Source organism: Nicotiana tabacum, chromosome 22, assembly GCF_000715075.1.
Source record: "Nicotiana tabacum cultivar K326 chromosome 22, ASM71507v2, whole genome shotgun sequence".
In the NCBI taxonomy this organism is placed as follows: Eukaryota; Viridiplantae; Streptophyta; class Magnoliopsida; order Solanales; family Solanaceae; genus Nicotiana; species Nicotiana tabacum.
The window spans coordinates 64,162,203-64,450,560 of NC_134101.1; the positions used below are offsets into that span (position 1 = coordinate 64,162,203).

Below are 288,358 nucleotides of genomic sequence, written 5' to 3' on the forward strand. Positions count from 1 at the left end.
CCCCTTCGCGATCGCGGACCAAACCACGCGATCGCATAGAAGGAAACCGGACACTCCACACCAACAGGCTTCAGCAGTCTCCCAAGTCCAAATTTCACTCCGTTAACCATCTGAAATCCACCTAAGGCCCCCCGGGACCTTAACCAAAAATACCGAAAAATCCTAAAACCCGATATGAACTTAGTCGAGCCCTAAAATCACATCAAACAACATCAAATATGCGAATCACATCCCAATTCAAGCCTAATGAATACTAAGAAATTCCAACTTCTACCATCCATGCCGAAACCTATCAAATCACGTTCGATTGACCTCAATTTCGCATACAAGTCATAAATGACACAACTAACCTACTCCAATTCCCAAAACCAAAATCCGAGCCCGGTAACCACAAAGTCAACTCTCGGTCAAACTTCTCAATTTCTAGAATTTCTAATTTTCCAACTTTCGCCATTTCAAGCCTAAATTAACTACGGACCTCCAAATCACTATTCGGACACACTCTTAAGTACAAAACCATCCAATAGAACTATCAAAACCATCAAAGCTCCGTTCCGGATCCCTTTACACATAAGTCAACATCCAGTCAACCTTTTTAACTTAAGCTTCCAACCTTGAGACTAAGTGTCTCAACTCATTAAAATATCCCCGGAATTGAACCAGCTCTCTCGGCAAGTCACATAGAAACTAATAAGCATAAAATGAGCAGTAAATGGGAAAACATGGCTACCACTCTCAAAACAACCGGTCGGATCGTTACATCCTCCCCATCTTAAATAAATGTTCGCCCTCGATCGGGTCTAGAAACGTACCTGGAGTCTCAAATAAGCATGGATATCTGCTCCGCATCTCCCACTCAGTCTCCCAAGTAGCCTCCTCAACTGGCGGACCTCTCCACTGCACCTTCCCTGAAGGTATGTCTTTTGATCTCAACTTTCGAACCTGCCGATCCAAAATGGCCACCAACTCCACATCATAAGTTAAATCACCATCCAACTGAACCGTGCTAAAATCCAAAACATGAGTCGGATTGCCGACATACTTCCAGAGCATAGAAACATGAAACACTGGATGAACACTCGACATACTAGGCAGCAAGGCAAGCTTGTAAGCCACATCTCCAATCCTTTGAATCACCTCAAAAAGCCCAATATACCGAGGGCTCAACTTGCCCTTCTTCCAGAACCTCTTAACAACTTTATAGGTGAAACCTTGAGCAGTACCTTTTCCCCAACCATGTAAGAAACATCACGAACCTTCCGATCGGCGTAACTCTTCTGTCTAGACTGCATCGTGCGAAGCCGATTTAGAATCAATTTAACCTAGTCCAAAGCATCCTGAACCAAGTCAGTACCCAATAGCCTAGCCTCACCTCGCTCAAACCAACCCACCGGTGACCGACACCATCTCCCATACAAAGCCTCATACGGAGCCATCTGAATGCTCGCTGTTGTTGTAAGAAAACTCTACGAGCGGCAGGAACTGATCCCAAGAACCCACGAAATCCATGACACAAACACGTAACATATCCTCTAATATATGAAGAGTGTGCTCGGACTGTCTGTCTGTCTGAGGGTGAAATGCTGTACTCAACTCAACCCGGGTGCCTAACTCTCGCAGCACTGCTCTCCAAAGCTGCAATATAAAATGCGTGCCCCTATCTGAAATGATGGACACCAGCACACCGTGAAGGCGAACAATCTCGCGGATGTAGATCTCACCCAACCACTCTAAAGAATAAGTAGTCACAACTGGAATGAAGTACACGAACTTGGTCAACTGATCCTCAATCACCCAAATAGCATCAAACTTCCTCGAAGTCCATGGGAGCCCAACTACAAAATCCATGGTGATACGCTCCCATTTCCACTCTGGAATCTCAAGCCTCTTGTTACAACCCAAATTCGCATATCATAGATCACGCCGTAAGGTAGTCGACGTAAATCCAAGAAGAGATTATCTTTGAGATGATAATAAGTTAATCCTATTGGTCTTAAACGATACAAGGGTGTATAAGAGTGGTTAACAAGTATTTGAAGTTAAGCTAATCAAGGATGTTGTAACCCGTATTTTCGGATAACACTAGAGGTGATTAACTGTCCCAAGAGGTCTTGTTTTAATGTATTTGAATCATATAATATCCGCATCATAAGTCTTGAAGTCAAGCGAGTTATGAAATAAAAGTCGATAAAAGTTGTCGCAACTTAGGTTTATAATTTTACTTAAACTTTAGGTCAAATGTTACTGCATTTTACTCCCAATATGCTTGGAATTATGGGGTGATCTACCTATCAAATTGAAGATCTATGAGTCTAGTTTCCAATGCATTAAACCGTTCGTCGATACGATCTCGGAATAGAGAGATATTCGCGTTTTCGCGAGAGTGCGCCAAGCTGCTCTATGGGGCCCACAAAGACGGTTTAAGACATTTGGACATATATAAGATAACTCAAACCCGTTTTAAGTCATTATTTTTCAGTATATTCAGACCTTATAACCCTAAAAACATTCTCTCAAAGTTCTCTCATGATCCAAGACCCAAACAAAGGGCAAACAACACAAATCAAATGTCGGGAATCCCGTGGTGCTAGTAAGTTTCTTGTTTTTCTTGTTGTTGCTGATTTTTGTGTTGTTCCAGCTCGTGTGGGAGGTTGTTTTAAGTGCTTTATGTTCTGTAAATACACCTTCAAGTTTTTAATATCAACCCTAGGTGATTTCAAGTCTTCTAAAGTAATTCTAGTGCCGAAAAACCCGAATTAATTGCTAGTTTCGCTTCCTTGTTCTTGTGGCAGAATTGAAGGGATATTTCGAGGAAAATTAAGGTCAAATTGGAGTTGTTCTTTCTGTTTAAAGGTAATGAACCTCTTACTCTATATATATTTAAGATTATCCAAGTTGTAGCTAAGTCGTTGATGCTAGAACTTGTGAAATATATATCGAAAGGCTTGGTAGTAATGTTGTTAGTTGGTGGACTGTTTTGGAGACTCAATATGATTATTAATGATGTTGTTTGGGCTGTTTGGTGATTGTATTGACTTGTGGGAAGTCATATAAATAGGGGAGGTGCTGTCCGTTTCATCGTAAAATAGGTTGCGGTCGATACATAATAGTTACGACGCTTAAACGATAATGATAGTGTCATTTCTCTTATTGTAGACTAAGGAGTCGTGACATTTGCATAGCTTGAGGTTGGGCAGTATATACAAGGTATGTGAGGCTATCCCCTTCATTCTTTTGCACGACTCCAATTGTACATAATGTAATGAACGAGCTCCCAAAGATACTCTACTCTTAGAAGCTAGCAGTACTTACATTGCTGCCCTTCTTATGAAACGATTGATATTGATGTTACTTCTCTTATTCTTATATTATCAATGTTGTTGGTAGTTCCTGATTCTTATAAGATTCTTGATGAAGAGTTAATCCTAATAACGTGTACGAAGGATACCGACCTTACGTCACTCCGAAAGGTTCAAATTATGATTCCAACGAGTCCAGCATGCATCATATATATGTATCTATTTTACTCTACCGAGCCGCGCTATAGTCGGCCGGGTATGGCACCTATTGTGCAACCACTGATCAGTTGGGTTTTACCGAGCTCCACGTGGCCGGGTACGATTCTACCGAGCCCTATGATGGCCGGGTACATTTTACCGAGCCTATTATGGCCGGGTACGATATGATGATGATGATGCCCACAAAGGCATATGTTTTAAACGTTTATGTATATATATATGTATGTATCATGTATTTCATGTTTATGTATATATATATGTATGTATCATGTATTTCATGTCAGTAGCCCTCAGAGGTACCCAGATGTCACAGGTTGTATATTCCCTATCACTGTTTACATTATTGTTCTTACTTATGCTATTCTGCCTTACATACTCAGTACTTTATTCGTACTGACGTCCTTTTTATTTGTGGACGCTGCATGTCGTGCTGCAGGTCCTGATAGACGGGTAGACGCAGCTCCCCCATCACAGTAGGCTATCCGGTTCAGCGTTATTGGCAAGATCCTTTCTCCGGACTTGCCGTGGTCTTGGTATGCATTTTTGTTATAGACATTATGGGTATGTCGGGGCCCTGTTCCGGCAATGTTGTAGCACTTATGTTCTTTTAGAGGCTCATAGACAGGTGTCGACTCATGTATGGTTTGGAATGCCTTGTCGGCTGATTTTTGTTGTATAGTCTTTCATGGCACCATGGTAGCTCGTACCTTATATATAGTTTCTTGACAGTCTTATCGTCCCATGTTACGTATGTTCATGACATTATCTTTCATTGTTGGATGTTCAAGATCCATGTCTTTCATTTATATTGGTCTTGTCGGCCCTTAAAGATAATAAGGAAGGTTAGATAAAATGTACGTTGGTGCTCGGCAAGTATGGCCCGGGTGCTAGTCATGACCCTCCAGTTGGGTCGTGACAAACTTGGTATCAGAGCAAGTCTGTCCTAGGGGTTGTCTATGAGCCGTGTCTAGTAGAGTTTTGATTATGGATGTGTAGCGCGCCACATTTATAATCAGGAGGCTACGTGACATCTAGGGTTGTTACTTTCTTCCTGAATCTAGATCGTGCGTAGAGTTGAGTCATAAGTGTTCATATCTAATATTCACCTTGTTTTCTTTTAGCGATGCCTTCGACTAGGAAGAAAGAGATTAGTAAACGGCTTGATACAACTGTGGGAGAGGGTAACATTCAGGTGCCTCCAGCCAGAGCAGGCCAAAGTGAGCCTCAGAGTGAGATGCCGTCTCATACCTCTCTGTCTCCTCCAGAGGATATTAGGAGGCACCCAGTACATCCAGTTCCTCCGTCTGGCACTACAGACCACGATATGCGCAGTGCGGTGCAGTTGTTGAGTAGATTAGTAGCTGCTCAGGCTCAGAGGTAGAATACTGGTGCTGCTGATAAACCGGTTAGTGCGAGAGTTCATGATTTTATTAATCTAGACCCTCCAGTGTTTACCGGATCAAACCCCAAGGAGGACCCGCAAACATTTATTGATCAGGTTCATTGTACATTGCGGGTTATGCATGCTAGTGATACAGAGGCAGTAGAGTTGGCTTCTTATCGGTTACGGGATTTAGCGATTTTATGGTATGATAGTTGGGAGAGATCTAGGGGTCCGAACGCTCCTCCAGCCGTGTGGAAGTAATTTTCTGAGGCCTTTCTTCATCACTACTTGCCAGCTGAGATACGACGAGCTAGAGCTGATAAGTTCTTGAACCTTCGACAGGGTAATATGAGTATACGAGAGTATAGTATACAGTTTGATTCTTTAGCAAGGTATACTCCCCATATCGTGGCCGAGATGAGTGATAGGGTGCACCTGTTCGTGAACGGGTTGGGACCACATCTGATAAATGAGTGCACAACAGCCTCCTTGGTAGAGGGCATGGATATTTCCCGTATTCAGGCTTGTGCCCAGACCCTTCAGGATCATAAGTTATATGCTAAGTTCTCTATATGTGAATTCTTGCTGAACTAAGTAGCATTCCTTGGCCATGTGATATCTGATGAGGGTATTAGTGTCGACACTCAGAAGATCGATGCAGTGAAGAATTGGCCGAGACCTACAACACCATCAGAAGTCCGCAGCTTCCTGGGGCTAGCAGGATATTATAGGCGGTTTGTAGAAGGGTTTTCCTCTATATCAGCACCATTGACTAAGTTAACACAGAAAGCTACCAAGTTCCAGTGGTCTGATTCTTGTGAACATAGTTTTCAGGAGCTAAAGAATCGATTGACATCTGCGCCAGTGCTCACTCTCCCAGAAGGAACAGAAGGTTATGTGGTATATTGTGATGCCTCAGGTATAGGTTTGGGGTGCGTATTGATGCAACGTGGGAAGGTGATTGCTTATGCATCACGACAATTGAAGAAGCATGAAAAGAATTACCCGACTCATGATTTGGAATTGGCTGCAGTAATATATGCTTTGAAGATATGGTGGCACTACTTATACGGCATCCATATTGACATCTACACAGATCACAAAAGTTTACAATACATCTTCAAGCAGAAGGAGTTGAATTTGAGGCAGCGTAGGTGGCTTGAATTACTGAAAGACTATGACGTCGAGATATTGTACCATCCTGGTAAAGCCAATGTTGTGGCAGACGCTCTCAGCCATAAGTCAATGGGAAGCTTAATACATATTGAGGCAGGTAGACAAGGGTTGACCAAAGAGCTTCACCAGCTGGCCAATATGAGAATCAGATTGTTGGACTCTGATGACGGAGGTGTTACTGTACAGAATACAGCAGAATCATCTTTGGTAGCCGAGGTAAAAGCACGGCAATATGAAGATCCTACCTTAGTAAGATTGAGAGAGGGAATTCAGCAGTGTAAGATTACAGCTTTCAAGATCGGAGGAGATGGGACACTGAGATACCAGGGCCGATTATGTGTGCCTAGTGTGGCAGGGTTGCGAGAGAAGATTATGATTGAGATTCATCAGTCCCGATATTCTATCCATCCTGGCTCGACAAAGATGTATCATGACATTAAGGAGCAGTATTGGTAGGACAACATGAAGAAGTCTATTGCAGAATTTGTAGCCCAGTGTCCTAATTGTCAACAAGTAAAGATCGAGCATCAGAAACCCAGTGGATTGATTCAGAATATAGAGATTCCGACCTGGAAATGGGAGGTGATTAATATGGACTTCATTATTGGATTACCTCGCTCTTATCATAAGTTTGACTCCATTTGGGTGATAGTTGATCGACTTACAAAATCTGCCCATTTTCTACCAGTTAAGACAACTTACACGGCTGAAGATTATGCGAAGTTGTATATCAAGGAGATTGTTAGGCTTCATGGTGTGCCGGTATCTATTATATCAGACCGAGGAGCTCAATTTATGGCTAACTTTTGGAGGTCTTTTCAGAAGGGTTTAGGCACACAAGTAAATCTCAGCACTGCATTCCATCCGCAGACTGACGGACAGGCTGAACGTACCATCCAGACGCTGGAAGATATGCTACGAGCATGTGTTCTAGATTTTAAGGGGAATTGGGATGCCCATCTGGCACTTATAGAATTTGCCTACAATAATAGCTACCATTCCAGTATTAAAATGGCCCCGTATGAGGCACTGTACGGGAGGAGATGTAGATCACCAGTTGGATGGTTCGAAGTCGGTGAGACAGAATTATATGGGCCAGATTTGATTTACCAAGCCATTGAGAAGGTGAAACTGATACAAGAGCGGCTGAGGACGGCACAAAGCAGGCAAAAATCTTATTCCGATGTCCGACGTCGTGATCTGGAATTTGAGGTTGGTGATTGGGTTTTCCTGAAGATCTCGCCGATGAAGGGTGTTATGCGTTTTGGGAAGAAGGGTAAGTTGAGTCCACGGTATATTGGGCCGTACAAAATTCTTCGACGAATTGGACAGGTTGCTTACGAGTTAGAATTGCCATCTGAATTGGAATTTGTCCACCCGGTATTCCATGTATCTATGTTGAGGAAATGTATTGGAGACCCTTCTCGGGTCGTCCCTATCAAAGATGTACAAGTTACAAAGGATCTATCATATGATGAACTGCTAGTGGCTATATTAGATCGACAAGTCCGCAAGCTGAGAACAAAGGATGTAGCTTCCATGAAAGTATTATGCAGGAACAAGAATATAGAAGAAATGACATGGGAAGCAGAAGAGGAGATGAAGTCTAAATACCCTTACCTATTCCAGAGTGAAAATAACGAGGATACCGGGGGAAAGAAGGACGCATTATAAGGTGAAACGGCTCTATGAGGTAAGCAATAGCTTGTGAATACTCTTTTTTTAATACAAAATGGTGATATGCAGATAATGTACATATCCATAATGCTTTGTATAGTCTTGTATGGCCATAGGTTGGGTTTAACTGCTTGCAAGTTTGGCTAGTGTCCATTTTATAAGGGAAACTCAGCCGGAAATCTCCGTCGGAATCCACGATGAGTTAGACACCCCATAAACCCTTACATTCGAGGACGAATGTTCCTAAGGGGGAGAGGATGTTACAACCCAAATTCGCATATCATAGATCACGCCGTAAGGTAGTCGACGTAAATCCAAGAAGAGATTATCTTTGAGATGATAATAAGTTAATCCTATTGGTCTTAAACGATACAAGGGTGTATAAGAGTGGTTAACAAGTATTTGAAGTTAAGCTAATCAAGGATGTTGTAACCCGTATTTTCGGATAACACTAGAGGTGATTAACTGTCCCAAGAGGTCTTGTTTTAATGTATTTGAATCATATAATATCCGCATCATAAGTCTTGAAGTCAAGCGAGTTATGAAATAAAAGTCGATAAAAGTTGTCGCAACTTAGGTTTATAATTTTACTTAAACTTTAGGTCAAATGTTACTGCATTTTACTCCCAATATGCTTGGAATTATGGGGTGATCTACCTATCAAATTGAAGATCTATGAGTCTAGTTTCCAACGCATTAAACCGTTCGTTGATACGATCTCGGAATAGAGAGATATTCGCGTTTTCGCGAGAGTGCGCCAAGCTGCTCTCTATGGGGCCCACAAAGGCGGTTTAAGATATTTGGACATATATAAGATAACTCAACCCCGTTTTAAGTCATTATTTTTCAGTATATTCAGACCTTATAACCCTAAAAACATTCTCTCAAAGTTCTCTCATGATCCAAGACCCAAACAAAGGGCAAACAACACAAATCAAATGTCGGGAATCCCGTGGTGCTAGTAAGTTTCTTGTTTTTCTTGTTGTTGCTGATTTTTGTGTTGTTCCAGCTCGTGTGGGAGGTTGTTTTAAGTGCTTTATGTTCTGTAAATACACCTTCAAGTTTTTAATATCAACCCTAGGTGATTTCAAGTCTTCTAAAGTAATTCTAGTGCCGAAAAACCCGAATTAATTGCTAGTTTCGCTTCCTTGTTCTTGTGGCAGAATTGAAGGGATATTTCGAGGAAAATTAAGGTCAAATTGGAGTTGTTCTTTCTGTTTAAAGGTAATGAACCTCTTACTCTATATATATTTAAGAGTATCCAAGTTGTGGCTAAGTCGTTGATGCTAGAACTTGTGAAATATATATCGAAAGGCTTGGTAGTAATATTGTTAGTTGGTGGACTGTTTTGGAGACTCAATATGATTATTAATGATGTTGTTTGGGCTGTTTGGTGATTGTATTGACTTGTGGGAAGTCATATAAATAGGGGAGGTGCTGTCCGTTTCATCGTAAAATAGGTTGCGGTCGATACATAATAGTTACGACGCTTAAACGATAATGATAGTGTCATTTCTCTTATTGTAGACTAAGGAGTCGTGACATTTGCATAGCTTGAGGTTGGGCAGTATATACAAGGTATGTGAGGCTATCCCCTTCATTCTTTTGCACGACTCCAATTGTACATAATGTAATGAACGAGCTCCCAAAGATACTCTACTCTTAGAAGCTAGCAGTACTTACATTGCTGCCCTTCTTATGAAACGATTGATATTGATGTTACTTCTCTTATTCTTATATTATCAATGTTGTTGGTAGTTCCTGATTCTTATAAGATTCTTGATGAAGAGTTAATCCTAATAACGTGTACGAAGGATACCGACCTTACGTCACTCCGAAAGGTTCAAATTATGATTCCAACGAGTCCAGCATGCATCATATATATGTATCTATTTTACTCTACCGAGCCGCGATATAGTCGGCCGGGTATGGCACCTATTGTGCAACCACTGATCAGTTGGGTTTTACCGAGCTCCACGTGGCCGGGTACGATTCTACCGAACCCTATGATGGCCGGGTACATTTTACCGAGCCTATTATGGCCGGGTACGATATGATGATGATGATGCCCACAAAGGCATACGATATGATGATGATGATGCCCACAAAGGCATATGTTTTAAACGTTTATGTATATATATATATATATATGTATGTATCATGTATTTCATGTCAGTAGCCCTCAGAGGTACCCAGATGTCACAGGTTGTATATTCCCTATCACTGTTTACATTATTGTTCTTACTTATGCTATTCTGCCTTACATACTCAGTACTTTATTCGTACTGACGTCCTTTTTATTTGTGGACGCTACATGTCGTGCTGCAGGTCCTGATAGACGGGTAGACGCAGCTCCCCCATCACAGTAGGCTATCCGGTTCAGCGTTATTGGCAAGATCCTTTCTCCGGACTTGCCGTGGTCTTGGTATGCATTTTTGTTATAGACATTATGGGTATGTCGGGGCCCTGTTCCGGCAATGTTGTAGCACTTATGTTCTTTTAGAGGCTCATAGACAGGTGTCGACTCATGTATGGTTTGGAATGCCTTGTCGGCTGATTTTTGTTGTATAGTCTTTCATGGCACCATGGTAGCTCGTACCTTATATATAGTTTCTTGACAGTCTTGTCGTCCCATGTTACGTATGTTCATGACATTATCTTTCATTGTTGGATGTTCATGATCCATGTCTTTCATTTATATTGGTCTTGTCGGCCCTTAAAGATAATAAGGAAGGTTAGAAAATGTACGTTGGTGCTCGGCAAGTATGGCCCGGGTGCTAGTCATGACCCTCCAGTTGGGTCGTGACACCTCTAAAGTAATCCATCCGGTCTCTGATGCTCATACTTCAGATGTTGACAGTTTAGGCACCGAGCTACAAACCCCACTATATCCTTCTTCATCCTCCTCCACCAATAATGTTGCCTCAATTCCTTGTACATCTTTGAGGCATCCGGATAGATGGAATACCGCGAACTATGGGCCTCCTCAAGAATCAACTCACGTAATCCATCAATATTAGGCGCACAAATCCGACCCTGCATCCTCAACACCCCATCATCCCCAATAGTAACATCCTTGGCATCATCGTGTTGAACCGTGTCCTTAAGGACAAGCAAATAGGGATCATCATACTGGCGCTCTCTGATGCGATCATATAAGGAAGACCGAGAAATCACACAAGCTAGAACACAGCTGGGCTCCGAAAAATCTAATCTCACGAAGTAGTTGGCCAAGGCCTGAACATCAACTACAAGTGGTCTCTCACCAACAAGAATGAATAGAAGGCTACCCATACTTACCGCCTTTCTACTCAAGGCATCGACCACCACATTGGCCTTCCCGGGATGATACAGAATGGTGATACCATAGTCCTTTAGCAACTACAACCATCTCCACTGCCTCAAATTTAGATCCTTTTGTTTGAACAAGTGTTGGAGACTCCATTGAACCATAAATACCTCATAAGACACACCGTAGAGATAATACCTCCAAATCTTCAATGCATGAATGATGGCAGCCAACTCCAAATCATAAACATGGTAGTTCTTCTCATGGGGCTTCAACTGACACGAAGCATAAGCAATCACTCTACCCTCTTGCATCAAGACACAACCAATACCAATCTGAGAAGCATCCTAACGCAATGTATAAGAGCCAGAGGCTGAAGGCAAAACTAGAACTGGAGCTGTGGTCAAGGCAGTCTTGAGCTTCTGAAAGCTCTCCTCACACTCATCTGGCCACCTGAATGGAGAACCCTTCTCGGTCAATTTGGTCAAAGGCGCTGCAATAGACGAGAAACCCTTCACGAAATGACGATAATAACCAGCCAAGCCGAGAAAGCTCTGAATCTCAGTAGCTGAGTACGGTCTGGGCCAACTCTAAATCGCCTCTATCATTTTTGGATTCACCTTAATCCCCTCACTGGACACCACGTGCCCCAAGAAAGCCACCGAACTAAGCCAAAACTCACACTTGAAGAACTTAGCGTAAAGTTTCTCCTCACTTAGTCGTTGTATTACAATCCTCAAATGTTGGGCATGCTCCTCCTGGCTACGTGAGTACACCAGGAGATCATCAATGAATACTATGACAAAAGAGTCGAGACATGGCTGAAATACACTGTTCATCAAATGCATGAATGCTGCTGGGGAATTGGTCAGCCCAAAAAGACATCACAAGGAACTCGTAGTGACCATAATGGGTCTTGAATGCCGTCTGTAGAATATCCGAGTCCCGAATCTTCAACTGGTGATACCCAGACCTCAAATCAATTTTAGAGAACACCCCCGCTCCTTGAAGTTGGTCAGATAGATCATCAATGCGTAGCAAAGGATACTTATTCTTGATTGTAACATTGTTCAACTGCCTATAGTCAATGCACATCCGCATAGTACCAGCCTTCTTCTTCAAAAACAGAACCGGTGCACCTCAAGGCGACACACTAAGCCTAATAAACCCCTTATCAAGAAGTTCTTGAAGCTGCTCTTTCGATTCCTTCAACTCAGCTGGTGCCATATGATATGGAGGAATAGAAATGGGCTGAGTGCCCGACACTAAATCAATACCAAAGTCAATATCCCTGTCAGGCGGCATGCCCCACAGGTCTGCAGGAAACACATCTGGAAAGTCTCGCACCACCGGAACATAATCAATAGTAGGAGTATCAGCACCAACATCCCTTACAAAGGCCAAATAAGACAAACACCCCTTCCCAACCATCTGTTAGGCCTTCAAATAAGAAATTACCCTAGTGGGAACATAATCTAGAGAACCTCTCCACTCGATCATTAGCAACTCCGGCATCGCCAATGTCACTGTCTTTGCATGACAATTCAGAATAGCATGACATGGAAACAACCTATCCATAATTAAGATCACGTCAAAATCGACCATACTAAGCAATAAAAGATCAACTTTGGTCTCCAATCCCTCAATAGTCACCACACACGACCGATATACACGGTCCACAATAATAGTATCGCCCACAGACATAGAGACATGAACAGATAAAACTAAGGACTCACAGGGCATATAAAGATAACAAGAAAAATATGATGATACATACGAATAAGTGAAACCAGGGTCAAATAATACAGAAGCATCCCTGTGGCATAATGAGACAATACATGTGATCACTATGTCTGAAGCAACAACATCTGGCCTGGTAGGAATAGCATAGAATCGGGCCTGACCACCACTTGATCGGCCTCCCCCTCTAGGGCGACCTCTAGTTGTCTGATACACTCTCTTAAGTCATAACAAAATGCAACTGATAGTGCAGATACACTCTCTTAAGTCATAACAAAATGCAACTGATAGTGCAGGCCATCAATAAACCTCCTAATCCTCTCCCTCTCAGTGGGAACTAGCCAAACTGCGTGATGAGCCAACTCTAAAAATCTTATCTAATACTGGGTCACAGACAGGCCATCCTGACATAGCTACTCGAACTACCTACGCAGCTCCTCCCTACGGGTTTGTGGCACAAACTCTTCCAAGAAGAGGACGGAGAACTCATGCCATGAAAGTGGTGCAGCATCGACTGGCCTGCTCCTCTCATTGGCCTCCCACCATCTGAAGGCAACCCGAGTAAATTTAAAAGTAGTGAATGAGACCCCACTAGTCTCCAGAATACCCGTCGTACGAAGAATCCATTGGCACCTATCTAAGAAGCCCTGGGCATCCTCTGGCTTAGCCCCACTGAATGATGGAGACTGGAGTCTCCTAAATCTCACAAGTCTCTTTTGCTCATTATCACTCATAACGGGACCCATCTAGGCCTGAGCAACTGCATCTGGCGGGGCTGGTAGTATCCCCGGTTTCTGAAGACCTTGCATCACCTGCTCTGGAGCACGGGCGACGGGAGTCTGAGTACCTCCCCCGGCCTGACAAGTGGCTGGCGCGGTCAAAACAAAAACCGCCTGAGTGGGGCTAGTACACACAGTTAATATCTGATCCGAACCCTCTTAAAGGCCTGGAATCACAATGGGCACAACTGGTGCCTGAGCTGGCCTCACTGGCTCAACCACATATGGAACCTGCTCCTAAGTTGGAGCGACTGGTGGATCTGTATGTGCTGCTTTAACTGCTGTACAAGTTGCACCTCTGCCGCTACCATGACCCCGACCTCTCGTGGCCCTAGCAGGTGGTACTGGCTGTCCGTCCGCTCCAGTAGCACGTGTCCTCACCATCTGTGAGAGAATAGAACAACAAAAGTTTAGTTCTTGGAATCAACAAATTTGCATGACAAGAATACAAGAAGGCGAAGTTTTCCTAAGGGTTCAGCAGCCTCTCGAAGATAAATACAGACCTCTCCATACTGATCCGCAAGACTCTACTAAACTGTACATGACTCGTGAGACCTATGTAACCTAGACTCTAATACCAACTTGTCATGACCAAAAACTCAACCTATCGTGATGGAGCCTATCATAGTACTAGGCAAGCCGACTACTTAGACAATTCCAACACTTTCAAATTTAAGATATGCTAAAACAAGTTTAAATAAATAAAAATCTCATAAAACTGATAAAACCGTCGCAACTCAATACAAAAGTTCCCAAAATCAGGGTGTCACTTAGTACATGAGTATCTATACAATACAAGTTTGAAATACTGTCTAAGAAAAACTAAAACTGAATAAATAAGACTGATGGATAGGGGAGGAGAGTCAAGGTCTACGAACGCCAGAGCAGCTACCTCGAAAATCTCCGAATGACTGAACAACTATGAAAATCAGCACCCACCGTGTCCGGAAATACCTGGATCTGCAAACGAAGTGCATGGTGTAGCGTGAGTACAACAACCTTACTAAGTAACAAGTCTAACTATTGGGCTGAAAGTAGTGACGAGCTTCACAGGTACAATTCAATTACAGGATTACACTATAGAAATGTAGGCATGCTTTCAAGTTTAACAGTTAAAGCCCAAACATGTAAATCATGTCAAATTCAATTGAAACAAGATATGGTACATCTCTGTATCTACATGACAGTTATTTATGCCAACTGAAGTATAAAACGGTAATGAAATCATATGCATACTCACGGAGTATGAGTCACTCAGTCCTCCCATTCACTCCATCCTCACAGTCCCTCTGTCACGGCCCCGAATTTCCTCCGTGGGATATCATGACGACACTTAGTCTCTAAGACTGGGTAAGCCTAATCAATATGCGGAAAGATTAAATAAGAGATTAAAACTTGAACATCCTAACAATTTCATAAAACGAATCTACCAAAACTCAATACCTAAAATCCCAAAATATGGTGAGATATAAGCCACATGCTCTAAATACAGTGCCGAACAATCCTATACATCAATGTCTATCAAAATGTAAAGAAATAAGAAAAGAATGGGATAAAAGGGGACTCCAACGCCTGCGGACGTGGGCAGGTGTACCTTGAAGTCTCCAAAGCAGCAACACAGTGCATTAATATTGAGGCTGATAGGATACACCTGGATCTGCACAAAAAATATGAGCAGAAGCATAGTATGAGTACACCACAACGGTATCTAGTAACTGCCAAGCCTAACCTCTGTATAGTAGTGACGAGGTCAGGTCAGGGACCTACTGGAAATAATAGGAAAAACAAGGCAGAAGATATAACGATGTAATGAAATGACAAAGAAGTGTAACAATAGAAATTCACAGAAGATAACAACATGGAATCAAAGAAGACAATTACAACACATAAGGAAGCACGGATCTTACAAGTTAAGGAACAACAACAACAACAACAACAACAACAACAACAACAACAACAACAACAATGCAACAAACAAAGGAAAACAACAAGGGCACTCCCGAGGTACTGCCTCGTAGTCCCAAACGTAAATATCTCACAACGGCACGACAAACACCTCGTGCAACAATAACAACCGCACGACAGAAACCTTGTGCTACAATAACAACCCATATGGCAGAAACCTCGTGCCACAATAACAATCCGCACGAAAGAAACCTCGTGCCATAATAACAATCCGTGCGGTAGAAACCTCGTGCCACAACCAACAGTCATCTCAACAATAATCACGAAAACCAACACATAACAACCGAAATCATGATGATACATGCAAAGAATCCTATAGTTAAAGAATGAATACAGAATCAAGGAAACAGGTAATTCAGCTACACGTGTTGTACAAATTGAGAATAAGAAATAAGACGCGTAGACATGTGAAATTAGGCTAAACATGATGACTACACATGCTACAGTAACCCCAATTAAATAAATAAAAAGGAAACTATATAGTAAAAACCGAATTTTTAATATTTAACCCGAGTACGCAGTCACCTCGCGTACATGGCCTTTACGTATTGTAATTTACCATAACAATACCAAATCCTAAGGGGAATTTACCCCCACACAAGGTTAGACAAGTCACTTACCTCAAACCTCGCTCTATCACTCAATAAGAAGGTCTTTCCCTCGATTTTCCAATTCTGATCGGCTCGAATCTAGCCAAAACAATTTCATACTATAAATATAACTATAGGAAACTAATTTAAATAATGAAATTACGACTTTAGCAAAGAATTGAAAAATCGCTCCAAAAAGTCGACCCAGGCCCACGTCTCGGAATCCGACCAAAATTATAAAATTAGAATACCCATTCGATATCGAGTCCAACCATATAAGAATTATCCAAAGCCGACCTCATTTGGCCTTTCAAAACCCAAGAATTTGGTCTATGAACTTTACACCCTTTTTCCCCAATATTTTCAACCCAAAACCTTAATAAGATGAGGAAATCGATGAAATATTAGTGGGAATTAATCAAAAACAAGTCAAGAATCCTTACCAAAATGTTTCCTCTAAAAATCCCTCAAAATCGCGCCTCAATCCGAGCTCTCAAATTCCCAAAGTGAAAATGAAACGAAACCCTCAACTTTTCCCTATTTCTGCCGAGTCAAACCGCATCTGCGGCCCAAGAATCACTTCTGTGATGCTGCACCTGCGGAAAACACTTAAGTCCAGGGCTTCCACTTATGTGGATAAGGGCCCACATCTACGAAACCGCTTTTGCGGAAATAGGATGGCACCTACGACCACTGGCGCTTTTGCGCCCCTTGCCATTGCAGAAGCGAAGGCAATTCAGGGGAATATTTCCCGCTTCTGCGACCACTGCTGGGCATGACCAAACTCGCTTCTGTGACGAAGAGCTCGATTTTGCGAGCCCGCATCTGCGGCCAATCCTCCGCAAGTGCAAAAACACCAGAACAGCCCAGCTTCAGCAGATTTCACAAGTCTCATTTTGTTCCGGTTTCAATCTGAATCACACCAGGGGCCCCCGAGATCCCGTCTGAATATACCAACAAGTCCTAAAACATCATACAAACTTACTCAAGACTTCAAATCACATCAAACAACATCAAAAACACAAATTGCGCATAGATTCAAGCCTAATGAACTTTAGAACTTCTAACTTCCACATCCGATACTGAAACCTATCAAATCACGTCCGTTTGACCTCAAATTCTGCACACAAGTCATAATTGACATTACGGACATGTTCCAACTTTCGAAATCGAAATCCGACCCCGATATCAAAAAGTGCACTACCGGTCAAACCTTCCAAAATCTTCCAACTTTCCCACTTTCGCCAATTAATGCCGAAATGACCTACGGACCTCTAAATTAACTTTCGGACACACTCCTAAGACCAAAATCACCATACAACTGTCTAGACACGTAGGTAATCACCTTACCGTCCTGCATCAACACCACGCTAGGATCAATGCATGGCGTATCACAATACACTATTTTTGATCCCGAACCAGAAGGCAATACCAACACTAGGGTTGTAGTCCAAGAAGTCTTGAGCTTTTGAAATCTCTCCTCACACTCCCCGGTCCACCTGAATGGAGCACCCTTCTGGGTCAATCTGGTCATAGGTGCTACAATAGTCGAGAAACCCTCTACAAATCGATGGTAACAACCCGCCAAGCCAAGAAAGCTCTGGATCTCCATAGCTGAGGATGGTCTGGGCCAACTCTATACCGCTTCAATCTTCTTTGGATCTACCCTGATCCCCTCACTCAATACTACATGACCCAAAAATGCCACTGAATCTAGCCAGAATTCACTCTTCAAAAATTTTGCATATAACTTCTTTTCTCTCAGGGTCTGAAGCACAGTCCTTAGGTGCTGATCATGATCCTCTCGGCTCCGGGAGTACACCAGAATGTCGCCGATAAACACAATGATGAACAAGTCAAGATAAGGCTAAAATACATTGTTCATCAAGTGCATGAATGTTGCTGGGGAATTGGTCAGCCCAAAAGACATCACAAGGAACGCATAATGACCATACCAAGTCCTGAAAGCAGTCTTCGGGATATCTGGCTCCCGAGTCTTCAATTGATGATATCCTAAATGCAAGCCGATCTTAGAGAACACTCTGGCACCCTAAAGATGATCAAATAGGTCATCAATATGTGGCAATGGATACTTGTTCTTCACTATAACCTTGTTCAACTAGCGATAATCATTACACATTCGCATAGAACCATCCTTCTTCTTTTCAAACAAGACAGGAGCACCTCAGGGCGACACACTGGGCCAAATGAAGCACCTATCGAGCAACTCCTGCAATTGTTCCTTTAATTCTTTCTACTCTGTTGGGGCCATACTATAGGGTGGAATAGAAATGGGTTGAGTGTCAGGTAAAAAATCACAACCAAAGTTGATATCCCTGTCAGCGACATGCTCGGACAATCAGTCGGAAATATATCTAGATAATCCCTCACTGCCAGAACTAACTCGACGGTAGGAGTATCAGCACTAACATCCCTCACATATGCCAGATACGTATCACACCCCTTCTAAACCATACGCTAAGCCTTTAGAAATGAGACAACCCTGCTAGGAACATAATCTAAAGTACCTCTCCACTCTAGCCTGGTATACCTACCATAGCCAACATCACCATCTTGTCGTGATAATCAAGAATAGCATGATAGGGTGATAAGTAGCCCAAGCCCAAGATAACATCGAAATCCATCATACTGAGCAACAATAAATCGGCTATGGTCTCAAAACCACTAAGAAAAACCAAACACGGCCGATACACACAGTCGACAATAATAGAATCTCTCACGGGTATAGACACATAGATAGGAGAACTCAAAGAATCACGGGATACACCCAAATACAGAGCAAAATAAGATAACACATAAGAAGAAGTGGAGCCTGGATCAAATTAGACTGATGCATCTCTACGATAGACCAGAATAATACCTGTGATGACAGAGTCGGATGCAACTGCCTCCGTCCTAGCAAGAAGAGCATAGTATCTAGGGCGAACTCTACCTGCTCGACCTCCACCTCTAGTTGGCTATGCAGGTAGAGTGGTAGTTGGTGCTCTAATCATAGCCTGAGGACCCGGTAGGGCTCGCGGTGCCTGAGTGGTCTGTGGAGGTGCACCCCTCCTAAGCCTGGGGCAATTCCTCACCATATGATGAGTGTCACCACACTCGAAACAAGCTCTTAGAGGACGTGGTTGTTGTGGCTGGCTCGGGCCTAATCGGATGGACTGACCGCTGGAGGCACCCCTTCCAAGAGGTGCACTAAACAATGGCGATGCATAATAAGGAGCTTGAGGCCTAGGAGTGCCCGGAGCACCGCTGGCGGCTGGAAGTGATGAATGAACAGGGAGACTCACATAACCCTTACCCTGATGAGTTGTAGCTAAGGTACGAGTACCACTATATGTGCTAGACTCTCGAGATCTCTTGACCTCTCTCTTCTCCCTCTCCCGAGTCAGCATACCCTCCAATCTCCTAGCAATCCCCACTACCTGCTGGTATGCGATGTCCATCTCCAACTCTTGGGCCATGCTAAATCTGATACTGGGGTTGAGCCCCTCGATAAATCGACGAACCCACTCTCGAACAGTAGAAACTAAGGCTGGAGCATGCCTAGTCAAATCACTGAACCGGACCACATACTCTGACACGGTCATAGAACCCTGGCGCAACTGCTCAAACTCTACGCGCCATGCATCTCAGAGACTCTGGGGAATATACTCCCTCAAGAACATATCCGAGAATTGAGTCCAAGTAAGTGAAGCTGCCTCGGCTGGACTACCCAACTCATATGCTCGCCACCAATGATAGGCATCCTCTGATGCCAAGCCACTGAAAGTATGAGGGTGGTACTCCTTGTACCTCTCGAGCCCGAGTTGCTCCTCTTTAGAAACTGTTGCCCTAACCTCGGGCTGCACTGAGGATACTGGCTGCATTTGTATGACCTTAGGAACATGGTCGACCTGGACCCGCTGCTCTGGGGTAAGGGCGGCAGGAATCTGTGCTCCTCCCCCGACCTGATATGTGGCAGAAGCGAGTGGTATCAGCTCTGCCTGAGCCAAAGTGTTGAACATGCTTAGAAACTGGGCGAGAGTCTGCTGGAGGGCTGGTGCAGTAATAGGCGTCTCAGGTGCCTGCTTTCCAAATGGAGCTACTGGTGACTCCTCTATAGCAGGTTGTGCGGGTGCTCTGGCTGCACCACATGGACGTCCTCGGCCTCTACCCCGGCCCCGGCCCCGGCCTCTCGCGGCTCGAACTGGGGGCGCGAGTGTCTGGTCATCTGATCCAACTGTACATGTTCTCACCATCTGTGAGAGAATAGAAAGAATGAAATTTAGAATCAGAAGTCAAAACTTTCACACGATAAGATATCAAAGAAGTGAAGCTTTTCCTAAAAGTCCCATAGTTTCCCGAAGATAAGCACAGACGTCTCCGTACCGATCCATGAGATTCTACTAAACCTACCTGTGAGTCATAACACCTATGAACCTAGAGCTTTGATACCAACTTGTCACGACCCCAAATTCCCTCCGTAGGATATCGTGATGGCACCTAGTCTCTAAGACTAGGTAAGCCTAATCAATATGTGAAAATATTAAATAAGAGATTAAAACTTGAACATCTCAACAATTTCATAAAAAGAATCTACCAAAACTCAATACGTTAAATCCCAAAACTTGGTGAGATATGAGTCACATGCTCTAAATACAGTGTCGAACGATCCAATACATCACTATCTATCAAAATGTAAAGAAATAAGAAATGAGCGGGATAAAAGGGGATTCCGACGCCTGCGGATGCAGGCAGGTGTACCTTGAAGTCTCCAAAGCAGCAACACATCGCACTAATATCGAGGCTGATAGGATGCACCTGGATCTGCACCAAAAACATGAGCATAAGCATAGTATGAGTACACCACAACGGTACCTAGTAAATGCCAAGCCTAACCTCGGTTAGAGTAGTGACGAAGTCAGGACAGGGCCCTACTGGAAATAATAGAAAAAATAAGGCAGAAGGTATAACGATGTAATGAAATGACATAGAAGTGCAATAATAGAAATTCACAGAAGATAACAACATGGAATCAAAGAAGTCAATTACAACACGTAAAAAAACACGAATCTTACAAGTTAAGGAACAACAATGCAACAAACAAAGGAAAACAACAAGGGAACTCCCGAGGTATCGACTCGTAGTCCCAAAAGTAAATATCTCACAGCGGCACGGCAAAAACCTCGTATAACAATAACAACTGCAAGACAGAAAGCTCATGTTACAATAATAACCCGTACGGCAGAAACCCCGTGCCACAATAACAATCTGCACAGCAGAAACCTCGTGCCACAACCAATAGTTATCTCAACAATAATCACGAAAACCAACACATAACAATTGAAACAATGATGATACACGCAAAGAATTCTACAGTTAAAGAATGAATACAGAATCAAGGAAACGGGTAATTCAGCTACGCATGTTGTACAAATTGCAAATAAGAAATAAGACACGTAGACATGTGAAATTACGTTAAACATGATGACTACACATGCTAGAGTAACTCAATTAAGGAAATAAAAAGGAAACTACTAACCAAAAACTGGACTTTTTCACATTTAGCCCGAGTACGCACTCGTCACCTCGCGTACACGGCCTTCACGTATTGTAATTTACCATAACAGTACCAAATCATAAGGGAAGTTTCCCCCACACAAGATTAGACAAGTCACTTACCTCAAACCTCGCTCAATCAATCAATAAGAAGGCATTTCCCTCGATTTTTCAACTCCGATTGGCTCGAATATAGCCAAAATAATTTCATACTATAAATATAACTATAGAAAACTAATTTAAATAATGAAATTACGACTTTAGCAAAGAATTAAAAAATCGCTCCAAAAAGTCAACCCGGGCCCACGTCTCAGAACCCGACAAAAATTATAAAACCAGAACACCCATTCAATATCGAGTCCAACCATATAAGAATTACTCGAATCCGTCCTCAATTGGCCTTTCAAAACTCAAGAATTTGGTCTATAAACTTTACACCATTTTTTCCCCAATTCTTCCAACCCAAAACCTTAATAAGATGAGGAAATGAAAGATAGATTAGTGGGAATTAATCAAAAATAAGTCAAGAATCCTTACCCCAAATGTTTCCTATGAAAATCCCTCAAATTCTCCCCTCAATCTGAGTTGTCAAAGTCCCCAAGTGAAAATGAAAACAAACCCTCGACTTTTCCTTATTTTTGCCCAGTCAAACCGCATCTGCGGCCCAAGAATCGCTTCTGCGATGCCGCACCTGCGGAAATGTCATCTCAGGTGCGGAAAACACTTAAGTCCAGGGCTTCTGCTTCTGCAGATAGGGACCCACATCTGCGAAACTGCTTCTGCGGGAATAGGATCACACCTGGGACCACTGGCGCTTTTGCGCCCCTTGCCATCGCAGAAGTGAAGGCGCTTCTGCGGAATATTTCCAGCTTCTATGACCACTGCTGGGCATGACCAAACTCGCTTCTGCGACCAAGATCTCTCTTTTGCGAGCCCGCACCTTCGGCCAATTCTTCGCAGGTGCGAAAACACTAGAACAGCCTAGCTTCAGCAGATTTCACAAAGTCTCATTTTGTTCCGGTTTCAATCCGAATCACACCTGAGGCCCTTGGGACTCCGTTTGAATATACCAACAAGTCCTAAAACATCATACGATCTTAGTCGAGCCTTCAAATCACATCAAACAACATCAAAAACACGAATTGTGCATCGATTCAAGCCTAATAAACTTTAGAATTTCCACATCTGATGCCGAAACCTATCAAATCATGTCTGTTTGACCTAAAATTTTGCACACAAGACATAATTGATATTACGGACCTGTTCCAACTTTCGGAATCGGAATTCGACCCAGATATCAAAAAGTGCACTCCCGATCAAACCTTCCAAAATCTTTCAACTTTCCCACTTTCGCCAATTAATGCCGAAATGACCTACTGACCTCCAAATCAACATCCGGACACGTACCTTAGACCAAAATCACCATATGAAGCTATTGGAGCCATCAAAACTCCATTCCGGAGTCGTCTTCACATAATTCAAACTACAGTCAAATCGTACGACTTAAACTTCCATTTTTAGGGATTATGTGTCCAATCTCACTCCGAAACCAAAAACAAACCCTCCGGACAAGTCACGTAACCACATAATGAAATAAAGGGAGAAATTAATAAGGGTTCGAGGCTATCACTCTCAAAATGACCGGCTGGATCGTTACCCACTCATTCCTCACAGTCACTCCATCCTCACAGCCACTCAATCCTCCCAATCGCTCGGCATTCGCACTCGTATTCGCACTCAGTAGGTATATGCGCTCATTGTGGGTGTGCAGATTCCGGAGGGGCAAATCCATCCTAAGCGCTATAATAAGTCAATCATGGAATGAATCAATAACACATGTTGCGGCGTGCATCTCGATCCCATAAATATCCTCACAATCAGGACCTCGGCCTCACTTAGTCATCAATCTCTCCATTCTCTCGGGCTCACAAGAATCATGATAATCAGCCCAAACAATGATGATATAATGTATAAATAGATTACAATAGAGACTGAGATATGATATGCAAATAATAGTCGTGACTGAGTGCATGATTTCAAATTAAGCAAATAATTCAACATGTAATGCGACCTCTATGGGGTCCTAACAGTACCAACATGTAGCCTAGGCACGATTTCTAACATGACTTGCAGCTCAATTTCTCTAACACATGGAGAATATATGGATAATAACAAGATTATGCATCTATAGAGTTCCACAGAATCGACCAAGTTAAAATTCCTACAGTGCACGCCCATACGCCCGTCACCAAGCATGTACGTCACCTCAACACCAACCACATAACACATAATTCGAGGTTTCATATCCTCAGAACCAAGTTTAGAAGTGTTACTTACCTCAAACCGAGCAAATCTCTACTCCAACAAGCCCTTACCTCGTGAATCAGCCTCCGAGTGCCTCGAATCTTGCCACAAACAATTCGATACAATCAACTCAAGCTATAGGAATCAATTCTGTATGAAAATGCTAAGTTCTATATCAAAACTCAAAAGGTCAACCCCCGAGCCAACGTCTCGGAATCCGATGAAAGTTATAAAATCTGAACACTCATTCAACCAAGAGTCCAACCATACCAAAATTACTCAAATTTGATACCAAAATCTCACTCAAATCCCCAAAATTCTGCCTAAGAAGTTTTCTACATTTCCCCCCAATTTTTCAAGCCAAATCACTAATTAAATGATAAAATCAAAGATATAATCATGGAATTTAACCAAAACTAAGTAAGAATCACTTACCCCAATCACTCCCTTGAAAATCTTTCCAAGAATCGCCTCCAACAGAGCTCCCAAAATCAAATTTGTGATATGAACTCAAACCTTCGTTTTGAAATATTTAAGTCTGCCTAGATATACCTTCTTAGCGATCGCAAAGTACAATTACTAAGCTGCCAAACTCAGCCATACGCGAACGCAGGCAAGTCCACGCGAACGTGATGCACTACCTCTCCCAACCTACGCGATCACATAAACACCCACGCGTTCGCATAGAGCAACGCACGTGACTAGCTCCTGCCTCATTTCCTCTTCGCGAACGCGGCTCCACCCACACGTCCGTGATGCATTGACTGCTCCACCTATGCGGTCGCGTACTCCTGCTCGTGAATGCATAGAGCAAAATTCCATCAGTGACCAACACGCCTTCGTGATCGTGGACCTAACCACACGATCGTATAGAAGAAAACCAGACACTCCACACCAACAGGCTTCAGCAGTCACCCAAGTCCAAATTTCACTCTGTTAACCATCCGAAATTCACTTGAGGCCCCCGGGAGCTCAACCAAACATACCAACAAGTCCTAAAACATGATACGAACTTAGTCAAGCCCTCAAATCACATCAAACAACATCAAAAATAGGAATCACACCCCAATTCAAACCTAATAAAAACTAAGGAATTCCGACTTCTACCGCGTCCGATTGACCTCAAATTTTGCATACAAGTCATAAATGACATAACAGACCTACTCCAACTCCCAGAACTAAAATCCGAGCCTGGTAACCACAACGTCAACTCTCGGTCAAACTTCTCAACTTTCACAACTCCTAATTTTTCAACTTTCGCCATTTCAAGACTAAATAAATTACGGACCTCCCAATCACTATGCGGACACACTCCAAAGTCCAAAATCATCCAATGGAGCTATTAGAACCATCAAAACTCCATTCTGGAGCCATTTACACATAAGTAAACATCCGGTCAACCTTTTCAACTTAAACTTTCAACCTTGAGACTAAGTATCTCAACTCATTTCGAAACATCCCTCGAACGGAACCAACTACCCCGATAAGTCACATAGCGACTAATAAGCATAAAATGAGTAGTAAATGGGGGAACGGGGCTACAACACTCAAAACGATCGACCGAATCTTTACATCTTTCATATTCATATGTCAAAATTTCTTATATCTTTTTCGAATTTGATATGATATTTCGATAATTTAAAATTAGATAGAACATATCGTTGTTTAGGTATCATAGTGATTTTTATGTTTAATTATTAAATTCGATTAAACTTGAAAGCGTAGATCAATGAAAAATTATTGTTAGACGACTAAGAAAATACCTATTATGTATTATTAAAAAATTTTCCTATAAGAATATTTTTATAGATCATATATTTATCAATTTTTTTTATTTTTTACTAAATATACATTCACTTACCAAAACTTTATCTACAACTTTAACAAAGTAAGATTGAAATAATATTCATGTAATAAAAAAATCCCGAATAACTCGAAAAAATCGATCCAATCCAAACCGATATAGTTGGTTTGATTTAATTTTGATAAAAACCGAACCAACCCGATCCACATATAATGACAACATGAACAGAGAGGATGGGATTTTGGTCTTTGTGGTAAAAATGGAAAAATAGATTGATTTCTATTTGGGGGGAATGGGGGCATGAAAGGGGGAGTGTGGGGGCAACGATATTCATAAACCTTTGCTTCTGATTCCTCGTAAACTTGTTAAAACAGCTGTGCTCCTTACTTTTATTCAACTAGTCTTAGAGTGTGTGCATTGCACGTATTTGTTGCGTCAATAATAAAAAATTATTGATAAACTATATTTTTTATCATATAAATAATATTAATGTCGTGTTTTAATCGAATTTAAATAGCTTCGATTAAAAATTTGAACTAAATGTTAAATAATGTGTCAGCACAAGTTGCTTCGTATTTACAAAAAAATGTAAATTTTTGGCAAAAAAAAAAAAAAGAAGAGTTAGAGCTTATACTATTTAAAGAATAATAATTTTACTTTTCAATTTTAATTTTTTATAAGTTATTAGGTCTTCATTGTTTCCTTTTTTTCGGTGTACTTGACATGTTTTTTTGCCTTCTATCTTTTCAACTTTAATTTTTATTACACCAACTTTTATAATTTCGTGTAACTCCTATACAATTAAACGTCTTCCAACCTGATGCCCTCCATTTATTGCATTAAGTTTAAAATGACTATTTATCATATAATTTATTATTGTTAAAGAAAAGCGGGTTAGGTAAAAGCAAGAAATATATATATATATATATATATATATATATATATATATATATATATATATATATATATATATATATATATATATATATATATATATATATTATTAAAATTAGATGAAAAGATGATATAGCTTTTTGAGAGATTAATTCTACATAATTTGTATTATCGCAACTTGCAACCAACCAAATATCATGTAGCTTCAAAGAATGTAACATTATTATTCATGCTTATTATTTTTGATATCAGACACCTCATGTATTGGAATATATCTAGAAAGTCATATGTAAATAAATTATTATCACATTTATGGAAATATCATAATGAAACTTTTTTAATCTTGAATAATTTTAAACTTCTAAATATTAGGTCTTAATATGTAGTTCAATTGAATTGAATTCTTTTGCTAATCAGTTAATTAAAAAAGTAACTATATTTGTTTTCAACACTAAAGGAATAATTCTTTACCTTTTTCAGATTTTTATATTAGCTCATCCCAATTTTAAAATATTTAAGTGTAATTATGAAGGAAAATAATAATATTTTTCTTTATATATATTATTAAATTTTTAATTAATAAACAATAAATCAGTAAAGTAATAAGAATATGAGATGCATTGATCGAGAAAACAATAGTTGAAACTCCACAAAAAATATGGCAAACAAGTTGCTACAAAAAAAAAAATCTTTTTTTATTTTTTATTTTTAGTAAGATAATCAATTATATAGAATTAATTTATTTTAATTCTATGGTCGTCTGTAAATCCATAATTAAGAATAAGGAACATCAAAAGAGTGCTAACCGACATTATCGATTTTAGTTATAATTTTCAATTGGTCTTGCACTATATTTTTTGTTTTTATTAAGATAATAAAATTATATAAAATTAATTGGTTGTAATTCTATGAAAAATAATATTCAAACATAGAAGAAGTAATATTTTCTATTAGGAAAAAAATTAAACTTAATATACATTCTTCTGAGAATATATGTCTGCTTGATGTATTTTGAGTATGTTAAGGTGTTTTTTTAATAAAATTAAATTATTTAGTAGCTCTTGCAATTTTAAGCGTAATGTTATTTTGCCACGTATAACGTGCAATGTCCTAAATATACACAAAACAAGCTAAACAAAACAAGCTAAACGTCTAAACCTAAATAAATTACAAAGTAGCATGGAAGTAACAATTTATTAAACTTAAAAATATCAATTTTTAGTAAGTTCTATAGCTGTCCTAGAAAGAACAAAATTATGGTACTGAAATTCAAGCAAAAAGTTTATATAAGATGAACTTTGATTGATTTTAAAATCATAAATATTAGGTCTTCTTACATAATAATTCAAATAAGGAACACTTGAATAAGCAAAATTTTAGTTAATTTTAAAGACCTAAATATTAAAAAGAAAAACTTAAATTATAATTTTGTGTATAATATTTTTTTGGTCATATATAAAATTTATTTTTAAAGGATAAAAAGGCACGTATCATCTCACGTATATTATTTTAAAAAAGTATATGCCAAGACAATGGATTTATAAGTGCATATTACATTATAAGTACAGAAAATATATGATATTGTTTTTGTAAAAGCTATACTAAAATTAAACTTATAACAGATCGACCGCAGGATTTAAATATATATATATATATATATATATATATATATATATATATATATATATATATTACTTTTTTTAGCACCAATAGTTCTGAGAAACTTTTGATTGACTTCAATGTCCAACGTATGTTGTAGTCCATTGAAAATTTAAATTTCTATAACTTTAAAAAATGTAGGTCTTAAAGGAAATCTGTAATCGTTTCGTAAGAAAATATCAATTCTTCAGTGTCAAAGTACGAAAGAAAAATGCAGAAACATATTTTTATAAGTTGGTTACTGAAAGATCTAGATAGAAACAGAGAAAAATATGATGAAATCAATATTGTTAGAAACAAAAACAATTCTACCTATTTGTCTCCTAAAGTTCTAGTTTTACAATTTTAAGGTTTTCGAATTACATATAAATATGGTCTATATTTTGTTTCATAAATCAATAGCATCCCCTTAAAATGTGATTCACATCCCTGAAGGTAACATCCAAATTTAGCTATTTGTTCAAATAGGAACAAAATTTATATAGGTAAATTTTTAATTAATTTAAACCTTAAATATTAGAATTTTTGCATATATAATAGTTCAAATAAGGAAAGATTTAGTATGCATATTTAGTTAATTTCTAAGTACTAAATATTAGAGAAGCAATTAAATAACTATACCTATATATTAGGAAAATAACTTAAATTACTACTTTGTCCAAACTGGAATTAGTTTTTCAAAGGTAAAAAAGGCAAACGATATTTCGCTAAGTGCCTTCGTGCTTTTAATATAATATAGATTTTAAATAAAATATGCACCTTAGTGGAGAGCTAAATTAGATAGACCCAAATGATGCATGATCCAAATCTTACCTTGAGGACAAAAAAAAAAAGGGAATCCAAGAATATATTAGACTTTCTATTAAAGATTGTTTTCTGGTGTGTCTCTGTAAACAAGCTGGAATAGCTCAGTTGGTTAGAGCGTGTGGCTGTTAACCACAAGGTCGGAGGTTCAAGCCCTCCTTCTAGCGTATTACTTATATTTTTCCGATATTATTTTCTATTATTGCTAGCTCTATCAAAGAGAAAATGATCCTCTGTAGCCCCTCAAAATTTTAATAGCCTATGTTTTTCCTCATTGACATGAAATGTCTCTCCACTCCAAACATATTATATCTAATAGCCTGAAATGTATATTTTTTGTATAGTGACAGTATTTTGTATATTTTTTGTATATTGATAGTCTATTTTGTATATTTATTGTATAGTGACAGTTTACTTAGTATATTTTTGTATAGTGACAGTCTATTGCATATAAATTATACAGTAACGGTCTATTTTGTATAGTGACATCTATTTTGTATATTTCTTTTTTGTAAAGTGACGTCTATTATGTATATTTTTTTGTATTGTGACAATCTTTTTTATATATATTTTATATACTGACATCTATTTTGTATATTTAATGACTACGATGTGTAAAAAATATATAAACATTTTGTACTAGTGTGCACATGAATTGTAGTATAGTAAAATATCTGAAAGATTCTAGCTTTGTTGTATCAAAATTGTATATTTTTTGTATAAATAATATTATATGTTGTATATATTTTGTATAGTGAGATTTGTAGTTGTATATTTTTTTTGCATAGTGTTCCGATATTATTTTCTATTATTGCTAGCTCTATCAAAGAGAAAATGATCCTCTGTAGCCCCTCAAAATTTTAATAGCCTATGTTTTTCCTCATTGACATGAAATGTCTCTCCGCTCCAAACATATTATATCTAATAGCCTGAAATGTATATTTTTTGTATAGTGACAGTATTTTGTATATTTTTTGTATATTGATAGTCTATTTTGTATATTTATTGTATAGTAACAGTCTACTTAGTATATTTTTGTATAGTGACAGTCTATTGCATATAAATTATACAGTAACGGTCTATTTTGTATAGTGACATCTATTTTGTATATTTCTTTTTTGTATAGTGACGTCTATTATGTATATTTTTTTGTATTGTGACAATATTTTTTATATATATTTTATATACTGACATCTATTTTGTATATTTAATGACTACGATGTGTAAAAAATATATAAACATTTTGTACTAGTGTGCACATGAATTGTAGTATAGTAAAATATCTGAAAGATTCTAGCTTTGTTGTATCAAAATTGTATATTTTTTGTATAAATAATATTATATGTTGTATATATTTTGTATAGTGAGATTTGTAGTTGTATATTTTTTTTGCATAGTGTTCCGATATTATTTTCTATTATTGCTAGCTCTATCAAAGAGAAAATGATCCTCTGTAGCCCCTCAAAATTTTAATAGCCTATGTTTTTCCTCATTGACATGAAATGTCTCTCCGCTCCAAACATATTATATCTAATAGCCTGAAATGTATATTTTTTGTATAGTGACAGTATTTTGTATATTTTTTGTATATTGATAGTCTATTTTGTATATTTATTGTATAGTAACAGTCTACTTAGTATATTTTTGTATAGTGACAGTCTATTGCATATAAATTATACAGTAACGGTCTATTTTGTATAGTGACATCTATTTTGTATATTTCTTTTTTGTATAGTGACGTCTATTATGTATATTTTTTTGTATTGTGACAATATTTTTTATATATATTTTATATACTGACATCTATTTTGTATATTTAATGACTACGATGTGTAAAAAATATATAAACATTTTGTACTAGTGTGCAGATGAATTGTAGTATAGTAAAATATCTGAAAGATTCTAGCTTTGTTGTATCAAAATTGTATATTTTTTGTATAAATAATATTATATGTTGTATATATTTTGTATAGTGAGATTTGTAGTTGTATATATTTTTGCATAGTGTTCCGATATTATTTTCTATTATTGCTAGCTCTATCAAAGAGAAAATGATCCTCTGTAGCCCCTCAAAATTTTAATAGCCTATGTTTTTCCTCATTGACATGAAATGTCTCTCCGCTCCAAACATATTATATCTAATAGCCTGAAATGTATATTTTTTGTATAGTGACAGTATTTTGTATATTTTTTGTATATTGATAGTCTATTTTGTATATTTATTGTATAGTGACAGTCTACTTAGTATATTTTTGTATAGTGACAGTCTATTACATATAAATTATACAGTAACGGTCTATTTTGTATAGTGACATCTATTTTGTATATTTCTTTTTTGTATAGTGACGTCTATTATGTATATTTTTTTGTATTGTGACAATCTTTTTTATATATATTTTATATACTGACATCTATTTTGTATATTTAATGACTACGATGTGTAAAAAATATATAAACATTTTGTACTAGTGTGCACATGAATTGTAGTATAGTAAAATATCTGAAAGATTCTAGCTTTGTTGTATCAAAATTGTATATTTTTTGTATAAATAATATTATATGTTGTATATATTTTGTATAGTGAGATTTGTAGTTGTATATTTTTTTTGCATAGTGTTCCGATATTATTTTCTATTATTGCTAGCTCTTTCAAAGAGAAAATGATCCTCTGTAGCCCCTCAAAATTTTAATAGCCTATGTTTTTCCTCATTGACATGAAATGTCTCTCCGCTCCAAACATATTATATCTAATAGCCTGAAATGTATATTTTTTGTATAGTGACAGTATTTTGTATATTTTTTGTATATTGATAGTCTATTTTGTATATTTATTGTATAGTAACAGTCTACTTAGTATATTTTTGTATAGTGACAGTCTATTGCATATAAATTATACAGTAACGGTCTATTTTGTATAGTGACATCTATTTTGTATATTTCTTTTTTGTATAGTGACGTCTATTATGTATATTTTTTTGTATTGTGACAATATTTTTTATATATATTTTATATACTGACATCTATTTTGTATATTTAATGACTACGATGTGTAAAAAATATATAAACATTTTGTACTAGTGTGCACATGAATTGTAGTATAGTAAAATATCTGAAAGATTCTAGCTTTGTTGTATCAAAATTGTATATTTTTTGTATAAATAATATTATATATTGTATATATTTTGTATAGTGAGATTTGTAGTTGTATATATTTTTGCATAGTGTTCCGATATTATTTTCTATTATTGCTAGCTCTATCAAAGAGAAAATGATCCTCTGTAGCCCCTCAAAATTTTAATAGCCTATGTTTTTCCTCATTGACATGAAATGTCTCTCCGCTCCAAACATATTATATCTAATAGCCTGAAATGTATATTTTTTGTATAGTGACAGTATTTTGTATATTTTTTGTATATTGATAGTCTATTTTGTATATTTATTGTATAGTGACAGTCTACTTAGTATATTTTTGTATAGTGACAGTCTATTACATATAAATTATACAGTAACGGTCTATTTTGTATAGTGACATCTATTTTGTATATTTCTTTTTTGTATAGTGACGTCTATTATGTATATTTTTTTGTATTGTGACAATCTTTTTTATATATATTTTATATACTGACATCTATTTTGTATATTTAATGACTACGATGTGTAAAAAATATATAAACATTTTGTACTAGTGTGCACATGAATTGTAGTATAGTAAAATATCTGAAAGATTCTAGCTTTGTTGTATCAAAATTGTATATTTTTTGTATAAATAATATTATATGTTGTATATATTTTGTATAGTGAGATTTGTAGTTGTATATTTTTTTTGCATAGTGTTCCGATATTATTTTCTATTATTGCTAGCTCTATCAAAGAGAAAATAATCCTCTGTAGCCCCTCAAAATTTTAATAGCCTATGTTTTTCCTCATTGACATGAAATGTCTCTCCGCTCCAAATATATTATATCTAATAGCCTGAAATGTATATTTTTTGTATAGTGACGGTATTTTATATATTTTTTGTATATTGATAGTCTATTTTATATATTTATTGTATAGTGACAGTCTACTTAGTATATTTTTGTATAGTGACAGTCTATTGCATATAAATTATACAGTAACGGTCTATTTTGTATAGTGACATCTATTTTGTATATTTCTTTTTTGTATAGTGACGTCTATTATGTATATTTTTTTGTATTGTGACAATCTTTTTTATATATATTTTATATACTGACATCTATTTTGTATATTTAATGACTACGATGTGTAAAAAATATATAAACATTTTGTACTAGTGTGCACATGAATTGTAGTATAGTAAAATATCTGAAAGATTCTAGCTTTGTTGTATCAAAATTGTATATTTTTTGTATAAATAATATTATATGTTGTATATATTTTGTATAGTGAGATTTGTAGTTGTATATTTTTTTGCATAGTGTTCCGATATTATTTTCTATTATTGCTAGCTCTATCAAAGAGAAAATAATCCTCTGTAGCCCCTCAAAATTTTAATAGCCTATGTTTTTCCTCATTGACATGAAATGTCTCTCCGCTCCAAATATATTATATCTAATAGCCTGAAATGTATATTTTTTGTATAGTGACGGTATTTTATATATTTTTTGTATATTGATAGTCTATTTTATATATTTATTGTATAGTGACAGTCTACTTAGTATATTTTTGTATAGTGACAGTCTATTGCATATAAATTATACAGTAACGGTCTATTTTGTATAGTGACATCTATTTTGTATATTTCTTTTTTGTATAGTGACGTCTATTATGTATATTTTTTTGTATTGTGACAATCTTTTTTATATATATTTTATATACTGACATCTATTTTGTATATTTAATGACTACGATGTGTAAAAAATATATAAACATTTTGTACTAGTGTGCACATGAATTGTAGTATAGTAAAATATCTGAAAGATTCTAGCTTTGTTGTATCAAAATTGTATATTTTTTGTATAAATAATATTATATGTTGTATATATTTTGTATAGTGAGATTTGTAGTTGTATATTTTTTTGCATAGTGTTCCGATATTATTTTCTATTATTGCTAGCTCTATCAAAGAGAAAATGATCCTCTGTAGCCCCTCAAAATTTTAATAGCCTATATTTTTCCTCATTGACATGAAATGTCTCTCCGCTCCAAACATATTATATCTAATAGCCTGAAATGTATATTTTTTGTATAGTGACAGTATTTTGTATATTTTTTGTATATTGATAGTCTATTTTGTATATTTATTGTATAGTGACAGTCTACTTAGTATATTTTTGTATAGTGACAGTCTATTGCATATAAATTATACAGTAACGGTCTATTTTGTATAGTGACATCTATTTTGTATATTTCTTTTTTGTATAGTGACGTCTATTATGTATATTTTTTTGTATTGTGACAATCTTTTTTATATATATTTTATATACTGACATCTATTTTGTATATTTAATGACTACGATGTGTAAATAATATATAAACATTTTGTACTAGTGTGCACATGAATTGTAGTATAGTAAAATATCTGAAAGATTCTAGCTTTGTTGTATCAAAATTGTATATTTTTTGTATAAATAATATTATATGTTGTATATATTTTGTATAGTGAGATTTGTAGTTGTATATTTTTTTGCATAGTGTTCCGATATTATTTTCTATTATTGCTAGCTCTATCAAAGAGAAAATGATCCTCTGTAGCCCCTCAAAATTTTAATAGCCTATATTTTTCCTCATTGACATGAAATGTCTCTCCGCTCCAAACATATTATATCTAATAGCCTGAAATGTATATTTTTTGTATAGTGACAGTATTTTGTATATTTTTTGTATATTGATAGTCTATTTTGTATATTTATTGTATAGTGACAGTCTACTTAGTATATTTTTGTATAGTGACAGTCTATTGCATATAAATTATACAGTAACGGTCTATTTTGTATAGTGACATCTATTTTGTATATTTCTTTTTTGTATAGTGACGTCTATTATGTATATTTTTTTGTATTGTGACAATCTTTTTTATATATATTTTATATACTGACATCTATTTTGTATATTTAATGACTACGATGTGTAAATAATATATAAACATTTTGTACTAGTGTGCACATGAATTGTAGTATAGTAAAATATCTGAAAGATTCTAGCTTTGTTGTATCAAAATTGTATATTTTTTGTATAAATAATATTATATGTTGTATATATTTTGTATAGTGAGATTTGTAGTTGTATATATTTTTGCATAGTGTTCCGATATTATTTTCTATTATTGCTAGCTCTATCAAAGAGAAAATGATCCTCTGTAGCCCCTCAAAATTTTAATAGCCTATGTTTTTCCTCATTGACATGAAATGTCTCTCCGCTCCAAACATATTATATCTAATAGCCTGAAATGTATATTTTTTGTATAGTGACAGTATTTTGTATATTTTTTGTATATTGATAGTCTATTTTGTATATTTATTGTATAGTGACAGTCTACTTAGTATATTTTTGTATAGTGACAGTCTATTACATATAAATTATACAGTAACGGTCTATTTTGTATAGTGACATCTATTTTGTATATTTCTTTTTTGTATAGTGACGTCTATTATGTATATTTTTTTGTATTGTGACAATCTTTTTTATATATATTTTATATACTGACATCTATTTTGTATATTTAATGACTACGATGTGTAAAAAATATATAAACATTTTGTACTAGTGTGCACATGAATTGTAGTATAGTAAAATATCTGAAAGATTCTAGCTTTGTTGTATCAAAATTGTATATTTTTTGTATAAATAATATTATATGTTGTATATATTTTGTATAGTGAGATTTGTAGTTGTATATTTTTTTGCATAGTGTTCCGATATTATTTTCTATTATTGCTAGCTCTATCAAAGAGAAAATAATCCTCTGTAGCCCCTCAAAATTTTAATAGCCTATGTTTTTCCTCATTGACATGAAATGTCTCTCCGCTCCAAACATATTATATCTAATAGCCTGAAATGTATATTTTTTGTATAGTGACAGTATTTTATATATTTTTTGTATATTGATAGTCTATTTTATATATTTATTGTATAGTGACAGTCTACTTAGTATATTTTTGTATAGTGACAGTCTATTGCATATAAATTATACAGTAACGGTCTATTTTGTATAGTGACATCTATTTTGTATATTTCTTTTTTGTATAGTGACGTCTATTATGTATATTTTTTTGTATTGTGACAATCTTTTTTATATATATTTTATATACTGACATCTATTTTGTATATTTAATGACTACGATGTGTAAAAAATATATAAACATTTTGTACTAGTGTGCACATGAATTGTAGTATAGTAAAATATCTGAAAGATTCTAGCTTTGTTGTATCAAAATTGTATATTTTTTGTATAAATAATATTATATGTTGTATATATTTTGTATAGTGAGATTTGTAGTTGTATATTTTTTTGCATAGTGTTCCGATATTATTTTCTATTATTGCTAGCTCTATCAAAGAGAAAATGATCCTCTGTAGCCCCTCAAAATTTTAATAGCCTATATTTTTCCTCATTGACATGAAATGTCTCTCCGCTCCAAACATATTATATCTAATAGCCTGAAATGTATATTTTTTGTATAGTGACAGTATTTTGTATATTTTTTGTATATTGATAGTCTATTTTGTATATTTATTGTATAGTGACAGTCTACTTAGTATATTTTTGTATAGTGACAGTCTATTGCATATAAATTATACAGTAACGGTCTATTTTGTATAGTGACATCTATTTTGTATATTTCTTTTTTGTATAGTGACGTCTATTATGTATATTTTTTTGTATTGTGACAATCTTTTTTATATATATTTTATATACTGACATCTATTTTGTATATTTAATGACTACGATGTGTAAATAATATATAAACATTTTGTACTAGTGTGCACATGAATTGTAGTATAGTAAAATATCTGAAAGATTCTAGCTTTGTTGTATCAAAATTGTATATTTTTTGTATAAATAATATTATATGTTGTATATATTTTGTATAGTGAGATTTGTAGTTGTATATTTTTTTGCATAGTGTTCCGATATTATTTTCTATTATTGCTAGCTCTATCAAAGAGAAAATGATCCTCTGTAGCCCCTCAAAATTTTAATAGCCTATGTTTTTCCTCATTGACATGAAATGTCTCTCCGCTCCAAACATATTATATCTAATAGCCTGAAATGTATATTTTTTATATAGTGACAGTATTTTGTATATTTTTTGTATATTGATAGTCTATTTTGTATATTTATTGTATAGTGACAGTCTACTTAGTATATTTTTGTATAGTGACAGTCTATTGCATATAAATTATACAGTAACGGTCTATTTTGTATAGTGACATCTATTTTGTATATTTCTTTTTTGTATAGTGACGTCTATTATGTATATTTTTTTGTATTGTGACAATCTTTTTTATATATATTTTATATACTGACATCTATTTTGTATATTTAATGACTACGATGTGTAAAAAATATATAAACATTTTGTACTAGTGTGCACATGAATTGTAGTATAGTAAAATATCTGAAAGATTCTAGCTTTGTTGTATCAAAATTGTATATTTTTTGTATAAATAATATTATATGTTGTATATATTTTGTATAGTGAGATTTGTAGTTGTATATTTTTTTGCATAGTGTTCCGATATTATTTTCTATTATTGCTAGCTCTATCAAAGAGAAAATGATCCTCTGTAGCCCCTCAAAATTTTAATAGCCTATGTTTTTCCTCATTGACATGAAATGTCTCTCCGCTCCAAACATATTATATCTAATAGCCTGAAATGTATATTTTTTATATAGTGACAGTATTTTGTATATTTTTTGTATATTGATAGTCTATTTTGTATATTTATTGTATAGTGACAGTCTACTTAGTATATTTTTGTATAGTGACAGTCTATTGCATATAAATTATACAGTAACGGTCTATTTTGTATAGTGACATCTATTTTGTATATTTCTTTTTTGTATAGTGACGTCTATTATGTATATTTTTTTGTATTGTGACAATCTTTTTTATATATATTTTATATACTGACATCTATTTTGTATATTTAATGACTACGATGTGTAAAAAATATATAAACATTTTGTACTAGTGTGCACATGAATTGTAGTATAGTAAAATATCTGAAAGATTCTAGCTTTGTTGTATCAAAATTGTATATTTTTTGTATAAATAATATTATATGTTGTATATATTTTGTATAGTGAGATTTGTAGTTGTATATTTTTTTGCATAGTGTTCGTATATAATTTGGATATAATTTAATCACTTTAGTTGCGGAAAAGCGGAGAAGAAGTGATTATACAAGTGCTCCCAATTGTAATATTTTGTAAAATTTTAATTATTCATTAATCACTTGCAGCACGGGCACATCTAGGACTCCTATAGGAAAAGGCACAAATCAATTTCTTGGCATTATCTTTTTTAAAGTTTGAATTTAAATGCTATACCAATATGTATAAAAAAAATGTTATGTCCCAAATATGTATAATTATTGTGTACACGACACCTATCCCTTCCTTGAGTTGACAAAAATAAATATTTATAACAATGATGAATGATGAATGATTCCTTCCGATGAATGATGAATATTTATAACAATAATTTATGTCTCTCGTAAATATGTATAAAAATCAATATCTAAATAGCATAAAAGCCAAAAAAGATTCAAATGATGAATGATTCCTTCCGAAGAAATTAAAAACCAATCTCAATAGTTTACCTTTCAATTCTCCTGTCTTCATCTCCCGTTATTTTTTCATGTCAGTTGGGTTTGTTAATTTTAGTGGCTATCCATTAGAATTGATTCTGAACTATAAAATGCATATTATAATTTATGGCCAGCGGATGATATTAGTTTCTAGTGAATGGCTAGTAATGAATGCCCTTGACTTTCACCCAGCAACAACATTTACATGGACTAGTGACTAGTCCAGCAATTATCAGTTTGTTCCTAAAAGAATACAAAAGAAGGAAAACAACTATAGTCTTTTTGAACTAATTCATCAACACATCCTTATACGAACTCAAGTTGAGTTACTCAACTAGGCGGAAGCAAAATACAACAACAACAACCAGTGTAAGCAAAATAATAACACTAGAAGATAAAAAAAAAGAAAAACAATAAAGATAGACAAGTAATGAAACAAGAGATAGAATAACAGAGTTAAGATAGAAAATAAGACTAGGGAGAAACAGAAAGAAGAATAATCACGAGAAAGGGATTGAACTCAGAATCATGTTTGTAACAAGGAAAATTCAAAATGAGTTCATCAAAGAGATAAAAGGGATATTCCTCAAAATTTCACCGAAAGAGCATACTTATTCATCAAAATCTAACTTAGAAATCTAAATCCTAGAGTTAGATATTTATATTATTTACTTAAGACTATTACAAAAATGACTAAGGACACATATGCCCTGTTTGCATTAATTAATTACCGAACATGCCCCCAGCCGCTTGCTTACATCCCTCAATCTCTACCCCATCATAACTATTTCATTTTTTATTGTTACTCCATCTTTCCTTCCCAAACTCCTAGCTATATATCTAAAAGTATAGTTCATGTGCATATGCTTTTTGATTTTAAATATAGCTTCAATCTTTGAATTGATAATGGACTTATTATTGTGGGAGTCTGATAAGAAAAGAGGATAAATTTCAAAGACCTAGTTCTTGCATTATGAAAATAGGAACTATGGTTTGAACTACTTTTGGGTGAAAATATTATATCTTTTTTATTGTAATTATTAGGTAAGAGGGGATTTAATGCCAGCAAGAGTAAAGTAGTGATTTGAGGGGAAAGAGCAAAAAAACAATTTTCAGGATTTAGAAGAGAATTTTGAAATTATCCAAGTAATTTACTTTAACATATAAGCTACTTTATTCTAGAAAAGGGACGATTTCAAAGGTGTGAGTATGGATGAATAAGAATAAGGAGAATGAGCGTGTGTGTATTGTGCTATGATGATGAAAATGAAAATATGCATATATCTTGTGCTATGTGTAATCTGTTGGATGTACAAGTGAATTAAAGGAGTATCATGATGATGTTGCTATGGGAGGATAAGAAGGAATGTTATGAAATAGCTAAGTGACAATATAATTTTTATTTTTGTAATCATTTGAAAGAAGGAATCTAGAAAATAAAATTAGAGTCAACCAACTAAATTATAATAAAAGATCAACATTAAAAAAGAATAACTAAAATAAAGCTACAAAAGTAGCTTAAAATTATACAGAATAGTTTTACACGATATATTTGTATACATAGTTCTAAAATTTAAAATTTAAAAAGACACCTAGGAATATCATACTTTTGAAAATCTTAAGAAAAAATGGTCATATTTCTTAAGGGAGTACCAAAAGTAAATAAATATATCTAACTTAAATTTCGATTCAATAGTTATAATTTGTTTATGTTAAATGATATTCCCAATAGTATTGATATATTATTGGGAGTATCATGATTACAAGTAATTACTATTGAATCATAGTATACTGTAATTACTTGTATGCTAAATAATATTCGCAATATTCTTGCTATATTATAGAGTATACCGTGAGTTAATTTGGATAATGGTATACTTTGTTTGAAGTAACTACTGAAAGCAAAAATGAATATACAAGCCGAGAATGGGAAAGAGAATATATACATCAATAGAGAGGGAGGAATATATACATAATGAAAAAGAAAATAAAGATAAAAAGAGAGTATTATAGTTATTACAGGCCAATGTCAAATGTCATATCAAATAAAAAACAGACCACCCCCATAAATAAGAATAAGCGTTGTCCTCAATGCTTAACAAAAATCAAAATAAGGAGGAGAAAGAGTATAGAGGACTCCCTATGCGATCTCAGTGTGCATGGCAACATCACCACCCTCAGGCTCCACCAACTGGATCTCATCATCTTCTGCTCGGGGAGTAACGGGGTTGGTGAACATCTGAAGCACCTCCTCAGCAGTATGGGCAGCAAGGTCTGGCTCGTCAGACTGGCCAGCTGGTGCCACTGGTGCTGATGGTGCTGCTGTGTCTGCTGGTATTGTTGGATCTATCTCTATCAGTAAGTCAAATGGAAGATCACCACCAGCTACTATCTTGGTCACCTCTTTCCTCAACTTGTCCACTGATTTTCTTGAGGCCTGTGATTTCCTCATCTTCTTCACCTGTTTACCCAACTCCTCAATAGCTCCCCCATGTACCACCAATGTATCCATGATGGTCTTCTGATTGTCCAAGATCTTCTTTAATGTTTCCTCCACTGACGGAGGAACCTGTTGTGCTACTGGGGTAGAAGACTGAGCTGCAACAGTACTGGATATGTCAGACAACTTTGCAGTAGCTGTCTGCATCCAGTTGTTGAGACTCGCCAATGTCTGGGAGACTCGCAGCACAGTGAGAGAATATGTGGAGGAGGGAGGCACTGATACTGAAGCTGATGGTCTAGAAGATGGAGGTGGTGGCATGTCAGCTGTCTCGGTGGAAGGACCGGCTGCTGTGGAAGGCATGGAAGCTCTAGAAGGCATAGCAGCTGAATCTGCAACCACCACCGATGGCTCATCAGACTGGCCTACGGTAGCAGTTAATTTACCCTTGAGCTTCGGGTTCCTCGGGTTTTTCAAAGAATACCAGGAGAAAGGCTTCTTACAATATTAAATAAACTAAAGAGATGAGTCGGACTCTAATATGCACGCAACATTGAATATGATTATCGACTATCTAGTTAGTTACCGTGATAAGTCTATTAATAATGCTTCGAAATGTTTCAAAGCAAGAAAATAGGGACAAGATCCCCTCAAAGTGCAATCTAAGGCATGTGTGACAACTACTGACATGTTGGCCGACATGATGGCACCCACATTTATTGGGTACCCGTCCATGATAGATGCCACCAAGACTTACCGGGGGATTGGAAGATTGCTCGCATTTTGGCTCGGGTCTATGCGGTTGCACACAAATATTTGCCACCCTTTTGCTTCAAAGTTGAGGGTAGCTCGTGCAATGGGAACCCCCGTTGTGATCCATAGTGATGGTGGTCCTGGGGCTGCCAAGATCTCTGCTAACCAAGGGCGAGTTGTATCACCCATTGAAAACTTTTCCAAGTACTGAACTGGCTCCACCTCCTCAAACCCCAAATAGGTGTTCAGAGTGCTTTGATCAAATCGAACCTTCAAGTTTCTCACCTTGGTCACTTTAGTACCCTTCTTGATATGTGCCACATTGGCATAGAACTCCCGTACTAAATGCTCCTTGGCATCCAAAACACTCTGAATGAACCATGTCCACCCCTTTTGCTCCCTGAACTGATGAGCCACATTTGGATTGAATCTATCCAAATCCTTTAATAGAAACTGTTGCTCAAGTGTGAGCGATCTCTGGGGCCACCACTCTTTGAATTTATTAAATGTCGTCAAGCTCACAATTCTGTCTTCCCAAACTTCCTTCGTTTTCGACCTCTCTAGGCCGGCCACTCTCGTATCACCCCCTCTACCATCGTCTGGAATGTCATCATCATCATCCACTACGACTGGTATATCGGGAGTGTGTGTATAGGAGGGTTCTAAACCCTGGCTACCTTTATCCGAACCCTTAGAAGAGCTTGCTGAGATGGAGGGTTCATTTCGGAGTTGGTATGTCCCAGGGAACTATGGTGGTTGAGATTGGGCCTCAGGTTGTTTCTCCACTAAGTGACCCTCGAAAGCTTCCCTAGACGGGATATAAGAACTTGATTCTGAGGGCTCTGTGGCCCTACCTCCTAGTGGTTGGCTTCTTTGATATTGCTTTCTTCTACACTGCAAGAGGTTGAGTACCCCTGCCTCGTCCTCGGGAGGGTTCACCCCTCCTTTTAGAGTATCACCATGACCTCTTGAACGAACTATTGTCTGCAATACAAAGCAACACGATTTAGTTAAAGTTCAGAAGAAGGCTAAAAATTATTGCAGACAAAACAATATACAAAGGTGAAAGTGCGGTCCGCATAATTCTGAGTGCGGCTGCAAACTGCCTTGTGCAGACCGCGCAATTTTGAAGTACGGCCGCACAATTCAAGTGCGGACCGCACAATTGTGAGTGCGGCCACACAATTCCATGCCCAGTAATACTAGTTCTCTGAAGTTTGGATCTGCGGTCGCATAAATATTTCTACGGACCGCACAATTTTGAGTGCGGTCCGCACATTGAATGCACAGACTTGCCATAAAACTAAGGATCTGCGGACCGCACAATTCAAAATTAGATGGCACCGAACTTAGATTTTTCAATTTTTTGCACAATTTATACATGGTATTGGAAAATTAGACATGATACATGATTTAACCACCCCCCAATGAGTACATATGAAATTACCCACACAATGTTAAGCACATTTAATGAATCATCTGACATTTAGGCCTAAAAATAACTATACTAATTAAGGACAAAAACTAAGAAAATTTTGAAAAATCTAAACACGAATTGAACATACCAGTGATGAAGGATGCAGGGGAGAATCTAGGACGATGAAATGAGTATGATGTTTGAAACAATTTTTGTGCAATGTGCTTGCTTAGGTGCCAAGAGTTCAAAGTGTGTAAAGTTTGGAACAGTGAGAGGATGGCCTATTTATAGGTTGAAAATGTGCAGCTGAGTGCGGCCGCACAATTTTGTGTGCGGTCCGCACTCTGTACCTGGTCCCTCTGAAGATTTGCGGTCCGCACAAAATTGGGTGCGGCTACAGATATTTGTGTTGGCCGCACCATTCCAAGTGCGGCCGCCGATCGGCCATTTCTCTGCTATTGCAAACTTCAGAGAGTTTGCATTTTTGGGTCTCCAGGTGTGCGGCCGCACAAAGAATTGTGCGACCGCAGACTCCTTTCTGCTGTGGCATGCAAGATTGCGCGGTCCGTACTTTTTCAATACTTAGCCATTTTTTCGAGCACAGTTCCTACAAAGCACACTCATTCCTGCAATTTACTTCAAAACCAGTTAGCATAAAACAAAATCTATATAAAAAGAAGAAAAAAGAAGAATAAAAAGAAACATGGGTTGCCTCCCAAGAAGCGTCTGATTTAACGTTGCGACACGACGCAGATTACCATCAATCACCTGAAATGAATTAATGTCACGACGTGACCATCATCAACTTTTCCAAGATAATGCTTCACCCGGTGACCATTGACTCTAAACATTTCATCATTTTTATTATTCAAGTCTAATGCACCAAAGAGTGTCACCTTTACAACATCAAACAGACCACTCCACTTAGAAATTAATTTTCCCGGAAACATCTGTAACCGAGAATTGAACAACAACACAAGATCACCTTCTTTGAACTCCTTGTTCTGGATGTACTTGTCATGGAGGTACTTCATCTTCTCCTTGTATAAGCAAGAACTTGTATATGCATGGTACCAGAATTCATCAAGCTCATTCAATTGTGCCACCCTTAAGTTGGCAGAGACATCCCACTCAAGATTTAGCTTCTTCAATGCCTACATAGCCTTATGCTCAAGTTCCACCGAAGGTGAAAAACATTCCCGAACACCAACCAGTATGGAGGCATCCCAATCGGTGTTTTGTAAGCCGTCCTATAGGCCCATAGAGTATCATCAAGTTTCTTCGACCAATCCATCCGGTTGGCATTTGTTGTCTTTGACAAAATACTCTTGATCTCCCGGTTAGAGACTTCCACTTGTCCGCTTGCTTGAGGGTGATAGAGGGTTGTGACTTTATGAGTGACACCATACTTGGTGAGTAAGGTATCAAAAGCTTTGTTGCAAAAGTGTGATCCCCCATCACTCATAATGGCCCTTGGAGTACCAAATCTTGTAAAGATGTTCTTTTTCAAAAATGCCACCACACTTCGATCTTCGTTGTTGGGTAGAGCAACGGCCTCAACCCACTTTGACACATAGTCCACAGCTACCAAAATGTAGGTGTTCCCACAAGAGCTTACGAACGGTCTCATGAAATCAATGCCCCACACATCAAAAATGTCAATTTCCAAGATGGTGGTGAGTGGCATCTCATTTTTCTTAGAAATCCTACCTGCCCTTTGACATTCATCACAACGCTTGACTAGATCACTAGCGCCCTTGTAAAGGGTAGGCCAATAGAATTCACAACTCAACACTTTTGCCGCCGTTCTCTCTCCACCATGGTGACCACCATATGGTGAAAAGTGGCAAGCCTCAAGAATTTCCACTTGTTCTTCCTTCGGCACACATCGTTGAATCACATCATCGGTATAAATCCGGAAGAGATATGGTTCATCCTAATAATAGTCAATGCAATCTCGTTTGAGCTTTTTTCCTTTGGTTTGAAGAAAACTCATTCGGTACAATACCACTCACAGGATAATTTGCTAAGTCGGCGAACCATGGCATCTTGGTCATTGAAATGGCTAGAAGTTTCTCATCAGGGAAGGAGTAATTAATCTCAAAACTGTCATATGGCCTCTCCTCCTCCTCCAAGCGAGATAAGTGGTCTGCCACTTCATTTTCACTGCCTTTGCGGTCTTGGATTTTGAGACCGAACTATTGCAATAAAAGCACCCACCGCATTAACCTCACCTTTGAATCCTTTTTGCTCATTAAGTACCGAAGCGTCGCATGATCGGTGTGGACAATCACCTTTGTACCCATCAAGTACGGGCGTAACTTCTCCATAGCAAAGACAATAGCAAGGAGCTCTTTTTCGGTCACAATGTAATTGACTTGGGCATCGTTCATGGTCTTACTAGAATAGTATACCGGATGGAAGATTTTGTTGATACGTTTCCCCAAAACTACTCTGACCACCATATCACTTGCATCACACATGAGCTCAAAAGGCAAGCTCCAATCCGGTGCGGTGATAATAGGAGTAGTAGTCAATTTGAACTTAAGCAATTCGAATGCCTTCATGCAATCCTCGTTGAAATGGAATTTGGCATCCTTCTCCAAAAGCTTACACAAGGGGTTCACCAATTTGGAAAAATCCTTGGTGAAATGGCTATAGAACCCCGCATGACCCAAGAAGCTCCTCACTCCCTTCACAGATGTAGGGGGTGGGAGTTTAGAAATCACCTCTATTTTGGCCTTGTCGACCTTAATACCATTCTTTGAAATTTTGTGGCCAAGGACAATGCTTTCCTCGACCATGAAGTGACACTTCTCCCAATTGAGCACCAAGTTTGTCTCCTCACATTTTGCCAAGACCTTATCCATGTTTTTCAAGCAATCATCAGAGGAATTCCCAACCACAGAAAAATCATCCATGAAGTCCTCAAGAAAATCCTCCACCATGTCGGTGAAGATAGCCATCATACACCGTTGAAAAGTCGCCGGTGCATTACATAAACCAAATGGCATCCACAAGAATGTGAAAGTACCATAGGGACATGTGAAGGTAGTTTTCTCTTGGTCCTCCGGAGCAATAAGAAGTTGATTGTATCCAGAATATCAATCAAGGAAACAATAGAAAGCAGAATCGTCCAACCTATCAAGCATTTGATCAAGGAATAGAAGTGGGAAATGATCTTTCCTTGTGACTTTGTTGATCTTGCGATAGTCCATACACACTCTCCACCCGGTCACCGTTCTTGTAGGAATTAACTTGTTCTTGTCATTGGTGACCACAGTCATGCCCCCTTTCTTTGGGACACATTGTACCGGAGAGGTCCACGAGCTATCGGAAATAGGGTAAACAACCCCAGCATCCAACCACTTTATGATCTCCTTCTTCACTAACTATTGCATTGCTTCATTTAGTCTTCTTTGATGTTTAATGGAGGGTTTGTCATCCTCCTCCAAGATAATCTTGTGCATGCAAAAGGCGGGGCTTATACCTCGAATATCCGCCAATGACCGTCCGATAGCTTTCTTTCTCTTTTGTAGCACCGCCAAAGTAGAGTCTGCTTGCACGTTAGTCAAACAAGAGGAAAGAATAACCGGTAAAGTAGAACACGTGCCAAGGAATTCATACCTGAGATGTGGAGGCAATGGCTTTAACTCCAAAGTGGGAGGCTCCTCGATTGAGGACTTTGTTGGAGGAGTCTTCCGGTTTTCAAGATCTAAGGACAATTTGCGGGGTTCATAAGTGTATGACCCCATTCCTTGCAATGCATTCACACATTCCACATAACCATCCTTCTCATCATCATCATGATTATACGGACTCCAATGTATCATCAACATTCATCATGGCACTATCGTCATCTACAATTACCTCGGTCACTAAGTCCACAAATGAACAAACTTCATTGGTATTTGGTTGCCTCATAGATTTGCACACATGGAAAACCATATTTTCATCACCCACCCGGAAGGTGAGCTCGCCGGCTTCCACATCAATAAGTGCCTTCCCCGTAGCAAGGAAATGTCTACCCAAAATAATAGGCACCTCATAGTCCACTTCACAATCAAGAATTACAAAGTCCACCAGGAGGATGAACTTATCAACTCGAACTAACACATCATCAATAATACCCAATGGTCTCTTCATAGTAAGATCCACCATTTGTATCCTCATAAAAGTGGGTCTTGGTTGCCCAATCCCCAATGTTTTGAAAACCGAGTAGGGCATCAAGTTGATACTCGCCCCTAGATCACAAAGAGCTTTGGCAAAGTCAGTGCTTCCAATGGTGCAAGGGATTGTGAAAGCTCCGGTATCTTCCAATTTAGGAGCCATTGAGTGCATAGTTGCGCTCACTTGATGTTTCATCTTTATAGTCTCACAATTCATCAACCTTTTCTTTGTCACCAAATCCTTCATGAACTTTGCATATCCGGGCATTTTCTCCAAAGCCTCAACCAATGGCACATTAATAGACAAGCTCTTCATCATGTCAATGAACTTTTTGAATTGGTTCTCGCCATTTTGCTTGGCAAGCCTTTGAGGGTATGGAGGAGGAGGCCTTGGCATTGGTGCCTTAGCCTTTGGCACTATCAGTTTCGGTATGTCAAAAATGTGTTCCCTAGACCGGTTCACTTCTTCTTGAGTCTCCTCCATATTTTCATCAATATCAATCCTCCCTTCGTCATTTTCTTGGACCACATTGTTTGGAATCTCATCTTCTTGAATCACATGTTCATCATCCACAATATTTCTTTGACTTGAGGTGGTTGCATCCCCACCTTTTCCACTCCTTGTAGTCATGACCATGGCATATTCCGTGTTGTTCCCACCCTTCGGGTTCACCACCATGTCACTTGGTAGTGCCCCTTAGGACAATTGTTTAAAGCTTGCGAGATTTGCCCCAATTGAACTTCCAAATTGCGAATTGAAGTATTGTGAGAGGCTAGTTTAGGAGTCGACATTCTTCTCCGTCATTTGTTTAAATATGTTCTCAATTCGTCCCATCTCATTGTTGGAAGATCTAGGACCATGGGAAGGATAAGGAGGTGGGTTGCTTGGTTGTTGATACATCGAAAGCCCGACCCCCGATTCCCTTGGTTATTGTTCCACCCCCCTTGGTTGTTGCCTCCCTAATATCCTTGACTATTGCCACCCCAATTGCTTTGGTTATTTTGATTATTCCAATTCTCTTGATTGTTTGGACCATTCCAATTACCTTGGTTGTATTGATTGTTCCAATTCTGTTGATTACCTTGAGATCGCCATTGTTGTTGATTCAGGCGTTGAGAGTTGTTTCTTTGCCCTTGGAAGTTGTTCACATATTGTACTTCCTCCTCTTGTTCATTGTAAGGTTCATCTTGGTCAAACCCACTATCTTCTAAGACATATTGTTCCGCACGGTTTTGCACTTATTGACCCCTTTGCCTTTTCTTGTTCACTATCATATTTACTCCTTCCATTGCATTTACTTGCTTAGGACCTTAAACTTGTTGAAGTTGAGCTTTGGCTAATTGATTCATTGTGGTGGTCAAATCGGCAATTGCTTGCCCATGATCATGCAATTCTTTATGTAGGTGAATCACATTTGGATCACCTAGAGGAACATTTACTCTACATTGCCATGCCGATGAAGTATCCGCCATTTCATCTAAGATCTCACAAGCTTCAGCATATGGTGTTGTCATGAAATTTCCACCGGCAAGTTGGTTGACCACACATTGATTTGTAGTATTGACCCCCTATAGAAAGTTTGTTGAATCATAGCCTCAGTCATGTCACTGTTCGGGCACTCTTTCACCATAGTTCGGTACCTCTCCCATATCTCATGCAACGGCTCATTGGGTTCATGTTTGAATGCTAGAATTTCGCCTCAAAGAGTAGCCATATGCCCGGGGGAAAAGAACTTGGAAATAAATTTCTCCGCCAATTCATCCCATATATGGATGGAATGGTTTGGCAAACTTTCTAACCAATTCAAGGCTTTCCCCCGTAGTGAGAAAGCAAATAGTCTCAACCTTAAAGCATCCCTGCAAATGTTTGTCTGTTTACTCCCCTAGCAAGTGTCAAATAATCCTTTCAAATGTTTCTACGCATTTTGATTCGGAGCCCCGGTGAAGAATCCTTGTTGCTCTAGCAATGTGAGCATAACATTAGCGATTTGGAAGTTTCCCCCCTAATACGGGGCGGGATTATGACACTTGCATAACCTTCGTTTGGCAACACTCCGTGTTGAGCCGCTCTTGGTGGAGGTGGGGGAGGGACAGGAACATTGTTATGAGGCGGTCGACCTCGTCTAATTGCTTGAGGTTCAAGAGGAACCTCGTCAACTTGGTCATCATCCACATCCTCCCCCAATGGCAAGTTTTTGAGAGGATCATTGTTGTTGAGAGCCATTTTTGTACCTACAATTATCTTACCAAAAAGATTAGTAAAACGGAAGGAAAGGAAGACAAGTCACACAAAAAACCAAATATATAGCAAAATCCATTTTTAGCTCCCCGGCAACGGCGCCAAAAATTTGATCTCGCCCAAATCACACCTCAGTTTGGGGTTGTGAAACGGTTGATTGCAATAATAATTACCCAACTAGGAGTCGGGATCGAATCCACAGGAAGCGTAGATGGGATTAGGTATATATTCGGGCTAAGTGCGTAAAGTGTCTAAGATGCACTTTCACAAACAATGTTTTGATTCTACTTCTAAATTATGCTACGGTTTGCAAATGTAAAGCTAGAGAATAATATTTTTGATGTTGTTTTTCAAGTATGTAAAAGATCTAGGGCTGTGACTTCCACCTAGGTGTTTCCCTAACGGGTTGTGGGCTTTAGAGCGGGTTTTGTTGGCCGGGGTGAATTATGGCAGTCAAAACACAATTACCCACTCAATTACCTCTCGGTAATAGAGTGGTTTTTCCCAATTTGGCTTTCTCAAGTCCAAATGGGTAATGCACAATAGATGCTCAAGTCGGGTTTTACTATCTCTAGATTCAACCCTTTAATTGGGACTATCAATTTATTGAGTTCATCCCAATTTCTTGTTAGCCAAGTTTTCCTAGATTCTCTTTCTCAAGTAGAAACTAAGTCAAATAGGCTTGAATCAATATTTGCAATCATTAATTCTACAATTATAGCAAGAACTAGGCTAAATATTACACATCCAACCATAAATAAGCCCAAAATCAAACACCCATTATGCACCCACACTAGGGTTGGGTCACAACCCTAGCTAGAAATTTAGCTGCTCATAGTGGGTGATGAAGAAAATAAAGAAGAAAAGATGATTAAACTCATATCTAATGACAAATAGATGAAAATCCAATGTAAAATTGACAAGCTATGATAAAGTTTCCTAAAACAGTAAAGAAAAATGGCTACCAACTTTCAGATATTCCAAACTTGACCTAATTTCGTCAAAAAAGACTATTTTTACACAGCAGAAATTTTCAGATAAAATTGCCCTTTCGGCGGTTCTGCGGCCGCACAATTCTATGTGCAGTCCGCACTTTGCTGCAGCTCTTGACAGGAGTGGTTTTTGCAGCCGCACAACTCTGAACCGTGGCCACACTTCTTGAGTTCTGCGGACCGCACAATTCTGGGTGTGGCCGCAAATCTTGAGTTCTGCGGACCGCACTATTCTGGGTGCGACCGCACATTTGATTTCTGCGGCCGCACAATTATAGTGCTGTACGTAGATCTTGATTGCCTTTAATTCCCAACTCTTTGAACCTCGATTTTTGTGGCCGCACAATTATTGTGCGGTCCGCACTTAGCATTGCAGCACTATCAAATTTTCTTCTTGTTCTGCGGCCGCAGACAGAATTCTACGGTCTGCACTTTAGCCTTTTTGCTTGATTTTTGTCCTTGTTCAAAATCACTCCTTCTTGAATTGAATTTCATCACTTTGGCTCATTTTCCAATACTCCTGCAAGTAAGCATATTTTATCAGTTTTCGGGAATACCTTTTAGTATTTATGAACTAAAACGAAAGTCAAAAGGCGCAAAAAAGTAGTCAAAATCCCCACTTATCATGTGCTACGACGAGTTGTGATTTGTTGGTTATATGCGCACATGGTGCAAGTCTGTTTGGGTCTTATAGCAAAATTTGAGAGAGATGGTTATTAGGGTGTTGAATGGTTGATTGCACCTTGGTTATGTTCTTTCAGGGCTGTAGTATAAAGTGTTATTCGCTTCTCCATGGTTATGGTCATGCACTTGCGTACTTGGTGTCGAATTGCTAATTGTTGTTGATTTTGAGTATTGGGGCTCGAGGTATTGCATATGGATCAGTGTTTGGACGAGGTCACGCGTTGCATCGGAGTTATGTTGAGATATGATCCTTTGTGTTAGACTCGTGTGTTTTGGTTCTACTGTGTGTGATGGGTTCTTAGCAATGCGTTGTGGTGGTACTTGTTGAGCTTGTGGAACGGTTCTCTCATTTGAGTTATTCTTCATTTTTGAGTGTGTTTGTATTGTCGCGTAATGGTGCACAAATTGCACGGTTTGTGGCTCCAGTTAGTATTGGTGTGGCATGTTAGTAGGGTACCTTGAATTTGATGAGATGTAGTCTTTGGGCCTGAGGTGGTTGCTATCGAATTTGATTACGGTGTGTTTGGAAAAGTAATATCAGAAGTTATCTTAGAATTTGGGCTATGGTTCTAGTTAGGTGAGAGAGCTTCGTAACTGGTTGATCTCATGAGTGGTGATGATTTCTGCATTTTTATTTCATCATCAACAGTGTAATAAGGTTTTAGAATGAGGTTTTTGTTTGATATGAGGTTTATTACCGGTATTGGGTTTGTACTTAGCAGCTACTGTGGTCAAAAGTTATTGCTGTGAGCATTTGAGTTATGTGGTATATTATGTGATTGCATCTTGGGCTAAGGTTATGGCTTAATACAACTTGTTAAGACTTATACAGTATGCAGACGCGAGATTCGGGTCTTGTAAGGAGTTCCAGATGTTGGAAATTAGGTTCTAAGGTTTGCGGACTAAGGTTAAAGTAATGGTCTTCAGTTATGTTGCGTTGTCAAGCCTATATGGAATAGTATGATGTGAGATCACCCACGGGTATGTTCATGGTGAGGTGGCACAGTGATTTGATGGCTTCAAAACGACTCTTGGCACGTTCGAGGATAAACGTATGTTTAAGTGGGAAGAATGTAACGACCCAGCCGATCATTTTGAGCATATGCCTTCTGTTTAGCTATTTGAAGTCTTAAGCAGCATCGTATGATGTATTATGACTTGTGCGAATCATCGGTTTTGGTTTTCAGGTTATTCGGAATTGATTTGAAAGAATAAATTTCATGATTGAAGCTTTAAAGCTGAAAGAGTTGACCAAGTTTGACTTTTTAGTATTTGATCTTGGAATGGAGTTTTGATGGGTCCGTTAGGTCCGGATGGTGATTTTGGACTCGGGCGTAGGCCCGGATTTGCATTTGGATATTTGTAGAAGGTTTCGACGCTAATTGGCACAATCTGAAAATTTGAATGTTTGGAAAGTTCATAAGTTTGACTGAGAGTTGACTTTGAGGATATCAGATTTGGATTGTGGTTTTGGCAATTGGAATATCTTCGTTATGGCATTTGGGACTTGTGTGCAAAATTTGAGCTCATTCCGGGTTGATTTGATATGTTTCGGCACTAGTTTTGTAGGTTGAAATATTCAAAGTTCATTGTGTTTGATTTGATGTGTGATTCTTCGTTTTGATGTTGTTATGCGTGATTTGAGGCCTCGAGTAGGTCTGTGTTAGGTTACATGACTTGTCGGTAAGTTTGGGCGGGGTCCCCAGGGACTCGAGCGTGTTTCAGATTGATTTCGGGCTATTTTTCTTCATGTTCTCACTGCTGGTTCTGCTGATGTCTGGTGCACCCAGTGTTCTTCGCTAGCGGGTTGAGGGATGAAATCGCGTAAGGGAAAATTGGAGCTGAGTATTTCTTCTTCGCGTTCGCGAATAATAGTCCGCGTTCGCATAGGTTATGGCAGATTGAGCATCGCGTTCGCGTAGGTCTGCATGTGTTTGTAGTGTAGAGCTTAGCTGGGCAGATCTTCATGGCTTCTTCATTGCGTTTGCAAGCCTGAGGCCGCGTTCGCATAGATTCTTTTCGAGGCTGATCAGTTTGTGCTTCGCGATCATATAGACTGTTCCGCGTTCACGTAGTGCATTTTCAGAGGCAGTGCATTTTCTCCTGCGCGATTGTGATTCATTAATTCCCCTAGTGATTATAAGTACTCTAATTTTGGGGTTTTCGACCATTTTTGAATATTTGGAGCTATAGAGCTCGGATTGAGACGATTTTTAAAGTGATTTTTACCATGTGGATTGGATTAAGTGTCCTCTACCCATATTTGATTATATTTCATGAATCTGTCTTAATTTTTGGCATTTGATTGAGGATTTCAAGACAGAAAATTGGGAGGTTTTGTCTAAAGTTTCATAGAGTAAATTTTCGGGTTTTGAACATTGATTCAGAGTCGGATTTGAGTGAAACTAGTATAGTTGGACTCGTAATTGAATGAGTTGTCAGATTTTGTAAGTTTTGTAGGGTTCCGAGGTGCGTGCCTGGGTTTGACCTTTTGGTTGACTTTGGGATTTTGATTAAAGATTCAACCTTTATCATTTGGAATTGTTTCCTTAGGCATTATTTGATGTATTTGAGTCATTTTTGTCTAGTTTCGAGCCATTTGGAGGTCGATACACGCGAGATGGCATCTTTGGAGTATTGTTTGGCTTACTGAGTATTGGATTTGGCATCTAAACTTGGTGATGAGGGTATGAACCCCTGAATATACGTGATATGTATTTGGTGTTGAGGTGATGCACGTGCTAGGTGACGGGCATATGGGCGTGCACTGTGTGAATTGTGACTCGGTTATTTCTATGGTACTGTGTAGTTACCTAATCTTAATTTTATCTATGAAATCTCTACGTGCCAGAGTAATTGAGCTCTGATCCATGTTAGAAGCCATGTCTAGGCTATATGTTTATCCTGTTAGGACCCACTGAGGGCATTTCTATTGTTGAGTTATTTGCTTACATTGCAATTACATACTCAACCATACGCATTCATTTGCATATCATATCTCAGTCACTGTTACCATTTATTGATACAATACATCATCATTTTGGGCTAAGTTTCATGACATTGTGAGCCCGAGATACTGGTACGATTGTTGACTAAGTGAGGCAAAAGGCCTGATTGTGAGAATATTGATGGTATCGGGCTGCACGCCGCAACAAGTATTATTGATTCATGATGGGATCGGGCTACATGCAACAACAAGTATTATTAATTCATGCCATGATTGGCTTATTATAACGCTTGGGCTGGATCTGCCCCTCCGAAGTCTGCACACTTACAGTGAGAGTAGGTACTTGCTAAGTGCGAGTGCCGAGAGCGAGTGTCGAGTGATTGAGAGAACTGAGTGACTGTGAGGACTGAGTGACCGGGAGGACTGGGTGAATTGATACGATGAGAGTATGCATATGGTTTGATCACTGTGTTGCATTGCATTCGACATGCACACTTGACATACATGCATAAAGATGCATTTTCATCTTGCTGTACGACATTACGTCATTCATGACTTCACATACACATTGACATGTAGGCATATATATTTACTTTCCTCATGCCATACGATATTGAAACCTTTACCTGTTGAAAGATTTTTGGGTTTGACTTACAGATGCTTCATTGGTATTGTGATACTTGCCGGATTTATCGACTGTTGATTTTTGGATTTTGCTATGTGGCATGGAAGAATTATAGAAATATTTCTCGTGGGTATGATTATGTATGATGGATGTGTTAGTCATTCGAGTAGCGGAGTTAGATCGGCTATGGTGATTCATGTGCTCTATGGATTTGGAGACTGGGAGGTCTCAAAAGCAGATTATTTTTGGGTTGCGGACTGTGAAGATGTGGTCAAAGTTAGGAAGATGGTTGTACATGCTATGGCTAGGTCATTGTGGACTTTTGGAGGGCCATTTACCAATTTGTGGATGACCAGAGTTGATTCAGGGGCCTATTAGTAGGCCCGAGGAGGATGTGTATTCTACACCGAGTCGGTTTTGTTGACTCAGCACGGTTAGTGTTGATGGGTGAATCATTAGGTTAGAGTTGAGCTTGAGCGTGTTCTGATATGTTCTATGTGTTACCTTTATGTGCTAAGAGGTGTTGTGATTTGTTGGTTATATGCGCACATGGTGCAGGTCTGTTTGGGTCTTATAGCGAAATTTGAGCGAGATGGTTATTAGAGTGTTGAATGGTTGATTGCGCCTTGATTATGTTCTTTCAGGGCTGTGCTATAAAGTATTTTTCGCTTCTCCATGGTTATGGTTATGCACTTGTGTACTTGGTGTCGAATTGCTAATAGTTGTTGATTTTGAGCATTGGGCTCGAGGTATTGCATATGGATTAGTATTTGGATAGGGTCACGCGTTGCATCAGAGTTATGTTGAGATATGATCCTTTGTGTTAAACTCGAGTGTTTGGGTTCTACTGTGTGTGATGGGTTCTTAGTATTGCGTTATGGTGGTACTTGTTGAGCTTGCAGAACAGTTCTCTCATATGAGTCATTCTTCATTTTTGAGTGCATTTGTATTGTCTCGTAATGGTGCACAGATTGCACAGTTTGTGAATCCAGGTAGTATTGGTGTGGCATGTCAGGAGGGGAGCTTGTATTTGATGAGATGTAGCCTTTGGGCCTGAGGTGGCTGCTATCGAATTTGATTACGATGCCTTCGGAAAAGTAATATCAGAAGTCAGCTTAGAATTTGGGCAATGGTTCTGGTTAGGTGAGAGAGCTCCATAACTAGTTGATCTGATGAGTGGTTATGAGTTCTGCACGTTTCTTCATCATCGGCAGAGTACGAAGGTTTTAGAATGAGGTTTTTGTTTGATATGAGGTTTATTACCGGTATTGGGTTTGTACATAGCAGCTATTGTGGTCAGAAGTTATTGCTAGGGGCATTTGAGTTATGTAGTATATTATGTGATTGCATCTTGGGCTTTGGTTATGGATTAATACAACTTGTTCAGACTTATATAGTGTACATAAGCGAGATTCAGGTCTTATAAGGAGTTCCAGAAGTTGGAAATTGAGTTCTAAGGTTTGCGGACTAAGGTTAAAGTAATGATCTTCAGTTTTGTTGTGTTGTCAGGCCTATATAGAATAGGGTGAAATGGGATCACCCCCGGGTATATGCATGTTGAGGTGGCATAGTGATTTGCTGGCTTCGTAACGACTCTTGGCACGTTTGAGGACGAACGTATGTTTAAGTGCGGGAGAATGTAACAACCTAGCAGGTTGTTTTGAGCATATGCATTCCGTTTAGCTATTTGAATTCTTGAGCAGCATCGTATGATGAATTATGACTTGTGCGAATCGTCGATTTTGGTTTTCAGGTTATTCAGAATTGATTTGGAAAAATAAATTTCATGATTGAAGCTTTAAAGTTGAAAAAGTTGACGAAATTTGACTTTTTAGTATTTGACCTCAGATTCAATTTTTGACGGTTCTGTTAGGTCCGGATGGTGATTTTGGACTCGGGCGTATGCCCGGATTTGCATTTGGACATTTATATAAGGTTTCGACGCTAATTGGCAAACGTTGAAAATTTGAAAGTTTGGAAAGTTCATAAGTTTGACCGAGATTGACTTTGAGGATATTGGATTCAGATTTGGTTCCGAAAATTGGAATAGCTTCGTTATGTCATTTGGGACTTGTGTACAAAATTTGGGCTCATTCCAGGTTGATTTGATATGTTGCGGCACTAATTTTGGAAGTTGACAGATTGAAAGTTCATTTATTTTATTTGAGGTGCGATTTATCGTTTCAATATTGTTATGTGTGATTTGAGGCCTCGAGTAGGTCCGTGTTAGGTTATGGTACTTGTCGGTATATTCGGGCGGGGACCCGAGGGGATCGGGCATATTGATTTCGGGCTATTTTTCTTCATGTTGTCACTGCTGGTTCTGCTGATGTCTGGTGCACCCAATATTCTTCGCGATTGCGGATTGAGGGATGCGATCGCGTAAGGGAAAAATTGGAGCTGAGTATTTCTTCTTCACATTCGCGAATGATAGTCCGTGTTCGCATAGGTTATGGCAGATTGAGTATCGCGTTTGCGCAGGTGTGCACGCGTTCATAGTGTAGAGATGAGATAGGCAGATCTGCATGGCTTCTTCATCGCGTTCGCGAGCCTGGGGCCGCATTCGCATAGTTTCTTTTCGAGGTTGTTCAGTTTGTGCTTAGCGATCGCAAAGATTGTTCTGCGATCACGTAGTGCATTTTCAGGGGCAATGCATTTTATTCTTCCTGATCGCGATTCATTGATTCGCCCAGTGATTATAAGTACTTTAATTTCGGGAGTTTCAGTCATTTTTGCATATTTAGAGCTATGGAGCTCGGATTGAGACGATCTGTGAAGCGATTTTCGTCATGTGGATTGGGGTAAGTGTCCTCTACCCATTTTTGATTATATTTAATGAATCTGTCTTCGTTTTTGGCATTTGATTGAGGATTTCAAGAGAGAAAATTGGGGAATTTTGTCGAAAGTTTCATAGAGTGAATTTTCGGGTTTTGAACATTCATTCAGAGTCGGATTTGAGTGAAACTAGTATGATTGGACTCGTAATTGAATGGGTTCTCGGATTCTATGAGCTTTGTCGGGTTCTGAGGTGCGTGCCTAGGTTTGACTTCTTGGCTGACTTTGGGCTTTTGATTAAAGATTCGACCTTTATCATTTGGAATTGTTTCCTTAGGCATTATTTGATGTGTTTAAGTTATCTTTGGTTAGTTTCAAGCCGTTCGGAGGTCGGTACGTGCGGGATGGCAACTTTGGAGTATCGTTTGGCTTGCTCGGTATTGGATTTGGCTTGTTCAGGTAAGTAACACTTTTAAACGTGGTGCTGAGGGTATGAACCCCTGAATATACGTGATATATATTTGGTGTTGAGGTGACACACATGCTAGGTGACGGGCATGTGGGCGTGCACAGTGTGAATCGTGACTCGGTTATTTCTGTGGTACTATGTAGTTACCTAATCTTAAATGTATCTATAAAATCTCTACGTGCTAGAGAAATTGAGCTGTGATCTATGTTAGAAACCATGTCTAGGCTATATGCTTATCCTGTTGGGACCCACTGAGGACATTTCTTCTGTTGAGTTATTTGCTTACATTGCAATTACATACTCAGTCATACGCATTCATTTGCATATCATATCTCACTCACTGTTACCATTAATTGATGGGATCAGAAGTATTACTGATTCATGATAGGATCAGGCTGCACACCGCAACAACTATTATTGATTCATGCCATGATTGGATTATTATTGGGCTTTGGCTGGATCTGCCCCTCCAGAGTCTGCACACCCACAGTGAGCGCATGTACCTACTGAGTGCGAGTGTCGAGTGATTGGGAGGACTACCAATCCTTGAGAAATGTATAAAGGTTCAATTATTTTATCATTCATTTGTCTCAATAAATCTCATTAAATTGGATAGTTGTTAATTGGCTTACCTAGCGGGGTGGGTTAGGTGCTGTCACATTTTTACAACAAGGTTTTCGACACTTTATTTAGCAAGTATGGTGTTACTTACAAAGTCACGACTCACTATCACCCACAAGGTAGTGGACAAGTGGAAGTCTCCAACCGAGAGATAAAGAGTATCTTGTCTAAAATGGTGAATGCTAATCGGACGGATTGGTCCAAGAAGCTTGATGATGCATTATGGGCTTATCGGATGACTTACAAAACACCTATCGAAATGTCGCCATACTGGTCGGTGTTCGGGAAAGATTGTCATCTTCCGGTGGAACTAGAGCACAATGCCATCTGGGCTCTAAAGAAGTTGAATATTGATTGGGATGTAGCCGCTAAATTGAGGGTTGCCCATTTGAATGAATTGGATGAGTTCCGGTACCATGCGTATGTGCATTCGTCCTTGTACGAAAAAAAGATGAAATATTTTCATGACAAATACATTTGGAACAAGGAGTTCAAGGTGGGCGATCTTGTATTGTTGTTTAACTCGAGGTTGAGAATGTTTCCCGGGAAGCTAAAATCCAAATGGAGTGGTCCTTTAGAAATTGTGGGTGTGACATCTTTTGGTGCATTAGACTTGAAGAACAAAAACAATGAAGTGTTCCGAGTCAATGGTCACCAAGTGAAGCATTACTTGGGAAAGGTTGGAGATGGCCACGTGGTGGTAGTCATTCATCTCACTTGAGGGTATTTTATGTCGTGCCACAACGTTAAATCAGGCACTTCTTGGGAGGCAACCCAAGTTTCTTTTCCTTTTTTTTGTAGTTCGATGATATTTTTATTTCAACTTGATTTGAAGTGTGCTATAGGGGTGAGTGTGACTTACAGGAATTGTGGACAAAAGTATGGCTAAGTGTTCAAAAGAATGCGGGCCGCACATTTTTAGGTGTCATAGCAGATAAGAATTGCGGCTGCACATTTATCTTGTGGACTGCATAATTGAAATGTCAAAAACACCAACTCTCTGAAGTTTGATCATGGTAGTGCGGAGGTCGATCTGCGGCCGCACATGGAAATCTGCGGCCTCACCTGAAAATGTGCGGACCACACATTGGATTCTGAGAATGCTCACCAGGTGATAGAGTGCGGACCGCACGCCCTTTCTCCTTTCTAAAAATGTTGGTGTAAGTAGAGGAACATGGCTCATTTTACACTTTTCCCTCTCTGAACAAAACACTGTGCTCTATTGAATTTTCATGGAGATTTCTAACTGTCCTCACATACCAACACCTTGATCATTCACTCATTACACTCATTCTATCTGGTATGCTTCAATTTCATGTTAAAGTTTTTGTGTTAGTATAATTTTTAGACTTTTAGTTCTTAGGCCATTTGTTATTAGAGTTTAATTGTGTGTCCATGTGTGATAGATCTGAACTGGGAAAACTTTATACATGCTCTAATGGGGTTGGGTTAGTACATTTTCATGTTTTTATAATGTTGCCATGTCTAATTGTGCAAGAAACTAAAAAACCTAAGTAGAAAAATTTGGTATGTACGAATCTCATCTAGATGTTGAATTTGGGCAACTTAGTGAAGAAGGAATCTGCGGCCGCAAGTTAAAATGTGCAGACCGTAGAATTCCCTTTGCGGCCATAGATCAACCAATTCTCTTCATCAGAGAGTCTACCTTTTTAAGACTTAGAAGTGCGGCCGCAAGTCCAAATGTGCGGACAACACTTCCCATCTGCGGCTGCACATTAGAAATATGCGGAGCGTAGATCCCTTATCTTGTAAACATGTATTAACTTCATAACCTAACTGTGTCCAAGTTTTTCTCCCTTACCTATATGAATCTTGTATGTGTTTGAACATCGAATTGCAACTAACAATCTCCTCTGTTTGATACAGACAATGGTTCGATCAAGAGGATGAGGCGACACTTCAAAAGGGAGAGGTGAATCTTCTCGGGGTCGAGGCAAAAGTGCCTTTCCCCTTGGCCAGCCAAAGACAATAAGAATGAATCCACTAGCAGTCAGAGGGAGAGGTGCAAACCTCTCCGAGTCTAGCTCATATGTCCCGTCTAGGGAAATGTTAGAGGGAAACTCAACCTCTGTTCAAGAGGAGCAGCCGGCCACACAGTCGAGGTCATAGGGGAGATACCAGCTCAGGGATGAGCCGTCATCATCTCACAGCACTTCCGACGGATCGAAGAGTGCTAGTCAGGCTTCTGAGCCATCGGCTACACCAGTCCCTGAGGCACAAATTACACATGATATCCTCGATGATGGTAGAGGGGGAGATGCTACAACTTCAGGCCATGACAAATCAAAGAAGAAAGAGGTTTGGGAGGATCGCTTTGTCAGCCGACCGCCTTCACCAGCTTCCGTATGTAGTGTCCATTAAGGTTGCTAACTCTTGAGTGACAATTTTTGTTGAAGGATTTGGAGAAGTACAACTCAGCTATATTGAGACAGTTTAGGGCACGAAAGGGGTGGATGTGGTTCACCCAGAGTGTAGAGGATGCCAAAGAATACCGCGTCTGTGAATTCCATACCAATGTGGCTCATATAAAGAAAGGGACGAAGGTGACCAAAGTACGCAACCTCAAGGTGAGGGTTGATCAGCATACACTAAACACGTACTTGGGCTTCGAGGATGTTGAGCCGATAGAGTACTTGGGCTTTGAAGTGCGCACTAAACACGTACTTGGGCTTCTACCACCACAGGTCAGTCTGATGAGCCAGTAGTTTTAGCTTCTGAGGCAGCTGATCTTTCATCCATTTTGCTGAGCCTTTCACCAGTACCACTGCTATGCCTCCGCCATCATCCACAACTTCTATTACAACTCCTGCCACAGCTCCGAGGCCAGTGCCCATGCCCACTGCCCCACTTTCTGCACTGCGAGTCTCCCAGACATTGGCGAGTGTCATCAACTGGATGCAGACAACTACTTGCAAAGCTGCATGACTTGTCTAGTACTATTGTAGCTTAGCCCACTTCATATGCATCACAGGTTCCTTCTGACTTTGAGTAGACACTGAAGAAGATTCTGGAGAACCAGAAGACTATCATGGACACCTTGGTACAACACATGTCAGTGATTGAGGAGCTAGGAAGGCAAGTAAAGAAGATGAGAAAGTCCTAGGTCAGCAAGAAATTAGTGGAAAAGCTCTGGAGGGAGGTGACTAGACTTGCTACAGCTGGCGACCTTCCTTTTGACATGCTGCTTGACCCGCACCAGTCCGCCCCAGATCCTTCATCACCATTTGCACCGGTAGCACTAGCTGGCCAGTTTGACGAGCTAGACCTTGCTGCCGACATTGCTGAGGCAGTGCGTGATATGTTCGCCAACCCAGCCACACCTAGATTTGACGATGATGAGATTCAGTTGGCTGATCCAGAGGGAGATGACATTTATTGGGGGCACTGAGATGTCCAAGGATCCATAGGGAATTTTCTTCACCCTCTCCTCTTTTACTCTTAGTTTGCTAAGTATTGGGGACAATGATTACTTTTATTGGGGAGGGGGAGGGGGAGGGGTAGGGGTAGGGTGGAGTTTATTTGACACATTGGTACACTTTAATACATTTGGTCTGTAGTAACTTGATGATATTATTTCTTTTCTTATTAGTATTTATCTGTCTTCCCTCTCTGTTATTATGTATATTCATTCTATCTTTAGTAGTTTTTACTCATTAGCTTCTTTATCTTTGTTTTTGCCTATTAGCTTCTTTATCTTTTCCATATTAGTTCTTGTTTTGTTAAGTAACTTCTTTTTATACTTTAGTAGATAATAAGCCTTTAGTTTTCCTAACACCACGGTTCTTTCCAAAGGTAGTTGTGTTGTGAACTGGGTGACTCGTTCCAACGATGGATGGTGTGACAACCTTCTTAAGGGAATGAGTCCGTTTTTGTGTTTAGGTAATAATAGTAGTAGTAATGAATAAAAAGACCTATTCAATCATGCTTCAATTGGTACCAATACACTTAACTACGTGCTTATGATTAGAGACAAGGTTTTTGAAAGAAATAACTCTAGTTAGTGACTTTGTAGCTCTTGAGTTGACTTTTGCAATCATCGCATGGTTTAATTGGACCATAGTGATCTTTAAACTTGAATGTGGTCGTTGAAGGCCCTCGACTCTAACGTATTTTACAATCTAGTTGCGTGAGGGGTGAGATGAATTGTTGCTAGTCCAAGTATCAGTGTGAAGGGTCTAGAACCTACCCCGAATGTGTTTCAAGGCGAAAACCTAAGTTTATCTTGGTTTGAGAAATGGAATAGGCTTTCCTTGGCCCGTTTGAGCCTTCTATTGCCAACCAATGTCGTTATCCCTAGTCAAACCCTTTGAGTCTCTAGCCGTTCTCATTTGATAACCATTTTATAAGCCTTTACCCGTTTTGTTATGACCCTCTCTTGGCACCCGGACTTTCCTTAACACTCTTTTGAAACAAGTGGCTTAAAACATAAGTTTGGGGGAGAGATGAGAAATTTGAAAAAGGTATCAAGGAACAAAAAAGAGAAAAGAAAGGATCTCTATGAAAAGAGAAGGCAAGAAAAGAAAAGTACAAAAATGAAAATGCAATAGGTGAATAAGTGGAAGGGTTGATGGTCTCAAAAAAGAGGCAATGATCCCCAGCATGAGCAATCAAAAATGGAGAAAAAGAATTAAATAAACAAGAAAGAGTGATGTTAAGTCTCTCTAATCCCCAATGAAAAGAAAATACCTGTAAGAATTGGCAATTGTGAGTCGAGAAATGAAAGTGTGGAGTGCTTAAGGAAAGGTGTAACAACATACCCATATAATATCCTACCCCTAATCCAAAAGCCTTCATTACAACCCGAAAGAAGTCCTACTTGATTTCAAACCGAGTGAGCTTACATTAGTGGCGATCTACATGAGGGGCAAGCCTATGGTACTTGAAGCCGTACTTGTGACGTTCTTTTTTGAGAGACGAGTGAACCTTTCATGAATCCTATGATTGAGTGCTAATTTCTTAAGTGAGCTTGGAAAATGGAAAGTAGAGGAGGAAGAGTTTGGAGTCCACATTGACCTACACGATAGAACAAGAGTCCTTGATGAGTAAAGTCAATTCTTGAAGCTCAAACGTCATGTTAGAACTATATATGCATGAATATTTGACTTGTCACCTTGTTGATAATGCATGAGTAGTGTGGGTAATTGTTGGTCCCAACTGATGTGCGAATGGCTCACCTTTGACTCGCTGAAATGACCCTTAACTCTAGGAGGTGGGAACTAATTTATTTGCTTGAGGACAAGCAAAGACTTAAGTTTGGGGGAGTTGACAAGTGGAGAGTTTGAATACTTATTAGCACCTTTATGCTTTTGTTTTGGTCCGATAGTATTGATTTATCTTCCCAAAACTAATAAAAATATTGAAATTGTAGGAATGTTGAAAGTTTGGTCTCCCATGATAAAATCCAACTAAAAAAGAAGTGTTCTGAAATACAAGGCAATAAAGGGCGAAGAATTAAAGAAGTGCGGTCCGCAAAAGAAGGTGCGGACTACAGAATTCCATCTGCGACCACAAACCAAGTGAAAGAACCCAACACGACTTAGGCCAATGTACAGACTGCATATGAATTGTGCGGCCACAGAACATGGTCTGCACTGACAAATGATTCCAAGTTCAGAGAGTGTGCAAAATACTAAGTCCTAAAGCCTTGTTGAAGTGTGGACCACATAAGAATTGTGCGGCCGCAGAAGATGCTTCGCAGCCACAATCCAGAAATGTGCTTTTGCAGAATCCAAGCTCCTTCCAACTGAAAAACTCTGCAGACCAGACATGGAATTGTGCGGCCACAGAACTTCCCGAGGGGCATTTTTGTCAGCAAATTTTGGGCCACTATAAATAGATGAGTTTCACATTTTTAGGTCAAGTTTCAAACTTTGAGCTGCTGTAGCTGTTATATTTTGCCATTTTAGGAAGTTTGTGATTATTTTACTATTTAAACACTATATTTTATCATTTTAGTCTTTGATTATGGGTTTAATTAGCATTTCTTCTTTATTTTCTTGAATTTCCACTATGAGTAGCTAGATTCTTACTAGGGTTGTGACCCAACCCTAATGTGTAAACCCTATGTGTACTTAATGTAATGCTTGTTTGTGATTGGGTGTTGATTATTTAGCTTAGTTCATACTTTAATTTTAGAACTAATGGTTGCAAACATTGATTCATGCATGTTTGATTTAGTCTCTACTTGAGAAAGAGGGACCTAGTCTAGGATAACTTGGCTAACAAGGAATTGGATTAATTGAGAGTTTGATTAGTTTAATTAAAGAGTTCAAACTAGAGATAGTAAGAACCGGACTTGAGCTCATATCAACTATTTTGTTTGATACCCATTTGGACTTGAGAAAGTGAAATTGGGCAAAATCACTCTTTGACCGAGAAGTATTGAGTGCGTAATATAGAGTTGAGAATTATTATACAACCTAATCAACAAAATAAGTATTAATGTATTTAACCCATTAGGCGAACACCTAGGTTATGGTAACATCCTTAGGCTTTTTAACTATCTGAAAAAGACCAAAATTAATCATTCGCTTCTAGATTCTTATCGTAGCTTACAATTGTTAAAGTAAAAGTATAATTAGAAATCAAAACCTTTTGTGGAAGTGCAAATTTAGTTAATCCATTCACTCTCGTCAAGTGTATTTTCCTAACACCCATTGAAACTCCCTGTGGTAATCGATCCCGACTCTTGTTTGGTACTATTCTTCCAACGACCGTTTCCACTCACTATTGAGTGTGGATTGGATTTGAATCAGTCATTAAGTCTTTAAAAGGGGCTCTAAACGTCATTTTCTCTTACAAAAATGGTCAAATAGGCCTTAATTGCAAATTGCAGCATATGGCTTGCAACATGAAGCTATGCGATTGCAATAGATGGTAACATGATCGCATGAACATGTGACTGGTAATTCTTTTGTAATGACCCAGTTGGTAGTTTTGCTTTCTAGATCCCCGTTCTCTTAATTAAGACTCCCTCGTAGGTGCCTTTAGTGTTTTGTGACTTGAGGGGATGGTTGACTTGGGTTTGGAAGGGTTCTGGTTGAAATCGGAACACTTGGTTCCTTAATAGTGGCCTAAGATGGCCAAGTTTGACTTGAGTTAATATTTTTAGTAAACAAACTCAAAATCGGGATTAGATGGTTCCAATAGGTTTGTATGATGATTTTGGACTTGGGCATGTGTTCGAATCGGGTTTTGGATGATCCGGGAGCGTTTCTGCGCTTAATGTTGAAAGTTGGCGCATTGAAGGTTTTCAAGTTCTTTAAATTTGGTTTGGAGCAGGATTTAGTGTTATCAAGGTATGTTTGGGATTCGAAGCCTGGGAATAGTTCCGTATGTTGAAAGTATGATTCAGCGCGTTCAGAGTAAGTTGAAAAGCTTGAAGTTCATAATTTGATTCAATTTTGTTTTGGGTGTGATTCTTAGTTTTGATGTTATTTACATGTTTCAAGGGTTCGAGCAGGTCCGTATTATGTTTATGGACTTTTTGGTATAGTTGAACGGGGTCCCGGGTGGCTTGGGTGTGTTTGGACCACCCGGAGCTAAGTCCAAAAATCTGTCACTACTAGTTCTGGTTTCCTTCTTCGAGATCATAGAGGTTGTGTCGCGTTCGCGGAGAAGGAATTTGGGTGATTGGGAAATTGTTCTTCATGTTCATGATACCCAGTCCGCGTTCGCGAAGGTCTGGGACCTATGGACTTCTTATTCGCATGAAAGGGGCCCGCGTTCGCGTAGGGGAAAAAGGGCCTGGGCATTGGGCAACTTCGTTACTCTTTGCGTTCACGAAGGAGACCCCGCATTCGCGATGAAGGATCTCAGGGCCTGGGCCATCTTTGCCTCCGCGATCGCGAAGAAGGGTCAACTGGGCAGAGACTTGTTTTTAATCGGGGATTAGGTTCATTTGGGTTAGCCGATTTTGGAGCTCTTAGAGAGCGATTTTTCACTTAGCATTGTAAGGTAAGTAATTACTACTTAATGTGAGTTTAATACACGGATTTTGGGTAGATTTTAACATATAAATATTGGAAATTATAGGATTTAGTTGAAAAATCTAGGTTTTGATAAAATGGGGTTAGACCACGAAAATAAATATGGAATTGAGTAGAAATTATATATTTGTGTTCGTGAGGTTATGGATAACTTTTATTTACAAAATTTCCGTAATCCGGGTAAGTGGGCCTTGGGGTGAATTTTAGGAATCTTCTAATTTGGGTTGGGTAATTACTCGTATAGTTAAATTATAGACGTTTGAGCATATATGATTAATTTATACAATATTTGGCTAGTTTTGCATTGCATGGCACCGATTTGATGCTTTAGTATGAATTTTGGACCGAGAAGAGGACTTGAAAACGAGGTAAGTCTCTTGCCTAACCTTGTAAGATTAAATTATCCCCGTAGTTGCTATAAGTGATTGTTTGCTAATAATTGTGTGTTACATCCCGCATTTTCATACAATAAAGTTTCGTCGTAAGTTAATCGACGCAAGTTCAGGAATGAAATTATTTCGTGATTATAAGCATTATGCTATTTTAAACAAGTGATGAGTAAATTGGTGAAGGTGAGAGGGTAAGCAAATCGCAGAAACTGAATTTCGTCGAAGTTTGACATTTTAGGATTAAATATGGCTCGAGCTAAAATACCCGATATTTATGGACTAGTACCATATAAGTGTCACGACCCAAACTAACCCCTATTGTGATGGTGCCTATCGTAGAACTAGGCAAGCCGATTCATTTCCAAAACAAACCGATATTTTTATTTCAAAAATAATTTCAATATTATTTAACATAAAAACCTTCATAAAGGAGTTCCAATCAAAATAAAAGTGCGGAAAGAAAAGCCCGACATTGGGGTGTCACTAGTCATGAGCATCTACTACAATCTGTCTAACAATATCAAGGCTAACTCAGCTTGGAAAATACCTAAATACAACTAGAGGAAGATAAGAGGGAGAAGAGCAGGGGCTGCGATCGCCAAACAGCTACCTTGCTATCTCCAAGAAAATCTGCAACCAGAACACTCAATAACCGCTACCGCGCCCAGCTGCACCTGAATCTGCACACAAGGTGCAAGGAGTAACGTGAGTATGCCAACTCAGTAAGTAACAACAATAAATAAAGATTGAGCAGTAGTGACGAGCAATAAAGCATATAATGTTCATATCCGAAAATCTCAGTAAAATACCACATGCTTTTAAAATCAGGATTTGAATCAAACATCTCGTTTAAACCCAGTTCCAGTAAAAATCATTTAAAGATATTTTTCAACAGTTTTCAAACAGAGAAAATGCAAAGGTGAGCAAAAATGATGAAATCATAAACAGCCCCTCGGGCAAAACATCACTCATATACAGCCCCTCGGGCAAACCTCATAGTCACTCGTGCCACTCGGGCATACCTCACAATCATTCTTGCCACTCGGGCATACCTCACAATCACTCATGCCTCCCAGTCACTCAGCACTCGGCACTCGGCACTCAGTAGGTACCTGCGCTCACCTGGGGGTGTGTACAGACTCCGGAGGGGCTCCTTCAACCCAAGCGCTATAATCTGCACGGATAACTCACGTGCTATAATAATAAAGTATGCTGCAGGCGGGCAGCCCCGATCCACTCTCATCCTCCCAATCAGGCCCTCGGCCGATATCAAACATGCTGCGGCGTGCAACCCGATCCCATAAATATCCTCAGAAATCAGGCCCTCGGCCTCACTCAGTCATAAACCTCTCAAGCCACTCGGGCATTTCAGTAAAATAGGGCATTCGGCCCAAAATATTTATATGCATCAACATAGAGTCACAAAAACTGAGTTATGCGGTAAAAAAGTATAAACATGACTGAGTATAGATTTTTAATCGAAAACAATAAGAGGATAGTAAGAAAAATCCCCTAAGGGTCCAAACAGCACTCGCGCAAGTCTCAAACATGACATTCAACCCAATTTACAGAAACTCTTTCTAAAACATATAAGTATCATATAGTTTCAACAAAGTATGCAACTTTACAGTTGCTACGGGACGGACCAAGTCACAATCCCCAACAGTGCACGCCTACATGCCCGTCACCTAGCATGTGCGTCACTAAAAATAGTAGAATGATACAAAATTCGGGGTTTTATAACCTCAGGACTAGATTTACAATCGTTACTTACCTCAAATCGCGAAATTCTTATTCTGCAATGTCCTTTCCTCGTGAATTGGTCTCCAAACGCCTCGAATCTGGTCATAAATAATTTGTTACAGTCAATAAAATTCATTGGAATTAATTCCACAAGATAATAATGATTTTTCATAAAAATCCAAAAATTATCTCAAAAATCGCTCATGGGGCCCACGTCTTGGAACTCGACAAAACTTACAAAATTCGGAAACCCATTCAACCATGAGTCTAACCATACCAATTTTACAAAAATTCGACCCCAACTTGACCCTCAAATCTTTAATTTAAACCAAGAGGGTTTTTAAATTTTTTCCAACTCAATTCACCAATTAAATGACAAACAAAACCATGGATTCGGGTAATTTAACCAATATTGAGTTAAGAACACTTACACTGCTGTTTCCTCTGAAAATCACCCAAAATCGCCTTAATTCCGAGCTCCAAATCGCCAAAAACTAAAAATGGGTCGAAGTCCCATTTTCAGAACTTAAACTCACTGCCCGGACTTTTCTTCTTAGCGAATGTGATCAGTGCCTCGCGTTCGCGAAGCACAAAATAAATCCCGTCCAATTTCCTCCTTCGCTAACGCGACATTACCCTCACGTTTGCGAAGCACAAATTGCCTCTGCCTCAATGCCTTCTACGCGAACGCGTTGAACCCATCGCGAACGCGACGCTTCATTTTCCCCTCACTACACGAACGCGACACCCCCTACGCGAATGCGTAGACTAATTGCCTGGGGGTCTTCGGCTGCTTCCTCTCTTCTTCGCGAACGCGTAACACCTCTCCCAGTCCACCCTTCGCGAATGCGTGCTTCTCTTCGCAAACGCGAAGAGCAAATATTGCCAGCCTCCCAGTTCCTCTTCGCGAACGCAAGACTCCACTCACGAACGCGATAAAGGAAACCAGATGGTGCTTCAGAAAAATTCCAGCAGAGTTCCAAGTCCAAAATCCAACCCGTTAACCATCCAAAACTCACTCGAGCCCCTCGGGACCTCAACCAAATATACCAACAAGTCCTAAAACATCATACGGACTTAGTCGAACCCTCAAATCACCTCAAACAACGCTAAAACCATGAATTACACCCCAATTCAAGCCTAATGAACTTTAAAATTTCTAATTTCTACAAACGACTCCGGAACCTATAAATCACGTCCGATTGACCTCAAATTTTGCACACAAGTCATAAATGACATAACAGAGGTATTCCAATTTTCAGAATCGGATTCCGACCCCGATATTAATAAGTCAACCCCCGGTCAAACTTCTCAAAAATTAAACTTTCGGCATTTCAAACCTAATTCCTCTACGGACTTCCAAATAATATTCCGGACATGCTCCTAAGCCCAAAATCACCATACGGAGCTATTGGAATCATCAAAATTCAAATCCGAGGTCGTTTACACATAGGTCCATATCCGGTCTACTTTTCTAATTTAAATTTTTCAATTTTGAGGCTAAGTGTCTCATTTCACTCCTAGTTCCTTCTGGACCCGAACCAATTAACCCAATATAACATAATATAGCTGAATAACACAAAAAGAAGTAGAAATAGGGAAAATGGGGCTATAACGGGTCTAGAAACATAGCTCTTAAACATCCGTTTGTCCTCGAACGGGTCTAGAAACATACCTGGAGTCTCGAATAGGCGTGGATATCTGCTCCGCATCTCCCGCTCGGTATCCCAGGTGGCCTCCTCCACAGGCTGACCTCTCCATTGCACCTTCACTGAAGCTATATCCTTTGACCTCAACCTTCGAACCTTCCGATCCAAAATAGCCACCGGCTCCACATTATAAGTCATATCACCCTCCAACTGAACCGTGCTGAAATACAAAATATGGGACGGATCTCCAATATACTTCCGGAGCATGGAAACATGAAACACTGGATGCACACTCGACAAGATAGGTGGTAAGGCAAGCTTATAAGCCACCTCTCCTATCCTATGAAGCACCTCAAAAGGCCCAATGAACCGGGGGCTCAACTTGCCCCTCTTCCCAAACCTCATAACACCCTTCATGGGTGATTCCTTCAGCAAAACCTTCTCCCCAACCATAAAAGACACATCACGGACCTTCCTATCCGCGTAGCTCTTCTGCCTAGACTGCGCCGTGCGAAGCCGCTCCTGAATTAATTTTACCTTATCTAATGCGTCCTGGACCAAGTCTGTACCTAAGAGCCTAGCCTCACCCGTCTCAAACCATCCGACCGAATATCTACACCTCCTCCCATACAAAGCCTCGTACGGAGCCATCTGAATACTCAACTAATAACTGTTGTTATATGTAAACTCCGCGAGTGGCAGAAACTGGTCCCATAAACCCCCAAAATCAATGACACAAGCACGCAACATGTCCTCCAATATCTGAATAGTGCGCTCGGACTGCCCGTCCATCCGAGGGTGAAAAGTTGTGCTCAACTCAACCTGAGTACCCAACTCTCGCTGCACGGCCCTCCAAAACTGCGATGTGAACTGAGTGCCCCTATCTGAAATGATGGAAACTGGGACACCATGAAGGCGAACAATCTCTCGGATGTAAATCTCAGCCAACCACTCTGAAGAGTAAGTAGTACCAACTGGAATGAAGTGCGCGAACTTGGTCAGCCGATTCACAATAACCCAAATAGTATCGAACTTCCTCGAAGTCCGTGGGAGCCCAACTACAAAGTCTATGGTGATCCGCTCCCACTTCTACTTTGGGATCTCTAATCTCTGAAGCAAGCCACCCGGTATCTGATGCTCATACTTAACCTGCTGACAGTTGAGACACCGAGCCACAAACCCAACTATATCCTTCTTCATCCGCCTCTACCAATAGTGCTACCTCAAATCCTGGTATATCTTCGTGGCACCCGGATGGATGGAATACCGCGAGCTGTGGGCCTCCTCAAGAATCAACTCTCGAAGCCCATCTATATTAGGCCCACATAACCGGCCCTACATTCTCAGCACGCAGTCATCACCAATAGTCACATCCCTAGCATCACCTCTCTGAACCCTGTCCTGAAGAACGAGCAAGTGGGGGTCATCATACTGATGCTCCCTAATACAGTCATAAAGAGAAGACCTGGAGACCACACAAGCCAATACCCGACTAGGATCCGAAATATCCAATCTGATAAGCTGGCCCGCTAAGGCCTGAACATCCAATGCCAACGGTCTCTCTGCTGCTGGAAGATATGCTAAACTCCCCAAACTCTCTACCCGGCGACTCAAAGCATCGACCACCACATTGGCCTTCCCCGGATGGTACAAAATAGTGATATAATAGTCCTTAAGAAGCTCTAAGCATCTCTGCTGATGCAAATTAAGATCCTTATGCTTTAACAGATACTACAGACTCCGGTGATCAGTATAGATCTCATAATGAACCCTATACAAATAATGACGCCAAAGCTTCAAGGCATGAACAATGGCTGCTAACTCAAGATCATGGACAGGATAGTTCTTCTCATGGGTCTTAACTGGCGCGAGGCATAGGCGATCACCCTACCCTCTTGCATCAAAACACAACCAATGCCTATCCTTGAGGCATCACAATACACGGTGTAAGAACCTGAAGCTGATGGCAGAACCAACACTGGAGCTGTGGTCAAAGCAGTCTTGAGCTTCTGAAAGCTCTCCTCACACTCATCCGACCACTTGAATGGAGCACCTTTTTGGGTCAATTTGGTCAAGGGCAATGCAGTAGATGAAAATCCCTCCACAAAGCGACGGTAGTAACCCGCCAAACCAAGAAAGCTCCTAATCTCCGTGGTTGAGGACGATCTGGGCCAACTCTGCACCGCCTCTATCTTCTTCGGATCCACCTGAATACCCTCACTGGACACCACGTGCCCCAAGAATGCTACTGAACTGAGCCAACACTCATATTTGGAGAACTTTGCATAAAGTTTCTCCTCCCTCAATCTCTGTAATAGAATCTTCAAATGCTGAGCGTGCTCCTCCTGGCTACGAGAGTACACCAGGATGTCATCAATGAATACAACGACGAATGATTCCAAATAGGGTTGGAATACACTGTTCATCAAATGCATGAATGCGGCTGGGGCATTGGTAAGCCCAAAAGACATCACCAAGAACTTATAATGGCCATATCGGGTCCTGAAAGCTGTCTTAAGAATATCTGAATTCTGAATCTTTAGCTGATGATAACCGGACCTCAAATCCATCTTGGAGAACACCCTCTCTCCCTGAAGCTGGTCGAATAAATCATCAATACGAGGAAAAGGATACTTGTTCTTGACTGTGACCTTGTTCAACTGCCTGTAATCAATACACATTCTCATGGAACCATTCTTCTTTTTCACAAATAGAACCGGTACACCCTAAGGTGACACACTAGGCCGAATAAACCCTTATCAAGGAGTTTCTGAAGTTGTTCTTTCAATTACTTTAACTCCTCTGGTGCCATACGATACGGTGGAATAGAAATGGGCTACGTGCCCGGCACCAAATCAATACCAAAGTCAATATCCCTGTCAGGCGGCATGCTCGACAGGTCTACAGGAAACACATCCGGAAAATCACGTACCACCGGAACAAAATCAATGATAGGAGTCTCTGCACTAACATCCCTCACAAAAGCGAAATAAGATAGGCAACCCTTCTCAACCATGTGCCGAGCTTTCAAATATGAAATCATCCTACTTGGTCTCCAGACCCCCAATAGTCACCACACATGACCGATATACGCGGTCCACAATAATAGTATCACCTACAGGAGTAGATACATGTACAGATGAAACTAAGGACTCACGGGGCATATCTAGAAAATAGGCAAAGTATGAGGAAACATATGAATACGTGGAACCAGGGTCAAATAATATTGAGGCATCTCTGTGACAAACTGAGACAATACCTGTAATCACAACATCTGAAGCAATAGCATCTGGTCTGGTAGGGAGAGCATAGAAACGGGCCTGACCACCCCCTGATCTACCTCCCCCTCTAGGGCAACCCCTAGCTGACTGACCTCCACCCCCGAGCTGACTGGGTGGGTGGTGAGGTAACTGGTGTTGTAGTTGGAGGCTTAATCCTCTGTTGAGATAGACCTCCATGACGACGAGGACACTGCCTCCACATATGCCCAAGCTCCACACACTCAAAATAACTCCCTGGTGTTGGTGGCAGAAACTGAAGGGAACCCCTAGCACCGGATAACGGGTAGAAGAACCTGGCATGGAAGAGCCCTGAACAGGTGGAGCACGAGATGAACTCTGAACTAGAAGGGCACTAAGTGATGAGTGGCCCTGATGAGAACTGTGAGAACCATGGCCAGATAATGCACCCCGATGAAATGGTTGAGCTGACTGAGCCTGTCTGAAATGACGACCTTTACCGTGCTGGAACTGACCCCCTAAAAGGAGCACCACTGAATCCACCATGACCATGAGGCCTCTTGGACTCCCTCTCAACCCTCTCCTGACCGCGAACCATCTTAATCTGCCGAGCAATGTCGACAACCTCATCAAAGGTAGCACCCGAAACCCTCTCTCTGGTCATGAGCAACTGTAGCTGATAAGTGAGACCATCAATAAACCTCATGATCCTTTCCCTGTCCGTGGGAACCAACCAGATCGCATGACGGGCCAACTCAAAGAACCGCATCTCATACTGTGTCACAGACATATCACTCTAGCGAAGCCGCTCAAATTGTCTGCGTAACTCCTCTCTGCGGGATCGAGGCATGAACTTCTCCAAAAAGACCAAGGAGAACTGCTGCCAAGTAAGGGGTGTTACGCCAACAGGCCTACGCCTCTCGTAAGGCCAACAGACCCTTGCTTGCATGGCTGAACTGTCACGCCCCGAACCTAGGAGCGAGACAAGCACCCGGTGCCTCACCTAACTTGGCGTACCAAATTGCGACTAAGGGACTCTGAACATATAGTGTCATACTTTGGCCATGGGGCCACCTTGCAAGACAATTTGCGAAGCAAAATATAAAACTGAATGGAAACTAGCGCTAACTAAACATCAATATAAAGCTAGGCCAACAAGGCCGTCATAGCTACTACAGCTGACAAACCATCAAATATACATACCAGGCCTACAAACCCAACATACTGCACTAACCAACATGATATGTCTACAAGCCTCTACTGATAGATGTACTATGATCGGAACAGGGCCCCGACCTACCCATATTATATATATAAATACATACATAAGATGCACACAAAAACCTAGACCCGATAACTCCGAAGGATGTGGAGCTTACCGATCAGGCTAAACTCTGGAAACGCCTACTGAGGAGGTCTACTCGTCTGTCTATCTGAACCTGCATGCATGAAATGCAGCGTCCCCGGAAAAGGGACGTCAGTACGAAATAATGTACCGAGTATGTAAGGCAATAACATACCTGAAAATCGAAACTGAACTGATAATATAATAACTGGAAGTAACTGGGAGTCAAAGATGATCTGGAGATATACTTACCTGCTGATAGTGACTAAACTCCTTCAATATAGTAAGTAAAATAATTGTACGGCCTTATAAGGCTTGGTATATATAACTGCTCTGCCATAGTAGGCTCGCTCATAGGCGCTCGGCCATACTAGGCTATGTATCTCGACCATGCTGGGCTCGCTCATAGGCGCTCGGCCACAGTAGGCTCGGTATATAACTTTCCATCTGATCAGAGGTTGCCCAATAGGGGCCTGCCCATCGATTATAGTTCGATGGTAATGAAAATACTGTAATACTGTATATATAGGCTTGCTGCTCTCTTGACTGGAAGAAGACAATACTAAAATTGAATATAGAGTCTCGATAAGGAATAATATTGTAACTTATGAGACTAGAATAGTGTGAATAAATTCATGAATATGAACTTCTCTTTTGTCTCATTACTAACACATGTAGCTACGAGATCATGCCAAAATGAAGGAAGGCTTAGCCTTAACATACCTTATTACAATCTTTCCAATCACCAAGTTGAACTCACCTCTTCGCACCTTAATCTACAAGAATGATAATAATACTATCGTTAAGTTACGAAAGTTACAACTATCACACAACGAACGATAAACTTATTTTGTATTAAAACGGGCAGCATCTCCCCTATAATCCTTACTTCCTCTAAATTCAAGATAACACCAACAATACAAGAACAGAACAATGACAACAGATATATATCATTTTCCAGCCCTATATAAACCATCAAATACTACAAAACAGCCCAACACACCCCAATCTCTTCATACACAAAACGACCACCGTAGTAGTGTTAAATGACCCGAAAATGTTATGACGAACGACCAGCCAACCACCCTACATTTATATGGTGTTTCTACACCCCCTTCCTCCTCCAAAACTCCACAAAACAGTAGTAAAAAACGCAGCCCAACAGCAACACAAAACAGTCCACAAAACAGTCCGCTACAAGTGAATAACTCGAACTCACGGCTTCCGATCACCGTCCCGTGAGTTCTCACAAGTATAGAACGACTTACCATGAATTTATAGAAGAAAAACTGGATGAAAGGGAGCAGTAAACTCACCTTATTTGTTGGATAACTCAGCTCCTATCTTGGTTCTTCAAACTCTAGGTTTTACCTCCAATTAGAACTTGAAAGGGAGAGAAAATCAATTAGGGTTTGTGGGAAATTTTTGGGAGAATTCTTTGCAGAGCTTATGTCTGGTTATTATGATCTATTTTAAGTCTAATATATGAAGAAAATAGGCCTTTAAAAGGCCTCCTTGGACGACCCGAAATGGCCCATTTTTGGGCTTTCATTTAAGCAAGTAGGTGACACACCTACTTGTCACCTAGCAGCTTGTGCAGTATCGCAAACATACCCATATCTCATTACTCCGATGTCATATTGACAAACGGTTTAATGAATTAAAAAATAGACTCATAGATATTTAATTTGATGGGTGGAACACCCCATAACTCTAAGTATATTGGGAGAAAATTGCAGTTACATTTGACCCAAAGTTTCAGTAAAACTTATGAGTGTAACTTGTGATGACTTTCATCGACTTTTGTTCCACAACTCGCTTGACATTAAAACATAACACACAGATGTCATACGACTAATATAAATCATAACATAATCTCCTTATCATGATAATCACCCTAGTCTCACCCCAAAGGTACATGTTATAACATTCCCAACTTGTCGACTTTCGACGAAACATTGTTTTATACAATTGCTTTAGCTTCTGAACTGTCCAACCCTCTTTCTACTTGTTGTTCATGATCTTCAATATTTGTAACCTCATAGGTAACATGATTAACTTACTTTATATACTTTTAAATATTATCTCATTTTTGGTCCTACATTAGTTTGCTTACGACGCATTTTTACGTACAAAAATATAGGGTGTAACATCACTCCCCCTTGGGAACATTCGTCCTCGAATGTTTACTCTTAGAGACTTTGGAAAATTTTGCCAGAGTATCCTTCGTACACTAGGTTAAAACCAACCTGCACGCAGCCAGAAAACATACTATGCATGCCACACATGGCCAATCTTTATAAATAGCAGCAATTTGCCTCACCGACCGTAAATCATAAATATTGAAAGTGAAAAATAAAAGCTTACCTGATGACCTGCTAGCCTGAATAGAGCTGTGTTGTAGCATCCCATCTCGAGCCATATCTTTAGTTTGAAATAGGTGGGGGTATTTAGACTTCATTTCTCCCTCCGATTCCCACGTCATCTCTTCTACATTCTTGCTCCTCCATAAAACCATCACGGAAGCTACCTCCTTATTTCGTAGCTTGCGGATTTGTCGGTCTAGGGTGGCAACTGGAATTTCCTCGTATGACAAGTCCTCTGTAATCTGTACATCATCCATGGGCACCACTTGGGTAGGATCGCCAATGCACTTCCGTAGCATAGATACGTGAAAAACCGGATGGACAGACTCCAATTCTAAGGGCAACTCTAACTCATAAGCTACTTGGCCCACTCTCCGAATGATCCTATAAGGCCCAATATACCGTGGGCTAAGCTTGCCTTTCTTGCCAAACCTCATCACGCCCTTCATAGGTGATACCTTTAAGAATACCCAGTCATTAATCCTGAACTCTAAGTCTCGTCGCCGCATGTCAGAATATGACTTCTGACGACTCTGAGCTGTCAACAGTCGCTCCCGGATAAGCTTTACTTTCTCTATGGCCTGTTGAACCAGGTCTGGCCCATATAACCCAGATTCCCCAACATCAAACCACCCTATAGGAGATCTGCACTTACGCCCATACAAAGCCTCGTACGGAGCCATCTGAATACTGGAGTGGTAACTGTTATTATATGCAAACTCGACAAGAGGTAGATGTTCATCCCAACTTCTTTTAAAATCCAACACACATACTCGTAACATATCCTCGAGCGTCTGAATTGTGCGCTCGGCTTGTCCATCAGTCTGTGGATGAAAAGCTGTGCTGAGATTCACCTGAGTCCCTAGACCTCTCTGAAATGACCTCCAAAAATGTGCTGTAAACTGAGCCCCATGGTCAGATATAATAGAAACTGGTACTCCGTGTAGCCGCACTATCTCCTTAATATATAACTTTGCATAATCTTCTGCTGTATATGTAGATCTGACCGGTAGGAAGTGAGCTGATTTCGTGAGCCTATCGACTATCACCCATATGGAATCGAACTTACGATTAGAACGAGGTAAACCCATGATAAAGTCCATGTTTATCGCCTCCCATTTCCATGTCGGGATCTCTATAGTCTGCATTAGCCCTCCAGGCTTCTGGTGCTCTGCCTTCACTTGCTGGCAACTAGTACATTGGGCGACAAACTCAGCAATGTTCTTCTTCATATCATTCCACCAGTACACATCCTTAATGTCATGATACATCTTCGTTGACCCAGGATGGATGGAATACCATGAATAATGTGCCTCTGACATAATCCTGTCTCGTAGCCCTACTACATCTGGAACACATAAACGACCCCTATATCTGAGAACCCCATCTCCCTTTAGCTCTAACAGTGGCTTCTTCTGCTGCGGAACTCGCTCTCTCAGCTCGACCAACTCTGGGTCCTCGTACTGCCTTTCCTTGACTTCCGCTATGAGGGATGATTTTGTAGTGTTTTGGAGTACAACTCCGCCATCCTTAGAATCTACTAACCGAACCCCCAATGAAGACAATTGATGAATCTCTCTAGCTAATTGTCTTTTCTCAGGATCTACATGTGCTAAGCTACCCATAGATCGGTGACTTAATGCATCTGCTACAACATTAGCTTTCCCTGGATGGTAGAGAATGTTAACATCGTAATCTTTTAATAACTCAAGCCATCGCCTCTGTCGGAAATTCATCTCTTTCTGCTTGAAGATATATTGTAGGCTTTTATGATCAGTAAATACATCAACATGAACACCATATAAATAATGCCGCCATATCTTAAGTGCATGGACAACCGCAGCTAACTCGAGGTCGTGGGTCGGATAATTCCTCTCGTGCTTCCTCAACTGCCTTGAAGCATACACAATTACCTTCCCATGTTGCATCAGGACACATCCTAACCCGACACCTGATGCATCACAATACACGGCATAACCCTCTAGACCCTCTGGAAGTGTTAGAACTGGAGCTGAGGTCAACCTGTTCTTAAGCTCTTGGAAACTCCGCTCACAAGCCTCTGTCCATTGAAACTTAGTTTCTTTCTGTGTCAACTTTGTCAATGGTGCCGAAAGGGAAGAAAAACCCTCTACGAACCTCCGATAGTATCCTGCTAAGCCTAGAAAGCTACGAACCTCTGTCGGAGTGGTAGGTCTAGGCCAAGATTTCACGGCCTCAATCTTCTTAGTGTCCACCTTTATCCCTTCATCTGATACAATATGCCCCAAGAATGCTACAGACTTCAACCAGAACTCACATTTAGAAAACTTAGCATACAACTTACGATCACGGAGGGTTTGGAGTACCGCTCGCAGGTGGTCCGCATGCTCATCCTCTGAACAGGAATAAACCAGAATATCATCAATAAATACTATCACGAACAGATCTAAAAATGGCCGGAATAGGCTATTCATCAAGTCCATAAATACAGCGGGTGCATTAGTCAACCCGAAGGACATGACAAGGAACTCGAAGTGGCCATATCAGGTCCGGAAGGCTGTCTTCGGAATATCTTTTTCCCGAACTCTGACCTGGTGGTACCCCGACCTCAAATCTATCTTTGAAAAGCATCTAGCCCCCTACAACTGATCAAACAAGTCATCGATCCTTGGAAGTGGATACTTATTCTTAATAGTTACCTTGTTCAGCTGCCTATAATCGATACACATCCTTAGCGAGCCATCTTTCTTCCGCATAAATAGTACTGGTGCACCCCAAGGTGAGGTACTGGGCCTGATGTAACCTTTCTCCAGCAAATCTTTTAACTGCTCCTTCAACTCCTTCAATTCGCCAGGTGCCATTCTATACGGAGGGACGGATATTGGTTGAGTTCCTGGAAGCAAATCGATGCTAAAATCAATCTCTCGCTCTGGAGGAATACCTGGAAGCTCATCTGGAAATACATCTGCATACTCTTTGACTACGGGAATAGACTGAAGTGTAGGTATCTCAGCATCTGCATCTCTAACTCGCACAATATGATAAATGCACCCTTTTGCGATCATTTTCCTCGCCTTCAGATAGGAAATAAACCTACCTCTGGGTGTTGGTGTATTACCTACCCATTCAAGGACTGGCTCACCCGGAAATTGAAATCTGGCTGCCTTTGCTCGGCAATCAACTGTGGCATAGCAAGCTGCCAACCAGTCCATGCCCATGATAGCATCAAAATCCATCATCTCTAGCTCAACTAGGTCAGCTGAGGTCTGACGACTACAAATTGTCACCGTACAACCTCGGTAAACCCGTCTAGCAATAATCGATTCTCCAACCGGTGTAGATACCGCAAAAGGATCACTTAGTATTTCGGGCACTATACCAAACTTCCTCGCGACAAATGGGGTAATATACGATAAAGTAGATCCTGGGTCTATCAAAGCATAAGCATCATGAGAGCAAATGGTTAATATACCTGTCACAACGTCTGGTGAAGACTCCTGGTCCTGTCGACCCGCTAAAGCATAGATACGGTTCTGATTACCACTTGAACTGGAACCTCTACCTCTGCCCCGACCTCTACCAGCCGAAGACTGAGACTCGCGCCTCGAAGGATGCACGGACATAGATGATCCTGTTGCTGAACTCGCTGGTTGTGCCATTCCCCCCGAATCTCTATTTGGGCAATCTCGCATCATATGTCCTGGACGCCCACATATATAACAAGCATCAGAACCTGCTCGGCATTGGCCCAAGTGTCCTCTACCACAGATGTCACACCGTGGAGGAAATGACCATGTCTGCGCAGATCCTCGCTGTCGCTGCAAACCCGACGCCCGTGAGCTCTCACCTGGTCCTGACTGATTATAGCCGTCATACCTGTAACCCTGTAACTGAGGTGGTGGAGGCCTAGGTGGCCGTCCGAAGTACTGGGTCCTATAACTACCCTGATATTGCTCCTGAGACCTGGGAAATCTCATCCTCTTACGTTGCCCTTGCTCAGCCCTCTCTGTACCCTGCTGCCGATGCCTACCCCTTTCTATATTCTGGGCGAATGCCTAAATCCGGGAGATATCCATACTATCCTGCAATGCAGCGGTGGCACATGCCTCGGTTAACTCTGGGGCTAACCCTGCTATAAACCTGTGAATCCTGTCCCGCATAGTAGCAACTATGGATGGTGCATATCTGGCCAATGAGTCAAAACGGAGACTATACTCTCGAACACTCATATTACCCTACTTGAGGGCTAGAAACTGATCGACTCGAGCCTGTCGGATCTCCCGTGGTAAGTACTGGTCAAGGAAGGCATCTGAAAAATTCTCCCAAATAGCTGGAGGTGCATCACGTCCCCTGGACCTCTCCCATCCCTCATACCAAAGGATGGCTATATCTCGGAGTCGAAAAGCTGCTAGCTCAACTGCCTCTTTCTCCGTGGCATGCATAACATGAAAGATCCTGTGAAGCTGATCTATGAAATCCTGCGGGTCCTCCCTCTGATCTGTCCCCGTGAACTCTAGGGGACTCAAAGAAATAAACTCTCGGACCCTTGAACTCCCAGACCCCTCAGAAGTTCCTGCACTAGCTGATGCCCTAGCCTGTTGCTGGGTAGCTACCAACTGTGTCAACAAATGCACCGCACTCCTTAAGTCCTGATCTGATGGAAGTGGAGGGGGAACTGGATGTGCGGTTTCCTTAGGAATCTCCGTAGTTGGTGGAGGAGCCGGTAATGGCTGAGTAGGGGTCTCACCTTGAGCCTTAGACTGGGCCCCATCTACTGGGGGTACCCTACTGGTCCCCTCACCTGCTGCTGTATCTCTCCTCTAGCTAGCCGTAGTCTTCCTAGTCACCGTCATCTGTGCATGCAAACACCAACACATAAGTTTAATTCAAATTTCCTATAACTCAGTTCTATAGCACGATTTAGATTTCAAAGAAGGGTAACCAACTCCTAAGTGCCCTGTAGTTCCCTGCTTATATAATGTGGTGCACAACACATCTATAAACAAGACCCTACTAGACACGGCTTGTAGACTTCCTAGGATAGAACTGCTCTGATACCAAGTTTGTCACACCCCGAACCTAGGAGCGAGACAAGCACCCGGTGCCTCACCTAACCTGGCGTACCAAATTGCGACTAAGGGACTCTGAACATATAATGTCATACTTTGGCCATGGGGCCACCTTGCAAGACAATTTGCGAAGCAAAATATAAAACTGAATGGAAACTAGCGCTAACTAAACATCAATATAAAGGTAGGCCGACAAGGCCGTCATAGCTACTACAGCTGACAAACCATCAAATATACATACTAGGCCTACAAACCCAACATACTGCACTAACCAACAGGATATGTCTACAAGCCTCTACTGATAAATGTATTGTGATCGGAACAGAGCCCTGACCTACCCATATTATATATATAAATACATACATAAGATGCACACAAAAACCTAGACCCGATAACTCCGAAGGATGTGGAGCTTACCGATCAGGCTAAACTCTGGAAACGCCTACTGAGGAGGTCTACTCGTCTGTCTATCTGAACCTGCATGCATGAAATGCAGCGTCCCCGGAAAAAGGGACGTCAGTACGAAATAATGTACCGAGTATGTAAGGCAATAACATACCTGAAAATCGAAACTGAACTGATAATATAATAACTGGAAGTAACTGGGAGTCAAAGATGATCTGGAGATATACTTACCTGCTGATAGTGACTAAACTCCTTCAATATAGTAAGTAAAATAATTGTATGGCCTTATAAGGCTCGGTATATATAACTGCTCTGCCATAGTAGGCTCGCTCATAGGCGCTCGGCCATACTAGGCTATGTATCTCGACCATGCTGGGCTCGCTCATAGGCGCTCGGCCACAGTAGGCTCGGTATATAACTTTCCATCTGATCAGAGGTTGCCCAATAGGGGCCTGCCCATCGATTATAGCTCGATGGTAATGAAAATACTGTAATACTGTATATATAGGCTTACTGCTCTCTTGACTGGAAGAAGACAATACTAAAATTGAATATAGAGTCTCGATAAGAAATAATATTGTAACTTATGAGACTAGAATAGTGTGAATAAATTCATGAATATGAACTTCTCTTTTTGTCTCATTACTAACACATGTAGCTACGAGATCATGCCAAAATGAAGGAAGGCTTAGCCTTAACATACCTTATTACAATCTTTCCAATCACCAAGTTGAACTCACCTCTTCGCACCTTAATCTACAAGAATGATAATAATACTATCGTTAAGTTACGAAAGTTACAACTATCGCACAACGAATGACAAACTTATTTTGTATTAAAACGGGCAGCATCTCCCCTATAATCCTTACTTCCTCCAAATTAAAGATAACACCAAAAATACAAGAACAGAACAATGACAACATATATACATCATTTTCCAGCCCTATATACACCATCAAATACTACAAAACAGCCCAACACACCCCAATCTCTTCATACACAAAACGACCACCTTAGTAGTATCAAACGACCCGAAAATGTTATGACGAACGACCAGCCAACCACCCTACATTTATATGGTGTTTCTACACCCCCTTCCTCCTCCAAAACTCCACAAAACAGTAGTAAAACACGCAGCCCAACAGCAACACAAAACAGTCCACAAAACAGTCCGCTACAAGTGAATAACTCGAACTCACGGCTTTTGATCACCGTCCCGTGAGTTCTCACAAGTATAGAACGACTTACCATGAATTTATAGAAGAAAAACTGGATGAAAGGGAGCTGTAAACGCTCCTTATTTGTTGGATAACTCAGCTCCTATCTTGGTTCTTCAAACTCTAGGTTTTACCTCCAATTAGAACTTGAAAGGGAGAGAAAATCAATTAGGGTTTGTGGGAAATTTTTGGGAGGATTCTTTGTAGAGCTTATGTCTGGTTATTATGCTCTATTTTAAGTCTAATATATGAAGAAAATAGGCCTTTAAAAGGCCTCCTTGGACGACCCAAAATGGCACATTTTTGGGCTTTCATTTAAGCAAGTAGGTGACACACCTACTTGTCACCTAGCTGCTTGCGCAGTATCGCAAAAATGCCCATATTGCATTACTCCGATGTCATATTGATAAACGGTTTAATGCATTGGAAAATAGACTCATAGATCTTTAATTTGATGGGTGGAACACCCCATAAATCTAAGTATATTGAGAGACAATTGCAGTTACATTTGACCCAAAGTTTCAGTAAAACTTATGAGTGTAACTTGTGATAACTTTCATCGACTTTTGTTCCACAACTCGCTTGACATTAAAACATAACACACGGATGTCATACGACTAATATAAATCATAACATAATCTCCTTATCATGTTAATCACCCTAGTCTCACCCCAAAGTTACATGTTATAACATTCCCAACTTGTCGACTTTCGACGAAACATTGTTTTATACAATTGCTTTAGCTTCTGAACTGTCCAACCCTCTTTGTACTTGTTGTTCATGATCTTCAATATTTGTAACCTCATAGGTAACATGATTAACTTACTTTATATACTTTTAAATATTATCTCATTTTTGGTCCTACATTAGTTTGCTTATGACGCATTTTTACGTACAAAAATATAGGGTGTAACAAGAAAATTGAAAGGTAGTGAATGAGACCTCACAAGTCTATAGAATACCAGCAGTACGGAGTATCCTCTGACACCTGTCCAAAAATTCCTGAGCATCATCTCTCTCTGTGCCACTGAAAGGTGGTGGCTGGAGTCTCCCATACCTCTCCAACCTACGCTGATCATCCTCAGGCATAGTAGGAATCACATAATCCTGAGCAACTACAACCGGCTGGGCTGGTGGTGCCTCCGGTGTCTGAAGTCCCTGAATAACCTCCTCGGGTGTGCGAGCGACGGGAGTCTGAGTGCCTCCCCTGGCTTGAGAAGTGGTTGAGGCCGTCGAAATAGAGACCGCCTGAGCAAGGCCAGTACACGCTGTCAGAATCTGAGCTTGAGACTCCTGAAGGCCTGGAATCACAATAGGCACAAGTGGTGCTTGAGTTGGTGCGTCAACAACTGGAACCTGGTCCTGATCTGGGACAACCGGTGGATCTACAGTTACTGCCCCAGCTGTTGTACCGGCTGCACCTCTGCCCTAACCACAGCCTCTACTGCGGCCTCGGCCTCTCACGGCCCTGGCTAGTGGTACTGGTGGTTGGCCCTCCTGACCGGTAGCACGAGTCCTCACAATCTGTGAGAGAATGAAATAACAGATGTTTAATTACTAGAATCAACAAATTCGCACGACAAGAATTCAAGAACGTGAAGTTTCCTAAAGGTTCTGCAGCCTCTCGAACATAAGTACAGATGTCTCCGTACCGATCCGCAAGACTCTACTAAACCCGCTCATGACTCGTGAGACCTATGTAACTGTCACGCCCCGAACCTAGGAGCGATACAAGCACCCGGTGCCTCACCTAACCTGGCGTACCAAATTGCGACTAAGGGACTCTGAACACATAATGTCATACTTTGGCCATGGGGCCACCTTGCAAGACAATTTGCGAAGCAAAATATAGAACTGAATGGAAACTAGCGCTAACTAAACATCAATATAAAGCTAGGCTAAAAAGGCCGTCATAGCTACTACAGCTGACAAACCACCAAATTATACATACCAGGCCTACAAACCCAACATACTGCACTAACCAACAGGATATGTCTACAAGCCTCTACTGATAGATGTACTATGATCGGAACAGGACCTCGACCTACCCATATTATATATATAAATACATACATAAGATGCACACAAAAACCTAGACCCGATAACTCCGAAGGATGTGGAGCTTACCGATCAGGCTAAACTCTGGAAACACCTACTGAGGAGGTCTACTCGTCTGTCTATCTGAACCTGCATGCATGAAATACAGCGTCCCCGGAAAAGGGACGTCAGTACGAAATAATGTACCGAGTATGTAAGGCAATAACATAACTAAAAATTGAAACTGAACTGATAATATAATAACTGGAAGTAACTGGGAGTCAAAGATGATCTGGAGATATACTTACCTGCTGATAGTGACTAAACTCCTTCAATATAGTAAGTAAAATAAATGTCCGGCCCTATAAGGCTCGGTACGTGTAAATGCTCGGCCGTAGTAGGCTCGCTCATAGGCGCTCGGCCATACTGGGCTCTGTATCTCGGCCATCCTGGGCTCGCTCATAGGCGCTCGGCCACAGTAGGCTCGGTATATGTAACTTACCATCTGATCAGAGGTTGCCCAATAGGGGCCTGCCCACCGATTATAGCTCGATGGTGGTGAAAATAGTGTAATACTGTATATATATATATAGACCCTCTGCTCTCTTGACTGAATAAAGACAAAACTAAACTGAATATGAAGTCCCGATAAGGAATAATATTGTAACTTATGAGACTAGAATAATGTGAATAAATTCATGAATACGAACTTCTCTTTATGTCTCATTATTAACACATGTAGCTACGAGATCATGCCAAAATGAAGGAAGGGCTTAGCCTTAACATACCTTATCACAATCTCTCCAATCACCAAGTTGAACTCACCTCTTTTCACCTTAATCTACAAGAATGATAATAATACTATCATTAAGTTACGAAAGGTACAACTATCGCACAACGAACGACAAACTTATTTTGTATTAAAACGGGCAGCATCTCCCCTATAATCCTTACTTCCTCCAAATTCAAGATAATACCAAAAATACAAGAACAGAACAATAAGAACATATATACATCATTTTCCAGCCCTATATACACCATCAAATACTACAAAACAGCCCAACACACCCCAATCTCTTCGTACACAAAACGACCACCGTAGTAGTGTCAAACGACCCAAAAATGTTATGACGAACGACCAGCCAACCACCCTACATTTATATGGTGTTTATAAACCCCCTTCCTCCTCCAAAACTCCACAAAATAGTAGTAAAACACGCAGCCCAACAGCAACACAAAACAGTCCACAAAACAGTCCGCTACAAGTGAATAACTCGAACTCACGGCTTCCGATCACCGTCCCGTGAGTTCTTACAAGTATAGAACGACTTACCATGAATTTGCAGAAGAAAAATTGGATGAAAGAGATCAGTAAACTCACCTTATTTGTTGGATAACTCAGCTCTTATCTTGGTTCTTCAAACTCTAGGTTTTACCTCCAATTAGAACTTGAAAGGGAGAGAAAATCTATTAGGATTTGTGGGAAATTTTTGGGAGGATTCTTTGCAGAGCTTATGTCTGGTTATTATGCTCTATTTTAAGTCTAATATATGAAGAAAATAGGCCCTTAAAAGGCCTCTTTGGACGACCCGAAATGGCCCATTTTTGGGCTTTCATTTAAGCAAGTAGGTGACACACCTACTTGTCACCTAGCAGCTTGCGCAGTATCGCACAAATGCCCATATCTTTCTACTCCAATGTCGTATTGACAAACGGTTTAATGCATTGGAAAATAGACTCATAGATCTTTAATTTGATGGGTGGAACACCCCATAACTCTAAGTATATTGGGAGAAAATCGCAGTTACATTTGACCCAAAGTTTCAGTAAAACTTATGAATGTAACTTGTGATGACTTTCATCGACTTTTGTTCCACAACTCGCTTGACTTCAAAACATAAACATAACACACGGATGTCATACGACTAATATAAATAATAACATAATCTCCTTATCATGTTAATCACCCTAGTCTCACCCCAAAGGTACATGTTATAACATTTCCAACTTGTCGACTTTCGACGAAACATTATTTTATTTAATTGCTTTAGCTTCTGAACTGTCCAACCCTCTTTGTACTTGTTGTTCATGATCTTCAATATTTGTAATCTCAGAGGTAACATGATTAACTTACTTTATATACTTTTAAATATTATCTCATTTTTGGTCCTACATTAGTTTGCTTACGACGCATTTTTACGTACGAAAATATAGGGTGTAACATCACTCCCCCTTTGGGAACATTCGTCCTCGAATGTTTACTCTTAGAGACTTTGGAAAATTTGGCCAAAGTATCCTTCGTACACTAGGTTAAAACCAACCTGCACGTAGCCAGAAACATACTATGCATGCCACACATGGCCAATCTTTATAAATAGCAGCAATTTGCCTCACCGACCGTAAATCATAAATATTGAAAGTGAAAAATAAATGCTTACCTGATGACCTGCTAGCCTACATAGAGCTATGTTGTAGCGTCCCATCTCGAACCATATCTTCTATTTGAAATAGGTGGGGGTATTTAGACTTCATTTCTTCCTCCGATTCCCACGTCATCTCTTCTACATTCTTGCTCCTCCATAAAACCTTTACGGAAGCTACCTCCTTATTTCGTAGATAGCGGATTTGTCGGTCTAGGATCTCAACTGGAATTTCCTCGTATGACAAGTCCTCTGTAATCTGTACATCATCCGTGGGCACCACTCGGGTAGGATCGCCAATGCACTTCCGTAGCATAGATACGTGAAAAACCGGATGGACAGACTCCAATTCTGAGGGAAACTCTAACTCATAAGCTACTTGGCCCACTCTCCAAATGATCCTATAAGGCCCAATATACCGTGGGCTAAGCTTGCCTTTCTTGCCAAACCTCATCACGCCCTTCATAGGTGATACCTTTAAGAATACCCAGTCATTAATCCTGAACTCTAAGTCTCGTCGCCGCACGTCAGAATATGACTTCTGACGACTCTGAGCTATCAACAGTCGCTCCCGGATAACCTTTACTTTCTCTATGGCCTGCTGAACCAGGTCTGGCCCATGTAACCCAGATTCTCCAATATCAAACCACCCTATAGGAGATCTGCACTTACGCCCATACAAAGCCTCGTACGGAGCCATCTGGATACTGGAGTGGTAACTGCTATTATATGCAAACTCGATAAGAGGTAGATGTTCATCCCAACTTCTTTTAAAATCCAACACACATACTCGTAACATATCCTCGAGCGTCTGAATTGTGCGCTCGGCTTGTCCATCAGTCTGTGGATGAAAAGCTGTGCTGAGATTCACCTGAGTCCCTAGACCTCTCTGAAATGACCTCCAAAAATGTGCTGTAAACTGAGCCCCACGGTCAGATATAATAGAAACTGGTACTCCGTGTAGCCGCACTATCTCCTTAATATATAACTTTGCATAATCTTCTGCTATATATGTAGATCTGACCGGTAGGAAGTGAGCTGATTTTGTGAGCCTATCGACTATCACCCATATGGAATCGAACTTACGATTAGAACGAGGTAAACCCGTGATAAAGTCCATGTTTATCGCCTCCCATTTCCATGTCGGGATCTTTATAGTCTGCATTAGCCCTCCAGGCTTCTGGTGCTCTACCTTCACTTGCTGGCAACTAGTACATTGGGCGACAAACTCAGCAATGTTCTTCTTCATATCGTTCCACCAGTACACATCCTTAATGTCATGATACATCTTCGTCGACCCAGGATGGATGGAATACCATGAATAATGTGCCTCTGACATAATCCTGTCTCGTAGCCCTGCTACATCTGGAACACACAAACGACCCCTATATCTGAGAACCCCATCTCCCTTTAGCTCTAATAGTGGCTTCTTCTGCTGCGGAACTCGCTCTCTCAACAACTCTGGGTCCTCGTACTGCCTTTCCTTGACTTCCGCTATGAGGGATGATTTTGTAGTGTTTTGGAGTACAACTCCACCATCCTCAGAATCTACTAACCGAACCCCCAATGAAGACAATTGATGAATCTCTCTAGCTAATTGTCTTTTCTTGGGCTCTACATGTGCTAAGCTACCCATAGATCGGCGACTTAAGGCATCTGCTACAACATTAGCTTTCCCTGGATGGTAGAGAATGTTAACATCGTAATCTTTCAATAACTCAAGCCATCGCCTCTGTCGCAAATTCAACTCTTTCTGCTTGAAGATATATTGTAGGCTTTTATGATCAGTAAATACATCAACATGAACACCATATAAATAATGCCGCCATATCTTAAGTGCATGGACAACCGCAGCTAACTCGAGGTCGTGGGTCGGATAATTCCTCTCGTGCTTCCTCAACTGCCTTAAAGCATACGCAATTACCTTCCCATGTTGCATCAGGACACATCCTAACCCGACACCTGATGCATCACAATACACGGCATAACCCTCTAGACCCTCTGGAAGTGTTAGAACTGGAGCTGAGGTCAACCTGTTCTTAAGCTCTTGGAAACTCCGCTCGCAAGCCTCTGTCCATTGAAACTTAGTTTCTTTCTGTGTCAACTTCGTCAATGGTGCCGAAAGGGAAGAAAAACCCTCTACGAACCTCCGATAGTATCCTGCTAAGCATAGAAAGCTACGAACCTCTGTCGGAGTGGTAGGTCTAGGCCAAGATTTCACGGCCTCAATCTTCTGAGTGTCCACCTTTATCCTTTCATCTGATACAATATGCCCCAAGAATGCTACAGACTTCAACCAGAACTCACATTTAGAAAACTTAGCATACAACTTACGATCACGGAGGATTTGGAGTACCGCTCGTAGGTGGTCCGCATGCTCATCCTCTGAACGGGAATAAACCAGAATATCATCAATAAATACTATCACGAACAGATCTAAAAATGGCCGGAATAGGCTATTCATCAAGTCCATAAATACAGCGGGTGCATTAGTCAACCCGAAGGACATGACAAGGAACTCGAAGTGGCCATATCGGGTCCTGAAGGCTGTCTTCGGAATATCTTTTTCCCGAACTCTGACCTGGTGGTACCCCGACCTCAAATCTATCTTTGAAAAGCATCTAGCCCCCTACAACTGATCAAACAAGTCATCGATCCTTGGAAGTGGATACTTATTCTTAATAGTTACCTTGTTCAGCTGCCTATAATCGATACACATCCTCAGCGAGCCGTCTTCCTTTCGCACAAATAGTACTGGTGCACCCCAAGGTGAGGTACTGGGCCTGATGTAACCTTTCTCCAGCAAATCTTTTAACTGCTCCTTCAACTCCTTCAATTCTCCAGGTGCCATTCTATACGGAGGAACGGATATTGGTTGAGTTCCTGGAAGCAAATTGATGCTAAAATCAATCTCTCGCTCTGGAGGAATACCTGGAAGCTCATCTGGAAACACATCTGCATACTCTTTGACTACGGGAATAGACTGAAGTGTAGGTATCTCAGCATCTGCATCTCTAACTCGCACAATATGATAAATGCACCCTTTTGCGATCATTTTCCTCGCCTTCAGATAGGAAATAAACCTACCTCTGGGTGTTGGTGTATTACCTACCCATTCAAGGACTGGCTCACCCGAAAAATGAAATTTGGCTGCCTTTGCTCGGCAATCAACTGTGGCATAGCAAGCTGCCAACCAGTCCATGCCCATGATAGCATCAAAATCCATCATCTCTAGCTCAACTAGGTCACCTGAGGTCTGACGACTACAAATTGTCACCGTACAACCTCGGTAAACCCGTCTAGCAATAATCGATTCTCCGACCGGTGTAGATACAGCAAAAGGATCACTTAGTATTTCAGGCACTCTACCAAACTTCCTCGCGACAAATGGGGTAATATACGATAAAGTAGATCCTGGGTCTATCAAAGCATAAGCATCGTGAGAGCAAATGGTTAATATACCTGTCACAACGTCTGGTGAAGACTCCTGGTCCTGTCGACCCGCTAAAGCATAGATACGGTTCTGATTACCACTTGAACTGGAACCTCTACCTCTGCCCCGACCTCTACCAGCCGAAGACTGAGACTCGCACCCTGAAGGATGCACGGACATAGATGATCCTGTTGCTGAACTCGCTGATTGTGCCATTCCCCCCGAATCTCTATTTGGGCAATCTCGCATCATATGCCCTGGACGCCCATATGTATAACTAGCATCAGAACCTGCTCGGCATTGGCCCAAGTGTCCTCTACCACAGATGTCACACCGTGGAGGAAATGACCATGTCTGCGCAGATCCTCGCTGTCACTACAAACCCGATGCCCGTGAGCTCTCACCTGGTCCTGACTGATTATAGCGGTCATACCTGTAACCCTGTAACTGAGGTGGCAGAGGCCTAGGTGGCCGTCCGAAGTACTGGGTCCTATAACTACCCTGATATTGCTCCTGAGACCTGGGAAATCTCATCCTCTTACGTTGCCCTTGCTCAGCCCTTTCTGTACCCTGCTGCTGACACCTACCCCTTTCTATATTCTGGGTGAATGCCTGAATCCGGGAGATATCCATACTATCCTGCAATGCAGCGGTGGCACATGCCTCGGTTAACTCTGGGGCTAACCCTGCTATAAACCTGTGAATCCTGTCCCGCATAGTAGCAACTATGGATGGTGCATATCTGGCCAATGAGTCAAAACGGAGACTATACTCTCGAACACTCATATTACCCTGCTTGAGGGCTAGAAACTGATCGACTCGAGCCTGTCGGATCTCCCGTGGTAAGTACTGGTCAAGGAAGGCATCTGAAAAATTCTCCCAAATAGCTGGAGGTGCATCACGTCCCCTGGACCTCTCCCATCCCTCATACCAAAGGATGGCTATATCTCGGAGTCGAAAAGCTGCTAGCTCAACTGCCTCTTTCTCCGTGGCATGCATAACACGAAAGATCCTGTGAAGCTAATCTATGAAATCCTGCGGGTCCTCCCTCTGATCTGTCCCCGTGAACTCTGAGGGACTCAAAGCAATAAACTCTCGGACCCTTGAACTCCCAGACCCCTCAGAAGTTCCTGCACTAGCTGATGCCCTAGCCTGTTGTTGGGTAGCTACCAACTGTGTCAACAAAGGCACCGCACTCCTTAAGTCCTGATCTGATGGAAGTGGAGGGGGAACTAGATGTGCGGTTTTCCTAGGAAAACTCCGTAGTTGGTGGAGGAGCCGGTAATGGCTGAGTAGGGGTCTCACCTTGAGCCTCAGACTGGGCCCCATCTACTGGGGGTACCCTGCTGGTCCCCTCACCTACTGCTGTATCGCTCCTCTGGCTAGCCATAGTCTTCCTAGTCACCGTCATCTATGCATGCAAACACCAACACATAAGTTTAATTCAAATTTCCTATAACTCAGTTCTGTAGCACGATTTAGATTTCAAAGAAGGGTAACCAACTCCTAAATGCCCTGTAGTGCCCTGCTTATATAATGTGGTGCACAGCACATCTATAAACAAGACACTACTAGACACGGCTTGTAGACTCCCTAGGACAGAACTGCTCTGATACCAAGTTTGTCATGCCCCGAACCTAGGAGCGATACAAGCACCCGGTGCCTCACCTAACCTGGCGTACCAAATTGCGACTAAGGGACTCTGAACACATAATGTCATACTTTGGCCATGGGGCCACCTTGAAAGACAATTTGCGAAGCAAAATATAAAACTGAATGAAAACTAGCACTAACTAAACATCAATATAAAGCTAGGCTGAAAAGGCCATCATAGCTACTACAGCTGACAAACCACCAAATTATACATACCAGGCCTACAAACCCAACATACTGCACTAACCAACAGGATATGTCTACTAGCCTCTGCTGATAGATATATTGTGATCGGAACAGGGCCCCGACCTACCCATATTATATATATAAATACATACATAAGATGCACACAAAAACCTAGACCCGATAACTCCGAAGGATGTGGAGCTTACCGATCAGGCTAAACTCTGGAAATACCTACTGAGGAGGTCTACTCGTCTGTCTATCTGAACCTGCATGCATGAAATACAGCGTCCCCGGAAAAGGGACGTCAGTACGAAATAATGTACCGAGTATGTAAGGCAATAACATACCTGAAAATCGAAACTGAACTGATAATATAATAACTGGAAGTAACTGGGAGTCAAAGATGATCTGGAGATATACTTACCTGCTGATAGTGACTAAACTCCTTCAATATAGTAAGTAAAATAAATGTCCGGCCCTATAAGGCTCGGTACGTGTAAATGCTCGGTCGTAGTAGGCTCGCTCATAGGCGCTCGGCCATACTAGGCTCTGTATCTCGGCCATCCTGGGCTCGCTCATAGGCGCTCGGCCACAGTAGGCTCGGTATATGTAACTTACCATCTGATCAGAAGTTGCCCTATAGGGGCCTGCCCACCGATTATAGCTCGATGGTGGTGAAAATAGTATAATACTGTATATATATATATATATATAGACCCTCTGCTCTCTTGACTGAATAAAGACAAAACTAAACTAAATATGAAGTCCCGATAAGGAATAATATTGTAACTTATGAGACTAGAATAATGTGAATAAATTCATGAATACGAACTTCTCTTTATGTCTCATTATTAACACATGTAGCTACGAGATCATGCCAAAATGAAGGAAGGGCTTAGCCTTAACATACCTTATCACAATCTTTCCAATCACCAAGTTGAACTCACCTCTTTGCACCTTAATCTACAAGAATGATAATAATACTATCGTTAAGTTACGAAAGGTACAACTATCGCACAACGAACGACAAACTTATTTTGTATTAAAACGGGCAGCATCTCCCCTATAATCCTTACTTCCTCCAAATTCAAGATAACACCAACAATACAAGAACAGAACAATAACAACATATATACATCATTTTCCAGCCCTATATACACCATCAAATACTACAAAACAGCCCAACACACCCCAATCTCTTCGTACACAAAACGACCACCGTAGTAGTGTCAAACGACCCAAAAATGTTATGACGAACGACCAGCCAACCACCCTACATTTATATGGTGTTTATAAACCCCCTTCCTCCTCCAAAACTCCACAAAATAGTAGTAAAACACGCAGCCCAACAGCAACACAAAACAGTCCACAAAACAGTCCGCTACAAGTGAATAACTCGAACTCACGGCTTCCGATCACCGTCCCGTGAGTTCTTACAAGTATAGAACGACTTACCATGAATTTGCAGAAGAAAAATTGGATGAAAGAGAGAAGTAAACTCACCTTATTTGTTGGATAACTCAGCTCTTATCTTGGTTCTTCAAACTCTAGGTTTTACCTCCAATTAGAACTTGAAAGGGAGAGAAAATCAATTAGGGTTTGTGGGAAACTTTTGGGAAGATTCTTTGCAGAGCTTATGTCGGGTTATTATGCTCTATTTTAAGTCTAATATATGAAGAAAATAGGCCCTTAAAAGGCCTATTTGGACGACCCGAAATGACCCATTTTTGGGCTTTCATTTAAGCAAGTAGGTGACACATCTACTTGTCACCTAGCAGCTTGCGCAGTATCGCACAAATGCCCATATCTTTCTACTCCAATGTCGTATTGAGAAACGGTTTAATGCGTTGGAAAATAGACTCATAGATATTTAATTTGATTGGTGGAACACCCTATAACTCTAAGTATATTGGGAGAAAATCGCAGTTACATTTGACCCAAAGTTTCAGTAAAATTTATGAATGTAACTTGTGATGACTTTCATCGACTTTTGTTCCACAACTCGCTTGACTTCAAAACATAACAAACGGATGTCATACGACTAATATAAATCATAACATAATCTTCTTATCATGTTAATCACCCTAGTCTCACCCCAAAGGTACATGTTATAACATTTCCAACTTGTCGACTTTCGACGAAACATTATTTTATTTAATTGCTTTAGCTTCTGAACTGTCCAACCCTCTTTGTACTTGTTGTTCATGATTTTCAATATTTGTAACCTCAGAGGTAACATGATTAACTTACTTTATATACTTTTAAATATTATCTCATTTTTGGTCCTACATTAGTTTGCTTACGACGCATTTTTACGTACGAAAATATAGGGTGTAACATCACTCCCCCCTTGGGAACAACCCAAACTAACCCCTGTCATGATGGCGCCTATCGTGGAACTAGGCAAGCCGACTCATTTCCAAAAAAAAACCAATATTTTCATTTCAAAGATAATTTCAATGTTATTTAACATAAAAACCTTCGTAAAGGAGTTCCAATCATAATATAAGTACGGAAAGAAAAGCCCGACATCGGGGTGTCACTAATCATGAGAATCTACTACTATCTGTCTAACAATATCAATGCTAACTCAGCCTGGAAAATAAATAAATACAACTAGAGGAAGATAAGAGGGAGAAGAGCAGGGGCTGCGATCGCCAAACAGCTACCTTGCTATCTCCAAGAAAATCTGCAACCAGAACACTCAATAACCGCTACCGTGCCCAGCTGCACCTGAATCTGCACACAAGGTGTAGGGAGTAACGTGAGTACGCCAACTCAGTAAGTAACAACATTAAATAAAAACTGAGCAGTAGTGATGAGCAATAAAGCATATAATGTTCATATCAGGAAATCTCAGTAAAATACCACATGCTTTTAAAATCAGGATTTCAATCAAACATCTCGTTTAAACGCAGTTCCAGTAAATATAATTTAAAAATATTTTTCAACAGTTTTCAAACAGAGGAAAATGCAAAGGTGAGCAAAAATGATGAAATCATAAACAGCCCCTCGGGCAAAACATCACTCATATACAGCCCCTCGGGCAAACCTCACAGTCACTCGTGCCACTCGGGCATACCTCACAATCGCTCTTGCCACTCGGGCATACCTCACAATCACTCGTGCCTCCCAGTCACTCATCACTCAGCACTCGCACTTAGTAGGCACCTGCGCTCACTTGGGGGTGTGTACAGACTCCGGAGGGGCTCCTTCAGCCCAAGCTCTATAATCTGCACGGACAACTCACGTGCTATAATAATAAAGTATGCTACATGCGGGCAGCCCCGATCCACTCTCATCCTCACAATCATGCCCTCGGCCGATATCAAACATGCTGCGGCGTGCAACCCGATCCCATAAATATCCTCACAAATCAGGCCCTCGGCCTCACTCAGTCATAAACCTCTCAAGCCACTCGGGCATTTCAGTAAAACAGGGAATTTGGCCCAAAACATTTATATGCATCAATATAGAGTCACAAAAATCGAGTTATGCAGTAAACAAGTATAAACATAACTGAGTATAGATTTTCAATCGAAAACAATGAGAGGATAGTAAGAAAAATCCCCTAAGGGTCCAAACAGCACTGGCGCAAGGCCCAAACATGATATTCAACCCAATTTACAGAAACTCTTTCTAAAACATATAAGTATCATATAGTTTCAACAAAGTATGCAACTTTACAGTTGCTACGGGATGGACCAAGTCACAATCCCCAACAGTGCACGCCCACACGCCCGTCACCTAGCATGTGCGTCACTAAAAATAGTAGAATGATACAAAATCTGGGGTTTTATACCCTCAGGACTAGATTTACAATCGTTACTTACCTCAAATTGCGAAATTCTTATTCTACAATGTCCTTTCCTCGTGAATTGGTCTCCAAACGCCTCGAATCTGGTCATAAATAATTCGTTTCAGTCAATAAAATTCATTGGAATTAATTCCACAAGATAATAATGATTTTCCATAAGAATCCAAAAATTAGATCAAAAATCGCTCGTGGGGCCCACATCTTGGAACTCGACAAAACTTACAAAATTCGGAAACCCATTCAACCACGAGTCTAACCATACCAATTTTACAAAAATCCGATCCCAACTCGACCCTCAAATCTTTAATTTAAACCAAGAGGGTTTTCAAATTTTTCCTAACTCATTTCACCAATTAAATTACAAAAAAAACCATGGATTCGGGTAATTTAACCAATATTGAGTTAAGAACTCTTACCCTGTTGTTTCCTCTGAAAATCACCCAAAATCGCCTCAATTCCGAGCTCCAAATCGCCAAAAACTGAAATGGGACGAAGTCCCATTTTCAGAAATTAAACTCACTGTCCAGACTTTTCTTCTTAGTGAACGCGGTCAGTGCCTCGCGTTCGCGAAGCACAAAATAACTCCCATCCAATTCCCTCCTTCGCGAACGCGACATCACCCTCGCGTTCGCGAAGCACAACATGCCTCTGCCTCAATTCCTTCTACGTGAACGCGTTCAACCCATCGTGAACGTGATGCTTCGTTTCCCCTTCACTACGCGAACGCGACACCCCCCTACGCGAACGCGTAGACCAATTGCCTGGGGGTCTTTGGCTGCTTCCTCTCTTCTTCGTGAACGCGTAACACCTCTCGCGTTCGCGATGCACACCCAGTCCACCCTTCGCGAACGCATTCTTCTCTTCGCGAATGCGAAGAGCAAATATTGCTAGCCTCCCAGTTCCTCTTAGCAAACGTGAGGCTCCCCTCATGAACGCGATGAAGGAAACCAGATGGTGCATCAGAAAAATTCCAGCAGAGTTCCAAGTCCAAAATCCAACCCGTTAACCATCCGAAACTCACTCGAGCCGCGCAGGACTACAACCAAATATACCAACAAGTCCTAAAACATCATACGAACTTAGTCAAACCCTCAAATCACCTCAAACAATACTAAAACAATGAATTACACCCCAATTCAAGCCTAATAAACATTGAAATTTCTAATTTCTACAAACGACTCCGGAACCTATAAATCACGTTCGATTGACCTCAAATTTTGCACACAAGTCATAAATAATATAACAGAGGCATTTCAATTTTCATAATCATATTCCGACCCCGATATCAAAAAGTCAACCCCCTGGTAAAACTTCTCAAAAATTAAACTTTCGGTATTTCAAGCCTAATTTCTCTACGGACTTTCAAAAAATATTCTGGACACGCTCCTAAACCCAAAATCACCATATGAAGCTATTGGAATCATCAAAATTCAAATCCGAGGTCGTTTACACATAGGTCCATATCCGGTCTACTTTTCTAACTTAAATTTTTCAATTATGAGGCTAAGTGTCTCATTTCACTCCTAGTTCCTTCCGGACACAAACCAACTAACCCGATATAACATAATATAGCTAAATAACACAAAAAGAAGTAGAAATGGGGAAAACGGGGCTATAATTCTCGAAATGATGGGTGGGGTCGTTACAACAAGGTACCGCATTGCCATGATAGTGAGGTGTATAAGGTATGCTGAAAACGAGTAATATTTCAAGTAATTTGGGATAATTCTTAATTATGTGGATAATTGGTTAATTATTGTATTAGTAGAAAATTACCAAGTTAATTAAGAAAGTGGTAATTTATTTAAGATTTTAGATAACTATTGAACCTTGAACATTATGTGGCAGCCATGTAAATCCCAAGGGATGACTCTTCCTTTATATATGCTATGTGCAATATTTTTAGGAAAACTAGTGGCCACAAAGATTACTATACGTAAACAAAGAAGGAATTACATAAGTTTGCTAAGAGAGCTTACGGAGGAAGCTCTAAAATTCCAAGAAAATCTCTAAGACATTTTAGATAAGTCTTGAAGTTTAATGTGGCAACAATACATCTTATATTTGATGACTCCTAATTCACTTTGTAAAGGTGGCAATATTTTAAGTGATAACTACATTATATCATTTGGATGGAGAAGTGTTATCAAGAAAGCCACAAAAGGGTACGATCATTTTCCATTCTTGTAGAGAAACATTTCATTCTTTATTAGTAACATGGTTCATAAATTTTAAAGTGAGATGCTAAGATTTGCAAAATGATCAAAACTTTGAAGCGTAAGATTTTGCGATTCTTAAGGAGCACGGTGCAATCTTTCTCAAGAATATCATATGGATTTTTTCCTATTCCAGGTATATTAAGGCTAAGCTCTTCCTTCATTTTACATGATCTCGTAATTACACAAGTTTGATAACGAGGTATAAAGAAAAAATTCATGTCCTAGAATTTACATATATTTTTCCTAGTCTTGTAAGTACAATATTCAATTGAGTATTTCCTTCTTCCAGTCAAGAGAGAAGAGACTCCATATATATAGTATTACAGTATTTTCATTACCATCGAGCTATAATCGATGGGCAAGCCCCTATTTGGCAACCTCTGATCAGATGGTAATTATATACCGAGCCTATTGTGGCCGAGCGCCTATGAGCGAGCCCAGTTGGCCGAGATACAGAGCCTAGCATGGCCGAGCGCCTATAAGAGAGCCTACTACGGCAGAGCAGTTATATATATACCGAGCCTTTTAAGGCCGGACAACTATTTTAATTACTATATTGAGAGAGTTGAATCAGTATCAGCAGGTAAGCATATCTTCAGATTATAATTGACTTCTAGTTGCTTTCAGTTATTATATTATCAGTTCTGTTTCAGCTTTCAGTATAGTGCCTTACATACTCGGTACATTATTTCGTACTGACGTCCCTTTTCTGGTGTCGCTGCATTTCATGCGTGCAAGTTCAGACAGATAGATAGGTAGACCTCCTTATCAGGTGTTGCCCAAGTTCAGCTTGATCAGTAAGCTCCATACCCTTCGAAGTTGCCGGGTCTAGAGCTTTACGTACATCTTTATATATATATATATATATATATATATATATATATATATATATATATATATATGTTACGAGTAGGTCGGAGCTTTGTTCCGATCACAGTATATCCATCAGTAGAGGCTTGTAGACATATCCTATCAGTTAATGTAGTATGTTGGGCTTGTAGGCCTTTTATGTACATTTTGTTGGATTGTCAGCTGTAGTAGTTATGTCGGCCTTGTCGGCCCAGTTTTTTATTGATATTTAGTCAGTATTCACAATTGTCTTGCAATGTGGCTCATGGCCAAAGTATGACATTATATGTTCAGAGTCCCTTAGTCGAAAGTTGGTACGCGAGGATAGGTGAGGCACCGAGTGTCGGTCTCGCCCCCAGATTCAGGGCGTGATAAAAGTGGTATCAGAGAAGTTCCGTCCTAGGGAGTCTACAAGCCATGCCTAGTAGAGCCTTGTTTATGGGTGTGTCGTGCACCACACTTATAACCAGGAGGCTACAGGGCATTTAAGACTGTCACTCTTTCTTCTTACTCTATATCGTGTGGTAGAGCTCCGTTGTAAGAAATCAATTTCCTAAACTCTATCTTATTCATAATACGACGATACCTACATCCAGAAAGATGGTTGGTAGAGATATAGCTGTGGAAGAGTTGAGTTAGAGAAACTCGAATTTTCATCATTCATATGATGGATAAATGTGAGGTCTTCAGCTGAACATGTGTGTACCTTACATGTAAGCTTCTTGATAAGGAGCCTTAAGGCAAGAATATCTATCCACCTCTATGGTGAAAGTCAATGAGAGGTTCAGAAGATAGATACAAGCTTCAACAAGTAAAATGAGCAAGATGAGAAGGGTACGAGGTACCCAGTTAATGAAGATTACCGGTGTTTTCAACTCCGGCAGAAAAGTATAAGCATTGTGACTTACCTTCAACAGTACCGGATGTATGTAGAATTGGCCACACCCATCTTAGTTATACCTTATTGGGGGCTAACATGTGTAGTTTAAGAAAAGGACATGATATTAAGATCCGGCTGGGGTTAGAGTAACACAAAATGGTAAATGGATTGTTTGTGTTAGTTGGCATTTCTGAACGATATTACAAAGGTGCTAATAGATCTCCTCGTGAGACACCTTGATGGTGCACCCTAAAATAGTACAACTAGATATGAGTACTACAAAGATAAGCACTGGAAGCCTAGAAGGGATAACTATTACCTTAGTGTGGCTCCCATCCCTGGTAAAAAGAGAATGTTAGGAAATTCGAGGAGCCAGTGGATGGAGCAAGAGGGGCTAAAAGCAAAAGAATGTCTTGTTCGAGTTTTCATAATAAAGTGATAGACATAAATGTTAGCGGAAAATAAGAAAAGAGTTAATGAAGCATTATGAGTAAGATATGATACATGGATGACAACGATGGATCAAAAAGATGACAGTATTACAGAGTCTATAGTCAATTGAAGGAAAAGACGAGAGGTGACAGGCCTTGAGACAACAAGAGAATATAGGCCATAAACTCATATCTTCATTTCAAGAAATAAGTTCGTAACTCCAACGCGACTACTGGAAGGAAAAGGTATACTCCAGAATAATAAAAATCAGTATGGGCTGGTGAACAAGATAAACTAAATATGAATTAGGGACTGAGTGATTAGATAATAGTCATCATCATGAGAATTTCAAATTTTGTTCCGGAAATAATAGAGTGGACAACAGAAGAAGATTCATGAGAAATTCAGAGAATGGTCATTCAGGAAGATGCTTCCCTAAAGCAAGCAAGGTGAGTAAAGTTAAGCTTAAGGGACTGTATGTGCCAGTTACACTAAGTGTCACCCTCGCGAGTGAGGAATTTTGTTATCCTTGGTACTGAAGGATTACCGTGAGTTGAGTAAGGATCATCGATAATGTGAAAAGATGCCAAAGATGAGAGGGTAAAACATTTATACGTAGATCATCGTAGCACTAAATCTTAGTGCTCCCCTAAATGGGGGAATATGGTGTGATGTGGCATTAGGTCAGAATTAAGTGGTTCTAGTAACTATGGAAATGGTAAAGGAAGAATGTGATAAGAATGAGAAAGGGATAAGATTGCACTTATTCAAGTCCTGCAGATACACTGCGATTCCAGAACATTATGCAAACACGACGTCAAGGAGAGGAGGTAAGGGTTCCTGCCTGAGATGTTATTGATAGATAAGGAGCCAGTGTGAGACGTAAGTTAAAATAAAGGAAATGACCCATGAAAGATTATGCAGAATATTGATATGAGAATGAGCCAATGAGTAGTTAGTAGTTTATTCAGAAAGAGCCTAGTTATCGCTAGACAAGAGGATACAGACAAATCAATAGATCATGCAAGATAAACGGAGTGAACCCCAACATGGGGAATTCAGTCTCGCAGATATGACATCGTGACCTTGAGAAATATTCAGATAGGAGTTGGGGTAGTTAAAGATACCATATGAGTGTTAAGGGAAGACAGTCAAAACTTCAGTTCGGGAGCAACCGTACAAGCATATAAGTATGGAGGTAAGTAACTAAGGAATTTTATATGTGAGTACGAACATCAAAAATTTCGTCGAGTATGCGATGTAATAAGCTCGCAGCCTTGCAAGAATCAGAGGGTCCTCCCTAAGTATTATAATGAAAGACTAGCAGAGGAAATAAGGAAGAAGGCTTTAACCAAGCACAGTCACCTAAAGAGGAAATTGTCATGTAACAACAGTCTCACAACAACATTGTATGCACTCCATTAGCAAGTGGCACCTATCGTGGCTAATAAAGGGGAAGAAAAAAAAATATATATATCAAAATCAAAAGGTGACATTCAAGATCATATGGGTTGTATGGAATTCCAATATATGTGGGCAGTCAAATAAGCTAAGTATGCACGCAACAAGGAGGAAGAACGATCAGGAAAAGCAGTTGCTTGCATTTAAAGAAAGTTGAGAAGGAATGAAAGGAATTATTCGATCAATGATCCAGAGATAATTATATAATGAATGTACCTACTATTTTGGAGTATTATCCATGCGGCATATATGTTGACAATTATACAGCCGTAGAAGATTCCGGTATAGGTTAAAAGAAAGAATTGAGCCCAGGTCATAGACAAAAGATTGTATTATGGATATTCCATAGCGTCGGGCTAAAGTAATAACTACTGCCACGAGCCGCAGATCGGAAGATAGCTTAAACCTACATAAAGGTTGATTAGAAGGAAGAGGAAACTAAAGAGTTACAACAACGAAGTAAATCAGGAGTCTGATTATTGGACCTAGAAAATTATAAAAATTGCGCTTGAGAACATGGCAGAATCACTCTTATATCAGAGGTGCAACAGAGATAATGCAACAACCATATTCTATAATGGCTCTATAAGGAAGCCAGTTAGAAAAGTACCAGCCTTATAAGAAGTCAGTATGAAGCTCTTACCGGATTATGTATACACCAGAGGTGCAAGTATTATAATAGAGCTTCAAGTTGTGAATATGAATTATACCTATGTAGGAAGGAGGCCATGAATCAGATAGAAGATGTAATGCGAGATTTTAAGGTAAGTAAGATAAAGGTGAACAACGTACGAGATATTCACATGTGGAAGGTTGTGTATAGTCCATACTTCAGATAGAAGGCTAGAAGTGTTGGGATTCAGTATCCAGGAATAATAGCGGCGTCGTCAGTGGCATACCTTCTAACCCATGGTTACTAGGTATTGAGAGGTCTGGTTAAGAGAATAAAGAAGAATTAGAGACGATGTGATGTTTTTCTTGATGTTCCAGAATAAGACAAGGAAATCTATGGGGCAAGCAAGTTGAAGGAAGGTTGCGAGTTGTATAAATGGATATGTGTAAATCACAAGCTAAAGTATGGTAGAGCGACAAGATTGTAGGAAGATAGGAGTAAGGATAAGAAAGGGCGAGTGAGAAGGTGACGAGAATGGACAAGCCCTTGGGATTAAGCCCACGAAAATGAGAGAGAGCTGATGTGTGCCTGAATAAGCTCAAAGGAGTCTATGACTAGTAGCATTTAGAAGAGATGGAATGCTGCCCTGGTAATGAAATAAGGGTGTGATTGCGATAGATAAAGGATGACGTTTAGGCCTTCGCGTGAGTAATGATTTGAAGAGGATTTCATGGATTGTATGAGATTAAAATACCCATGTAAGTGAATCACATTGGTATGCTATAAAATACGGTCATTGAAGTACAGTATCACCCCTAAGTGGATTAGGAAAGTCACTTCAAATGTTCCCCGATGAGACGTAAGCCCTAGCGGTAGTGTTACATAAGAGGCCAAGTTATTAGTATTAAGATGTATCAATAATGGATGGACAAAGGTCACAAAGTATGAGATGAGATTAGGCCGTCATTATTAAGATGAACAGTAATGAGGGGGCATTAAAAGACTTAGATTATTACATATAGGATAAGCAACGAAAGTAACCTGGATTTCGGTAGCAACCCTCAATAACGATAAATCAAAGTAAGAGTTATGGCAGTAAAGTCATACGGATGGATAAACGGATCTATGACAGAAGGTAGCAACAGTTACGAGATTAGAAGGATTTCGACTACAAGTCGTGGTGTGAGAAATAAGCTTAAAGGGGGGAATGCCCTAGCCCTTAGAATTATTCACAGAACAGTTGCTTAGATGGAAAGGAAAGTACAAAAGTATTCAGAGGACATAAGTTATGAAAATGATAAGTATATCAGTCAACATTCGAGGACGAATGTTCCAAAGGGGGGAATGATATTACATCCCGCATTTTCGTACGATAAAGTTTCATCGTAAGTTAATCGACGCAAGTTCGGAAATGAAATTATTTCGTGATTATAAGCATTATGCTATTTTAAACAAGTGATGAGTAAATTGGTGAAGGTGAGAGGATAAGAAAATCGAAAAAATGAATTTCGTCGAAGTTTGACATTTTGGGATAAAATATGACCCGAGCTAAAATACCCGGTATTTATGGACTAGTACCATACAAGGTACCACATGGCCATGATAGTGAGGTGTATAAGGTATTCTAAAAATGAGCAATATTTCAAGTAATTTGGGATAATTCTTAATTATGTGGATAATTGGTTAATTATTGGATTAGTAGAAAATTATCAAGTTAATTAAGAAAGTGGTAATTTATTTAAGATTTTGGATAACTCTTGAACCTTGAACATTATGTGGCAGCCATGTAAAGCCCAAGGGATGACTCTTCCTTTATATATGCTATGTGGCATATTTTTTGGAGGACTAGTGGCCACAAGGATTTCTATACGTAAACAAAGAAGGAATTACATAAGTTTGCTAAGAGAGCTCACGGAGGAAGCTCAAAAATTCCAAGAAAATCTCTAAGACATTTTTGATAAGTTTTGAAGTTTAACGTGGCAGCAATACATCTTATATATGATGACTCCTAATTCACTTTGTAAAGGTGGCAATATTTGAAGTGATAACTACATTATATCATTTGGATGGAGAAGTGTTATAAAGAAAGCCACAAAAGGGTATGATCATTTTCCATTCTTGTAGAGAAACATCTCATTATTTATTAGTAACATGGTTCATAAATTTTAAACTGAGATGCTAAGATTTGCAAAGTGATCAAAACTTCGAAGCGTAAGATTTTGCAATTCTTAAGGAGCACGGTGCAATCTTTCTCAAGAATATCATACGGATTTTCCCCTACTCCAGGTATGTTAAGGCTAAGCTCTTCCTTCATTTTTCATACCGAGCCTACTGTGGCCAAGCGCCTATGAGCGTGCCCAGTTGGCCGAGATACAGAGCCTAGTATGGCCGAGCGCCTATGAGCGAGCCTACTACGGCATGGCAGTTATATATATACCGAGCCTTATAAGGCCGGACAACTATTTTACTTATTATATTTAGAAAGTTGATTCAGTATCTGCAGGTAAGCATATCTTCAGATTATTATTGACTTCTAGTTACTTTCAGTTATTATATTATCAGTTCAGTTTCAGCTTTCAGTATAGTGCCTTACATACTCGGTACATTATTTCGTACTGACGTCCCTTTTCTGGGGGCACTGTATTTCATGCGTGCAGGTTCAGACAGACAGACGGGTATACCTCTGTTGCCCGAGTTCAGCTTGATCGATAAGCTCCATGCCTTTCGGAGTTGCCGGGTCTAGAGCTTTATGTACATATTGTGTATAAATGTATATATGTTATGAGTAGGTTGGGAAGCTGTTCTGATCACAGTATATCTACCAGTAGAGGCTTGTAGACATATCCTGTCAGTTAGTGCAGCATGTTAGGCTTGTAGGCCTTGTATGTATATTTGGTTGGTTTGTCAGCTGTAGTAATTATGACGATCTTGTCGGCCCAGTTTTATATTTATATTTATTCAGCATTCGCAGTTGTCTTGCAATAGTAGTTATGACGGCCTTGTCGGCCTAGATTTTTATTGATATTTAGTCAGTATTCACAATTGTCTTGCAATGTGGCCCATGGCCAAAGTATGACAGTATATATTTTCAGAGTCCCTTAGTCGCAAGTTGGTACGCGAGGATAGGTGAGGCACCGAGTGCCGGTCTCGCCCCTAGGTTCGGGGCGTGACATTGTGGGTGCTACGAGCGCACGATGTGATGAGAGTCTACATGTAGCTAAAATTATGCTTATGTCCTAGTAGTTTTAGGACTCTACCATGTATTTCTCGTATTATTTGTGCCCAATTTGTTAGTTCAATGTATTAAATTATATTTGAAAATTGGACTGAGTTTAAAGACTGATTATCACTACTTTGCGTTTTGGCAAGTTACTTGACTGTTGGTGGAAATTATAGCTTCCTTGAGTATTATTCTTGTGTAGTAGCCATTAATCAGAGTTAGTCCAGTATTCTCTCTCCCTGTGGATCGGGTCAAACGCCTCTGCATTATAATAGATGCATCTATGGTTCGTGTCGGTCGATCCTCGGCAGTGTACACACTATTCTGGATCGGGTTGTACGACCTTGGCATAAATTGTAACGACCCTAGCGGTTGTTTTGAGCTCTAGTGTGTCGTTCGGTGGTTTGAGGCCTTGAGTAGATTCATATCAGGTATTATGACTTGTGCGCATGGTCGGAATTGAATTTCAGGATGTTCGGAGTTGATTTGGAAATAAAATTCTAATTTCGGAAGCTTTAAGTTGGAGGAATTAACTAAAGTGTGATTTTTAAGTAAATGACCTCGGAATCGTTATTTGAAGGTTCCAACAGGTTCGTATGGTGATTTTGGACTTGGGCGTATGCCCGAATCGGGTTTTGGATGATCTAGGAGCATTTCGACGCCTAATAGTGAAGGTTTGGTTCTTTGAAGGTTTAGAAGTTCTTTAAATTTGGTTTGGAGCGGGTTTTGGTGATATCGAGGTCCAAATGGAATTTCGAGACCTGGAATAGTTCCGTAATTTCATTTAACACTTCACGCAAAAATTTGGTGTCAATCCGAGTAGTCTAAGTACGTTTCGGCGCATTTTGAGTGAATAAAAGAACTTGACATTCATAAGTTCAATTCAATGGGTTTTGGGGAGAGATTCTTAGTTTTAATGTTGTTTCGGGCGTTAAGAGAGTTCGAGCGAGTCCGCTATATGATTCTGAGTGTCAATCGGTTGAGGCTAGAACCAAGTCGGGAGATTAGAGCAACAACTGAAGCTCCCAGATCTGTCATTATCGCACCTGCGCTTGGCCAGCCGCAGGTGCGATCCATGAGCCGCAGAAGCGAGAAATGTAGGGCAGCCCAGAATTCGCAGATGCGGAAGATTGGGCGCACCTGCGTGAGCGCAGGTGCGAGAGCCATGGTCGCAGGTGCGGCTAGGCTTGCAGAAGCGGCCCTCCTTGTCCGCACATGCGGAGCCCGGCCAGGTGAGGGAAAGGCACACCTGCGAGGCATTTGCCGTAGGTGCGGGACCACAGATGCGGCCCAAAGCACCGCAAGTGTGAAAGTTGCTGGGCAGTGAGGGTTCATTTAATACGGGACTTAGGCCATTTTTTCACATTTTCATTCACTCTTAGGCGATTTGAGAGCTTTCAATGAGGGGATTTCGACCTAACTTTGTGAGGTAAGTAATTTCTACTTAATGTGAGTTTAATACATAGATTATGGGTAGATTTTAACATGAAAATTGGTGAAAATCATGGGTTTAGATGAAAAACCTAGGGTTTAATAAAAAATGGGATTTTACCACGAAAATGGTTATGGAACTTAGTGAAAATCATATATTTATATTTCTAACGTTATGGGTAACAACCTTCTTCGAATATTTCCGGAATCCGGGCACATGGGCCCGGGGTGAATTTTTAGAATCTTGCATTTAGGGCTGGGTAACCTCTTTAATAGTTGGAATACAAACTCTTGAGCACGTATTGATTAGTTTGTATATTATTTGATTATTTTGGATTGATTCGGCACCGACTTGAGGGTGTGAGTGCATTCTTGAATCGAAAAGTAGACTTTGAGACGAGGTAAGTCTCCTTTATAATCTTGTAAGAGGGAATTAACCCCATAGGTGAATCCAATCATTATGTGTTTCTATTTGTGGGGGCTACGTATATATGAGGTTACGAGAGTCCATGCGTAGCTACTATTATACTTATGTGTGGGTAGTCTAAGACCCATATCATGTTGTACTTGCGATGTTTGCAGCCTTCTTGTTAATTTAGTTGTTTAAGACATTTAGAAACTCGATAAAGGAATTGTAAAAAGGTTAAACTTCATTTTCTAGACCGTTAAATGAGAATTTGAAATTTTGGAATATTTGCCCCTTAATAAATTTTGAATTGGTTGTTTAATGTATTTTATCTTTTGTGGAGCGGGCCGAACGCCTCGGTACCAGATAGATGCATCTATGGTTCGTGTCGTTCGACCCTCGGCAGTGCACAGTTTAAATATTATGTTGGATCGGGCCGTACGACCTCGGCATGATTTGCGCATGATATATTTTTTGGAATTGATAATAATTGGTATTATTTTCATTGGGCCGAGATACAAAAATGTTAAATGACGAAAATAAATTTAGAAATTTCTTATGAACAAAAGAATTGTTTACTTATCTCATGATATTGAGCTTACAGCCATTCTATGTTATCCATGCTTAATTATATCATTGACATTTTATTTATAGCCCATAGTAAGTGTCGAAGTCGACCCCTCGTCACTACTTCTTCGAGGTGAGGCGCGATACTTACTGGGTACGCGTTGATTTACGTACTCATACTACACTTGTTGCACATTTTTGTGCAGGTGCATATATATCTAGTGGCCTTGTGGGCGCAGAGGCACGGTTATTCAGGGACTTAGATGAGCTTCATTCCACGTTACGAGTCTGCAACCAGTAGAGTCTCCTTCAGAGTATTTATATTTCTCGTGTCCGAATTTGTTTTCCGAACATATATTGTATTTTATTTTACATTCCTAGTTGAGGCTCATGCACTTGTGACACCGAGTTTTGGGGCGATTATGGGTTGCACTGTATTGAAATTGTTGTAAAATATTATTATTTATACTGTAAATTCTATCTTTTACTGTTTAATTGAAGAAAAATATGATTTCTAAAATATTAAGATGAGAACCAAATTAAGTATTTTTTGTTGGCTTTCCTGACAGTGGTGTCCGATGCCATCACGACCCTAATGGATTTCGGGTCATGACATAAATCATGCATAAAATTGCTCGGAGTCCGATTATACTCGATATTTCTTTCATGACTTAAAAATTTATAATTACATGATAGCTCTTATTTGTTGAAATTAGTATGTGATAGTTGGAGTTTCTAATTGATATCTAGTTAAAGAACCACTTATTTATTGTTCTTTATTGCATTATTATTGATGTGTTCCATGCCTATTTATAAATTTTGCACTTTATTTATTGACCCTTAGTAAGTATCGATGTCGACCCCTCGTTACTACTTCTTCGAGGTTAGACTAGATACTTACTGGGTACGTGTATGTACTCACGCTAGACTTCTGCACTAATCGTGCAGGATCTGAGGCAAGTGCATCTGGCGGCCATACAGGCGCGTACCCTCGCTACTCGGAGACTTAGTGGTGAGCTGCTTTATATACCCGTTCTACAGTGCCAGAGTCTTTTCTTGTTGTATTTATTTTTCTGTCTATCTTACTCCAGACAGTTGTATAGGAAGTTTTGTATATTCTACTAGTTTGCTCATGCAGTTGTGAAACTAGATTTTGGGAATATTCTAGTAGATATTATATGGTTTTGAGTATTAAATTCACTATTTTAATCTTTCATTATTTTATGCTTTATACTACTACAATCATCTATTAATCGTTCTCCTATTAAATAAAGTCAGTTATTTTAAAAACAATATTAAAATGAACAATGACATGGATAGTTTACAGCTGGCTTGCCTAGCGGCGATGTTGGGCTCCATCACTTCTATAATGGGAATTGGGTCGTGGCAGCTTGGTATCAGAGCGCTAGGTTCACATAGGTCTCTCAAGTCATGATCGGGCCTAGTAGAGTATTGTAGATTGGTGCGAAGACGTCCCTACTTATCTTCAATAGACTATAGGGTGTTAGGAAACTTCTCTTTCTTGATCTCCTATCATGCAGTTGATGTTGTGGTTAGTATATTTCTCTTATTCTCTCACATATGGTGAGAACGCGTGCGATAGATGTTCCCGGCGGTAGATGAGCTGTTACCCCTGTTGCTAGAGGCCAAGGCCGAGGGAGGGCTCCAGCTACTGCCAGAGGACAAGGGCGTCCTAGAGTTTCTCCTGTTGTGCCACCAATAGATCCAATGGAGGATCCTGTTATTAAGGAGCAAGTCTAGGTACATGCGCTGAGCCAGCCTCGACAGATTTCATGTCCGCACCTTGATTCCAGGAGGTCACGGGCCATATGCTTAGGTTCATGGCGAGCTGCAAAAGCTATTAGATAGATGGACCATACTACATCCTCCTACCTTTGGTGGTGAGCAACATGAGGACCCCCAAGATATTATTGATTGTTGCAGGGATAGACTATATAACATGAGAGTATTGGAGTCCCACGGGGTGGACTTTACCACATTTCAGTTGGAGGGCAGGGCCCACAGATGGTGGCAGTCCTATCTTCTCAGCAGACTAGAAGGTTCTCCTCCCTTGACTTTGGACCAGTTCGTACGTCACTTTCTGGAGATATATATCCCACCCTCTTAGAGGGAAGAGTTACGGGGTCAGTTCGAGCGGCTCCAGCAAGGTCAGATGTCTGTGATCGATTGTGAGGCGAGATTCTCTGAGTTGTTTCATCATGCACTTATTATACTCCTCACCGATGCATAGAGGGTGCAGTGGTTTATTGCGGGCATGCACTATGGTATCCAGGTCACTATGGCCCGAGAGATTGAGATGGGGACTCTTTACGAGCAGGTTGTGGAGATAGCTCGGAGGATCGAGGGTATTCGTCAGCAAGGCCAAAAGCAGGCGCCGAGAGACAAATAACCTCGATATTCTGGAGGGTTTAGTGTTTCTCCGTTTGGGGGCATAGGTCAGTTTGTGAGGGGCCAGTCTAGCAGGCCCACGTATTCAGCACCACCGGCTTCTCAGGGTGCTCCATTGCGGCCCTATTTCAATGCCATTCGAGAGAGCTCCTACCGTCCACCGGCTATTCAGGTTTTTTCCAGTAGGTGTTCAGGTCCCCAGGGTCAGACTCAGGTTCAGTCATATTTCGCACTGATAGGTTGCTATGAGTGTGCGGAGCTTGGTCATGTAAGGAGATTCTGTCTCAGGCTTTGGGGCAAGGCAGTACAGCAGGGCCATGAGCCCATGATCACTGCACCAGTTGCCGCACTAGCCGTCCGGTCGTCCAGAGGCGGAGTGTGGGTGGGTAGGGGTTTCCCTAGAGGTGGAGGCCAGTCAGGTGATATGCCACTTAGTGTCTATGCCTTTCCAACCAGACAAGATGTAGTAGCCTCAGACAGTTTGATCACAGGTATTATTTCTGTTTGTGGTAAGGATGTTTCAGTACTATTTGATCCAGGGTCTACGTACTCATATGTTTCATCTTTGTTTGCTTATTATCTGGGTGTTTCTTATGAGCCCTTGGGTGCTCCTGTATATGTGTCCACATTAGTGGGCGATTCTGTTATTGTGGATCAGATTTACCAGTCCTGTATTGTGACTTTCTTTGGCTATGAGACCAGAGCAGATCTTCTGTTGTTCGACATGATTGAGTTTGAGGACATCCTAGGCATGGACTCGTACCATGTCGTTCTTGATTGCCACGCCAAGACTATTACCTTAGAGATACCAGAGTTGCCTAGATTGGAGTAGAGGGGTTCATCTATCAGTACCTCCAGCCAGGTTATTTCTTTCTTGAAGCATCGATATATGGTCGAGAATGGTTGTTTGGCTTATTTGGCTTACGTTCGGGATACTGCTACAGACACTCCCACGATTGGTTCAGTGCCCATGGTACGGTACTTCTCTGATGTGTTTCCTTCTAATCTACCAGTCATGCCACCCGATCGTGATATCAATTTCTGTATTAATTTGGCATCAGTTACCCAGCCTATATAAATTCCACCATACCACATGGCTCCATAAGAGTTGAACAAGTTGAAATAACAGCTTGAGGAGTTTCTAGCAAAGGGGTTCGTCAGGTCGAGTGTGTCGCCTTGGGGTGCACTAGTGTTGTATGTGAAAAGAAGGATGGGACTATGCGGATGTGCATTGTTTACTGCCAGTTGAGTAAAGTTACCACTAAGAACAAGTACCCGTTGCCACGTATTGATGATTTGTTTGGCAATTTGAAGGGTGCTAGAGTGTTCTCTAAGATCGACTTGAGATCTAGGTATCATCTGCAAAAGATCCGTGCTTCGGATGTTCCAAAGATGGATTTCCGGACTAGATATGGCTACTATGAGTTTCTAGTGATGCCTTTCGGCTTGAAGGGTGCCGATGGCGTTTATGGTTTTGATGAACCGGGTATTCAGGCCATATATTGACTCATTCGTCATTGTCTTCATTGATGACATATTGATCTACTTGCGTAGTATAGAAGTGCATGAGCAGTATTTGAGAGTTATGCTTCAGACCTTGCGGGAACAGAAGTTATATGCTAAGTTATCTAAGTGCGAGTTCTTTTTATATTCTGTGGCATTCTTGGGGCATGTGGTATCAGGTGATGGTATTAAGGTGGATGTCAAGAAGATCTATGCAGTCCAGAGTTGGCGTCGTCCTACCACATCGACCGAGATCAGGAGCTTCCTGGGGTTAGCAGGTTATAATCGTCAGTTCGTGGAGGGCTTCTTATCTATTACGACAGCTTTGACTAGATTGACCTAGAAAGGGTGCTCCATTCCGATGGTCCGATAATTGCAAGGAAAGCTTTCAGAAGCTGAAGACCGCATTGATTACGGCACCGGTGTTAGTGTTGCCTTTCGATTTAGGGATGTATATTGTGTATTGCTATGCTTCACGCGTTGGCCTGTATTGTTTGTCGATGCAGGGGGGCGAGTTATTGCATATGCTTCACGTCAGCTGATGCCCTATGAGAAGAATTACCCCGTACATGATTTGGAGTTGGCCCGATAGTTCATGCCCTCCAGATCTGGAGGAATTATCTTTATGGGGTGTCCTATAAGGTTTACACCAATCATCACAGCTTATAGCATTTGTTCAAGTAGAAGGATCTCAATTTGAGGCAGTGCATGTGGCTCGAGTTACTGAAGGACTATGATATTATCATCTTTTATAATCCGGGCGGGGCGAATATGGTTGCGGATGCCTTGAGTAGAAAGGCCGAGAGTATGGGTAGTTTGGCATTCATTTTCGTGGAGCAGAGGCCATTGCCCTTAGACTTTCAGTCCTTTGCTAACAGACTTGTGAGGTTGGATATTTCAGATCCCAGTCGAGTTCTTGCATGCGTTGTGGCTTATTCTTCATTATTTGAGTGTATCAAGGCTCGTCAGTACTATGATCCACACTTGCCGGTTCTTAGGGAGATAGTACTACAGGGTGGTTTCAACGAGGTTACTATCGGTGAGGATGGTGTTCTGCGACTCCAGAGTCACCTATATATTCCTATTATTGATGTATTGAGGGAGAAGATTCTAGAGGAGGCACACAGTTCTCGGTATTCTATTCATCCAGGTGCTACGAAGATATATCGCGACCTGAGGCAACATTATTGGTGGCTGTGGATGTATGTAGTGATGTGCCTAAATTGCCAGCATGTTAAGTATGAGCACCAAAGTCCAGGTGGCCTACTTCAGCAGATGGTTATACCGGAGTGGAAATGGGAGTGCATCACTATGGACTTTGTAGTTGGGTTGCCGTGGATTTTGAGGAAGTTTGATGCAGTTTGGGTCATTGTCGACAGGTTGACCAAGTCGGCACACTTTATTCCGGTTGTGACTACATATTCTTCAGAGAGATTGGCCCAGATTTACATTCAAGAGATTGTTCGGTTGCATGGTGTGCCTTTTTCTATCATTTCAGATAGAGGCCCTCAATTTACTTCGCACTACTGGAGAGCAGTACAGAGCGAGTAGGGTACCGGGGTAGAGCTCCGCACATCCTTTCATCTGCAGACAGACGAGCAGTAGGAGCAGACAGTTCAAATCTTGGAGGATATGCTCAGAGCATGTGTGATTGACTTCAGAGGGCAGTGGGATCGATTCTTGCCTTTGGCCGAGTTTGCTTATAATAATAGTTATCAGTCCAGCTTTGAGATGGCTCTATTTGATGCTTTATATGGTTGGCGATGTCGTTCGCTCATCGGATGGTTGGAGCTCGGCGAAGCTAGGTTATATGGCACTGGCCTAGTGAAGGATGCCTCGGAGAAGGTAAAGTTGATCCGGGAGCGACTTCGCACAACACAATCCACATAGAAGAGCTACGTAGATCAAAAGGTGTGTGATTTATCATTTATGGTAGGCGAGAAGGTTTTCTTGAAAGTCGCGCCGATGAAGGGAATCATGAGGTTGGGAAGAAAGGAAAGATGAGCGTAAGGTTTATTGGCCCATTTGAGGGGTTGATGCGAGTTGGGGAGGTTGCTAATGAGCTTACTTTGCCTCCTAGTATATCGGGAGCTCGTATGGTTTTCCACGTGTCTATGCTCCGGAAATATCATGCCGACAGGTCGCATGAGTTAGACTACAACGTGATTAAGCTAGATGAGAGCGTGGGTTATAAAGAGAAGCCAGTTTCCATTGTTGACAGGCAAGTTCCCCAGTTGAGGTCTAAAAGGATTTCTGCGGTAAAGATCCAGTGGAGGGGTCAACCAGTTGAGAAGGCAACTTGGGAGACCGAAGAGGACATGCGGAGTAGATATCCACACATATTCAGTACTTCAGATATGATTCTAGCCCGTTCGACGACGAACGTTTATTTAAGAGGTGGAGAATGTAACGACCCGATCGATCGTTTTGCTTTTTAGATCCCTGTTCCCCTAATTAAGACACCCCGTAGGTGCCTTTACTTTTTTATGACTTGCGGGGATGGTTGACTTGGGTTTGGAAGGGTTCCGGTTGAAATCAGAACACTTGGTTCCTTAATAGTGGCCTAAGATGGCCAACTTTGACTTGAGTAAATGTTTTTAGTAAATGACATTGGAACCGGGGTTTGATGGTTCCAAAAGGTTTGTATAATGATTTTGGACTTGGGTGTGTGGTCGGATCGGGTTTCGGATAATCTGGTAGCGTTTCAGCGCTTAATGTTGAAAGTTGGCGCATTGAAGGTTTTCAAGTTCTTTAAATTTGGTTTGGAGTAGACATAGGTTTTATCGTGGTCCGTTTGGGATTTTGAACTTGGGAATTGTTCCGTATGGTGATTTATGACTTGTATACAAAATTTGGTGTCATTTCGAGTAGTCTAAGTATGATTCGGCGCGTTCGGAGTAAGTTGAAAAGCTTGAAGTTCATAATGTGATTCAATTAGGTTTTGGGGGTGTGATTCTTAGTTTTGATGTTGTTTTACGCGTTCCGAGGGTTCGAGCAGCTCCATATTATGTTTATGGACTTGTTGGTGTAGTTTGACGGGGACCCGGGTGGCTCGGGTATGATTCGAACCACCCGGAGCTAAGTCCAAAAATCTGTCATTGTTGGTTCTGGTTTCCTTCTTCGCAATTGCTGAGGTTGTATCGCGTTCACGGAGAAGGAATTTGGGGGATTGGGAAATTGTTCATTGCGTTCGCGATATCCAGTCCACGTTCGCAAAAGTCTGGGACATGTGGCCTTTGCGATCGCGTGAAAGGGGCTTGCATTCGCGTATGGGAAAAAGGGCCTGGGAGGGAGGCAACTTCGTTACTCTTCACATTCGCGAAGGGGACCCCGTGTTCGCGATGAAGGAAATCAGGGCCTGGGCTAGGTTTTCCTTTGCGATTGCGAGGCTTCTTCCGTGATCGCGAAGAAGGGTCAACTGGGTAGAGACTTGTTTTAAATCGGGGATTTGGTTCATTTTCTCTCATTTCACTTTGGGTTAGCCGATTTTGGAGTTCTTGGAGGGGGATTTTTCACCTATCATTGTAAGGTAAGTAATTACTACTTAATGTGAGTTTAATATATGGATTTTGGGTATATTTTAACATATAAATTGTGAAAATTAAAGGATTTTATTGAAAAACCTATGTTTTGATAATATGGTATTAGACCACGAAAATGATTATGGAATTGAGTAGAAACTATATATTTGTGTTCGTGAGATTATGGATAACTTTTATTTGCAAAATATTCCAGAATCTGGGCACGTGGGACCGGGGGTGAATTTTAGGAATCTTCCAATTTGGGTTGGGTGATTACTCTAAAGTTAAATTATAGACTTTTGAGCATAAATTGATTAATTTATACAATATTTGGCTAGTTTCGCATTGTGGCACCGATTTGAGGCTTTAGTGTCAATTGTGGACTGGGAATCGGACTTGAAAATGAGGTAAGTCTCTTGCCTAACCTTGTAAGAGGGAATTATCCCCGTAGGTTCTATAAGTGATTGTTTGCTAATAATTGTGGGTGTACGTGCGCACGATGTGACGAGAGTCCGCATGTAGCTAAAATGATGCTTATGTCCGGGTAGTTTTAGGACTCTACCATGTATTTCTTGTATTATATGTGCTCAACTAGTTAGTTTAATTCCTTAAATTATATTTGAAGATTGGATAAAGGATTTGTAAAGACTGAGCTTCACTACTTTGAGTTTTGGCGGGTTACTTGACTTTTGATGGAAATTATACCTTCCTTGAGTATTATTCTTGGGTAGTAGCCGTTAATCGGAGTTCATCGAGTATTCTCTCTTCCTGTGGATTGGGCTGAACGACTCAGCAGTATAATAGATGCATCTATTGTTTGTGCCAGTCGACCCTCGGCAGTGTACACACTATTCTAGATCGGGTCGTACGACCTCGGCATAAATCGTGCGTGATATTGCTCAGAGTCTGATTATACTTGATATTTCTTCCATGACTTGTGAATTTGTAATTACTTGATAGCTCTTATTTGTTGAAATTAGTATGTGATAGTTGGAGATTCTAATTGATATCTAGTTAAAGAACCACTTATTTATTGTTCATTATGATGTATTCCATGCTTATTTATAATTTCTGCACTTTATTAATTGACCCTTAGTAAATGGCAATATCGACCCTTCGTCAGTACTTCTTCGAGGTTACAGTAGATCGTACATGATCTAAGGCACTAATCGTACATGATCTGAGGCACGTGCATTTGGCGGCCATACAGACGTGTACCCCCGTGTCACGACCCCAATTCCCTCCGTTGGATGTCATGACGATACCTAGTCTCTAAGACTAGGTAAGCCTAACACTTACTAATAGCAAAATTCAACCAACAACTGTTAAATATGAAATAGAAATCTCTATACAAAACTTACAATCCCCAAAACCAGTAGTACAAGTCTTAAGCTCTACTAAGTTTACTAGAAGATCTCTATGTACAATTGTTCCGGAATAGAAATAAACAGTACAAAGTAAAATTTCATAAGGTGTCTCCGAGGCTTGCGAACGCAACAACAGGTATACTTTGAGTCTCCACAGTAATGCCCGATCAGCTAGCTAATGACCAACAAACTCCAAGTACCTAGATCTGTACAAATATGTGCAGAAAGCATAGCATGAGTACACCATGGCGGTACCCAGTAAGTATCAAGACTAACCTCGGTAGAGTAGTGACGTGGGACAGTCAAGGCACCTACAAGACTTAATAACATGTACAAGTATGAATGTGAAACTAACAGGGAACAATATCAATCTAAAGCTAAGCGTGATAATAATAATGAAACAATGCTGGTAATAGAAAACTAAAACCAACAATTAGCAACAAGACACAACAGGTAATAACGTCGTGGAGTAAGCTGAATATAGTTTAAGTTCGATGAAACCAAGTAAGGAAAAACAAGTAACACTCAATAAGAGCAACCACTTTCTCACAAGATTTGTTCAAGGACTTTTCCGAGTTATTTTACCTCATAGTCACATTTCACGGGTTCCAACTCATGAACCCTAATCACTTGGTATCTTGTGCCCACATTACAATTCATAACCGCACGGATTACTCACGTGCCAATGGAGTGATAATATCTCATACCCGCGCGAATAACTCACGTGCCAATAATAATAATGACCTTGACCGCACGGACAACTCACGTGCCAGAAGAATAACTTTCACACAGAAGGCAAGTAGACGAGAATATATGTAAATGATCAATAGACATCAAGGTTCATCTTTTCAAACCAATATGAGTGATTAATTACGTGTATGCTTATGCAAGTGTTCTATCACAACTCGAGTCAACATGTAAGAGTAGAGACAGCAAATGGCACATAGGAAACAATACAACAAGACGTAAAATGCATGACTCACACCAGGTAGGCACACCACTACATAACTATCAGCAACAACAATATCCCTAGGCCATCACAAATCATCATAAATCATCCCCGACATAGCCCACGTTGTCTCGCTATGTGCGCAACAATAAAGTAAATGCCTGCCTTGTCTCACCGCACGCGTATAATATTATTCTCACCTTGTCTCGCCACATACGTTACCCATATATATAGCTCGCCTTGTTACGACGCATGTGCGAATATACATAATAACAATAGAATGGATAACTCACGTGTGAACACCCCAACAAACCTCTCAACAATATCACGTGTGCCAAAACATAACAACACAATATAAGGTATTTCATCGCATGCGCTCATATGCCATAACTTTTCCTCATAACAATTTCAATACCACAACCACGCATAGCCCTCGGTTCAACAACACTGAGTCCAACAGTATCAACAACAATAACACGAGATTACGCCAAGTAAATCAACACAAGAACTTCAGAACACAAAGGAACGGAAGAACGAGCTCACAAAGAAAGACACAACAGGGAATAATGGTCTCAACAAGAATAGCTCAAAAAGGGAAGAGATAATGTGCAACACTAATTTCACATATGTACAACTCGATGATAAGAGAGATAACATGAATCAATGATTCCAAATAAGGATAAGTCAACAGTGAAATAGATAACAAAACTTCAATTAAGGTTAAGCAAATTACGAAAAGTACTACGATAACTTAAATTAAGGTTAAGCAATTACAGAAAAGACAACATAACTTCAATTAAGGTTAAGCAATTCCAGAAAAGACAACATAACTTCAATTAAGGTTAAGCAATTATAGAAAAGACAACATAACTTCAACTAAGTTTAATTAATTACAGAAAAGATAACATAACTTCAATTAAGGTTAAGCAATTACGAAAAAGACAACATGGCATTAAAAGAGGCAACAACTTCAATCAAGGCACAAAAGAGTTTAATTGGCAATAAAAGTAGAACATGAATCAATTAATTCCAAATAAGAAACGTAAGGGTGAATTTAGTAAATGGAGGATTTAACATTATAAAACAACTTCATATATAATGAACATAAGAACCTAAGAGCCCTAAACGGTCAGATTTTCCACAAATAAGCCCGAATACGCACTCGTCACATCGCGTAGACGGCCTTCCCATGACCCAATTAGGTTAGGAAAGTCACTTACTTCAAATCACACTAAATTAATCCACTATTACGACTTTCCCTCGATTATCTAACTCCAAACGGCTCGAATCTAGCCAAAACAACTTCATACCATAAATATAAACTATAGGAAACTAATTCGAATAATAAAATTATGATCTTTGCAAAGAAATAAAAAGTCAACCCAGGCCCACGCCTCAAAACCCCACCAAAATTTAAAAATCCGAATACCCATTCGATAACGAGTCCAACCATACCAAAATTACTAAATTCCGACTCCGATTCGGCCTTCAAAACCTCAAATAAAGTTTGGAAAAAATTGTATTCTAATCTCCAAAATCAAAAAAATAGGTGATGAATGATTTAAAATGCATGTTTCTGAGTATGTTTGCATATAATTTCTTATGTGATTTGCGGGATATTTCATGTTTATAAAAATATAATATGCTCATTACATGTTTATTGTGTGTAGGAATGAATTTGGTTGGAAGTTCGCAAGAATTGGATGATTTTATGCAAAAAGAGTAGAGATGCAAGACCTGGGAATGTGCCACAATTGGTGCATTACATGAAGGTAGGCGCGAAATGGCCTAGGAGATGAACAAAAAAACAGTGAAGTATGGAGGTTGGCGCTGGACCTAGCACGCGGAAGAACAAATAAGAAGAAAAACAACTGGGAGCGTGCAAGAAGTTGCGCGTTGCACCAACTCTAGCACGCGACTCAGCGTGTCCTTTTCGAATTTGGAGAGATCAAGGACGCCCCACATCAACCCTAATTGATATAAATACATCATAAAATGTCCTTTAGAAGAGGAAGACACTGTTTTAGGGTTAGACAACACCTAAGGAGGCGAGAACGCGCTAGGAGCAAGGAGGAAGATTCAACCACGAGTTTTTCCCCTTCTTCTTCCTATTTTTCATTGTTGGTTATGATTTTTAGTATTGTAGTTTTACATACTATTATGAATAACTAATTTATTAACCAGAGTTTTGACGGAACCTCTTGGAGGTTGAATTCTTGTTATGTTTTAATATAATTTTAAATTTTGGATTTATCTGCTTGTTCAACTACGTGCTTATTTCAGTTGATTGAATGGCCATCGGTTGGTTGTGCCTATTTATTATGTATTTCTTGAGAAAGGATACATATTTAGGTGGTTTTTGAAAAATGTCACTCCTAAGGTATATGAGAGACCAATACCGTGGGTTTAAAAGCGAGATTAGAGATAACGAAACTTTGACATGATCCTAGTGAGCGGTGAAAAAAATACGAGCTAGCATAATTTGAGTGCTCGAGAGAGAATTACATAAGTCGAGTGCTCATGATCAGTAGAGAACACTTAGACGAAATTATAAGAGACGTAGCGAGAAGGATTCCGACGATTGGGAAATTCATAACTCTAGGCCTCCTTAATTTTGTCTCCAGTCCTTAGTTTCTTTAGTTAATAAATTTCTACTGCTTTTTTATAATCATTAGTTAATTAGTTTAAGTAACTTAGAAAGCTTTCCCTTTTGGTGATATTGAACAGTTATAGTGAAACCTTAGTTTTCTGTGGGATTCGACTCTGGACTCTTAGACCGAATTATATTTGCAGCGACCACTTATACTTTTTAGGACTAGAGTTGGGCGTGATCAAATCTTGGCGCCGTTGCCGGGGAACTAACGGTGTAGCTATAGCTGTAAATATTGCTTGGTGTCAAGTTTGAACTTTTACTTTATTTTATTTTTATTTTATTTTTTTATTTTTGATTTAAGAAACATGACATCTTGAAATTATGGGGGTTTAGGTGTAGGTAATTCTACTTTTGATCCTTATACATATTGTGAAGGAACCCGCACATGGCAAAATTATCAAAATATTCCCGAGAGTGGGTTATGTGCACCAACTCAATCTTATGTGTCGAATGTGTGTGGTATGTGTGGTGGTCTAGATGGTCACTTTCATGGTTGTGCTTATATTTCTTATCCTCCCCCAACCCCTTACTATGATGCTTCTGCTTTTTCTTGTAAAGTTAATAGGAACAAAGAACCCAGGGATGATGACCTGAAAGAGATTAAAGATTTGCTAAGGTTCTTTGTGGAACAAAATAATGACACACAATTACAGATACAAAGGCAAGAGGAAACTATTCACAACTTGAAGTTTCAAATGAGTCAAATGGTAGAATCTTTGAATGTTCAACAAGCCAATATGGTGGATAGTAGCCGAAAACAATATGAATTAGAGTCATCAGTTGACACTCTAATGGATGTGGTTAGAGTAGAATACCAAAACCTATCCAACTAGAATTTGAGGATGTCGATGTTGAAGACATGATACTAGAGTCAGCCAAGGATATTAAGGATACAAATTTTGTTGATTCTAGTGTCAACGATATTAAGGATGTTAAAAGTCTTGGAGTTTATGTATTTGAGCATATTGATCCTCACTCCAAGTATTTTTCCACATTATGTTTGGATGATGATATGAAAATAGAGTCATCCGATCCAATTGAGGAATCAAGGAATGAGGAACAAGGTCCCTACATTCTGGAATTTTTCATGCCAGTAAGACAGAATTGCATACCTCATCTAAAGGCGAAGAAGTGTAGAATAGTACAGTAGTTGTTTGGGCTAACTAGATTTATTCCACCACCCTTGGAGCATAATCGAAAACTTGAAGAAAAACTTGGGGTTCAATTCATAAACTCAAGGTGGAGACAAAAAATGGTTCACGTCGAGCCGTGGCGTTAAATCAGGCGCTTGTTGAGACGTAACCCGACTTTTCTTCTTCCTTTTATTTTTAATTTTTTTATTGTATTCATTTTCTAGTGTCATTTGTTATTTTCTAGGAGCATGGGAAGCAAAGCCATTGGAAGAAAGCAAAAGCAAGTGAGACAATTCGAACTAAGTGTGAGGTTCCCACACAAAGAACTAAGTCTGGGAGAAGTCTGAGTACCCCATGAGCTGCTAATGCTTCGGCCTTTGGCCTACCAGGGAGTTTCTTTTACCCTCTTGTATTTTTAGGTGTGCATTGGGGACAATGCACAATTTTAAGTGTAGGGTGAAGATACTGTTTGTGTGATTTCCTGTGCTATTTTAGTTGTATTATTTTATGTGTGTTGAAAATAATTAAAATAAAAATAATAATTAGGTAGAAATAATCCCTCTTGGTTTTTATTATGGGCACGGTTCTTTTCTAAAGGATGACTCTTTGAACCGGGAAGTAGGTTGTTTTTTTGTAGGTGGAATTTTCAAAAGGTTTTGGACTCTTCCCTACGATGGACTTCCTAGACAATTTTATTGAGGGCTTAAAGTCTAAAGAAAAATACAAAAAGATTTTTTTTTCAACTGATAATGGAATAGGAAGAACTTGAGTGTCTATGTTTTTGACATGATTTATATCGGGGCTTAGAGGTAGAGCATTTGTATTGAGTATTTTCTTCTTGGTTCTTGTGACTATATGCCTTGAGTATATGTGGGACTTCCTTTTGACGCTTGGGATCATTTATTGACTCATGTTGTTACTTTCTAGTGTTTGGATTATATGATGACTATGCTAGTTGCTTTAACTTGAGAGCCGGATCTGAGCCGTCCTGAGTAAGTCATGTGCATTGTATTGGGTGAGATTTTGGTTGTACTTTGCGTCATCCCTTGTTAGTCTAGAACTTGTCCCGTATATGAGTCGAAGCGAAATGATTAAGTCATGTGAGTCTAGGAAATGATATAGGCATTTCTTTGATTGACCCTTGAGCCTATTTGCCTACTAGCGATAACATTCGTAGTCAGCCTTTTGAGCCCGTAGACCTTTTTCTTTGGCACCCACATTACGAGCCAACCCCTATTTTGTTATAAATCATATCTTGTTCACCCTTTACCTCCAAAAGCACTTAAGTCGCTAAAACAGTAAGGAAAAGATTGGGTAGCTTTTGAGTGGAACCACAAAAAGGCTGGCAAGGTGCATTTGTGGATAAAAGTCTTACTAGACGGAAATACCAAATTAAGGAGAGTGTAAAAAAAACACAAAAGAAAAAAATTAAAAAATGAATGACACCTCCCTTATGTTTGGTTGGGCTAGTGAGTATCTATATGTTGATGTACTTAATGAAGAAAGGCTTAATTTTGTATGGTTTCACGACAAAATATTGAATTTGTCATGACAAGATTGTGCTTGAAAGTGTGGTGTATTAAAGTGCTTAGGAGGGTGAAGTGTTGTGTATTAAAGTGACTAGGAGGGTTAATCACTATTTTTCTCAAATATATCCTACCCGTCCCTTAGCCTACATTACAACCTATAAAGTCCTACTTGATCCTAGACTTTGCGAGCTTAAATTAGTAGAAACTTACACTACGGTCAAGCCTATGGTACAAACTTGGATAACATATGAGTTTCTTTGCGAGAGTGAGCGAGTTCTTTCAATATGTGAGTCCTTATTTATACTTGAATTTCGGTATGTCAACAATGTGTTCCCTAGACGGGTTCACTTCTTCTTGAGTCTCCTCCACATTTTCATCAATATCAATCCTCCCTTCGTCATTTGCTTGGACCACATTGTTTGGAATCTCATCTTCTTGAATCACATGTTCATCATCCACAATATTTCTTTGACTTGAGGTGGTTGCATCCCCACCTTTTCCACTCCTTGTAGTCACGGCCAAGGCATATCCCGTGTTGTTCCCACCCTTCGGGTTCACCACCGTGTCACTTGGTAGAGCCCCCTTAGGACGATTGTTTAAAGCTTGCGAGATTTTCCCCAATTGAACTTCCAAATTACGAATTGAAGTGTTGTGAGAGGCTAGTTGAGGAGTCGGCATTCTTCTCCATCATTTGTTTAAATATGTTCTCAATTCGTCCCATCTCATTATTGGAAGAGCTAGGACCATGGGAAGGATAAGGAGGTGGGTTACTTGGTTGTTGATATATCGGGTACCTTTGAAAGCCCGACCCTCGATTCCCTTGATTATTTTTCCATCCCCCTTGGTTGTTGCCTCCCCAATATCCTTGACTATTTCCACCCTAATTGCTTTTGTTATTTTGATTGTTCCAATTCCCTTGATTGTTTTGACCATTCCAATTACTTTGGTTGTATTGATTGTTCCAATTCTGTTGATTACCTTGAGATCGCCATTGTTGTTGATTCAGGCGTTGAGAGTTGTTTCTTTGCCCTTGGAAGTTGTTCACATATTGTACTTCCTCCTCTTGTTCATTGTAAGGTTCATCGTGGTCAAACCCACTATCTTCTAGGACATATTGTTTCGCACGATTTTTCACTTGTTGACCCCTTTGCCTTCGCTTGTTCACTATCATATTTACTCCTTCCATTGCATTTACTTGCTTAGAACCTTGAACTTGTTGAATTTGAGCTTTGGCAAATTGATTCATTGTGGTGGTCAAATCGGCAATTGCTTGCCCATGATCATGCAATTCTTTATGTAGGTGAATCACATTTGGATCACCTTGAGGAACATTTACTCTACATTGCCATGCCGATGAAGTATCCGCCATTTCATCTAAGATCTCACAAGCTTCGGCATATGGTGTTGTCATGAAATTTCCACCGACAAGTTGGTTGACCACGCATTGATTGGTAGTATTGACTTCCCTATAGAAAGTTTGTTGAATCATAGCCTCAGTCATGTTACTGTTCGGGCACTCTTTCACCATAGTTCGGTACCTCTCCCATATCTCATGCAATGATTCATTGGGTTCATGTTTGAAAATGCTAGAATTTCGTCTCTAAGAGTAGCCATATGCCCGGGGGAAAAGAACTTGGAAATACATTTCTCCGCCAATTCATCCCATATATGGATGGAATAGTTTGGCAACCTTTCTAACCAATTCAAGGCTTTCCCCCATAGTGAGAAAGGAAATAGCCTCAACCTTAAAGCATCCTCGTAGATGTTTGTCTGTTTACTCCCCTAGCAAGTGTCCAAGAATCCTTTCAAATGTTTGTACGCATTTTGATTCGGAGCCCCGGTGAAGAATCCCTGTTGCTCTAGCAATGTGAGCATAACATTAGCGATTTGGAAGTTGCTCGCCCTAATGCGGGGCGGGACTATGGCACATGCATAACCTTCGTTTGGAAACAACCCGTGTTGAGCCGCTCTTGGTGGAGGTAGGGGAGGGACAGGAACATTGTCATGAGTCGACCTCGTCTAATTGCTTGAGATTCAAGAGGAACCTCGTCAACTTGGTCATCATCCACATCCTCCCCCAATGGCAAGTTTCTGAGAGGATCATTGTTGTTGAGAGCCATTTTTGTACCTACAATTGTTTCACCAAAAAAGATTAGTAACATGAAAAGAAAGGAAGACAAGTCACACACAAAACCAAATATATAGCGAAATCCATTTTTAGCTCCCCGGCAACGGCGCCAAAAATTTGAGCTCGCCCAAATCACACCTCAGTTTGGGGTTCTGAAGCGGTCGATTACAATAATAATTACCCAACTGGGAGTCGGGATCGAATCCACAGGGAGCGTAGATGGGATTAGGTATATATTCGGACTAAGCGTGTAAAATGTTGAAGATGCACTTCCACAAACAGTGTTTTGATTCTACTTCTAAATTATGCTACGGTTTGCAAATGTAAAGCTAGAGAATAATATTTTTGATGTTGTTTTTCAAGTATGTAAAAGATCTAGGGATGTGACTTCCACCTAGGTATTTCCCTAATGGATTGTGGGCTTTAGAGCGGGTTTTGTTGGTCGGGGTGTATTATGGAAATCAAAACACAATTACCCACTCAATTACCACTCGGTAATAGAGTGGTTTTTCCTAATTTGGCTTTCTCAAGTCCAAATGGGTAATGCACAAAATAGTTGGTAGATGCTCAAGTCGGGTTTTACTATCTCTAGATTCAACCCTTTAATTGGGACTATTAATTTATTGAGTTCATCCCAATTTCTTGTTAGCCAAGTTTTCCTAGACTCTCTTTCTCAAGTAGAAACTAAGTCAAATAGGCTTGAATCAATGTTTGCAATCATTAATTCTACAATTATAGCAAGAACTAGGCTAAATATTACACACCCAATCATAAACAAGCCCAAAATCAAACACCCATTAGGTACCCACACTAGGGTTGGGTCACAACCCTAGCTAGAAATTTAGCTACTCATAGTGGGTGATGAAGAAAATAAAGAAGAAAAGATGATTAAACTCATATCTAATGACAAATAGATGAAAATCCAATGTAAAATTGACAAGCTATGATAAAGTTTCCTAAAATAGTAAAGAAAAATGGATACCAACTTTCAGATATTCCAAACTTGACCTAATTTTGTCAAAAAAGACTATTTTTACACAGCAAAAATTTTCGGATAAAATTGCCCTTTCGGCGGTTCGGCGGTTCTGCAATTCTATGGGCAGTCAACACTTTGCTACAGCTCTTAACAGGAGTGGTTTCTGCAGCCGCACAATTCTGAACCGCATCCGTACTTCTTGAAATCTGCGGACCGCACAATTCTGGGTGTGGCAGCAAATCTTGAGTTCTGCGGACCGCACTATTCTGGGTGCGGCCGCACATTTGATTTCTGCGGCCGCAAAATTATATTGCTGTTTGCAGATCTTAATTGCCGTGAATTCCCAACTCTTTGAACCTTGACTTCTGCGGCCGGACATTTATTGTGCGGTCCGCACTTTGCATTGCAGCACTATCAAATTATCTTCTTGTTCTGCGGCCGCAGACAGAATTCTACGGTCTGCACTTTAGCCTTTTTTCTTGATTTTTGTCCTTGATCAAAATTACTCCTTCTTGAGTTGAATTTCATCACTTTGGCTCATTTTCCAATACTCCTGCAAGTAAGCATATTTTATCAGTTTTCGGGAATACCTTTTAGTATTTGTGAACTAAAACGAAAGTCAAAAGGCACAAAAAAGTAGTCAAAATCCCCACTTATCATGTGCTATGACGAGTTGTGATTTGTTGGTTATATGCGCACATGGTGCAAGTCTGTTTGGGTCTTATAGCAAAATTTGAGAAAGATGGTTATTAGGGTGTTGAATGGTTGATTACACCTTGGTTATGTTCTTTCAGGGCTGTAGTATAAAGTGTTATTCGCTTCTCCATGGTTATGGTCATGCACTTGCGTACTTGGTGTCGAATTGCTAATTGTTGTTGATTTTGAGTATTGGGGCTCGAGGTATTGCATATGGATAAGTGTTTGGACGGGGTCACGCGTTGCATCAAAGTTATGTTGAGATATGATCCTTTGTGTTAGACTCGTGTGTTTTGGTTCTACTGTGTGTGATGGGTTCTTAGCAATGCGTTGTGGTGGTACTTGTTGAGCTTGCGAAACGGTTCTCTCATTTGAGTTATTCTTCATTTTTGAGTGCATTTGTATTGTCGCGTAATGGTGCACAAATTGCACGGTTTGTGGCTCCAGTTAGTATTGGTGTGGCATGTCAGTAGGGTACCTTGAATTTGATGAGATGTAGTCTTTGGGCCTGAGGTGGTTGCTATCGAATTTGATTACGGTGTGTTTGGAAAAGTAATATCAAAAGTTATCTTAGAATTTGGGCTATGGTTCTAGTTAGGTGAGAGAGCTCCGTAACTGGTTGATCTCATGAGTGGTGATGATTTCTGCATTTTTCTTTCATTATCAACAGTGTAAGAAGGTTTTAGAATGATGTTTTTGTTTGATATGAGGTTTATTACCGGTATTGGGTTTGTACTTAGCAGATACTGTGGTCAAAAGTTATTGCTGTGAGCATTTGAGTTATGTGGTATATTATGTGATTGCATCTTGGGCTAAGGTTATGGCTTAATACAACTTGTTAAGACTTATACAGTATGCGAACGCGAGATTCGGGTCTTGTAAGGAGTTCCAGATGTTGGAAATTGGGTTCTAAGGTTTGCGGACTAAGGTTAAAGTAATGATCTTCAGTTATGTTGCGTTGTCAGGCCTATATGGAATAGTATGATGTGGGATCACCCACGGGTATGTTCATGGTGAGGTGGCACAATGATTTGATGGCTTCAAAACGACTCTTGGCACGTTCGAGGACGAACGTATGTTTAAGTGGGGAGAATGTAAGGACCCAACCGATCGTTTTGAGCATATGCCTTCTGTTCAGCTATTTGAAGTCTTGAGCAGCATCGTATGATGTATTATGACTTGTGCGAATCGTCGGTTTTGGTTTTCAGGTTATTCGGAATTGATTTTGAAGAATAAATTTCATGATTGAAGCTTTAAAGCTGAAAGAGTTGACCAAGTTTGACTTTTTAGTATTTGATCTTGGAATGGAGTTTTGATGGGTCCGTTAGGTCCGAATGGTGATTTTGGACTCGGGCGTATGCCCGAATTTGCATTTGGATATTTCTAGAAGGTTTCGACGCTAATTGGCAAAAGCTAAAAATTTGATGGTTTGGAAAGTTCATAAGTTTGACTGAGAGTTGACTTTGAGGATATCATATTTGGATTGTGGTTTTGGCAACTGGAATATCTTCGTTATGGCATTTGGGACTTGTGTGCAAAATTTGAGCTCATTCCGGGTTGATTTGATATGTTTCGGTACTAGTTTTGTAAGTTGAAATATTCAAAGTTTATTGTGTTTGACTTGAGGTACGATTCGTCATTTTGATGTTGTTATGCGAGATTTGAGGCCTCGATTAGGTCCGTGTTAGGTTATGGGACTTGTCGGTAAGTTTGGGCGGGGTCCCCAGGGACTCAGGCGTGTTTCAGATTGATTTCGGGCTATTTTTCTTCATGTTCTCACTGCTGGTTCTGCTGATGTCTGGTGCACCCAGTGTTCTTCGCGATCGCGGATTGAGGGATGCAATCGCGTAAGGGAAAATTGGAGCTGAGTATTTCTTCTTCGCATTCGCGAATAATAGTCCGCGTTCGCATAGGTTATGGCAGATTGAGCATCGCGTCCGCATAGGTCTGCATGCGTTTGTAGTGCAGAGCTGAGCTGGGCAGATCTTCATGGCTTCTTCATTGCGTTTGCGAGCCTGAGGCCGCGCTCGCATAAATTCTTTTTGAGGCTGAGCAGTTTGTGCTTCGCGATCGTAAAGACTGTTCCGTGATCACGGAGTGCATTTTCAGGGGCAGTGCATTTTCTCCGGCGCGATCGCGATTCATTGATTCCCCTAGTGATTATAAGTACTCTAATTTTGGGGGTTTCGACCATTTTTGAATATTTGGAGCTATGGAGCTCGGATTGAGATGATTTTTAAAGTGATTTTTACCATGTGGATTAGGGTAAGTGTCCTCTACCCAATATTTGATTATATTTCATGAATCTGTTTTCGTTTTTGCCATTTGATTGAGGATATCAAGAGAGAAAATTGGGAGGTTTTGTCTAAAGTTTCATAGAGTAAATATTCGGGTTTCGAACATTGATTCAGAGTCGGATTGAGTGAAACTAGTATGGTTGGACTCATAATTGAATCGGTTGTCGGATTTTGTGAGTTTTGTAGGGTTCCGAGGTGCGTGCCTGGGTTTGACTTTTGGGTTGACTTTCGGATTTTGATTAAAGATTCGACCTTTATCATTTGGAATTGTTTCTTTAGGCATTATTTGATGTATTTGAGTCATTTTTGGCTAGTTTCAAGCCGTTTGGAGGTAGATACGAGCGGGATGGCATCTTTGGAGTATCGTTTGGCTTACTGGGTATTGGATTTGGCTTGTTCAAGGTAAGTAACACTTCTAAACTTGGTGTTGAGGGTATGAACCCCTGAATATGCGTGATATGTATTTGGTGTTGAGGTGATGCACGTGCTAGGTGACGGGCATATGGACGTGCACTGTGTCAATTATGACTCGGTTATTTCTGTGGTACTATGTAGTTACCTAATCTTAATTGTATCTATGAAATCTCTACGTGCCAGAGTAATTGAGCTCTGATCCATGTTAGAAACCATGCCTAGGCTATATGCTTATCCTGTTGGATCCCACTGAGGGCATTTCTATTGTTGAGTTATTTGTTTACATTGCAATTACATACTCAGCCATACACATTCATTTGCATATCATATCTCAGTCACTGTTACCATTTATTGATACATCACATCATCATTGTGGGCTAATTTTCATGACATTGTGAGCACGAGATACTGCTACAATTGTTGATTGAGTGAGGCAAAAGGCCTGATTGTGAGAATATTGATGGTATCGGGTTGCACGCCGCACCAAGTATTATTGATTCATGATGGGATCGGGCTACATGCAACAACAAGTATTATTGATTCATGCCATGATTGGCTTATTATAGCGCTTGGGCTGGATCTGCCCCTCCAAAGTCTGAACACCTACAGTGAGCGTAGGTACCTGCTAAGTGCGAGTGTCGAGAGCGAGTGTCGAGTGATTGGGAGAACTTAGTGATTGTGAGGACTGAGTGACCGGGAGGACTGCGTGAATTGATACTATGAGAGTATGCATATGGTTTTATCACTTTATTGCATTGCATTCGATATGCACACTTGACATACATGCATAAAGATGCATTTTCATCTTGCTGTACGATATTACGTCATTCATGACTTCACATACACATTGACATGCAGGCATAAATATTTACTTTCCTCATGCCATACGATATTGAAACCTTTACCTGTTGAAAGATTTTTGGGTTTGACTTACAAATGCTTCATTGGTATTGTGATACTCGCAGGATTTATCGACTGTTGATTTTTGAATTTTTGGGTTTGACTTAGTCAATCGAGTAGCGGAGTTGGATCGGCTATGGTGATTCATGTGCTCTATGGATTTGGAGACCAGGAGGTCTCAAAAGCAGATTGTTTTTGGGTTGCAGACTGTGAAGATGTGGTAAAAGTTAGGAAGATGGTTGTACGTGCTATGGCTAGGTCATTGTGGACTTTTGGAGGGGCATTTACCAATTTGTGGATGACCAGAGTTGATTCGGGGGTCCATTAGTAGGCCCGAGGAGGATGTGTATTCTACACCGAGTCGGTTTTGTTGACTCAGCACGGTTAGTGTTGATGGGTAAATCATTAGGTTAGAGTTGAGCTTGAGCGTGTTCTGATATGTTCTATGTGTTACCCTTATGTGCTAAGAGGTGTTGTGATTTGTTGGTTATATGAGCACATGGTGCAGGTCTGTTTGGGTCTTATAGCGAAATTTGAGCGAGATGGTTATTAGAGTGTTGAATGGTTGATTACGACTTGATTATGTTCTTTCAGGGCTGTGCTATAAAGTGTTTTTCGCTTCTCCATGGTTATGGTTATGCACTTGTGTACTTGGTGTCGAATAGCTAATGGTTGTTGATTTTGAGCATTGGGCTCGAGGTATTGCATATGGATCAGTTTTTGGATAGGGTCACGCGTTGCATCAGAGTTATGTTGAGATATGATCCTTTGTGTTAGACTCGAGTGTTTTGGTTCTACTGTGTGTGATGGGTTCTTAGTATTGCGTTGTGGTGGTACTTGTTGAGCTTGCGGAACAGTTCTCTCATTTGAGTCATTCTTCATTTTTGAGTGCATTTGTATTGTCTCGTAATGGTGCACGGATTGCACGGTTTGTGGATCCAGGCAGTATTGGTGTGGCATGTCAGTAGGGTAGCTTGTATTTGATGAGATGTAGTCTTTGGGCCTGAGGTGGTTTCTAACATGGATCACAACTCAATTACTCTTGCACGTAGTGATTTTATAGATACATTTAAGATTAGGTAACTACATAGTACCACAGAAATAACTGAGTCACGATTCACACGGTGCATGCCCACACGCCCGTCACCTAGCATGTGTGTCACCTCAACACCAAATATATATCACGTATATTTAGGGGTTCAAACCCTCAGCACCACGTTTAGAAGTGTTACTTACCTGGACAAGCCAAATCCAATACCGAGCAAGCCAAACGATACTCCAAAGTTGCCATCCCGCGCGTACCGACCTCCGAATGGCTCGAAACTAACCAAGGATAACTTAAACACATCAAATAATGCCTAAGGAAACAATTCCAAATGATAAAGGTCGAATCTTTAATCAAAAGTCCAAAGTCAGCCAAGAAGTCAAACCTAGGCACGCACCTCAAAACCCGACAAAACTCATAGAATCCGAGAACCCATTCAATTACGAGTCCAATCATACTAGTTTCACTCAAATCAGACTCTGAATGAATGTTCAAAACCCGAAAATTCACTCTATGAAACTTTCGACAAAACGCACCAATTTTCTCTCTTGAAATCCTCAATCAAATGCCAAAAACGAAGACAGGTTCATTAAATATAATAAAACATGGGTAGAGGACACTTACCCCAATCCACATGATGAAAATAGCTTCACAGATCATCTCAATCCGAGCTCCATAGCGCCAAATATGCAAAAATGACTGAAACTCACGAAATTAAAGTACTTATAATCACTAGGCGAATCAATGAATTGCGATCAGGAAGAAGAAAATGCATTGCCCCTGAAAATGCACTATGTGATCGCAAAACAATCTTTGCGATCGTTAAGCACAAACTGAACAACCTCGAAAAGAAACTATGCGAATGCGGCCCCAGGCTCGCGAACGCGATGAAGAAGCCATGCAGATCTGCCTATCTCATCTCTACACTACGAATGCGTGCACACCTGCGCGAACGCGATACTCAATCTGCCATAACCTATGCAAACACCGACTATCATTCGCGAATGTGAAGAAGAAATACTCAGCTCCAATTTTTCCCTTACACGATCGCATCCCTCAATCCGCGATTGCGAAGAACATTGGGTGCACCAGATATGAGCAGAACTAGCAGTGGCAACATGAAGAGAAATAGCCCAAAATCAATATGCCCGAGCCCCTCGGGTCCCCGCCCGAATATACCGACAAGTACCATAACCTAACACGGACCTACTCGAGCCCTCAAATCACACATAACAACATTGAAACGATAAATCGCATCTCAAATAAAAAAATGAACTTTTAATCTATCAACTTCCAAAATTAGTGCCGCAACATATCAAATCAACCTGGAATGAGCCCAAATTTTGTACACAAGTCCCAAATGACATAACGAAGCTATTCCAATTCCCGGAACCAAATATGAATCCGATATCCTCAAAGTCAATCTCGGTCAAACTTATGAACTTTCCAAACTTTCAAATTTTCAACGTTTGCCAATTAGCGCTGAAACCTTATAGAAATGTCCAAATGCAAATCCGGGCATACGCCCGAGTCCAAAATCACCATCCGGACCTAACAGAACCATCAAAAATTGAATCTGAGGTCAAATACTAAAAAGTCAAATTTGGTCAACTCTTCCAACTTTAAAGCTTCAATCATGAAATTCATTCTTCCAAATCAGTTCTGAATAACCTGAAAACCAAAATCGACGATTCGCACAAGTCATAATACATCATACGATGTTGCTCAAGAATTCAAATAGCTAAACAGAATGCATGTGCTCAAAACAACCTGCTAGGTTGTTACATTCTCCCGCACTTAAACATATGTTCGTTCTCAAACGTGCCAAGAGTCGTTCCGAAGCCATCAAATCACTGTGCCACCTCACCATGCATATACCCGGGGGTGATCCTATGTCACCCTATTCTATATAGGCCTGACAACGCAGCATAACCAAAGATCATTACTTTAACCTTAGTCTGCAAACATTAGAACCCAATTTCCAACATCTGGAACTCCTTACAAGACCAGAATCTCACGTCTGTACACTATATAAGTCTGAACAAGTTGTATTAAGCCATAACCAAAGCCCAAGATGCAATCACATAATATACTACATAACTCAAATGCCCCTAGCAATAACTTCTGACCACAATAGCTGCTACGTACAAACCCAATACCGGTAATAAACCTCATATCAAACAAAACCTCATTCTAAAACCTTCGTACTCTACCGATGATGAAGAAACGTGCAAAACTCATAACCACTCATCAGATCAACTAGTTATGGAGCTCTCTCACCTAACCAAAACCATTGCCCAAATTCTAAGCTGACTTCTGATATTACTTTTTCGAAGGCATCGTAATCAAATTCGATAGCAACTAGGTTATATGCTTATCCTGTTGGGACCCACTGAGGACATTTCTTCTGTTGAGTTATTTGCTTACATTGCAATTACATGCTCAGTCATACGCATTCATTTGCATATCATATCTCACTCATTGTTACCATTAATTGATGGGATCAGAAGTTTTATTGATTCATGATGGGATCAGGCTGCACACTGCAGCAAGTATTATTGTTTCATGCCATGATTTGATTATTATAGGGCTTTGGCTGGATCTGCCCCTCCGGAATCTGCACACCCACAGTGAGCGCATGTACCTACTGAGTGCGAGTGTCGAGTGATTGGGAGGACTACCAATCCTTGGAAAATGTATAAAGGTTGAATTATTTTATCATTCATTTGTCTCAATAAATCTCATTAAATTGGATAGTTGTTAATTGGCTTGCCTAGCGGGTTGGGTTAGGTGCCGTCACATTTTTGCAACAAGGATTTCGACACTTTACTTAGCAAGTATGGTGTTACTTACAAAGTTATGACTCACTATCACCTACAAGCTAGTGGACAAGTAGAAGTCTCCAACCGGGAGATAACGAGTATCTTGTCTAAAATGGTGAATGCTAATCAGACGGATTGGTCCAAAAAGCTTGATGATGCATTATGGGCTTATCGGATGACTTACAAAATACCTATCGAAATGTCGCCATACTGGTCGGTGTTCGGGAAAGATTGTCATCTTCCGGTGGAACTAGAGCACAATGCCATGTGGGCTCTAAAGAAGTTGAATACTGATTGGGATGTAGCCGCTAAATTGAGGGTTGCCCATTTGAATGAATTGGATGAGTTCCGGTACCATGCTTATGTGCGTTCGTCCTTGTACGAAAAAAAGATGAAATATCTTCATGACAAATACATTTGGAACAAAGAGTTCAAGGTGGGCGATCTTGTATTGTCTTTTAACTCGAGGTTGAGAATGTTTCTCGGGAAGCTAAAATCCAAATGGAGTGATCCTTTTGAAATTGTGGGTGTGACATCTTTTGTTGCATTAGACTTGAAGAACAAAAACAATGAAGTATTCCGAGTCAATGGTCACCGAGTGAAGCATTACTTGGGAAAGGTTTCATTTCACTTGAGGGTATTTTGTGTCGTGCCGCGACGTTAAATCAGGCACTTCTTGGAAGGCAACCCAAGTTTCTTTTCCTTTTTTTTTTGTAGTTCGATGCTATTTTTATTTCAACTTGATTTGAAGTGTGCTATATGGGTGAGTGTGACTTACAGGAATTATGGACAAAAGTATGGCTAAGTGTTCAAAAGAATGCGGACCGCACATTTTTAGGTGCCATAATAGATGAGCATTGCGGCTGCACATTTATCTTGTGGACTGCATAATTGAAATGTCAAAAACACCAACTCTCTGAAGTTTGATCATGGTAGTGCGGAGGTCGATCTTCGACCGCACATGGAAATCTGCGGCCTCACCTGAAAATGTGCGGACCACATATTGGATTCTGAGAATGCTCACCAGGTGACAGAGTGCGGACCGCACACCCTTTCTCCTTTCTAAAAATGTTGGTATAAATAGAGGAACATGGCTCATTTTACACTTTTCCCTCTCTGAACAAAACACTGTGCTCTATTGAATTTTCATGGAGATTTTTAACTGTCCTCACATACCAACACCTTGATCATTCACTCATTACACTCATTCTATCTGGTATGCTTCAATTTCATGTTAAAGTTTTTGTGTTAGTATAATTTTTAGACTTTTAGTTCTTAGGCCATTTGTTATTAGAGTTTAATTGTGTGTCCATGTGTGATAGATCTGAACTGGGAAAACTTTATACATGCTCTAATGGGGTTGGGTTATTATATTTTCATGTTTTTACAATGTTGCCATGTCTAATTGTGCAAGAAACTGAAAAACCTAAGTAGAAAAATTTGGTATGTACGAATCTCATCTAGATGTTGAATTTGGGCAACTCAGTGAAGAAGGAATCTACGGCCGCAAGTTAAAATGTGCGGACAACAGAATTCCCTTTGCGGCCATAGATCAACCAATTCTCTTCATCAGAGAGTCACCATTTTTAAGACTTAGAAGTGCGGCCGCAAGTCCAAATGTGCGGACTGCACTTCCCATCTGCGGCTGCACATTAGAAATATGCGGAGCGTAGATCCCTTATCTTGTAAACATGTATTAACTTCATAACCCCACTATGTCCAAGTGTTTCTCCCTTACCTATATGAATCTTGTATGTGTTTGAACATCGAATTGCAACTAACAATCTCCTCTATTTGATACAAACAATGGTTTGATCAAGAGGATGAGGCGACACTTCAAAAGGGAGAGGTGAATCTTCTCGGGGTCGAGGCAAAAGTGCCTTTCCCTTTGGCCAGCCAAAGACAATAAGAATGAATCCACTAGCAGTCAGAGGGATGGGTGCAAACCTCTTAGAGTCTAGCTCATATGTCCCGTCTAGGGAAATGTCAGAGGGAAACTCAACCTCTATTCAAGAGGAGCAGCCGGCCACACAGTCAAGGTCGCAGGGGAGATACCAGCTCAGGGATGAGCCGTCATTATCTCACAGCACTTCCGACGGATCGGAGAGTGCTAGTCAGGCTTCTGAGCCATCGGCTACACCAGTCCCTGAGGCACAAATTACACATGATATCCTCGATGATGGTAGAGGGGGAGATGCTACAGCTTCAGGCCTTGAAAAATCAAAGAAGAAAGAGGTTTGGGAGGATAGCTTTGTCAGCCTGGCCGCCTTCACCAGCTTCCGTATGGAGTGTCCATTGAGGTTGCTAACTCTTGAGCGACAATTTTTGTCGAAGGATTTGGATAAGTACAACTTAGCTATATTGAGACAGTTTAGGGCACGAAAGGGGTGGATGTGGTTCACCCAGAGTGTAGAGGATGCCAAAGAATACCGCGTCTGTGAATTCCATACCAATGTGGCTCATATAAAGAAAGGGACGAAGGTGACCAAAGTACGCAACCTCAAGGTGAGGGTTGATCAACATACACTAAACACGTACTTGGGCTTCGAGGATGTTGAGCCGACATAGTACTTGGGCTTTAAAGTGCGCACTAAACACGTACTTGGGCTTCTACCACCACAGATCAGTCTGATGAGCCAGTAGTTTTAGCTTCTGAGGCAAATGATCTTCCATCCATTTTGCTGAGCCTTTCACCAGTACCACTGCTATGCCTCCGCCATCATCCACAACTTCTACTACAACTCCTTCAACAGCTCCGAGGCCAGTGCCCATGCCCACTTCCCCACTTTCTGCACTGCGAGTCTCCCAGACATTGGCGAGTGTCATCAACTGGATGCAGACAACTACTGCAAAGCTGCATGACTTGTCTAGTACTATTTTAGCTCAGTCCACTTCACATGCATCACAGGTTCCTTCTGACATTGAGGAGACACTGAAGAAGATTCTGGAGAACCAGAAGACTATCATGGACACCTTGCTACAACACATGTCAGTGATTGAGGAGCTAGGAAGGCAAGTAAAGAAGATGAGGAAGTCCTAGGTGAGCAAGAAATCAGTGGAAAAGCTCTGGAGGGAGGTGACTAGACTTGCTACAGTTGGCGACCTTCCCTTTGACATGCTGCTTGACCCGCACCAGTCCGCCCTAGATCCTTCAGCACCATCTACACAGGTAGCACCAGCTGGCCAGTCTGACGAGCTAGACCTTGCTGCCGACACTGCTGATGCAGTGCGTGATATGTTCGCCAACCCAGCCACACCTAGATTTAACGATGATGAGATTTAGTTGGTTGATCTAGAGGGAGATGACATTTCTTGGGGGCACTAAGATGTCCAAGGATCCATAGGGATTTTTCTTCACCCTCTCCTCTTTTACTCTTAGTTTGCTAAGTATTGGGGATAATGCTTACTTTTATTGGAGGGGGGGAGGGGTAGGGTGGAGTTTATTTGACACATTGGTACACTTTAATACATTTGGTATGTAGTAACTTGATGATATTATTTCTTTTCTTATTAGTATTTATCTATCTTCCCTCTCTGTTATTATGTATATTCATTCTATCTTTAGTAGTTTTTGCTCATTAGCTTCTTTATCTTTGTTTTTGCTTATTAGCTTCTTTATCTTTTCCATATTAGTTCTTGTTTTATTAAGTAACTTCTTTTTATGCTTTAGTAGATAATAATCCTTTAGTTTTCCTAACATCATGGTTCTTTCCAAAGGTAGTTGTGTTGTGAACCGGGTGACTCGTCCCAACGATGGATGGCATGACAACCTTCTTAAGGGAATGAGTCTGTTTTTGTGTTTAGGTAATAATAGTAGTAGTAATGAATAAAAAGACCTAATCAATCATGCTTCAATTGGTACCAATACACTTAACTACGTGCTTATCATTAGAAACAAGGTTTTTGAAAGAAATAGCTCTAGTTAGTGACTTTGTGGCTCTTGAGTTGACTTTTGCAATCATCGCGTGGTTTAATTAGACCATAGTGATCTTTAAACTTGAATGTGGTCGTTGTAGGCCCTCGACTCGAACCTCTTTTACAATCTAGTCGTGTGAGGGGTGAGATAAATTGTTGCTAGTCCAAGTATCCGTATGAAGGGTCTAGAACTTGCCCCGAATGTGTTTCAAGGCGAAAACCTAAGTTTTTCTTGGTTTGAGAAATGGAATAGGCTTTCTTGGCCCATTTGAGCCTTCTATTGCCAACCAATATTGTTATCCCTTGTCAAACCCTTTGAGTCTCTAGCCGTTCTCATTTGATAACCATTTTATAAGCCTTTACCCGTTTTGTTATGACCCTCTCTTGGCACCCGGACTTTCCTTAACACTCTTTTGAAACAAGTGGCTTAAAACATAAGTTTGGGGGAGAGATGAGAAATTTGAAAAAGGTATCAAGGAACAAAAAAGAGAAAAAAAAGGATCTCTATGAAAAGAGAAGGCAAGAAAAGAAAAGTACAAAAATGAAAATGCAATATGTGAATAAGTGGAAGGGTTGATGGTCTCAAAAAAGAGGCAATGATCCCTAGCACGAGCAATCAAAAATGGAGAAAAAGAATTAAATAAACAAGAAAGAGTGATGTTAAGTCTCTCTAATCCCCAATGAAAAGAAAATACCTATAAGAATTGGCAATTGTGAGTCGAGAAATGAAAGTGTGGAGTGCTTAAGGAAAGGTGTAACCACATACCCATATGATATGCTACCCCTAATCCAAAAGCCTTCATTATAACCCGAAAGAAGTCCTACTTGATTTCAACATTAACGGCGATGTACATGAGGGGCAAGCCTATGGTACTTGAAGCCGTACTTGTGACATTCTCTTGTGAGAGACGAGTGAACCTTTCATGAATCCTAAGATTGAGTGCTAATTTCTTAAGTGAGCTTGGAAAATGGAAAGTAGAGGAGGAAGAGTTTGGAGTCCACATTGACCTACACGATAGAACAAGAGTCCTTGATGAGTAAAGTCAATTCTTGAAGCTCAAATGTCATGTTAGAACTATATGTGCATGAATATTTGACCTGTCACCTTGTTGATAATGCATGAGTAGTATGGGTAATTGTTGGTCCCAACTGATGTGTGAATGGCTCACCTTTGACTCGCTGAAATGACCCTTAACTCTAGGAGGTGGGAACTAATTTATTTGCTTGAGGACAAGCAAAGACTTAAGTTTGGGGGAGTTGACAAGTGGAGATTTTGAATACTTTTTAGAACCTTTTTGCTTTTGTTTTGGTCTGATAGTATTGATTTATCTTCCCAAAACTAATGAAAATATTAAAATTGTAGGAATGTTGGAAGTTTGGGCTCCCATGATAAATTGCAACTCAAAAGGGAGTGTTCTGAAATACAAGGCAATAAAGTGCGGTCCGCAAAAGAAAGTACGGACTGAAGAATTCCATCTGCGACCGCAAACCAAGTGAAAGAACCCAACACGACTTAGGCCAATGTACAGACTGCACATGAATTGTGCGCCCGCAGAACATGGTCTGCACTGACAAATGATTCCAAGTTCAGAGAGTGTGCAAAATACCAAGTCCTAAAGCCTTGTTGAAGTGCGGACCGCACAAGAATTATGCGGCCGCAGAAGATGCTTCACAGCCACAATCCAGAAATGTGCTTTTGCAGAATCCAAGCTCTTTCCAACTGAAAAACTCTGCAGACTAGACATGGAATTGTGCGGCCATAGAACCTCCCGAGGGGCATTTTTGTCAATGAATTTTGGGCCACTATAAATAGATGAGTTTTACATTTTTAGGTCAAGTTTCGAAGTTTGAGCTACTGTAGCTGTTATATTTTGCCATTTTAGGAAGTTTGTGATTATTTTACTGTTTAAACATTATATTTTATCATTTTAGTCTTTGATTATGGGTTTAATTAGCATTTCTTCTTTATTTTCTTAAATTCCTACTATGAGTAGCTAGATTCTTACTAGGGTTGTGACCCAACCCTAATGTGTAAATCTTATGTGTACTTAAATTAATGCTTGTTTGTGATTGGGTGTTGATTATTTAGCTTAGTTCATGCTTTAATTTTAGAACTAATGGTTGCAAACATTGATTCATGCATTTTTTATTTAGGCTCTACTTGATAAAGAGGGACCTAGTCTAGGATAACTTGGCTAACAAGGAATTGGGTTAATTGAGAGTTTGATTAGTTTAATTAAAGGGTTCAAACAAGAGATAGTAAGAACCGGACTTGAGCTCATATCAACTATTTTGTTTGATACCCATTTGGACTTGAGAAAGCGAAATTGGGCAAAATCACTCTTTGACCAAGAAGTATTGAGTGCGTAAGGTAGAGTTGAGAGTTATTATACAACCTAATCAACAAAATAAGTATTAATGTATTTAACCCATTAGGCGAACATCTAGGTTATGGTAACATCCCTAGGCTTTTTAACTATCTGAAAAAGACCAAAATTAATCATTCGCTTCTAGATTCTTATCGTAGCTTACAATTGTTAGAGTAAAAATAGAATTAAAAATCAAAACCTTTTGTGGAAGTGAAAATTTAGTTAATCCATTCACTCTCGTCAAGTGTATTTTCCTAACACCCATTGAAACTCCCTGTGGTAATCGACCCCGACTCTTGTTTGGTACTATTCTTCCAACGACCGTTTCCACTCACTATTGAGTGTGGATTGGATGTGAATCAGTCATTAGGTCTTTAAAAGGGGATCTAAATGTCATTTTCTCTTACAAAATGGTCAAATAGGCCTTAATTGCAAATTGCAGCATATGGCTTGCAACATGAAGCTATGTGATTGCAATAGATGGTAACGTGATCGCATGAACATGTGACTGGTAATTCTTTTGTAATGACTCGGTTGGTAGTTTTGCTTTCTAGATCCCCGTTCTCTTAATTAAGACTCCCCCGTAGGTGCCTTTAGTGTTTTGTGACTTGAGGGGATGGTTGACTTGGGTTTGGAAGGGTTCAGATTGAAATCGGAATACTTGATTCCTTAATAGTGGCCTAAGATGGCCAAGTTTGACTTGAGTTAATATTATTAATAAACAACTTCAGAATCGGGATTTGACGCTTCCAATAGATTTGTATGATAATTTTGGACTTGGGCATGTGTTCAAATCGGGTTTTGGATGATCCGGGAGCATTTCTGCACTTAATGTTGAAAGTTGGCGCATTGAAGGTTTTCAAGTTCTTTAAATTTGGTTTGGAGTAGGATTTAGTGTTATCAAGGTCTGTTTGGGATTCGAAGCCTGGGAATAGTTCTGTATGTTGAAAGTATGATTCAGCGCGTTCAGAGTAAGTTGAAAAGCTTGAAGTTCATAATTTGATTCAATTTTGTTTTGGGTGTGATTCTTAGTTTTGATGTTATTTTACATGTTTCAAGGGTTCGAGCAGGTCCGTATTATGTTTATGGACTTTTTTGTATAGTTGAACGGGGTCCCGGGTGGCTTGGGTGTGTTTGGACCACCCGGAGCTAAGTCCAAAAATCTGTCACTACTGGTTCTGGTTTCCTTCTTCGAGATCATAGAGGCTGTGTCGCGTTCGCGGAGAAGAAATTTGGGTGATTGGGAAATTATTCTTCATGTTCATGATACCCAGTCCGCGTTCGCGAAGGTCTGGGACCTGTGGCCTTCTTATTCGCATGAAAGGGCCCCGCGTTCGCGTAGGGGAAAAAGGGCCTGGGCATTGGGCAGCTTCGTTACTCATTACGTTCATGAAGGAGACCCCGCATTCGCAGTGAAGGATCTCAGGGCCTGGGCCATCTTTGCCTTCGCGATCGCGAAGAAGGGTCAACTAGGCAGAGACTTGTTTTTAATCGGGGATTATGTTCATTTGGGTTAGCCGATTTTGGAGCTCTTAGAGAGTTATTTTTCACCTATCATTGTAAGGTAAGTAATTACTACTTAATGTGAGTTTAATACATGGATTTTGGGTAGATTTTAACATATAAATATTGGAAATTATAGGATTTAGTTGAAAAATCTAGGTTTTGATAAAATGGGGTTAGACCACGAAAATGAATATGGAATTGAGTAGAAATTATATATTTGTGTTCGTGAGGTTATGGATAACTTTTATTTACAAAATTTTTGTAATCCGGGCAAGTGGGCCTTGGGGTGAATTTTAGAAATCTTCTAATTTGGGTTGGGTAATTACTCGTATAGTTAAATTATAGACGTTTGAGCATATATGATTAATTTATACAATATTTGGCTAGTTTCGCATTGCATGGCACCGATTTGAGGCTTTAGTATGAATTTTGGACCGGAAGGGGCTGCGATCGCCAAACAGCTACCTTGCTATCTCCAAGAAAATCTGCAACCAGAACACTCAATAACCGCTACCGCGCCCAGCTGCACCTGAATCCGCACACAAGGTGCAAGGAGTAACGTGAGTAGGCCAACTCAGTAAGTAACAACAATAAATAAAGATTGAGCAGTAGTGACGAGCAATAAAGCATATAATGTTCATATCAGAAAATCTCAGTAAAATACCACATGCTTTTAAGATCAGGATTTGAATCAAATATCTCGTTTAAACCCAGTTCCAGTAAAAATCATTTAAAGATATTTTTCAACAGTTTTCAAACAGAGAAAATGCAAAGGTGAGCAAAAATGATGAAATCATAAACAGCCCCTCGGGCAAAACATCACTCATATACAGCCCCTCGGGCACACCTCACAGTCACTCGTGCCACTCGGGCATACCTCACAATCACTCTTGCCACTCGGGCATACCTCACAATCACTCATGCCTCCCAGTCACTCAGCACTCGGCACTCGCACTCAGTAGGTACCTGCGCTCACTGGGGGTGTGTACAGACTCCGGAGGGGCTCCTTCAGCCCAAGCGCTATAATCTGCACGGACAACTCACGTGCGATAATAATAAAGTATGCTGCAGGCGGGCAGCCCCGATCCACACTCATCCTCACCAATCAGGCCCTCGGCCTCACTCAGTCATAAGTATGCTGCAGGCGGGCAGTCCCGATCCATACTCATCCTCATAAATCAGGCCCTCGGCCTCACTCAGTCATAAACCTCTCAAGCCACTCGGGCATTTCAGTAAAACAGGGCATTCGGGCCAAAATATTTATATGCATCAACATAGAGTCACAAAAACCGAGTTATGCGGTAAAAAAGTATAAACATGACTGAGTATAGATTTTTAATCGAAAACAATAAGAGGATAGTAAGAAAAATCCCCTAAGGGTCCAAACAGCACTCGCGCAAGGCTCAAACATGGCATTCAACCCAATTTACAGAAACTCTTTCTAAAACATATAAGTATCATATAGTTTCAACAAAGTATGCAACTTTACAGTTTCTACGGGACGGACCAAGTCACAATCCCCAACAGTGCACGCCTACATGTCCGTCACCTAGCATGTGCGTCACTAAAAATAGTAGAATGATACAAAATCCGGGGTTTTATAATCTCAGGACTAGATTTACAATCGTTACTTACCTCAAATCGCGAAATTCTTATTCTGCAATGTCCTTTCCTCGTGAATTGGTCTCCAAACGCCTCGAATCTGGTCATAAATAATTTGTTACAGTCAATAAAATTTATTGGAATTAATTTCACAAGATAATAATGATTTTCCATAAAAATCCGAAAATTATCTCAAAAATCGCTCATGGGGCCCACGTCTTGGAACTCGACAAAACTTACAAAATTCGGAAACCCATTCAACCATGAGTCTAACCATACCAATTTTACAAAAATCCAACCCCAACTTGACCCTCAAATCTTTAATTTAAACCAAGAGGGTTTTCAAATTTTTCCCAACTCAATTCACCAATTAAATGACAAACAATACCATGGATTCGGGTAATTTAACCAATATTGAGTTAAGAACACTTACACTGTTGTTTCCTCTTAAAACCACCGAAAATCGCCTTAATTCCGAGCTCCAAATCGCCAAAAACTAAAAATGGGTCGAAGCCCCATTTTCAGAACTTAAACTCACTGCCCAAACTTTTCTTCTTAGCGAATGCGATCAGTGCCTCGCGTTCGCGAAGCACAAAATAACTCCCGTCTAATTTCCTCCTTCGCTAACGTGACATCACCCTCGCGTTTGCGAAGCACAAATTGCCTCTGCCTCAATGCCTTCTACGCGAACGCGTTCAACCCATCGCGAACGCGATGCTTCATTTGCCCCTCACTACACGAACGCGACACCCCCCTACGCGAACGCGTAAACTAATTGCCTGGGGGTCTTCGGCTGCTTCCTCTCTTCTTCGCGAACGCGTAACACCTCCCCCATTCGCGATGCACACCCAGTCCACCCTTCGCAAACGCGTGCTTCTCTTCGCAAACGCGAAGAGCAAATATTGCCAGCCTCCCAGTTCCTCTTCGCAAACGTAAGGCTCCACTCACGAACGCGATGAAGGAAACCAGATGGTGCTTCAGAAAAATTCCAGCAGAGTTCCAAGTCCAAAATCTAACCCGTTAACCATCCAAAACTCACCCGAGCCCCTCGGGACCTCAACCAAATATACCAACAAGACCTAAAACATCATACGGACTTAGTCGAACCCTCAAATAACCTCAAACAACGCTAAAACCATGAATTGCACCCCAATTCAAGCCTAATGAACTTTGAAATTTCTAATTTCTACAAACGACTCCGGAACCTATAAATCACGTCCGATTGACCTCAAATTTTGCACACAAGTCATGAATGACATAACAGAGGTATTCCAATTTTCAGAATCGGATTCCGACCCCGATATTAATAAGTCAACCCCCGGTCAAACTTCTAAAAAATTAAACTTTCGGCATTTCAAACCTAATTCCTCTACGGACTTCCAAATAATATTCCGGACACGCTCCTAAGCCCAAAATCACCATACGGAGCTATTAGAATCATCAAAATTCAAATCCAAGGTCGTTTACACATAGGTCCATATCCGGTCCACTTTTCAAACTTAAAATTTTCAATTATGAGACTAAGTGTCTCATTTCACTCTGAGTTCCTTCTGGACCCGAACCAATTAACCCGATATAACATAATATAGCTGAATAACACAAAAAGAAGTAGAAATAGGGAAAACGGGGCTATAACGGGTCTTGAAACATACCTCTTAAACATCCGTTTGTCCTCGAACGGGTCTAGAAACATACCTTGAGTCTCGAATAGGCGTGGATATCTGCTCTGCATCTCCCGCTCGGTCTCCCAGGTGGCCTCCTCCACAGGCTGACCTCTCCATTGCACCTTCACTGAAGCTATATCCTTTGACCTTAACCTTCGAACCTACCAATCCAAAATAGCCACCGGCTCCACATTATAAGTCATATCACCCTCCAACTAAACCGTGCTGAAATACAAAATATGGGACGGATCTCCAATATACTTCCGGAGCATGGAAACATGAAACACTGGATGCACACTCGACAAGATGGGTGGTAAGGCAAGCTTATAAGCCACCTCTCCTATCCTATGAAGCACCTCAAAAGGCCCAATGAACCGGGGGCTCAACTTGCCCCTCTTCCCAAACCTCATAACACCCTTCATGGGTGATTCCTTCAGGAAAACCTTCTCCTCAACCATAAAAGACACATCACGGACCTTCCTATCCGCGTAGCTCTTCTGCCTAGACTACGCCGTGCGAAGCCGCTCCTGAATTAATTTTACCTTATCTAATGCGTCCTGGACCAAGTCTGTACCTAAGAGCCTAGCCTCACCCGTCTCAAACCATCCGACCGAATATCTACACCTCCTCCCATACAAAGCCTCGTACGGAGCCATCTGAATACTCAACTAATAACTGTTGTTATATGTAAACTCCGCGAGTGGCAGAAACTGGTCCCATAAACCCCCAAAATCAATGACACAAGCACGCAACATGTCCTCCAATATCTGAATAGTGCGCTCGGACTGCCCGTCCATCTGAGGGTGAAAAGTTGTGCTCAACTCAACCTGAGTACCCAACTCTCGCTGCACGGCCCTCCAAAACTGCGATGTGAACTGAGTGCCCCTATCTGAAATGATGGAAACTGGGACACCATGAAGGCGAACAATCTCTCGGATGTAAATCTCAGCCAACCACTCTGAAGAGTAAGTAGTACCAACTGGAATGAAGTGCGCGAACTTGGTCAGCCGATTCACAATAACCCAAATAGCATCGAACTTCCTCGAAGTCCGTGGGAGCCCAACTACAAAGTCCATGGTGATCCGCTCCCACTTTCACTTTGGGATCTCTAATCTCTGAAGCAAGCCACCCGGTATCTGATGCTCATACTTAACCTGCTGACAGTTGAGACACCGAGCCACAAACCCAACTATATCCTTCTTCTTCCGCCTCCACCAATAGTGCTGCCTCAAATCCTGGTATATCTTTGTGGCACCCGGATGGATGGAATACCGCGAGCTGTGGGCTTCCTCAAGAATCAACTCTCGAAGCCCATCTATATTAGGCCCACATATCCGGCCCTGCATTCTCAGCACGCAGTCATCACCAATAGTCACATCCCTAGCATCACCTCTCTGAACCCTGTCACGAAGAACGAGCAAGTGGGGGTCATCATACTGACGCTCACTGATACAGTCATAAAGAGAAGATCTGGAGACCACACAAGCCAATACCCGACTAGGATCCGAAATATCCAATCTGATAAGCTGGCCCGCTAAGGCCTGAACATCCAATGCCAACGGTCTCTCTGCTGCTGGAAGATATGCTAAACTCCCCAAACTCTCTGCCCGGCGACTCAAAGCATCGACCACCATATTGGCCTTCGCTGGATGGTACAAAATAGTGACATAATAGTCCTTAAAAAGCTCCAACCATCTCTGCTGATGCAAATTAAGATCCTTCTGCTTTAACAGATACTGCAGACTCCGGTGATCAGTATAGATCTCATAATTAACCCTATACAAATAATGACGCCAAAGCTTCAAGGCATGAACAATGGCAGCTAACTCAAGATCATGGACAGGATAGTTCTTCTCATGGGTCTTCAGCTGGCGCGAGGCATAGGCGATCACCCTACCCTCCTGCATCAAAACACAACCAATGCCTATCCTTGAGGCATCACAATACACGGTGTAAGAATCTGAAGCTGATGACAGAACCAACACTGGAGTTGTGGTCAAAGCAATCTTGAGCTTCTGAAAGCTCTCCTCACACTCATCCGACCACTTGAATGGAGCACCTTTTTGGGTCAATTTGGTCAAGGGCAATGTAGTAGATGAAAATCCCTCCACAAAGCGACGGTAGTAACCTGCCAAACCAAGAAAGCTCCTAATCTCCGTGGTTGAGGACGATCTGGGCCAACTCTGCACCGCCTCTATCTTCTTCGGATCCACCTGAATACCCTCACTGGACACCACGTTCCCCAAGAATGCTACTGAACTGAGCCAACACTCACATTTGGAGAACTTTGCATAAAGTTTCTCCTCCCTCAATCTCTGTAATACAATCTTCAAATGCTGAGCGTGCTCCTCCTGGCTACGAGAGTACACCAGGATGTCATCAATGAATACAATAACGAATGATTCCAAATAGGGTTGGAATACACTGTTCATCAAATGCATGAATGCGGCTGGGGCATTGGTAAGCCCAAAAGACATCACCAAGAACTTATAATGGCCATATCGGGTCCTGAAAGCTGTCTTAAGAATATCTGAATTCCGAATCTTTAGCTGATGATAACCGGACCTCAAATCAATCTTGGAGAACACCCTCTCTCCCTGAAGCTGGTCGAATAAATCATCAATACGAGGAAAAGGATACTTGTTCTTGACTGTGACCTTGTTCAACTGCCTGTAATCAATACACATTCTCATGGAACCATTCTTCTTTTTCACAAATAGAACCGGTACACCCCAAGGTGACACACTAGGCCGAATAAACCCTTATCAAGGAGTTTCTAAAGTTGTTCTTTCAATTACTTTAACTCCTCCGGTGCCATACGATACGGTGGAATAGAAATGGGCTGCGTGCCCGGCACCAAATCAATACCAAAGTCAATATCCCTGTCAGGCGCCATGCCCGGCAGGTCTGCAGGAAACACATCCGGAAAATCACTGTTACACCCTATATTTTTGTACGTAAAAATGCATCGTAAGCAAACTAATGTAGGACCAAAAATGAGATAATATTTAAAAGTATATAAAGTAAGTTAATCATGTTACCTATGAGGTTACAAATATTGAAGATCATGAACAACAAGTACAAAGAGGGTTGGACAGTTCAGAAGCTAAAGCAATTGAATAAAACAATGTTTCGTCGAAAGTCGACAAGTTGGGAATGTTATAACATGTACCTTTGGGGTGAGACTAGGGTGATTAACTTGATAAAGAGATTATGTTATGATTTATATTAGTCGTATGACATCCGTGTGTTATGTTTTTAAGTCAAGCGAGTTGTGGAACAAAAGTCGATGAAAGTCATCACAAGTTACATTCATAAGTTTTACTGAAACTTTGGGTCAAATGTAACTGCAATTTTCTCCCAATATACTTAGAGTTATGGGGTGTTCCACCCATCAAATTAAATATCTATGAGTCTATTTTCCAACGCATTAAACCGTTTGTCAATACAACATCGGAGTAGATAGATATGGGCATTTTTGCGATACTGCGCAAGCTGCTAGGTGACAAGTAGGTGTGTCACCTACTTGCTTAAATGAAAGCCCAAAAATGGACCATTTCGGGTCGTCCAAAGAGACCTTTTAAAGGCCCATTTTCTTCATATATTATACTTAAAATAGAGCATAATAACCAGACATAAGCTCTGCAAAGAATCCTCCCAAAAATTTTCCACAAACCCTAATTGATTTTCTCTCCCTTTCAAGTTCTAATTAGAGGTAAAACCTAAAGTTTGAAGAACAAAGATAGGAGCTGAGTTATCCAACAAATAAGGTGAGTTTACTGCTCTCTTTCATCCATTTGTTCTTCTATAAATTCATGGCAAGTCGTTCTATACTTGTAAGAACTTACGGGACGGTGATCGGAAGTCGTGAGTTCGAGTTATTCACTTGTAGCGGACTGTTTTGTGGACTGTTTTGTGTTGCTGTTGGGCTCGTGTTTTACTACTGTTTTGTGGAGTTTTGGAGGAGGAAGGGGGTGTAGAAACACCATATAAATGTAGGGTGGTTGGCTGGTCGTTCGTCATAATATTTCCGGGTCGTTTGACACTACTACGGTGGTCGTTTTGAGTATGAAGAGATTGGGGTGTGTTGGGCTGTTTTGTAGTGTTTGATGGCGTATATAGGGCTGGAAAATGATGTATTTATGTTGTTATTGTTCTGTTCTTGTATTGTTGGTGTTATCTTGAATTTGGAGGAATAAGGATTATAGGGGAGATGCTGCCCGTTTTAATACAAAATAAGTTTGTCGTTCGTTGTGCGATAGTTGTACCTCTCGTAACTTAACGATAGTATTATTATCATTCTTGTAGATTAAGGTGCAAAGAGGTGAGTTCAACTTGGTGATTGGGAAGATTGTGATAAGGTATGTTAAGGCTAATCCCTTCCTTCATTTTGGCATGATCTCGTAGCTACATGTGTTAATAATGAGACATAAAGAGAAGTTCGTATTCATGAATTTATTCACATTATTCTAGTCTCATAAGTTACAATATTATTCCTTATCGAGACTTCATATTCAGTTTAGTTTTGTCTTTATTCAGTCAAGAGAGCAGAGGGTCTATATATATATATATATATATATACACAATATTATAGTATTTGCACCACCATCGAGCTATAATCGGTGGGCAGGCCCCTATTGGGCAACCTCTGATCAGATGGTAAGTTATATATACCGAGCCTACTGTGGCCGAGTGCCTATGAGCGAGCCCAGGATGGCCGAGGTACAGATGCCCAGTATGGCCGAGCGCTTATGAGCGAGCCTACTACGGCCGAGCAGTTACACGTACCGAACTTTATAGGGCCGGACATTTATTTTACTTAATATATTGAGAGAGTTGAGTCAGTATCAGCACGTAAGTATATCTCCAGACCATCTTTGACTCCCAGTTAATTTCAGTTATCATATTATCAGTTCAGTTTCAGCTTTCAGTTATTTTATTGCCTTACATACTCGGTACATTATTTCGTACTGACATCCCTTTTCTGGGGGCGCTGCATTTCATGCGTGCAGGTTCAGACAGACAGACGGGTAGACCTCCTCAGTAGGTGTTTCCCGAGTTCCGCCTGATCGGTAAGCTCCACGTCTTTCGGAGTTGCCAGGTCTAGAGTTTTGTGTACGTCTTATGTATATCTGTATATATGTTATGGGTAGGTCGGGGCCCTGTTCCGATCATAGTACATCTATCAGTAGAGGCTTGTAGACATATCCTGTTGGTTAGTGTTGTATGTTGGGTTTGTATAAATTGGTGGTTTGTCAGCTGTAGTAGCTATGACGGCCTTGTCGGCCTAGCTTTATATTGATGTTTAGTTAGCGCTAGTTTCCATTCATTTTTATATTTTGCTTTGCAAATTGTCTTGCAAGGTGGCCCCATGGCCAAAGTATGACATTATATGTTCAGAGTCCCTTAGTCGCAATATGGTACGCCAGATTAGGTGAGGCACCGGGTGCTGGTTTCGCTCCTAGGTTCGGGGCATGACAAACTTGTTATCAGAGCAGTTCTGTCCTAGGGAGTCTACACGCCGTGTCTAGTAGGGTCTTGCTTATAGATGTGTTGTGCACCACATTATATAAGCAGGGAACTACAGGGCATTTAGGAGTTGGTTACCCTTCTTTGAAATCTAAATCGTGCTATAGAACTGAGTTATAGGAAATTTGAATTAAACTTATGTGTTGGTGTTTGCATGCACAGATGACGGTGACTAGGAAGACTACGGCTAGCCAGAGGAGAGATACAACAGTAGGTGAGGGGACCAGCAGGGTACCCCCAGTAGATGGGGCCCAGTCTGAGGCTCAAGGGGAGACCCCTACTCAGCCATTACCGGCTCCTCCACCAACTGCGGAGATTCCTAGGGAAACCGCACATCCAGTTCCCCCTCCACTTCCATTAGATCAGGACTTGAGAAGTGCGGTGCATTTGTTGACACAGTTGGTAGCTACCTAGCAACAGGCTAGGGCATCAGCTAGTGCAGGAACTTCTGAGGGGTCTGGGAGTTCAAGGGTCCGAGAGTTTATTGCTTTGAGTCCCCCAGAGTTCACGGGGACAGATCAGAGGGAGGACCCGCAGGATTTCATAGATCAGCTTCACAGGATCTTTCGTGTTATGCATGCCACGGAGAAAGAGGCAGTTGAGCTAGCAGCTTTTCGACTCCGAGATATAGCCATCCTTTGGTACGAGGGATGGGAGAGGTCCAGGGTACGTGATGCACCTCCAGCTATTTGGGAGAATTTTTCAGATGCCTTCCTTGACCAGTACTTACCGCGGGAGATCCGACAAGCTCGAGTCGATCAGTTTCTATCCCTCAAGCAGGGTAATATGAGTGTTCGAGAGTATAGTCTCCGTTTTGACTCATTGGCCAGATATGCACCATCCATTGTTGCTACTATGCGGGACAGGATTCACAGGTTTATAGCAGGGTTAGCCCCAGAGTTAACCGAGGCATGTGCCACTGCTGCATTGCAGGATAGTATGGATATCTCCCGAATTCAGGCATTCGCCCAGAATATAAAAAGGGGTAGGCGTCGGCAGCAGAGTACAGAGAGGGCTGAGCAAGGGCAACATAAGAGGATGAGATTTCCCAGGTCTCAGGAGCAATCTCAGGGTAGTTATAGGACCCAGTACTTCGGACGGCCACCTAGGCCTCCGCCACCTCAGTTACAGGGTTACAGGTATGACCGCTATACTCAGTCAGGACCAGGTAAGAGCTCACGGGCGTCGGGTTTGCAGCGACAACGAGGTTCTGTGCAGACATGGTCATTTCATCCGCGGTGTGACATCTGTGGTAGAGGACACTTGGGTCAATGCCGAGCAGGTTCTGATGCTTGTTATACATGTGGGCGTCCGGGGCATATGATGCGAGATTGCCCAAATAGAGATTCTGGGGGAATGGCACAACCAACGAGTTCAGCAATAGGATCATCTATGTCCGTGCATCCTTCAAGGCGCGAGTCTCAGTCTTCGGCTGGTAGAGGTCGAGGCAGAGGTAGAGGTTCCAGTTCAAGTGGTAATCAGAACCGTATCTATGCTTTAGCGGGTCGACAGGACCAGGAGTCTTCACCAGACGTTGTGACAGGTATATTAACCATTTGCTCTCACGATGCTTATGCTTTGATAGACCCAGGATCTACTTTATCATATATTACCCCATTTGTCGCGAGGAAGTTTGGTATAGTGCCTGAAATACTAAGTGATCCTTTTGCGGTATCTACACCGGTCGGAGAATCGATTATCGCTAGACGGGTTTACCGAGGTTGTACGGTGACAATTTGTATTCGTCAGACCTCAGCTGACCTAGTTGAGCAAGAGATGATGGATTTTGATGCTATCATGGGCATGGACTGGTTGGCAGCTTGCTATGCCACAGTTGATTGCCGAGCAAAGGCAGTCAGATTTCATTTTTCGGGTGAGCCAGTCCTTGAATGGGTAGGTAATACAGCAACACCCAGAGGTAGGTTTATTTCCTATCTGAAGGCGAGGAAAATGATTGCAAAAGGGTGCATTTATCATATTGTGCGAGTTAGAGATGCAGATGCTGAGATACCTATACTTCAGTCTATTCCCGTAGTCAAAGAGTATGCAGATGTGTTTCCAGATGAGCTTCCAGGTATTCCTCCAGAGCGAGAGATTAATTTTAGCATCGATTTGCTTCCAGGAACTCAACCAATATCCGTCCCTCCGTATATAATGGCACCTGGCGAATTGAAGGAGTTGAAGGAGCAGTTAAAAGATTTGTTGGAGAAAGGTTACATCAGGCCCAGTACCTCACCTTGGGGTGCACCAGTACTATTTGTGCGGAAGAAAGACGGCTCGCTGAGGATGTGTATCGATTATAGGCAGCTGAACAAGGTAACTATTAAGAATAAGTATCCACTTCCAAGGATCGATGACTTGTTTGATCAGTTGCAGGGGCTAGATGCTTTTCAAAGATAGATTTGAGGTCGGGGTACCACCAAGTCAGAGTTCGGGAAAAAGATATTCCGAAGACAGCCTTCAGGACCCGATATGGCCACTTCGAGTTCCTTGTCATGTCCTTTGGGTTGACTAATGCACTCGCCATATTTATGGACTTGATGAATAGCCTATTCCGGCCATTTTTAGATCTGTTTGTGATAGTATTTATTGATGATATTCTGGTTTATTCCCGTTCAGAGGATGAGCATGCGGACCACCTGCGAGCGGTACTCCAAACCCTCCGTGATCGTAAGTTGTATGCTAAGTTTTCTAAATGTGAGTTCTGGTTGAAGTCTGTAGCATTCTTGGGGCATATTGTATCAGATGAAGGGATAAAGGTAGACACTCAGAAGATTGAGGCCGTGAAATCTTGGCCTAGACCTACCACTCCGACAGAGGTTCGTAGCTTTCTAGGCTTAGCAGGATACTATCGGAGGTTCGTAGAGGGTTTTTCTTCCCTTTCGGCACCATTGACGAAGTTGACACAGAAAGAAACTAAGTTTCAATGGACAGAGGCTTGCGAGCGGAGTTTCCAAGAGCTTAAGAACAGGTTGACCTCAGCTCCAGTTCTAACACTTCCAGAGGGTCTAGAGGGTTATGCCGTGTATTGTGATGCATCAGGTGTCGGGTTAGGATGTGTCCTGATGCAACATGGGAAGGTAATTGCGTATGCTTCAAGGCAGTTGAGGAAGCACGAGAGGAATTATCCGACCCACGACCTCGAGTTAGCTGCGGTTGTCCATGCACTTAAGATATGGCGGCATTATTTATATGGTGTTCATGTTGATGTATTTACTGATCATAAAAGCCTACAATATATTTTCAAGCAGAAAGAGTTGAATTTGTGACAGAGGCGATGGCTTGAGTTATTGAAAGATTACGATGTTAACATTCTCTACCATCCAGGGAAAGCTAATGTTGTAGCAGATGCCTTAAGTCGCCGATCTATGGGTAGCTTAGCACATGTAGAGCCCGAGAAAAGACAATTAGCTAGAGAGATTCATCAATTGGCTTCGTTGGGGGTTCGGTTAGTAGATTCTAAGGATGGTGGAGTTGTACTCCAAAACACTACAAAATCATCCCTCATAGCTGAAGTCAAGGAAAGGCAGTACGAGGACCCAGAGTTGGTCGAGTTGAGAGAGCGAGTTCCGCAGCAGAAGAAGCCATTGTTAGAGCTCAAGGGAGATGGGGTTCTCAGATACAAGGGTTGTTTGTGTGTTCCAGATGTAGCAGGGCTACGAGACAGGATTATGTCAGAGGCACATTATTCATCGTATTCCATCCATCCTGGATCGACGAAGATGTATCATGACATTAAGGATATGTACTGGTGGAATGATATGAAGAAGAACATTGCTGAGTTTGTCGCCCAATGTACTAGTTGCCAGCAAGTGAAGGTAGAACACCAGAAGCCCGGAGGGCTAATGCAGACTATAGAGATCCCGACATGGAAATGGGAGGCGATAAACATGGACTTTATCATGGGTTTACCTCGTTCTAATCGTAAGTTCGATTCCATATGGGTGATAGTCGATAGGCTCACGAAATCAGCTCACTTCCTACCGGTCAGATCTACATATACAGCAGAAGATTATGCAAAGTTATATATTAAGGAGATAGTGCGGCTACACGGAGTACCGGTTTCTATTATATCTGACCGTGGGGCTCAGTTTACAGCACATTTTTGGAGGTCATTTCAGAGAGGTCTAGGGACTCAGGTGAATCTCAGCACAGCTTTTCATCCATAGACTGATGGACAAGCCGAGCACACAATTCAGACGCTCGAGGATATGTTACGAGTATGTGTGTTGGATTTTAAAAGAAGTTGGGATGAACATCTACCTCTTATCGAGTTTGCATATAATAACAGTTACCACTCCAGTATCCAGATGGCTCCGTACGAGGCTTTGTATGGGCGTAAGTGCAGATCTCCTATAGGGTGGTTTGATGTTGGAGAATCTGGGTTACATGGGCCAGACCTGGTTCAGCAGGCCATAGAGAAAGTAAAGCTTATCCGGGAGCGACTGTTGACAGCTCAGAGTCGTCAGAAGTCATATTCTGACGTGCGGCGATGAGACTTAGAGTTCAGGATTAATGACTGGGTATTCTTAAAGGTATCACCTATGAAGGGCGTGATGAGGTTTGGCAAGAAAGGCAAGCTTAGCCCGCGGTATATTGGGCCTTATAGGATCATTCGGAGAGTGGGCCAAGTAGCTTATGAGTTAGAGTTGCCCTCAGAATTGGAGTCTGTCCATCCGGTTTTTCACGTATCTATGCTACGGAAGTGCATTAGCGATCCTACCCGAGTGGTGCCCAGAGATGATGTACAGATTACAGAGGACTTGTCATACGAGGAAATTCCAGTTGCCATCCTAGACCGACAAATCCGCAAGCTACGAAATAAGGAGGTAGCTTCTGTGAAGGTTTTATGGAGGAGCAAGAATGTAGAAGAGATGACGTGGGAATCGGAGAAAGAAATGAAGTCTAAATACCCCCACCTATTTCAAACTGAAGATATGGTTCGAGATGGGATGCTACAACATAGCTCTATGTAGGCTAGCAGGTCATCAGGTAAGCTTTTATTTTTCACTTTCAATATTTATGATTTACGGTCGGTGAGGTAAATTGCTGCTATTTATAAAGATTGGCCATGTGTGGCATGCATAGTATGTTTTCTAGCTGCGTGCAGGTTGGTTTTAACCTAGTGTACGCAGGATACTCTGGCAAAATTTTCCAAAGCCTCTAAGAGTAAACATTCGAGGACGAATGTTCCCAAGGGGGAGTGATGTTACACCCTATATTTTTGTACGTAAAAATGCGTCGTAAGCAAACTAATGTAGGACCAAAAATGAGATAATATTTAAAAGTATATAAAGTAAGTTAATCATGTTACCTATGAGGTTACAAATATTGAAGATCATGAACAACAAGTACAAAGAGGGTTGGACAGTTCAGAAGCTAAAGCAATTGAATAAAACAATGTTTCGTCGAAAGTCGACAAGTTGGGAATGTTATAACATGTACCTTTGGGGTGAGACTAGGGTGATTAACTTGATAAAGAGATTATGTTATGATTTATATTAGTCGTATGACATCCGTGTGTTATGTTTTTAAGTCAAGCGAGTTGTGGAACAAAAGTCGATGAAAGTCATCACAAGTTACATTCATAAGTTTTACTGAAACTTTGGGTAAAATGTAACTGCAATTTTCTCCCAATATACTTAGAGTTATGGGGAGTTCCACCCATCCAATTAAAGATCTATGAGTCTATTTTCCAACGCATTAAACCGTTTGTCAATACGACATTGGAGTAGATAGATATGGGCATTTTTGCGATACTGCGCAAGCTGCTAGGTGACAAGTAGGTGTGTCACCTACTTGCTTAAATGAAAGCCCAAAAATGGACCATTTCGGGTCGTCCAAGGAGGCCTTTTAAAGGCCTATTTTCTTCATATATTAGACTTAAAATAGAGCATAATAATCAGACATAAGCTCTGCAAAGAATCCTCCCAAAAATTTCCCACAAACCCTAATTGATTTTCTCTCCCTTTCAAGTTCTAATTAGAGGTAAAACCTAAAGTTTGAAGAACAAAGATAGGAGCTGAGTTATCCAACAAATAAGGTGAGTTTACTGCTCTCTTTCATCCATTTGTTCTTCTATAAATTCATGGCAAGTCGTTCTATACTTGTAAGAACTCACGGGACGGTGATCGGAAGTCGTGAGTTCGAGTTATTCACTTGTAGCGGACTGTTTTGTGGACTGTTTTGTGTTGCTGTTGGGCTGCGTGTTTTACTACTGTTTTGTGGAGTTTTGGAGGAGGAAGGGGGTGTAGAAACACCATATAAATGTAGGGTGGTTGGCTGGTCGTTCGTCATAACATTTTCGGGTCGTTTGACTAGGTTCTTTGTTCCTATTAACTTCACAAGAAAAAATAGAACCATCATAGTAAGGGGTTGGGGGAGGATAAGAAATATAAGCACAACCATGAAAGTGACCATCTAGACCACCACACATATCACACACATTCGACACATAAGATTGAGTTGGTGCACATAACCCACTCTCGGGAATATTTTGATAATTTTGCCATGTGCGGGTTCCTTCACAATATGTATAAGGATCAAAAGTAGAATTACCTACACCTAAACCCCCATAATTTCAAGATGTCATGTTTCTTAAATCAAAAATTTAAAAACAAAATAAAAATAAAATAAAGTAAAAGTTCAAACTTAACACCAAGCAATATTTACAGCTATAGCTACACCATTAGTTCCCCGGCAACGACGCCAAAATTTGATCACGCCCAACTCTAGTCCTGAAAAGGATAAGTGGTCGCTGCAAATATAATCTAGTCTAAGAGTCCAGAGTCGAATCCCATAGAAAACTAAGGTTTCACTATAACTGTTCAATATCACCAAGAGGGAAAGCTTTCTAAGTTACTTAAACTAATTAACTAATGATAATAAAAAAGCAGTAGAAATTTATCAACTAAAGAAACTAAGGACTGGAGACAAAATTCAGGAGGCCTAGAGTTATGAATTTCCCAATCGTCGGAATCCTTCTCGCTACGTCTCTTCCAATTTTGTCTAAGTATTCTCTAATGATCATGAGCACTCGACTTATGTAATTCTCTCTCAAGCAACTACAATAATGTACTAGGCATATTCTCTCGAATTACGCTAGCTCGTATTGTTTTCACCGCTCACTAGGATCATGTCAAAGCTTTGTTATCTCTAATCTCGCTTTTAAACTCGCGGTATTGATCTCTCATATACCTTAGGAGTGAAATTGTTCAACAACCACCTAAATATGTATCCTTTCTCAAGCAACACATAATAAATAGGCACAGTCAACCGATGGCCATTCAATCAACTGAAATAAGCACGTAGTTGAACAAGCAGATAAATCCAAAATTTAAAGTTATATTAAAACATAACAAGAATTCAACCTCCAAGAGGTTCCATCAAAACTCTGGTTAATAAATTAGTTATTCATAATAGTATGTAAAACTACAATACTAAAAATCATAACCAACAATGAAAGATAGGAAGAAGAAGGGGAAAAACTCGTGGTTGAATCTTCCTCCTTGCTCCTAGCGTGTTCTCGCCTCCTTAGGTGTTGTCTAACCCTAAAGCAGTGTCTTCCTCTTCTAAAGGACATTTTATGATGTATTTATATCAATTAGGGTTGATGTGGGGTCATCCTTGATCTCTCCAAATTCGAAAAGGTCACGCTGAGTCGCGTGCTAGAGTTGGTGCAATGCGCGACTTCTAGCACGCTCCCATTTGTTTTTCTTCTTCTTTGTTCTTCCGCGTGCTAGGTCCAGCACCAACCTCCATACTTTACTATTTGTTTGTTCATCTCCTAGTCTTATGTTCATTATATATGAAGTTGTTTTATAATGTTAAATCCTCCATTTACTAAATTCACCCTTACGTTTCTTATTTGGAATTAATTGATTCATTTTCTACTTTTATTGCCAATTAAACTCTTTTGTGCCTTGATTGAAGTTGTTGCCTCTTTTAATGCCAGATTGTCTTTTCCGTAATTGCTTAATGATAATTGAAGTTATGTTGTCTTTTCTGTAATTAATTAACCTTAGTTGAAGTTATGTTGTCTTTTTTGTAATTGCTTAACCTTAATTAAAGTTATGTTGTCTTTTCTGTAATTGCTTAACCTTAATGGAAGTTATCGTAGTACTTTCCGTAATTTGCTTAACCTTAATTGAAATTTTGTTATCTATTTCACTGTTGACTTATCCTTATTTGGAATCATTGATTCATGTTATCTCTCTTATCATCGAGTTGTACATATGTGAAATTAGTGTTACACATTATCTCTTACCTTTTTGAGCTATTCTTGTTGAGACCATTATTCTCTGTTGTGTCTTTCTTTGTGAGCTCGTTCTTCCGTTCCTTTGTGTTCTGAAGTTCTTGTATTGATTTACTTGGCATAATCTCGTGTTATTGTTGTTGATACTGTTGGACTCAGTGTTGTTGAGCCGAGGGCTATGCGTGGTTGTGGTATTGAAATTGTTTGGAGGAAAAGTTATGGCATATGAGCACATGTGATGAAAGACCTTATATTGTGTTGTTATGTTTTAGCACATGTGATATTGTTGAGAGGTTTGTTGGGGTGTTCACACGTGAGTTGTCCATTCTATTGTTATTATGGATATTCGCACATACGCCGTGACAAGGCGAGCTATATATATGGGTAGCGTATGTGGCGAGACAAGGTGAGAATAATATTATGCGCGTGTGGTGAGACAAGGCAGGCATTTACTTTATTGTTGCGCACGTGGCGAGACAACGTGGGCTATGTCGGGGATGATTTGTGATAGCTTGTGATGGCCTAGGGATATTGTTGTTGCTGATAGTTATGTAGTGGTGTGCCTACCCGGTGTGAGTCATGCATTTTACGTCTTGTTGTGTTGTTTCCTATGTGCCATTTGCTGTCTCTACTCTTACATGTTGACTCGATTTGTGATAGAACACTTGCATAAGCATACACGTAATTAATCACTCATATCGGTTTGAAAAGATGAACCTTGACGTCTATTGATCATTTACATATATTCTCGTCTACTTGCCTTCTGTGTGAAAGTTATTCTTCTGGCACATGAGTTGTCCGTGCGGTCAAGGTCATTATTATTATTGCCACGTGAGTTATCTGTGCGGGTATGAGATATTATCACTCCATTGGCAAGTGAGTCATCTGTGCGGTTATGAATTGTAATGTGGGCACAAGATACCAAGTGATTAGGGTTCATGAGTTAGACCCCGTGAAATGTGACTATGAGGTGAAATAACTCGGGAAAGTCCTTGAACAAATCTTGTGAGAAAGTGGTTGCTCTTATTGAGTGTTACTTGTTTTTCCTTACTTGGTTTCATCGGACTTAAACTGTATTCAGCTTACTCCACGACGTTATTACCTGTTGTGTCTTGTTGCTAATTGTTGGTTTTAGTTTTCTATTACGAACATTGTTTCATTATTATTATCACGCTTAGCTTTAGATTGATATCATTCCCGGTTAGTTTCACATTCATACTTGTACATGTTATTAAGTCTTGTAGGTGTCTTGACTGTCCCTCGTTACTACTCTACCGAGGTTAGTCTTGATACTTATTGGCTACCGCCATGGTGTACTCATGCTATGCTTTCTGCACATATTTGTACAGATCCAGGTACTTGGAGTTTGTTGATCATTAGCTAGCTGATCGGGCATTGCTGTGGAGACTCAAGGTATACCTGTTGTTGCGCTCGCAGGTCTCGGAGACACTTTATGAAATTTTACTTTGTACTGTTTATTTCTATTCCGGAACAGTTGTACATAGAGATCTTCTAGTAAACTTAGTAGAGCTTATGACTTGTACTACCGGTTTTGGGATTGTAAGTTTTGTATAGAGATTTCAATTTCATATTTAACAGTTGTTGGTTGAATTTTGCTAACAGTAAGTGTTAGGCTTACCTAGTCTTAGAGACTAGGTGTCGTCACGACATCCTATGGAGGGAGTTGAGGTCGTGACACCGGGGTACACGTCTGTATGGCCGCCAGATGCACGTGCCTCAGATCCTGTACGATTAGTGCCTTAGATCATGTACGATCTACTCTAACCTCGAAGAAGTATTGATGAAGGGTCGATATCGCCATTTACTAAGGGTCAATTAATAAAGTGTAGAAATTATAAATAAGCATGGAATACATCAGTAATAACGCAATAATAAACAATAAATAAGTGGTTCTTTAACTAGATATTAATTAGAATCTCCAACTATTACATACTAATTTCAACAAATAATAGCTATCAAGTAATTACAAATTCTCAAGTCATGGAAAAAATATCAAGTATAATCAGACTCCGAGCAATATCACGCACGATTTATGCCGAGGTCGTACGACCCGATCCAAAATAGTGTGTACACTGCCGAGGGTCGAATGGCGCGAACCATAGATGCATCTATTATACTGCCGAGGTGTTCGGCCCAATCCACAGGAAGAGAGAATACTCGCTGAACTCCGATTAACGGCTACTACACAAGAATAATACTCAAGGAAGGTATAATTTCCACCAAAAGTCAAGTAACCCGCCAAAACTCAAAATAGTGAAGCTCAGTCTTTACAAATCCTTTATCCAATCTTCAAATATAATTTAAGGAATTAAACTAACTAGTTGAGCACAAATAATATAAGAAATACATGGTAGAGTCCTAAAACTACCCGGACATAAGCATGATTTTAGCTACATGCGGACTCTCGTCACATCGTGCACATGTAGCACCCACAATTATTAGCAAACAATCACTTATAGCACCTACGGGGATAATTCCCTCTTACAAGGTTAGGCAAGAGACTTACCTCGTTTTCAAGTCCTATTCCCAGTCCACAATTGACGCTAAAGCCTCAAATCGGTGCCACAATGCGAAACTAGCCAAATATTGTATAAATTAATCAATTTATGCTCAAAAGTCTATAATTTAACTTTAGAGTAATTACCCAACCCAAATTGGAAGATTTCTAAAATTCACCCCCGGGACCACATGCCCAGATTCTGGAATATTTTTGCAAATAAAAGTTAGCCATAATCTCACGAACACAAATATATAATTTCTACTCAATTCCGCAATCATTTTCGTGGTCTAATACCATATTATCAAAACATAGGTTTTTCAATAAAATCCTTTAATTTTCACAATTTATATGTTAAAATATACCCAAAATCCATATAATAAACTCACATTAAGTAGTAATTACTTACCTTACAATGATAGGTGAAAACTCCCCCTCCAAGAACTCCAAAATCGGCTAACCCAAAGTGAAATGAGAGAAAATGAACCAAATCCCCGATTTAAAACAAGTTTCTACCCAGTTGACCCTTCTTCGCGATCGCGGAAGAAGCCTCGCGATCGCGAAGGAAAACCTGGCCCAGGCCCTGATATCCTTCATCGCGAACGCGGGGTCCCCTTTGCGAATGCGAAGAGTAACGAAGTTGCCTCCCTCCCAGGCCCTTTTTCCCATCCGCGAATGCAAGCCCCTTTCACGCGATCGCGAAGGCCACATGTCCCAGACTTTTGCGAACGTGGACTGGGTATCGCGAATGCAAAGAACAATTTACCAATTCCCCAAATTCCTTCTCCGTGAATGCGACACAACCTCAGCAATCGTGAAGAAGGAAACCAGAACCAGCAATGACAGATTTTTGGACTTAGCTCCGGGTGGTTCGAATCGTACCCGAGCCACCCGGGTCCCCATACAACTACACCAACAAGTCCATAAACATAATACGGAGCTGTTTGAACCCTCGAAACACGTAAAACAACATCAAAACTAAGAATCACACCCCCCAAAACCTAATTGAATCAAATTATGAACTTCAAGCTTTTCAACTTACTCCGAACGCGCCGAATCATACTTGTACTACTCGGAATGACACCAAATTTTGTATACATGTCATAAATCGCCATATGGAATAATTCCCAAGTTCGAAATCCCAAACAGCCCACGATAAAACCCAGGTCTACTCCAAACCAAATTTAAAGAACTTGAAAACCTTTAATGCGCCAACTTTCAACATTAAGCGCCGAAACGCTACCAGATTATCCGAAACCCGATCCGACCACACGCCCAATTCCAAAATCATCATACAAACTTTTTGGAACCATCAAATCCCGGTTCCAATGTTGTTTATAAAAACATTTACTTAAGTCAAAGTTGGCCATCTTAGGCCACTATTAAGGAACCAAATGTTCTGATTTCAACCGGAACCCTTCCAAACCCAAGTCAACCATCCCCGCAAGTCATAAAAAAGTAAAGGCACCTACGGGGTGTCTTAATTAGGGGAACAGGGATCTAGAAAGCAAAACGACCGATCGGGTCATTATATTCTCCACTTCTTAAACAAACGTTCGTCGTTGAATGGGCTACAATCATATCTGGAGTACTGAATATGTGTGGATATCTGCTCCGCATGTCCTCCTCGGTCTCTTAAGTTGCCTTCTCGACTGGTTGACCCCTCCACTGAACCTTTACCGCAGAAATCCTTTTAGACCTCAACTGGGGAACCTGCCTGTCAACAATGGCAACTGGCTTCTCTTTATAACCCACGCTCTCATCTAGCTTAATCGTGTTGTAGTCTAACACATGCGACCTGTCGGAATGATATTTCTGGAGCATAGACACGTGGAAAACCAGATGAGCTCCCGATATACTGGGAGGCAAAGTAAGCTTATTAGCAACCTCTTAACTCGCCTCAACCCCTCAAATGGGCCAACAAACCTTATGCCCATCTTTCCTTTCTTCCCAACCTCATGATTTCCTTCATCGGCGCGACTTTCAAGAGAACCTTCTCGCCTACCATAAATGATAAATCACACACCTTTTGATCTACGCAGCTCTTCTATCTGGACTATGCTGTGCGAAGTCACTCCCAGATCAACTTTACCTTCTCCAAGGCATCCTTCACTAAGTCAGTGCGATATAACCTAGCTTCGCCGAGCTCCAACCATCCCATTGGCGAACGACATCGCCAAACATATAAAGCATCAAATAGAGCCATCTCAAAGCTGGACTGATAACTATTATTATAAGCAAACTCAGCCAAAGGCAAGAATCGATTCCACTACCCTCTGAAATCAATCACACATGCTCTGAGCATATCCTCCAAGATTTGAATTGTCTGCTCCTATTGCCCGTAGGTCTGCAGATGAAAGGCTGTGCGGAGCTCTACCCCGGTACTCAACTCGCTCTGTACTGCTCTTCAGTAGTGCGAAGTAAACTGAGGGCCTCTATCTGAAATGATAGAAAAAGGCACACCATGCAACCGAACAATCACCTGAATGTAACTCTGGGCCAATCTCTCTGAAGAATATGTAGTCACAACCGGAATAAAGTGTGCCGACTTGGTCAACCTGTCGACAATGACCCAAACCACATCAAACTTCCTCAAAGTCCACGGCAAACCAACTACGAAGTCCATAGTGATGCACTCCCATTTCCACTCCGGTATAACCATCTACTGAAGTAGGCTACCTGGACTTTGGTGCTCATACTTAACATGCTAGCAATTTAGGCACATCGCTACATACATCCACCGCCACCAATAATGTTGCCTCAGGTCGCGATACATCTTCGTAGCACCTGGATGAATAGAATACCGAGAACTGTGTGCCTCCTCTAGAATCTTCTCCTTTCATACATCAACATTAGGAATATATAGGCGACTCTGGAGTCGCAGAACACCATCCTCACCGATAGTAACCTCCTTGGAACCACCCTGTAGTACCATCTCCCTAAGAACCGGCAAGTGTGGATCATCGCACTGACGAGCGTTGATACACTCAAATAATGAAGAATAAGCCACAACTCATGCAAGAACTCGACTGGGCTTTGAAATATCCAACCTCACAAGTCTGTTAGCAAAGGACTGAAAGTCCAAAGGCAATGGCCTCTGCTCCGCGAAAATGAATGCCAAACTACCCATACTCTCGGCCTTTCTACTCAAGGCATCCGCAACCATATTCGCCCTGCCCGGATTATAAAAAATGATAATATCATAGTCCTTCAATAACTCGAGCCACCTGCACTGCCTCAAATTGAGATCCTTCTACTTGAACAAATGCTACAAGCTGCGATGATCGGTGTAAACCTTACAGGACACCCGTAAAGATAATTCCTCTAGATCTTGAGGGGATGAACTATCGGGCCAACTCCAAATCATGTACGGGGTAATTCTTCTCATGGGGCATCAGCTGACGTGAAGTATATGCAATAACTCACCCCCCTGCATCAACACACAATACAGGCTAACGCGTGAAGCATAGCAATACACAATATACATCCCTAAATCGAAAGGCAACACTAACACCGGTGCCGTAATCAATGCGGTCTTCAACTTCTAAAAGCTTTCCTCGCAATCATCGGACCATCAGAATGGAGCACCCTTTCTAGGTCAATCTAGTCAAAGGTGCCGTAATAGATAAGAAGCCCTCCACGAACTGACGATTATAACCTGCTAACCCTAGGAAGCTCCTGATCTCGGTCGATGTGTTAGGACAAGGCCAACTCTGGACTGCATAGATCTTCCTGGCATCCACCTTAATACCATCACCTAATACCACATGCCCCAAGAATGCCACAGAATATAAATAGAACTCGCACTTGGATAACTTAGCATATAGCTTCTGTTCCCGTAAGGTCTGAAGCACAACTCTCAAATACCGCTCGTGCTCCTCCATACTACGCAAGTAGATCAATATGTCATCAATGAAGACAATGAAGAATAAGTCAATATATGGCCTGAATACCCGGTTCATCAAAACCATAAATGCCATCGGCGTGTTGATCAAGCCGAAGGGCATCACTAGAAACTCATAGTAGCCATATCTAGTCCGGAAAGCCATCTTCGGAACATCCGAAGCACGGATTTTTTGCAGATGATACCTAGATCTCAAGTCGATCTTATAGAACACTCTGGCACCATTCAACTTGTCAAACAAATCATCAATATGCGGCAACGGGTACTTGTTCTTAGTGGTAACTTTACTCAACTGGCAGTAATCAATGCACATCCGCATAGTCCCATCCTTCTTTTCACATACAACACTAGTGCACCCTAAGGCGACACACTCGACCTGACGAACCCCTTTGCTAGAAACTCCTCAAGATGTTATTTTAACTTGTTCAACTCTTATGGAGCCATGCGGTATGGTGGAATAGATATAGGTTGGGTAACTAATGCCAAATTAATAAAGAAATTGATATCACGATCTGGTGGTATGACTGGTAGATTAGAAGGAAACACATTGGAGAAGTCTCGTACCACGGGCACTGAATCAATCGTGGGAGTGACCGTAGCAGTATCCCGAACGTAAGCCAAATAAGCCAAACAACCATTCTCGAAGCTTCAAGAAAGAAATAAGCTGCCTGGAGGTACTAATAGATGAACCCCTCTACTCCAATATAGGCAACTCTGGCATCGCTAAGGTAATAGTCTTGGCGTGGCAATCAAGAACGACATGGTACGAGTCCATGCCTAGGATGTCCTCAAACTCAATCATGTCGAACAACAGAAGATCTGCTCTGGTCTCATAGCCAAAGAAAGCCACAATACAGGACCGGTAAATCCGATCCACAACAACAGAATTGCCCACTAATGTGGACACATATACAGGAGGACCCAAGGGCTCACAAGAAACACGCAAATAATGAGCAAACAAAGATCAAACATATGAGTACGTAGACCCTGGATCAAATAGTACTGAAGCATCCTTACCACAAACAGAAATAATATCTGTGATCACAGTGTCTGAGGCTACTACATCTTGTCTGGCTGGGAACGAATAGAACCTAAGTGGCGTATCACCTAACTGGCCTCCACCCCTAGGGCAACCCCTACCTAGCCACACTCCGCCTCTGGCCGACCAGACGGCTAGTGCGGGAACTGGTGCACTGATCATGGGCTGATGGCCCTGTTGTACTGCCTTGCCCCGAAGCTTGGGACATAATCTCCTTACACGACCAAGCTCCGCACACTCATAGCAACCTCTCGGTGCGAAATATGACTGAACCTGAGTCTGACCCTGGGGACCTGAACACCTACTGGAAAAAACCTGAATAGCCGGTGGACAGTATGAGCTCTCTCGAATGGCATTGAAATAGGGTCGCAATGGAGCACCCAGAGAAGGCGGTGGTGCTGAATACGTGGGCCTGCTAGACTGGCGCCTCACAAACTAACCTCTGCCCCCAGATGGAGCACCACTAAACTCTCCAGAATATCGAGGTTATTTGTCTCTCGGCGCCTGCTTTTGGTCCTGCTGACGAATACCCTCGATCCTTCAAGCTATCTCCACAACCTGGTCATAAGGAGTCCCCATCTCAATCTCTCGGGCCATAGTGACCTGGATACCATAGTGCATGCCCGCAATAAACCACTACACCTTCTCTGCAACGGTGGGGAGTATAATAAGTGCATGGCGAAACAACTCAGAGAATCTTGCCTCATAATCGATCACTAACATCTAACCTTGCTAGAGCCGCTCGAACTGACCCCGTAACTCTTCCCTCTGAGAGGGTGGGATATATATCTCCAGAAAGTGACGTACGAACTGGTCCAAAGTCAAGGGAGGAGAACCTGCTAGTCTGATGAGATAATAGGACTGCCACCATTTGCGGGCCCCGCCCTCCAGCTGAAATGTGGTAAAGTCCACCCCGTGGGACTCCAATTCTCTCAGGTTATGCAGTCTATCCCTGCAGCAATCAATAATGTCTTGGGGGTCCTCATGTTGCTCGTCGCCAAAGGCAGGAGGATGTAGTATGGTCCATCTATCCAATAGCTTCTGCAGCTCGCCATGAACCGAAGCATATGACCCGTGACCTCCTGGAATCAAGGTGTGGACATGAAATTTATCGGGGCCGGCTCAGCGCATGTACCTCGCCCTGCTCCTTAATAATAGGATCCTCCATTGGATCTATTGGTAGCATAACAGGAGAAACTCTAGGACGCCCTTGTCCTCTGGCAGGAGCTGGAGCCCTCCCTCGGCCTCGACCTCTAGCAACAGGGGGAGCAGCTCATCCATCGCCGGGAACATCTATCACGCGCGTTCTCACCATATGCGAGAGAATAAGAGAAATATACTTAGCACAACATCAAATGCATGATATGACATCAAGAAAGAGAAGTTTCCTAACACCCTATAGCCTGTCGAAGATAAGTAGGGACGTCTCCGCACCGATCCACAATACTCTACTAGGCCCGATCATGACTTGAGAGACCTATGTGAACTTAGTTCTCTGATACCAAGCTGCCACGACCGAATTCCCATTTTAGGAGTGATGGAGCCCAACATCGCCACTAGGCAAGCCAGCTGTAAACTATCCATGTAATTTTCATTTTAATATTTTTTTTAAGCTAACTGACTTTATTTAATAGGAGAATGATTAATAGATGATTGTAGTAGTGTAAAGCATAAAATAATGAAAGATTAAAATAGTGAATTTAATACTCAAAACCATATAATATCTACTAGAATATTCCCGAAATCCGGTTTCACAACTGCATGAGCAAACTAGTAGAATATACAAAACTTCCTATATTACTGTCTGGAGTAAGATAGACAGAAAAATAAATACAACAAGAAAAGACTCTAGCACTGTAGAACGGGTATATAAAGCAGCTCACCACTAAGTCTCCGGGTAGCGGGGGTACCAAAAACAAAACCTCCCGACAAGTCACATAAGCAGAAAAAGATACAGGGGAAGCAGTTAATAGGGGATCAGGGGTATTACCCTCAAAACGACCGGCCGGGTCGTTACATTTACTAAGGGTCAATAAATAAAGTGCAAAAATTATAAATAGGCATGGAATACATCAATAATAACGCAATAAAGAACAATAAATAGGTGGTTCTTTAACTAGTTATCAATTAGAAACTCCAACTATCACATACTAATTTCAACAAATAAGAGCTATCATGTAATTATAAATTTTCAAGTCATGAAAGAAATATCGAGTATAATCGGACTCCGAGCAATTTTATGCATGATTTATGTCACGGCCCAAAATCCATTAGGGTCGTGATGGAATCAGATACCACTGTCAGGAAAGCCAACAAAAATTACTTAATTTGGTTCTCATCTTAATATTTTAGAAATCATATTTTTCTTCAATTAAACAGTAAAAGATGGAATTTACAGTGTAAATAATAATATTTTACAATAATTTCAATACAGTGCAACCCATAATCACCCCAAAACTCGGTGTCACAAGTGCATGAGCCTCAACTAGGAATGTAAAATAAAATACAATTTATGTCCGGAAAATAAATTCGGATACAAGAAATATAAATACTCTGAAGGAGACTCTACCGGCTGCACACTCGTAACGTGGAATGAATCTCATCTAAGTCCATGAATAACCGTGCCTCTACACCCACAAGGCCATTAGACATATATGCACATGCACAAAAATGTGCAGCAAGTGTAGTATGAGTACATAAATCAACGCATACCCAGTAAGTATCCCGCCTAACCTCAAAGAAGTAGTGACGAGGGGTCGACTTCGACACTTACTATGGGCTATAAATAAAATGTCAATGATATAATTAAGCATGGATTACATAGAATGGCTGGAAGCTCAATATCATGAGATAAGTAAACAATTCTTTTGTTCATAAGAAATTTCCAAATTTATTTTCATCATTTAACATTTTTGTATCTAGGGCCAATGAAAATAATATCAATTATTATCAATTCCAAAAAATATATCATGCGCAAATCATGCCGAGGTCGTATGGCTCGATCCAATATAATATTTAAACTGTGCACTGCCGAGGATAGAACAACACGAACCATAGATGCATCTATCTGCTACCGAGGCTTTCGGGCCGCTCCACAAAAGATAAAACACATTAAACAACCAATTCAAAATTTATTAAGGGGAAAATATTCCAAAATTTCAAATTCTCATTTAACGGTCAAGAAAATAAAGTTTAACCATTTTACAATTCCTTTATTGAGTTTCTAAATGTCTTAAACAATTAAATTAACAAGAAGGCCGCAAACATCGCAAGTACAACATGATATGGGTCCTAGACTACCCACACATAAGTATAATATTAGCTACGCACGGACTCTCGTAACCTCATGCGTACGTAGCCCCCACAAATAGAAACACATAATGATTTGATTCACCTATGGGGTTAATTCCCTCTTACAAGATTATAAAGGAGACTTACCTCGCCTCAAAGTCTACTTTCCGGTTCAAGAATGCACTCACACCCTCAAGTCGGTGCCGAATCAATCCAAACTAATCAAATAATATATAAACTAATCAATACGTGCTCAAGAGTTCGTATTCCAACTATTAAAGAGGTTACCCAACCCTAAATGCAAGATTCTAAAAATTCACTCCCGGGCCCATGTGCCCGGATTCTGGAAATATTCAAAGAAGGTTGTTACCCATAACCTTAGAAACATAAATATATGATTTTCACTAAGTTTCATAACCATTTTCATGGTAAAATCCCATTTTTTATTAAACCCTAGGTTTTTCATCTAAACCCATAATTTCTACCAATTTTCATGTTAAAATCTACCCGTAATCTATGTATTAAACTCACATTAAGTAGAAATTACTTACCTCACAAAGCTAGGTAGAAATCCCCTCATTGAAAGCTCTCAAATCGCCTAAGAGTGAATGAAAATGTGAAAAAATAGCCTAAGTCCCGTATTAAATGAACCCTCACTGCCCAGCGACTTTCGCACCTGCGGTGCTTTGGGCCACATCTGCAGTCCCGCACCTATGGCAAATGCCTCGCAGGTGCGCCTTTCCCTCACCTGACCGGGCTCTGCATGTGCGGACAAGGAGGGCCGCTTCTGCGAGCCTAGCCACACCTGCGACCATGTCTCTCGCAGCTATGCTCACGGAGGTGCGCCCAATCTTCCGCATCTGCAGATTCTGGGCTGCCCTACATTTCTCGCTTCTGCGGCTCGTGGCTCGCACCTGCGGCTGGCCAAGCGCATGTGCGATTATGACAGATCTGGGAGCTTCAGTTGTTGCTCCAATCTCCCGACTTGGTCTGAGCCTTGTCCGATTGACACTCGGGGCCCCGGGGCCCCGCCCGAACATACCAAAAAGTTCAGAATCATATAACGGACTCGCTCGAACTCTCTTAACGCCCGAAACAACATTAAAACTAAGAATCGCACCCCAAAACCAATTGAATCGAACTTATGAACTTCAAGTTCTTTTATTCACTCAAAATGCGCCGAAACGTACTTAGACTACTCGGATTGACACCAAATTTTGCGTGAAGTCTTAAATGACATTACGGAACTATTCCAGGTCTCAAAATTCCATTTGGACCTCAATATCACCAAAACCCGCTCCAAACCAAATTTAAAGAACTTCTAAATCTTCAAAGAACCAACCTTCACTATTAGGCGTCGAAATGCTCCCAGATCATCCAAAACCCGATTCGGGCATACGCCCAAGTCCAAAATCACCATACGAACCTGTTGGAACCTTCAAATACCGATTCCGAGGTCGTTTACTTAAAAATCACACTTTAGTTAATTCCTCCAACTTAAAGCTTCCGAAAGTAGAATTTTATTTCTAAATCAACTCCGAACATCCCGAAATTCAATTCCGACCATGTGCACAAGTCATAATACTTGATATGAATCTGCTCAAGGCCTCAAACTGCTGAAGGACTCACTAGAGCTCAAAACAACCGCTCGAGTCGTTACAATTTATGCCAAGGCCGTACGACCCGATCCAGAATAGTGTGTACACTGCCGAGGATAGACCGACGCGAACCATAGATGCATCTATTATACTGCAGAGTTGTTTGACCCGATCCACAGGGAGAGAGAATACTAGACTAACTCTGATTAACGGCTACTACACAAGAATAATACTCAAGGAAGGTATAATTTCCACCAACAGTCAAGTAACTCGCCAAAACTCAGTCTTTAAATTCAGTCCAATTTTCGAATATAATTTAATAAATTAAACTAATAAGTTGGGCACAAATAATACGAGAAATACATGGTAGAGTACTAAAACTACTAGGACATAAGCATGATTTTAGCTACATGCAGACTCTCGTCACATCGTGCGCTCGTAGCACCCACAATGTCACGCCCTGAACCTGGGGGCGAGACCGGCACTCGGTGCCTCACCTATCCTCGCGTACCAACTTGCGACTAAGGGACTCTGAATATATAATGTCATACTTTGGCCATAGGCCACATTGCAAGACAATTGCGAATACTGACTAAATATCAATAAAAAGCTGGGCCGACAAGGCCGTCATAACTACTACAACTGACAATCAAACAAAATGTACATAAAAGGCCTACAAGCCCAACATACAGCATTAACTGGCAGGATATGTATACAAGCCTCTACTGATGGATGTACTGTGATCAGAACAAGGCTCCGACCTACTTATAACATATATATATATATATATATACACAAAGATGTACGTAAAGCTCTAGACCCGGCAACTCCGAAGGGTATGGAGCTTACCGATCAAGCTGAACTTGGGCAACACCTAATAAGGAGGTCTACCCGTCTGTCTGTCTGAACCTGCACGCATGAAATGCAGCGCCCCCAGAAAAGGGACGTCAGTACGAAATAATGTATCGAGTATGTAAGGCACTATACTGAAAGCTAAAACTGAACTGATAATATAATAACTGAAAGCAACTGAAAGTCAATGATAATCTGAAGATATGCTTACCTGCTGATACTGACTCAACTCTCTCAATATAGTAAGTAAAATAGTTGTCCGGCCTTATAAGGCTCGGTATATATATAACTGCTCTGCCATAGTAGGCTCGCTCATAGGCGCTCGGCCATACTAGGCTCTGTATCTCGGCCAACTGGGCACGGTCATAGGCGCTCGGCCACAGTAGGCTCGGTATGAAAAATGAAGGAAGAGCTTAGCCTTAATATACCTGGAGTAGGGAAAAATTCGTATGATATTCTTGAGAAAGATTGCACCGTGCTCCTTAAGAATCGCAAAATCTTACGCTTCGAGGTTTTGATCACTTTGCAAATCTTAGCATCTCACTTTAAAATTTATGAAGCATGTTACTAATAAAGAATGAGATGTTTCTCTACAAGAATGGAAAATGATCATACCCTTTTGTGGCTTTCTTGATAACACTTCTCCATCCAAATGATATAATGTAGTTATCACTTCAAATATTGCCACCTTTACAAAGTGAATTAGGAGTCATCATATATAAGATGTATTGCTGCCACGTTAAACTTCAAGACTTATCCAAAATGTCTTGGAGATTTTCTTGGAATTTTAGAGCTTCCTCCGTAAGCTCTCCTAGCAAACTTATGTAATTCCTTCTTTGTTTACGTATAGTAATCCTTGTGGCCACTAGTTCTCCTAAAAATATGCCACATAGAATATATAAAGGAAGATTAATCCCTTGGGCTTTACATGGCTGCCACATAATGTTCAAGGTTCAAGGTTTATCCAAAATCATAAATAAATTACCAATTTCTTAATTAACTTGGTAATTTCCCACTAACACAATAATTAACCAATTATCCACATAATTAAGAATTATCCCAAATTACTTGAAATATTGCTCATTTTTAGCATACCTTATACACCTCACTATCATGGCCATGTGGTACCTTGTTGTTCAGCTATATTATGTTATATCGGGTTAGTTGGTTCGGGTCCGAAAGGAACTAGGAGTGAAATGAGATACTTAGTCTCATAATTGAAAACTTTAAGTTAGAAAAGTGGACCGGGTATGGACCTATGTGTCAACGATCTCGAATTTGAATTTTGATGATTCCAATAGCTCCGTATGGTGATTTTGGGCTTAGGAGCGTGTCCAGAATATTATTTGGAAGTCCGTAGAGGAATTAGGCTTGAAATACCGAAAGTTTAATTTTTGAGAAGTTTGACCGGGGGGTTGACTTTTTTATATCGGGGTCGGAATCTGCTTCTGAAAATTGGAATACCTCTGTTATGTCAATTATGACCTGTGTGCAAAATTTGAGGTCAATCGGACGTGATTAATAGGTTCCGGAGTCGTTTGTAGAAATTAGAAATTTCAAACTTCATTACGCTTGAATTGGGGTGTAATTCATGGTTTTAGCGTTGTTTGAGGTGATTTGAGGGTTCGACTAAGTTCGTATGATGTTTTAGGACTTGTTGGTATATTTGGTTGAGGTCCCGAGGGGCTCGGGTGAGTTTCGGATGGTTAACGGGATGGATTTTGGACTTGGAACTCTGCTGGAATTTTTCTGATGCACCATCTGTTTCCTTCATCGCATTCGTGAGTGGAGCCTCGCATTCGCGAAGAGGAACTGGGAGGCTGGAAATAGTTTCTCTTCGCGTTCGTGAAGAGAAGCACGCGTTCGCGAAGGGAGGACCGGGTGTGCATCGCGAACGCGAGAGGTGTTACGCGTTCACGAAGAAGAGAGGAAGCAGCCGAAGACCCCCAGGCAATTAGTCTACGCGTCCGCATATGGGGGTGTCGCGTTCGTGTAGTGAGGGGGAAACGAAGCATCGCATTCGCGATGGGTTGAACGCGTTCGCGTAGAAGGCATTGAGGCAGAGGCATTTTGTGCTTCGCGAACGCGAGGGTCAGTGCCTCGCTTTCGCGAAGGAGGAAATTGGAAAGGAGTTATTTTGTGATTCGCGAACGCGAGGCACTGACCGCGTTCGCTAAGAAGAAAATTCTGGGCAGTGAGTTTAAGTTCTGAAAATGGGAGTTTTTGGCCATTTGGAGCTCAGAATTGAGGCGATTTTGGGTGATTTTCAGAGGAAACAACAGGGTAAGTGTTCTTAACTCAATATTTGTTAAATTACCCGAATCCATGGTTGTTTTTATCATTTAATTGGTGAATTGAGTTGGGAAAAATTTGAAAACCCTCTTGGTTTAAATAAAAGATTTGAGGGTCGAGTTAGGGTTGGATTTTTGTAAAATTGGTATGGTTAGACTCGTGGTTGAATGGGTTTCCGAATTTTGTAACTTTTGTCGAGTTCCAAGATGTGGGCCCCACGGGCGATTTTTGAGCTAATTTTTGGATTTTTATGGAAAATCATTGTTATCTTGTGGAATTAATTCCAATGAATTTTATTGGCTAAAACGAATTATTTATGACCAAATTCGAGGCATTTGGAGACCAATTCACGAGGAAAGGACATTGCAGAATAAGAATTTCGCTGTTTGAGGTAAGTAACGATTGTAAATCTAGTCTTGAGGGTATGAAACCATGGATTTTATATCATTCTATTATTTTTAGTGACGCACATACTAGGTGACGGGTGTATGGGCGTGCGCTATTGGGGATTGTGACTTGGTCCGTCCCGTAGAAACTGTAAAGTTGCATACTTTGTTGAAACTATATGATACTTATATGTTTTAGAAAGAGTTTCTGTAAATTGGGCCGAATGCCATGTTTGGGCCTTGCGCCAGTGCTGTTTGGACCTTTAGCGGCTTTTTCTTACTATACTCTCATTGTTTTTGATTTAAAATCTATACGCAGTCATGTTTATACTTGTTTACCGCATAACTTAGTTTTTGTGACTATTTTTATGCATATAAATGTTTTGGGCCGAATGCCCTGTTTTACTGAAATGCCCGAGTGGCTTGAGAGGTTTATGACTGAGTGAGGCCGAGGGCCTGATTTGTGAGGATATTTATGGGATCGGACTGCACGCCCCAGCATGTTTGATATCGGCCGAGGGCCTAATTGTGAGGATGAGTGTGGATCGGGGCTGCCCGCCTGCAACATACTTTATTATTATAGCACGTGAGTTATCCGTGCAGATTATAGCACGTGGGCTGAAGGAGCCCATACGGAGTCTGTACACACCCCCAAGTGAGCGCAGGTACCTACTGAGTGGTACGTGATTGTCATGCCCGAACCTAGGAGCGAAACCAGCACCCGGTGCCTCACCTAATCTGGCGTACCATATTGCGACTAAGGGACTCTGAACATATAATGTCATACTTTGGCCATGGGGCAACCTTGCAAGACAATTTGCGAAGCAAAATATAAAAATGAATGGAAACTAGCGCTAACTAAACATCAATATAAAGCTAGGCCGACAAGGCCGTCATAGCTACTATAGCTGACAAACCACCAATTTATACAAACCCAACATACAACACTAACCAACAGGATATGTCTACAAGCCTCTACTGATAGATGTACTGTGATCGGAATAGGGCCCCGACCTACCCATAACATATATACAGATATACATAAGATGTACACAAAACTCTAGACCTGGCAACTCCGAAAGACGTGGAGCTTACCGATCAGGCGGAACTCGGAAAACACCTACTGAGGAGGTCTACCCGTCTGTCTGTCTGAACCTGCACGCATGAAATGCAGCGCCCCCAGAAAAGGGACGTCAGTACGAAATAATGTACCGAGTATGTAAGGCAATAAAATAACTGAAAGCTGAAACTGAATTGATAATATGATAACTGAAATTAACTGGGAGTCAAAGATGGTCTGGAGATATACTTACGTGCTGATACTGACTCAACTCTCTCAATATATTAAGTAAAATAAATGTCCGGCCCTATAAGGTTCGGTACGTGTAACTGCTCGGCCGTAGTAGGCTCGCTCATAAGCGCTCGGCCATACTGGGCATCTGTACCTCGGCCATCCTGGGCTCGCTCATAGGCGCTCGGCCACAGTAGGCTCGGTATATATAACTTACCATCTGATCAGAGGTTGCCCAATAGGGGCCTGCCCACCGATTATAGCTCGATGGTGGTGCAAATACTATAATATTGTGTGTGTATATATATATATATATATATATATATATATATATATATATAGACCCTCTGCTCTCTTGACTGAATAAAGACAAAACTAAACTGAATATGAAGTCTCGATAAGGAATAATATTGTAACTTATGAGACTAGAATAATGTGAATAAATTCATGAATACGAACTTCTCTTTATGTCTCATTATTAACACATGTAGCTACGAGATCATGCCAAAATGAAGGAAGGGATTAGCCTTAACATACCTTATCACAATCTTCCCAATCACCAAGTTGAACTCACCTCTTTGCACCTTAATCTACAAGAATGATAATAATACTATCGTTAAGTTACGAGAGGTACAACTATCGCACAACGAACGACAAACTTATTTTGTATTAAAACGGGCAGCATCTCTCCTATAATCCTTATTCCTCCAAATTCAAGATAACACCAACAATACAAGAACAGAACAATAACAACATAAATACATCATTTTCTAGCCCTATATACGCCATCAAACACTACAGAACAGCCCAACACACCCCAATCTCTTCATACTCAAAACGACCACTTTTCTGCTTCCTTTTAATTTTAATTTTTTTTATTGTTTTACTTTTCTAGTGTCATTTGTTATTTTCTAGGAGCATGGGAAGCAAAGCCATTGGAAGAAAGCAAAAGCAAGTGAGACAATTCGAACTAAGTATGACGTTCCTGCACAAAGAACTAAGTTTGGGAGAAGTCTGAGTACCCCATGAGGTGCTAATGCTTCAGCCTTTGGCCTACCGGGGAGTTTCTTTTACCCTCATGTATTTTTAGGTGTGCATTGGAGACAATGCATAATTTTAAGTGTAAGGGTGAAGATACTGTTTGTGTGATTTCCTATGCTATTTTAGTTGTATTATTTTATGTGTGTTGAAAATAATCAAAATAAAAATAATAAGTAGGTAGAAATAATCCCTCTTGGTTTTTATTATGGCCACGGTTCTTTTCTAAAGAATGACTCTTTGAACCAGGTAGTAGGTTTTTTTTTTGTAGGTGGAATTTTTTTTGGACTCTTCCCTACGATGAACTTCCTAGACAATTTTATTGAGGGTTTAAAGTCTAAAGAAAAATACAAAAAGATTTTTTTTTCAACTAATAATGGAATAGGAAGAACTTGAGTGTCTATGTTTTTGACATGATTTATATCAGGGCTTAGAGGTGGAGCATTTGTACTGAGTATTTTCTTCTTGGTTCTTGTGACTATATGCCTTGAGAATATGTGTGACTTCCTTTTGACGCTTGGGATCATTTATTGACTCCTGTTGTTACTTTCTAGTGTTTGGATTATATGATGACTATGCTAGTTGCTTTAACTTGAAAGTCGGATCTGAGCTGTCCTGAGTAAGTCATGTGCATTGTATTGGGTGAGATTTTGGTTGTACTTTGTGTCATCCTTTGTTAGTCTAGAACTTGTCTCGTGTGTGAGTCAAAGCGAAATTATTAATCCATGTGATTCTAGGAAATGATATAGGCATTTCTTTGATTGACCCTTGAGCCTATTTTCCTACTAGTGATAACATTCGTAGTCAGCCTTTTGAGCCCGTAGACCTTTTTCTTTGGCACCCACATTAGGAGCCAACACCTATTTTGTAATAAATCATATCTTGTTCACCCTTTACCTCCAAAAGCACTTAAGTCGCTGAAAGAGTAAGGAAAAGATTGGGTAGCTTTTGAGTGGAACCATAAAAAGGCTGGCAAGGTGCATTTCTGGATAAAAGTCTTACTAGACGGAAATACCAAATTAAGGAGAGTGTAAAAAAAACACAAAAGAAAAAAAAGAAAAATGAATGACACCTCCCTTATGTTTGTTTGGGCTAGTGAGTATCTATATGTTGATGTACTTAATGAAGAAAGGCTTAATTGTATATGGTTTCACGGCAAAATATTGAATTGGTCATGACACGATTGTGCTTGAAAGTGTGGTGACGAGAAGGTGCTTAAAAGTGAAGAGTAGTGTATTAAAGTTCTTAGGATGGTTAGTCACTATTTTCTCAAATATATCCTACCCGTCCCTTAGCCTACATTATAACCTATAAAGTCCTACTTGATCCTAGACTTTGCGAGCTTAAATTAGTCGAGTCTTACACTACGGGGAACCCTATGGTACGAACTTGGGTTGCATATGAGTTTCTTTGCGAGAGTGAGCGATTTCTTTCAATATGTGAGTCCTTATTTATACTTGAATTCATATTTGACCGTGTGTACTAATTACTCTCTTTGCTTTGTTGGTGATGGCACATGCTTTACGACTGATTGGTAAAGAACTCATATCTTTAGTTGGCACAAGAAGCGAGTCATATAGAGGAATGTAGTGGAGTCAATTTTTGAGGTTAGGATGTTAGAAGAGTCACACAAATATTTTAAATAGTCTTGGCATTGGTCTAAAAATGAGGAGAGTATGAAGAGTCCTTATGCCAGGTTCTAAGCGTTGATATAAAGCATTGTCATTGGTGTGATGCTTGAGTATGTTTTGAAATATGTGTTTTGCCTATGTACTTAATTTTAAGTTGCTCGAGGACGAGCAAGAGTTTAAGCGTGGGGTAGTGATAAATGATGAAAAATGCATGTTTTTGAGTATGTTTTATATAATTTCTTATGTGAGTTGCGGGATATTTCATGTTTATAAGCATATAATATGCTCATTACATGTTTATTGTGTATAGGAATGAATTTGGATGGAAGTTCGTAAGAATTGGATGATTTGATGCAAAAAGAGTAGAGATGCAAGACTTGGGAGTGTGCCACAATTGGTGCATTTCATGAACTGTAGGCGCGGAATGGCCTAGGAGATGAACAAACAAATAGTAAAGTATGGAGGTTGGTGCTGGACCTAGCGCGCGGAAGAACAAAGAAGAAGAAAAACAACTGGGAGCGTGCTAGAAGTCGCGCGTTGCACCAACTCTATCACGCGACTCAGTGTGTCCTTTTCGAATTTGGAGAGATCAAGGACGCCCCATATCAACCCTAATTGATATAAATACATCATAAAATGTCCTTTTGAAGAGGGAGACACTGCTTTAGGGTTAGACAACACCTAAGGAGGCGAGAACATGCTAGGATCAAGGAGGAAGATTCAACCACGAGGTTTTCCCCTTCTTCTTCCAATTTTTCATTGTTGGTTATGATTTTTATTATTGTAGTTTTACATACTATTATGAATAGCTAATTTATTATCTAGAGTTTTGATGGAACCTCTTGGAGGTTGAATTCTTTTTATGTTTTAATATAATTTAACTTTTGTATTTATCTACTTATTCAACTACGTGCTTATTTCAGTTGATTGAATGGTCATCGGTTGACTGTGCCTATTTAATATGTGTTGCTATACATATTTAGGTGGTTGTTGAACAATTTCACTCCTAAGGTATATGAGAGATCAATACCTCGGGTTTAAAAGTGAGATTAGAGATAACGAAACTTTGACGTGATCCTAGTGAGCGGTGAAAAAAATACGAGCTAGCGTAATTTGAGAGAATGTTCCTAGTGCATTATTGTAGTTGCTCCAGAAAGAATTACATAAGTCGAGTGCTCATGATCAGTATAGAATACCTAGACGAAATTGTAAGAGACTTAGCGGAAGGATTCCGACAATTGGGAAAATCATAACTCTAGGCCTCCTTAATGTTGTCTCCAATCCTTGGTTTCTTTAGTTGATAAATTTCTACTGCTTTTTTATAATCATTAATTAATTAGTTTAAGTAACTTAGAAAGCTTGCCCTCTTGGTGATATTGAACAGTTATAGTGAAACCTTAGTTCTCTGTGGGATTCGACTCCGGACTCTTAGACTGGATTATATTTGCAGCGACCGCTTATCCTTTTTTGGACTAGAGTTGGGCGTGATCAGTAGTTGCTGGAAATAGTGTTATATTCATGAATAACGAACCAAATCAAGTTAAGATTACTTACCCCAGTCCAATTTGTGAAGTTAACCTCTGAAAATTGCCCAAACCGAGCTCCCCAACTCTAATTACGTTAAAAATGGTGAAACCCCTATTTTTAGAAACCTCTCCAGGCAAGTTGCATTTGATACCTGAGATTTATTATCGCATTTGACACCTGCGATTTGCCTCTATTCCCTCAAACACCAGAAAAACAACAGTCTTTCCCGACACGGAAATGGGCATAACTCTCTCATACGACCTCGGAATGCGACGATTCTTGCTGCTATGGTTATGTAATTACGATACGGATCTGATGGTTCTATCGAATCACAAATCAAAGGTTGTTTGAACAATATGGTACCCTTTATGCCGAAAGAAATGACACTGAAATATCAAATAAGAGCGATGCACAATCCAAACCCATCCGAAACTTACTCGAGCCCCATGGGACCCCAACCAAGTATACTAGAAAGTCCCAAAACATGATACGAACTTGCTCGAAGCCTCAAATTGCCTCTAACAACACTAGAATCATGAATCGCGCAACGATTTAAGCCCAAAAAACCTATGAACTTCCGAATTCCAAAACTAATGCGGATTCATACCAAACCAACTCTGGTCAACTCTTACCGCTTAAGCTTCTAAAATAAGAATCCTTCTTTCAAATCAATCCCGAATCATCTGAAATCCAAACTCGACCATGCACACGTGTCATAACACATAATACGAAGCTGCTCGAGACATTAAGCCACCGAACAAGATGCTAATCCTCAAAACGACTTGTCGGATCGTTACATTCTCTCCCTCTTAAACAAAAGTTTGTCCTCGAACGTGCCAAGAACAATTTTGGAGTCCTCAAATCACTGAATGAAATTACCATACATATACTCTTGGTTGATCCCAAGTCACCCCCAATCCACATATGCCCAACGACACCATCCCAACTGAATATTATTCCTTCTGTCCGCACTGATAACCTTAGAACCAAATTTCTCACCTTCCGATCATTTCCAAAAGACCCGATTCCCACACCGACACAAAGTATCAACCTCAACTAGCTGCAATAACTCATTCCTACACCCACCAAGTACAATCACAAGGTGTAACATGTCACACATATGCTCATAACAACATATCTGATCATAACAGCTACCCATAATCAAATCTAGCACCGACAATTAACCTCATATCCGCTAGAACCATGTTCCAAACTTTTAAAACAATGATAACAATGCAAGAAATATGAAGACCTCATAACTATTCACCCAAATCAACAAGTCACATCTAATGTCACCTGAGCACTATTCACCCAAATCAACAAGTACAACACGAATATGACTGAATACACAAGGAAACATAAGAAATAACTATCTGTAATGATTCGACCAGTCGTTTTGCTTTTTATATCCTTGTTCCCTTAATTAAGACTCCCCGTACATGCCTTTACTATTTTATGACTTGCAGGGGGTGGTTGGTTCGGGCTTGGAAGGGTTTGAATTGAAATCGAAAACTTAGTTTCTTAGTAGTGGCCATAATGGCTAAGTTTGACTTGCGTCAATGTTTTTAGTAAACGACCTCGAAACCGGATTTGACGGCACCAATAGGTTTGTATGATAATTCTAGACTTGGGCGTGTGTTTGTATCGGGTTTCAGATGAGCCAGGATCATTTCTGTGCTTAATGTTAAAAGTTGGCGCATTAAAGGTTTTCAAGTTCTTAAAGTTTAGTTTAGAGTAGGTTTTGGTGTTATCGAGGTCCATTTGGGATTCCAAGCCTGTGAATAGTTCTGTATGGTAATTTATTACTTGTACGTAAAATTTACCGTCATTCCGAGTTGATTTGATGGGAATCGGACGTGCGGAAGTATTTCTAGAAGTTCTTGAGTTTCATGATTTAATTCATGGGTTTTGGCATTTGATTTGTGATTTAGATGTTATTTAGGTGTTTTTATCGCACGAGCGAGTTCGTATGATATTTTTAGACTTGTGTGGATGTTTGGTGTGGAGCCCCGGGGACTCGGGTCAGTTTCGAGCGCGGTATAAAGTGTTTTGAAGAACTTCAGTTCTGCTGGTTCTTGACAGGTGCTTCAGGTCTCGCAAATGCGAGATCTTATTCACATTTGCGATGATGGATGCACATTTGCGAGGTTGGAGTGGCACTGATGGGTTCGCATTTGCGAAGGATTTTATCGCATTTGCGAAGTCACCTGGGCGTAGGATTCTTCTCTTTTGCGAGTTTTCTTCCCCTTTTACAAGATGCCATGCTTCGCATTTGCGAGCCTTTGTGTCGTATTTGCGGCTGAGGCAAAGTTGCTCAAGCTTCGCTTTTGCGACGCCTTTGTCGCATTTGCGACCATCGTAATTGCGAACCAGATGTCGCCAATGGGACATCTGTGACTGGTTCAAGAGCTTTTTATTACGGACTTAGCTTCATTTCCCTTATTTCCCACTTGGTCTTAGGCGATTTTGAGAGCATTTTGTAGGGGAATTTCATTAACATCGAGAGGTAAGAGATCGCTATCAATTCATTATCTAAATACGCGAATCATAGGTAGATGTAACACGGAAAAATTATGAAATTAATGGGATTTTGTGAAGAACTAGGGTTTAGGTGAAATTGGGATTTGATCATAGTTTTGGTGTGGAAATTGGAACAAAATTATATATTTGAATTCGGGAGGTTATGGGTAACAACTATCTTCAAAAATTCCTAGAATATGGGCACGTGGGCCTAGGGGTGAATTTTAGGTATTTTTCAGTTTGGGTTGGGTAATTACTCTAATAGCTAGATTATGAACTTTTGAGTGTATATTGAATAATTTATATAATATTTAGCTAGCTTCGGATTATTCGGCACCAACTTGAGGCTTTAGAGTGAATTTGTGGACTGGAAAATGGGGTTTGGGACGAGGTAAGTCTCTTGCCTAACCTTGAAAGGGGGAATTTACCCCGCAGGTGTTTTAAATTACTATTTGTTACTTATTATGGGTGCTACGTATGCGCGAAGTGACGAGAGTGCGTGCGTAGCTACAAATCATGCTTATGTCCGGGTAGTGTTAGGACTCTATCATGTAATACTTGTATTAATTGCACTCAACTTGTTAATTTAAGTGCTTAAATTATATTGAAACTTGATAAAGAATTCGAAAAGACCAAACTTCACTTACTTGAGTTTTGGCGGGTTACATGACCGTTGGTAGAAATTGTGCCTCATTGTATATTCATCTTGTGATAACCGTTAAATCGGAGCTCGTAGAGTGTTATTTCTTCTTGTGGAGCGGGCCGAACACCTCGATAGTATAATAGATGCCTCTATGGTCCGTGCCGATTGACCCTCGGTAGTGTACATATTATTCTGGATCGGGTCGTATGACCTCAGTATAAATCGTGCGTGATAATGCTCGGAGTCCGATTGCACTTGATATTACTTTTATGACTTGAGAAATTATAGTTTACTTGATGGACCTTATTTATTGAAGTTAGTATGTGCTAATTGGAGATTTTAAATTGACTTCTAGTTAAAGAATCACTTATTTACTATTTGTTATTGTGTTATTATTATTGATGTATTCCATGCATATTTATAATTTCTATACATTATTTATTGGCCCATTGTAAGTGTCGATGTCGACCCCTCGTCACTACTTATTCGAGATTAGACTAGATACTTACTGGGTGCATGTTGTTTATGTACGCACGCTACACTTTTGCACTAATCGTGCAACATCTGAGGCATGTGCATTTGGTAGTCATTCAAGCGCGCACCCCCGTTACCTCGAGGCATAGTGGTGAGCTACTCTCTGTGTTCGTTATGCATCACTCGTATTCTCTCTTTTTTATTTACTTTCTGTCTATCTTATTCCACACATTAGTATAGATGGTTTTGTATATTCTACTAGTTGCTCACACACTTGTGACACCGGGTTTTGGGAACATTGTAGTAGACACTTTTTGGTTTTGAGTATTTGATACACTGTATTTATTCTCTCATTAATTTATGCTTTGCTTTACTATAATTTTCCACTAATCATTTTCTCAATAAATAAAAATCAACTACTTTGAAATTATTAAAAAGAACGAATACATGACTAGTTCACCATTGGCTTGCCTAGCGGTGACATTGGGTGCCATCACTACCTATAGAGGAAATTGGGTCATGACAACTTAGTATCAGAGCACTAGGTTCACATAGGTATCACAAGTCATGAGCAGGCCTGATAGAGTCTTACGGATCGGTGCGGAGACGTCAGTATTTATCTTCGAGAGGCTATAGGGTGTTAGAAAACTTCTTTTTCTTTATCTCCTATCGTGCAGTTGATGTTATGCTAAGTATCTTTCTCTTATTATCTCTCAGATGGTGAGAACGCGCACTGCAGATGTACCCGACCGTGGAGGAGCTGGTCCCCCTATTGCTAGAGGCTGAGGTAGAGGCCGAGGGAGGGCTCCAGCTCCTACCAGAGGACGAGGGCGTCCTAGAGTTTCTCCAGTTATACCACTAGTGGATCCAGTTGAGGAGCAGGGCGAGGTACCTGCAGCTGATCCGGCCCTAGCGGATTTCATGTCTGCACCAGGATTCCTGGTGGTCATGGGCCGTATGTTGAGGTTTATGGACTCAATAACGTAGGCTGGTTTATTTCCAGCGGACCCAGCCACATCTCAGGTCGGAGGGGGAGCACAGACCCCTACCGCTCAGGCCCCAGGGCATGCAGCTGTTGTATATAAGACCCCGGGTACACTACCCATAGGCGGAGCTCAACAAGTTACAGCGGCTATATCAGAGCATAGACCAACTACGACCGGCGAGCCGAAGAAGCTATTGGATAGATGGACCAGACTGTATCCTCATGCCTTTGGCGGTGAGCGACATGAGGACCCCCAAGACATTATTGATCATTGCATGGACAGACTACACAACATGAGGGTATTGGAGTCCCGCGGGGTAGACTTTACGACCTTTTAGATAGAGGGCAAGGCCCGTAGATAGTGGCAGTCCTACCTTCTCGATAGACCAGCAGCTTCTCCTCCCTTGACTTGGGACCAGTGCTCTAGTGCGGCCCTATTTCAACGCCGTTACAGAAAGCTCCTACCGTCCATTAACTATTTAGGGTTCTTCTAGTGGGTGTTCACGTTACCAGGGCTAGACTCAGGGTCAGTCATCCTCTGCACCAAGAGGTTGCTTTGAGTGCGGGGATCTTGGTCATGTGAGGAGATTCTGCCCCACGCTTCGAGGAAAGGCAGTACAGTAGGGTCATCAACCCATGATTACCGCACTAGCTGCAGCACAGAGGCCGAGGGAAGGTGGGTAGGGGTCATCTTAGAGGTGGAGGCTAGTCAGGTGGTGCTCCAGCTAGGTTTTATGCCTTTCCAGCCAGACCATATGCAGTAGCCTCAGATGTCCTGATCACAGGTACTATTTCTGTATGCGGTAGCGATGCTTCGGTACTATTTGATCCTACGTATTTATATGTTTCATCTCTGTTTACTCATTTTCTGAGTGTTCCTTTGTGAGTCCTTGGGTACTCATGTATATGTGTCCATAACAGTGGCAATTCTGTTGTTGTGGATCGGATTTATCGGTCATGTATCGTGACTTTCTCATTTAGGTTATTATCACCGGTTTGTGGAGGGTTTCTCATTTATTGTAGCACCTTTGACAAAATTGACCTAGAAGGGTGCTCCGTTCTGATGGTCTGATGATTGCGAGGTGAGCTTTCAGAAGCTCAAGACAGCTTTGACTACAGCACCGGTGTTAGTTTTACCTTCCGGTTCAGGGATGTATACTCTGTATTGCAACACTTCACGCGCTGGTCTGGGTTGTGTATTTATGCAGGAGGGGCGAGTTATTGCATATGCTTCATGTCAGCTAAAGCCCCACGAGAAGAATTACCCAGTACATGACTTAGAGTTAGCCGCGATAGTTCATGCTCTGAAGATCTGGAGGCACTATATGTCCTGTAAGGTTTACACGGATCATCGCAGCTTGTAGCATTTGTTCTAGCAGAGGGATCTCAATTGGAGGTAGCGCATATGGCTTGAGTTACTAAAGGACTATGATATTACCATCCTTTATCATTCGGGCAAGGCGAATGTGGTTGCGGATGCCTTGAGCCGAAAGGCTAAGAGTATGGGTAGTTTGGCATTCATTTTTGTAGAGGAGAGGCCATTGGCTTTGGACATTCAGTCCTTGGCTAATAGACTTGTGAGGTTGGATATTTCAGAGCCCAGTAGTTCTTACATATGTCGTTGCTCAGTCTTTTTTATTTGATCGGATCAAGGCTCATCAGTATGACGATCCGCACTTACTGGTTCTTAGGGAGACGGTACTATATCGTGGTGCCAAGGAGGTTAATTTCGATAAGGATGGTGTTCTGCGACTCCAGGGCGGTCTATGTGTTCTTATTGTTGATAGGTTGAGGGAGAAGATTCTAGATGAGGCACACAGTTCTCGGTATTCTATTCAACCAGGTGCTACAAAGATGTATCGCGACCTGAGGCAGCATTATTGGTGGCGGCGGATAATGATGGACATAGTTGAGTATGTAGCGAGGTGCCTAAATTGCCAGCAGGTTAAGTATGAGCACCAAAGGCCAGGTGGCCTACTTCAGTAGATGGTTATACCGCAGTGGAAATCGGAGTGCATCACTATAGACTTCGTAGTTGGGTTGCCGCAGACTTTGAGGAAGTTTGATGCAGTTTGGGTCATTGTCAATAGGTTGACCAAGTCAGCACACTTTATTCCGGTTGTGACTACGTATTCTTCAGAGAGATTGGCCCAGATTTACATTCAGGAGATTGTTCGGTTTCATGGTGTGCCATTTTCTATCATTTCAAATGGAGGCCTTTAGTTCACTTCAAACTTTTGGAGAGCAGTACAGAGCGAGTTGGGTACCTGGGTATAGCTCAGCACAACCTTTCATCCACAGATCGATGGGCAATAGGAGCGGATAGTTCAAATCTTGTAGGATATGCTCAGAGCATGTGCGATTGACTTTGGAGGGCAGTGGGATCGGCTCTTGACTTTGGTCGAGTTTCCTTATAATGATAATTAACAATCTAACATTGAGATGGCTCAATTTAAGGCTTTGTATGGTCGGCAATGTCGTTTGCCCATCGGATAGGTTGAGCACAATGAGGCTAGGTTATATGGAACTAATTTAGTGAAGGATGCCTTGGAGAAGGTGAAGTTAATTTAGGAGCGACTTCGCACAGCACAGTCCAGACAAAAGAGTTACGCGGATCAAAAGGCGCGTGATTTATCATTTATGGTGGGCGAGAAGGTTCTCTTGAAAGTATCGCCGATGAAGGGAATCATGAGGTTCGGGAAGAAGGGAAAGTTGAGCCCCAGGTTTATAGGTCCATTTGAGGTGTTGAGGAGAATTGGGGAGGTTGCTTATGAGATCGCTTTGCCTCCCAGTCTATCAGGAGTTTATGCGGTTTCCTACATGTCTATGCTCCGAAAGTATCATGCCGACAGGTCGTATGTGTTAGACTACAACACGTTTCAGCTAGATGAGAGCCTGGGTTATGAGGAGGAGCCAGTTGCCATTGTTGACAGGCAGATTCACCAGTTGAGGTCTAAGAATATTTCTGCGGTAAAGGTCCAGTGGAGGGGTCAACCAGTCGAGGAGGCAACTTGGGAGATTGAGTAGGACATACGGAGCAGATATACACACATATTCAACACTCCAGGAATGATTCTAGACCCGTTCGAGGACGAACGTTTGCTTAAGAGGTGGAGAATGTAACGACCTAATAGGTCGTTACACTTTTTAGATCCTCGTTCCCTTTAAAGACTCCACGTACGTGCCTTAACTGCTAGTTCGGGTTTGGAAGGGTTTGGGTTCAAATGGAAACATTTAGTTCCATAATAGTGGCCATAATGGCCAAGTATGACTTGAGTCAATATTTTGAGTAAACGACCACGAAACCAGGATTCGACGGTCCCAATAGGTTCTTATGACGATTTTGGACTTGGCGTGTGTTCGTATCGGGTTTTCAGATGACCCAGGAGCATTTCAGCGCTAAATGCTAAAAGTTGGCGCATTGAAGGTTTTCAAGTTCTTTAAGTTTGGTTTGGAGTATTTTTTTGTGTTATCGAGGTCTGGTTCAGATTCTGAGCCTGGGAATAGTTCCGTATTGTGATATATGACTTGTACTCAAAATTTAGAATCATTCTGAGTTGATTTGATGGGAATCAGATAAGCGAAAGTGTTTCTAGAAGTTCTTGAGTTTCCAAATTTAATTCATGGGTTTTGGCATCCGATTCATGATTCTAGATGTTATTTAGGTATTTTAATCGCGCGATCGAGTTCGTATGATACTTTTAGACTTGTATGGATGTTTGGTGTGGAGCCCCGGGGATTTGGGTGAGTTCCGAGCGCGGTATAGAGTGTTTTGAAGAACTTCAGTTCTGCTGGTTTTTAACTGGTGCTTCAGGTCTCGCAAATGTGAGATCTTGTCCGCATTTGTGTACCTCGCATTTGTGAACCTTGTATTTGCGAGGATGGCTGCGCATTTGCGAGGTTGGGGTGGCACTGATGGGTTTGCATTTGCGAAGGATTTTATCGCATTTGCGAAGTCACCTTGCATTCTTCACTTTTGCAACTTTTCTTTCGCTTTTGCGAGATGACATGCTTCCCATTTGCAATCCTTTGTGTTGCATTTACGACTGAGGTAGAGTTGGTCATGCTTCGCTTTTGCGACGCCTTTGTCGCATTTGTGAACCAAATGTCGCAAATGCGACATCTGCGACTGGTGCAAGCGCTTTTTATTACGGGACTTAGCTTCCTTTCCCTCATTTCCCACTTAGTCGTAGGCAATTTTGAGAGCATTTTGTGGGGGAATTTCATCCACATCAAGAGGTAAGCGATCCCTATCAATTCTTTAACTAAATACGTGAATCATAGGTAGATTTAACATGGAAAATTTTTAAAATTAATGGAATTTTTGTAAGAAACTAGGTTTTAGGTAAAATTGAGATTTGATCATGGTTTTGGTGGTGAAAATTGGAATAAATTATATATTTGAGTTCAGAAGGTCATGGGTAACAATTATTTTCAAAAAGTTCCAAAATCCAGGCACGTGGGCCTTGGGGTGAATTTTAGGAATCTTTCAATATGGGTTGGGTGATTACTCTAATAGGTATATTATGAACTTTTGAGTGTATATTGATTAATTTATATTATATTTGGCTAGCTTCGGATTTTTCGGCACCAACTTGAGGCTTTAGAGTGAATTTGTGGACCAGAAAGTGGGCTTTAGGACGAGGTAAGTCTTTTGCCTAACCTTGTAAGAGGGAATTTACCCTATAGGTATTTTAAATTACTATTTGTTACTAATTGTGGGTGATGAGTACGCACGAAGTGACGAAAGTCCGTGCGTAGCTACAAATCATGCTTATGTTCGGGTAGTTTTAGGACTCTATCATGTAATATTTCTATTAATTGCACTCTACTTGTTAATTTAAGTGCTTAAATTATATTGAAAACTTGATAAAGGATTCATGAAGACCAAACTTCACTTACTTGAGTTTTGGTGGGCTACATGACCGTTGGTAGATATTGTGCCTACTTGTAGTTTTGTGATAACCATTAAATTGGAGCTCTAGAGTATTATCTCTTCTTGTGGAGCGAGCCGAATGCCTCGACAGTATAATAGATGCATCCATGGTTCGACCGATCGACCCATGGCAGTGTACACATTATTCTGGATCGGGCCATACGCCCTCGGTATAAATCATGTGTGATAATGCTCGATGTCCGATCACACTTGATAGTATGTGCTAATTGAAGATTTTAAATTGACTTCTAGTTAAAGAATCACGTATTTACTATTTTTTATTGTGTTATTATTATTGATGTATTCCATGCCTATTTATAATTTTTGTACTTTATTTATTGGCCCATAGTAAGTGTCAATGTCTACCCCTCGTCACTACTTCTTCGCGGATAGACTAGATACTTACTGGGTACATGTTGTTTATGTACTCACTATACACTTTTGCACTAATCGTGTAGGATCTGTGGCAGGTGCATCTGGCTGTCATTCAGGCGCGCACCCCAGTTACCCCGAGGCATAGTGGTGAACTGCTCTCTGTGTCCAAACGCAGCACTCGCAGTCTCTCTTTTATATTTACTTTCTGTCTATCATATTCGAGACAGTAGTATTGGTGATAAAATTTTCCAAAATGCACCATGAGAACCTCTGTTCATATAAAAACTATTGTGCATATCTATTTAAAGTAAAAATATTCAAGAGAAAGAAAATGACTCATCATAATATAAACCCTACCTCTGTCCCAATAAGCATTGTTAGTTGAAATAAAATTTAACAGAGGAAAGGAAATTACAAAAATCAAATGTTACCTCTTATCTTTATATAGAACAACAAGTGATTCCAGTGCTATAAATTGACACACAGTAGTTAATCCATGCATTAAATAAAAATGATTGAATATTTTATCCTATGTGGCTGTGTAGAGTTAGAATGCACCTGCTTATGATATCAAACAGTAAAAGAAAAGGAAAAAAACTATATAAACTTATATATATGGCTAATAAATAACTTTTTATAAAGAAATTACCTCTCGATGTGTCACATGAAGAGGCTCGACGCATCAAGTATGTGTTTTTCACTTTCTGCTTTGGCTTCATTTTTCTCTTATGATTAATTTTTGTAATGACCCAATCGGTCATTTTGCTTTCTAGATCTCTGTTCCCCTAATTAAGACTCCCCGTATGTGCTTTTACTATTTTATGACTTGCGGGGATAGTTGGTTTAGGTTTGGAAGGCTTCGGGTTGAAATCGGAACACTTAGTTCCTTAATAGTCGCATATAATGGCCAAGTTTGACTTGAGTCAACATTTTGAGTAAACGACATCGGAACCGAGATTTGATGGTTCCAATAGGTTCGTATGATAATTTTAGACTTGGGCGTATGTTCGTATCGGGCTTCGGATGAATATTTCGGCACTTAATGATGAAAGTTGGTTCATTGGAGGATTTCTAGATCTTTAAATTTGGTTTGGAGTAGACATTGGAGTTATCGAGCTTCATTTGAGATTTCGAGCATGCAAATAGTTCCGTGTGGTGATTTATGACTTATACGCAAAATTTGGGGTGATTCCAAGTAGAATAAGCATGATTCGGCATTCAGTGCTAGTTGAGAAGTTTGAAGTTCATAAGTTGATTCGATTTGATTTTGGGGTGCGATTCTTAATTTCGATGTTGTTTTATGCGTTCCGAGGGTTCGATCAGGTTGGTATTATGTTTATGGGCTTGTTGGTGCAGTTGGATGGGATCCCGGGTGGCTAAGGTGTGTTTCGGACCGCCCGTAGCTAAGTCCAAAAATGCTGCACTTGATGGTTCTGGTTTCCTCCTTCGCGGACGCGGACATTGCCTCGCATTCGCGATGAAGGAATGGGTTTGGTGGACATTTTTTTCTATGCGTTCGGGAAGAGGAGCTCGTGATCGCGATTGTCACGACCCAAAACCCAATATAGGTTGTGATGGTGCCCAACGTCACTGTTAGGAAGGCCAACAGTGAACTTTCAAGTTAATTGTTCATTTTATCACTTTCGAAATCATAAATTTATTAAGTAAATAAATTTACGCATTCAATGTAACGACCCGACCGGTCGTTTTGAGAATTAGCATCCCGTTCGGTGGCGTAAGAGCTTGAGCAGATTCGTATTATGTATTATGACTTGTGTGGCTGGTCGAGTTCTGTTTTCGGATGATTTAGGATCAATTTGAAAGAAGGATTCTTCTTTCAGAAGCTTAAGCGGTAAGAGTTGACCGAAATTTGACTTTTGTGTAGATGACTCCGAAATGGCACTTTGATGATTTCAATAGTTTCGTATGGTGATTTTGGACTTAGGCATGCATCCGGATTTGGATTTGGAGATCCGTAGGGGTAATTTGATGCATTTCGGCCAAAGTTGGAAATGTTGAAGTTTTGGAAATTTAAGAGGTTTGACCGAGGGATGACTTTGGTGATATCGGGATCAGATTTTGATTCTAAGAGTTGGATTAGCTCCGTTATGTCATTTGAGACTTGCATGCAAAATTTGACATCGTTCCGAGTTGATTTGACATGTTTCGGCACGAGTTTTGGAAGTTGGAAGATTTGAAAGTTCATAAGTTTGATTCGTGGTGCAATTCATAGTTTTAAGGTTGTTGAAGTGATTTGAGGCCTCGAGTTGGTCCACGTGGTGTTATGGAACTTGTTGGTATGTTTGGACGGGGTCCCAGGGACCCCGGGTGTGTTTTAGAAGAGTTTCGGATGATTTTCATGCTTATGTCGCTTTTACGATGATGGATCCTGGGCAGGAGTTCCGCTTCTGCGTTAAGGGATAATAGGTGCGATCAACGCATCAACATGTTATGGATCGCATGTGCGAGGAATGCCACTTCTGCGGTTGTTTGGGCACTTCTGCGAAAGCATAGGTGCGACCCTCTTTAACGCAGGTGCGCATTTTGGTCCATGCAGTGTGAACCGCAGATGCGGAGTTTTACTCGTATATGCAAGAGAGCAGATGCGCTTCCTTGCCCGCAAATGCGGAAGTTCTGGGCATAATCATGTAAGTCGAGGGTTTGGCCATTTTCTTTATATTGTTGAGTTGTAAACCTCGGTTTTGGGAGATGTTTCATGGGCTTTTCAAGCAACTCATTGGGGTAAGGGTTCTCTACCCGAATCTTGTTATATTTCATGAATCCAATGCTATTTTAATTATTTAATTAGTGAATTAAGTTGGAAATTTGAGAAACATTTGTAGAAATCTTTCAAAATGTAAAATGATGATTTGAATGACAAATTGATATCAGAATTTGGTAATTCTAGTATGGTTGTACGCGTTATCAAATGAGTTTTCGAATTTTATAATTTTGGTCGGGTTCCGAGGTGTGGCCCCCGGGTTTGACTTTTGGGTTGACTTTTAGTTCTTGTTAAAGATTTAAGTTTTATTATCCAGAATTGTTTTCTATGAGTTTTATTTATGAATTGAAGTTATTTTGGTTAGATTTGAGACGTCCGGAGGGTGTTTCACTCGAGAAGGTCATTTTAGAGTAATGGTCTAGCTTCTTTACGGTAAGTATCTTGCCTAACTTTGTGTGGAGGAACTACCCCTTAGGACTTGAGTCATTTGTGCTAATTGTGTCATGTGAAGGCCGTGTACATGAGGTGACGAGTACATGCTCGGTATTATTCGTGGAAATTTGACCATTTAGGGCTCTTAGGTTCGTATGTCCATTAAATATGAAGTTGTGTTGTCATGTTATATTTCCCATTTTCTAAATCAACCCTTACGTGCCTTATTTGGAATTAATTGCGTCATGTTTTACCCTTATTGCCGATTAAACTCTTATGTGCCTTAACTAAAGTTGTTTCCTCGTTTATAGACATGCTATCTTTCCGTAATTGCTTAACCTTAATTGAAATCATTATTATCTCTTTCGTAATTTCTTAGCCTTAGTTGAAGTTTGGTATCCCTTTCATTGTTGACGTATTCTTATTTGGTGTCATTGATTCATGTTATTTCCCTTGTTGTCGAATTGTACTTTTGTAGAATCATTGCTACACATTATCTCTTCCTTATTGATCTATTCTTGTTGAGACTATTATTCCATGTTGCGTCCTTCTTTGTGAGCTCGTTCTTCCGTCTCTTTGTGTTCTGTAATTCCTGTGTTGATTGACTTGCCGTATTCTCGTGTTATTGTCGTTGTTGCTGTTGTATTTAATGTTGTTGAGACGAGGGCTATGTGTGGTTGTGATATTGAAACTGTCAATGAGTTTTTATGCTTTGACACACTTGTTGTTGTTGAGAGAATTGTTGTGTTGCTTGCATGAGGTTTCTGTCGTGCGGTTGTTATTGTGCTTGCACGAGGTTTCTGTTGTGCGGTTGTTATTGTATTGCACGAGGTTTATACCATGCTGTTGTTATTGATACGCATGCGGTGGTATAAGGTCTTGGTATTGAAACACATGCGGTGAGATAAGGTGGGCTTGAAACGTGTAGCTAGTAGGGGAACTACTAGAAGCCATGCGGTGTAATAAGGTGGGCTAAAACGCGGGATGCTATTTCGGGAAAATGATTTTCAAAAACTAAATATAAAGGCTCCCGTGGTGCTATAAGGAAAGTTGTGATTCATTTTATGATTTGAGACTACGAGGCGGTACCTCGGGAATGTTGTTGTTGTCATTTCCCCTTTTCCGTGCACTTGTCTTTGAAAGTTGTTTTCCTTAGCATACTATTAATTGTTTTCCTCCGTGTTGCACTATTTGCTCAGCTATATGTAGCTAATCTTGTTGTGTTGGTCACTATTTCAAAATTCATTGCTGTTTCTGTTACACCGTATATTTCGTGGTGATTATTGCTTATGTGCCATTCATTGACTCTACTCTTATTTGTTGACTGGAGTTATGGTAGAACACTTGCACAAGCGTACACGTAGTTAAATCACCCATATCGGTTTTAAAAGGTGAATTCTGACGACATTAACCATTATACGTACTTTTGTCTTCTTGCCTTCTGTGTGAGGATTGTTCTATTGGCACGTGAGTCTTCCGTGCGGTTATGAGTTGTAATGTGGGCACAAGATGCCAAGTTATTAGGGTTCATGAATTGAGACCCGCGAGTTGTGATTATAAGGTTTAGTACCTCATGGAAATGCTTGAACAGATATGGTGTGAAAGCGATTATTCTTATTGAGTTGTTGCTGGTTTTCCCTTTATTTGGTTTCCCCAGTCTTAGATTGTGATTAGTTACTCTACAGCATTATTACCTGACTGCTTCCTGTTGAATATTGTTGTTACTAGTGTATCATTGCATGTATGGTCTTGTATTCCTTATCCTGCTTAGCTTTATATTAATATTGTTTCTCTGTTAGTTCACCTACACACTTGTTCATGTTGTTTAGTCCGGTAGGTATCTTGACTGTCCCATGTCATTACTCCACCGAGGTTTATCTTGATACTTACTGGGTATCGATGTGGTGTACTCATACTACACTTCTGCACATTTAAGGTGCAGATCCAGGTGCCTCGGTTGTTGTTGATTATTAGCTGGCTGGTCGAGCTATGGAGACTCAAGGTAAACCGGTCATCGCGTTCGCAGGCTTTGGAGTCACCTTCTGATATTTTCATTGTACTGTTTAATTCCATCCAAACAGTTGTATTTAGGGATTTTCTACCAAACTCGGTAGAGTTTAAGACTTGTACTACCAATTTTGGGAATTGTAATTTGTATAGATTTTTATCTCGTATTTTTCATTTGATGGTTGAATTCTTCTAATTATTTAGTAAGTGTTAGTCTTACATAGTCTTAGAGACTAGGTGTCGTCACGACATCCTACGGAGGAAAATTGGGTTCGTGACAAGTTGGTATCAGAGCTCTAGGTTCATAGGTTCTACGAGTCATAAGTGAGTTTAGTAAAGTCTTGTGGATCGGTATGGAGGCGTCTAAACTTATCTTCGATAGGCTACAGAACTATTAGTACAGTTTCACTTCTTCTATTCCTATCATGCGAGTTTATTGATCTCAAAGTTTGAACCTTTGTCATTCTATTCTCTCACAAATGGCGAGGACACGAGATATAGTTACCCACAATGCTGCCTCTAGAGCCGGTATTGCTAGGGACCGGGGTCGGGGTAGAGGCAGAAGCAGAAGCCGGGGAGGAGCACGTGCTACAGCTAGAGCGCCTGTCTGAGTAGCGATTGAGGAGCCGCTAGTAACTCCTGTTGGGAGATAGGTACCAAAGGCGTATGTTGTGACCCTAGGATTTCAGGATACTTTAGCACAGTTCCTGAGCATGTTTGGTACATTGGCTCAGCCACTTCACAGATCGGGGGAGGAGCTTAGACTCCTACCGCCCGTACTCCAGAGCAGCGAGCCCGCATTGGTCAAGTTCCAGGTGTCATGCCGACATAGCCTGTTATCCCAGTTTAGCCTGTGGTTATAGCAGCAACATATGAGGAAGAACATCTTAGACTTGCAAGGTTCAAGAAGTATTACCCTCCTACTTTCAATGGTTTGGCTTCAAAGGGTGCGCATGGGTATTGTGGAGATGAGTGGAGTTGCTTTTACTACGTTCCAGCTTAAGGGAGAAGCATATCAGTGGTGGCGAGTGTATAAGTTGAGTAGTTCGATCGATGCAACTTTACTTTCATGGGTTCAGTTTTCAGAGGTGTTGAGGGAGTTTGTTCCTCAGACCCTTCGGAATACATGACCCTATGGTACTATGTCGGTATCAGAGTATGCCATTAGATTCAGTATTTTGTCCAGACAGGTACCTATTTTGGTTTCTACAGTTAGAGAGTGAGTCCGCGGGTTCATTTGGGGCTCAATCATGATATCCGGTTCAACATGGCTGGGAGTTGGGGTCGGATGTTCCATTCTGCATGTAGTAGAGATCACCCGCCAATTTGAGGGCATGCGGGATCAAGAGGGAGAGGCCAGGGAGGCTAAGAGGACTCGTAGACCGGGAGGATCTACTGGTCCCTATTTTGGAGGCAGGGCACCACATGGTAGAGGTATTGTGTGTCGGCCAGTTCAATGTACACTTCAGTCTTAGCATGTTTTTTCAGGTACCTATAGGTCTCGGGGTACCCGTGCCGGATAGCTTCCACAGCCACATCAGCAGAGAGGTTGCTTTAAGAGTGGAAATACCAGCCACATGGTGAGAGACTATCATATACTCCAGACAAATGTGTCACAACGAGGTATTCAAGTTATGTGTTCTACTCCAAATGCTGATATCCCTACACCGCCAGCTTGGGGTGCAGGTCAGGCGAGTAGAGGGCGCCAAAAGGGGGAGGCCTGACCCATTGAGGTGCTTTCTATGGTAGGGTTGAGGCCGCTACACCAGATGATGTCACAATTATGGTTTCAATTTGTTATAGAGGAGCATCATATGTATCTTGTTCCGGTTCTGTTTATCAGGGTGAGTCCTTCTATTTTACTTCACATATGGGTGAGTTTCGTGATCTTGTACTCTGCTTATGTGCTTACCCCTGGAGGGAGATTTTATAGTGGTAGTCGGTGCCTATCGTTTTGTTTTTATTCATTATTGAGAGTTACGAGACTAGAAGTGACTTTCTGTTACCCAGTACGGTAGGTTCAGATGCAATTTCTAAGTGATTGGTTACGATTTGTGATTTTGATGCTCTACCAGGGTGGGAGTTCAGTATGTGTTGTGATTTTATTAGCGGAATTGAACTACTGGAAGGTTTCAGTTGGTATGATGTCATGCTACTTGCGATATAGACCTGAGGATGGGATCCTCACATTTTCATGTGATTTGATATGTTTGAGTCGGGCTACGAGCCACGGTGGAGTTATATCAGGATGAGATCTTTGTAATTTATTCATATGCTTCGATTCTCCCTTTGTGAAATTGATTCGTAGCCTGATACTGATAGGGAGTGGTGCCTGTTAGGCTTGTTTGATAGTTCTCTTATGTGTTGCTCCTTACATATTCAGTCATGTTTGTGGTGTGCTTATTGAGTTTTAGCTTGCGAGGTGTGTGCCCCGGTGGCGTTAGATGTGACTTGTTGATTCGGATAAATAGTTATGAGGTCTTCATATTTCTTGCATCGTTGTCAGTGTTGTGAAGCTTTGAAATAGGATTCTAACGGATATTAGGCTAATTGCAGGTACTAGATTTGATTATGGGCAACTACTGCGGTTAGAGTTGTTGTTTAAGGCATATGTGAGATGTGTTACGCCATGTGGCTACACCTGGTGGGTGTAGGCATAAGTTGTTGCAGCTATTTCAGGTTGGTACCATGTGTTGATGTAGGAATCAGGTCTTTTGGAAATGATTGGATGGTGAGAAATTTAGTTCAAAGGGTTGCTAGTGTGGGTGGAAGGAATAATATTCAGTTGAGATGGCATTGTCGGGCCTATATGGATTGGGGTGACGTGGAATCACCCCGCGAGTATATGTATGATGAGTACATTCAGTGATTTGATGACCTCGGAGTGGTACTGGGCACGTTCGAGGACCAACGTTTGTTTAAGAGTGGGAGAATGTAACGACCTGACTGATCGTTTTGAGAATTAACGTCACATTTGGTGGCGTAAGGTCTTGAATAGCTTCGTATTATATGTTATGACTTGCGTGTGTGGTCGAGTTCGGTTTTCGGATGATTTGGGATCAATTTGGAAGAAAGATTCTTGTTTTAGAAGCTTAAGAAGCGGTAAGAGTTGACAAAAATTTGACTTTTGTGTAGACGATTTCAAAATGGCGTTTTGATGATTTCAATAGCTTCGTATGGTGATTTTGGACTTAGGCGTGCGTCTGGATTTGGAGGTCAGTAGGGTAATTTGATGCATTTTGGCGAAAGATGGAAAATATGAAGTTTTGGAAGGTTAAGAGATTTGACCGAGAGATGACTTTGGCGATATCGGGGTCAGATTTTGATTTTGAGAGTTGGATTAGCTTTGTTATGTCATTTGAGACTTGCATGTAAAATTTTACGTCATTCCGAGTTGATTTGACATGTTTCGGCACGGGTTTTGGAAGTTGGAAGATATGAAAGTTCATAAGTTCGATTCGTGGTGCGATTCGTAGTTTCGACATTGTTGATGTGATTTGAGGCCTCGAGTAGGTCCGCGTGGTGTTATGAAACTTGTTGGTATGTTTGGACGGGGTCCCAGGGGGCCCGGGTGTGTTTCGGATGAGTTTCAGATGATTTTCATGCTTGGGATAAGGTCTGCTTCTATTGTGTCGCAACTGTGCATTTTGGAGCACAGGTGCGGAGTCGCTTCTGCATGTTGTGTTTCACTTCTGCGGTGATGGAGCCTGGGTGAGAGTTCCGCTTCTGCGTTGAGGGATTGCGGGTGCGATCATCGCATCGGCGTGTTATAGATCGCAGGTGTGAAGAAGCCCGCTTCTGCAGTTGTTTGGGCGCTTCTACGAAGGCGTAGGTACGACCCTCGTTTGTGCAGGTGAGCATTTTGGTCCAGGCATTGTGAACCACAGATGTGGAGTTTTACTCGCAAATGCGCTTCCTTGTCCGCATATGCAGAAGTTCTGGGCATATTCATATAAGTCGAGGGTTTGGCCATTTTCTTCATATTTGGAGATGTAAACCTCAGTTTTGGGATATGTTTCGTGGGTCTTTCAAGCAACTCATTGGGGTAAGTGTTCTCTACCCGAATCTTGTTATATTTTATGAATCCATTGCTATTTTCATCATTTAATTAGTGTATTAAGTTGGAAATTTGGGAAATATTTGTAGAAATCTTTCAAAATGTAAAATGATGATTTGAAGGACGAATTGATATTGGAATTTGGTAATTCTTGTATGGTTGGACTCATTATGAAATGGGTGTTAGGATTTTATATTTTTTTTCGGGTTCCGAGGTGCGAGCCTGGGGTTTGACTTTTGGATTGACTTTTAGTTCTTGTTAAAGATTGAAGATTTATTATCTAAAATTGTTTTCTATGAGTTTTATTTATGAATTGAAGTTATTTTGGTTAGATTTGAGTCGTCCGGAGGCTGTTTCACTTGAGAATGTCATTTTAGGGTAACGGTCTAGATTCTTTGAGGTACGTATCTGGCCTAACTTTGTGGGGGGGGGGAGGGGGAAACTACCCCTTAGGATTTGAGTCATTTGTGCTAATTGTGTCATATGAAGGCACGTGAGGTGAAAAGTATGTGCTCGGGCTTATTCGTAGAAATTTGACTGTTTAGGGCTCTTAGGATCTTATGTCCATTAAATATGAAGTTGTGTTGCCATGTTAAATTCCCCATTTTCTAAATCAACCCTTACGTGTCTTATTTGAAATTAATTGCTTCATGTTTTACCTTTATTGTCGATTAAACTCTTACGTGCCTTAACTGAAGTTGTTGCCTCTTTTATTGACATGTTATCTTTCTATAATTTCTTAACCTTAATTGAAATCATTATTATTGTCACACCCCGAACCTGGGGGGCGAGACCGGCACCCGATGCCTCACCTATCCTTGCGTACCAACTTGCAACTAAGGGACTTTGAACATATAATGTCATACTTTGGCCATGGGACACATTGCAAGACAATTGTGAATGCTGACTAAACATCAATATAAAGCAGGGCCGACAAGGCCGTCATAACTACTACGGTTGGCAAACCAACAAAATATACATAAAAGTCCTACAAGCCCAACATACTACACTAACTAACAGGATATGTCTACAAGCCTCTACTAATGGATATACTGTGATCGAAATAGGGCCCCGACCTACTCATAACATATATACATATATACACAAGATGTACATAAAGCTCTAGACCCGGCAACTCCGAAGGGCATGGAGCTTACCGATCAAGCTGAACTCGGGCAACACCTAATAAGGAGGTCTACCCGTCTGGCTGTCTGAACCTGCACACATGAAATGCAGCATCCCCGACAAATGGGATGTCAGTACGAAATAATGTACCGAGTATGTAAGGAAATATACTGAAAGCTGAAACTGAACTGATAATATAATAACTGAAAGTAACTAGGAGTCAAAGATAATCTGAAGATATGGTTACCTGCTGATACTGACTCAACTCTCTCAATATAGTAAGTAAAATAGCTGTCTGGCCCTATCAGGCTCGGTATATATATAACTACTCTGTCATAATAGACTCGCTCATAGGCGCTCGGCCATACTAGGCTATGTATCTCGGCCAACTAGGTTCATTCATAGGCACTCGGCCACAGTAGGCTCGGTATATAACCTACTATCTTATCAGAGGTTGCCCAATAGGGGCCTGCCCATCGATTATAGCTCGATGGTAATGCAAATACTGTAATGCTGTATATATAGGCTTTCTTCTCTCTTTACTGGAAGAAGACAATACTCAATTAAATATGAAGTCCCGATAAGGAGAATACTATAATTTATGAAACTAGGATAATGTATATAAATTCGGGAGTATGAACTTCTCTTTATGCCTCGTTATTAAACACATGTAATTACGAGATCATGCCAAAATGAAGGAAGGGCTTAGCCTTAACATATTTGAGCCGACTCTCTTGACAATCCCTCTAACTCACGTCAATTGCTACAATACGTAACGGCGGATTGAAGTAGAAAAAAAATCCGTATGATATTCTCGATATCATAGCACGTTATTTCTTATCCGTTTAATATTCACTCCATCGAAAAATAACACTTGCAAGGATGAATAACCATTAAACCCCTTAATCACCAACGTTGCTGGTCTAAGTTATAAAGTGGTAAGCTTGCCATAACATCATTCTTATTCTCCAAGTTATATCACTAATAAAGAGACCCAACTAAGGTAAGTATCCAATGATTCTTATGTGTAGACAAAAGATCTTATGTCTTAAGACTTAGGATTCATATTGGTGCCACCTTGGGCTTGGCTTAATGCCATGTGGCAGCCCCAAAAGGATTCTTATCCACTTAATCCTACTTAATACCGCAATTTTCCCCACAATAAATCAGTTATCCATATAATTAAGAATTATCTCAAATTTCTTAAAATACTACTCACTTTCAACACACTTTATATACCTTACTATCATGGTCATATGGTACCTTATATGGCACTAGTCCATAAATACCGGGTATTTTAGCTCGGGCCGTATTTTATCCCAAATTGACAACCTTCAACGAAATTCATTTTTTTTTATTCGTTTACCCTTTAATCTTCACGAATTTTACTTATCACTTGTTTGAAATAGTGTAATACTTATAATCCCAAAATAAATCTCATTCCCGAACTTACGTCCATTAACGTACAAAAATTTAATGTACGAAAATGCTGAATGTAACCTCTCATTTCCGAGCTCCCATCAATTTACTTATGGCATAATTTCACGTACGAAACATGGGGTGTAACATCATTCCCCCCTTGGGAACATTCGTCCTCGAATGTTGACTGATGCACTCATCATTTTCATAAGTTATATCTTCCGAATACTTTAGTACTCTCCTTGCCATCTAGGTAACTGTTCTGTGAATAATCCCAAAGGCCAGGGCATTCCCCCCTTTAGGCCTCTTTCTAACACCACGACTTGTAGTCGGAATCCTTCCAATCTCGTAACTGTTGCTACCTTCTATCATGCAGCATGTACGACTCTAACTTTGTAATTGCGCCTATGCAACTCTTCTTTATTTTTTTATTCTCCAGTTTTTAGCCAATCTCTATGCCTCACTTTGTAAACATATACAGAGCTTGACAAGATATCCCTCTGGGCATCTATAGGTATACTGAAGTTCTTTGCTCGGTACTTTGTGGAACTTACTAATATTGCTATATCTTGTTTCATAGACCCGGTTATCTATCCATATGACTTTACTGCATCTAGGTAGGTCATACTATACCATAACTCTTACTTCGATTTATCGTTACTGAGGTCTGCCACCAAACTCCAGGTTATTCTCATTACTTATCTTATATGTATAAATCTATGTCCTTTAACGCCTCTTCATTACTGTTCATCTTAAGAATGATAGCCTAATTTCATCTCATACTGTTGAACTTCTATCCATCTATTGTTGGTTCACCTTAATGTTGATGTATAATCTACCACTTGATGACTTGACCTCTTATGTAACACTGCTACTTGGGCTCAAGTCTCATCAGGGAACATCTGAAACGATTAGACTGATCCACCTGGGGTGATACTGTACTTCCATAACCCTATTTCATAGCATCCCAATATGATTCACATACGTGGATATTTTAATCTTGTACAATTCATGAAGTCCCTTTTTTTTTCTTCAAATCATTACCCAATTGAAGGCCTAAACATCATCCTTTATTTACCCCAATTCCACCCTTATTCTACTACTCGGGCAGCATTCCATCCCTTCTGAATTCTACTAGTCTTAGACTCTTTTGAGTTCATTCAGGCTATACTGAGCTATCTATAACTTAGAGAAACCATCAGCTCTCTTGTTTTCATGGGCTTAATCCTGAGGACTTATCAATTCTCGTCCCCTTCTCACTCACCCTTTCTCATCCTTACTCCTGTCATCCTAAAACCTTTTCTCTCTACCATATTTTAGCTTGCGACCTACACATATCTATTTATACTACTTACAACCTTCCTTCAACTTGATTGCACCATAGATTTCCTTATGTTATTCTGGAATATCAAGCGAGACATCACATCATCTCCAACTCTTCTTTGCTCTCTTGACTAGATCTCTCGATACCTAGAAACCATATGCTAGAAGGTATTCCACTAATGACACTGCTATTATTCCTGGATACTGAATCCCAACGTTTCTAGCCCTCTATCTGAAATATGGATTATTCACAACCTTCTGCACCTGAGTATCTCGTACGTTGTTCATCTTTACCTTATTTACCTTAAAATCTCGCATCACGTCTTCTATATATCTCATGAACTTCCTTCCACATAGGTATAATTCACATCCACAACTTGAAGTTCTATTATAATACTCGCACCTCTGGTGCATACACAATCCGGTGGGAGCTTCATACTGACTTCTTATGAGGCTGGTACTCTTCTAACTGGCTTTATCGTAGAGCTATTATGAAATATGGTTGTTGTACTATCTCTCTTCTACCTCTAATATTAAGAGTGATTCTGCTATGTTCTCAATCACGATTCTTATAATTTTTCGGGTCCAATAATCAGACTCCTGATTTACTTAGTTGATTAAACTCTTTTAGTTTCCTCTTCCTTCTGATCAGCCTTCATGTAGTCTTAAGCTATCTTCCTATCTGCGGCTCCTGGTATTAGTTATTACTTTAGCCTTTCATGGGCGCTATGGAATATCCATGATACAATCTTCTAACAATTTAATACTTTGTCTATGACCTGGGCTCAATTCTTACTTTTTAACTTATACCGGAGTCTTCTACGGCTGTATGAATGTCAATATATATGCTGCATGGATAATACTCTGAAATCTTAAGCGCATTCATAACGTAACTAACTCTGGATCATTGATCGAATAATTCCTTTAGTTCCATCTCATCTTTCTTTAAATATAAGCAATTATTTTCCTGGTCTTTCTGCCCCCTTGTTGCGTGCATACTCAGCTTGTCTTAGTTTCCAGGCATGCCGGAATTTTTTTTTTTTTTTTTTTTGCAACTCGTATGATTTCGACCATTACTTTGGTTTCACTTCCCGCTCATTAGCCACGATAGGTGCCATTTTCTTATGGAGTACATACAATGTTGTTATGAGACTATTGTTACAAGACCATTTCTTCTTCAAGTTACTATGCTTAGGTTGAGCCTTCTTCCTTATTTCCTCAGCTAGTCTTTCATTGTAGTACTTAGGGAGGATCCTCTGACTCTTGTAAAGCTGTGAGTTTATTACATCGAATAATCGACAAAATTTTTGATGTCCCTCCTCGCCTATAATTATCCGTAGTTTACACTCATGTGCTTGTAGGGTTGCTTCTGAATTTGATATTTTGACTGTCTTCCCAGTGGCATTCTCTTTTATTTTAGTAACACTCATACGGTACCTTTAACTACCCCAAATCATATGTGAATATTTCTCAAGGGTCACGATGTCATATCTGAGAGACTGAATTCCTCATGTTGGGGTTCACTATGTTTATCTTGCACGATCTGTTGATTTGTCTGTATCCTCTTGTCTAGACATAACTAGGCTCTTCCTGAATCAACTACTGACTTCTCGTTGGCCCATTCTCTATCAGTATTCCGCGTAATCATTCTTGGGTTATTTCTTTTGTCTTAACTTACCTCTTGCACTTGCTCCTTATTTATCAAAAACATCCCGGGCTGGAACCCTTACTTCCTCTCCTTGACATCGTGCTTGCATAATATTCTGGAGTCGTAGCATATCCGTAGGATTTGAATAAATACAATCTCATTCCTTTCTCATTTTTTTCGCATTCTTCCTTTACCATTCCATAGTCACTAGAATCACTTAATTCTGACTTAATGCCACATCACTCCATATTCCCCCCTTTAGGAAGGTGCTAAGATTTAGTGCTACGATGATCTACGTATAGATGCTTTACCTCTTTATCTTTGGCTTCTTTTCACATCATTGATGACCCTTACTCGCCTTGAGGTAATCCTTCTGTACCAAGGATAACAAAATTCCTTACTCACGAGGGAGACACCTAGTGTAACTGGCACACATAGTCCCTTAAGCTTAACTTTACTCGCATTGCTTGCTTTAGGGAAGCGTCTTCTTGAATGATCATTCTCTGAATTTCTCATGAATTTTCTTTTGTTGTCCATTCTATTATCGCCGGAACGCAATCTGAAATTCTCATGATGCCGACCATTATCAAATCACTCAGTACCTAATTCATGTTTAGTTTATCTTGTTCACCAGTCCATATTGATTCCTATTACTCTGGGGTCTAACTTTTCATTCTGGTAATCATGTTAGAGTTACGGACTTATTTCTCCAAATGAGGGTATGACTTTATGGCCTATACTCCTTTGTTGTCTCAAGGCCTGTCACCTCTCGTTTTTTCCTTCCCTTGATTATAGACTCTGTAATACTGTCATTTTCTTTATCTACCGTCGTCATCCATGTACCACATCTTACTCATAATGCTTTATTAGCTCTCTTCTTATTTTCCTGCTAACATTTATGTCTATCACCTTATTCTGAAAACTCCAACAAGACATTCTTTTGCTTTTATCTCCCCTTGTTCTATCCCCTGGCTCTTCGGGTTGCCTAACATTCTCTCTCTACTAAGGATGGGAGCCACACTAAGGTAATATTTATCCCTTTTAGGCTTTTAGTGCCTATCTTTTGAATTTTCGATCATGCTAGTATTCACATCTAATTGTAATATTCTAGAGTGCACCATATGGGTACCTCACAAGGAGATCTATTAGCACCTTTGTAATATCCTTCGAAAATGTCAACTAACGCAAAAAATCCATCCACCATTTTGGGTTACTCTAACCCCAGCCGGATTCTGATATCCGCCCCTCTTATACTACGTATGTTACTGTTGAAGGTAACTCACAATGCTTATATTTTTCTATCTGAGTTGAAAATACCGATAATCTTCATTAATTGGGTACCTCGTACCCTTCTCATCTTGCTCCTTTTACTTGTTGAAGCTTGTATCTACCTTCTGAATCTCTCATTGCTTTTCATCATATGGGTGGATAGATATTCTTACCTTAAGGCTCCTTATCAAGAGGCTTACATGTCTTAGTACACACATGATCTACTGAAGACCTTACATTTACTCATCGCAAGTATCATTAAAAAATTGAGTTCCTCTGACTCAACTCTTCCATAGCCACATGCAATCTCATACCAACCGTCTTTCTAGATGTAGGCATCGTCATATTATGAATAAGATAGAGTTTAGGAAATTGATTTCTTACAACTGAGCTTTACCACACGATCTAGAGTAAGAAGAAAAAGTGACAGTCCTAAATTCCATGTACCTCCTGCTTATAAGTGTGGTGCACGACACACCCATAAACAAGACTCTACTAGACACGGCTTGTAGACTCCCTAGGACAGAACTACTCTAATACTATTTTTGTCATACCCCGAACCTGGGGGGCGAGACGGCCACCCGGTGCCTTACCTATCCTTGCGTACCAACTTGCGACTAAGGGACTTTGAACATATAATGTCAAATTTTGGCCATGGACCACATTTCAAGACAATTGTGAATGCTGACTAAACATCAATATAAAGCTGAGCCGACAAGGCCGTCATAACTACTACAACTGGCAAACCAACAAAATATACATAAAAGTCCTACAAGCCCAACATACTGCACTAACTGACAGGATATGTCTACAAGCCTCTACTGATGGATATACTGTGATCGAAATAGGGCCCCGACCTACTCATAACATATATACATATATATACAAGATGTACATAAAGCTCTAGACCCGGCAACTCCGAAGGACATGGAGCTTACTGATCAAGCTGAACTCGGGCAACACCTAATAAGGTGGTCTACCCGTCTGTCTGTCTGAACTTGCATGCCTGAAATGCAGCATCCCCGGCAAAAGGGGCGTCAGTACGAAATAACGTACCGAGTATGTAAGGCAATATACTGAAAGCTAAAACTGAACTGATAATATAATAACTGAAAGTAACTGAGAGTCAAAGATAATCTGAAGATATGGTTACCTGCTGATACTGACTCAACTCTCTCAATATAGTAAGTAAAATAGCTGTCTGGCCCTATCAGGCTCGGTATATATATAACTACTCTGTCATAATAGACTCGCTCATAGGCGCTCGGCCATACTAGGCTATGTATCTCGGCCAACTAGGTTCATTCATAGGCACTCGGCCACAGTAGGCTCGGTATATAACCTACTATCTTATCAGAGGTTGCCCAATAGGGGCCTGCCCATCGATTATAGCTCGATGGTAATGCAAATACTGTAATGCTGTATATATAGGCTTTCTTCTCTCTTTACTGGAAGAAGACAATACTCAATTAAATATGAAGTCCCGATAAGGAGAATACTGTAATTTATGAAACTAGGATAATGTATATAAATTCGGGAATATGAACTTCTCTTTATGCCTCGTTATCAAACACGTGTAATTACGAGATCATGCCAAAATGAAGAAAGGGCTTAGCCTTAACATACTTGAGCTGACTCTCTTGACAATCCCTCTAACACACGTCAATTGCTACAACACGTAACGGCGGATTGAAGTAGGAAAAAAATTCGTATGATATTCTCGATATCATAGCACGTTATTTCTTATCCGTTTAATATTCACTCCATCGAAAAATAACACTTGCAAGGATAAATAACCATTAAACCCCTTAATCACCAACGTTGCTGGTCTAAGTTATAAAGTGGTAAGCTTGCCATAACATCCTTCTTATTCTCCAAGTTATATCACTAATAAAGACACCCAACTAAGGTAAGTATCCAATGATTCTTACGTGTAGACAAAACATCTTATGTCTTATGACTCATTATTTATATTGGTGCCACCTTAGGCTTGGCTTAATGCCATGTGGCAGCCCCAAAAAGATTCTTATCCACTTAATCCTACTTAATACCGCGATTATCCCCACAATAAATCAGTTATCCACAGAATTAAGAATTATCTCAAATTACTTAAAATACTACTCACTTTCAACACACTTTATATACCTTACTATCATGGTCATGTGGTACCTTGTATGGTAGTAGTCCATAAAGACCGGGTATTTTAGCTCGGGCCGTATTTTATCCCAAATTGACAACCTTCAACGAAATTCATTTTCTTTGATTCGTTTACCCTTTAATCTTCACGAATTTACTTATCACTTTTTTGAAATAGTGTAATACTTATAATCCCAAAATAAATCTCATTCCCAAACCTACGTCCTTTAACTTACGACGAAACTTTAACGTACAAAAATACGGAATGTAAGCTCTCATTTTCGAGCTCCCATCAATTTACTTATGGCGTACTTTCACGTACGAAACATGGGGTGTAACAATTATCTCTTTCGTAATTGCTTAGCCTTAGTTGAAGTTTGGTATCCCTTTCATTGTTGGCGTATTCTTATTTGGGGTCATTGATCCATGCTATCTCCCTTGTTGTCGAATTGTACTTTTATAGAATCATTGCTACACATTATCTCTTCCTTATTGAGATATTCTTGTTGAGACTATTATTCCTTGTTGTGTCCTTCTTTTTGAGCTCATTCCTCCGTCTCTTTGTGTTCTGTAATTCCTAAGTTGATTACTTGTCGTATTCTCGTGTTATTGTCGTTGTTGTTATTGTATTCAGTGTTGTTGAGCCGAGTGCTATGTGTGGGCACATATTCTGAAATTCATTTAATTGAGTTTTTATGCTTTAAGACACTTACTGTTGTTGAGAGAATTTTTGTGTTGCTTGCATAAGGTTTCTGTTGTGCGGTTATTATTGTTTTTCACGAGGTTTCTGTCGTGCAGTTGTTATTGTGCTGCACTAGGTTTATGCCGTGTGGTTTTTATTGATACGCATGTGGCAGTATCAGGTCTGGGTGTTGAAACACATGTGGTGAGATAAGGTGGGCTTGAAATGAGTGGCTAGTAGGGGAACTACTAGAATCCATGCGGTGTGATGAGGTGGGCTAAAACACGGGATGCTATTTCGGGAAAATAATTTGCAAAACCTAAATATAAAGGCTTCTACGGTGATATAAGAAAATTTGTGATTCATTTTATGATTTGAGATATGAGGCGGTATCTCGGGAGTGCTCTTGTTGTCATTTCCTCTTTTCTATGCATTGGTCTTTGATTGTTGTTTTCCTTAGCATACTATTGATTGTTTTCCTCTGTGTTACACTATTTGCTCAGTTCTATGTAGCTAATCTTGTTATACTGGTCACTGCTTCAAACTTTATGGCTGCTTCTGTTACACCGTACATTTTGTGGTGATCATTGCTTATGTGTCATTCATTGACTCTACTCTTATTTGTTGACTGGAGTTATGGTAGAACACTTACACATGCATACACGAAGTTAAATCACCCATATCGGTTTTAAAAGGTGAATCCTCACGATATTAACCATTATGCATAATCTTGTCTTCTTGCCTTCTGTGTGAGGATTGTTGTATTGGCACGTGAGTCGTCCGTGCGGTTATGAGTTGTAATGTGGGCACAAGATGCCAAGTGATTAGTGTTCATGAATTAGGACTCGTGAGTTGTGATTATGAGGTTCGGTACCTCGTGGAAATGCTTGAACAGATCTGGTGTGAAAGCGGTTGTTCTTATTGAGTTGTTGCTGGTTTTCCCTTTATTTGGTTTCTTCAGACTTAGACTGTGATTAGTTACTCTACAACATTATTACCTGACTGCTTCTTGTTGAATATTGTTGTTACTAGTGTCTTATTGCAAATATTTTCTTGTATTCCTTATCTTGCTTAGTTTTATATTAATATTATTTCTCTGTTAGTTCATCTACACACGTGTTCAGGTTGTTTAGTTCAGTAGGTGTCTTGACTGCCCTTCGTCACTACTCCACCGAGGTTAGTCTTGATACTTACTGGGTACTGTTGTGGTGTACTCATACTACACTTCTGCACATTTGAGGTGCAGATCAGGGTGCCTTGGTTGTTGTTGGTTATTAGCTGGTTGGTCGAGTTGTGGAGACTCAAGGTAAATCTGTCATCGCATTCGCACACCTCGGAGTCACCTTATTATATTTCATTGTACTGTTTAATTCCATCCGAACAATTATATTTAGAGATTTTCTAGCAAACTCAGTAGAACTTATGATTTGTACTGCCGGTTTTGGGAATTGTAATTTGTATAAGATTTTTATCTCGTATGTTTCATTTGATGGTTGAATTCTTCTTACTATTTAGTAAGTGCTAGGTTTACCTAGTCTTAGAGACTATGTGCCGTCATGACATCCTATAGAGGGAAATTGGGGTCGTGACATTTGAAATCATGGGTACATACATAATTAAGTAGGCATAAAAATAAAAGGTGATGATAATATGCAACTCCGTATACATTAACTAGAATATCCCAAAACCCGGTGTTACAAGTGCCTGAGCATTCACTAAGGAGTACAATAGTAATACAACATCTATCTGAGATGTAAATTAGACAATATAAATATAATAATAATACGATGGGGACTTTGTGGGCTGTGATACATAGCCTGGAATGCAGCTCACCATAAAGTCTCCTCGACAGTTGCGCCTGCCCGCCAAGATGACCACCAAATGAACCTGTCAGATCCTGCACATTTAGTGCAGAAGTATAGCATGAGTACGTAAATCAATGTTTACCCAGTAAGTATCTAGCCTAACCCCGAAGAAGTAGTGACGAGGGATCGATATCGACACTTACTATTGGTCAAATAATTCAGCATGATAAATCATAAATAGATATGAAGCACAACAGTAATAATAGGGTAAAACTGTGACTAACAATGTAACGACATGACCGGTCATTTTGAGCTCTAGTGCTTTGTTTAGCAGTTTGAGGCCTTGAATAGCTTTACTTTATGTATTATGGCTTGTACGCTTAGTCGGAATTGAATTTCGGGAAGTTCGGAGTTGATTCGGATGGAAAATTCTCATTTCAGAAGCTTTAAGTTGGAAGAGTTGAGTAAGGTTTGACTTTTGAGTAAACGACCTCGGAATCAAGATTTGGAGGTTCCAATAGGTTCGTATGATGATTTCAGACTTGGGCGTATATTCGGGTTGAGTATCAGGTGGTCCGGCAGCATTTCATTGTCTATTATGGAAGGTTCGCATTTTAGAAGTTTAGAATTTCCTAAGATTGATTTGAAATGAATTTTGGTGTTATCAATGTCCGTTTGGAGTTCCGAGCCTTGGAATAGGTTTGTATTGTGTGGCTTGCACGCAACATTTGGTGTCATTTTAAGATGTTTAAGCATAATTCGGACGCGTTCGCCGAAGTTGGAATGTTTGAAAGTTTAAAGAAAGTTTTTGATCATCGATTCATAGTTTTGATGTTGTTTGGTGTGATTTGAGGCTTCAACTAAGTCTGTATTGTGTTTTGGGTTGTGTTGGTACATTTGGATGGACCCTAGGGCCTCGGGTTTGAAACGGACTGAAACTTAGAATTGAGGTCATGTTGTTGCTACTGAAGTCTGGTGTCATTGCACCTGCATAAGGAGTGGCCGCTGGTGCGGTCACAAAGTACATAGACGCCATCGTAGGTGCGATTTTGGTGGAAGGGACCTGGGAGTGCAGGTGCAAGGAAAATTCTGCACCTGTGAAGTTGCTGATGAGGAGAAGTGATCGCAGAAGCGGAATGAGCTGGGCAAGACTGGAGTCGCAGAAGCAGAAGGGCTCCACACGTGCGAGTGCGTGGGAGCGAAGGTTGGACCGCAAAAGCGGTCGTGCAGGAGCAAACTTCGGTCCACAGAAGCGGATTTTCCTAGGCTTAGGGAGAACCGCACCTGTGATGGATTTGTCCGCATGTGCGGCTAGTGGTCTGCTGGTGCGAAAGTCGCTAGGCACTGGTGCTTTTAAATCGAGACTCAGCACTCATTTCTCTCATTTTTCTTTTGGCTGGCTGAATTTGGGGAGCTATTTTGAGGGGATTTTCATCATGCAATACAATGCAAGTAATTTCCCAGTTGTTGAAAGCTAAATAAATGCTTTATATGTTGATTAAGGATGAAAATTTATGGAAATTGTGGAATTTTGGTAGGAAACCTAGAATTTGTTATTTTGGATTTTGACCACGAAATTGGAGATGAAATTGGGAATAAATTATACAATTGAGTTCATAATATAATAGGTAATGTTTATCTTCGAAAAGTTTTGTAATCCGGGCACATGGGCCCAAGGGTAGACTTTGTTGACTTTTCGAGCGGAGATGGGAGGTGTTATAAATTAATTAATTATGATGTCGGAGTATATTTTTATTGGTTTTTATGATTGTTTGACTAGCTTTGAATCAACGGGCAACGGTTTGTGGCGTTAGAGTGGCGTTGGAGTCGGTTGTGAAACTTCGAAGCAAGGTAAGTCTCACGTATAACCTTAGTGCTACTAGTTGTGGGTGCTACGTACGCACGAGGTGACGAGAGTCTGTCCGTAGCTAAAGCATGTTTATGTCCAGGTAGACTTAGGACTTTATCATGTAATATTTGATTTTTTTTAACTCATTCTGCTGGCCTAATTAATTGAATTTATAATTGAAATTGATATATGTATGTATGTATGTACTCCTAAATCAATTTCAATTATAAATTCAATTAATTAGGCCAGCAGAATGAGTTAAAAAAAATCAAATACAGGTATATATATATATATATATATATATATATATATATATATATATATATATATATATGTAGGCCCAGCCTTATCACCTTGAGTTTTCTTGGCAAGTTATTTGAGAAACGGTAAAGGTTATATTTACTTTGTGCTCATGTACTCTATTGTAAGCACGTGTCTTGTAATTCAATGACTTCCTTCCTTTCTTGTGGAGCGAGCCGAATGCCTCGGCAGTTAGATGCATTTATGGTTCATGCCGCTCGACCCTCGGCAGTGTACACATTATTCTGGATCGGGCCGAATGACCCCAGCATAATCGTGCGTTATGTCGTTGGCAGTCTGAATATTCACGAGATTAACTTTCCACTAATGCCTGGCACTTTATATGGTATTCCTTATCCATTTGATTCTAGCACTTGATATATCTGAACTGTTGAGGTAGAATACAAGACTGAGAAATTCATACCTTTAAAAGAAATATTTAGAAGACTATGTAACTTAGAGATTTACCCCATTATTGTTGTGTGCTTCATATCTTCTTATGATTTATTATATTGCTTTATTAGACATCTAGTAAGTGTCGATGTCGACCCCTCGTCACTACTTCTCCGGGGTTAGGCTAGATACTTACTGGGTACGCATTGATTTACATACTCATGCTGCACTTCTGCACTAAATGTGCAGGATCCGACACGTTCATCTAGTGGTCATCTTGGCGTGTAGTCGCAGCTGCAGAGGAGACTTTATGGTGAGCTGCATTTTAGGCTACGCATCGCAGCCCACAGAGTCTTTATCATACTATTTACTTTATCTTGTCTTATTTACATTCCGGACAGATGTTGTATTATTATTATATTCCTTAGTAAATGCTCATGCACTTGTGACACCGAGTTTTGGGATGTGCTAGTTGTTGCTTACGAATTTATATATCATTATCGCCTTTCATTTCTGTTATAAACTGCTACTTATGTACGTTTCCGTGGATTGACAAGTGTAAATTTCCTTCCTTAATAAAATTTATGATTTCGAAAGTAATAAAATAAACAATTAGTGTGATAGTTCCCCATTGGCTTGCCTAACGGTGACGTTTGGCGCCATCACAGCATATAGTGGGTTTTGAGTCATGACAAACATAATCCTCCAACATTTCTTTTGACGCTATAAGTCTCTCAAATCTCCTAGGCCATCTCAATAGATCAGAACTATCAAATGCAATCTCAAACAAATAAGGAATACCATATAAATGCTAGGCCTCGATAAAAGGGGAATCTTATAAATATCCGGACTGCTACCGGTATCACGCACGATTATGCTGAGGTCGTACTGCCCGATCCAGAGTCGTGTGTACATTGCCGAGGGTCGACCGGGGCGAACCAGAGATGAATCTCAATATACTGCCGAGGCGTTCGACCCGATCCACAGGAAAGGAAGAAATTTATCGAATTACGAGTCGCGTGCTTACAACGCAAGTGAAGAAGCATAAAGTAAACATGATTTTTACCATTTATCAAAAATCTCGCCAAACAACTTAAGGTAATAAAGCTCGGCCTAATATATTCCCAAATCAAATTTCAATTATAAATTCACTTAATTAAGCTAACATAATGAGTTTAAATAATTCAAATATTACATGATAAAGTCCTAAGTCTACCCTGACATAAACATGTTTTTAGCTGCATACGGACTCTCGTCACCTCGTGTGTATGTAGCACCCACAACTAATAGCACATAATAATTTTTAATACTTACGGGGTAGTTTCTCCCTCACAAAGTTAGACAGGAGACTTACCTAGCTCCAAAGTTCAAATAACCGGCTTCAATGCCTCTCTAACACATCAACCAATGCACATCAATCCGAAACTAGTCAAACAACGTGCAAATCAATCAAAATATACTCCAACACTCATAATTAATTAATTTATAACAATTCCCAACTCTACTTGAAAAGTCAACAAAGTCAACCCTCGGGCTCACGTGCCAGGATTTAGAAAATTCTTGAAGATAATCACTACCCATAATACCACGAACTCAAATATATAATTTATTCTTAATTCCATATCCAATTTTGTGATCAAAATCCAAAAATACCATTTCTAGGTTTTCTTCCAAAGATTCCACAATTTCTATCAAATTCCGTGTTAAAATCCATATAAGATCCATGTATTTAACCCACATGGCATAGAAATCACTTACCTCATGGTTGATGATGAAACTGACGCTCCAAAATTGCTCCACAGTCAGCTCCCATGGAAGAAATGAAGTGAAAATGAGCCAAACCCACGATTTTAAAATAACAATGCTCATCCTGACCTTCTTCATGAACACGGCAAGACCCTCATGTTCGCGAAGCACTACCAGCTTCTGCTCCCCAGTTCCTCTACGCGAACGGGAGACACGGCCCATGAACGCGAAGGTTTACTAGCCAGCCCTAGTCTCTTCGCTTGTCAAGAACCATTTCCTCATTCTTAACTGCATAGTGACATTTCCTCTTTGATATACCTTAGATAAATCCGACCGCACTGGTTTCAGGTTCAATAACCTCGTCTCACCTAGTACAAGCTGTTCGGGAAATAAGCCACCTCAAAAACCGTCTAAAATCTCATATGACACCATCAATGCGCCAACAAGCTACAACTCAAATATGACCCACCAAGAAGAGAGAACTCTGACAAAGAACTACCCAGCCCGCGTAACGAATAAAATGGCCAAACATATGCTATGAACCTATCTCAGACATGAGAAACAAGGCACACAAAATAAGTATAAGGAACTGTACTCAACATCTCTTTGTTGCGGCGGGCAACCCGATCCACACATGATACCGTTGCGGTGTGCAACCCGATCCAAATGTGATGCCGTTACGGAATGCAACCCGATCCAAACATCATGCACATGGCGGCGTGCCACCCGTTTCACACATTACAATCAATAAAGAAATACCCATCAGGCCATAATGCTCATACCCACGAAATGCTCCAATATCGACCACAAGCATGCCAAGCACATAAATACAACCCTGGGGTGACGGATAGCACCATGCGCTACAAAACCCCAAGCACGACTAAGGTGCTATAAATGACCTGCATTTCAAGAGCCATCTCACTCACATAACACCACACGCTATACCGTATCTCAACACATGGGTGAATAATCGAGTCGTCCCACAGCATGCATGTCATAATAGAGTATTAGATAGAATAGCTGACGATAGGAATAACATCCAACGTCCGAAGACTCCTCCATAAGAAATGCTATGCTGAATGAACACATCCGGCCTGATGTAGAGCACACATTCACATTAAACCTACCAACTGACCTAAAGTCGATTCCGATCATGCCATACTAGGAAATAACTTTTCAAGGATCCATAATGACCCTATTCATGACTCACACGTGCAACGGTCCAATCCGGAACAAACTCCCACGGTCCACAACCAAAGGAATAGAGCACCTTTCAAGCATAAACTCTCACATTAGCGACATTTCCATAATCTCCATACTTGGTTTCAATCTATAACCATCAAGTGACTAATACGTCACAATTACACGATCTTCCCGTGTGATAAACTCCCAAAACCTCCGCACCAGGTAGCAAAAATCAGCACATCCATGGCTGTCAACCCTACTATTTCTGTAATGCATTTCATGAACCCGCAATTTAATACACAACGCCTCTTTCACGGAACACCATTCTCAAGCGACACAAAAATAGCGCCAACATACTCTGCACATCTAAATCCTCCCCTGCTCCTCCGAGCCCGTGACATTCCTATCAAAACCGAACCGCAACTTTGATCCTCAACTTTTAATTTCCATACCGCTCACTGCACCTACCATGCCGCTACGCGAGAGTACAAGAATTACACTATAACCACTGGACCATCAATAGAATAAATACTTCATCGGCTAGAGCCCTTTCGCTTAACTCATCTCAGAAGAACAATTGCAACACGCAACCAAATTTCCATAACCGCAGAAAACTACAAATCTCAAGTCGTAGTCTAAATTGCCATAACTGTTCCAGGATCCATTTACACATAACAAGGCCATCGGAAGCAAGTACCTCCAACTCAATCAAATTACGGTGGCAGCCAAGCCCGTACGTACAACCACGAATCACCTGTATAGCCTTAACACACCGAAGGAATCTGATCCTTTCCACAACCATGCTGATTCAAACTATTACTAACTGACTCAACTTCTCCCAATTTACTCCAGACTTGCCTTTGAAATAATAGTTATATTTTAAACACATAACGGACCTCAAACAACACTCATCCCGGGTGACCCTAAATCACGAGACCACATCGCCTCAACACCCATCAGCCATCTCATACCCTCTTCATGCACTCAATAGTATCTCCAACTGCTATACCTGTTCTGAAAGATCTTCTACTAATCCAAAGTTGTTTCCTTCCATCTCTCTAACATTGCACCGCAGACCCTGGTGCTTGCATAGAAACACTCCAAGTCCCTTTTATAATCCACTGCAAAAACTCAATCCTTAACCACACAACAGACCCAAAATCCTTAGACACCGCACTTTAATTCTTGAACCCACTAGAACCATTGTTGAGAGTCACCCACTCTAACCTGGTCCCAAATATAACTAAACTCCAGCGCTCTGTTAGAACATGAACACTTCCAAAGAAGCAACCAGATGCATTCTTTTCCTTGTACATCATATTCATAATAAGCATAAACTCTTATTCTTTTCAAAACCTGCACATGAATAGATAAGGTGAAATGTAGCATGTATTCCTCAAGTCATTTGCTCGAATTGCCCCTGATGCTTTCTTTTCTTAGTCATAATTAATCCGCCAATGCACCGATAACTAGAAATCGCACAGGCACATAATCACATGACCCAATCATAGACGGTGGGCTCCCCCACTTAACTCTAGGCTACAATCACAAAAATCTATAACCCACAATGATTCCTCTTTCTCAATTACCATAATCCTGCACTGTTAACCCGCCAAATTTCTCGTAATCTCTAGTTAAACGTTTGCTAAACATTCTGAATTATCAGCCACAATCGCATATTTGACCTTATGCCGAGTAGTAAGTAGAACTCTTCGTAGAAACTTCATCAAAATCACGCAACCGCTAACCTGCTCATAGGAGATAGACTACCTGTGGAATTTCATACTGACATCTTCCAACGACGCTGCCCTGAGTACAACTACCACGAAATCAGTAAACCCTCCTGAGCTCATGCTTGCCCGCCAGCTGTAAGAGTCTGTTCATTCCCCATTAACATCAACCGAAAGTTCAACAATACGTTCTAAACTCAAAGTCACGTTGCATCCCATAACTATAATCAAGATTTTACACCCCTCTTTATTCCAAGCAAACACTTTTCCGTCATATTCAACCTTCCTCAGTACAGCAGTCACCATCCCAAATGAAATCCATAGACCTAGTCACTATCCACCATGATCCCCAAATCTCTCTTAACTTTCTCAAGGCATGTGGCTATCCTACCATAGAATCCATATGCTACTCAATCAACCAATGTCTGAACATAAATAGTCTGATGGCCTTTCCTCCGCCGGAATTAAATGTTGAACCTCTAAACCATGACCCGAGAAATCCTCTTTTCGGGTCATTCACTGTCGCGACACAAAAATGAGCAACCTACCATTCACACCAATACTACGCGATAATAACACATGAACCTCATAATACATTATACATAGCCTCAAAACCATAGGCAATACTAGCACTGGACGGAAACAGCAGAGCGCCCTTCCACAAGACGACGACAATAGCCTACTCGAATACGCATGGAGAAACATCCTGCCCATATATGCAGTACCATTCGAATACCTCGATGCCCAATTGATAACAAGTGCTCCACGTCGTATAAAATTGAGTAGGAAGGAAATAAAGGCATAAGCTTCAATGGAATCAAATCGCACGATGAGCAATCAAAACGAAAAGTGCTCCTAATAGCCCTGCAGCCTCTTGAAAATAAGTCCAGACATCTCTGTAACGATCCACAAGACTTTACTAGACTCACTCATGAATCGTGAGACCCTAGTGAACCTAGAGCTTTGATACCAAGCTGTCATGATCCAAAACTAACGATAGGTCGTGATGGCGCCCAACGTCGTCGTTAGGCAAGCCAACGGTGAACTATCACGTTCATTTTATCACTTTCGAAATCATAAATTTTATTAAGTAAAGAAATTTACGCTTTTGAAATCATGGGTACATACATAATTAGTAAGGCATATAAATAAAAGGTGATGATAATATGCAGCTCTGTATACATTAACTAGAATATCCCAAAACCCAGTGTCACAAATGATGAGCATTCACTAATGAGTATAATAATAATACAACATATGTCTGGGATGTAAATCAGACAAGATAAAGTAAATAATATGATGGGGACTCTGTGGGCTGCAATATGTAACCTAGAATGTAGCTCACCATAAAGTCTCATCGGCAGTTGCGCCTACGCACCAAGATGACCACCAAATGAACCTGTCAGATCCTGCACATTTGGTGCAAAAGTGTAGCATGAGTACGTAAATCAAAGCGTACCCAGTAAGCATCTAGCCTAATCCCGGAGAAGTATTAATAAGGGGTCGACACTTACTAGTGGTCCAATAAATCAGCATGGCAAATTATAAACAGATATGAAGCACAACAGTAATAATAGGGTAAAATGGTAACTAACGTAGTCCTCCAACATTTCTTTTAACGATATAAATCTCTCAAATCTCCTAGGCTATCTCAACATATCAGAACTATCAAATGCAATCTCAAATGAATAAGGAATACCATATAAATGCTAGGCCTCAATAAAAGGGGAATTTCATGAATATCCGGACTGCTAGTGGTATCATGTACGATTATGTCGGGGTCGTACGACCCCACCCAGAGTGGTGCGTACACTACCGAGGGTCGACAGGCGTGAACCAGAGATGCATCTCAATATGTTGTCGAGGCGTTCGGCCCGATCCACAGGAAAGGAAGAAACTTATAGAATTACGATTCACGTGCTTACAACACAGGTGCATGAGCATAATGTAAACATGATTTTTACCATTTATCAACTATCTCTCCAAACAACTCAAGGTAATAAAGCCCGGCCTAATATATTCCCAAATCAAATTTCAATTATAAATTCACTTAATTAAGCTAACATAATGAGTTCAAATAATTCAAATATTACATGATAAAGTCCTAAGTCTACCCGGATATAAACATGCTTTTAGCTACGTACGATTCACGTCGCCTCATGCGTATGTAGCACCCACAACTAATAGCACATAATAATTTTTAATACTTACAGGGTAGTTTCCCCCTCACAAAGTTAGACAGGAGACTTACCTCACTCTAAAGTTCCAATAACAGGCTCCAATGCCTCTCTAACACCTCAACCAATGACCATCGATCTGAAACTATTCAAACAATCTACAAATCAATCAAAATATATTCCAACACTCATAATTAATTAATTTATAACAATTCCCAACTCCGCTTGAAAAGTCAACAAAGTCAACCATTGGGCCCACGTGCTCGGATTCCGAAAGTTCTTGAAGATAATCACTACCCATAACACCACGAACTCAAATATATAATTTATTCCTAATTTCATGTCTAATTTCGTGGTCAAAATCCAAAAATATAATTTCTAGGTTTTCTTCCAAAAATTCCACAATTTCTATCAAATTCCATGTTAAAATCCATATAAGATCCAAGTATTTAACCCACAACGCGTAGAAAGCACTTACCTCATGGTTGATGATGAAACTGGCGCTCCAAAATCGCTCCAAAGTCGGCTCACATGGAAGAAATTAAGTGAAAATGAGACAAACCCCCGATTTTAAAATAACACTGCTCAGCCTGACCTTCTTCGTGAACACGGGAAGGCCCTCGTGTTCGCGAAGCACTACTAGCTTCTGCTCCCCAGTTCCTCTATGCAAACGTGAAGCTTTACCAGCCAGCTCAATTGCAAATGCGGTTGCACATTCGCGAACGCGAAGACCAAAGTCCCCTGCCAGGTGAGCTTCTCTTACGCGAACGCGAACAATTGATCGCGAATGTGGAGCACCATTGCCCTGCACTTCGCGAACGCATAGAACAAAAGGCCCCCAACTTAATTCCTTCTTCGTGAATGCATGATACCATTCGCGTTCGCGAAGAACAAAACCAGTACCAGCAAACCAGTAACAACAACTCATTCAAACTTGGTCTGAAACCATCCTGAAACACACCCGAGGCACCGGAGACCCCATCCAATCGCACCAACAAGTCCTATAACATAATACGAACCTACTCGAGGCCTCAAATAACACCCAGCATCAAAACTATGAATCAACGATCTAGATCCTTCTTTCAACTTTCAAACTTCGTCAAACGCATCTGAATTACATTTAAACATCCCGGAATGACGCCAAACTTTACGTGCAAGTCCCAAATCATGATACGAACCTAATCCAGGGCTCGAAACCCCAAACGGACATCGATAACACCAAAGTCTACTTCAAATCAAACATAGGAAATTCTAAGACTCTCAAAATACCAACTTTCCATAATAAGCACCGAAGTGCTCCCGGACCACCCGATACTCAACCCGAACACACAGCCAAGTCCGAAATTATTATATGAACCAATTAGAACCTTCAAATCCCGATTCCGAGGTTGTTTACTCAAAAGGTCAAAGCTTAGTCAACTCTTCCAACTTAAAGCTTCCGAATTGGGAAATTTACTTTCGAATCAACTCTCAACTTCCGAAATGCAATTCCAACTACGCGTACAAGTCATAAAATATGAAGTGAAGCTACTCAAGACCTCAAACCGCTGAACAATGCGCTAGAGCTCAAAACGGCCGGTCTGATCCTTGCACCGATGCTCTAGGCCATTGTTCATCACGTTCGCATGCCTGTGCCCGCGTTCGCATAGAAGAAATTAGGTCTGGAGGGTCACTGGCCAATTGCTCTTCGTGTTCGCGAAGGTACGGCCGCGTTCGTAAAGCTTTGGTCAGGCAAGCCTTCGCGATCGCATGGCCACCTTTGTGTTCGCAAAGTACATTCTCTGGGGTCCTTTGCCTTCACGATCGCGAGACCTCTTCCGCAATCGCGAAGAAGGGTCTCGGGGTAGTGGACATTAATAAAAAGGGGACTTTGGCCTATTTTGTTCACTTTTCTCATCTTGTGGCCGATTTTAGAGCTTCTTGGAGAGGGGTTTTCACCTAGATATTGAAGGTAAGTGATTTATATATAATGTAATTTAAATACATAGATTATGGGTAGATTTTAATATGTAAAATGTGAAAATTTTAGGAGTTTGTTGAAAAACCTAGATTTTGATAAAAATGAGATTAGACCTTGAAAATGATTATGGAATTGGGTAAAATTACATATTTGTGTTCGTGAGGTTATGGGTAACAATTATTTAAAAATATTTCTGGAATCCGGGCACGTGATCCCAGAGGTGCATTTTTGGAACCTTCCAAATTGGGTTGGGTAATCACTCTAATAGTTAAATTATGAATTTTTGAGCAATTATTGATTATTTTGTACAATCTTTGGTTAGTTTTGGATTGTTCGGCACCGACTTAAGGCATTTAGAGTGATATTTGGACCGGAAAGGGGACTTGGAAATGAGGTAAGTCTCTTTCCTAACCTTGTAAGAGGAAATTGATCCTATAGGTGTTTAAATTTCTATTTGCTACTAATTGTGGGTGCTACGTATGCACTATAACGATCTGACCGGTCATTTTGCTTTCTAGATCCATGTTCCCCTAATTAAAACTCCCCACATGTATTTTTACTATGCATGTATGGTTGGTTTAGATTTGGAAGGGTTCGGGTTGAAATCGGAATACTTAGTTCCTTAATAGGGGCCTATGATGGCCAAGTTTGACTTGAGTCAACATTTTGAGTAAACGTCCTCAGAACCAGGATTTGATGGTTCCAATAGGTTCGTATGATAATTTTGGACTTGGGCGTGTGTTCGGATCGGGTTTCAGGTTATCCGAGAGCATTTCGGCGCTTAATGTGGAAAGTTGATTCATTGAAGGTTTTCTAGTTCTTTAAATTTGATTTGGAGTAAACTTTGGTGTTATTGAGGTCTGTTAGGGATTTCGAGCCTAGGAATATTTTTGTATGGTGATTTATGACTTGTACGCAAAATTTGGTATCATTCCAAGTAGTCTAAGTATGATTCGATGCATTCTGAGCTAAATGAAAAGTCTGAAGTTCATAAGTTGGTTCAAGTTGGTTTTGGGGTATGATTCTTGGTTTCAGTGTTGTTTTATGTGTTTTGAGGGTTCGAATAGGTCCGTATTATGTTTATGGACTTGTTGGTACGATTGGTCGGGGTCCCGAATGGCTCGGGTGAATTTCGGACCACCCAGAGCTAAGTCAAAAAAATCTGATGTTGATGGTTCTGGTTTCCTTCTTCGCGAACGTGGAGGTAGAGTCGCTTTCGAGGAAAAAGAATTGGGGGACTGGGCATTTTGCCATTCGCATTCGCGTTTAAGGGGTCGCGTTCATGAAGTTCTTGGACAGGTAGCCTTCGTGTTCGCATATACGGGCCCCCATTCGCGTATAATAAAGGGCCTGGGATAGGTCAGCCACCTTTGCTCTTCGCATTCGCGAATGGCTGACTGCATTCGCGAAGCTCAGGCTAGGCAAGCCTTCAAGATTGCGAGACTGCCCTCGCGTTCACGAAGAAGGTCTTCAGGGCCTGGGCCAGCTATGCCTTCGTGATCGCGAGGCTTCTTCCGCGATCACGAAGAAGGGTCAACTGGCAGTGTTTTGATTTAAAGACAGGACTTAGGCTTATATTTCCCATTTCTCTTTTGTGTGGTCCGAATTTTGAGCTTCTTAGAGAGGGGCTTTCATCAAGCATTATAAGGTGAGTAATTTCTACCTAATGTAAGTTAAGTACATAGATTATGGGTAGATTTAAATGGGTAAAATATGGAAATTTTAGGAGTTTGTTGAAAAACCTAGGTTTTGATAAAAATGAGATTTGACCATGAAATTTATTATGGAAGTCATGGGTAACATTTCTCTTCGAAAATTTTTGAAATCCAGGCACGTGGGACCGGGGATGAATTTTAGAAATACTCCAAATTGGGTTGGGTAATTACTCTTATAGTTAAATTATGAACTTTTGAACAATAATTGACTAGTTTGTACAACCTTTGGCTAGTTTCAGATTGTTCGGCACCGAATCGAGGCCTTTGGAGTGATTTGTGGATCGGAAAGTAGACTTGGGAGCGAGGTAAGTCGCTTGCCTAACCTTCTAAGAGGAAACTTATCCTTTAGGTTATTAATTGTTGTTTGCTACTTGTTGTGGGGAGATACATACGCACAAGGTGACGAGAGTCCGTACGTAACTATATTCAAGAAATGTCCCGGTAGACTTAGATTCACAGCATGCCTTTAATTGTGCTATTTATACGTATAATATGTATTAATTTTCTTGATTATGGCCGAGAGTGAGAATTTTAATAAAGATACCGACTTAGCCTCTTACTTTGAAAAAATTGGGAAATATTTGATAAACTATAGATTCGTGTCTTCGCATCTCGCATGTGCTTCCACGAGCGAGGTAAATTTCTCTACTCTTGTAGGATCAGGTCCGCCTTAGTAGTGAAATAAATTACTCTTATGGGATCGGGTTGTTTGCTTGGCAATATGGTAACACTACTCTTATGGGATCGGGTCGTTCGCCTCGACAGTATGGCAACATTATTCTTATGGGATCAGGCTATTTGCCTCGGCAGTACTGAGTACCACTATTCCTATGGAATCGGGCCGTTCACCTCGGCAGCTTCATGCTTAATATTTGAGACTTGATTTTTTTTTGTAACAGTGAGTTAGCGCCTTCAAGGCCGGTTATGACATGTTTAGTGATTTGATATAGACTCATGTGTGGGATTACTGTAATTTCTTTTATTTACTTTATTGCTACTTGTTGTACACTCACCATGTCTACTTTATGTATTTCTATTATTGTTTGACCTCTAGTAAGTTTCAAGTCAACCCCTTTGTCACTACTTATTCGAGGTTAGACTAGATATTTACTGGGTACGCGTCGTTTTCTGTACTCGCGCTACACTTCTGCACTGAATATGCAGGTACTAAGACATGTACTACTAGTGGTCACACGGTCGCATAGCCGCACTTCTACAGAGACTTAGTAGTGAGCTGCTTGCCTTGCTACGATCTGCAGCACCAGAGTTTCCCTCTACCTTGTTTATTATTTATGTCTATTACCTTTCAGACAATAGTTGTATTAGTTTTGTATATTCTCTAGATTACTCATGCACTTGTGGCACCGAGTTTTGGGGGATTTTAGCATTCATGTATTGTTGTACTTATCATTACTGTCACTACACTGGATGTATTTCTCACGCTGGTATTTTATTGAGAAAAGCGTATGTACGGGTGAATGAGATCTTACTTATTTCGTTCTTTAAAAAAAGAAACTTTTGTTTCAAATATTAAAAAGGGGTAATTAAATTGTAGGTTCACTTATGGGCTTGCCTAATGGAGGCGTTAGGTGCCATCGCGGCCTATTATGGGTTTAGGGTCGTGACAGCTTGGTATCAGAGCTTTAGGTTCACAAAGGTCTCACGAGTCCTAAGAAGGCCTAGTATAGTCTTGCGGATCGGTGCGGAGACGTCTATACTTATCTTTGAGAGGCTATAGGATATTTGGAAACTTCTCTTTCATCATCTCCTATAGTGCAGTTGATATTATATTAAGTATCTTTCTATTGATCCCTCACACATAGAGAGAACGCACGCAGCGAATGTACCATGCGGTAGAAGAGCTGATCCCTCATTGCTAGAGGTCTAGGCAGATGGCAGGGGAGGGCTCCGGCTCTTGTCAGAGGATGAGGGCATCCTGGAGTTGCTCCCGTTGTACCACCAGTGGATCGAGTGGAGGATCCTGTTATTGAGGAGCAGGATGAGGCGCCTGCAGCTGAGCTAGCCCCGGCAGATTTCATGACTGCACCGGGATTTTAAGAGGTCATGGGTCGTATGCTGCGATTCATGGACTCTATGATACAGACTGGTTTATTTCCTGCGGACCCACCAACATGGCGGGAAGGGGAGCACAGACCCCTACCGCTCAGGCTCCAGGGCATGTCGCTGCAGTTTATCAAATCCCAGGTGCACTACATGTGGGCGAGGCCTAGCCAGTTATAGCGATTGTGCCAGAGTTTGTACCAGTCGCGACTATTGATCAATAAAAGCGGTTGGACAGATGGACTAGACTGTTCCCCTAACTTTAGGGGTGAGCGGTCAAAGGACCCCTAGGATTTCATTGACCGGTGCAAGGATAGGCTACGGAACATGGGGATATTAGAGTCAAATGGGGTGGACTTCACCTCCTTTCCGCTTGAGGGAAAGGCCTACAGATGGTGGTAGGATTACCTCCTTAGCAGGCCAACAGGTTCACCTCCCTTGACTTGGGATCTGTTTACACATCTGTTCTTGGAGAAGTACATACCACCTTTGGAGAGAGAGGAGCTTCATGGTCAGTTTGAGCGACTACATCAGGGTCACTAACTTGTCTCACCATGTAGCTATTATACTTCCCGCAGACATAGAGAGGGTATGGAGGTTCATTGCAGGTCTGCACCCTGAGATTCAAGTTCCTATGCCCGTGAGGCAAAGATGAGGACTCTCTTTCATCAGGTTGTGGATATATCTCGGAGGATCAAGTGTATTCGCAACCACAGCAGAGAATTTTCACCGAGGGACAAGTGACCCCGGTAGTTTGGAGGATTCAGTGGTGCCCCACCTAGGGGCAGAGGTCATTTCATGTTGAGTCAGTCTAGCAGGCCCATGCAGTCAGCACCACCGCCTGCTCGGAGTGCTCAAGCACGACCCAACTTCAGTGCCATTCCAGAGAGTACTTACCATCCTCTAGCTATTCTGGGTTCCTCTAGTGGGTATTTAGGACATCGAGGTTAGACTTCAGGTTGGCAGTCCACTGCTCTGAGGGGTTGTTTTGAGTACGGGGTTCTTGGCCACGTGAAGAGGTTTTGTCCCAGACTTCGGGTCAAGGCTGAGCAGCAGGACCATCGGCCCATGATTACCGCACCAGCTACCACACCACCTGCCAGGCCGACCAGAGGCGAAGGGTAGGTGGGTAAGGGTCACCCTAGAGATGGAGGCCAATCAGGTGGCACTCCGGCTAGATTCTATGATTTCCCCGCCATGCCAGAGGCAGTCGCCTCTGATGCAATGATCATGGGTACTATTTCTATCTGTCATAGGTATGCCTCGATATTATTTGATCCAGGGCCTACTTATTCCTATGTTTCCTCTCTATTTACTCCTTATCTGGATGTATCTCTCAAGTCCCTGTGCATTCCTATATATGTGTCCACGCCAGTGGGTGATTATATTATTGTGGATCGGGTTTACCGGTCCTGTTTAGTGACTTTCTTTGGTTATTAACCAGAGAGGATCTTCTATAGCTTGATATGATTGATTTCGAGGTTATCCTGGGCATGGGCTGATTGTCACTGTACCATGTCATTCTTGATTGTTATGCCAAGACATTTACCTTGGCGATGCCTGAGCTGCCCAGATTAGAGTGGAGGGGTTCGTCTATCGGTACTTCCACCCAGGTTATTTCCTCCTCGAAGGCTCGACATATGGTCGAGAAGGGTTGTTTGTCATATTTGGCTTTTGTTTGGGATACTACTCCAGAGACTCCCATGTTAGATATAGTAGTACGAATGTTTTTCGATGTATTTCCTGTTGATCTACCAGGTATGCCGCAGATCGGGATATCGATTTCTGCATTGATTTGGTGCCGGGCACTCAGCCTATTTCTACTTCACCTTATCGCATGGCTCCCAAGGAGCTGAGAGAGTTAAAGGGGCAGCTTCAGGAATTGTTTGAAAAGGGGTTCATTAGACCCAGTGTGTTACCTTGGGGCGCATCAGTGTTGTTTGTGAAGAAAAAGGATAGGAGTATGCGGATATGCATTCATTACCACTAGTTGAACAAAGTCACCAACAAGTTAAGTACTCGTTTCCGCGCATTGATGACATGTTTGACCAATTGCAGGGTGCTAGGGTGTCTCTAAGATTGACTTGAGATCTGAGTATCATCAGCTAAAGATTCGTGCTTCGAATGTTCCTAAGACGTCTTTCTGGACTAGATATGGCCACTATGAGTTTCTTGTGATGTCTTTCATCTTGACTAACGCCCCGGCAGTGTTTAAGGATTTGATAAACCAAATGTTTAGGACATATCTTGACTCATTTGTCATTTTCTTCATTGATGACATATTGATCTACTCGCGTAGTATGGAGGAGCACGAGCAGCATTTGAGAGTTGTGCTTCAGACCTTGCGGGAACAGAATCTATATGCTAAGTTCTCCAAATGTGAGTTCTGGTTAGATTCCATGGCTTTATTGGGGCATGTTGTATCAGGTGAGGGTATTAAGGTGGATACCAGGAAGATCGAGGTAGTCCATAGTTGGCCTCGTCCTACCACAACGACCGAGATCAGGAGTTTCTTGGGATTAGCAGGTTATTATCGTTCAGTTCATGGAAGGCTTCTCATCAATTATGGCACCTTTGACTAGATTGACCCAGAAGGATGCTCCATCTGATGGTCCAATAATTGCGAGGGGGCTTTCGGAAGCTCAAGACAACATTGAGTACAACACCGATGTTAGTGTTGCCTTTCGGTTTAGGGATGTATAATATGTATTGTGATGCTTCACGCGTTGGACTGGGTTGTGTATTGATGCAGGAGGGGCGATAGTTCATACTCTAAACAATCTGGAGGCATTATCTCTATGGGGTGTCTTGTGAGGTTTACACTGATCAATGTATCTTGCAGCATTTATTTAAGTAGATGGACCTTAATTTGAGGCAGCGTAGGTGGCTTGAGTTACTGAAGTACTATGATATTACCATCCTTTACCATCTGGGAAAGGGGAATGTGGTTGCGAATGCCTAGAGCAGAAAGGCCGAAAGTATGTGTAGTTTGGCATTCATTTCGGCAGAGGATAGGTCATTGGCTTTGGACATTCAGTCCTTAGCTAACAGACTTGTGAGGTTGGATATTTCAGAGCCCAGTCGAGTTCTTGCATGTGTTGTGGCTTAGTCTTCATTATTTGAGCGGATCAAGGCTTGTCAGTACGATGATCCGCATTTGCTGGTTCTCAGAGGGACAGTACTATGGGGTGGTGCCAAGGAGTTTACTATCGGCGATGATGGTGTTCTGCGACTCCATGGTCGCCTATGTGTTCCTAATGTTGATGGCTTGAGGGAGAAGAGTCTAGAAGAGGCACACAGTTCTCGATATTCTATTCATCCAGGTGCTACGAAGATGTATCGCGACCTGAGCCAGCCAGCAGATGGTTATACAAGAGTGGAAATGGGAGCAGATCACTATAGACTTTGTAGTTGGGTTGCCACGGACGTTGAGGAAGTTTGATACCGTTTGGGTCATTGTCGACAAGCTAACCAAGTTGGCACACTTTATTCCAGTTGTATCTACGTACTATTTAGAGATATTGACCCATATTTACATTCAGGAGATTGTCCGGTTGCATGGTGTGCCTGTTTCCATCATTTTAGATAGAGGTGCTCAGTTCACTTCGCATTTCTGGAGAGCAGTACAGAACAAGTTGGGCACCCGAGTAGAGCTTTGCACAGCCGTTCATCCACAGACTGACGGGCTGTCGGAGCGAACAGTCAAGATTCTAGAGCATATGCTCAAAGAATGTGTTATTGACTTCGGAGGGCAGTGGGATAGATTCTTGCCCTTGACCAAGTTTACTTATAACAAGAGTTATCAGTCCAGCATTGAGATTGCTCCATTTGAGGCTTTATATGGTTCGCGATGTCGTTCGGCCATCGAATGGTTTGAGCCCGGCGAGGCTAAGTTATATGGCACTAATTTAGTGAAGGATGCCTTGGAGAAGGTAAAGTTGATTCAGGAGCAGCTTCGCACAGCACAGTCCAGACAGAAGAGCTACGCGGATCAGAAGGCGCATGATTTATCATTTATAGTGAATGAGAAGGTTCTCTTGAAAGTCTGGTTGATGAAGGTTATCATGAGGCTCGGGAAGAAGGGCAACCTGAGCCTAAGGTTTATTGGCCCATTTGAGGTGTGGAGGCGAGTTGGGGAGTTGCTTATGACCTTGCTTTGCCTCCTGGTCTATTGGGAGTTTATCCAGTTTTCCATGTGTCTATGCTCCGAAAGTACCATGCCGACGGGTCGCATGTGTTAGATTACAACACGATTCAGCTAGATCAGAGTTTGGGTTATGAGGAGGAACCAGTTGCCATTGTTAACAAGCAGGTTCGCCAGTTGTGGTCCAAGAAGATTTCTATGGTAAAGGTCCAATGGAGGGGTCAACCAGTCGAGAAAGCAACTTTGGAGGCCGAGGAGGACATAAGGAGCATATATATGCACTTATTTAGTACTCTAAGTATGATTCTAGACCCATTCGAGGATGAATGTTTGTTTAAGAGGTGGAGAATGTAATGACTCGACCGATCGTTTTGATTTCTAGATCCTCGTTTCCCTAATTAAGACTCCATGTATGTGTTTTTACTGTTTTATAACTTGCGAGGATGGTTGGTTTAGGTTTGGAAGGGTTCGGGTTGAAATCGGAACACTTAGTTCCTTAATAGTGGACTATGATGGCCAAGTTTGACTTGAGTCAACATTTTGAGTAAATGACTTTTGAAGAGGGATTTGATGATTCTAATAGGTTTTTATGATGATTTTTGACTTGGGTGTATGTTCGGATCGGGTTTCGGGTGATCCGGGAGCGTTTCGGCGCTTAATGTAGAAAGCTGGTTCATTAAAGGTTTTCTAGTTCTTTAAATTAGGTTTAGAGTAGATTTTGGTGTTATGCAGGTCCATTTTGGATTCCAAGGCTGGGAATAGTTTTGTATGGTGATTTAGGACTTGTACGCAAAATTTGGTGTCATTCCGAGTAGTCTAAGTATGACTCGACGCGTTCGGAGCTAATTGAAAAGTTTGAAGTTCATAAGTTGATTCAAGTTGGTTTTAGGGTATGATTCTTGGCTTCGGTGTTGTTTTACATGTTTTGAGGGTTCGAGCAGGTCCGTATTATGTTTATGGACTTGTTGGTACGATTGTTCGGGGTCCTGGGTGGCTCGGGTAAATTTCGGACCACCCGGAGCTATGTCTGAAAAATCTTATATTGCTGGTTCTGGTTTCCTTCTTCACAAACGCGAAGGTGGAGTCGCGTTTGCGGAGAAGGAATTAGGGGACTAGGCTTTTTTCCCTTTGCATTCACGTTTAAGGGGTCGCGTTCACAAAGGTATGGGATCGGTAGCCTTCGCGTTCGTGTATACGGGACCGCGTTCGCGTAGAATAAAGGGCCTGGGTGGGACAGCCACCTTTTCTCTTCGCGTTCGCGAATGGTTGACTGCGTTACCGAAGCTCAGGTTGGGCAAGCCTTCGCGTTCGCGAAGAAGGTCTTCAGGGCCCGGACCAGCTATGCCTTTACGATCGCGAGGCTTCTTCCGCAACCGCGAGGCTTCTTCCGCGATTTCGAAGAAAGGGTCAACTGGGCAGTGTTTTGATTTAAAGAAGGGACTTAGGCTTATGTTTTCCATTTCTCTTTTGTGTGGTCCGAATTTTGAGCTTCTTAAAGAGGGGCTTTCATCAAGCCTTGTAAGGTTAGTAATTTTTACCTAATATAAGTTAAGTACATGAATTATGGGTAGATTTTAACGGGTAAAATGTGAAAATTTTAGGAGTTTCTTGAAAAACCTAGGTTTTGATAAAAATGGATTTGACCATGAAATTTATTATGGAATTGGGAATAAATTATATATTTGAGTTCGCGAAGTCATGGGTAACATTTGTCTTCGAATATTTTCGGAATCCAGGCATGTGAGCCCGGGGGTCAATTTTAGGAATCTTCCAAATTGGGTTTGGTAATTACTCTAATAGATAAATTATGAACTTTTGAACAATTATTGATTAGTTTGTACAACCTTTGTCTAGTTCGGATTGTTCGGCACCGACTCGAGGCCTTTAGAGTTATTTGTGGATCGGAAACTGGACTTGGGAGCGAGGTAAGTCTCTTGCCTAACCTTGTAAAAGAGGGAATTTATCCCCTTAGGTGTATTGATTATTGTGTGCTACTTGTTGTGGGGAGATATGTACGCACGAGGTGACGAGAGTCCGTATGTAGCTATATTCATGAAATATCCGGGTAGACTAAGATTCACAGCACGCCTTTAATTATGCTATTTATACCTATCCTATGTATTAATTTTCTTTATTATGACTGAGATTGAGAATTTTAATAAAGATACCCTTACTTTGAAAAAAATGGGATATATTTGATAAACTATAGATTCGTGTCTTCTCGTCTCGCATGTGCTTCCGCGAGCGAGGTAAATTTCTCTACTCTTATGAGATCGGGCAGTTTGCCTCGAGTCCTCGATAGTGAAATAAATTACTCTTATGGGATCGGACTGTTCGCCTCGACAGTATGGTAACACTACTCTTATGGGATCGGGACATTCGCCTCGGCAGTATGGTAACACTACTCTTATGGGATCGGGACATTCGCCTCGGCAGTATGGTAACACTATTGTTATGGGATCAGGCCATTCACCTCGGCAGTACTGAGTACCACTATTCCTATGGGATCGGGCAGTTTGCCTCGAGTCCTCGACAGTGAAATAAATTACTCTTATGAGATCGGATTGTTCGCCTCGGCAGTATGGTAACACTACTCTTATGGGATCGGGTCGTTCTCCTCGGCAGTATGGTAACATTATTTTTACGGGATCAGTCCATTCGCCTCGGCAGTACTGAGTACCACTATTCCTATGGGATCGGGCCTCCCGCCTCGGCAGTTTTGTGCTTAATATTTGAGACTGATTTGGTTTGGTAACAGTGAGTTAGCGCCTTCAAGGATGATTATGATATATTTAGTGATTTGATATAGACTCATGTGTGGGATTACTGTAATTAATTTTATCTGCTTCGTTGCTACTTGTTGTATAGTCACCATGTCTACTATATGTATTTCTATTAATGTTTGACCTCTAGTAAGTGTCAAGTCAACCCCTCGTCACTACTTCTTCAAGGTTAGACTAGCTACTTACAAGGTACGCATTATTTTCCGTACTCACGCTACACTTTTGCACTGAATGTGTAGGTACTGAGACAAGTATTACCAGTGGCCCCATGGGTGTGTAGCCGCACTTCTATGAAGACTTAGTGGTGAGCTGCTTGCCTTGCTGCGATCTACAGCACCGGAGTCTCCCTCTACCTTGTTTATTATTTGTGTCTATTACCTTTCAGACAGTAGTTGTATTAGTTTTGTATATTCTCTAGATTGTTCATGCACTTGTGGCACCAGGTTATGGAAGCTTTTAGCATTTATTTACTGTTGTACTTATCATTACTCTCACTACAGTGGATGTATTTCTCATGTTGGTATTTAGTTGAGAAAAGAGTGTGTACGGTTACATGAGATCTTACTTATTTCATTCTTTTAAAAAGGAAACTTTTGTTATAAATGTTAAAAAGGGGTAATTAAATTGAAGGTTCACTTGTGGGCTTGCCTAACGGCCGCATTAGATGCTATCGGGACCTATTATGGGTTTAGGGTCGTGACATGCACGAAATGACGAGAGTCCTTGCGTAGCTAAAATTTACGTTATGTCCGGGTAGACATATGCCCTTATTATGCTATTACTTGCACTATTTGACCTCAACTTGCTAGTTTAATTACGGTCCTAAGAGAGTCTTGTGGATCAGTGCGGAGACGTCTGTACTTATATTCGAGAGGCTATAGGGTGTTAGGAAACTTCTCTTTCCTCATCTCCTATCATGCAGTTGACGTTATGCTAAGTATATTTCTCTTATTCTCTCATATATGGTGAGAACGCACGCGGTAGATGTACTCGGTGGTAGAAAAGTTGCTCCCCCTATTGCTAGAGGCCGAGGTAGAGGTCAGGGGAGGGATCCAGCTCCTGCTAGATGACGAGGGCGTTCTAGATTTGCTCCCATCGTACCACCAGCGGATCCAGTGGAGGATCCTATAATTGAAGAGCAGGGTGAGGTGCCTGCAGCTGAGTTGGCCGCGGTAGATTTCATGTCCGCACCGGAATTTTAGGAGGTCATGGGTCATATGTTGCGGTTAATGGATTCTATGATGCATGATTGTTTATTTCCAGTGGACCCAGCCATATATCAGGTAGGAGGGGGCACAGACCCCTACCGCTTAGGCTCCAGGGCACATTGTTGCCGCATATCAGACCCCAGGTGTATTACTTGTAGGCTGAGCCCAGCCAATTGCAGCGGTTGTACTAGAACGCAGACCAGATGCGACCGTCGAGCCGCATAAGATGTTGGATAGATGGACCAGAATGCATCCTCCTGCCTTTGGCGGTGAGCGACATGAGGACCCTTAGGATTTTATTGACCGTTGCAGAGACAAGCGGCATACCATGAGAGTATTGAAGTCCAACGGGGTGGACTTCACCATATTTCATTTGGAGGGAAGGGCCCGTAGATGGTGGTAGTCCTATCTTCTTGGTAGACCAACAGGTTTTCCTTCCTTGACTTGGATCAGTTCACACGTCTCTTGCTAGAGAGATATATTCCACGCTCTCAGAGGGAAGGGGTATGTGGTCAGTTCGAGCGGTTCCAGCAGGGTCAGATGTCTGTGACCGATTATGAGGCGAGATTCTCTAAGTTGTCCCTCCATGCACTTATGATACTCCCCACCAATGCAGAGAGAGTGTGGAGGTTTATTGCAGGCTTGCATTATGGAATTCAGGTTACTATGGCCCGTGCAGTGGAGATGGTGACTCCTTACGAGCAGGTTGTAGAGATAGCTCGGCCGATTGAGGGTATCCGCAACAAGGGCCAATAATATATGACGGGGATAAGAGGCCTCGACATTTTGGAGGATTCAGCGGCACCTCGTCTGGGGGCAGAGGTCAGTTCGTGAGGGTTCAGTCCAGTAGATCCATTTATTCAGCACCACCGCCTTCTCGGGGTACACCAATGATGCCCTATTTCAGTGCCATTCCAGAGAGATCCTACCGTCCACCGGCTATTCAAGGTTCTTTCAGCGGGTATTTAGGTCCATAGGGTCAGGCCCAGGGGCCGTCATCTTCTGCATCGAGAGGTTGTTATGAGTGTGAGGGGCTTGGTCACATGATGAGATCTTGCCCCGGGTTTTGGGGCAAGGGAGTGTAGTAGGGCCAGATGGGCCATCAGCCCATGATCACCGCACCGGTCATTCGGCATGCCAGAGGCGGAGGGCAGGTGGGTAGGGTTCGCCCTAGAGGTAAAGGCCAATCAGGAGGCACTCCAGCTAGGTTCTTTGTTTTTTTCAGCCAGACCAGCTGCAGTAGCCTCAGACGTCGTGATCACGAGTTTTATTTCTATCTGCAGTAGGGATGCTTCAGTACTAATTGATCCAGGGTCTACATATTCATATGTTTATTCTCTATTTGCTCATTATCTGGATGTCTCTCGTGAGTCCTTGGGTGCTCCTGTATATATGTGTCCACGCTAGTGGATGATTCTGTTATGGTGGATCGAGTTTACCGGTCTTGTATTATGACTTTTTGTGGTTATGAGACCAAAGTGGATCTTCTATTGCTCGCCATGATTGACTTTGAGCTCATCCTGGACATGGATTAGTTGTCTCTGTATCATGCCGTTCTTGATTTCCATGCCAAGACTGTTACCTTGGCGATGCTAGAGTTTCCTAGATTGGACTGGAGGGGTTCATCTATCAGTGCATCTAGTCGGGTTATCTCTTTCTTGAAGGCTCTACACATGGTCGAGAAGGCTTGTTTGGCTTATCCGGCTTATGTTCGGGATACTTCTACAGAGACCCCTACGATTGATTCAGTGCCTGTGGTGCGGGAGTTCTTCGATGTGTTTCCTTCTGATTTACCAGGCATACCACCAGATCGTGATATTGATTTCAGTATTGATTTGGCGTCAGGTATCTAGCCTATCTCTATTACACCATACCGCATGGCTCCGAAAGAGTTAAAGGAATAGCTTGAGGAGTTGCTAGCGAAGGGGTTTGTCAGGCCAAGTGTGTTGCCTTAGGGTGCACTGGTGTTATTTGTGAAAAAGGAGGATGGGAGTATGCGGATGTGCATTGATTACCGCCAATTGAATAAAGTTACCATTAAGAACAAGTACCTGTTGCCACATATTGATGATTTGTTTGACCAATTGTAGGGTGCCAGGGTGTTCTGTAAGATCGACTTGAGATCCGGGTATTATCAGCTGAAGATTCGTGCTTTGGATGTTCCAAAGACGGCTTTCCGGACTAGATATGGCCACTATGAGTTTCTTGTGATGTCTTTCGGCCTGATTAACGCCCCGACGACGTTTATGGATTTGATGAACTGAGTGTTTAGACCATATCTTGACTCATTTTTCATTGATGACATATTGATCTACTCGCGTAGTATGGAGGAGCACGAGCAGCATTTGACAGTTGTGCTTCAGACCTTGCGAGAACAAAAGCTATATGCTAAGTCCTCCAAGTACGAGTTCTAGTTAGATTTTGTGGCTTTCTTGGGATGTGTTATATCAGGTGAGGGTATTAAGGTGGATCCCGGGAAGATCGAGGCAGTCCATAGTTGGCCTCGTCCTACCACAACAACCGAGATCAGGAGTTTCTTAGGATTATTAGGTTACTATCATCCATTTGTAGAGGGCTTCTCCTCTAGTGCAACACCTTTGACTAGATTGACCTAGAATGGTCCTCCATTCTGATGGTCCGATAATTGCGAGGCGAGCTTTCAGAAGCTCAAGATAGCATTGACTACAGTATCGGTGTTAGTGTTGCCTTCCAGTTCAGGGATGTATACTATGTATTGCGCCGCTTCACGTGGTTGCCTAGGTTGTGTATTACTGAAAGAGGGGTGAGTTATTGCATATGCTTCACGTCGGCTAAAGCCCCACGAGAAGAATTACCCTGGACATGATTTGGTGTTTGCCGCGATAGTTCATGCTCTCAAAATCTGGAGGCATTATCTCTATAGGGTGTCCTGTTAGGTTTACACCGATCATTGCAGCTTGCAACATTTATTTAAGCAGAGGGACCTTAATTTGAGGCAGCGCAGGTGGCTTGAGTTACTAAAGGACTATGATATTACCATCATTTACCATCCGGGCAAGGCGAATGTGGTCACAGATGCCTTGAGTAGCAAGGCCGAGGTATGGGTAGTTTGGCATTCATTTCGGCATAGGAGAGGCCATTGGATTTGGTCATTCAGTCCTTAGCTAACAGACTTGTGAGGTTGGATATTTCAGAGCCTAGTCGAGTTCTTGCACACGTTGTGGCTCAGTCTTCATTATTTGAGTGGATCAAGGCTTGCCAATACGATGATCCGCATTTGCTGGTTCTCAGAGAGACGATACTACGGGGTGATGCCAAAGAGGTTATTGTCGGCGAAGATGGTGTTCTGCGACTCCAGGGTCGTGTATGTGTTCCTAATGTTGATGGCTTGAGGGAGACAATTCTAGAGGAGGAACACAGTTCTCGATATTCTATTCATCCAGGTGCTACGAAGATGTATCGCGACCTAAGCCAGCATTATTGGTGGCGGCGGATGAAGAAGAGCATAGTTAAGTATGTAGCGAGGTGTCTAAATTGCCAGCAGGTTAAGTATGAGAACCAGAGGCCAGGTGGCCTACTCCAGCAGATGGTTATACCGGAGTAGAAATGGGAGCGGATCACTATGGACTTTGTAGTTGGGTTGTCGCGTACATTGAGGAAGTTTGATATTGTTTGGGTCATTGTCGATAGGCTGACCAAGTCGGCACACTTTATTCCATTTGTGACTACGTACTCTTCATGGAGATTGTCCCAGAATTACATTCAGGAGATTGTCTGGTTGCATGGTGTGTCTATTTCCATCATTTGCGATAGAGGCCCTCAGTTCACTTCGCATTTCTGGAGAGCAGTACAGAGCGAGTTGGGCACCCAGGTAGAGCTAAGCATAGCCTTTCATCCGCAGAATGACAGGCAGTCGGAGCGGACAATTCAGATTCTGGAGGGTATGCTCAGTGCATGTGTGATTGACTTCGGAGGGCAATATGATCGATTCTTGCCTTTGGTCGATTTTGCTTATAATAACAGTGATCATTCCAGCAATGAGAAGGCTCCATTTGAGGCTTTATATGGTCGGCGATATAGTTCGCCCATCAGATGGTTTGAGCCCGGTGAGGCTAGGTTATATGGCACTGATTTAGTAAAGGATGCCTTGGAAATGGTAAAGTTGATTCAGGAGCGGATTCGTATAACACAGTCCCGATAGAAGAGTTACGCGAATCAGAAGCCGTGTGATTTATCATTTATAGTGGGCGAGAAGGTTCTCTTGAAAGTCTCGCTGATGAAGGGTATTATGAGGTTCGGGAAGAAGGGCAAGCTGAGCACGAGGTTTATTGGCCCATTTGAGGTGTTGAGGCGAGTTAGGGAGGTTGCTTATGAGCTTGCTCTGCCTTCCACTCTATCGGGAGTTCATCTAATTTTCCATGTGGCTATGCTCCGGAAGTACCATACCGACAGGTCGCATATGTTAGATTACATTATGGTTTAGCTAGATGAGAGCTTGGGTTATGAGGATGAGCCAGTTGCTATTGTTGACATGTAGGTTTGCTAGTTGAGGTCCAAGAAGCTTTTTGTGGTAAAGGTCCAGTGGAGGGTTCAACCAGTCGAAGAAGGGACATGGGAGGTAGAGGAGGACATAAGGAGCAGATATCCATATTTATTCAGCACTCCAAGTATGATTCTAGACTCGTTCGAGGATAAACTTTTGTTTAGAAGGTGGAGAATGCAACGACCCGACGGGTCATTTTGCTTTCTAGACCCGTTCGAGCTTTTACTATTTTATGACTTGCGGGGATGGTTGGTTTAGGTTTGGAAGGGTTCGGGTTGAAATCAGAACACTTAGTTCCTTAATAGTGGCCTGCGATAGCCAAGTTTGACTTGAATCAACATTTTGAGTAAACGACCACGGATCTAAGATTTGATGGTTCCAATAGGTTTGTCTGATGAGTTTCGATTTGGGCATGTGTTCGGATCGGGTTGCGGGTGATCCGGGAGCATTTCAGCGCTTAATGTTGAAAGTTGGTTCATTGAAGGTTTTCTAGTTCTTTAAATTTGGTTTGGAGTAGACGTTAGATTTATCGAGGTCCATTTGGGATTTCGAGCATGGGAATAGCTCATATGGTGATTTATGACTTGTACGCAACATTTGGGGTGATTCCGAGTACTATAAGTATGACTCGGCGCGTTCGGAGCTAGTTGAGAAGTTTGAAGTTCATAAGTTGATTCGATTTGGTTTTGGGGTGCGATTCTCAATTTCGATGTTGTTTTACGTGTTCCAAGGGTTCGAGCATGTACGTATTATGTTTATGGAATTGCAGGTACAGTTGGATGGAGTCCACGTGTGTGTTTCGGACCACCCAAAGCTAAGTCCAAAACTGCTGCACTTGCTGGTTCTGGTTTCCTTTTTCGTGAACGCAAAGATTACCTCACGTCGCGATGAAGGAATGGGATTGGGGGAGATTTAGTTCTACGCGTTCGCGAAGAGGAGCTCGTGATCGTGATGCTCTGGGCCATTGTTCATCGCGTTCGCATGTTTATGCCCACGTTCGCCTATAAGAAATATGGTATATGGGGTCGCTGGCCAATTTCTCTTCGCATTCGCGAAGGTAGGGCCGCGTTCACGAAGATTTGATCATGCAATCCTTCGGGATCGTGTGGCCACCTTCGCATTCGCGAAGTACATTTTCTAGGGTCTTGGGCAGTTGTCGTCACGATCGCGAGGGCTCTTCCGCGATCGCAAAGAAGGATCGCTATGCAGTGGAGTTTAATAAAAACGGGACTTTAGCCTATTTTGTTCATTTCTCTCATCTTGTGGTCGATTTTAGAGCTTCTTGGAGAGGGGTTTTCACCTAACTATTGAAGGTAAGTGATTTCTATATAATGTAAATTAAATACATAGATTATGGATAGATTTTAACATATAAAATGTGAAAATTGTAGGAGTTGTTAAAAAACCTAGATTTTGATAAAAATGAGATTAGACCACAAAAATGATTATGGAATTGGGAAAAAATAGTATAGTTGTGTTCGTGAGGTTGTCACGACCCAGTTTCCATTGTAGGCTATGATGGCGCCTAACGTCGTTGCTAGGCAAGCCAACAGTGAACTTGTCATGCCCCAACCTCGGGGAGCGCGACCGACGCTCAATCGAGTGAACTTGGTCGAGCAAGCCTATCAGACCTTCCCTACCCGACTCATTCATGATCCGAAAAGAGGACGCGTTAACATCTGCTAAGATCAGGTATACATGCATAAACATTGCTAGTCCATTTTTCATTATATACATTATGACATAGTTAAGTTTCCAAAATACAACTCGATCCAATGACCACCCCAACATACATACATACATGACCCACATAAACGTCTACGGAGCCTCTAAGGGTACAAAAGAGCAACATGAGAATGCCGGCAACAAGGCCCCGGCTATACCTCAAAATATGAAAACTTATACAAAAGAAGGAATACATGACCCCAGGAAGAAATGGGGCTCACCAAGACTGTTGTGATGAGTGTGAGGGAGAACACCACTATCTGCGATCAACACTATCTGCGATGGAACCACCTACATCCATTCAAAGATGTAGCGCCCCCGGCAAAAGGGACATTAGTACTGTCGAATAGTACTAGTATGTAAGGCAAACACTAATCTTAGTAGAATGAACAGTGAAACAAAGAGAAGGCAGTCACAACAATCAATAAGTACTTCACAGGAATACAAAGAAACACCAAGTAAGGATCACATAATTTCCAATTCAATCTTTCCATCTTTTAGGTTAATAATCTTTAGTGCCAAAGCAACAACTCATAATGCTACCGTGTTTTTACACGGAGTCCGGTCTCGGCCCGACCGGCTAAGCCATCCCAAGTGAGACATATCCATATCCACAATGTAAATCAATAATTCCACCACAAATGTCACCATGTGTACGGCATGGCATCCGATCTCGGCTCGATCGACTAAGCCATCTCACTTGAGACATAACCTTTTTCAATTATTCACTCAATTCACATCTCTTTCCAATCTTTCATTACATGGCACAAACAGCCTCATTTATTAAATAGTTCTTGGCACTTTGGCACATTTTACAATTAGTCTTTTCCTTTTTATTCATTCAAGTAACATCATCATTCATGTCGATAAGTACCATCACATAAGGCATTTCACACATAAGGGAAGGAGCTTGGAAAACCATAGTTACGTTCTCAAATAGCATGATGACATGGTAAACATCTAAAACAATTAGGGAACATGAATCTTCCAACCCAACACACTAAGGCAAACAATTCTAGTATGATCAAGTCGGAACTTACACCAAATATTCGGACACCAGGAGTTCGATTCTAGGAATAAAAGAGTTAGCCATACATACCTCAATTGCGCTTCTTTAGACTCTAAAATTATCCGGAACCCTTAGCAACCTCAATCTATTTTTGCAATATACAAATTGAACCCAAAATTAGGAAAACGTTCATGGTTCTAGTTCACTTTTCCACATTCTTTTACCACACATGCATGCAACATAAACAACCCCCATACCCATGGACCATCTTATTAATAACCCATTATAGCTATGTTTGAAATTAAGAGCTGGGGTGATGAAGTCTTACCTTTTTGGATGAAGAGTTTGATACTCTACTTGAATATTTCCAAGCTTTGAGTGATGGTTGAAGATTAATTGATGGGAATTAGGCCCTCCCTCTAGAACCCTCTCTCTCTCACACTAGAAATATCATAAATGAGTTTCAAAGTAGACTAAATGGGTGTTTTAACGGAATGGGGTCGGATTTTAAATTTAGAAAAAAAAATGGTGCCCCGACACAGGTCTGCGGTCGCATATGCGACCGCATAATGGTTATGCGGTCCGCAAAGTGACCGCAGAAATGGTCCTCATGGGCCTTAACTTTCGGCTCAGGTATGCGACCAGTATGCGGTCTGCATACTTGTTTTGCGGTCGCATAATGCAGCGCAGAACTCCCTCCGCAGAAACCTAAGAGGAATTATGCGATCGATATGCGATGCGACCAGTATGCGGTCCGCATACTTGTTCTGCAGTCGCATAATGCAGCGCAGAACTCCCTCCGCAGAAACCTAAGAGGAATTATGCGATCGATATGCGGTCCGCATATCGATTATGCGGTCGCATAATCGACCGCAAAACTGACCTCAAGTTGGCCAAACTTACTGCTTCACTCTGCGGCCATTATGCGGTCCGCAGAGTGATTATGCGACCGTATAATGGGCCGCAGAAAGGTGTTCTACTATAGTAACGCAGGAATCTATCTTTGCACCACGAAACCCCAAGTTTTAATTAAAAACTTTTTACGAGTCCTTACAGAACTACCCATTTAATTCCTCATCTTCATATTTTTAAAGTCTTTGATTTTTGTTTAAATGCAGAAACAAATAGTAAATGAGCGTGATAATGTAAAGCATAAACTAAAAGAAGAAGTAAGGTGGTAAGGTAAATACTCAAAACCCATGATATCTACTAGAATTCCCAAAATCCGGTGACACAAGTGCACGAGCATCTAGTAGAATATACAAAACTCCCTAAAAACTACTATCCGAAACAAAATAGACAGGAATGATAAAAATATGACAAGAGAAGGCTCCGGGTGCTGCAGAACAGAGCATGGGAAAGCAACTCACCACTAAGACTCTGGATAATGCGGGTACGTGCCCGGACGAACTCCAAATGCACCTGCCTTAGAACCTGCACAATATGTGCAGAAGTGTAGCATGAGTACATAAACAACATTTACCCAATAAATATCCAGTCTAACCTCCAAGAAGTAGTGACGAGGGGTCGACTTCGACACTTACTAATGGGCAAATTACATATTGTACAAGATTATTTAATAGGCATGAAAATCAACATCATTAATGGAATAGGAGGCAATAATTAAATGATCATTTATCAAATAATAATTATAAGTCCTCATATATCACATAATAATCTCAACAAGAAGGGCTTAACATGTATTATAAATTCTCAAGTCAAGACAGACATATCAAGTGAAATCGGACTCCGAGTGACAACACGCGCGAGTTATGCCTATGTCGTACGGCCCGATCCATATTATTCGTGTACATACACTACCAAGGTCGTACGGTCCGATCCATGGATGCATCCCATTATATGTGTATATATGTTCGGCCCGATCCACAGGAATAGGGAAACTTTTCGGATTTCGAATTCCATATTTACAACTCCGAGGTAACCCATAAAAGGATATAATTTCCATCAATAATTAAACATTCCGCCAACTCTCTAAGTAATGAAGCTCGATTTAACATAATAACCAAGTTTTACTTACTAATACAAGTAATTAAACTAACAAGTTGAGTCCAAATAGCGCAAATAATAGCATAATAAAGGCATGTGTCTATCCGGACATAACATGAATTCTAGCTATGCATGGACTCTCGTCACTTCATGTGTACGTAGCATCCACAATTAGTAGAAAATAGCAATTTAAACACTTATGGGGTAAATTTTCTCTCACAAGGTTAGGCAAGAGACTTATCCCGTTCCAAAGTTCACTTTCCGGTCCACAAATCACTCTAAAAGCCTCAAGTCGGTGCCGAACAATCCGAAACTAGCCAAATATTGTATAAATTAATCAATATATACTCAAAAGTTCATAACTTAGCTATTAGAGTAATTACCCAACCCAAACTGGAAAATTTCTAAAATTCACCTCGGGCCCACGTGCCCGAATTTCGGAAATTTTCGAAGATAAATGTTACCTATAACCACGAACTCAAATTTATCAAAACCTAGGTTTTTCAACAATCTCTTAAAATTTCCACAATTTCTATGTTACAAATCTACCCATAATGTGTGTTAAACTCATATTGTGTAGAAAATACATACCTCAAAGTGCTAGGTGAAAATCCCTCCTCAAAGAGCTCTAAAATCGTCCAACAAGTGAGAGAAATGAACCAAAAAGCCCAAGTCCCGACATTTTAAAACATTCAGCCCAGGCGTCCCTTCTTCGTGATCGCAGAATAGGCCTCGCGATCGCGAAGGAAAGCTGCCTAGACCCTAGGAAAGTGCACTTCACAAACGCGACTAGCACCTTGCAAACCCGAAGGCTTGCCTAGCCTGCCCTACGTGAACGCGAAGACTAACAGCGTGCCATCCCTAGCCCCAGCTTCCTCTACTCGAACGCGGGCCCTTTCACGCAAACGTGAAGGCCATAAGTCCCTGACCTTCATGAATGCGGACTGGGTATCGCGAATGCGAAGAACAAATTCCCAGACCCTCACATTCCTTCTTCGCGAACGCGGGGGTTGAAGGAAACTAGAACCAGTAGTGACAGCTTTATGGACTTAGCTCAAGGTGGTACGAAACTTATCCGGGCCACCCGGGACCCTGTCCAAATGCACCAATAAGTCCATAAACATAATACGGACCTGCTTGAACTCTCAAAACACGTAAAACAACATCAAAACTAAGAATCGTATCCCAAAATCGAATTGAATCAAGTTATGAACTTCAAGATCTTCAACTTACTCCGAACTCGCCGAATCATACTTAGACTACTCGGAATGACACTAAATTTTGCGTACAAGTCATAAATCACCCTACGGAACTATTCCAAGGCTCGAAATCCAGAACAAACCTCGATAATACCAAATTTTACTCCAAACCAGATTTAAAGAACTTGAAAACCTTTAGTCCGCCAACTTTCAACATTAAGCGCTGAAATGATCCCGGGTCATCCGAAACCCGATCCAAACACACGCCCAAGTCCAAATTCATCATACAAACCTATTTGAACCGTCAAATCCCGGTTCCGAGGTCGTTTACTCAAAATGTTGACTCAAGTCAAACGTGGCCATCTTAGGCCACTATTAAGGAACCAAGTATTTCGGTTTCAACCCGAACCCTTCCAAACCCAAGTCAACCATCTCCACAAGTCATAAAATAGTAAAGTCACATACAGGGAGTCTTAATTAGGGGAACGGGGACCTAGACAGCAAAACAACTGGTCGGGTCGTTACATTCTTCACCTCTTAAACAAATGTTTGTCCTCGAATAGGTCTAGAATCATACCTGGAGTGATGAATTATCCGCTCCGAATACCCGTCGATCTGCGGATGAAAGGTTTTTCTAAGCTCCACCCGGGTGCCAGCCTCACTCTGTAACACTCTCCAAAAGTACGAAGTGAACTGAGGGCCTCTATCTAAAATGATAGAAATAGGCACACCATTCAACAGGACAATCTACTGAATGTAAATCTGGGCCAATCTCTCTATAGAGTACATACTCACAACCGGAATAAACTGTGTTGATGTAAGGCCCCGTAAAAATTTCCTAATGATTTAAGTTTTTATAGTGTGCCAACGGTATTTGGGAATAACGTATTTGAGTATTAAAGGAGACCTATGGAGTAGAGCTACATCATGTTGAATTGATAATGTATGTTTAAGGTGTGTTGGAACATACTAAGGAGTTTTGGGAATGGCAAGAACTTGTGTGGAACAAGTTGGACACATTAAGTGGAAAGGATGTTTCAATTGACCCAACTTCAAATGAATATAAATCCCTCAATATAACGACTTAGGTGGTGATCTACCTATAAAATTAAAGCTCTTTGAATCTAGTTTCCAACTCATCAAACCGTTTGTCATTTGGATATGTATACAGAAAGTTATGGCCATTTTACTGGACCTCTGTCATATGCGCGGCCAGATGCACGGACAAATTCGCGGCCGCACATATTTGAGAGTTTCTGCCTCAGATGCGCGGCCAAATCCGCGGCCGCACACGTAAGAACCCATTAAATACCCCAAGGACGGGTATAGAGAGGGGCTAAGTAATTTTTCAAGACTAAGGCTTTCTCTCCACCACCCATCCGGCCAAGGCTTCAAATACACAGCTAAGGTGAGTTTTAAGTGTGGTTTTATGATGATTTCACTTCTCAATCACTAGTTACAACAAGGTTTTCTATTAGATTCCATAGGATTTCTTCAAAATCTCAAGAACACTCCAAAATTTGACTTTCAAGATTTGGTCTACAAGAGGTAATCTTTCACCCTTAAACCTACAGGCATGGATTGTTAGTGAATAAATGAACAAGGAATAAGTACTAGCACTTATGAGATGGTGATTGGAAGCCATAAATACTTAAACTAGATTATTGGGTATGGTAGAGATTTTGTAATGAGTTAATTAGTAAAATTTGGTAGTTATGAGTTCATTGATGATTATAATGGTGCTAAGAAGGTAGTTAGTGAACAAAGGATGTTGTAGTATCTCTTGTTGGTGGTAAGGAGGTATTGTTGGAGGAAGAAACACCATTACTAGAGGTAGTTGAATGTTATGCACACCTAGTGTTTGATAAAATGCTCAAGTGAACTAGAACCATGATCATCTTCCTAATTTTGGTTCAATTTGTTATATTTCTAAAATAGATTGAAGTTGCTAAGAATTCTGGAACCTTCTAGAGTTTAAGAAAGCTAATTTGAGATATGTTGGCTAAATTTTCTCTCTTAGAATCGAATTCCATAATGTTTCCGTAAGATCAAGTATGATTGGCTCAAGATTTCCTAACTTCTATATTCCGGGTTATTCCCTTTAAACTTGGTTATTCCGAATGAGCCTTATGTCCAAAGATAGTTGTTCAAAGCATGGTTTGCGTATTAAAATACTATGTCTTTGAGTCGTGTTCCAAATGAAGGTTATGATGCCAAATTGTGTGAGAAAATCTCAATACTCTTAAGACTCTTAATTGCTAATATGTGTACCTAAAGTCTTGTCTGAAAATGTCTTGTGGTTGATAATCTATAAAGATGCTTGAAGATGAAATAAGTGAATTGGGGATATAGAGTGTGGCCAACGTGCCAAGAATTTAAGTTATGATTGAGGCTAGTAGTGCAAATGATTTGAGAGGATGTGATAAAGAATATGAAATGAGCCTCGACTCAATTGTTTAAAAATGATTTCGAAAGTAGAATTGCCTAAAAGCTTTTGTACTCAATTCATGCCCATAAGTGGCTGCTTTAACTAATGCTTTGCTTTATAAATATATCCAGTGTGATTCGAGTTCTATATACTCATGTGTTGAAATTGTACCTTGTCATTCTTGGGAAGAGTATTGTAAGAGTGAATGGTATATTGATTGTTTATGATTTTTCATGTGTGTTTCTATTGTTGGTTGGTATGCCTCATTCTTTGGGAATAAACCATTTGTGTTTGAAATTCCCATTTCAAATGGATTTGAAGTATATGATTTTTGAAATTTTCTATATGTTGATATTTGATGGTGATCTTTGAAATTGAAAGGGGTGAAAGTATGGAATATGAAATACGGCCATCGTGCCAGGAATAAAGAATCTTGTGAATGGCCAAATGAACCAAGAGAATATTGTCATTGTGAATGACTGGAAATACAAATGAGAACTTATACAATGTGAAAGATGTTGAGGTGAGTACAATTGTATTTATGTTACCTATGTGTGAAAATCAAATAAATAAAAATGTTTTTGGGAGCATCACTAGTAAAACTAAGGAAGGGTGGGTCATAAGGCCCACACCTGAAACTACATGTGCGGGTGTAGGGGTGGATTCTGGCTATTCCCCTTATTTGGGATGAAATTGTGATATTATTCCCCTTAATTGGGATGAGATGGTAATAATTGTGGAATGAAAAAGATCAACCCACACGGCATATGTGGGAAGACGGCCTAGCTGATCGGGTGGAGATCGGACTCCATGTTGCGCACATGGTGGTACTACTCTTGGTAACAACTTTCTTTCGCATCATCTGTCAAACCACATTGTCTGTGGGGAGATGGCATAGCCGATCGGGCGTGATCGGACTCCGTGCTAACAAAGACGGTGGAATATCGGTGCTAATAATCTCCCAACCAAAATTGTATATGAAGTTCGTATTTTAAAAATTATTATATTTTAACTGGACATTTGGATATTGTTGATAGAGATTTGTTGTTTCTATGTGTTGCCTTTTCTTATATGGGCATTCTATTTTGAAAGATTTCTTTTAGCTATATATACTAGTGCTATTCGATAGTGCTAACGTCCCTTTTGCTGGGGGCGCTGCATCTTTAATGGATGGAGGTGGTTCTACAGCAGACGGCATTGATCAGTGATAGCAGTACACTCTTTTTCAGCTGATTTGGTGATCCCCACTTCATTTCGAGGTCATGTATCTTTTGTTTCTCATGTACTGTATTTTGAGGTATAACTGGGGCCTTGTTGCCGACATTTCCATATTACTCTTCTATTCTACTTAGAGGCTCCGTAGACAGGTTGTGGGTTGTAGTTGATGTTGGGAATTGAACTAGAAATGTTGGTATTTGGAAATCATGTTTTTCAGTAATTCTATAAACTCGTAACATTTTGGAAATTATGAATGAAGCTACTAATGGGAATGAAAAGGAAGTTGTTAATAAAATCTTTTCAATGTTTGATTAATGGAGTACATCTCCTCTTTATTCATGGATGAGTTTGGGTAGAAGGAAATCTAACAGGCTTGCTCGGCCGGGTTCTCTCGGTCGAGCGTCGGTCGCGCTCCTCGATTTTGGGACGTGACAAACTTGGTATCAGAGCCTAAGGTTTTAAAGTGTCCTAGGATATATCGGAGCCGTGTCTAGTAGAGTCCTTTTTATCAGTGTGTTGGCGACCACATCTATAATGAGGAGGCTATTTGGACATTTAGGAATTTCACACTTCTTTGATACTCCAGATCGTGCGATACAGCTCAAGATAGGAAACTAATTTCCTCGTCATGTCTCATTTTCCATATGAGTAACCCGCAAGTTTGAGGCAGCGAGGAGTGAATGAAAGAACCGGTTGCTAGGGGAAGTGTCCCTATTTTTATTAATGTTTACCTCTCAACAAGCGCCTGATTTAACGTCGCGGCTCGACATGAACCATTTTCTGTCTCCACCTTGAGCTTATGAATTAAACCCCAAGTTTTTCTTCAAGTTTTTGATTATGCTCCAGGGGTGGTGAAACAAATCTAGTTGGCCCAAACAACTATTGTACTATTCTACACTTTTTCGCCTTTAGATGAGGTATGCAATTCTGTCTTACTGACATGAAAAATTCCAGAATGTAGGGACCTTGTTCCTCATTCCTTGATTCCTCAATTGAATAGGATGACTCTATTTTCCTATCATCATCCAAACAGAATGTGGAAAAATACTTGGAGTGAGGATCAATATGCTCAAATACATAAACTCCAGGACTTTTAACATCCTCAATATCGTTGACACTAGAATCAACAAAATTTGTATCCTTAATATCCTTGGCTGACTCTAGTATTATGTCTTCAACATTGACATCCTCAAATTCTAGTTGGATAGGTTTTGGTATTCTACTCTAACCTCTTCCATCAGAGTGTCAACTGATGACTCTAATTCATATTGTTTCCGGCTACTATCCACCATATTGGCTTGTTGAACATTCAAAGATTCTACCATTTGACTCATTTGAGCCTTCAAGTTGTGAATAGTTTCCTCTTGCCTTTGTATCCATAATTGTGTGTCATTATTTTGTTCCACAAGGCACCTTAGCAAATCTTTGATCTCTTTCAGGTCATAAGAAATGAAAGAGGATTATTGGCATTAATAAGCCGAAATGTTTGATATGAAAGAAGAGCCACTCGGGTTTAGCCACTCGGTTTATGTTGGATGATTCTTGGAATATGTTACGGTTGTGGAAAGAGGGGGCACAAGAAGAACAAATGCCCTTAGGTTGGATATACCTATTCCGGTCTGCCCGATATGCGGGCGAAAATAATTTACGTCATGTTGTGAGTATGCTCAGAAGCGTGTTAGGGGTGGTAGATTTGGGAAATTCCAAAAGTCCATACAATGAGTTGTTACAGAGATTGTTACACCCGCCATGAAGGCTTGGAGGAAGACTAAGGGAAATAGTTAAGATGTATGCAAAAAGGGTAAGTATCAGGTAAGTGGGGCGAGTCAGTTTAACGTATTTGAGTATTAAAGGAGACCTATGGGGTAGAGCTACATCATGTTGAATTGATAATGTATGTTTAAGGTGTGTTGGAACATACTAAGCAGTTTTGGGAATGGCAAGAACTTGTGTGGAATAAGTTGGACACATTAAGTGGAAAGGATGTTTCAATTGACCCAACTACAAATGAATAGAACTCCCTCAATATAATGACTTAGGTGGTGATCTACCTATCAAATTAAATCCCTTTGAATCTAGTTTCCAACGCATCAAACCGTTCGTCATTTAGATATGTATACAGAACGTTATGGCCATTTTACTAGACCTGTGTCATATGCACGGCCAGATGCGCGGCCAAATCCGCGGCCGCACATATTTGAGAGTTTCTGCCTCAGGTGCGTGGCCAAATCCGTGGCCGCACAAGTAAGAACCCATTAAATACCCCAAGGACGGGTATAGAGAGGGGCTAAGTAATTTTTCAAGACTAGGGCTTTCTCTCCACCACCCATCCGGCCAAGGCTTCAAATACACAGCTAAGGTGAGTTTTAAGTGTGGTTTTATGATGATTTCACTTCTCAATCACTAGTTACAACAAGGTTTTCTATTAGATTCCATAGGATTTCTTCAAAATCTCAAGAACACTCCAAAATTTGACTTTCAAGATTTGGTCTACAAGAGGTAATCTTTCACCCTTAAACCTACATGCATGGATTGTTAGTGAATAAATGAACAAGGAATAAGTACTAGCACTTATGAGATGGTGATTGGAAGCCATAAATACTTAAACTAGATTATTGGGTATGGTAGAGATTTTGTAATGAGTTAATTAGTAAAATTTGGTAGTTATGAGTTCATTGATGATTATAATGGTGCTAAGAAGGTAGTTAGTGAACAAAGGATGTTGTAGTATCTCTTGTTGGTGGTAAGGAGGTATTGTTGGAGGAAGAAACACCATTACTAGAGGTAGTTGAATGTTATGCACACCTAGTGTTTGATAAAATGCTCAAGTGAACTAGAACCATGATCATCTTCCTAATTTTGGTTCAATTTGTTATATTTCTAAAATAGATTGAAGTTGCTAAGAATTCTGGAACCTTCTAGAGTTTAAGAAAGCTAATTTGAGATATGTTGGCTAAATTTTCTCTCTTAGAATCGAATTCCATAATGTTTCCGTAAGATCAAGTATGATTGGCTCAAGATTTCCTAACTTCTATATTCCGGGTTATTCCCTTTAAACTTGGTTATTCCGAATGAGCCTTATGTCCAAAGATAGTTGTTCAAAGCATGGTTTGCGTATTAAAATACTATGTCTTTGAGTCGTGTTCCAAATGAAGGTTATGATGCCAAATTGTGTGAGAAAATCTCAATACTCTTAAGACTCTTAATTGCTAATATGTGTACCTAAAGTCTTGTCTGAAAATGTCTTGTGGTTGATAATCTATAAAGATGCTTGAAGATGAAATAAGTGAATTGGGGATATAGAGTGTGGCCAACGTGCCAAGAATTTAAGTTATGATTGAGGCTAGTAGTGCAAATGATTTGAGAGGATGTGATAAAGAATATGAAATGAGCCTCGACTCAATTGTTTAAAAATGATTTCGAAAGTAGAATTGCCTAAAAGCTTTTGTACTCAATTCATGCCCATAAGTGGCTGCTTTAACTAATGCTTTGCTTTATAAATATATCCAGTGTGATTCGAGTTCTATATACTCATGTGTTGAAATTGTACCTTGTCATTCTTGGGAAGAGTATTGTAAGAGTAAATGGTATATTGATTGTTTATGATTTTTCATGTGTGTTTCTATTGTTGGTTGGTATGCCTCATTCTTTGGGAATAAACCATTTGTGTTTGAAATTCCCATTTCAAATGGATTTGAAGTATATGATTTTTGAAATTTTCTATATGTTGATATTTGATGGTGATCTTTGAAATTGAAAGGGGTGAAAGTATGGAATATGAAATACGGCCATCGTGCCAGGAATAAAGAATCTTGTGAATGGCCAAATGAACCAAGAGAATATTGTCATTGTGAATGACTGGAAATACAAATGAGAACTTATACAATGTGAAAGATGTTGAGGTGAGTACAATTGTATTTATGTTACCTATGTGTGCAAATCAAATAAGTAAAAATATTTTTGGGAGCATCATTAGTAAAACCGAGGAAGGGTGGGTCATAAGGCCCACACCTGAAACTACACGTGCCGGTGTAGGGGTTGATTCTGGTTATTCCCCTTATTTGGGATGAAATTGTGATATTATTCCCCTTAATTGGGATGAGATGGTAATAATTGTGGAATGGAAAAGATCAACCCACACGGCATATGTAGGAAGACGGCCTAACTGATCGGGTGGAGATCGGACTCCATGTTGCGCACATGGTGGTACTACTCTTGGTAACAACTTTCTTTCGCATCACCTGTCAAACCACATTGTCCGTGGGGAGATGGCATAGTTGATCGGGCGTGATCGAACTCCGTGCTAACAAAGACGGTGGAATATCGGTGCTAATGATCTCCCAACCAAAATTGTATATGAAGTTCGTATTTTGAAAATTATTATGTTTTAACTTGACATTTGGATATTGTTGATTAAGATTTGTTGTTTCTATGTGTTGTCTTTTCTTATATGGGCATTCTATTTTGAAATAGGTCTTTTAGCTATACATACTAGTGTTATTCGACATTGCTAACATCCCTTTTGCCGGGGACACTGCATATTTAATGGATGTAGGTGGTTCTACAGTAGGCGGCATTGATCAGTGATAGCAGTGCACTCTTTTTCAGCTGATTTGGTAAGCCCCACTTCATTTCGAGGTCATGTATCTTTTGTTTCTCATGTACTGTATTTTGAGGTTTAGCCGTGGCCTTGTTGCCAGCATTTCCATATTACTCTTTTATTCTACTTAGAGGCTCCGTAGACAGGTTGTGGGTTGTAGTTGATATTGGGAATTGAACTAGAAATGTTGGTAATTGGAAATCATATTTTTCAGTAATTCTATAAACTCGTAACATTTTGGAAATTATGAATGAAGCTGTTAATCGGAATGAAAAGGAAGTTGTTAATAAAATCTTTTTAGTGTTTGATTAATGGAGTACATCTCCTCTTTATTCATGGATGAGTTTGGGTAGAAGGAAATCTAACAGGCTTGCTCGGTCGGGTTCTCTCGGTTGAGCGCCGGTCGCACTCCTCGGTTTTGGGGCGTGACAGTTGACTTGGTCAGCTTGTCGACAATGACCCAAACGACATCAAACTGCCTCAACATCCGTGGCAACCCAACCACAAAGTCCATAGTAATCCGCTCTCATTTCAACTCCGGTATAACCATCTGCTAGAGTAGGCCACCTGGCCTCTAATGCTCATACTTAACTTGCTTGCAATTTAGACACCTCGCTATATACTCAATTATGTCCTTTATCCGCCGCCATTAATAATGGTGCCTCAGGTCACGATACATCTTCGAAGCACCAGGATGAATAGAATACCGAGAATTGTGTGCCTCCTCTAGAATCTTCTCCCTCAAGGCATAAGCATTAGGAACACATAAGCGACCCTGGAGTCACAGAACACTATCATCGCCGATAGTAACCTCCTTGGTACCACCCCGTATTACTGTCTATCTATAAACCAGAAGGTGCAGATCATCGTACTGACGAGCCTTGATCTGCTCAAATAATGAAGATCGAGCCACCACACATTCAAGAACTCGACCGGGCTCTGAAATATCCAACCTCACAAGTATATTAGCCAAGGACTGAATGTCCAAAGCCAATGGCCTCTCCTCTGCTGAAATGAATGCCAAGCTACACATACTCTCGGCTTTTCTGCTCAAGGCATCCGCAACCACATTCGCCTTGCCCGGATGATAAAGGATGGTAATATCATAGTCCTTTAGTAACTCAAGCCACCTGCGCTTCCTCAAACTGGGATCCTTCTGCATGAACAAATGCTGCAAGCTGCGATGATCGGTGTAAACCTCACAGGACACCCCATTAAGATAATGCCTCCAGATCTTGAGAGCATGAACTATCACGGCCAATTCCGAATTATGTACATGGTAATTCTTCTCCTAGGGAGTCAGCTGACGTGAAGCATATGAAATAACTCGCCCCTCCTCCATCAATACACAACCCAGGCCAACACGTGAAGCGTCGTAATACACAGTATACATCCCTGAACCGGAAGGCAACACTAAAACCAATGTTGTACGCAGAACCTCCTTAAGCTTTTGAAAGCTCGCCTCGAAATCATCGGACCATCGGAATGGAGCACCCTTTTGGGTCAACCTAGTCAAAGGTGCTACAATAGATGAGACGCCCTCCATAAGCCGGAGATAATAACCTGCTAACCCCAAGAAACTCAAGATATCGATCGGTGTGGTAGGACGAGGACAAGTTTGGACTGCCACGATCTTTCTGGTATCCACCTTAATACCCTCACCTAATACATGTCCCAAGAATTCCACAGAATCTAACCAGAACTCGCACTTGGAGAACTTAGCATATAGCGTCTGTTCCCGCAAGGTCGAAAGCACAACTCTCAAATTCTGCTCGTGCTCCTCCATACTACGCGAGTAGATCAATATGTCATCAATGAAGACAACGATGAAGGAGTCAAGATATGGCATGAACACCCGGTTCATCAAATCCATAAACATCATCAGAGCGTTAGTCAAGCCGAAAGACATCACTAGAAACTCATTGTGGCCATACCTAGTCCGGAAGGCCATCTTCGGAACATCCGAAGCACGAATCTTCAGCTAGTGATACCCATATCTCAAGTCGATCTTAGAGAACACCCTGGCACCCTGCAACTAGTCAAACAAATCATCAATACGCGGCAACAAGTACTTGTTCTTAATGGTAACCTTGTTCAACTGATGGTAATCAATGCACATCTTCATACTCCCATCATTCTTTTTCACAAACAATACCGGTGCGCTCTAAGGCAACACACTCGGCTTGACGAACCCCTTTGGTAGCAACTCCTCAAGCTGCTCCTTCAATTCTTTCAACTCTTTCAGCTGGGTACCTGGTGCAAAATCAATACTGAAATCTTTATCACGATCTAGTGGTATGCCAGGTAAATTAGAAGGAAACATATCGGTGAACTCCCGCACCACGGGTAGTAAATCAATTGTAGGAGTCTCTACAGCAGTATCCCGAACATAAGCTAGATAAGACAAACAACCTTTCTCGAACATGTGTCGAGCCTTCAAGAAAGAGATAACCCGACTAGATGCACTTAGAGATGACCATGAACCCTTCCACTCTAATCTAGGAAACTCTGGTATCGCCAAGGTAACGGTCTTGGCATGGCAATCAAGGACGGCATGATATGGAGACAACCAGTCCATGCCCAAGATGACCTCAATGTCAGTCATGTCAAGCAACAGAAAATACACTCTGGTCTCATAACCACATAAATTCACAATATAGGACTGGTAGACCCGAACCACAACAACAGAATCGTCCACTGGCAGGGACACCCAAGGACTCACGAGGGATATCCAGATAATTAGCAAATAGGGAAGAAACATATGAATATGTAGACCCTGGATCGAATAATACTGAAGCATCCCTACCCCAGACAAAAATAATATTTGTAATCACGGCATATGAGGCTACTGCATCTGGTCTGGCTGGAATAGCATAGAACCTAGTTGGAGCACCACCTGCCTAGCCTCTACCTCTAGGGCATCCCCTGCCCGCCTTCCCTCTGCCTCTGGGCGGCTGGATGGATGATGCTGTAATCATGGGCTGATGGCCCTGTTGCACTGCCTTGCCCAAAAACCTGGGGCAAGATCTCATCGTGTGACCAAGCTCCCCACACTAATAGCAACTTTTCGGTGCAGAAGATGGCCGACCCTGAGTCTGGACCTGGGGACCTGAATTCCCACTGGAAGGGCCCTGAATAGCCAGTGGATAGTAGGAGCTCTCTGGAATGGCACTAAAATAGGGGTGCACAGGTGCACCCCGAGAAGGCGGTGGTGTTGAATAAGTGGGTCTGTTGGACTGACCCCTCACGAACTGACCTCTGCCCCCAGACGGGGCGCCACTGAATCCTCCAGAATGTCGAGGCCTCTTCTCCCCCATCGTATACAATCGGCCCTGGGTGCGGATACCCTCAATCCACTAAGCTATCTCCACAACCTGCTCGTAAGGAGTCCTCATCTCCACCTCTAGGGCCATAGTAACTTGAATACCATAATGCAAGCCTGCAATAAACCTCTGCACTCTCTCTGCATCGTCGGGGAGTATCATAAGTGTATGGTGGGATAACTCGGAGAACCTTGCCTCATAATCGGTCGCAGACATCTGACCCTACTGGAGCCGCTCGAACTGACCCCGTAGATATTCCCTCTGGGATGGTGGAATATATATCTCCATAAAGAGACGTGTGAACGGATCCCAAGTCAAGGGAGGAGAACTCGTTGGCCTACTAAGAAGATAGGACTGCCACCATCTATGGGCCCTGCCCTCCAACTGAAAGGTGGTGAAGTTTACCCCGTTGGACTCCAATACTCTCATGTTGTGCAGTCTGTCCCTGCAACGGTCAATAAAATCTTGGAGATCCTCATGTCCCTCGCCACCAAAGGCAAGAGGATGCAGTCTGGTCCATCTATCCAACAGCTTATGCGGCTCGATGGCCGCATTTGGTCTGGGCTCTGGTGCAACCGCTGCAATTGGTTGGGCTCTGTCCACAGGTAATGCACTTGGGGTCTAATATACAGCAGCAGCGTGCCCTGGAGCCTGAGCGGTAGGTGTCTGTACTCCCCCTCCCGCCTGAGATATGACTGGGTCCGTTGGAAATAAACCAGCCTGCATTATAGAATCCGTGAACCGGAGCAAACGACCCATGACCTCCTAAAATCCCGGCACGGATGTGAAATATGCCGGAGTTGGCTCCGTTGCAGGCACCTCACCATACTCCTCAATGACAGGATCATCCACTGGATCTGTTGGTGGTATGACGGGAGTAAGTCTAGGACACCCTCATCATGTAGCAGGAGCTAGAGCTCTCCCCCGGCCTCTACTTCGGTCTCTAGCAACAGGGGGAGCAGCTCCTCCATTTTCGGGAACATCTTCTGCGTGCGTTCTCACCATCTGTGAGAGAATAAGAGAAAGAAACTTAGCACAACATCAATTACACGATAGGAGATTAAGAAAGAGAATTTTCCTAACACCCTATAGCCTCTCAAAGTGAAATACGGACATCTCCGCACCAATCCGTAAGACACTATTAGGACCACTCATGACTTGTGAAACCTATGTGAATCTAGTGCTCTGATTCCAAGTTGTTACGACCCAATTTCCACTGTAGACCGTGATGGCACCTCACGTCGCTGCTAGGCAAGCCAACAGTGAACTACCCATTTAATTCCTCATCTTAATATTTTTAAAGTCTTTGATAATTATTTAAATGCGAAAACAAATAGTAAATGAGCATGATAATGAAAAGCATAAACTAAAAGAAGAAGTATGGTGGTGAAGTAAATAATCAAAACCCATGATATCTACTAGAATTCTCAAAATCAGGTGTCACAAGTGCACGAGCATCTAGTAGAATATACAAATCTCCCTAAAACTACTGTTTCAACCAAAATAGACAACAACCACAACAACCCAGTAAAATCCCACTAGTGGGGTCTGGGGAGGGTAATTTGTACGCAGACCTTACCCCTACCCTGGGGTAGAGAGGCTGTTTCCGATAGACCCTCGGCTCCCTCCCTCCAAAAACTCCCCACATTGCTCTTGGGGTGACTCGAACTCACAACCTCTTGGTTGGAAGTGGAGGGTGCTCACCACTAGAGCAACCCACAAACAAAATAGATATGAATGATAAAAACATGACAAGAGAAGGCTACGGGTGCTGCAGAACGGAGCATGGGAAAGCAACTCACCACTAAGACTCCAGATAATGCAGGTACGCGCTCGGACGAACTCCAGATGCACCTGCCTCAGAACCTGCACAATATGTACAGAAGTGTAGCGTGAGTACATAAACTATATGTACCCAATAAATATCTAATCTAACATCGAAGAAGTAGTAACAAGGGGTCGACTTCGACACTTACTAAGGGGCAATATACATAATGTACAATATTATTTAATAGGCATGAAAATCAACACCATTAATGGAATATGAGGCAATAATTAAATGACTATTTATCAAATTACAATTATAAGTCCCCAAATATCACATAATAATATCAACAAGGGCTTAACGTGTATTATAAATCCTCAAGTCAACACAGACATATCAAGTGAAATCGGAGTCCGAGTGACAACACACACGAGTTATGCCGAGGTCGTACGGCCCGATCAATAATATTCGTGTACCTACACTACTGAAGTTGTACGGTCCAATCCATGGATGCATCCCATATATATATTGCCGAGGAGTTCGGCCCGATCCACATGAATAGGGAAACTTTTTGGATTTTAAATTTCATATTTACAACTCTGAGGTAACCCATGAAAGGATGTAATTTCCATTAATAATTAAATATTCCGCCAACTATCTAAGTAATGAAGCTCAATTTAACATAATCTTTAACCAAGTTTTACTTACTAATACAAGCAATTAAACTAACAAGTTGAGTCCAAATAGCACAAGTAATAGCATAATAAAGGCATGTGTCTACCCGGACATAACATGAATTCTAGCTACGCACGGACTCTCGTCACTTCGTGCGTACGTAGCACTCACAATTAGTAGCAAATAGCAATTTAAACACCTATGGGGTAAATTCCCTCTTACAAGGTTAGGCAAGAGACTTACCTCGTTCCAAAGTTCACTTTCCGGTCCAGAAATCACTCTAGAAGCCTCAAATTTTTGGAAGATAAATGTTATCCATAACCTCACGAAGCCAAATATAGAATTTCAATTCCATTCCATAATTATTTTCGTGGTCTAATACCATTTTTATCAAAACCTAAGTTTTTCAACAATCTCTTAAAATTTTCACAATTTCTATGTTAAACATCTACCCATAATGTGTGTATAAACTCATTATATAGAAAATACTAACCTCAAAGTGCTAGGTAAAAATCCCTCCTCAAAGAGCTCTAAAATCGTCCAACAAGTGAGAGAAAATGAATCAAAAAGCCTAAGTCCAGACATTTTAAAACATTCTACCCAGGCGTCCCTTCTTCGCAATCGCGGAATATGCCTCGTGATCGCGAAGGCAAGCTGCCAGGCCCTAGGAAAGTGCACTTCGAGAACGCGACCAGCGCTTCGCGAAGGCCACGGGTCCTAGACATTCGCGAACGCGGACTGGGTATCGCGAATGCGAAGAACAAACACCCAGTCCCCCACATTCCTTCTTCGCGAACGCGGCCCAACCCCCGTGATCGCAAAGACGGAAACCAGAACCAGCAATAACAACTTTTGGAACTTAGCGTCGAGTGGTCCGAAACTCACCTGGTCCACCCCGGACCTCGTCCAAATTCACCAACAAGTCCATAAACATAATACGGACCTGCTCAAACTCTCGAAACACGTATAACAACATCAAAACTAATTTGCACCCCAAAACCGAATTGAATCGAGTTATGAATTTCAAGCTTTTCAACTTATTCCGAACGCGCCGAATCATACTTGGACTACTCGAAATGACACAAAATTGTGTGTACAAGTTATAAATCGCCCTACGAAACTATTCTCAGGCTTGAAATCCCAAATGGACCTCGATAACACCAAAGTCTACTCCAAACCAAATTTAAAGAACTTGAAAACCTTCGATGTGCCAACTTTCAATATCAAGCGTCGAAATGCTCCCGGGTCATCAGAAACCCGATCCGAATACATGCCAAAGACCAAATCATCATAAGAACCTATTGAAACCATCAAATCGCGGTTCCGATGTCGTTTACTCAAAATGTTGACACAAGGCAAACTTGGCCATCTTAGACCACTATTAAGGAACCAAGTGTTCTGGTTTCAACCCGAACCCTTCCAAACCCAAGTCAATTATCCCTGCAAGTCATAAAATAGTAAAGGCACATACGGGGAGTCTTAATTAGGGGAGCAGGGACCTAGAAAGAAAAATGACCCGCCCGGGTCATTATAGAGGTTGTGGGTAACAATTATTTACCAACATTTCCCGAATCCGGGCACGTGGGCCCAGAGGTGAATTTTAGGAACCTTCCAAATTGGGTTGGGTAATCACTCTAATAGTTAAATTATGAACTTTTGAGCAATTATTGATTAATTTGTACAACCTTTGTCTAGTTTCGGATTGTTCGGCACCGACTTGAGGCTTTTAGAGTGATTGTGGACCTAAAAGTGGAGTTGAAAACTATGTAGGTCTCTTGCCTAACCTTGTAAGAGGGAATTGACCTCATAGGTGTTTAATTTTTTATTTGCTACTAATAATGTGTGCTACGTATGCACAAAATGACAAAAGTCCATAGGCCTTTATTATGCTATTACTTGCACTATTTGAACTCAACTTGCTAGTTTATGTGCTTGTATTAATTAGAAAATTTTGGTTAAAGATTATGTTAAATTGAGCTTCATTACTTAGAGATTTGGCGGAATATTTAATTATTGGTGGAAATGTAAATTCTTTTACGGGCTTAGATTGGAGTTGTACATACATAATTCGCAATCCGAAGAGTTTTTCTATTCCTGTGGATCGGGTTGAATGCCTCGGCAATATTTATATATATTATGGGATGCATCCATGGATCGGTCCGTATGACCTCGATAGTGTATATACACGATTATTATGGATCGAGTCGTACGACCTCAGCATAACTCGTGCGTATTGTCACTAGGAGTCCGATTATACTTGATATATCTCCCATGACTTGAAAATTTATAAATACATGTTAGGCCTGGCTTGTTGAGATTCGCATGTGATATTTGGGGGATATTAAATTGTTATTTTGTTAAAGGATCATTTAAATATTGCCTCTTATTCCATTATTGATGTTGTATTTCATGCCTATTTAATATTCTTGTACATTATGTATATTGCCCACTAGTATGTGTCGATGTCGACCGCTCGCTACTACTTCTTCAAGGTTAGACTAGATATTTACTGGGTACATATTTTTTTACGTACTCACGCTACACTTCGGCACATATTGTGCAGGTTCTGAGGCAGGTGCATCTAGAGTTCGTCCAGGCGCGCATCCGCATTACCCGGAGGCCTAGTGGTGAGTTGCTTCTCATACTCCGTTCTATAGCACCTAGAGCCTTCTCTTGTTATGATTATTATTTCTGTCTATTATGTTTCAGACAGTATTTCTTAGGGCGTTTTGTATATTCTACTAGATACTCGTACACTTGTGATACCGAGTTTTGAAAAAGTTCTAGTAGATACTCATGGTTTTGATTATTAAATTCACCATCTTACTCTCATGTCTAGTTTATGCTTATTATCACTATGATTACTTGCCATTTGTTTCCGTATTAAATAAAAATCAAAGATTTTAAAAATATTAAAAATGAGCAATTAAATTGTTAGTTCACTGCTGGCTTGCCTAGTGGCGACGTTGGGCGCCATCATGGCCTATAGTGAAAGTTGGATTGTGACAATTTTTCCAACAACAAAACCAAAAAATGGTTAGTGTACACTTGTTAACTTGAAAATCAAAAGCAATAATACTACTTAAAACACTCTATTTTTATAAATTTAAATATTATTTATTCATACGCAAAGGTTCACTATTTTTACAACTGACACCAAAAACTTACACCTGCCAGCAAACGTTCTCTAAACGTTCAAATTTCACAGCTAACACCAACAAAAACTTATACTTGTTAGCTGGACAACAACAAAGTTCTAGATAATATAAATAAAGACTTAATCCTACAAGTTGTATATTTAAACAGCACCAGATAATAAAAATATCTATAGAAGAACCATATTGTTAGCAGTCACCTATTTTCCTTAGTTCAAATATCAGCAACAACTTACTTACATCAGTTCAAAAACCACATAATTCTCTCCCCCGCCAGAACGCTTCATTCCCCTGAATGAACTACGTCGTTAGAGAGACCACCACTTTTGTTCGTTTTCATCACCCAGGTGAACCTCATCCTCTGTTTTAGAGGAGACATGTCCCTTTTTAATAACCTCATCTTCTGTTTCAACCACTTCTCCTGACCATTTGCTTCTTTACTTGGTTGTGCATCTTCATTTATAACTTGATCATTTTTGTTAGATGGAAAGATACTGGAAAATTCATCAGAAGTAGTTAGTTGACCAAAATCTGGTAAATCACTAAGGATATTGCCTTCTTTAGTAGACAATGTATCTGAAACATTTGGAATATCATGGAGTAATGGGGGCTGGCTTAAAAATTCATCAACATCAAAAATTGTGCATCAGGAGCACGAGCTAGTTCTAGATAAGTTGGTGCATCAGTTGGTGGTAAAGGTTGGTCAAGAGAATCAACAACATCAATATATTGTGGAATGGGAGCAAGAGTTGGATCACAAGTATTTGGTACATCAGCTGGTGGTGATGGTTGGTCTAGAAACTCAACAGCATCGAAAAATCGTGGCATAGGAGTAATATCTGGATCGCCCCACACAATGGTGGAAAAACAAGGCATATTCAAGAATTCACATATTGTTCCCATGTTACGCATCATGTTAGCAAATGTACAAAGAATAGTAGAATTATATATTGTATCGTGCATCAGGTTGTTTTCAACTCGACGCAACCCCAACTTTATCAATTCTTCTAATTTTCCAGACTTGTTCTCCATTTTTTCTTCCAACTTATCAACTTTTTAGCAAGTTGAATAAATTTATGTAGAAAACTATCAACTTGAGTTGTAAGTTGATTCAGAACCATCAATTGCGCATTCGGCGCAAGACGTGCTTGCCTCGATTTTTCTTCTTGCCTTGACTTTCTTTGTGGACCATCCGTCTCTCCAATACTATCCCAAAAGTATTTATTAGTCATTCCAGAATAAGATCTAACCGTCATCAGGTAGGTTGGACACACCTTAAATTTTTTCAGCAAAGTTGTTATTGTTGATGGAAAGAAAATGCTTCTCACATTTGGGTTATCTACATAATCTTTGATGTAAATATTGATCATTTTTCCAACATCAATTGTCATGCGAGTACAAATGGCATAGAGGATAAGAACTCTATATGCCAATACCACTAAGTTATTTTGATATGGACTCAATCTTTTACTGAACAAAGAAACCCATGGTCTATCACAATAACTAACATTTCTCCCCTTTAAATGTTTTCTGGAACCATTATCATAGAATTTCTAATTAGCCCCAAATGGACACAATTTCTCTTCTACTTCTTCCCAATTAGGTGTTTTAAGAATCAATTGTGTCAATTCATCTTTCACTGTTTCTAAACCAAAAACATCATTGATACTTTCAAATGAGAAACAAGTTCTGGATAGAAATCACCTGGAGATTGTACGGAACTCTCCCATTTGTAGCACTTGATGGTTTCAACTATCATCTCGTCAAAATCACTGTCTGCAACATGGAAATCCATTCCCCTTTCTTTAATGGTGTCTCTTCCTCCAATCTTGGGTAAGATTCTTATTGCTTGTCATTCTTAAATAGTGATGAGAACTATTAAAGAAGAAAAGTAAAGCAAAAAGGTAAAGCACAAAAGAAGAAGGGAACGGTGATTTTTTTGCCCTAGTAGAAGTAAAGAAAAATACAATGTTTAGAATGTTCTTAAGGGTCTCAACACAGTTGTACTTTATAAAAGACCTAAAGAAAAATAAAGAGCAATTTAAACCCCCCTCCCCTCCCCCCCGCCCCCCAACACACACAAGAGCCCATAACCCAATGTGCACGTGAGACAACTAATAAACTACAAAGTTTTGTCTTTGTAAAGTGTGTTTTTTTAAAATAAAAATATATATACTTAGTATTGTTTAGGAAGAGGGAAAAAATACTAAGCCTTACAATATTACGTGAGACTCCAATTAAGCATTGAAACTCCAAATTTAAATTTTTTTATTAAAAGTAACTGAAAGTCTAACTAAATACGTGAGGTTTAAATTAATAGTATTTTATATCCTTAGAGTAATAATAATTTTTTTTATTGTTTGTGCATTGCAATATTACTTGAGTATATTTATATGTTCATTATTTTTATGTATTAATAATGAATAATATTCTAAAATTTAGTATTATATGCGCTAATTTAATTAGTATACATAACATGCATGCGCGTGCGTGCGCGCGCGCGCACATATATATATATATATATATATATATATAAGAGAAAATAATAATTACTAATTTATACGTAAAAGGTAAAAATCCTTTTTTTCAGGTAAACACTTAAAGAAAAAAACTTGAAAGAGTCTATAACTACACATAGTTTATATGTAATAGACCGACTAATTTAAGACCTTGTCAGTCATGTGGTCCTGGTTTAAATATAAACCAACAAATTTACATGTGCCAACATTTGAATTGATTCATTAAATGGTTAATCAACCAGTTACTTAGGCACACCGATCACCATGGAGTTACTCCTGTACAGGTGACTCTATTTTTGTAGAGGCCTTCATGAGATGTATTGTTGTATAGTAATCTAGATATTGACTAGATCAATTAATTAAGCATTTAATTACCCAAATCTATGTCGGACTTATGAGGCTCCATTGCTTCTCCCTCAATAGCTATGGGTCCTGTATCTTAGTTCTTCCAATTCATTAACCTGAATAAATCGCTTTTTACTAGCGGAGGTTAAATCAAAGTCCATTGCTTTCAATGCCCAAAAAGCTTTGTGTTCTAATTCTACGGGCAAATGACAAGCTTCTCGAAAGATTAATCTATATGGAGATGTTCCAATTGGCAGTTTGAAAGTTGTTCGGTACGCCTATAATGCATCATCTAATTTTAAAGCCCAATATTTTCTTGAGATTCCAACCATTTTTTCAAGAACTTTTTTAACTCGCGGTTGGAAACCTCAACTTGCCCTTGCGTTTGAGCATGATATGGTGTTCCTGTTTTGTGAGACACGTTATATTTTGACAGTAAGCAGAAAATTATCTATTGATGAAATGAGTTCCTTGGTCACTAATGATGACTCGAAGTGTGCCAAATCTGGTAAAAATATTTTCTCTAAGAAAATTACACATTGTACGAGCATCGTTCTTTCTTGTGGGAATGGCTTCAACCCATCCTGATACGTAATCCACATCCATAAGGATATATTCAAAAGAGTAAGAAGAAGGAAACGGACATATAAAATCTATTCCCCAAACATCAAATATTCCACATACCTGTATTGATTGCAATGGCATCTCATCTCTCTTGGTGATATCACTTTTTCTCTGACACATGTCACATTGTGCTACATATGCTCGGACATCTTTAAAGAGTGTGAGCCAGAAGAATCCGGCTTCTAAAAATGTAAAAGCCATTTGATTTGCTACATAATGTCCTCCAATTGCTCCATCATGACAGTGATATAGAATTTTATTCATCTCTTCTTCAGGTACACACCTTCTAATGATATTATCTGCACAATTTTTGAATAAGTAAGGTTCATCTCACAGATAATACTTTGCATCAGATATAAACTTTTTTCTTTGCTGGTATGAGAAATCTTGCGGTATCCACTTTCCAACCAAGTAGTTTGCGTGTCACGACCCTAACCCCGAACTCGGTCGTGAAAAAATATGTTCATCAGAAAATTCTTCTTTTATCTCATTAAACTGGGGGGGGGGCTAATCTAGACAAATGGTCAACTACTTGGTTCTTTGACCCCTTTTTTGTCCTTTATCTCAAGGTCAAATTCTTGCAGAAGTAAAATCCATCTTAATAATCTAGGTCGAGCATCTTTCATAGCTAAGAGGTATTTTAAAGCTGCATGATCAGTAAAAATAATAACCTTGGTTCCTATCAAATAGGAGCAAAACTTATCAAAGAGGAAATACTTCTACTAGTAACTCTTTTTCTATCGTGGCATAATTCACTTGAGTCTCACTCAATGTCCTACTAGCATAGTAAATGGGACAAAAAATCTTATCTTTTCTTTGGCCTAAAACAGCTTCAACTGTTGTATCACTAGCATTACACATGACCTTGAGATGTTGGTTCCAATTAGGGGACACAACTATAGGTGCAGTTGATAATTTTCCTTAAGGGTTTCAAACGCTTTCACAAAGTCACCTAAAAAATCAAACTTAGTGTCTTTTATCAAGAGGTTAGTCAGCGGTTTTAAAATCTTTAAGAAGTCTTTTATGAACCGTTTGTAAAAATCTGCATGACCTAGAAAGCTTCTAATGCCTTTCACAGTTGTGAGAGGGGGTAATCCTGCTATAAGATTAATTTTAGTCTTATCAACTTCTATCCCTTTAGCAGTAATTTTATGTCCTAAAATAACTCCTTCTGTAACCATTAAATAACATTTTTTCAATTAAGAACTAAGTTTGTTTCTTCACATCTTTTAAGAACTAAGGTCAAGTGGTTAAGATAATTCTTATATGATTTTCCAAAGTGTGTAAAATCATCCATAAAAATTTCAAGAAATTTGTCAGTCATGTCAGCAAAAATTGCCGACATGCAACGCTGAAATATAGCAGAGGCATTACATAAACCAAATGGCATTCCCCTACAGGTATATGTTCCATGAGGGCATATAAAGTTTGTCTTATCTTGATCTTCTGGTGCAATTGGTATCTGATTATATCCTAAGTAGCCATCAAAAAAACAGTAAAAAGCATATCCTGTAATTCTTTCCAACATTTGATCAATAAATGGCAAAGGAAAATGATCTTTTCTAGTGGCATCATTGAGACGTTTGTAATCAATGCAGACTCTCCATCATGTAACAGTCCTGGTAAGTGTGAGCTCATTATTTTTATTTTTTGTAGTTGTGATGATCTGATAGGTCATTTATAGTTATATCCTTCATTTCTGTATTCTGAGACCTCGAATAGCTCCATTTAGCCTTCCCTTATTTACGTGCGCATTCCGTGTCTTTTTCGGAAAGGGTTTCATAAGAAAAATTAATGAAAAAGTGAAATTATACTTTAAATCCCATTAGAGTTGAGTACGGTCAATATTTTGTGTAAACGGACCCGGATCAGTATTTTGACATTTTAGGTGGGTCTGTATCGTGATTAGAGATAAACAAAAAGTTTGAAGTTGTTTCCTTTACTAATGCACTTGTCCCCTCATCGAAAAATGAAAAGAAAATCTCTGTGCTTATATAGAGAAGCACATCTTCTAGCTCTTAAAGAGTCAAGAAAAAGTGGTGCCTCGCGCCATTGTCGTCGTCGCTCGCTCCGCTTGGCTTCGGGTTCGGATTTGGATTTGGATTTGGTCAATTGATATGATTGATTGATAATTTTTGGACCAAATTTATTTTTTATTTTCCGTTATATAATTTCATTTCTAATATTTTTTTGCAAAATTTTAATTTAAGACTTGGGCATATGTCCGGAATCGAATTCGGAAGTCCCTAACTTGATTTAACATGATTTGTTGAAAATTAGCAATTTCAAAGTTTAAAGTATTCCTAAGTTTGACCGTAGATTGACTTTATTGCTACTGGATTCGGATTTCGATTCTGGAACTTGATATAGGTTCATTTCAATATTTATGACTTGTCTGCAAATTTTGGTGCAAAACGAAGTTGATTTGATGTGAGTCGGACGTCCGGTTGTAAAATTACATGTTCTTGAGTTTCTTTAAAAATATCATTCATTTTGGTGTTTGATTCGGGGTTCTAGGTGTTATTTTGATATTTTAATCATACAAGCAAGTTCGTATGATGTTATTACACTTTTGTGCATGTTTGATTTGGAGCCCGAGGGGCTCAGGTGAGTTTCGGATAGGCCACGAGTGATTTGGGACTTAGTAGAATAGCTGATGCCTTTACTGTTACTGGTGCTCTGCTGCAGGTCTCGCATTTGCGAGATCTGGCTCGCATTTGCGAGCATGGGTTGATTGGGGAAATATTGCATGTGCGAGGTGAATGTTCGAATTTGCGAAGCTTTTGCAAAGGCAGAGTCGCATTTGCGACTAAGGGTATTCCTAGGAAACCTTCAAATATGTGAAGGGATGGTACGCATTTGCGAGGGCATGGGTTCGCATTTGCAACCAAAACATCGCTTTTGCGATGACTGGCCTTCTAAGAAGGGTATGCATTTATGACCCCATTCTCGCATTTGCGATGTTCGCAATTACGAATAAAATATCGCAATTGCGACATCCGCATGTGGATAAAAGAGGAGAAAACGAGATTTAGCTCATTTCTCACAAACTCTCAACTCTAAACACCCTAGAGGCAATTTTTCTAAGATATATTCTTCCTAAATTCATTGGTGAGTGACCTTAATCTAACTTTTTTCAATTACCCATTGCATTTCATAAGATTTCAACATCAAATCTAGGATTTTCATGGTAGAAATTAGGGATTTGGGTAGAATCAGGGGGTTTTGTAAATTTGGGATTTAGACCTCGAATTGAGGTCAGATTTCAAAATTAATTATATAATCGGGCTTGCGGTGAATGGGTAGTCGGGTTTTGGTCTGAATCTCAGGTTTTTACCAAGCGGGCTCGGGGTTCACTTTTGTTGACTTTTTGGAAAAAGTGTGAAGATCTTAACTATATGTATTGTAATTGATTTTCCTAGCATATTTTGATGTTATTGAGTCGATTTTGGTTAGATTCGATTGGTTTGGAGGCTGATTTTAGAGGAAAGGCCCTGGTTGAGCTTTGATTTGCTTACGAGAGAGGTAAGTGTTGAGTTTAACCTTGATTTGAGAGAATTAGGAATTCTTGAGCTATGTGATATGTGAATTACATGTATAGCGGCGTATATGCGAGGTGACGAGTGTATATACGCCGTCGAAATACTTGTTTCCATGTTTTCCCATATTTCATTAATTATTTTATTCCATGTCTTAATTGTTGCATGCTTTAATTGCTTCCTATGCCTTAACTTGCTACTTGTTACTTATTGTCATATATTTGACTTGTCTTGTTGCTTTGTATTAAGTGTAGCATTCCTTGATTGGCACGAGGTTCCTTTATGGTTTGTTTTCATAATCTTTATTCATAGAGATTATTGTGAATTAAGTTGTTGAATTGCTTACATTTATTAATTTTGTTTATGGATCGGGTTGCGCACCGCAACGGGTGAAATAAAGGAGGATTGATATTGATATGGTGGGATCAGGTTGCACGTCGAAATGGATTTTATATGTGATATCGATATGGTAAAATAATGGAGGATTATGCTATTGATTCTGATTATATGGCGTGTCGCAACGGATTTTATATGTTATTCTTGATATTGATATGACAAAATATGGGAGGATTGTGTTTGTACGGTAGGATCGGGTTGCGCGCCGTGACGGATTGTGTGTTTGGTATACATTGTGCATTGTGTTAGCTTTAAGTGTTTTTGTATGAGATTATGAAGACTGGTGTTTCTGGTTTTACTAATTTCGAGGATTGAGCTTATTTTCATAAGTTAAATGCCTTACTTTTCCTGCGTTTCTTTCCTGTTATTATTATTATGCTATGTACAGGTTATTGTAAGTGACCCGCATTCGCCTCGTCATTACTTCATCGAGGTTAGGCTCGGCACTTACAAAGTACATGGGGTCGGTCGTACTCATACTGCACTCTGTACTTCTTGTGCAGATTTTGGAGTTGGTCCTAGCGGCAGTTAGTAGATTGCTCGAAATGATTATCTGACAGAGACTTGAGGTATAACTGCTCATCTTTCGCAGCCCTGAAGTCCCCTTCTACCTTATCCTAGCTGTTTATTTCATTTCAGACTATTTTATTTTCATTCAGACCATAAACTATATTATTCTAGTCGCTCGTGCACTTGTGACACCAGTTTTGGAATTGTATTTAGATATCTTTGTGGTTATGATTTTCTCACTCTATTCTAGTTTTATTTCAGTTTATTCAGTTTACTCGGTATCAGTTAATTTGAATTGTTAAAATGGCTATAAATTGTTCTGACGTTGGCTTGCCTAGCTTTGATAAGAGCGGGTTGCTCTAGTGGTGAGCACCCTCCACTTCTAACCAAGAGGTTGTGAGTTCGAGTCACCTCCAAGAGCAAGGTGGGGAGTTCTTGGAGGAAGGGAGCCGAGGGTCTATCGAAAATAACCTCTCTACACCAGGGTAGGGGTAAGGTCTGCATACAAACTACCCTTTCCAGACCCCACTAGTGGGATTATACTGGGTTGTTGTTGTTGATGCTATTATTGGCTTGCCTAGCAAGTGAAATGTTAGGCACCATCATGGTCCCGAGAGTGGGAATTCCGGGTCGTGACAAGTTGGTATCAGAGCACTAGGTTACCTAGGTCTCACGAGTCACAAGCAAGCTTAGTAAAATCTGGAGGATCGGTACGGAGACGTCTGTACTTATCTTCTAGAGGCTATGGAGTTTAGGAACAATTTCACTTCTTTCCTTCTCTATCGTGCGATTTTATTCTATCATTGATGATTGAACCATTCTATTCTTGTTCTCTTGTAGATGGCGAGAACATGCACAACATCTGTAGCCGGACAGGAGTCGGAGCCACTAATGGCAGCTACGACCAGGGGCAGAGGTCGAGGTTGAGGTCACGCCAGAGGTCGAGGCCGAGGTCGCGCCAGAGGTCGAGGCCGAGGTTGCGCTAGAGGCCGAGGCAGAGGCAGAGCTCAGCCTAGAGCTTGAATAGCAGCACCTACCGTGGAGCCTCAGGTAGATTTTAAGGAGGAGGTTCCAGCTCAGACTGTACCTATCGGACTAGCTCAGGTTCCGAAGGGGTTCATAGCCACTCCAGTGCTTCAGGATGCTCTAATCCATTTGGTGGGCCTTATGGAGAGTGTGGCCTAGACCGGTACCTTCCTGGTGGCACCAAGCGTTTTTCGGGATGGGGTAGAAGCACAGACTCTCGCTACTCACACCCCGAAGCAGGTGGCTCCCCAGTATCAGACTCTGGCAGCCCCGCCAGTTGGGGTAGTTTAGCCGGTTATTGCGGCACAGGCCGGAGATAGGCCTGCCATATCTTTTGAGGCTTTGTTGAGTTGGACAAGTTTACCAAGCTCTTCCCTATTCACTTCTGTAGTGCATCTTCTAAGGACCCACAGGATTACCTGAACCATTGCCAAGAAGTGTTGCATAACATTGGTATTGTTGAGACTAGTGGGGTCGATTTTGTAGCATTTTAGATGACCGATTCCGCCAAGAGGTGGTGGAGAGGTTATATGTTGACTAGACCATCTAGATCGCATGCACTTACCTGGGATCTATTCTCATAACTATTTCTAGAGAAGTTCATTCCTGTTACTTAGAGAGAGGATTACCGCAGGCAGTTTGAGCATCTTCAGTAGGGTAGTATGACGGTTACCCAGTACGAGACTCGATTTGTGGATATAGCTCAACATGCCACTATATTGCTTCCTACTGAGAGGGAGAGAGTGAGGAGATTTATTGATGGGCTCACTTTCACTATCAGGCTACAGATGGCCAAGGAGACCGTAAGTGATATTTCTTTCCAGACGGCCGTAGATATTGCTAGATGGATCAAGATGATTCGTGCTCAGGAGAGGGACCGGTGTGTGATAAGAGGCCTTGTCATTTAGGTGGTTTCAGTGGTGGCTCATCTGGAGGCAGGGGTACTTTTGGTAGAAGCCATCCTCCCAGGCCATTTCAGTCAGCACTTCAGGCATCTCATAGTGCTTCAGGGAGTCGTGGTCCTTATGTGCCTCATTATGGGTAGCCAGCCAATAGTGCACCATCAGCTGCTATCAGTGTGCCTCCGATTTAGAGCTATCGCAGAGGTTATCCAACCTGTTCAGGTTAGCTTCAGCTTCAGCAGCCATAGCAGCAAGATGGGTGTTTTGAGTGTGGAGGTACTGGTCACATCAGGAGGTTCTGTTCAAGATTGTTAGGCGGCATGTCGCATTAGAGTTCTCGTGCCATGGTTCCGTCACCGATTGCCCCACCTCCCGCTCACCCAGCTAGAGGCAGGGGTCAAGCAGCCAAAGGTTGAGGTTAGACCGTTAGAGGTAGAGGTCAGGCTGTTAGAGGTGGAGGCCAGCCAGCTAGAGGTCATCACAGAGACATAGTTTAGAGTGGTGGGGCCTAGCCATGATGTTATGCTTTCCCAGATAGGCCTGAGGCCAAGTCATCTGACGCGGTTATCACAGGTATTGTTCTAGTTTGCCATAGTGATGCTTCAATTCTATTTGATCCGGGCTCTACTTATTCTTATGTGTCATCCTATTTTGTTTCATATCTGGTTGTTCCTCATGATTCTTTGAGTTCTCATGTGTATGTGCCCACGCCTATGGGGGATTCTATTGTTGTAGATCGCGTCTATCACTCGTGTGTGGTTACTATTGGGAGTCTTGAGACTATAGTAGATCTTCTACTTCTTGATATGGTAGATTTTGATGTTATATTGGGTATGGATTGGTTGTCACCTTATCATGCTATATTGGACTGTCATGCCAAGACGGTGACCTTAGCTATGTCGGGGTTACCTCGATTAGCTACTCTACCAACAGAGTTATTCCTTATGTGTAGGCGTGACGTACGGTCGAGAAGGGATGTCTAGCTTATTTGGACTATGTCTGTGATTCTAGTGTGGAGGTTCCTTCCATGGATTCAATACCTATTGCGCGTGAGTTTCCAAAGGTATTTCATGCAGATCTACCGGGGATGCCACCCAGCATAGATATTGACTTATGTATTGATTTGGCTACAGACACTCAGCCCATTTCTATTCCACCATACCGTATGGACTCGCCAGAGTTGAAGGAATTAAAGAAGAAGTTGCAAGATTTTCTAGATAAGGGATTCATCAGACCTAGTGTCTAGCCCTAGGGTGCGCCGTATTGTTCGTGAAGAAGAAAAATGGGTCGATGAGGATATGTATAGACTATCGGCAGTTGAACAAGATCACTATCAAGAACAGGTATCCGTTGCCGAGGATTGATGACTTATTTGATCAACTTTAGTGTGTCAAAGTATTTTTGAAGATTAATTTGAGGTATGGCTACCATCAGTTGAAGATTAGGGCATCTGATGTCCCTAAGATGGCTTTTTAGACTCGGTATGGGCATTATAAGTTCCTAGTGATGTCATTTGGGTTGACAAATACCCCATCAATATTTATGGATTTGATGAATCATGTGTTCTAAACCCTATTTGGATTCTTTTGTGATTGTATTCATTGATGATATCTTGATCTACTCTTACAGTCAAGAGTAACATGAGCAGTATCTTTGGATTGTACTTCAGACTCTGAGAGATAGCCAGTTATACGCCAAGTTTTCAAAGTGTGAGTTTTTTTTAGACTTAGTCGCCTTTTTAGGGCATGTTGTATCGGCCGAGGGTATAAAGGTGGATCCTAAGAAGATTGAAGCAGTTTAGAACTGGCCTACACCTACTTCAACTACAGAGATCAGGAGTTTCCTGGTTTTGGCGGGTTATTATCGCCGGTTCGTAGAGGGGTTTTCATCCATAGCAGCCCCATTGACTAGATTGACCTATAAGGGTTCCCCGTTAGATAGTCGGATGAGTGTGAGTTGAGCTTTCAAAAGCTCAAGACTGCTTTGACTACGGCGTCAGTATTGGTATTGCCCACAGGTTCAGGATCTTACACGGTATATTGTGATGCATCTTAACTTGAGGTAGAGGAGGTGGTTGGAGCTGTTGAAAGACTATGATATCACCATTTTGTATCATCTCGGGAAGGCCAATGTGGTGGCCGATGCCTTAAGTAGAAAGGCTATGAGTATGGGCAGCTTTGCGTATATCCTAGTTGGTGAGAGGTCACTTGCATCGGATGTTCAGGCTTTGGCCAATCAGTTCGTGAGTTTAGATGTTTCGGAGCCCAGTCGTGTCCTAGCTTGCATAGTCGCTCGGTCTTCCTTGTATGAGCGCATGAGAGAAAATCAGTATGATGACCCCCATTTTCTTGTCCTTAAGAACACAGTGTGGCACGATGGTGCCAAGCAAGTTACTGTTGGAGATGATGGGGTTTTACGAATGCAGGGTCATATTTGTGTGCCCAATGTGGATGGGCTTCGTGAGTTGATTCTTGAGGAGGCACACAGTTCCTGGTATTCTATTCATCCAGGTGCCATCAAGATGTATCAAGACTTGCTGCAGCATTATTGGTGGAGGAGGATGAAGAAGGATATAGTCGCATATGTAGCTCAGTGTCTAAATTGTCAGCAAGTAAAGTACGAGCATCAGAGGGTTGGTGGTTTGCTATAGAGGCTAGACATTCCTGAGTGGAAGTGGGAGCGTATCACTATGGATTTTGTTGTTGGACTCCCACGGACTTCAAAGAAGTTCGACGCGATATGGGTCATTATGAACAGGTTGACCAAGTCGGCATATTTCATTCTAATGGCAGTTACCTATTTTCCAGAGCGGTTAGCTGAGATCTACATCTGTGAGATCATCCGTCTTCACGGTGTTCCCGTATCTATCATTTTCGATCAAGGTACGCAGTTCACCTCACACTTTTGGAGGGTCGTACAGCGTGAGTTAGGCACGCGGGTTGAGTTGAGTATAACATTTTATCCCCAAATGGACGGGCAGTCCGAGTGCACTATTCAGATGTTGGAGGATATGCTTCGCGCTTGCATTATGGACTTTGGGGGTACTTGGGGATCATTTTTTGCCGCTTGCGGAGTTTGCCTACAACAATAGCTACCAGTCAAGCATTCAGATGGCTCCTTATGAGGCATTATACGGGAGGCGATGCCGTTTGCTAGTTGGATGGTCCAAGCCAGGAGAGGCTCAGTTGTTAGGTACATATTTGGTATAGGATGCCTTGGATAAGGTCAAGATTATTTAGGATTGACTTCGCACCGCTCAGTCTAGGCAGAAGAGTTATGCCGACCGTAGAGTTTGTGATGTTGCATTCATGATTGAGGAGAGGGTATTGCTCCGGGTTTCACCCATGAAGGGTGTGATGAGGTTCGGAAAGAAGGGCAAGTTGAGCCCTAGGTATATCGGACCCTTTGAGATTCTTGAGAGAGTGGGTGAGGTGGCCTACAGGCTCGCATTGCCACCTAATTTATCAGCAGTCCATCTGGTGTTCCATGTGTCCATGCTCCGGAAGTATCGCGGTGATTCGTCCCATGTGTTAGATTTCAGGTTAGTCCAATTGGACAAGGATTTGACTTATGAGGAGGAGTCGGTGGCTATTCTAGCCCTACAGGTCCGGCAACTAAGGTTTAAGAGTTATCCTTCAGGTCGAGTGCGGTGGAGAGGTTAGCTGATCGAGGCAACCACCTGGGAGTCTGAGTCGGACATGCGGAGTAGATATCCACACCTTTTCGCCAGTCCAAGTACCTTTCTATGTTCGTTTAAGGACGAACGTTTGTTTTAGAGGTGGAGAATGCGATTACCCGATAGGTCATTTATAGTTTTACCCTTCATTTCTGTGTTTCGAGACCTCGAATAGCTCTGTTTAGCCTTTCCCGATTTCCGTGCGCAGTCTGTGTCTTTTCTGAAAAGGGTTTTATGAGAAAAATTGATGAAAATGTGAAATCGTACTATAAAACTCATTAGAGTTGACTACGGTCAAAGTTTTGTGTAAGCGGACCCGGATCAGTGGTTTGATGGTCCCGGTGAGTTCGTATCGTAATTTGGAACTTGGGTGTATGCACAGAATCGAATTCGAAAGTCCCTAACTTGATTTAACTTTATTTGTTAAAAATTAGCAATTTAAAGGTTTAAAGAATTTCTAAGTTTGACTGTAGGTTGACTTTTTTGCTACCGGGTTCGGATTCCGGTTCTGGAACTTGGTATATGTTCATTTCAGTATTTATGACTCGTCTGCGAAACTTGGTGCAAAGCGGAATTGATTTGACATGATTCGAACGTCCGGTTATAAGATTGCATGCTCTTGCATTTCTTTGAAAATATCATTCATTTTGGTGTGCATGTTTAGTTTAGAGCCCGAGGGGCACGGGTGAGTTTCGGATAGGCTACGAGTGATATGGGACTTAGTAAAATAGCTCTTGCCTTTATTGTTACTGGTGCTCTGCTCTAGGTATCACATTTGCGAGATCTGGCTCGAATTTGTCAGCCTCGCTTTTGCGAACAAGGCTTCTCATTTGCGAGCATGGGCTGATTGGGGGAATCTCACATTTGCGAGATAAATGCTCGCATTTGCGAACGTGCAACTGCTGATTTTGCAAAGGCAGAGTTGCATTTGCGACTCGGTGTTCCTGGGCAACCTTCGCATATGCGAAGGGATATTCCGCATTTGCGAGGGCATGGGTTCGCATTTGCGACCAAAACGTCGCTTTTGCTATGACTGACCTTTTGAGAAGGGTTTGCATTTGCGACCGCATTTCTGCATTTGCGATGTTTGCAATTGCGATATCCGCAGTTGGGTAAAAGAGGGGAGAAACGGGATTTAGCTCATTTCTCACAAACTCTCAACCCTAAACACCCTAGAGGTGATTTTTACAAGAGATTTTCTTCCTAAATTCATTGGTAAAGCGGCCTTAATCTATTTCTTTTCAATTACCCATTGCATTTCATAAGATTTTAACATCAAATCTAGGATTTTCATGGTAGAAATTAGGGACTTGGGTAGAATTAGGGATTTTTGTAAATTTGGGATTTAGACCTCGAATTGAGGTCAGATTTCGAAACTAATTACATAATCGGTCTCGAGGGTGAATGGGTAATCGGGTTTTGGTCTGAATCTCGGGGTTTGACCAAGCAAGCTCGGGGTTGACTTTTTGGGAAAAGTGTAAAGATCTTAACTTTATGTATTGTAATTGATTTCCCTAGTATTATTTGATGTTATTGAGTCCATTTTGGTTAGATTCGATTGGTTTGGAGGCGGATTTTAGAGGAAAGGCCCCGGTTGAGCTTTGATTTGCTTGCAGAGCGAGGTAAGTCTTGGGTTTAACCTTGATTTGAGGGAATTAGGAACCCTTGAGCTATGTGCTATGTGAATTACATGTGTAGCGGTATATATGCGAGTTGACGAGTGTATATACGTCGTCGAAATACTTGTTTCCATGTTTTCCTATATTTTATTAATTATTTTATTCCATGTCTTAATCGTTACGTGCTTTAATTGCTTCCTATGCCTTAACTTGCTACTTGTTACTTATTTCTCTCATATTAAAATGCCCGTTTCTTCCATGCTTTCATGAGTAATTGCTACTTGCCTTAATTGTCTTACTTGTATACTTTAATTGTCATATATTTGACTTGTCTTATTGCTTTGAACTAATTGAAGCATTCCTTGATTTGGTATGAGGTTTCTTTATGGTTTATTTTCGTATTCTTTATTTGTAAAGATTCATGTGAATTGAGCTGTTGAATTGCTTACATTTATTGATTTTGTTTATGGATCGGGTTGCACACCGCAACGGGTGAAATAAGGGAGGATTGATATTGATATGGTGGGATAAGAGAGGATTATGTTTGTACGGTGAGATCAAATCACGCGCCGTAACGGATTGTGTGTTTGGTATTCATTGTGCATTGTGTTAACTTTCAGTGTTTTCGTACGAGATTTTGAGGACTGATGTTTCTGGTTTTAATGATTTCGAGGATTGAGTTTATTTTCATAAGTTAACTGCCTTACATTCATGTGTTCCTTTCCTGTTATTATTATTATTATTATTATACTGCATACAGGTTATTGTAAGTGACCCTCCTTAGCCTCGTCACTACTTCGTCGAGGTTAGGCTCGGCACTTACAGAGTACATGGGGTCGGTTGTACTCATACTACACTCTGCACTTCTTGTGCAGATTTTAGAGTCGGTCCTAGCGGCGGTTAGTAGATTGCTCAAATTGATTACCTGACGGAGACTTGAGGTACAGCTGCTTGGCGTTCGCAGCCCTGAAGTCCCCTTCTATCTTATCCTAGTTGTTTATTTCATTTCAGATAGTTTTACTTTCACTCAGACCAATATCTATATTATTCTAGTCGCTTGTGCACTTGTGACACCAGTTCTATGATTGTATTTAGATATCTATGCGGTTCTCATTTTCTCACTCTATTTCAGTTTTATTTTAGTTTATTCTGTTTACTCGGTATCAGTTAATTTGAATTGTCAAAAATGGCTAGAAATTATTCTAACGTTGGCTTGTCTAGCAAGTAAAATGTTAGGCGCCATCACGGCCCCGAGGGTGGGAATTCTGAGTCGTGACAATAACTGTCATACCTCTTTTCTTTCGTACTACCTGAATGGGACTTACCTACGGGCAGTTAGAAGTGGGATATATAATTCCTGTTGCCAATAACTTCTGCCAACAGCTTTACGATCTTTTTTTTTACTACTTCCTGCATGGCTGGAGTCAATCTTCTTTGCGGTTGGACAATTGGCTTGTAGCTGTCCTCCATGAGGATTCTTTGTGTACAAATAGCCGGACTAATCCCTTTAATATCTTCTACAGTCCACCCCAAGGCTCTTTTGTGTACTTTCAATACTTTAAATCAAAATATATTCTTGTTCTGCAGTAAGAAAAGATGAAATAATTACTGAAAATAATTCTTGCTCAAGATATACGTATTTCAAATGAGAAGGGAGAGTTTTGAATTCAATTTTAATTGAACTTCTTCGGATTTCATCTCTTCTTCCTCTGAATAATTTTCCAATATTTTAGTTGGTCTTCTAGTGGTGGGATCATCGTCCTATGTGGTACCTGATTTGATCAAATATCTTTTCATTGAATCTGGAATTAATTGATCATCTTTGAATTCATCTGTAAGATAACTAATCATGTCAATTGAAAAACATGAAGATGATGTTTCATCTCCTGAAAATCTTAGTATCTTTTGTATATCAAAGATGACTATTTCTTTATCAACTCTCAAAATGAGTTGTCCTTCATGAACATCTACAATTTCACTTCTTGTAGCAAGAAATGGTCTACCTAAAATTATTGGTTCATCGGGACATTCTTTGATTTCAAGTACATACTATAAAATGTACATGGAAAACAAACTTATCTACTCTTACGAGTACATTTTCAATTATTCCCTTAAGTTTCTTAGTACTTTGATCTGCAAACTGAAGAGAAACACTTGTGTCTTTCATTTCACCAAGATTTAACTTTTTAAAGATAGAAAATGGCATCAAGTTTATTGATGCTCCAGAATCACAAAGTGCTTTTTCAAAATATACTCCTTACAAAGTGCATGAAATTGTAAAACTACCTGGATCACCAAGTTTTTGTGGTAGCTTATTTTGAAATATAGCATTGCATTTTTTAAGCATTACAACAGAAACTTCTTCTAGTTTGCTTTTACTTGACAAAATTTCCTTTAAAAATTTGGTATATGAAGGCATTTGTAACAAAGCATCAGTGAGAGGAATATTAATGTGAATTTATTTTAAAATCTCCAGAAATTTTGCAAATTGGTTGTCAAGCTTTTCTCTTTTCATTTTTTGTGGAAAGGAAATTGTCATAGGGAGAGGAGTCAATTTTTCAATATCTTTTCTTCTTTTTTCTTGACTTCTTTCTCTTCTGATGGTTCAGAGGGTGTTTCAACATTCTTCCCTTGTCTGTCAGTTGTACTGATCCGTCTACATAGGGTTCATCTATCTTCTTACCTGACTGTAAGGTGATGACCTTAAGGTGCACTTTTGGATTTTTTTTTTCTGTATTACTTGGTAAGGGATCTTGAATCTTTTCTGACACAAGAGTTGGCTGTTGGATCAACTGAATTTTTAAATTTTTAAGGGTTGAATTCTGACTCTCCATCTTTTTATCAGTGGCCTTAATGTACTTTTATATAAGGTCATCAAGACTTGGATGAGCTTGTTGAGGCCTTTGTTGATATGGACTACTTGCTGATAAGGTTTAAAATTCAATTGTCCTCGGTTTTGATTCTGATATCTGGGCAGACCCTGTAAAGGTTGCTTCTAAAAGTTTTAAGAGTTCTCGACACCATTTGGATTGCTCCATTGAAATCCTGGATGTTTATGTGCTATTAAACTTCCAAAAGGGTCAGAATTATAGCCGATAACATTGACTTGTTCATCATTTTGATGGATTGCTTGGCATTCATGGTTTAGATGATTTCTTCCACACATGTTACAAACTTCAGACTGGTTTGGTTGTTTTGTATTCACCTTAAATGATTCAAACTTTTGTTCCAAAAAAACAATCTGTTGTGTTAGTGTATTAAAGCATTTTCCTGATTTACTGTAGCAGCCTTCTTGATAATTACATGCTCAGATGTCCATTGCATGGTATTCTCAGAAATTTCATTCAACAATTTAAATGCTTCCTATGTGGTTTTTGCCATTACAGAACCTTCTGCAGCTGCATCAATCACATTTCTGGAAGAGGGTTTTAGCCCATGATAAAAAATATACAACTTGTAACGACCCGGCCGGTTGATTTAAATATTTTTGCCATGATCCCCTATTTATTGCCTCCTCTATGTTGTATCATGATTATGTGACTTGTCGGGGGTGTTTGGTTTTGGTTTGGGGGAGTTCCGGAGTGAAATGGGACACATAGTCCCTAAGTTGGAGCTTTAAGTTGAAAGAGTTGACCGCAGTTTGGCTTTTGTATAGATGACTCCGGAATGGAGTTTTGGCAGTTCCAATTGTTCCGTATGGTGATTTTAGACTTAGGAGCATGTCTGGATGTTGATTTGGAGGTGCGTAGGTCATTTCGGCGTGAATTGGAGAAAGTTGAAAAGTTGAAGGTTTGGAAGGTTAGAGAGTTTGATCGGGAGTTGACTCTATTTATATCGGGGTCGGATCCCAATTCCGGAAGTTGGAATAGATCTATAATGTCATTTATGACTTGTGTGCAAAATTTGGAGTCAATCAAAGTTGTTTTGGTATGAATCGACATTGGTTTCGGAATTAGGAAGTTCATAGTTGCATAGGCTTGAATTCGGGTTGCGATTCGTAGAATCAATGTTGTTTGATGTGATTTTTGTCCTCGAGTAGGTCCGCTATGTGTTTTGGAACTTGTTGGTATATTCGGACGGGGTCCCGGGGGCCCCGAGTGTGAAACGGATTGAATTCGGATCAATTTTTGGACTTATTCTATTGCTAAAGTTCTCAGCTATCTAGTGTCATCGCACCTGCGGAGGGATAGGCCACAGGTGTGAACTCGCAAAAGCGAGCAGTTGATCGCAGAATCGAAGCAGGCTTTGCCCAGCTGGGATCGCAGGTACGAGGAGTCATCCGCATCTACGAGTCCGCAGGTACAGATGTGCGATCATAGATACGGAAGGAGGTGGCCTGGTCTATGGTCGTAGAAGCGGAGAGTGTCTGCAGGAGCGCACTCGCAGGTGCGAGCTTTTATCCACAAAAGCGGAACCTCGGAGATTAAGTTAGAACCGCACCTGCGATAGAATTTCCGCAGGTGCGACCCGAGGCTCGCAGAAGCGGATTTGCTGGGCAGAAAATGGGAAATTTCAAGGGTTTGATTCATAATCAATTTTTGGACTTAGAGAGCTCGGGGTGAGGCAATTTTTTGGGAGATTTTCAAGGGAAGCATTGGGTAAGAATTCCTAACTCGATTTTGGTTAAATTACTCGAATCTATTGTTGTTTTCATCATTAAATTAGTGTTATGGAGTTGGCAATTTGGGAAATTTTTGTAAAGCTTATTAGACTAAAATATTGGGGATTTGAAAAGCGATTTGAGGTGGGATTTGAGTAATTCTTGTATGGTTGGACTCGTTATCGAATGGGTGTTCGGATTTTGTAATTTTGGTTGGGTTCCAAGGTGTAAGGTCGGGTTGAATTTTTGGGTTGACTTTTTAATTCTTTGTAAAGATCATAATTTCATTACTTGAATTAGTTCCCTTTATATTTATAGTATGAAGTTGTTTTGGCTAGATTCGAGCCATTCAGAGTTAGTTAATCGAGGGAAAGGCCTTCTAGTAGATTGAGTTAGCGTGTATCGGGGTAAGTGACTTGTCTAACCTTGTGTGGGGGATTTACCACTTATGATTTGTGTTGGTTGTGATAATTGTGATATGTGAAAGCCATGTACGCAAGGTGACGACTATGTACATGGGCAAAATGTGGAAATTACTGGTTTAAGCTATGTAGATTCCTTTCGTGCCTTAATTGGGTTACCTTAACATGTTATAGTCATCATTTCTAGTCTATTTTAACATGTCTACTTGTCTTATCTCTTACTTGCTAATTGCTCTACAAGCTTAGTTGAAGTTCTTGTTTCTTTTATTCCGTGTTCATTGTTTAACCGTTGAACTCTTCACTTGAAGTGGTTATTCTTGGAATATCTTGTTGTTGAAATTGGTATTGAGTTATAAAGGCCGTGATTTGCATTGAGGTAAAGTGTTAAGTTATGAAATATTATCCTTGTTGAATTATTCACTACCGGTTATTGTTATTGAGACTCTTATGTACCTTGTGGTTGATCCATGGGCTCTTTATTGTGAAAACACTGTTATTGTTAGGTTTTTTGCCAAGTTATGATATTGGGCACTTGAGGTGCGATCTATGATACGTTGTGATATTGAGACGCGTGAGGTGGTATAAGGTTTTGGGGTTGAAATGCATGCGTTGAGATAAGGTGGGTTTGATACGCGTAGCTAGTAGGGGAACTACTAGAAGTCATGCAGTGTGATAAGGTGGGCTAAAACACGGGATGCTATTTCGGGAAAATAATTTTCAAAACTAAATATAAAGGCTCCCGCGGTGATATAAAGAAATGTTGTGATTTACTCTTGTGATTTGAGACTACGAGGCGGTACCTCGGTAGTGACTCTTGTTGGTATTTCTCTTGGTTGTTCTTGTCTTTGGTTTTCTTGTTTCCTTACATATATCCCTTGTTTCCTCTATGTTGCCTTATTTGCTTTAGTTCCGCGTAGCTACCTTGATATGTTAATTGTTGTTTCAATTTCATTACTATCATTATTTCACTACCTTACACTTGTTCAGTCTCCTTATTTAAAACTAGTAGGGCCTTGACCTGACCTTGTCACTACTCTACCGAGGTTAGGCTTGGCACTTACTGGGTACCGTTGTGGTGTACTCAGGCTACGCTTCTACACATCTTTTTATGCAAATCCAGGTACCTCCAACCAGCCTAGGTGTTAGTGAGAGCTCAGCTGTAGAGACTTCAAGGTATACCTACCAGCGTCCGCAAGCCTCGGAGTCCCCTTCTACCTAGAGTCCTTTATTTCATTATTGTTTTTATAGACGTTGATGTATAGGATCATTCAGTACTACCATTTAGAGCTTGTGACTTGTATTTCGCCGGGTTTTGGGAGTTGTACATTTTGAGTTGCAGATTTTATTTTATATGGTTGTTGAAGTTTTGATACTTTAAATTATTGCTTCAGTCATTTCTGCATGAATGTTAGGCTTACCTAGTATTAGAGACTAGGTGCCATCACGACATCCTACGGAGGGGAAGTGGGATCGTGACAAGTTAGTAAAAGAGCTCTAGGTTCATGGGTGTATGAGTCACAAGCAAGTTTAGTAAAGTCTCGCGGATTGGTACGGAGACGTCTGTACTTATCTTTTGGAGGCTATGGAACTGTTAGGAAAAGTTTCACTTCTTTGATTCCTTATCATGCAAATTTGTTGACTTCGGAATTCTAAATCTCTGTCTTTCTATTCTCTCACAAATAGTGAGGACACGCACAACTGGATCTGATGATCAAACAACTATGCCCCCTGCTAGAGCCGTGAGAGGCCGGGGTAGAGGCCGAGGACATCCATGTGATGCAGCCAGAGCACCTGCACGAGCTGCTATAGAGGAGCCACCAGTAGGTCCAGTTGGAGAGTAGGAACCTGAGACGCCTGTTACTACCCCTGCACATCATAAGACCCTCGCCTAGCTTCTGAGCATGTTTGGCACTTTAGCTCAGGTAGGGTTGATTCCACTTGCTCCTGCCACATCTCAGGTCGGGGGAGGAACAAAGACTCTCACTGCCTATGCCCCAAAGCAGCGGGTACACGTTGACCAGGTCCCAGAGGTCATACTAGTGCAACCGGGCGCCCCAATTTAGCCCGAGGTTAGGGCAGCAGCTTCTGAGGAGGAGCAACTCAGGCTCGAGAAGTACAAGAAGTACCATACTCCTACTTTCAACGGTTTGGATTTAAAGGATGTCTAGGGTTTTCCTGAGGAGTGCCACCGTATCCTCCGTACTATGGGTATTATGGAGTCGAGTGGGGTTGCTTTCACTACGTTCCAGGTTAAGGGAGTGCCTTATCAGTGGTGGGGAGTGTATGAGTTGGGTAGTCCGGTCGAGGCAGCTTTACTTACAGGGCTCAGTTCTCAGAGATGTTAACGAGGGAGTTTGTTCCCTAGAGTCTTAAGGATGCATGGCGCGCAGAGTTTGAGCAGTTACGCCAGGGTGCTATGACCATATCGGAGTATGCAGTCCATTTAAGTGATTTGTCCAGGCATGCAGCAGCCTCGGTTGCTACTGTCAGAGAGCGAGTTCGTCAATTTATCGAGGGGATCAACCCCGGTACCAGATTCAGCATGGCCCGAAAGTTGGAGATGGACATCCCATACCAGCAGGTAGTGGAGATCGCTAGGAGATTAGAGGGTATGTGGGCCCGAGAGAGAGAGGAGAGAGAGTCCAAGAGGCCCCGAGATTCTGGCACATATTATGGTGCTCGTGCCCTAGTTGTAGCCTGTCATGGTAGGGGCTATGTTAGCGGCCCTGTTCATTCAGCACTTCCAGCTTCCAGCTATATCCCGGCAACTCCCAGGCCTAGGTTGCCCATTATGCACCGTCACTGTCTAGTGCACCTCCTGCACGGGGTGCTTTCAGCGGTCAGACCAGCCGACCAGGCCCGAGTTAGTCTCGGCAGCCACGTCCCCCGAGAGCTTGTTTTGAGTGTGGTGCCACTCATCATATGGTGAGGGTTTCCCCAGACTTAGGAGGGGTGCACCTCTATAGACTACTCAGGCCTCCCGCGTATTCCACCGGGTCCTCAAGCTTCTCATGTCGTGGTTACCGCACCAGTTGCCGCTCCACCTGCACAGCCAGCTAGAGGTGGAGGTCGGGCAGGTAGAGGTCGCCCTAGAGGGGGAAGTCAGGCCAGATATTATGCTCTTCCTACTAGGACGGAGGCGATTGCATCCAGCTCACTTATCATATGTATTGTCCCGGTTTGTCATAGAGATGCATCAGTCTTATTTGATCCAGGCTCCAATTATTTCTATGTATCATCTTACTTTGATCTATTTTTAGGTATATCCCGTGGTTCTTTGAGTTCTCCTATCTATGTGTCCACACCTGTGGGAGATTCCATTATTGTTGACCATGTGTATCGGTCGTGTTTAGTTGTTCTTAGTAGTTTTGAGACCAGAGCCGATCTATTGTTGCTCCGTATGGTAGATTTTGATGTGATCTTGGGTATGGACTGGTTGTTACCCTATCATGTTATCCTTGATTTTCATGCCAAGACGGTGACATTGGCTATGCCTGGTTTGTCGTGGTTGGAGTGGAGAGGTACTTTAGATTATGCTACTAGCAGGGTGGTGTCTTTCCTTAAGGAACAACGGATGGTTGGGGAGGGATGTGATGTGTATCTAGCATATGTGAGAGATGTCAGTGTTGATACTCCTACCATTGAGTCAGTTCCGGCAGTGAGGGATTATCCAGATGTATTTCCGACGGATCTTCCGGAGTTATCAATTTTGGTATTGATTGGTTACCGGGCACTCAATCCACTTTTATTACACCATATCATATGGCCCCAGTAGAGTTGAGAGTTAAAGGAGCAGTTGCAGGAGTTTCTTGATAAGGGATTCATTCGGCCTAGTGTATCACCTTGGGGTGCTCCGATCTTGTTTGTAAAGAAGAAGGATGGTTCGATGCGTATGTGTATTGATTATCGATAGTTGAACAAGGTTACAGTGAAGAACAAGTATCCATTGCCACATATTTATGACATATTTGATCAGCTACCGGGTGCCAGGGTTTTCTCAAAAATTGATTTGCGGTCAGGATATCGTCAGTTGAAAATTAGGGAGCCAGATATCCCGAAGACTGCCTTCAGGACTCAGTATAGTTATTACAAGTTCCTTGTGATGTCATTTGGGCT

At 40.7% G+C, this 288,358-nt stretch overlaps 1 non-coding gene across 1 annotated transcript; it reads left to right on the top strand.

Annotated features, from left to right (window-relative positions):
* The first annotated feature begins 29,232 nt into the window (after positions 1–29,232).
* TRNAN-GUU (transfer RNA asparagine (anticodon GUU)) lies at positions 29,233–29,306 on the top strand. Its single transcript has one exon. It is a non-coding gene; the product is annotated as a tRNA-Asn (tRNA).
* The last annotated feature ends 259,052 nt before the right edge of the window (positions 29,307–288,358 follow it).